We start from the raw sequence: 245,132 nt of genomic DNA, 5'->3' as shown, positions 1-245,132 counted from the left end.
AGACCCCCCCCCTCATTTTGAAAATGAAACATGCTTCAAATCGCTTTAAACTATTGGCATTGTAGTGCGTATTTAATGTGGCGCTGCACTCTGATGTTGTAGGAGAAAACATTAATGAAAAAAAGTCGGTTTAATTCAGTAGAACGTGTTGTCTATATTTATTTAAAGTTGCGCATTTTTATGTGACGTCACATTTCTCAAACCCCCCCTCTCTCGTCACACATTGTCGCAAATATCTGACCCCCCCCCCCTCCACCTAGGTGCGTGACGTCATTTATGGACGGCCCCGTAACGAATATGTAATGAATCGGTGACTTTAAAAAAAACTAAACGGCATGTTCTTGGCTCGCTGTATGTGCTGAGGCTCCACTGTAACTGTGACTAAAAGGGGATCGCGTGTCATGATTCGTCGCAATAATGGTCAGCAAGTGACGGTCGCACGCGCGTATGTATGGAGAACTTCTTTCGCACCGTACGTTAGGCGACCGTGCTAATCGTAGGTGCGGGTTGGTGTTGGTGGCAAGGCGAAACTTGATTTGAAGCTTTCGTGACTGCAGGAATTACTCGTTTGTTCTTTCGGTGAAGTCACGTAGAGAGAAAATAAATTAAATAATAGAAAACGACGTTTCGATTGCAACACAAGCAGTCGTCATCAGGTAGAACTAAATTTGAGAGAGAGAGAAAACACAGACACGCAGACACACAGACAGACACACAAGCAGAGAGAGACACCACAGAGACACACAGAGAGAGACACACAACATAGACACGGAGACACACAGACAGACACACAAGCAGAGAGAGACAACACAGAGACACACAGAGAGAGAAACACAACCTAGACACACAGACAGAAGCAATACAGAGACACACAGCGAGAGAGAGAGACACACACATAGACACACAGACAGACATATAGAGAGAGACAACACAGAGACAGAAAGAGAGAGACACACAACATAGTCACAGAGAGAGAAACAAAACACAGACACGGTTACACACAGACAGACACACAAGCAGATAGAGACAACACAGAGAGACACACAACAGAGACACAGAGAGAGAGAGAGACACACAACAGAGACACACAGAGAGAGAGAGAGAGACAACACAGAGACATACAGAGAGAGACACAACATAGACACACAGAGAGACAACACAGAGACACACAGAGAGAGACATACACGCAGATAGAGACAACACAGAGACACACAGAGAGAGACACACAACACATACACACAGAGAGAAACACACAGAGAGAGAGACACACAACAGAGACACACAGGGAGAGACAACACAGAGACACACAGACAGACACAGAGATAAACTTTTGTTGTGGCGCTCTTGAACTTTGTTATCTGATTTCTGAGAAATTTGTGCTGGTTTTTTTTTGCTCAATTGTGCACTTTATGCAATGGTCAAAGGCACGTTCCGCCTCTTGTGGCGAGATCATTTTGTCCGTCACATGCTCGTGCCACTGTTTGCCCACACAACTGCTGGCGGATGAGAGGAGAGAGAGTCCCTCTAAACTCAACCGCGCTGTTGCGGCATCTCAGAAGGAGTGGGAGTCATCGTACTTTATACCCCACCACTCGCAACACTTGTTCATCCCAGCGATCGAATAATGACGAGGCTGTGTGTTTAAATATGTGGAGTCAAGTTCAACAGTTCTTTTTTCTGTTTATCCCAATCGGGAAGATACCTCCTCGTGTGCCTTGTTTACACACAAAATATCAAATGTACGATGCTGAATTTCTTTTGTTTGGGAAATGCTAGCGTGGTGTATGTATGTTGAACTTCTTCCGCAACCTACGTAGCCAACAGTGGGAAGGACAACTAACTAAACACAAGAAGCAGTTCTAAGGAAATGAGTTTTTAATTTAGATTTAAAAGTTCACAGCTCCAGTGACTTCCTAATTACGGAAGGAAGAGCGTTCCAGACGGTCGCAGAAGCGCGTCGGAAAGCGTGTGACGCAGTGACCGTCTTTGTTCGATGGCTATTCCGCTGGGTGGACAGAGGTGGTCATGGGAGATTAAGAAGCTTGCATCAATGCTTCAATTGCCGTGCCAGGCGATAGAATTGATCTCGCATCCTCTGGATTGCAAGTGCACTGCACTACGCCATTCCACCATGGCATCATTTGAGAAAGAACTTCTTAAAGTGTGCACATGGCAGAGTAAGGCTGCCCACAGTGTTACTATGGCACCTCGGAACCAACTGAATGATATTTAATAACTCGCAACACACGTTTCATCAATTGGCCACACATTGCAGGATTATGAACGGGTTGGATCCACTTGATGAAACAATGGACAAAGTGCCGGTAGTTTTTTTTCTTCTTTTCCAATCTCTTGGGGTTGAAATTAGTTTTTGGTACGTTTTGGTTTATATCCATTCATTAATGTACTTAAATAGTCATTCATGTATTTACATATTCATCCATTAATACATTTGCACTGAACTCTAAATGGTGCGCCTCTTGGCATGCAGCTTGATGCTTTACAGTTGCCGTGGTGTGTGCCAATGTTGAAGATTATTTCACAAAGCAAAATTCAACGATGTAATCGCGTATACGAGGGTATGAAGTCACAGATTGCCACGTGACAGCAAGCAGCAATTATCATCAAGACTTTCCAATGAATATATCACCCTGAATGCACACGATTTCACTCGATCTCAGAAGCTAAGTTGGGTTGAGCCTGCTTAGGACTTGGATGGGAGGTTGCCTGCGAATACCAGATGTCATAGGCTACAGCAATGTCAGTAGAGCAGTGGAATGTTTGGATGTCTGTGGAACTTTTGAGTATTACCCGGGCGTACGCGTGGAGAGTCTCCAGTGTCCTCAGACAGTGCCCAAATATCTAAATGCAGGACGCTCCTGAATCACTAACGACACTCAGAGAGGTAGTCATGGGTAAATAAAGGGCATTATTGTTATTAGTACATCATGTATTCTTGAACGCGCAACCAAATCGCAGTGCGTTTAATTTGTTAAAGAATACTGTTCGTGACATTGTTTTTTGACCTTGAACAGAAAAAAATGTATTCAAGTGTTTGTCCAAATTACATAAATTGCATCATTTAAGTTGCTCACCCGCAAAGACGATAAGTTTTAGCACGCAAGCGGTTTGCCGCACAATCTTCGCTCACTCCAACAGAGAGAAAAAGCATGACTCAGAGGCGCGAGACGGGGACCACTGACGAGTGGGAAGGGCAGACACCCTGGTGGCGAGCCAGCGCCAACACTTGTCGAAGCTCTGCAGTCCTCTACATATGATCGGCCGATTCACGAGTGTTTACACGTGGGAGCAAACCGCAGGGTCCAGAGAAACGCGGCGTGTGCGAGAGGGAGACACTGACTACCAGAGGAGACACTGACTACCAGGCTTACCAGGTAAGACCCACTGAGCTGTGTAGTTCTGTTTTTCAGAAGCGACCTGGCCACAAATGAAAGCTCAAGAAGTGGCGGCTTATGATGTGGAAATGTAAACAGCCAAAGACTCTAAACACGTTGCTAAATGTGTAAGAAAAAAAAAACGAAGGATCCGGAGAAAAATCCACACGACCGCAGGGAGAACGTGCAAACTACAAATATAAAGTATGTGTCAGGGTCGGGATCGAACCCACGACCTCCGGCATACCAGGCAAGGTGGTTAACATTCAACACTAAAAATCCGGGGCTTGACACAAAGGGCCCTCGACTCCACGGAAAGCCGGACAATCCACACGCGCATTGCTACAAGTGTGCGCGCGTGGAAGAAGCCCTTGCCGATGCCCATGAAGATGATTATATTGATCGATCCACATGCCACTTTTAATTGTGTGTTTGTGTATAAGCGGAACTCCGTTTTGTGTCTCTGCGAACAACGTTTTTTTTTTAAAGTCCCAACACAAGATCTCCTGTATAGCCTCAACAGACTGTTGGGGCAAGTGCTGTTCGCGAGCACCTATGAAGGCCAGAACGCCACACGAGGGGGTAGGTGGCCAACACCATGCCCGGCCGCCTTTGTCTCCCTAGTGGCGATGCTCACACATCGCACCAGGTACGCATTTGAGGCTGATTCAGATCATTGTCATCGGTGTTGGCCGTGAGCGGGAATCGAACCCGGAGTCGCCAGGTTCCTAGCGCAGCGCGCTGACCGCTACACTACCGCTCCCACCGCACACGTGTGTGTGTGTGTGCGTGCATATATACACACACACACACGTGTAGTGACGTGCTTCGTCGGTTTGGGCGAGGATGGCCGTGCCACGCACCATGGCGTGAAATGATTGAAAGCCAACCGTGGCTCCCAAATGTAAACCTTGAGCTTTGCAAATGCGGCATTCCTCAAGAGCCGTTCGCTCACCGTGACAGCCCCTTCTGGCCTGTGTCTCCTGCGGCTGATAAAATCAGGCGGCTGCTGATGTTTAAGATGGACCGGCACGGCCAATGCGTGGCTTGCCCAGCAGCGGCTGCTGCTGCTGCTGCATCGGTAAACTTCAGTGGCCATCAATCAACGCGCCCCGGACCACACCGACCCAGACCGGACACAACAAGGGGACAACAGCACCAAGTTCTGGTTCTGGTGCATCCCGCAACTCGGGATGTTGTCTCTCTCGTGGTCCTCTGCACGTCTCGTAGGTTACCAACAACTGCAAAACTAAAAGAGCGCGGGGGAATGTGGTCACTTGCCTACGGGCGTATGTAGGTGCGCGTGTGTTGAGCTTCTTTCTAGATTTGAAGCTTTCGTGACTGCAAGGATTCATGCTCTTAGGTTTTTTCGGTAAAGTCACGTAGGTAAAAAATAAAAATATTACTTCTATTTTTTACCTACGTGACTTTCCCGAACAATGCCTAAGAGTATGTTGAGCTTCTTTTTGCACCGTAAGCAGCCAACTGTGATACACTCGGAAGCGCGAAACATCGAGAGCATTTTAGACATCTCGCGGTTAAAGATCTCCCCCCCCCACGGAAGATTCAAAATTGTTCCCCACGTGGCCTGGATTTGTATCGTTTTAACAGAAATATCCACAACTATTCGTAAACAAAAAAAGGATGACATCAATAAGGGAATTTATACATTTCTAAAAATGAATAGAATTACCAAGAGTAACATTTGACAAACTTTTGTCAGTGCACCGCTGAATTAAGGTCTCCCCTCACTGTCGGTCATCGGGGTTGTTTGACCATACTTCACCATCGCTGGCCAGTGTATTGGTGAATCTGGTGGGGTGGCGATGGGGGGTGGGGGACAGCAGTAGGATGTCGACGAAAAATTAAGTTTTTTATAACGCAGATCTGCTAATGTTGACTTGTGCTTGGCATATACATACGATGACCAATGGGACAGGCCCTGAAATAATAAGTCTCGATAAATAAACAAGTGTCAAAAGAGCACATCTGAATGTCAACCAACTATTCTTAGAGTTATAAGTACTCATACGAACTTTACGGCATGGACCCCCCCCCCCCCCCAATGAAGACCACTGGTCACCTCGCCCATTACCAAGGCGGCAATACACAGAGGTCACGTGGTGCGTCGGTGTCGCAATGTGGCACTGACGTTGCCCGTGAACATTCACAATGTTCTCCTACATGGGGCGCAGCCTGTGGCCTCCCTGACAGGCAGAGGTGTGTGTGGGGGAGGTGAGGGCCCGAGTTTACGCAACCCATGGGATGAGAAGCGAAACCCTGAACCCCTAATGAGTCATTTTCCCACTTTGTTGTTTAAGTAAAGTCGATGCCGTCTTTGTTTTTCTGACCGCCCTGGCCAGATGTTCCCGTGGGGATGGTCAGGTAGGGTTTGTGGGGGCAAGCGCCGGTAAAGGGAATTCTCCCAATTAGCCTCACACATGTGGATCCGACCTGACATGGAGATGTTTGCTTTGCCTAATTGGATTGTGTGTGTGTGTGGGTGCGTTTGGGTATCTTTATTTTCGTTGTATTTCCTCTTTGGCTAATTCATAGCCATCGTCTCATACTGTTAAAAACACTGGACAATGCGTGGTAATGATAAAGACGATACAAAATGCCCTTCATTTACCTAAGAAAACCTCACGGAGGCTCAAGAATATTTTTTTGGGGGGGGGTGGGGTTGGGAGGGGGTGCGGGCTTGGGGGTGGGTCACGCTACATTGGGATGTTTGGGGCCTAATTCCATGAGCGAGTGTTTGTCGCAAGGGACGAAACCGGAGCAGCCAGAGAAAAGCCACTTGCGCAAGGTGGTAACGCTCGACGCTCCGATCGCACGGCCCGCGTCCTGACCACCTCACAGCCCAAGCCCGTATCGCCCGGGGGTATTCACCCAGATGAACACCAACATTTGCATTTTGACCGTCCGTGCGTTGGTCAAAAAATGTGCTAATGTTGAGTCGACTGGCCAGGTCGCTCAGCGTTTGACCGAGTGACTGCCAATAAGTGAGGTTGCAGGTTCAAATCCGGGTTGGAGGTTGACTCGGCCCATCATCCTTTTTGGGGTGCATAAAATGGATACCACTTTTGTCGGGAAGTCAACATTGGTTGTCACATGGATGGACTTGGCCCCGCCATGTGAATGTGGAGTTTTAACCGCTGGCTCAGGGCTGTAAGCAGGAGAGGAGCACTGACCTGCCTCAATGCTTCAACTGAGCAATAATTTTACTCTGCCTTGTAAAGCGACTATCGTAATTCAAACGAGTTATTTGGTGATACACGAACTACATTGCCACTGGTGCACCAGCACAAATTAAACAAAACTCAACAGCATTCATCAATATCATCATTTCACTTGTTTATTGACCTTCCCAATCAGAAACAAACTCATCGGCCACTGAGAGCGTGGGGACTCGTTTCTCCACTGCCTGTGATTTACGTGCGCCTTTTGGCGTCATCTGGTCCAACACCATGTGAGACTAGGCTCTAAGAAAAGCTGTCTCGGGTGTGGACCAATCAATTTCAAGGACAGTGCATACATTATTAGAGTTGTGTTTTTTGTTTGCATTCCGACCGCAGGTATTGTGGTCAATGGCAACATGACTCCTTGTAAAAAAAAGGTGTCAATTTTGTTTCCAGAAAAAAGGCTAATTTTTTATTATCATATTTTGCAACTGGCAAAGGAGGTTCTAATGGTGATTTACCTTCAATTTCACTCCTTTCACGGTCACCCTGTATCCGTCTTCATGTTTTCGCTCGATGAATGCGCACTGATGGCTAACAAGGTGATGGCCCAGTGGTGTAACGGCCAGTACACTGGACTTGCAGTCCAGGGGTCGCCGGTTCGATCGCCTGGTTCAGCAGTCGAAACATTGGGCAAGTTTAATAGTAGGGTTTTTCCCTTTTTTCTGGCAACAAGACTGAAACCTTTTTACGAGGATTCATGTCTGCATTAACCACAATACTTGCAGTCAAAAAGCCGTCCCTTGGTGTGGACCAATCAGTTTCAAGGACAATGCATATATTATCAGTGTGTTTTTGTTGCATTTTGACTGCAAGTATTGTGGTTAATGCAGTAACATGAATCATTGTAAAAAGGTTTCAGTTTTGTTGCCAGAAAAAAGACGAAAAACCCCTATTATTATATTTTGGTACTGGCAAAGGAGGTCTAATGATGATTCGGAAAGTTTCTTAAACTCCCCCCCCCCGCCACCTTTGTCCACCCAGCAGTATAAACAGGTTCACCACGACTAGTCGATGAGCATTTCGCCCGTGTGGTGGGGATAAAGTGTGGGTACTGTTATCTCTTTCAAGATGTCTGAACAGTGTGGAAGAGTAGGCCAAATACCATCCAGAGGAGCTCTCCAGAGCCCTCTACAGTGGAAGCCCTTCCATCAGCAGTGCCGTGATCGAGCATCTGCCGGGGCTGTACCTTACGGTTTTGGTTCGTTACCCAGGCGCAACATTCAAGAAAATGTCGTTCAAAGTGCATACGAAGTGAAAACTTCCCGAGGCGGTTGCACATTTCCCCCCCGGTCATTCTACACATGCTGTACCACTGTGCAGGTGTTTGTGGCTTACGCTGCACACGCAACTCTGTTGTGTGTGCCGGACCCCGGGATTCTTTAGGAACCCAAGAAGAACGAATCCGCCGCCTGCTTCGGCGACGTCCGACTCCGAGGAGCTGGAAAACCACCTCGGGGCGAAGCGTCGGACATGGTCCCGAGCAACACGCGGCGCGAACTCAAAGCGCATCGGAGTGCCGGAATGCTGACCCCGTCAGCTGGCCCACGTTACAGGCATGAAGTCATAAAACTTAAGCAACAACGTGAAAAAAAAAATCGGCGATTGTTTCAAAGCCAAACATTTTTAAGAGAAAAAAAATAAGATTTAGCCACTCGGTAGGTCGAATGCGGTGGGGTAAAGTGTGGATACTTCCACCTCTTCTAAGACCTGTGGCCAGAATGAAAGACGAGGCCAAAATACCCCTCAAGAAGGGGCTCTCTGGAGGGTCTTCTTGTTGAGGCCCGTCTGTCGGCAGCGGCGCTTGAGCGGGCACTTGCTGGGGCTGTGCCTTTACCTCCTCCACCTTGGCCGGTCTCCCAGCCGTTGGTGCTCAAGATCGACACACACACCACGATCGGTGCATGTGTGTGTGGGGAGCGGTCGTGTAGAGGTTTTGTCTTTGGGGAGCGGTAGTGTAGAGGTTAGCGCGCTGCGCTTCGAACTTAGCGACCCGAGTTTGTTTCCCGCTCATGGCCAACACCGGTGACGATTATCTAAACCGGTCCTGGGCCTTCCCTACGTCATCCCAGCCTCAAATGAGTACCTGGCGCAGTGCGTAGTATACATCGCCACTGGGGAGACAAAGGCAGCCGGGCGTGGTGTCGGCCACCCACCCTCGCGTGTGCTGCGCTGGCCTTCATAGGTGCCACTCGCTAACAGCACTTGCCCCAACAGTTCTTTCATGCTATATACAGGGGGGGGGATCTTTCTCTATTTGTTTTTGCCTACCCACTGGTGGAAATTACTGCCACTTGCGAGGAGCAGCAGCAGTGGGCCAGCAGCAGCAGGAGCAGCAGCAGCAGCAGGAGCAGCAGCAGCAGCAGCAGGAGCAGCAGCAGCATCAGCAGGAGCAGCAGCAGCAGCAGCAGGAGCAGCAGCAGCAGGAGCAGCAGCAGCAGGAGCAGCAGCAGCAGGAGCAGCAGCAGCAGCAGCAGCAGGAGCAGCAGTAGCAGGAGCAGCAGCAGCAGCGGCAGTGGGCCAGCAGCAGGAGCAGCAGCAGCAGGAGCAGCAGCAGCAGGAGCAGCAGCAGCAGCAGCAGCAGGAGCAGCAGCAGCAGCAGTGGGCCAGCAGCAGGAGCAGCAGCAGCAGGAGCAGCAGCAGCAGCAGCAGCAGCAGGAGCAGCAGCAGCAGCAGTGGGCCAGCAGCAGGAGCAGCAGCAGCAGCAGCAGGAGCAGCAGCAGCAGCAGCAGGAGCAGCAGCAGCAGCAGCAGGAGCAGCAGTAGCAGGAGCAGCAGCAGCAGGAGCAGCAGCAGCAGGAGCAGCAGCAGCAGGAGCAGCAGCAGCAGCAGGAGCAGCAGCAGCAGCAGCAGGAGCAGCAGCAGGAGCAGCAGCAGCAGGAGCAGCAGCAGCAGGAGCAGCAGCAGCAGCAGGAGCAGGAGCAGCAGCAGCAGCAGCAGTGGGCCAGCAGCAGGAGCAGGAGCAGCAGGAGCAGCAGCAGCAGCAGGAGCAGCAGCAGCAGCAGCAGCAGGAGCAGCAGCAGCAGCAGCAGCAGTGGGCCAGCAGCAGGAGCAGGAGCAGCAGCAGCAGGAGCAGCAGCAGCAGCAGCAGGAGCAGCAGCAGGAGCAGCAGCAGCAGCAGGAGCAGCAGCAGGAGCAGCAGCAGCAGCAGCAGCAGCAGGAGCAGCAGCAGCAGTGGGCCAGCAGCAGGAGCAGGAGCAGCAGCAGCAGCAGCAGCAGGAGCAGCAGCAGCAGGAGCAGCAGCAGCAGCAGGAGCAGCAGCAGCAGGAGCAGCAGCAGGAGCAGCAGGAGCAGCTCCCGTTCGGAGCGGTTCACACGGCAGCGGCGCCCCCCCCCCTCCAAACACAACGGCGCGCGGCCACATTCCGCCCCCGTCGAGGGCAACAGGCTCCGCCGAGCGAATAATCGATAATTTTCCGCCAAATTCCCACCCTCACCTGCACTCCCCCCCCCCCCCGCCGCCCCTTGCCCGACGTAGAGCGATCGTGGGGTTGTGTACCGCTGCCAGGCTCCCTTTGAAGTCCGCCTCGTGCCACGGCCGGAGTGTGCGCCGTAGGGCGGTCGCATAGCACGATCCGACACGGGGGGAGAGGAGATGTTCCAAACGTTATTCGCGATGTGGGCTCTAAATGCCCGGGCCATCTCGATTTACCCCGCAGGAATGTGTGCCGCTTGACTTTTCGGCCGCTCGGGGCCCATCGTGCGACTGCTGAGCTCGTTCGCGCAAAAAACAACAACAACAACAGCAACAAAAGCGCGAATAGCGGGTTGAAAACAAAATCGAGAGATGAACACATGCATTGTAACCCAGCGGGTGGGCTCAGCAAGTTGGGGGGCAAGCGGCTTGCAATCGAGGTGACACTCAACGCTCCACACCGATCGCACGAGCCATGACCACCTCGCAGCTCAAGGCTGTACCACCCTGGTATTCCCCGGATGAACGTCAATATTTGCATTTTTGACCATCGTAAAAATTTGTTGGTGTTGAACCTACCGGGCCGGGTGGCTTGGCTGGAAATAAGCAGGTTGTGGATTCAAATCCTGGTTGTGGATTCAAATCTTGGTTCTGGATTCAATCCTGGTTGGGGATTCAAATCCTGGATGGGGTTCAAATCTTGATTGGGGGTTCAAATCCTGGTTGGGGGTTCAAATCCTGGTTGTGGATTCAAATCCTGGATGGGGTTCAAATCCTGGTTGTGGATTCAAATCCTGGTTGTGGGTTGACTCAACCCATCGTACCTCTGGGTTTGGAAAAATGACAACCACTTTGTGTGGTACAGTCAACAGTCCTTGGCCTCTGCATCTAAGGATAGATTCAGCCTCCAGTCATAGGAACGTGGAATTTCCTTCTCCGGCTCAAAGCTGCTGAACCGGACGTAAGCAACCACCTCAATTCTCATTTGAGTAGAAAATCACTTTTACCTTATATGGCTGAGTAGGTTTTCGTAGCCGTGCTGGAAACTTCTCCGACTTGTGTTCACTCCACGTGCAAGGAGCCTCTTCGGGAAAACACCGGGAACTGAAGACGCTCCCACAGCATGTGGAACGAAACGCCGAATAACACGTGGCACAACCAGAAAACACACACCGGAGAGATACGTTTGCCTGTTGTGCGAGGCTTGTTAACAAACCTGTGGCCATCTGTCAATGAGGTTCTAAGCACCGCTCACAACGGGGTTACGTCACAGAGTTTATATGTTTTGTTTGAATCAATCGTAATTTAATTCGCGAAACAGACTGCGCTTAGGGGCCCTCCATAAATGACGTCACGCAAATTTGGACGATTTTTGACCCCCCACCACCCCCTTCGTCACACGGCGTCACAAAAAGTCAGACCCCCCCTCAAATATGACGTCACAAAGCTCTGCCCCCCCCCCCAAAAGAAAACATGCTTCAAATCGCTTTAAACTATTGTCATTGTAGTGCGTATTTAATGTGGCGCTGCACTCTGATATTGTAGGATAAAACATGTATTAAAAGTCTATTTAATTAAGTAGAACGTGTTGTCTATATTTATTTAAAGTTACGCATTTTGATGTGACGTCACATTTCTCAACCCCCCCCCCCTTCGTCACGCATCGTCACAAATGTCTGACACCCCCCCCCCCCCAGGTGCGTGACGTCATTTATGGCCGGCCCCTTATCAGATGTCACAACCATTGCAGGGAGCAACTGGAATTGTCCAGTAACTCGAAGTGTCTCTTACAATTCCCTCTTAGAATGTCTTACAACCAATGGCATCATTCACAATTGATGTATTTTTTGCTTAGGTCGTGTTAAAGTCGCGCGCGTGAACCGCCCTCCACCCGACGCATCCACTCATCAATCACGCACAGTCAGAGAAACGTGTGACCTCGTGCGGCGGCGTTCACGTGAGCTGCTCTTGGCTGGCATGCGCCGGCGCGTCTCGAGGGATTTGTTTGATCCGCGGATCACGGAGGGGACGGTCCTACGAGAGACGGCGCCATTCCTCTAGAGCAGGGGTCGGCAACCTACGGCTCCGGAGCCGCATGCGGCTCTTTACGGGCTGCTTCTTGACGATATGTACGCATGTACAGTATGTACTCAGATGCATTGCGGCTCTTGAAATACAGAATTTTGTACCGAATTGGAAAGAAATGGCTCTTCTTGTTATTTTGGTTGCCGACCCCTGCTCTAGAGGGTCGCAGTCCGCAGTGAGCACAGTTTGCTGTTGGCTTGCGCAGCGAGCCAGCCGTCTTCCCTCGAGTAAACTCGAGTGAGATCGGAGCTCCTGCTCACAACCTGACGGTGATGCTGGGTGCGATCTCCAGCGACACGTCGCAGCTGTGTACATGTTGTGAAATTACTCTCCAATGACAACACCGCTTGGTGGTTCTGAAGCGGTTATGGATTTGGCACGTTTGGTTCATGTGACAATCTTTTTTATTGGCTGGTGGTGGAGGGTTTACGACACATATTTTGACACTACCTAGCCCAAAATAAACTAATTATGAATAATTTATTTCGTGATTATTGAACGATTGATGGAAAATAAAAATTCACCAAACATTATTCTACACTTTAAGTTTAACATGAATTAATATTTGCCATTGTATTTTTCCATATTATCTTCATGATTGTACAACTATGAATGGCTGAAGCTTTGAATTTTAAGATTAAACAAAAATATTCACTGTTTTTTTTTATTTTCATGCCTATTGTTTAGCTACAGAGACGGCACTAAACTCCTACATACCATCAGTCACATCAAAGACTCCTTCTGGAAAGTGTTTTTGGTGTCTTTGAAGATATCCGTTCATACTTGTGTCACGAAACTGTGAAAGAAAAAAAAGATGGAGCCTATAACTCGGCCATAAATAAGTGCAAAGCAGTGTTCGTGTCTGCTTTCGGTAGCAAATAATTGTTCGTTAGCGTCTGGCTTCGATAGCAAATAATTAAATATATTGTTCAAAGTGCTGTAGTCATTGATGCACATTGACTACTAACGTTTATTTTCAATCAAATGATGGATGATGGCTTCCCCTCAGAATACCATTCATGAGGGTTGATTGACCATACTTCACCACGCTGGTCAGTGGAGGATTGAAGGGAACGGTCCATGGACTGGTTCAGATATGTCTGTCTATAGTTTTCTGGTTAGATTTTTGTTGCTATTTCTTTTATACCTGATGATGATTGCTTGTGTTGCAATCGAAACGTCGTAGTATGCTATTATTTAATTTATTATTTTATCTTTATACGTGACTTTACCGAAAGAACCAAAGAATGGTTCAGGTATTACTCGCCACTGATGTCATCCCCGTCTGTTCACAGTGGCGCTTGGGCAATTTCCACAAACGTTTAGCTCGGAATGTCAATGCGATTCGTGGAATCCAATGTGATTAGTAATTAGAATTGTGGGGCCTTTGGAATTGTGGACTTGCCGGCACTTACATGCAGCCAGCTATGGCTGCAAAGTTTTGCATATCGTTTATTGTTAAATTTCAATCACAGTTCCTATGATCACTGTTACATTGCTTTTATAGCTTTATTTTGGTGATTGTGAAAACTTTTGGTTTAGTCATGTTTGTTTGTTGTAGTACAGAATTAGACTGATAACTTTAATATAAATTGTCTTATGGTTGTTATTGTTTGACTTGCATCCCACTGGGATTTTTGCACACAGCGTTGATATACGGTGTTTTTTTCTGGAAGACTTTGCTCTTTTTTCCCGGATTTTTTTCTGTTGCGCGTAGTCACTTTAAGATGTTTCTTGTTCATGTTTTTGTTTGTTGTGGTTCCACCCGATTCAAGAGCCGAATGGCTCACAGGGCTATACCTAATAAATTAAACTGAAAACTGAAACTGAACTTGCTGTGCACGTCTTTTCAAAGGAAATTCCACAGCCTGCCATCTCGTGGCCACTCTTCAAATCGCCACTAGAATCCCATTCATTGGACGAGATGCTTAATCTTCGTCGAAAATGAATGGGGGTTCTATATACAGCCATTAGCCTGTCAAATAATTACATTAATTGAACATGGAGATTCGTGCATTTGCCACTTAAATTAAGATAATTATTTGCCAATCTCAAGATTATCTATTGACTTCTCTGCTATTTGCATAAAGGCAGGATTCTCAATTTAAATGGATGTGTATTCCTAGTTCATGAAATCCAATTCGTTTAAAGGGAGATTTCTCAACAGCCGAATAATTGTCCATCGACTTCCAATGGAAAACATTGAAATATATGGTGGTGATGAATGCAATCAATCGTTCTATGTGCAGAGAAATCATAGTCATCCAGAGCGACACGGATGCAATTATGGTGATGTATTCTGACCTCATGTCACCCATTAGACATTCTTATATACATTTTCCATTTAAACCCCAAAAATGTCATCCTATTGTGTTTTTTTTTTCCATTCCAAGAGACAAACTTGAGTCTGGTCAGTGCGGAACTAATTTCATATTACTCTTTGGTTCTTTCGGTAAAGTCACGTAGAAAGAAAATAAATTAGATAATAGAGTACGACGTTTCGATTGCAATACAAGCAACCGTCATCAGGTAGAACTACATTTGAGAGAGAGCTAAAACACAGACACGGAGACACACAGACAGACACACAAGCAGAGAGAGACAACACAGAGACACACAGAGAGAGACACACAACATAAACACACAGAGACCCAATGCCTCTGTGTTGTGGCCTTAAATAGAGAGAGAGGTGGGGCAGAGGGAGAGGTGGGTCTGCTGGGGCAGCTGCTGGAGCAGAGAAATTCGCATGTCAATGAAACTGGAAAATTTCTCCACAACTCTGGCTGCCGCCTGATGATGCTGGTTGTAATTACCGGCGAAACGTCGTACTCGAATTGTAAATATTGTGGGTTTACTCTCCAACACACTGGTGTGCTGAACTAGTAACGAATTGGCATTTGTTTAAGTGACAAACCTTACTAATTGATTGTGTTGGTGGTGGCGGGTTTAACGACGCATTTATATTCACACGATCTAACCCAAGAACAATCTCTATTATGGATAATATTGATCGCAAAAAGCCTACGTGGTAAACTAATTTCATATTATTATCCACGTTTTTTTTCCTATACAGATAAGAGGAACATACGTGGCAAATACATAAAATTATCTACGCGTTTCCATGGTTATGGCTGTTACTAAAATGTTTTTTTAATGATTTATGCATTTTCATGGACAACAGATTTCACCTGAAAGTTGCGGGCAACTGCCTAATCCTTCTCATACACTTTCACGATATTTCCATGGGAAAGCACTGATTGAAGGATCTTCCAATGTCGCCAACACATCAACGAAGACAAGGTGGGTTTCATTCGACTGTATAAGTGTGGCCGTGCTAGCCAGGGAACTCGAGGCGTAGATTATTGTTCGTGCTCAGCTCAACACGTAGGCTTTCGCGACCAATATTTTTCCACAATAGAAGTATTTTTTGGTGGGGGGTGGGGGGGTGGTGTTAGACCGTGTAAATACAAATGTTGAACCCGCCCCCACCAATTAGTAAGGGTTGTCACGCCAACAAAACATTCGTGATTCGTCACTAGTTCAACACACCGGTGTGTTTGCTGAGTAAACCCACCACATTTTTAATGACACATTTAACATTTACGAGATCTAGACCCCTCAACGAATCTCTTTCATGGATACTCATTATACTTTCAGACTTAAAACTGTCGTGACTGCAGGAATTTATATTCTTGGTTCGTTCGGTCAAGTCACGTAGATAGAAAACAAAAATCTAAATGCAAAGGAAAAAAACCCACGACTTTTCGATCGCTTGTTTTGCGATCGAAACGTCGTGGGTTTTTTGCTTTTAATTTCGATGTTTGTTTTCTATCCACTTGTCTTTACCGAAAGAACCAAGAATACTCATGATACTGTTGGACCTGTATTGATGATGGTACCTGCAGTTTGATGTTTTGTACCACAGGGGGCAGCAGAGCCTAGTTAGTTGCCAAACAACGAGAACCATCCCAACCACGCAAACATCCCCAGCGCGAAATGCATGACAGGGAAACAATCTTCTTACCTTCGAGATATTCCCCGCTGATTTCTCGTGAGTCCTTTCACTTGTTTTGTATCAACAGCTGATTGGTGATTGCAAAAGCGACGGCTCCATAGCTCGCACCGTGGAGAGCGCTGACAGCTTAACACAAACACACGGTAATTCAGAACGGTGGTAGAAATGATATTATTTTAATGTGGTAGCTAAAAATGGATCACCACGGAATTATAACATGTTTATCATTGTAGAATGTATTATTATGACTCAGCAGCCAACCTACATTCGACATTCATGTGGTCTGCAGTGCAATACCAACTACCCCTGGCCAGGTCTCACCTTTATACAGGTGTGGCGTGATCGCGCAATGGCATTAATCAATGCAGCATCTATACATATCGATTCTGAAGGCTCACAATACGTGTGTTGCTTGTAGGAAACGTACTTTTTCACATGAACGCAAATCGTGTGCTCGTGAAATGAACCTTATGGCGGGACCCCGGGGTTCAGAATAAACGGAAGTCAAAATCATAACAATGATCAACAAAAAAAAACTTTTTTTCTGGCCTGGACTTTTGCAGCTAATTTCAGGGTGCTGATTCCAAATCTGATCTCAGATTTGCTCTATCACATCTCATTTTTATGCTATCGGCATACCCCATTTTCATTGATTTTACCCGAAATTAACTCTGTCACTTATGATTGCAAGTTGTCAGTTACTGCTTTAGTGTTAAAATATGGTGCTGTATTTTTAGGATAGTGTGTTTATAATATCATTTTATGTAGATATCCACATTTATTTAATATTTTTCTTCTGCAGTTTTTATTGAAAATGAAATATTTGGTATCTCAAAAACCTGATGTGATAGACAAAAACTGATGCCAGATTTGGAATCAGCACCCCAAAATGACCTTAAACCCGTTGGAATACCTTATGCCAGAAAAAGTGTGTTGACCAGTGTAATTAATAAAAAAAAATTGGCGACTTCGTCCCACCGCGCACACGAACGCCGCGACTCGCTTGGCGCGGATCGTTCTTTTGTCGTGTCGTGTCCAAGCGCAGCGGCAGCAGCAGTTGCAGCGAGGACGAATGCGCAGAAGAAACGAAACTTTGATTAGCGCATCTTGTGGAGCTCGTCGAGAGGGACAGATCCCCGTGTTGTTCGCCTTCAACAGACGTGAAACGACGTCGCGACGCAGTTTATGCGAGAGCCGGGGGCTTATGGGACCCCGGGGTCCCGCCATGAGGTTCAAATGATAAATGATAATGTTGCTTCATTAGGGGCTGTCCATAAATGACGTAACGCACCTAGGGGGTGGTCAGACATTTGTGACGATGTGTGACGAGGGGGAGGTTTGAGAAATGTGACGTCACATCAAAATGTGCGCAACTTTAAATAAATATAGACAACACGTTCTACTTAATTAAATAGACTTTTTAAAGAAATGTTTTCTCCTACAACATCAGAGTGCAGCGCCACATTAAATACGCACTACAATGACAATAGTTCAAAGCGATTTGAAGCATGTTTTGTTTTAAGTGGGGGGGGGCAGAGCTTTTTGACGTCATATTTTAGGGGGGGGTGTCTGACTTTATATGACGCCGTGTGACGCGGGGGGGGGGGGGGGTCAAAAATCGTCCAAAATCGCGTGACGTCATTTATGGACGGCCCCTAATGAAGCAAACAAAAATATGCAAATGAGACCGGGAAAGCAACGATACAAATCAGATGGTAAAAAGAGAAGGAAATTGAATAGATCACGACGTTTCGATCGCAACACAAGCAACCGTCATCAGGTGAATCAAACACAGCAGGATGCATCCTACGTCAGCAGTTCTCCTGTTGTGGTTGTCTCATCTAATGACGATTGCTTGTGTTGCGATCGAAACGTCGTGATCTATTAATTTTCTACCTACGTGACTTTTCCGAAAGAAGTAAAGAACCAAAGAGTATGGATTCCCGCAGTCACAAAAGCTTCAAATAAAGATTAGAAGGAAATTTGTAAAATATTTAATTGTGACAATCCGTACAATTGCCAGGGATGTGGATTGTGACAATGGGACTGCCTATACCTGCTGACTATACGCGTACCATCAGTCTCTCCTTCCACCATCACTGCACTAACGCGTCTCAAAGGCAAACAAGACAATTATTCTCCCTGGTATAGCCGGGAAAAGACTGATAGGGCAAGTGTTTTAGGGAGCAGCACCTATGAAGGCCGGTACGGTAATTCACCCAAGACACACACACACACTTAGGGATCACACATTTTACGGGCTACAAAATTATTTGTTTAAAAGGAATTGATTTATAATGAAAAAGAAGGCATTTAGAGGGTTGAGCGCTTTTATAAATGAAATAAATCAAATATTGTTCCGAAAATATATATATTTTAAATGGAATGTTTCAAATGAGAAATGTCTCGACTGCCCTGTCACATCAGAGGGTTGCATGAGTACACCAGCGTGAGATGCAATGATCAATCCACTGCTAGATGAAGGCCTCCCCCAATCTATCACCCCCTCCTTGGTTCTGCAAGCAACCATCCACCTGGCGCCCGCACGCAGACCGAGGTCTTCACTCTCTCTTCTAAGGTCTAATTCATTACGCAGAAAGCGCTCACCACAAATGAAGCACCACACCTCGCTGATCTCGTCAAGGAGCATAAACCATCATCACGCGAACTCCCCTCGTCCTCGCAGCGGCGGATTTTGGCTCGTCGTCGATCGCGCGCTTTCGGATGCGCTTCTGCGGCCGTCTGGAACGCTCTTCCTTACGATATTAAGAAGCCACCGGAGCTGTGCACTTTTAAATCGTCTTCATTGAAAACGAATTTCTTTAGAACCTTTTTTGTGTTCGGTTGTCCTTCCCTTGCGTCTCCGATTAGCATGGTTAGCTACGTACGGTGCGAAAGAAGTTGAATACACTTACTTACATCTCCACTCCCATCACTTCACCATTGGCCGTCATCCCTGAGAGCAATGCATCCTGTCCAAGCCCACCAACTCCTCTTACCAATGCGCACGAGCGCATAAGCATAAAATAAAGTTACATTAGACTATAACCATACCATATGTGCATGGTACGTAGCGTTTCACGGTATTAAACAGCACAAAAACACTCTACTTGCAGATGCTGCCGTGGTTTAATGGTTGGTACACATTATTTGTAAGGCAGGAGTCGTCGGGTTGAATGATATCCCCTGGCATGGAGCTGAAACAATGCCCCCCCCTCCCCCCACTTCTGTTCACCCAGCATTATAAAGGGTAGCAGTCAAACGGCAGGTTGTGTATGGTGAGGTAAATTGGGGGTACTCCAATCACGTCCAGACGTCCACAATACGCTCGTATAGGTGACTCTACCAGCAGTGGAAAGAGAGCAGGCAATTGCAGGGCTGCTCCATTTCCCTCGTATCCTTTTATCAATATGATCGTAGGAGAGTAATTATTGAGGCACTTATCTGTGGTGTTCCTCCACTTTCAGGCAGGCTTTAGTCGGCTGGATAACCCCGTGCCTGTGGTCTGCCAGTCTAGCTGAGAGCCCTTTTTTTTCTTCTAAGCAGCGTTTCATCTCTGGTCATTACCCCTTCCTTTTTCCTCCAATTGTCCAGTGCGGAAATTGTGTGTCGCTCGGCCCCGTGCCTCTGTTCACATGGCCACACCACTCCATCCTCCTGCGAAAAGAGACTCACAGGATCCCACTTGTGTTCAATCGCTTTGTTTAATCTACAACCTGAGCCAATTCACTGCTGGATTCAGATCCTCCCCAAGTGTGCAATTCAGCGGGGATGGATTGACAAAACTTTCAGAATATGTGAGGTGCTTTGAGTTGCTGAGGCATTTAAGTGCCCTATACATTTTAAATCCTTATTCAGACTTCACCACGCTGGTTACTATAACTAAACTAATTTTTTGTTTGTTATTTTACTAGATAAGGCCCCACTGAGCTATAGAGCTTTTTTTAAGAAGCGACCTGGCCAATGTGGAGGGGAAAACCGGAGGACCCTGGGAAAAATCCACGCGACCACGGGGAGAACGTGCAAGCTTTAAATATACAGCAGGCGTCGGGGTCGGGATCGAACCGACAACCTCCTGTATACCAGGCGAGGTGGTTAACATCTCGCCACCGTGTCGGTTAATGCGGTCTGGTGAGGGAGGGGCTAGAATTTGTTCAGACATCGAACTCATGTTGCCGATTTTCTAGCGCTGCATTGCTAACGCTGCTGGCACCGCCACCTAAATCATACCGCAGACATGCGATTACGTCCACAGTACGTGACGTGTCAGAGCATTAACAACAATTAGAAAAAAAACGACCGCTAACAGATAATTGGTTTTTTACCCTTCTATCTGGCAACAAAACTGACACCTTTTTACAAGGAGTCATGTTTGTAAAAAGGTGTCAGTTTTGTTGCCAGATAGAAGGGTAAAAAACAAATTATCATATTTTACTGGCAAATGAGGTTCCCATAGTGTAGACCACTAACAGCTTTAATTAACATAAAGAATTATTGCATTTCAGCCACGCTGAGCCGGGGGATGGCCATGTTGACAAGCAAACACATTGTCAAATTAAATATCTAAAGTGACGGGAGAAATGGGCATACAGCCAGATTGGCGTGGCGAGCGAGAGCCCGAATGAATGAAGTAGCCCGAGCAGAACATGAGTGACCCGGTACACGCCTCTTCAAAGCTGAGCACATCAACAGCCACAATTCCTCATGAACATTAAACTAGTTTCAGATAACATATTTTCTATCGGTGTATGAATTTACGGCACGTGCAGCCTTGTTGTCAATCCACCCCCCACCCCCCCACCCCCCCCACCCACAAACTAAGCACAAAAAGCAGTTCTAAAGAAATACGTTTTCAATAGAGCTAATGTACATTGGTCACCCATCCAAGCACTACTCAAGCTCAAACCTGGTTAGCTTCCGAAATTTGATGAGATCAGGCACCTTCCATGTGACGTGGGGTGTGTGGCAACACCGACATTAGTATGGAAAAAAAAGGTCCCATGTTGCTAACACCGACATTGATGTGAACTTGGCAAAGTGAGTGGCCGTCTTAGTGAACATCCTGACAATTTTTAAGAATGCGTCATAAAAATGCATTGAAAGAAACGCTAAAACTATCATGTAATAATTCCAAAATAGACTTAGATCGGTGTGTTTCTCCGTCATCGCATCGAGTCACCGTAAAATTTCGGATTTTTTTTGTTTCAACGGTTCAACCACAATGTCATTAAAATAGTGCACTTAAAATAACGGAGGCAAGCTTCCTTCGATTTTTTTTTTGCTCGTTAAATCTGTCTCAATAAAAGAAGAATAAAGAGAAATTTTCGTGCCGCCTTCCCCAGAAATTCACTCCAGATTGGCTGGCGTGGGAACAGAGTTCAAAAATTCCATTCGCGTGAGCCAGGCGCTCCAACGCAGTGATAGAGCTACGAGCGGTAAGGGGCGAATGCGCGTCCGTGCGTGCGCACACACACACACAGGCGGATTTTTATGAACTCAGAAGCGATGAGCTTTGATGTTCTCCCTTCAAAGGCTTGCCCAAAATAATTTGATTCAAAAGACGATACAAACAGGAAATGTCAGTTGGACACGTGACACTACCGCTCCTTTCTGGAGCTGCTTCGCTTGGGCAATTAAACGATCTTGGCAAAATCAAGTGGCATATTTAAAATCGGCGTGTGTTGTTTGAAGTGCCGTGAGCAGTAATTGGGAGAAGCGCTTGTTAATTTCTCCCATCGTTTGCAGGAGACATTGGGTCTCGTTTTGTTTTCCGGCTGAAGGAGCAGCTTATTTTTCTCATATTTACGCGGACACAGCCGTGGATTTGGAAACAAGGTAAAACAAACTCCGACATTCATGGGCAGCACCGTCCTAGAAAAGTAACAACAGAGGAGGACCCAGCGGTAACCACAAGAGGAAGAATACGGTGGCAAGCAGACGTGCACCCTGAATGGATAAAAAAAAAAATCCAAACGAGTTACAAAGTGGATCTCCAGGAGACAAATTTACAAAAAGAGGATGCGCACGGAATAATTGGACTCTTCACAAACATCTTCCAAATATTGATTCCGTGGGGCAGGAGGCACTTTTGGCAAAGCATTGTGGGCAGAAAGAAGTAGTGGACGCTGGACTGCCCTGTTTGCAGCCCTGCGCGGAACAGACAAAGTTTCAGTACTGTCCCGTGAGGTGATACCACAATGGGGGGGGGGGGGGCTCTGCATTGGACAGCCACGGCATGACGTGACTCACGTCTTAGCCGTCATCACTTAGTCACCAACAACTTGGCGAAACTCGGCCACGCACGGGGACTCCAGCCAGTCATCGCTGGCGCGCGTGCAAAAACCCAAACTGCAAGCGATTCATCTTGGGCCACCAATTTCCATCCGCAGGCCAACCGCCGGTCAACCGCAGGTCACCCGGCCGCACGCCACACGCTCCGGCTGGAGAACGCCAGCAATGGAATGAACAAAGGGGTATATAACGTGGGTCTGCGTGTACGGCATGCGGTATCAAGGGGGTCACGACAAGACAGTGGGCAACACGGGTTGGAACTCAGAGCATGTGGGTGATTCCCATTTGGCCTGCTCGTCGTAGAGAGGGCAACGCCACTGGCGTGCGTTCTCGGAATGGGACTTGTTGCCAACGTAGCGCCCACGTGTAGGTTCATGGTGTGCGGCGGCGGCGCACTGCGTTTCGAAACCGGTCACCTCACTTTTAATGTCGAGCGACGCCCAGCAGCAGCGGCGAGCGATATCCGAACTGGTTCAAGACGCCGACTTCGCCAATCCAGCAGCGAAGTGAAACATGGCAGTACATTATCAATATTATGTTATTATCATGTATGTTAACATATACAGCAGTGCTACTATTAACAGTGGTCATCTACAGAAGGGGCTGTATGTGTGTAGCCAAACGTGCTCATCGGAGGTGCTGGCACCACTCCACTACATGAATGCGGAATTTCGACAACTTGTTCAGGGCTGTCAAAGGTGATGGGCCTCACGGAGAGACACTTTCACTCGGCTTGGATATCCGCGCGAGTAAATGTGGCGCTATTAATGCTGTTTGTCCATGTGTAGAGAAGTAGAGGAGAGTGGTGGCGTCGTGTGCGCTGTCCGGTGCGGTGACATCACGGGACGTGGGGTCGCGCGCGCTGGGCAGTGCACGTGACGTCACCCCTCCTAGGGTATTTAAGGGAGACCCCGTGACGTAAGCGGGGTCACTGGAGGAACGGGGATAGTAGAAGGGGTGAAGAGGGAACCAGGGATAGTGATATGTGTTAATAAACCCTGGCGGAAGCCCCTAACTCACCTCCGTCTCCGAGTACCTCCGTCTACAACCACAACAACTTCTCAACACATGTCAAGGCCTTTGGCGACCCACTAGAGCAGTGGATCTTAGCCTGGGGTGCAGGCACTCGCTGGGGGTGCGTGGTGCCCTTTCTGGGGGTGCGAGACGTGACCAGATCTGTTTTAGAAGGTAAATAATCGAAACACAAATTAAGTACACGCACGTCAGTGCAACTACGTTGTTTCATCAAACCCTTTGTATTTATTCACATTGTACATTTTGTAATGATTGCGAACCAAAGGGGTGCAAAGATTAAGGACTACATCACGAGTGTATCGTGGCTTCTCCCTGCCATGCAGGTCGTGAGGTTTACCTGACCACATTTCGCCAGGCGGGTCCTCGTGGCTTGGTGAAGATGGGGAGCAAAGCGCTCGCAGTACGATGCATGTCGTTGGAATGCCCCGTGCTGCTCACAGCGTAGACCGGCAGCAGCTTGCGGTGCCTTTGTCATGCCAGGTGCTAACACACGTTCAAGCACTATCCACGCTCAGCCCTTGTTACGGTCACTGCCGATAATCTGACCGAATCGGGGTCCATTCCAAGTTATTCTGTCATGGGACATTTTTTCTTGCAGTGTAACAGGATTACACTAAATTTCGATTTAAAGCTTTCGTGACTGCAGGGATTCATCTTCTTGGTTATTTCGGTAAAGTCACGTAGAAGGGAAATAATAAAATAATAAAAATAAAACATAATAAAATACAATTCTCACGACGTTTCGGCCACAACGCAAGCAGCCGTCCTCAGGTGAAGAACAGGTCTGTCGGAAAGACAGCGTCTGAATTCAGACGCTGTCTTTCCGACACCTGAGGACGGCTGCTTGCGTTGTGGCCGAAACGTCGTGAGAATTGTATTTAATTATGTTTTATTTTTATTATTTTATTATTTCCCTTCTACGTGACTTTACCGAAAGAACCAAAAAGAGGATTACAATAATTCACAAAGATGCAATTTCACAACCAAGTGACATTACATTGGTGTGGATTGTTTTATACATATATATCGGGTTATAAAAGCCCTTTTGTGACTGTTCCCCATAAACATAAGAAGACTTCCGGTCATATGAGCGCGTTACCCTAAACGGCACTTGTTTACAATCTACCCAATGCTTTTAAACTCAATGTATCAGTCATCAAGATGACCATCCCACCCCCAATCCACCCACACAGCACCACATCCACGAGGTTTTCCAACCGTCACGCACTCATCCCTGCACAGGAGTTATTCTCGATGCTGTCAACAGAAGACTACGCAGCCTACATGTTTACGCTCTAATTGAGCTTGTGGGTGTTTGGGCTTTTGCGTGCACGTGAATATTAATGTGTGTGCGTGTGTTGACCACCATCCCCCCTTCGTGTGCTGTAGGTGCTCGCTAACAGCACCTGCCCCAATAGCCTGGTAAGGCTATATTGGGGATCTTTGTCGCCCTCCAACAACAACGGAGGGCAGATGAGCGATGATCACTACAAACGGGCGAAGCACCGGGCGTCTAAATCTAAGCAAGTTGGCACAGTAGAAAGGACAGATGGTGCATCTGCCAGTCATCTCAGTCAGATGACCTATGGCACCTGGGTCTGTTCCGTCACCTCCCGTCAGCGAGTCTTCGACAGTTCACGTGGCCTCAAGTGCACCTAGCCTGGCACAAACGCTGTGGTGACATCACTGCTATATAGTGGCAAACAGCAGCTGTTGTTGTTGTGTGTCAATTCATGGCAGCATTAAGTGTGGTCAGAGAGCTGCACTGTCATCCTGAAAATATCAAATTCTACAGATGAGATTCAGATGTTACAAATTAGGATCAATTATTTACATATTCTTTATAGGACAATTACGAAAGACAAAAAAAATCAGATGTTCGGATCATTTCCATTAATGAAACAAAAGTGATGTTACTTGATGCCACATGGCAGTGTGATGCAAAATAATTGAGGTCCTTTCCTGTGACCTCATGCCGTCATATTAACTCGAAACAACACATTTGTTTTTGGATCATTCACAATCCAGGCCTGTTTATATTTTTTGGATCCGATAATCGGCAGCACGTCCCCTTCCAGGTGCAATTCCTGGACAAGTATCCAACTCTGGCCTGGGCATTTTTCCCTAGGCCGACTCAACCGAGACTGTGTATCTGATGTCGTTGTCAACATCTGCAATTAAATGAGACAAAGGTGGCCCAGGCGTTGGTGCCACGTTGTCACCTTGCGATGTGTGCCACCTTGCAAAAGCTGCTCGAAAACAACAATTGCCCCAAGGGGACCCGCAAAGTGTGGTTACCGGGACATGCGTGGTGCTGTGCGCGTAGATTGGGGTTACGAGCGAAGCATAGAGGTAACGTTGCCTTGCAAAACTGATTGTGAAGGTTAACTGCCATACAAGCAAAAAATGAACCATAACAAATACATTTTTTTTGTACAGAATAAATCTAAATGACGCATTTTCAAAGTGAAGATGTTTTCGACCAGCTCAACGCTTGGGTAAACATCGTTTCACCACAACTGTTATTCAACATATTCAAACAGTGTCCTTGGAACCTACTTGTAAACACCGCTGGTGCCTTCTCATTTAAAGCGCTGTCGTTGCCAATCCAGCACCAGGTCGGTCATCGGATTTGTTCGACCATAGTTTACCACGCTGGCCAGAATAGGTTGGTGAACGTGGGTGGACCGTGACTGATTGAGACATGACCTGCCACTGATGTATGAAGCTATTGCAAGGAATCGCTCAGGTCAACCGTTGCCAGGTTCCTAACACAGTGCTTGAACCACTTCACTGCGTCTTCACAAACACAAGGGTAAAAACTGGGTTCTCAAAAAAAGGACATTGGCCACTAGTATTTGGCATAATTATAGCTATGATGACAACAAAACCCTACGTCTGCCGTGAGATGAACATTATTCTCACGTTCTTTGGGTCTTTCGGTAAAGTTACGTAGTTAGATTGAAAGAAAATAACAAAACCCCTATTCTACCTATCAACCTATCTACGTGACTTTACCGAAAGACCTAAAGAAGATGGATTCCTGCAGTCAATAAAGCTTTAAGTCAAGATTATTTTCACGGCAAAATAAAATCGGTTCATCACCAAGTGTGCACAGACTTTTAGAAATCCTTCTGGGGCTTCATCTTTGCAGATCCTCATGAAAATATCTTCATTTCGTGACGTGGCACCGACAATATGATTTAAACACATGGTTATCAAAACATGAAATCATTTTTTTGCAGATTAAAGTATGCCTGTGCAGCAGTCAGATGGATATTTCCATCGGCAGAATGGTGAGGGCTGGAGACGTCACGGGTGGCCTTCATCCGGCAGCGAATAGACCATGAATCACGGTGATGACGATGCTTGCTGATGATGCTGATCATCATGATGATGACCATGATGACAACATGATGATAACTGCTCGTGACGATGATGACTGATGGTGTCTGCTCGTGATGAGGACGATGATCATCATCATCATCATAATGACTAAGATGGCAATGGCAATGCAGTGTCAACAATGATGATTTTAACTTGCGGTATAGATGACATGCTGGCGACGATTATTGATGAAGACAGTGATGACGACCACAATGATGACGATGACAACGCCACTAATGATGATGTTGATAACAACTACGATGCTGCTGCTGCCGCTGCTGTGTATATCCCGTGTTGTGGACAGCGAGAAGCTAGAGGCCACCTTCAGATTTTTCCGAGTGTGCACAAACGAGGGGCCGGGTTGCCAGGGTGAGGTCATGCTGGAAATAAAAAAACGGCGAAAAAAATATTGCTCAACGTTGACTGGGGAGTGATGGCGGGTCTGGCGCCAGACCTAAATGCCAAGCGATCGCCTGCAAGCAACGCTGACTGGCTCGCTTCAAGAAAGCTAATGAGAGGGGGGGGGGTCACAGAGAGCCATTTGTTAAACGGTGGTGGCAAGCGATTTGTCACGCATTTTGAGGTGACCCACACGGCCGTGATGTCTGCCAACCTGAGTCGAAAGGAGCGAGAGAACCATGAGGTCAGTGTCGTAAAAAAATTCCATAAACTGTTCACACGCACACAGCACACAGCGTTTACTTCAATTGGTAGGTTAGCGAAATTACAGGGCTCAGTACAATATGCGGCACTTTTGATGATGATAATACAAAATAAAATAATGTAATGCCCTTCTTACCCAGGAACGCCTCACCGAGTCTTAAGATTATTTATTTCAGGAGTAGTGACCTGTATTGAGATATTTGGACAACTCCAGTGACGGACTTGGAGAAAACCCATGCATATGAGGGTAACACGTAAAGCCCCATACCGATTGATTTAGGAATCCATCACGCAAATGTATTTTCCTGGCCACCTTTGCGACCCAAGCCTGGTGTCTCCTCTTTGCAAGCACTGAATAATCTCAGTCATGCTTCGTTTTCCTAGATCCTACCAGATCAAGTTATACGCGAAGTTACGGTGATTAATGGATTGTACTCGCACAGAGCAATAGAGGGAATATGCGTAGCTGCATTTTAAATCACGTAGCCACCACTAATTTTAGAACGTGCAGAACTAAATGAGTCGTTTTAATCTCAGCATTATTGTATTATGGTTTGCTGAGCTTCTTTCGCACCGTACGTAGCCAAGCGTGCTTATCGGTGGGTTACGTACGTTTGGGCATGAACACAACAGATGCCTTTGTACATGTGGTGTTTCCACTCAGTCCTGTCTTGTGATATTTTCTGGCATTGCCCCACAGGATGTTGTTCAACTTTCACGTCCTGGGTCAACCTCATTTACATGTTCCGCGCATGTTTCCCTCCAATGCCATCCAAGTCATGGTCCAAAGTCCATCCTGGCTACATGGCCGACGTTTTTTTAAATCGATTTATTATCGGATGTTCTTTCGTCTAATGATCTCAAGTAATTTTATTTTATTCTCAAATCTGCTTCCCCTTTGCACGTCTTCGCCGGTCCAGCGGTCAGTGTCACAAATTCCCAGCAATTTCCTAAACATATTTGATTTCCAATTGCCTGTATATTCCGATTTGTCATAATCTTTTTTATGTCCAGGCCTCACCATCCATATGTGGCACGAGGTAAATATTTCCTTTTGCAAGTCTCTTCTTTGTTTATAATGCGGTTTTAAAAAATACAATCAGTTATCGTTCTCTGAATCATAACCATGAACACAAACATAGGGTTCCTGAAGAAACGTGTCCCCTTTAATCAGGCCCTCTTTATTCAAGAAAAAAACATAATTAGATTCCAAAATGCAAGACTCTCCTCAAAACGAGTCTTGAGACTCAGTGATGGCTTTTTTGAGAAAACTATACCGATATGATTGTTACGTCTGCCCGCTCGTAGCTGCTATGCTCTTAAATATGTATACGGTATCAAGAATACATCTAAAATACATGTTACGGTGTTTTTTTACTGCTTTGTCTCAAAAAACAAATAGCAAAGAGAACAAACACGATGTATATGTTTCTCGCATATATTTAGAAGTTGTTTAAACCCTTTGAGTTTCTTGCACTATCACGGCCTTGATCTTTATTGTATTCTTAGAATTTGGAGGAAGGGTTGTGAGTAGAGGGGGGGTGCAGTGGGGTTTGTGATCGGTGGCAAGACGGAGGGGGGTGAGTGGGATCAGGGGTGAGAATAATCCTTACAGCTGTATATATATGTGTATGTGTTAACCACAATACCTCGCTGATCTCGTCAAGGAGGATAAACCATCACGCGAACTCCGGTCATCCTCACAGCAGCGGCTTTTGGCTGACCATCGAACAAAGACGGTCACTGCATCGCGCACTTTCAGATGCGCTTTTGTGGCCGTCTGGAACGCTCTTCCTTCCGATATTAGGAAGCCACCGGAGCCGTGCATATTAAAAACTAGATTCTTTAGAACTGCTTTTTTGTGTTTGGTTTGTTGTGCTTCCCCTACTTTAAAAACTACTCAGCCCTTGGCTTTTGTTTTCTTCTAATTTGCTTCACAATGATCATCCGATTAAAAATAATGTCCGTACCTGCAAAGCTTTAACACATTTTGGCCAAACGTGTTGCCATGAGTTGAAATTAATGATGTGGCCACCTCCGATTCCCGCACCTCCAATTAGCACGGTTGGCTTCGCACGGTGCTAATTAAAGTTCAACACACATATACATACACACATACGTACATACACGCATACGTACGTACATAAAACCAATGGAAAATTAAGAATCGCCCACATTGCAATTGCGGTCGGCAGTCTCAACCCACGGACCAAACAGCAAACACCGCCGCTCACTCCGATCGTTCGCCAGCAGCAACTAAAATATTCACCAAGACGGTTACCCCAGAAGCCTTCCACTGGCTCAGCCAACCCACTCGCCAACCTCCACGTGAAAATGTAAACATTGCGGATTCGCTCCTTGCCATACAAAATAAGATTGATTCTACGGACTTGTTTTCATTGGAGGGCCGTCAATATTTTGGAGCGCATTCGATTCTCGCGTATGGCAATATGTTCGGGATCTAAATGCGAGGTCTGTGGTCGAGGTCTGCTAGCCACGAGAGGGTTTTGGGAGGGAGTTTGTGTAGTTTTGCTATTGCTTGCGCGTCGAAGGAGCGCAGTCTGCAGTGGTTTACTCCATGAGCCGGAGTAGCGATCGCATGGCCATGATCACACTGCTGTCAGTGCTGTGGTTTGCCTTTCATTTTCCATTCAGGAAGGAGATGTGCGCAGTGGCCGTTGAATGTTCTGATGGGCTTGATGGTGACAGCACCAGTGGTGTGTTCGAGGAGGATTATCAAAGCCGAGGGGGGTGCGATGTTTGGGTCTCGAATGAGGTGTTCATTCTGGATGCCCGCATTGTCCCACTCTGTTCACCAGCGTTCTTCCGGACCCGCGTGAGACCCTTGTTTGGGGGACTTAGCGATCACAGAACTGTATTGACATGCGTGAACCAAGGTGGTGCTGTAACAGATGTGATGTTTAAACTGAAATGTATGCAGACTCACAATCCATACTTTATATTTTTAATAGCCTCATGTTCGCTTCAGCAGAGAAATTATTAATTAATTATTTTAAAGTTATGGGGGAGGCCCTCATTCAGCAGTGGACTGACGCAGGGCTGCATTGTGCAAGTAAACGTGCACACAGCAAAGAGTATGCGTTACTTAACGGCACACGAATTTCGGAAATTATTTTTTTAAAAATTTTCAGAATAAAATGCACGGGCATAGCATGAAATAATCAGAGTAAAAGAGAACTGACTGCTCATCTCATGAACAACATTTGCATAATTTCAAAGAACGCAATTGACTTAAGCAGGAGGGGCTTTATAAATAGATTTAATGGAGAAAAGAGCACGTCTTATTCACGATGCGTTAAATTGAGATGTTGGGGGGGGGGGGTTATTCTTCCCCCCCACCTCCCCCCCACCTCCCCCCCCCCACATCCCCCCCACCTCCCCCCCACCTCCCCCCCACCTCCCCCCCCACCTCCCCCCCCCACCTCCCCCCCCACTACACTGCTTCGCCGAACACCACTTGCTTTTTCTGCCGGACCGACGGAGCCTTTGCCCTGCAAGCGTTGCGCTTCGGGCTCCCTGCAACCCGGGGGGAAAGCATCGGGCATTGTTTCAAAGTATCCGGTGTTCACTTTGCCATGTGGCCATTTTTTATTTAGGGTGGGCAGCCACGTGGGTGTTGGTGTTGGTGGGGAGGGTGCTCGGTTGCAGAGGTCCTCAGCTGTGAAGATAGAACACGGCCCGCACGACCGCGGCACTTGCGGGCGGGCGAGCGATAAACAGTCCAGACAGCGTGCTCGCAGTCGATAATCGCCTCCCCCCCCCACCAGCCCTTCCTGTTTATACCGCCAGCGCTCGCTCCCATCGGCTCCCAGGACCTCTCCCTTTGCAGCCATCAATGCCATCGGCCACCCCCCCTCTATCATCCAAGCCAGTCGAGCCAATCGAGTCAGCATCTCCACATTGCAGGGACCGCCTACAGCCGCAGACATCTGACAAACGCGGGAATGGCGTTTATGATAAACGTAGCGGGGGTTTCTAACATTTTTCTGTGTTTTTTTTGATCGATTTGGTCGCTTCTGACCCTTGACCGAGCCAAAAGAGAAAGAGAGGTTGTAATATGAAACTAAGAATGTCGCTGGTTTTCTCAGAAGAACGTCCGAGTTCTCCGTTGTGTTTTCAGGTTGTAGCCTGTCGGAGGGATATGCGGCACAACTGCAAGAAACCAACGCTTGGGTCTCGTGGTTCAACATTCTTCAAGGTCCTGCTGGAGATTTCGGTAAATTCCTCTTGGGGTGTTTATTGCACTTGCAGCGAAACTGAACTGTGCACGGAAAAAACGGCAGCACATGTGAAGATGAAGGAAGCTACATACGAACCACATCAACAGGCTGGCGAGCCATTTGCTGGACTGCTTTTTATATCGCTTTAGATTCTAATAACTAACTCGATGTTAATATGATCCACGTAACCCGCCTCCAGTCTGGGTCAAGGTCAAAAGGTCATCACGACCAATGCCGTTTCTACCAAACCTTGTAAGCGCTCACTTCTTTACAAGTGCCCTCAATGTGATGGTTGAAATTAAAAATGTAATATTTCCAAGGTAGAACCCTCGGGTTATGAAAGCAGCAAAGGGACGTTTTGAATGGACGCCTCGACAAAACAAAATTTTATTGCGTGAATAAAAGTGCAGACGAATCAGAAAGAAGGCTGTCTCTGGGGTAGGCCGATCAGTTTCAAAGGCAACGCATATATTATCAGAGCATGTTTGAATTCTCACCACAAGTGCCATGTGGCCAATGCAGACTTGATTCCTTGCAAAAACGCATCTTTTTGGCGTTTGAACACCTTAACACCCCCTGATTTATTGGCAGAAAGGGTAAAACCTATTCCTATTTTTCATACTTTGATACTGGCAAAAAAAGTCACGTGATGATTAATAAGAAGCCGTTTGACGTCATGAACATGCACGACCAAAGCATCTGCACACCCGACCGTTCGGAAGAGGCACTTGTTAATCGCGCACAATGTGCTGCGTTTGTGTCCGGTTTAAATTCCCAATCACAAGGTCCAGGCTGACGGTGGCAACGCGGTAACCCAATGAGCTAACTAACTCACTGTTTTTATTTTACCAGGTAAGGCCCACTGAGCCATGTAGCTATTTTTTTCAGAAGCGACCCGGGCATCACAAATGACAGCTCAACGAAGTGCCTTATCCACGTGGAAATGTACGACAACCAAACACTCTTCACGAAAGTTAATAAACGCGGAGGGAAAAACCGCAAGACCCGGAGAAAAATCCACACGACCACGAAGAGAACGTGCAAACTCTCAAAATACAGGCGCCAGGGTCGGGATCGAACCCACCACGACCTCCAGTATCGCGGGCGAGGTAGGTAACGTCCGCCTACGCGGCGCCCTGAGATGTGGGAGAAATTCAGGCATTTACCCGATTGTTTCGGCTGGGATCATACCGGTTAGCTCTGGCAGGGTCCAGTGGGCTACCCATTGCACCATTGTGTGAGAGCCGGCCCCCTTACGTGGACACGGAAATGTAATTGGGCGCTGCGTGGGAATAATACCGAGGCGTGCGTCGCGTCGCCAGCACGCCGGTTGAAACAATGCATCGCTGGAAATGCATTATTTTTGGAGTGAAATTCGCATTTTGGCTCCCGCTTCCAAGCCCTTTGTCCTACGTTCTAGGCCGCGAGAGCGACGGTCCAGTGCGCAGGCGGTGCGCATGTGCCCGAGAGCTCCACAGATCGCAGGGAGCCCAGCCACCAGGCTACGAAGAGAGAGGGTAACACGATGGTTTACGCTCTTTGACGAGATCAGCAAGTTTCGATTGAAAGCTTTTGTGACTGCAGGGATTCATATTATTTGTTCTTTCGGTAAAGTCACGTAGAAGGGAAATAATAAAATCATAGAAATAAAACAGAATAAAATAAAATTCTCAAGACAGCTGTCTTTCCGACAGCTCTGTTTCTTCACCTGAGGACGGCTGCTTGCGTTGTGGCCGAAACGTCGTGATAATTTTATTTTATTATGTTTAAATTTTATTATTTTATTATTTCCCTTCTACATGAGATCAGCAAGGTATTGTGGTTCATTTGTGGTAAGCACTTTGCGTGTAATAAGTGCGACCTTAGCATGCAAATTGTAACACTTTCCACAATTGTATTCCGTGTCAAGAGGGAGCATGCCAACGGTGCCACGCCACTGCTTCTATTATTGAATTTGGTTTACATTACGAAGCTAAACATTCTAACAGAGATAATAAATTGAGAACCACTTCACAGGAAGTCAACAGTGGTTGTCATAGAGAACAACCCCGCCATTATTAATACTGTATGGAATTGAACCTATTACATTTTTTAAAAGTTTTTTTTATTTGACCAGGAAAGGCCCACTGAGCTACGTAGCAGCTTTGTCAGCAGCGAACTAGCCACAAATAAGAGCTCAGTATTTTGCTAGTATCAAAGTGTGAAAAAACAAGAATAGGTTTTACCCTCTCTGGCAATAAAACAGGTGTGAAGATGTTCAAACACCAAATAGAAACCTTTTGCAAGGAATCCGTTCGCCTTTTGGTGTTATCTGGCCTCACACTGGAGAGGCGAGGCCCTAAAGAAGACTGTCTCTGGTGTGGACCAATCAGTTTCCAAGACAATGCATATTATTATCAGAGCATGTTGTGTTTGCGTGTTGGCCACACGTGAGTGTGGTTAATGCAGACTTGATTCCCTTGAAAAAGGTTTCTATTTGGTGCTTGAACATCGTAACACCTGTTGTATTTCGATTTAAAGCTTTCGTGACTGCAGGGATTCATCTCCTTGGTTCTTTCGGTAAAGTCACGTAGAATGTAAATAATAAAATAATAAAAATTAAACATAATAAAATAATTCTCACGACGTTTCGGTCACAACGCAAGCAGCCGTCCTCAGGTGGAGAACAGGTCTGTCGAGAAGACAGAGTCTGAATGACACACCCCAGGCTTGGAGCGACTATTTAAGCTCGGATGGAGGGGGAAGAGCGCCTTGACAAAATAATTTGCATATCAAGAGGAATTTAGCATTTCGATTTAAAGCTTTCGTGACTGCAGGGATTCATCTTCTTGGTTCTTTCGGTAAAGTCACGTAGAAGGGAAGTAATAAAATAATAAAAATAAAACATAATAAAACAATTCTCACGACGTTTCGGCCACAACGCAAGCAGCCGTCCTCCGCCTGAGGACGGCTGCTTGCGTTGTGGCCGAAACGTCGTGAGAATTGTTTTATTATGTTTTATTTTTATTATTTTATTACTTCCCTTCTACGTGACTTTACCGAAAGAACCAAGAAGAGGAATTTAGCATATTTATGGGAAATGCAGATATGCGATTAGTACTACTTGTATTGCCAGAAAGGGTAACACCTATTCTTAATTCTAGATTTGAAGCTTTCGTGACTGCCAGGATTCATACTCTTAGGTTTTAGAAGACCTTCCCCACCTATTCTTAATTTGTTCATCTGTTGAATTTCACAGCGGCCAAATACTCCCAATGCGCGTTTCTGAATGCGGAGGGAAAAACCGGAGGCACCCGGAGAAACATCCACGCGATCACTGGGAGAGAGGACACGCAAACTCCAAATATGCAGCAGGCGTCAGGGTCAAGATTGAACCCACACTTTCCTGCATACCACCAATGACTCCGGGTTGACAACACAATCATCATCAGCCATGATCAATCCACTGCTGGATGAAGACCTCCCCCAAGCCGCCACCACCACTCAAGATCCTGTGATGTAATAGGTATCCACCTAGCACACTGCACGTGCATTTATTTAATTGCTCCATCTCTTTAGTGAACGTACTTTCAGACATTATTCCTTCGAGAAATGTGTCCAGCCGAAGCCACCAGTTCAAGCGGTTCAGGACCAATATTGATGATAAACACTGCCCATATTTTCACTTAGACACGACTTCACTGTTGCATTGTTATTGATAAATATAGAAATATTGTGACAGATGTTTTTTGGTTGTTCCATATATGAACATTTCCGGATTTTTGCAATAAATTCGATCCCAGATTATTAACATTTGCAATCAGAATGTACACTTTAAAACTTATTTTGTAACGTTCATCTCCTCTGAAGACATTGAGTGCATTCGGACCACAGCTAAACTTGTTTGGCTCCTGCTTCATTTGAACCCCCCGCCGCACATTTGAACCCTCAGCTACGGAGTGTGCAGGCGGTCCAACTGCCCCAGGGACATGGGCTGGAGGCGCCCAGTCGCTGGGCTACAGAGAGAGAAAGGGGGGGGGCATTGAACAGGGGACCCGATTTCATTGCACGCACGAGGGATGTCAAAAGTAACTCCACGGCTGCGAAATGAGCAAATATAAAAATAACTCAATACAAGGGAGCGTGTGTGCGCGCGCGTGGTTTTTTTTACATTACTTTTGAACCACCGAGCGTGTAATTGATTATACTCAAAAGGCAAAGAAGTTTATATTTAGCCTGACCCCAAACCGCACAGCGTCACGTGAACAAGACACACTCCACCTCGGGCACTTTCCAGTGTCGTCCGCAATTACGGGAAGGGACATTGGAAGTGACAACCCAGAGTTAAAAATAAAAACCGCCCCCTGCTTATTTTATTTCTAACCAAAGTAGGGGGGCATTTGAACATTGCATTTAACAAAGAGCAGCTTGCCTTTGTTCTATACGAGAAACAACCCTTTGATCTAAAAACAAACCCGTCGATAAAATCATTGATGCACTGCGTGAATGGCGAACAAGGAGAAATTAATGGGCTCAGCGAAAATATGTTGACTTTATCTGATGATAATGAAAGCAAGGTTATGTTTGAGAATTAAATCAGTGCCTGTGACACCTGGTTAAAGGATGACCTTCCCTTGGATGATTATGACCCTTATCTGCATCTCCGCCTTTGCTGAAGGTCAAATTGCATTTTCTCTGACAAGCCCACACATTTGTTTGAAATTCAGTGAGTCAGACTGGACCGGTGCAGGCAGGTTCATACCATTAACGCCAGATGAGGATCCGTTTACCACAAAATACTCGTATGTATGTACTGTGTGTTAAACTTCTTTTGCACCGTTCGTAGCCAACTGTACTAATCGGACGTGGGGAGAGGGGGGGGGGATGACAACAAACTGAACACAAAAAAACTGTTCTAAAGAAAGGAGTTTTGAATCTAGATTTGAAAGTGCATAGCTCCAGTGGCTTCCTAATATCGGAAGGAAGAGCGTTCCAGACGGCCGTAGAAGCGCATATGAAAGCGCGCAATGCGGTGACCGTCTTTGATCGATGGTTAATAAGATTCGCATGTACTTAGGACATGGAAATGAAAGGATTTCCTTTTTTAATCGGGGTCAAAAAACCTTATTACCTTCTTCACGAACAGAGAAACATTTAAAGTAGGCTAACATCTCGGGAAATGGCCCTTTTCAAGGCTGGCAGGAACAAATAGTAAAATAAAAAATTGCACACATTTTTGAAAGGAAACCCTCACTTAGTCACAGGGTTCTTTTTCCGCTATGCTTCTATAATGGGATGTGTGGTCAATTCCATGTTAATGAGTCTTTGCTATGTTGGGAGGAAATTGGAGCACCTACAGGAAACCACACATTACGTAGGGTCAACACGCAGTAGGTTCATGTTCTGGAATCCCCGGGTAATAGAATAGCTCCAGATTTGAAGCTTTCGTGACTGCAAGGATTCATACTTTTTGGTTTTTTCGGTAAAGTCACGTAGGTAAAGCAATTAAGTGAAAAAACAACTCAATTAAATCACGACGTTTCGGAGGCAACACAAGCTTCCGTCTTCAGGCGGAACCGTCACAGCAAAAAACTTGATGCAGTAATTTTTCTGTAGTGTAAAATTACTGTCATTTTGCTGTACTGTAATTTTGCTCTGAGTGCCACCTGAAGACGGAAGCTTGTGTTGCCTCCGAAACGTCGTGATTTCATTTAGTTGTTTTTTCAATTAATTTTTTACCTACGTGACTTTTCCGAAAAAAAAAAACAAAGAGTAGAATAGCTCCAGCTTACTATACCTGGTATTCCCAGGCAGTCTACCATCCAAGTACTAACCAGGCTCAACCATGCTTAGCTTCCAGGATCTTATAATATCGAACACATTCAGTGCGATTTGGATGTAAGAAATGTAATTTATAGTTTCTCAGTAATCTTAAAGCACCACATCTGGCGTGTTATAATTCAAGCAAACATATTCGTAACTTTTCTTCAACTGAACGACATAACCCACATTTTACAGAGGTCAGGTTTTTTTTTTACTTTTCTTACATATGGACCTAATTTTAAATACAAAAAATCTGCCAAAAAAGTAACGGCATCTGTGAGTCTACATTTTTGTACTGGCAAAGGAGCCGTTTTATTCCCAAAAGGAACTCCACATGTTTCATAAATCATGCAGCTTGCTCAGTATGAAAGATGGAAGCAGCACAACTTGACTCGAGCATGGTACACTTTTGATTCGAAAAGGCCAACGTTATTCACGGCGACATATTAATATATATATTATTTTACACAATTGCATTGGAGAAATTAAGACGTAAACACGAATTCAGAAACGATTAACCATCTTGGATTTGTTGCTGAAAGTCGTTATAATAACCGTGGATGCGGCCTGTTCGTTAATCAACATGAGAATATAGAAAAATGCAATAAATAAGCCTGCCGAGATGGGATTGAGATACCTACGACGTAAACAAAACCCACGTACAGCAAGTTCCTAAAACATTTGAAAACATCTGTTGGAGGAATAAAACTGGCAACACATCAGAGTGTGTATACCTAGGGCAGTTATTGAAGGCTGACCAGGAAACACATTCCTGCGGAGGGAGCTAGTAGGAACGTTGGGTTGCTCGGTCAATGGCCAGGGTCAACGGCGGCGTGGTGTATTCCGCAAATATGGCCGACTGTGAGGGCGGGCACAAGCTGGCGTGAGTAGGTTAAACGTTGAGTTTTATAAGGGCACCACGGAGTGACCAGCTCCTCCCCACCCAGCCCCAGCCCCACCCATCCCACCCCCCACTCAGCCCCACCCTCCCCACCCAGCCCCTCCCCACCCAGCCCTTCCCCACCCAGCCCCTCCCCACCCTCCCCACCCAGCCCCTCCCCACCCTCCCCTCTCCATCCCAGCCCCACCCCTCCTATTTTTGTATGCACGACGGACGGACACAATAATCCCCTGTGGGCTGGTGGAACCAGATGGTTCCTACCAGTACAACATTCTTAACGAGAGCAGATTGGAGTGATTAGACACAATGTTACTTCACAATGAAAAGTAGCATATCAATGTTCCAATCGTAATAAGCTTTTAATTGGTGTATATTACCTGCTGTTTATAATATCGCACTCATTGATCACAAAGTTTTTGCCACAAATGAACAACGGTACCTCGCTGATCTCGTCAAAAAGCATAAACCATCATGCAAACTCCGGTCATCCTCGCAGTGGATTTTGGCTCGCAATCCTCACAAAGGTGGTCACCGCATCGCGCGCTTTCAGATGGGCTTCTGTGGCCTTCTGGAACGCTCTCGCTTCCGGCATTAGGAGGCCACTGGAGCCGTGCACTTTTAAATATGAATTGAAAAGTATTTCTTTAGGAACGCGTTTTGTGTTTCGTTTGTTGTCCTCCTCCCGCACTTCCGATTATCACGGTTGGCTGCGTGCAGTCCGCAATAGGTTCAACATACATACATGCTGTGCCACATCAATCAGACACATGAACATTGACAAAGAGACTAGAACACAACATGACAATTGTATAAATAAGTATGGCAGAGGCACGTGCCGGATTTACACTGAGAGCCAGATAGAGGAACGTGCGGAGCACGGGAGTACAGACAAGTGAGAGACATCACCGCTTTATAAAAGTAAATGGGCTTGAGCAGATCATATCACGAGAAGGGATGCTTGCAGGTAGTTTGAGACTCGTGGCATGGTGGCATCCACGAAGAAGACGGAGAGACGGAGTCAACTCGTGCGCTGGAGCGAGATAAATCGATGCATCGAGAGGCTGCGAATGATGACGATGGCTCAGGGAAGCCTTCACCCGACAGTCGATAGATCCCGGTTGATGATGATGATGTAATAATGCATGCCCATGCTGTTTTACATGTAATTCTTGTTCCTGCAGGCTCGCAGAAGGATAAAAGGTGCAGGCACATGTCCTAACATTCTGTTGCAAATGGTGATGACGTACGTCACGAAACTTGCTCTTTGAAAAGCCTCCCACGTCTCTTTTGACCTTGGCACTCTGACCCTGGCAGGCCTGCTTCATTCACCTGGATATTCATTGGTCACTTTCAATACGTCCGCAGTTCTCCTCCCAGCACAGCACCGGGATTTTGCAATTCCCAAATGAAAAAAATAGCGCAGATAATAGGCAAGACATAAAAAAGCGGCTGTCCTACGGATTGACCCCCCCCCCCCGCCCGCCATAGGAATGTAGAATTTCCACCGCTGGCTCGGGAGACGACCGCAGCATCGCTCCTCGTTGCGAGCTGGACGTCACCTTGACTCAATGCCCCGGCCACGCCCGCTGTGCGCGTGTCAAGTCTGACATGTGCCCGGTGTGTGCCATCGCCTAATTTCTGCCGCTTGCCTCAAAAAGCGTCAACCGAGTGTAAATTAAATTTAATTTTTATTTTCCGCGACGCGACAAAAAAGTTACGGCACGTGGCAGTGTAAACCGCAGTGAGGACATGTGGGGAAGACGCGTTCGCTTTTGCAGGTACTTTATGAAACGAACAAAAAAATATACACGGACATTGCTTTCAACCTGGCTCGTATTTTCTTGGTACGCTTGTGTCATCTGGCTGTTTGCTATTGTTAGTTGGTCGCTCCAGGCAACACACACACAGACACACTCTCTCTCTATCTGGCTTAGCGATGGTTCATATTTATGGTACAAAAGGGGCCCTGTTCATTAATTGTTTTTTTTTCTCACTCCAATTATTTTCAAAAGCCAAGATTACATAGCGGTCACGGCAGCAGCATAAATGAGGTCCTCGGTGTATAAAATTCAGGAGCAGCAGCCCAATAAACCCAATGAGCACGACACAAGAACCCCCTTTGAATTACGCCCGCGCTCACAGACACGTGGAGAGGAGATGTCGACTTAGAAAAACACACAAACGCACACACACACACTGTGGCCATTGCCAGCTCAGGCGTCGTTTAGAGGTATTAGGAGCATGGACTGATGGAGGAGTACAAAGAGGCTTTAGATTCGTCAACCCTTACCAACGTCGACTAAAAACCTCCACCCTCGCTACCTCCCAAACACACATTTTGGCTCGCAGTCAAGTCATGCGCAATAGATGGCCAAAGTCAGTGCAGAGTTGCAGCAGAAGCCAGCGGAAAATGCTGTAACTCCACATCACTTGGCCGCCTTGTCTGGGTTTTCCGTCCAGAAAATCTATGACATGGCCATGACAACAGTTTCTCACGCAGTAAATTAGCAAAACGTGTTTGGCTGCCTCATTCTCAGTTTAATGCACTCCTGTGTGGTCACACTGCTCTCAAGAGATTCCTTGCTTCATTTGGGCCTACAGATCCACACCTCTGGTTTCAGAGTTGTCTCCCTCTGAATGGTGCATTGATTTTATTCTCGCCTCTTCCAAAAAATTAGGCCGTTACGTACTCCATTCCTTATTTCACTTGGCCTATATTTGAAATATTTATCCTGCCAAAAAAAGCTAAGGAACCCAATGGACACTGGTACAATTGTTGAAAAGCTGGCCTATTTAGACAGGAAAAAAATGGGGCCAGATGCTAGGCAATTAATTTCAATAATTCGATGTAAATCATTAGCATTTGGAAAATGCGTGTCTTTTACTGTAAATGGCCGCACGAGGAGCGGAAAGAGAGATGGCGCAGAAGAGGTCAGTGTGGAAAATGTTGGCAAGGACAGGGGTCCACATGAGTCGGACAAACGCGTGGTAGAAGCAGTGCCTTTTTACTGTACAACTTCGTATCCATTGTGTAGCTCAACATACAATATGAAGTTACGTAATTCTGCCCATTTGGATTTTGTTGAAATTGACACGCGCTTATTGGATTATGTGCACAGCGATGGACTGACTTTGAACTTGCATTCGTGCTTAAAATGTGATCTTCACTGGATTTGCCCGAATTGGAAGTGGCACTGTTTTGACTTAAGTTCCATATGGGATTTGTGAAATGCTATTCATGAGCAGGCACGCCGTTCTTGCCAATCACACACAAGGAAATCGTGGCACCTGTGCTGTCAAAACGAATCTGTGGAAAGTGTTGCAATTTGCATTATAAGGTCACACTTACACACAAAGTGATTTCCACACATGAACCACAATACCTTGCTGACCTCGTCAAGGAGCATAAACCATCATCACACGAACTCTGGTCATCCTCACAGCAGCGGATTTTGGATATCCGAAAACCGTATCACGTGCTTGCAGCAGTCTGGAACGCTCTTCCCTCTGCTATTAGGAAGCCACTGGAGCAATGCACTTTTAAATCCAGATTTAAATCTCAATTCTTTCGAAATGCTTTTTTGTGATTAGTTTGCTGTCCTTCCCCGCACCTCTGATTAGCATGGTTGGCTAAGTACGGTGCGAAAGAAGTTCAACGTACATACATACATTGCAGCTGAGGCATACATCCCATGCACACGGTGAAACAAGGAATGAGGCTGGGATTTCCATAGCGCCCATAATACGCGTTTCAGTGTCAAGAGGCGTAACCACAATCGGCTGAGAAATATAAAGAGGCAGTCTTTTGACTGTTTAGTACTTGGTAAGTGATGCAGAGTCAGCAACTCACCCACATGGGCCATTCCCAACATACATGACATTCTGGACGAACACACGTGCACTCGGGATCATTTTGCCAGTTATCAAAGCATGAAAAAATAAGAATAAGTTCTACCCTTTCTGGCAATAAAACAGGCGTTAAGATGTTCAAATGCCAAATACACGGCGAGACAGATGGACAACCCTGTCTTGTTAATGAGTCCCTAATGAGTTTTAAGATGTTTAAACGCCAAATAGAATCCTCTGCTTGGTGTTTCAACATCTTAACACCAGTTTTATTGCCAGAGAGGGTCAAACCTATTCCCATTTTTTTTTACATGCGCTTCCTTAGGGACTCATCAACATGGCAGGGTTGTCCACCTCTGTCTCTCAATGTCTCACTATTCATTTCTAATTGATCTCTCTCGTTCTCTGCATCCCTCGAAGTTTCACCGCGTCTCTCTCTCTCTCTCTCTTAAATGTCTCCATGTTTCTTTGTGTCGTTTTATGTTCTTTTCTGCATCTCTCTCTTTTCCTCGATCAGCAAATTCTCTGTATCCTTCACAAGATGTCAAGGCCTGATGAGACAAGCTCGTCACCCACCACTCGGGTACGAGAGCTGCAACTTCTCACATCACTCTTGATTTGACGCTTTCGTGACCGCAAGAATCCATACTCCTTGGTTCTTTCGGTAAAGTCACGTAGGTAGAAAAATAATAGATCACGACGTTTCGATACCAACATAAGCCATCGTCCTCAGGTGAAACAATACAGCAGGCGGGCTGCTTCGCAATATGAAATATTTGTATTCATTATTCATCAACTCAAGAACTATACAAACTATAATACCAATAGTTGCTAGATATAAGCACAACTGATAAAAGCACAATTCTGATGTGAGCAACACATTTTGACGCGTAGGTTTTCGTGACCAATATTATTCAGAATTTTTTTTTGGGGTTGGATCGTGCTAGCATGTGTCGTCAAACCCGCCACCACCCGACACAGCCAATCAGTGAGGTGTATCACGTACACCAAACGTGTCAATTACCATAGTTACTACTTCAGGCCACCGGTGTGTTGGAGAGTAAACCCACAACATTTACAATTTGAGCGCGACGTTTCGCCCGATGATGCTGGATGTAATTACCAGCGAAGCGTCGTACTCGAATTGTAAATGTTGCGTGTTTATTCTCTGACACACAAGTGTACTGAAGTAGTAACGAATTGGCACATTTTGTCTACGTTACATAATTGACTAATTGGCTGTGCCGGGTGGTGGCTGGTTGACGACCCATTCATACTTATGTGATCTAACCCAAAACAACGTTATTATGAATGAGCAACAAATGTTTACATTACACTAGTGGGAAGACGCCAAAGGGTAATGAATACAATCACACACTACTTTAGATCTAAGCACAGGTGAATTTTCCACAAAGGGATGCACTCATGTACGTATTCTACTGCGTACCAACGTCAATGACCAACCCAGATTAAACATTCATTTAAGCTGCTACAGTCCATTGAGCTAAGCATCTCCTTCACAAGGATGGCAGCGCCGCCGTGCAAACTTCCAAATTCAACAAGCAACATCCGACGGACGCTTCACTCCCTTAACAGGATGGTCGAACATGGATGAACCAGGCGGCAATTCCTCAGCGCGCCGTGCTTATCTTCCGTGAGCGAGATTGCATGTTGATCTGTAACCACACACGCATCCGTTCCATCATGGCAATTACTCTATCAGCGCTTCCATCTCATGGAAGTGCCGTCTCCGTGTTTGGCTTTCCATCCGCTTGGGCAGAGAAAAGGGGATGTCAGGCATCAGCGTGGGCTCATGGGCCAATTAGCAGGGCAATGCTTGCGCCTCAGGACCCGGAATTTGAGCATCAGTTCATGCCGCTCATCAACACTAATCGCAAATACTTATTCTTCTTCTTTCGTATGTGGCTGATGTAGATGCAGAGCAACAACTACCATGTCGCATTCAGGTGGTCAAGCCAGACAACCGCGTCAGGAGTAGAGTTGGTGTGTCGCCGTGATGTCTATCCTTCGTATTTGTGGAGCGGTGCAATGCGTCGTTAAACGTTGGTACGGTGTCTTCTGGATGACCACAGTCTGTCTGGATAGTTCAGTACATTTGGTATTCGCGCGGTTCCTACAAGGCAAGGCTGTCACGATGGCGTTACGTTTCACAAGTGGGGATAGTCTGATCATTACGTAACCTGCAGGTCGTTTCAACATTTGGAAAAACAAAAATACGAACCATGACACCATGACACCATGGCACGGCCTATTCAATTTCGAACATCACGGCATGTCTCTCGTCCGCTGTAAAGCGCGTAGTATGTCACGTCTAATACGCCCGCAGTGTTGATCCAAGGTGGCCTCTGGGCTCGAAGCACAAAGCGTCTGCGACAAACGGCCAGCGTTGCGAGCACTCGGCCTTGTAGCCGTCCCAGCATGGGCGGAGCATGGGCAGGCGGGGCCCAGTTTAGCATCACACGAAGCGATTTCCCCCCACAGTGGCAAAACACTCAGCGTGAGTTACTGCGTTATATGGTGGCCTGTTGTGGGGATGCGGAGGGAGGTTGTGTTGGTGGGGGGAGGTGGGATTAGGGTCAGGGGGTCACATGTGCTTCATCCCAGTACAGATGGGGCTGCTCAGTGCTCCCACCCACTTCCCTGCGTGGAAAATACAGGAAGGGACCATGTGGGATCTGTAAAGAGAAAATAACATCAAACGGCCTTTATAGTTCGAGCTGGTAGATGCCACTATAAGGGCTGTAAAGAACGTTTGATGTGGGCTACAGTGTTTCAGATGCACAACAACACAGCAATGGGGCCCCCCACACACAGTGATGTACGAATCTTGCAATGCACACGAACGCATCTCATCTCTCGCCACAACATCGACACGAACATTGTCTGCCGTCGTAATTGTCGGGAGCTTGAAAGTCAGCCGTGAATTCGCACGGGCTGCAAGGAGCTCATTGCCCCGCGCCATGGAAAAACAAAAATCACGTTACGATTGACGAACAACACCGTCAGCCATGGTCAATCCACTGCTTGATGGAGGTCCTTCACAAGCGGCCTTCGCCTCTCACGACGCAGCGATGCAATTATCCACCGTGGACACGAACTGACTTCACCGCTCCACATCCTTGGTGGACGTCACATTTATTTAAAGAAAAATGGAGCAACGCCGCAGTTATGTGAACGTCCAGAGCGGCGCTTTGTATCACCTAACTCCGAGCCCCCCATAATTTAAATGATTTCAAAAACGACCAAAATTGAGGAAATGATCACATCCGTGGCTTGGGATAATTGGTTTTCAAAATAAGCATATGAAACATAACAACACTGCAAAGAGCAGAAGACGCAGATGGGTTTCCATAGCAACTGTGCATTTCTGCGGAACGCAAACCCCGCGACCCATCTTGAGACCCTCTGAGCGTCGCTAGGCGGTCGCAGCTGCGCTCGCTGCCTCGTGCAAGTCTGGCCAGGAGATAACGCGTGGTGTGTCTCTCTGCCTTTGTGTCTTGCTCTCTGTGTTTCTCTCGACGTTTCCACGCTTTTCTTGACCCTCGCTACCCACCCCTTCCCCCCCCTTCCACCCCCTCGCCCAATCCTGCACACCATTACCTAGGGCAGGGGTCGGCAACCTACGGCTCCGGAGCCGCATGCGGCTCTTTACGGGCTGCTTCTTGACGATATGTACGTATGTACATAGATGCATTGCGGCTCTTGAAATACTGAATTTTGTACCGAATTGGAAAGAAATGGCTCTTCTTGTTATTTTGGTTGCCTACCCCTGACCTAGGGCATGGCCCAGCTGCAAAACGTATGCTCCAGTTAAATCGGCATATGGGCTGATTGCACCAAGGATGTCAGTGTCAGCTGTTTGCGCGGTAAGATTTCAGCTCTCTAAGGCTTTAGGAATGTCTGCCGACATCTGCAAGGTGGGCCTGCCTGCATGCATGCAGCATTCTGTTAAAGTTGGGGGCACCGCAGCATTTTTACGAGGGTTGGGCGAAATACAAAAACAAATGACCAGTTTAGAAATTCAATTCCCCCCCCAAAAAAAAATCCGAGAGAGAGAGGAATGTGCCGTGGCTTTGTTTTTTCAAATTATTTTCCAAAGAATGTTTAACCGCAATGCATTAGCGGTCACAACCCCCCCCCCCCCGCGTATTTATTTGCACGATGACAATTGTAAAAGTTACGTTGTATCTGAGAAAAAGGTACACCGTATTAAATTCTAGCAATGAATGAACGCCTCGCCTGGCTTTTGGGATGTATTAACCAGCTAATTACTCTTTGGTTCTTTCGGTAAAGTCACGTAGAAAGAAAAATGAATTAAATAATAGCATACGACGTTTCGATTGCAACACAAGCAATCATCATCCAAACGTCGTATGCTATTATTTAATTTATTTTTCTTTCTACGTGACTCTTCCGAAAGAACCAAAGAATAATTCCTGCAGTCACGAAAGCTCCCAATCTAATTCTAACCAGCTAATGTTTAAACAAGAATACAGAACGAAATAACAGAACGTAGCCCGATTAAACAATACAATATTGTATACAAAGCTCAGCGCATGTTACTGACAGAGGCATAGTCGTGGCCCCCAATGGTCACTGACCAAGGCGAAAGCAAGTCCCGGTAACCAGATGGTGGGATACGGTAAGGGCAGGTCTTAAAGGTCGAGTACCAGCCTTCAACACCTATGGGGTTGATTGTAAGAGGCAGCGAGACGCAGTGAAATTACGTTGACATGGCTATGACGGCATCTTGACCTTGAACTATATCTATCGTAGCCGAAAGTTTTCCTTTCGCAGCATTTAGTCTCGAAGGACCTAACGCTCATTCGTTTTTTCGGACAGCCTTGGCAGATAAAGCAGCTGCAATTCTAGATTTGAAGCTTTCGTGACTGCAAGGAATCATCTTCTTAGGTTTTTTCGGTAAAGTCACGTAGGTAAAACATCAAAATGAATGAAAATAAAATAAAATAAAAAATAACTGATTTTATTTTATTTTATTTTCATTCATTTTGATGTTTTACCTACGTGACTTTACCGAAAAAACCTAAGAAAAAGCAGCTGCACTGAAGTTGCCTTGCTGTGGGAGACGCGTGCACTGCGCTGCACAGCAGCAGCAGCAAGCAGCAAAGCTCCTCAACTGCTTTCCCTTCTCACCCTGAACCAACAAAAAAAAACAAGAAGCCACCATTAGAGAACTGGAGAGACTGCACGAATTTTGACAACGACGATGCATTAATTCCATTATTATTCACGTAACTTTCACTCTCAAAATATAAACACATGGGGCGTTGTATGTTTTATTCTTCTTCTGCACAATTTTGTACAACTATGGCAGCAATTTGAAACGTGTAGCTCGCTACTGCATGGCCTGCGTGTTGTTCCAGCTGCGTGTGTGCAGTGATTGCAGCTGTTAAGAATGCAATCGTGAATTCTCAGCTTTACGTAAATTCTTTCACGTGTATAAACACATTCACGGCAAACGGGAACACGTAACTGGCATTAGGATTGTGCAGCCTGTGCAGTCTTTTTCCCTGTAATCGATTGAAGGCGAGATGTTAACTACCTCGCCTGGTACACAGGAGATATTTGGTTCGATCCCGACCCTGACGCCTGCTGCTGTATATTTGGAGTTTGCGTGTCTCTCTCTCTCATCATCACGGTGGCTAGGAGATGTTAACTACCTGGCCTGGTATACAGAAGGTCGCGGGTTCGATCCCGACCCTGACGCCTGCTGCTGTATATTTGGAGTTTGCGTGTCTCTCTCCCCGCGGCCGCGTGGATTTTTCTTCGGATGCCTCCGGTTTTCCCTTCACATTTAGAAACGCGCGTTTAGATGATTTGGCTGCTATGCATTTCCACGTGATAAGCCACTTCGTTGAGCTGTCATTTGGAGCCAGGTCGCTTCTTACCTGGTAAAAAAAAATAGTAAATAAAAAATAGTTTAATAGATTGCTTATGCAACTCCTGCTGGAACGGTTTACCCGAGAGGAAACTCGAGGCCAAACCTATAGGGGGTATTAGGCCTACTCTCCCACGCTGGCCAGAGGCACCGAAAATAAAGATTTTTTTTTTACACCAAGTAAGTCCCACTGAGCTATTAGCTATTTTTCAGAAGCGACCTGGCCATTAATTATAGCTCAACGAAGTGGCTTATCACGTGGAAATTTATAACAGTGGCCAAATACTTTTAAACACACGTTGATTCTGAATGTGGGAGGGGGGGGGGAGAACCGGAGGACCCGGAGAAAAATCCACAGGATCACGGAGAGAAAGGCATTCAAACTCCAAATATACAGCAGGCGTCAGGGTCGGGATCGAACGCACGACCTCCTGCATACCAGGCGAGGAAGTTAACATCTCACCACCGTGGGGTCCAAGTGGTGGGAGTAGCTACGTTTTACCCCAACGCAGACAATTTGCTGATCGATTAACTGCCGTGTACACATTTATGCTCCTGGGTGGCTAGAAGAGAAGGGTTTAATCATCTTGCCCATTAATAAAACTACCGCACGGGCAGATCAAACCAATGACTTTTGTTGTTATATGTCTGTTTGAAAGGACCTTTAAGTTTTCGCTAAATAACTCAGACTATTTGCCCGCTTGATTATAAACTTAATGGTGCATTTAATTTAAGGGGGGGACGAAAGACAGATGTTAAGCCACAATTTATAATGGCAAAGACATATTGAGAACATAGATATGAATACATATCAGAAGCTCACACTCGGCACGTACATTTTCACGTGAACGAGCTTCAGCACCGATGCTGCTATTCAGCGATTTTCACGTGGAGAGTACTTAAAGTAATTTGTATCCTGTTGTTATCAAAACATATTTTTGTTAAATCACGTTCAGTATCAAAAACCTCTTGGTGCAATTTTACAGGATTATATCATAGCTACATTTATGTGACGTAAACAAGGGTTGAGTTATGAAGTTAGAATTAAGGGGAGAGGAGTGGTACAATCATTGGCTTTTCCACCTGATGATGGACGCTTGTGTTGCGCCCGAAACGTCGTGATTTATTTTATTTTCTACCTACGTGACTTTACCGAAAGAATCAAAGAGTATGCAGTTCACTGAATTCATAACGCAGTGCACCAATTATTGTACCACTGCTCCCCCTTTCATTCTAACTTCATAACTCAACTCTTGTTTACGTCACGTAAATGTGGCTATGATATAATCCTGTTAAAATTGCACCAAGAGGTTTTTGATACTGAACGTGATTTAGCAAAAGTATATTTTGATAACAGCAGGGTCCAAATTACTCTAAGTACTGTACATCAACACCATTCTATTTACCTGCATTTGGTATTCGGTGTCCATAAAAGCACACATTTAATTAAGTTAATGAAGCGCTGCACTAAACGTACGTACATAACACTGTAATAACATAGCGTTAATGATGGGTGGGGTCTGCAGAGTTTGGGGTTGACGCTTCGTGCCCACGCCGTTATGCATTTTTTTTATTTTAAAAAAAGTGGCACGCCGTTGGCAATGGGACTGTAAACAAAGTTTAAGCTTACATTTTTTATGTTGCTTTAATAACGGAGCTTAACAATGAATGGCAAAGGGAGGGGACGGTCTTCCTGCCATAACCACTGCATGGGTTGGCATGGGGGCAGCCGCTACCCCCGGAAGGGTTCCTAGAATAACGACAGGCACGCCGTATGATATTTTATTTTACGGTTTTGTTTGTGTATATCCTCCTTCCCCCCTTCCCTAAAAAAATACCACGTTCCCGAACGTTTTTCCGACGTGAGTAGTAAGGCAGTGAACCCAACCGCCCTTCCCTTCTCCGCTGCCCCCGTAGGCACCTGGAATCGGGTTTGTCACCCGCGATGATACCTCTAACCCCCTCGCTCTCTCTCCATCACCCGCACTCTGTACCGGGCTCTTGTTCAAGTAAGGTAAAAAATGAAATGCTGAAATTCGAAGCGGTTTCCTGCAAGTGCCACATTCATCCAATTGGACGTGTGGCCCCTTTTGTCAATCCACTGCAGGATAAAGGCCTCCCCACATATGTGCCGGTCACGGGGGAACGTTTGACCACACTTTCCATGGTGGTCAGCACAGGCCGGTGAAGTGGGGAAAACCCGGGACCAGCTTTAGCATCACTCGCCACTGATGTGAGATATGGTCAAGAATCGAACTTGGGTTACCCATGCTCATAGGGCAATGCATTGGCCACTGCACCGCCACTCCTCCTTAAATGCATCCTGTTATCTGCTACTACTTTTTTGTCACGGAGGCTAAGAATGGTTGAGCCTGGAAGGTGCTTGGATGAGTCACCGCCACGCATAAAACGATGCTGTAAGCTGCGTGGATATCAGCAGAGGGCAGAGCAGCAAAATGTACTGTTTGACTGTACTTTTATGCTCTCACAAATATGCTACCCACCTTCACCGGCCCTCACAGCATTTTCAAATAATCCCCGTGATCCGTATGGCGTTGGTAGGCCCTCATCCGGCAAAAGGTTGACAAATGGCTGTATCTGCACTGCCCATGTACACTCAGAGAACCCATAATCACGATTAGACTGGGACATTGGCAGTGGCAGCTTGTCATTTGGGGGCCGGGAGGGCTGAGTCCCACTCGTGAAAAAAAAATACAAAGTAAAAACCCTAAACAAAACGAGCCTGCTCATTATAAAGATTCGAAAGTGCATTCGCCCCCCCCCTCTCTCTCCCTCTCACCACATCTCCTGCTCCCCTCCCGCCCCTCCCCCCACCCCCACGGGTTTCCGTGCCCCATCCACATATTTACTCCACCGGCTGCAATTGGCCTCTGGGCAGCAGGGCATTTCAATCAGAATCTGTATTTATCCTGGAGAAGTCCGACGAGCCGTGAAGCTCTTCTCCCACAGATGCCCAGTCGTGTGTCGCTCGCTCGGTGAGCCAATCCACGCACAGTATGATTGTTAGATATACGGCGTAATTGAAAGGTCAACTTCAATCAACCTGCAACTACTTTCATTAAATCGAGTTAAGTGCAGTGCTACAACTCAATCTTCCTGGGCAAACGTCCGGTTGATTCGGTGCTCTCATCTAACCCTGCCCAATAATTAATCGAGGGCTTCCCCATAGGAATTTCACTTCGACATAAGCACCGCTTCGCAGCAGCTACGCGTCCCAAATGTGTCACGTCGCGTAAACCACAGTATCGATGTGGCTTTTACCATACACGCACGTGGCAAAGTTTGCCAGCGCGATGCCACGGGTGACCTCACTTTCCCGTTGGTCGCCCTGCGTTCATGCTTCCTATAAATTCAACCCACAGAAACGGAACCTGGCATTGAAGCAAACGCACCTGGGACTCTTTAAAGTGATGACGCATTTGCATTTAAAGCAGGTGAGCACGCGAAAGCCGATTGTTAGTTAAATAAGAAAATGTATTAAATAAATGCTGGCCAATCTAGCGATGAAAACAAATGGGCTTCTAGATTGAAAACTCACCGTGGCCGTCGATAAAATTGCCCAGATTGAAGTAAGAGGGTGAGCGTCTGGCACGGCGGTGAGTCCATGTAAATGCATTTCCCAGAAACTGCAGGCAGCATTGGACATTTACCAATTCAGGTTGCGTCACCTTGGACAAGGGATGGTGTCACGGGGTTCGCACACTCCACCCGCAATTCAGAGATCACCGTTCGAACTCCCCGGTGTGGCAGTTAAAACAATTGGGGCATTGCTTCCTGAAGCCCGCCCGCCACACGCCTCTGTCCACCGGGCAGTGACTTTGGGTACACCACAGTAAGTCAATGAGCAAAATGATGCGTGGTGGGGGAAAAGCGTGGGTGCTCGCACAATTTCCAAAAATGTCTGGCCAGCGTGGACTCAACCAAAATTAACCTCTAGAGGGGCCCTCTAAAACTTCCTCGAGTGGAGGCCCTTCCGCCAAGTGGCGTGGTGAAGTATGGTCACCCCCCCTCCCCCCCCATGACCGATGCAAAAGTAAGTGTCTTGGGGCAGGACAGACCACGAGAAGAGATGATGGCCAATGGGCACGAATACTAGCGGAGTGGCAGCCAGGGAATGGAACGTGTCCGACAGGATGTCCACTTAGGAGATGGAAGTGATAGAATTAGTTCATGGGCAGACGCTATAGGTGGATTTTTACACGAGAGGTGGCAGCTTGCGGAGGCCTTCATCCAGCAGTGGATTGACCATGGCTTATTAAAAAAAAAACGTGTTTAGTTTATCGACCTTTCTCGCACCCCCGATTAGCATGGTTGGCTACATCTAGTACGACAGATGTTCAACATGTACATACCTGGCTGCTAATGATGAAGGAGGCTAGAAACAGCAGCTGAGGTCACTCGGTTGGGAGCACAGCGCATGGGAAGCTATGCAAGCTCCCAGAGGGCAGGTAAAAAAACCCCGCACAAACAATGCTGATTGTGCTACACGGCGGTGGCAATGGCCAACGTAAAAAAATAATGACGAGGCCATTGTTTAATTTGAAAAAAATCTCTGGGAAATTTGAAGTTAGTCTTAAATAAAAAAGCAACCTACTGCCTTAATGAACCAAACTACTAGAGAACAGGAGGACAATTTAAATGCCATCTGAAGAACGTCAGCGTTGTTTTACGCAGGTAACGTCATGCTAACCGCGCTTTGCAAATTACAAAACACGTACACATCAGGGCTGGGCTGCTATTGTTGAGCCCTTGAAGATGTGGTCACTCATTCTCGAAAGCCTCTTGATAATAATGATCATTGATATATTATAATTAGGCTCGCGGTGTACTGGTCAGTGCACAGGACTTGCAATCCAGAGGTTACCTGTTCAATTCGATCTCCTGGTGCGGCAGAGTGAATGGGTACATGCCAGTTGGTTAATTGGCAGGTTGTGTGTGGTGGGATCAAGTGTGGGTAGTCCCACCTCTTGTAAGACGCCGAAACTAAAACAAAACCATTTAAATGGTACCAGGTAAGGCCCGCTGAGCTATATAGCTCTTCCTTAGAAGCGACCTGGGCAAAAATGATATCTCAACGAAGTGGCTTATCACGTGGAAATGTATAGCGGCCAAAGACTCTAAAAGCACGTTTATACATGTGGAGGGAAATCCCGGAGGACCCGGAGGAAAATCCAAGCGACCACGGGGAGAGAGACACGCAAACTCCAAACCCACAACCTCTGACATACCAGGCGAGATAGTTACCATCTCGCCACCATGGCGTCTGGCCAACATGGAAGAATAGGCCAATGCATCCTCTAGATGGGCTCCGTAGATCTCCCTCTAGTGGAGGCCGTTCCGCCAGCAGTGGCTTGAGCAAGCAATTACAGGGCGGCACCTTTACCTTTGACATCCGTAATTATGATTTACACTGGCGTTTAAAATGCCAACATTGAACCATTAACCTACCCATAGATTTAACGCAATGACAATCTTCTGCAAGCCTGAGCTGCGGTATTTTCACGAGAATTCTAATACTGAGGACTATGGCAGAGGGATGATGCTTTTGTCTTTGTTCACCTCGGCTCAAACGTATCCGTAGGTCTTCATTTCAATTGTTCCAACACACGAAAAGCGTCCGACGTCAATTTGTTGAGACGCCACGGAAGTCCTCGCGTGCTCCTCGTCAACGTGTTGATGCTATTCCCAGAATGACTCTCCACATTTAGCCTTGTAATGGGGCTCGTGCTCTAAAGTAAAGGGGGACGCCAAAGGTTGAACAGTTCCTTGAAATAGCGTTTGGGATATAAGTGAGAGCGAGCCACTGAAGAACAGCGACCCGTTTGCTTTTGAACTTAAGACGCTGACAGCTGACGAACGTTTCCCTCGCTCGCCGACTGTCCAGAGCGCAGCATTTTAAGCTCCGCGCAAATAATTTTCAACGGGGGAACAAACAAACCACCCCCCCCCCCCCAACAATTCCACTCGCACGCCGCTTGCCATTTCGCGCAACGCGGCCCTGCAGCGCGCACCCCGAGTGCCACTTGTTGACAAAGGGAATCATCAGTAGGTGCCACTGCGACACGGCATGTGTTTAAGCCACCCGAGAGCCGAAGGACAGTCGTGACTCACTGCCGGTTTGGTCGCAATTAGTCTTTAGCCATGTCCTTGTGTGTTTGCTCAACTCCACGGGGAATACATTTCTACGCCTTTGGAAATGCGCGTGTGTGTGTAAGCGGTAGTGTAGCGGTTAGCGCGCTACGCTAGGAACCTGGCGACCCGGGTTCGATTCCCGCTCATGGCCAACACCGGTGACGATTATCTGAACCGATCCTGGGCCTCCCCTAGGTCGACTCAGCCTCAAATTAGTACCTGGTGTGGTGTGTAAACATCGCCACTGGGGAGACAAATGCGGTCGGGCGTGGTGCTGGCCACCCACCCCCTCGTGTGCTGTGCCGGCCTTCATAGGTGCTCGCTAACAGCACTTGCCCCTACAGTCTGTTAAGGCTACACGGGAGATCTTTGTCTTTGTGCAAGCGACATCCCCTTGCGGGAAGCGGCATTCAACGAGTTAGCGCCACGCTGCGCTACGAACCCGGCGAACCGAGTTCCACTCGCGCTCACGGCCTAACACCAGTGACGATTATATGAGCTGGTCTTGGGCCTCCCCTAGGTCGACTCAGCCTCAAAATGAAAACCTAGTGCGGTGTGTAAACATCGGTCCACTGGGAGACAAAGGCGGCCGGGCATGGTGCTGGCCACCCCCTCGTATGGCGTGCCGGCCTTCAAAGCCCTTGTTCCTACAGTCTATCACCTCAATTGAGTGGCACAAACATGTTTTATGCCAAATCGCCGGTCAGATCGACTGCCCCCTCCCATCCGTACCGTTGCCACACTGCAGGTCACATCGCTTGTTTCCTCACCACAGCTCGAAGTTGAAAATACTTTCCCATCATCTATCTCTCTCTTTGCTGAGTTTTCGTTACTTTGCTCAATCCAAGGAACCTATGAACCCTCACCTATCACGCCCTCAGCGGTGTTGTTTGTCGGTGGCCTCCTGGCGTTCTGGGCCTTTTGCTCCGTCGCCGTGATACATTTCAATTTAAAAAAGGCAGGTTTTGAGAAACACAACTTACTTTGGAAAGTTGCTTTTTTATCTCAAAAATATTGAGTCAAATTCACAAAAACCTACACAAAATGTTTAGTTTGTTTCCAAAATGCAATTGTATTGGCGTAAAAAAAAAAAAACTCTTTTAGACTTAACGCCAAAGGTCATGTTCAGTGGGCCTTCCCAGGGTATGATTGCGGATTTTTGCAGTTGGCAAACTACATAATCTTCAAAACGTCAGATCTTATTGCATAAAAAGCATCATCCGTGGTTGTTTCTATGCAAACAAACCGTGCAATCAAAGGCAGCCGGCATGCTTCGTCAGGTTTACTGCCGAGACAGAGCAGGGCTATCGCGTCGACACCAACACAGCCTTGGATTGCCGACTGTTTAGAAAAACTAACGTCACAGTGGAAACTTACACCTCCGTAAACGGACTCTCTCTCTCTCTTCATTATCCAGAATATTCCCATATTAATACATTGCATGCGTTCTGAGATTGACTTGCTTTCTTTTCATTGCCACCTGCAGATGACCGTGCAGCCTTGTGCCTCCGTGCCTCCGTGCCTGCGCCGAGGCAGCCGAGATTGGTTCGGCTCACTCGGCTTCCCAGCAACGAAGTCGCACGCCAACGAAACCCCCACACTGCCACCGGCACGCACGCACGCGCACACGCACGCACGCACACGCACACACGCATACACGCACACGCACACACACACGCACGCACACGCGCACAAACACACACACACACGTACACACACGCAGACACACACATACGCGCACACACACATGCACGCACACGCACGCACACACGCACACACACACACGCGCACACACGCACACACACACGCACACACACACGCACACGCGCACACACACACACGCGCACACACGCACACACACACGCACACACACACACACACGCACACACACACACGCACACACACGCACGCACACGCACACACGCATACACGCACACGCACACACACACGCACGCACACGCGCACAAACACACACACACACGTACACACACGCAGACACACACATACGCGCACACACACACGCACGCACACACACGCACACACGCACACACACACACGCGCACACACGCACACACACACGCACACACACACGCACACGCGCACACACACACACACGCGCACACACGCACACACACACACACACGCACACACACACACGCGCACACACGCACACACACACGCACACACACACGCACACACACACACACGCACACACACACGCACACACACACGCACGCACGCCCGTACGTACGCATGAGCGTGGACATTAAAAATTGGTGTCACATCTTCCTACAAGGACGGGCCAATGACGTGTTCCGGTCAGTATTCCAAATCCATTGCTTGAATTCTGACAGACCGTCAAGTTTATCATGTTGATGCGTTTTCCTTTACCTTTTAAGGTCTCAATTATTTTTTCAAAGCAATATTTTACTAAACATACAACTGCACAGCGCACCAAGGTCTCAATAATGTATACATAAAAGACTATGTCATCTTATTGGGATATCGTCCTATTCGTAATAAGAAATTCAAAATAGTTTTTTTCCTCATTATTAAAACCAAATAATAATTGCCGTTAATTTTTTTGAAACATTAAGTGATCTGCATGAACTAGATAATGACGATGAAAAAAAAGTCAGCCATTCGTCAATGCACTGCAGAATTAAGGTCTATGGGAAGAGTCGCATCACCATATTTCACCACTCTGGTCAGCGCAGGTTGGTGTAGGGCAGGGGTCTGCAACCTTTAAGACATAAAGAGCCACTTGGACCCGTTTCCGAAGGAAAAAATAAACTGGGAGCCGCAAAACCATTGCAACTATTAAAACAAATATAACACTGCATATATTGTTTCTTACCTTATTGCTATATACAGGATCGTGCAGTCAGCTGTCAATCTGAATAAAAAAATGACTTTTTCACTTAACAATGTAAAATATATTTTTGCAAATTAATAGCTAAATTACCTGGTTAATGGGATTTTTGCTCCTGAACCTCAGTGCACAGTGTCTGCACATCAGGGCTGTAAGACGTCACCTTCATTTTCACACAGGCTTGCAAGCTGTCATCTGTGAGGCGTGATCGATGTTTGTTTTTAATATAGTTCATGTTGGAGAAGACCTGCTCACATACATATGTGGAGCCGAAGATCGACAGGACTCCAAATGCATACTTTTTCATGTTTATATAAGTGTTGGGGATGGCATTCCATGTTTCGAATACAAGTTTGTCCTGTTTGGGAAGGTTTTCAATATCACTCCATTTATGATTCTGAGCCAGAATGGCCTTCTGACGGGCAACATCCTCAAGAGTAGCGGTCAAGCATTTGAACTTGGACACCCATATATCTTTGTCGGCTATATCGGCCAGTTCCATCTCAAGATCAGGTTGACTTACACCTGCAAATGCAGTCATATTCAATAGGGATGGATCGATCGCCAGGGGAGTGACAGGGAAGGATAATGTCGTTTTTTCCTCTCTGAACTCACAGAATCGTTTCCCAAACGAACTTTGCATTGTGGTGATTGCAGACTTGAAATATTCCAAATTTATCGTATCATGACTTTGTTTGAACTCTCTCAAAGAGGGAAAGTGAGACAGTGTACCTCTCTGTAAATCTTTGACAAACACTGTCAACTTGCGCTCGAATGCCAAAACCTCCTCCAGCATGTGCAGGGCTGTGCCTCCTTTCCCCTGAAGGGTTGTATTTAGCGTGTTTAGATGTGCTGTCATGTCTACCATAAAATGTAATTTTTCCAGCCACTCTGGCTGTTCCAGCTCAGCAAAGGTGAGCTCTTTGCTGCCCAGGAAGGTTTTTACTTCTTCCAAACATGTGACAAAGCAACGGCAACGTTATTGCCTGTCACCGGGCGGGCAGTGTGGAGCGGAGCGGCGACCTGTCAGCAGCGGCAACGCCAGAGCAGGTGTCACAGTGCGCCTCCTCCCCTCGCTAGCATCCGCCCCGGAGCCGCGGTCAAGGTTCAAAAGAGCCGCATGCGGCTCCGGAGCCGCAGGTTGCCGACCCTTGGTGTAGGGGATGGCGCAGGACCAATCGAGATTTCACTTTGCCACTCAGGGGTTCTTCACCTGGGGGGTGCACGCAGCCCCTGGGGGTGTGAGATGCCCTTTCTGGGGGTGCGAGACGTGGCCAGATTTGTATTTGAAGGTAAATCATCGAAAAACAAATTAAGCACAGGCATGTCAGTACAACTACTTCGTTGCATCAAACCCCGATGTATTTATTCTAGATTTGAAGCTTTCGTGACTGCAAGGATTCATCTTCTTGGTTCTTTCGGTAAAGTCACGTAGAATGGAAATAATAAAATAATAAAAATAAAACATAATAAAATAATTCTCACGACGTTTCGGCCACAACGCAAGCAGCCGTCCTCAGGTGGAAAACAGGTCTGTCGAGAAGACAGAGTCTGAGAACCAAAGGGGTGCAAGGTTAAGAACCACTGCTTGCCACTGATATCAGCCTGTGGCCAGGAATAAAACTAGTCACCAGGTTCATGGCACAATGTGACATAACCACGGCACCAACATTCTACTCGGATAATACAATGTGAAACAATAACAGCCCTGTCAATCATCTGCCGAACAAAGCCTCCCACCCCCTCCCCCCATCCAGTGCCAATTACAGGGATCGTTTTGGCCATGCGGCACCATGTTGGTGAGCACAAGTTGGCAAGATTGATTTAGACAACTCATCACTCTTTACTATTTTTGTTTTACCAGCTAAGGCCCCACTGAGCTATGTAGCTCTTTTTCAGAAACGACCCGGCCACAAATGATAGTTCTAGATTAGAAGTTTTCGTGAAGTCACGTAGGTAAAAAAATAAAACTACTAGATTAAATCACGACGTTTCGGAAGCAACACAAGCATCCGTCATCAGGTGTGACTGCTCCAGCAAATACTGTAGCTCTCTTCATACGCTACAGTATTTGCTGGAGCAGTCACACCTGATGACGGATGCTTGTGTTGCTTCCGAAACGTCGTGATTTAATTTAGTTATTTTATTTTATTTTGTTTTCACCGACGTGACTTTACCGAAAAAAACAAAGAGTATACACAAATGATAGCTCAACGAAGTGGCTTATCACGTGGAAATGTATAGCAGCCACAATTCTTTGAAACTCACTGATACTACCTGTGGATGGGAATTGTACTCGGGTTGGTGGGTTCATAGCACAATGCGCGAAAAACCGCACCACGCCTCACCCCAAATGCATAATTCTAATTAGTTGTTGTGATCTGAACATTGTGCCCAACGTTACACAAAACCATCACGTAAAATTCATGTAACAACTGCATGTGCAAAAACTATAACCTGCTGCCAAGTGAGAATTTTGATAACCTTTTGCCAACAATATCAGATTATTTGAATGTATTCACTTGTTTGCCGGGGCCTGGTCTTAGGACAAAATGCAACAGACCAGCCAACAGCTGTTCTGGAAAATCAGCAATGTAACATTTTGACACATAACCCTACGAAACAAACAAAGCAATGAAACACAAAAGCAGGTTAGAACCATATTTTTTTTTATCGAATACGAATTGAGGGAGCAGAGCGGCTTGGAGTTCAGAACACTGCACTGGCATCACTGAGGTTCTGGGTTTAAAATCCGGAGTTCAGCCTCCTGTGATTAAACAAGCTGACTCAGGCGTTGTGAGTTGATGGTTTCAGATTGTACACCAACAACCTCACCAATAATCATCACGTTTCGTTTGGTTTTGGACTTTCATAAATTCCACCTCTGAGAATACAAAACACTGGTAGTTACGATCAGGCGATTGATATTTCTCTCCGTAGCAGAGTGTGTGGGGGAAAGCGTTGCCTTCCTAGTCTGGTCCAGAAGTCACTTAACGGGATTTTCAGAAGCAGTTCTCAGATATCTCCTTCCGTGGACCGTTCTTGTAACACTCCACGAAGCACTGCCCTGCGCGACCTCTGAATGGACTCTTTGTCTCACGGCATGCTGCGGACAGCACAAAAAACCCAGATAAAATATCGGAATTAGACGTAAAAAAAACACATTGGATGTCTAGATTATTCCACGAGGTCTGGCCTTGACTCCCATGAGCCATCTTCTGCTGGCCTTGACTGACAAAGTGAGTTGCTTTTGTCGAAATGCCATTGCAATGCAATGGCCTTCTCCTACAAAACACTGTCATTGAATCGTTCGTGGAAAACAAGAGGCAGCGTGTTTAAACCAGTGCTAGCGAGTTACGTGCCAAGGGATGCCATATTACGAGTGGGGGGGGGGGGCGAGCCTAACTTTAGATGGGGGTACGTCCCGTTTCTATGTCAGTACCACATAGCTAACGTGGTCTCTTGCTGTGCGGACACACACCACGCCGCAGCTTCTATCCATGTATGTTTATGAATGTGCGAGGGTGTTTGTGCGAGCCCATTTTATTCATTCTAATCTCCGCTGCAAGTAATGTAATAGCCCTAATGGCACCCCGTGTCCCTGCCGCTCACATAACGGCAATTTAAATTTTTGTTCAGAAATGTCAAAAAAACATAAAGTCGTAATCCACCCGTACTTTTTGCAGCAAAATAAAATACGAGCTTTGTTCGAAAAACAAATCCAAATTCTTGGATCGCATGCAATGTAAGGGGTCGGACACGATGAACAGAACAATACCATTCCAACTTCCAAAGTTATAGCACTTTCTGGAGTAACACTGTCCTGGGACTGACTGTATGAGGAACGTACGCTCATAAACAGACGCCTGTAATCAAACGTTTGACTTTCAGTTTCTATTGGGTATGAGCAGGGCTGCAAGGCTTGCTTGGAGGAGTGATTTCCGGCATAAGGCACTACCACTAAAATGCACGGTACACCTATCTCTAAAAAGCCAATGTTATTGTATCTTATATTCCTTTAAGTTCATACAATTTGAGGACAAAATAATTTCCAGATTGTGACCAGCTGAAATGAAAAGTGGGTATGGTGTTGTTCAAATAGTAAAGTAATAATAATATTAACTCATAGCCTCTTATCAGTCTCCTGCTAAACGCCTCTTGAACTCACGTGAGTTGTGTGGGTTTTTTGACCATACTTCACCGCACTGGTCACTGCATCTTGGTGAAGGGGTGTGGAGGGTTCTGTACCGGTTTAAGGTTGAATTGCCCTCGGGGAGGCCTCGAACTGGTTATGCGATCACACTCCACTGCCGTTAGCCTTGAATCGAACTCAAGACGCTGGTTTCATGATACAGACTTGCTAAAAATGGCACCAATGCTCTAGAGGAGTCGTACAACCATAGCTGCCACTGCTATCCTGTGGTCTGAAATTAAAAATATAGCTATTGATGACCGACGTATGAACTTATTATGTATTTTGATTGTAGTGCGCTGTTTATCCGGCTGTTATGGATTAACTTATGCAGCTAGCGAAGGATGCTAGGTTTAGTAATGTGTGTTGTGTGTGTCGCTATTGTAAACTTTTAATCACATTTGTTGGGAAAATTGTTACGTTGTTTATATATCATTGTTTAGTAAGTTTTAGAGCTGCTTGGTTTGGCCCGATTTTTTTTATTTAGTATAGATTTATACTAAAAATTATATCTGTATTGTATTATGATTGTTATTGGGATCAAACACTGAAATTGAATTTTTTGCACTTTCTGTACACAGCATGGACGGGTTGTGCTTTTTCTGTAGGATTTTATTGTTTAGGTATGCGATGTTCAGATTTGTGTACAATGAATTTTAGGTGTATCTTATAATTTTATGGTTTTTTGCGGTGAACCCAAATCAAGAGCCGCATGGTACACAGGGTAAATCCTCATAAATTAAACTGAAACTGTTCGTTCCTTCACGGTGCTTGTATCCACTTAATTGTTGCACCAAGTCTAAACCCTTTGAAGCAACATACATGTCTTCTTATGTACGCACAATTCCAAGGGATGCCCCCCAACCAATCAGCTGTATACCTTCATGACTTAAGTGGGAACCTATTCAGATGCAAAGAATGTGTGAGTAGCAAAAACTCAACACAACAACGGTCAATACAATTGCCTCAAGGAAAAACACATAACAGACGACGTTTCAGACAATGGCCCTTCTTCATAGCACATACATGTGTAAACATCGCCTATTATAAATGTTTCCTTTGAAGGCCAAAGCTTTAATTGATTTAATCAAAAGGACTACATGAAGCCATCAGGACCATCACCAGGCATACTAGGATGCCCATTTGTCCCTAATGTTAAAGTCCTCATTTCAGGCCGAGTCAATCTAAAGGAGATCCAAATCAGGTTGAGATTACAATTTACTGTGTTGTGCTGGGAAGGAATTCATCGGAATTGCTGACATTATCACGTAGTGCGCTTAGCTCTATTCCATAAACTCCTATACAATAGATACCCCATATAGCCTTTCTGAACCGTTAGGGTAAACACGGAAACGCTGCTAAAGTGCTGTTCGCGAGCACTGAGGCCAGTATAACACACAACGTGGTGGGTATTGCCAGTACAATGCCGCAGTGCTGATGTAATATCATACTGCACCAAGTACTCATTTAAGACTGAGTCGACCTAGGGGAGGCCCAGGACCAGTTCAGATATCGCTCGCCACTGATGTTTGCCATGGCAGGAGATCGAACTCAGATCACCGGGCTCATAGCGCAGTGCACTAGCCACTAAAGCACTGCTCCCCACATCACTCGCACACTTATGGACTCGCATACATCAATACAACGTACTTGGAAAAAGTTGTTTTTAAGAGTACACTGCACATATATTTGGGTGACAAATATATTTACGCGCAGAGATTCCGCATTGCAAAACAATGTCGTGACACGCAAGCTGTCCCGAATTAATAGTTTAATAGATTCATAGAAAATGCATATTAATACGTGTCAAGTCAATGGCACAAACACATAGTTTGGCAACATTCATCTCCATTCGAGTTCCCGAGCCAACAGTGGTAATTCTATATTTCTACAAAGTGAATCTCTCCCTTCACACTGTGACCGCTGTTGCGACATACAGTGTGGAATAACCTTCCCTAGTCCTCTGCTCAGTGATGGGCAGCTTTTGGCGCAGACTCCCTCTCAAGCACCGTCAGATCTTGAGCTTTCTCCCTCATTTCACTGGCCTTGCTTCAAAGTCATCAGGCAGAGCATTGCCCATTCTGTCTTTCCCAACATATTCCCTTCCAGAACGTCCCTAATCGTGCGTTCACTTACGTGAAAGTGGCCAATCAACATAATTCACACTTTTTATAGTTCTCATACAATTTTTTTTATTATGATTAGATTTTTAATTAACAATCCCCTTTGCAATCCGCTGCTAGATGAAGGCCTCCTCTTGCTGTGTTGGTCATCGGGGTTTGTTTAACCAAACTTGACCAGGCTCCTGAGTGCAGGTTGGTAATGTGGTGCAGAGGTGTGGGAGGGCTGGACCCGTTCAGATATCACTCAACAATGATGTGAGCCGTGGCCACGAATTGATACCAAGTCAGGGCAGTCCCAACGCAGTCTGTTAACCACCATACCACCACTTTCCCACAATGCATATATAGAGATGGATTCCCAAATATAATGCATAAATTACATACTTATCACATACAGCACACAAGCAGGATCCTGAGTGACTCATATGTTGATTTGATGCTTTCGTGACTGCTGGAATCCATACTCTTTGGTTCTTTCGGTAAAGTCACTTAGGTATAAAATACAATAAATAACGACGTTTCGGGTGCAACACAAGCGTCCGTCATCAGGTGTTCCAGTATTCCAGAAGGGCTACAAAACTGAATTTTGGAACAACATTTGTACATAATTCTAACAAAACAAATGTTCAAATTTTGACCACCAAAAATACAGCCCAGTGGTTAAATGGTTTCATTCATAGCGCAGGCTCAGTCTACAGTTCTAATTTGCTTTAAGTCTGGTACTAAGCACTTAAAAACAGCAAATCTCAAGAATCAATTACGTGATTTGCATCCCGAGGAAAGTGACGCTAAATCCGTTAGAAAGCTGACGTATCCCACCGCTGGTCAATAGTATCACATGCAAACACGTGCGCAGAGAACCCTTTGTCCATCCGCTGCTAGATCAGGGCTTCCCCACACCGTGCGGATCGTGGGGGTTATTGATTCACACTTTGCTACATTGGTCAGTGAACGGCCCTCTGCTGCCAACATCATACAACCCCACCCCCCACAGCCGATTGCTACCCGTTCCACGTCGCGGTAGCCACCCATCCAAAGCACCGTCAAGACTCAACCCTGACTAATCTTCCGCGATCTGACCAGATGGGGGGCACGTTCTGGGTGATGCGGTCACATTTGTGAGGCTTCACAACGGTGTGTGTGTGTGCTAACGGGGGTGGGGGAGGGGGCACCAGTAAGGCAGTAATGCCAGCAATGAGGCCACCCCCACGTGACTGCAGCCACGACGGCCGCTGCACGGCACTGCGGTCGCTGATTCACAGTGCGGTGGTCCGCGAGGGCAGAGCGCGAGGCAGAACCGAGAAACGTGGCCAGGTGGTTGGGCGGAGGAGAGATTACGGACGCCGTGGAGGAGGGGCATGGGAGGGTTGTGAAAGGTCCCGTGTAGGAGTGTCTCATGGGTGGAAAGTTGCGTGTGGAAAACATCCCCCCCGCACACCCACCCCCACTCCCCCCATGAACAAGAATACCAAGAAAAAATTCCCCTCCGACTACTTGCCCGCTATTTCTGCTACTTCCCCCAGAATACCCTTAAATGTCATCTCGGCATGAGAACTTTCACCTAGACGTACAGAGAAAAATAAATAAAAACCCTCATTGGAATAATTTACAAACGTTCATATCACTTCTCCTAATTGGTTTGCATTTTGGGTAAATTACAACTTTCACGACGTTATCCTGACAATAACTTCTGAGTAATGAAAAAAAATATTGCACATCATTTTTGCGTTCTATAAAGGAGTTGCCTTTTCTGGGATTGTGTCTATGCTCTATGGCTATTATCGAAGGCCAGAACTGTAAAATATTACTTCCTGTCGACATAAAAAAACTGTGTGCGTGCATCTACCACCTCCTCCAACAAATAGAGCTGAAATTTATGCAGCCACTTTCTCAAAAGCCTTCGCAGAATAAACACATTCCAGATGCCCACCCTACCTCCATTGTGCTGCTTCTGGAAAGTAAGGCACAGAGCCATTACGTTGCTCACAATTCAAGGCGTTTTTGTTTCATTCGGATTTTTTTCTCATTTCATTTTACTTGTGCTATGAGTTTCATGTAACGAAACTAAGTACTCATTTGCAAATATTCCAAAACAGATAACAGACCATAGAAGGAGACACTGCAAAACTGCTTATTAGATCCCTTCAATTCACCTTGTTTTAATCTATCCACTACGTGCAGCACTTTCCCGCATGTTGTGCTATGGAGAAATGTGTTTAAAACCAATTTTTGTTTAAATTCGTGGAGCTGAACTATTGTCACGTACGATGTAAACCCGTTTCCCCCCAATAGCTGTCCGATGTGTTGTTTGGATTTACCACACGTTGGAAGTGAATTTAATTCAGTTCCTGAAGAAGCTACCAGCACGTGGAGCAAAGGTCAGAATTCAGGCTGAAATATGCACGGCACAACCCAAAAACACATCAGCGCCCTATACAGCACGATCTCAGCACGCTGGTCAACAGGTTGAGACCATGAAATCACCAAAATTAAGAACCCAGATTAATCATGAACGTCCGTCGCATTTAGATCCAGGATGTCGGCTTTGGTGGCTAAGTGCTTTAATCCCTGTGCCACCCTCAACCATGCAGCAGTTGTACGATACTGATATGAGACTTGTAAACTCCATGTTAGGGTCAAGGAAAAGCATCCCGTGTGTGTGTGTATGTATGTACGTTGAACTTCTTTCGCACCGTACGTAGCCAACCGTGCTAATTTCACGACCCTAAAGAGAGGGTGTTGTGAAGTTTGCGAATGGATTGGAGCAAGCAAGCGGTGCAATTTTCACATTCCAAAAAAAGGTCAAGTCCTAATTGAGCAAGTAATGCGAACTTCTCACACACAGCGGTTCACAATTCGACAACAGTGGATACATTCAGGGCCGAGTTGACTTCACCATCTAGGAATCGAACTTTCATCCTTTTTGGTGACGAGCTACTCTAGCCAGAGCATTGCCCAGCCAAGTGACATTTCCTTGCTCAATATACAAACACCGGCGGTCGTTAGCGCACTGCGCGACACACCTAAATAGCTGGGTTCGATTTCCAGGAACGAATAACGTCAGTGGCGAGTGATATCCGAACAGGATTCTGAGAGCCACTTCTTACCATCCCACGCTGAGCAATCTGATGAAGTGTGGTCAAACAGCTGTCGTTACCAATAGAGCTTTGAGAGGCCTTCATCCAATAGTGGATTCACTGAGGGATGTATATTAACTATCGTGTATTACTTATGTATGATGTATGTTGAACTTCGTTTGCACCGTACATAGTCAACCGTGCTCATCGAAGGTCCGGGGGTAGGACAACAGACTGAATAATGAATCATTGATGTACCAATTTACTGCCTCATATTGTAAGCTCACTGATACATGCATTGAAACACATGCATACAAATGTATGCTTCTTTTCTCTATTAATATGCATTGTATGTCATGGATTCATGTCATGGATTGACGTCGGTATAAAATAAAATAAATCACGACGTTTCGATCGCAACACAAGCGACCGTCATCAGGTGGAACAATAGCTCTCCAGCATCAGGATAAAAAAAAACCACAATAAAATGTGAAATCTCTGAATTAAGTAGCATTCAAATGGCAACGCCAACGTATTAACCACGTGACCCCCAAAGGCATAATTGGTCCACATGGGCAAGCATCTGTTGCCGGTTAGAAAGCACTGTTCGTGTTCTCAATGCGTGCTGCACAGCGTGTGCACGGCGCTGTGTGGATTATCGCTGCACCGCGAATCGTTCGACGTGAGTTCAATGTCCGGCCACGGCTGAACTTTCAAGGGGCGTGTTGTGAGTGCGACCTGCCTCCCCACGTCCGTATCTTCACCAACCGGCAGAGACCAACGCGATGAGGTATGGTGAAACTACCCCAATGACGAATGGCACGGCACGGGGAGGCCTTCATCCAACAATGGATTGACAAGGGGTTGTAAATTATTCAGTATCAACGTGCAGTATGCTTTGCGACATATCCTAGGCTAGAGATGTGGTTGTAGTGAGTATAACACTGGAATCCAGAGGTCGCCAGCTAAGTTTAAACTCAAAAATAAACTATTTTACTAGGTAAGGCCCACTGAGCCATATAGCTCATTTTCAGAAGCAACCTGATAGCTCAACGAAGTGGGTTGTCATTTGGAAATGTATAGCAGCCAAAACTACTGTAAACGCATCTTTCTAAGTGTGGAGGAAAAAACCGGAGGACCCGGAGAAAAATCCACGCGACTGCGTGGAGAACACGAAAACAACAAATACAGAGGCGTCAGGATTGGGATAGAACCTACGACCTCCTGTACACCAGGCAAGGTAGTCAACATCTTGGTGTGACACGACTGTGTATATGACCCCCGTCCCTGTCCACCGAGCAGTGTAAATGGGTACAACACCACAGTTGGTGGATTGAGCAGGTCGTGAGTAGTGGGGTATAGTGTGGGAACTGCAACCTCTTCCAAGATGTCAGGCAAGCATGGACTAGGCCAGGGGTCTGCAACCTTTAAGACATAAAGAGCCACTTGGACCCGTTTCCGAAGGAAAAAATAAACTGGGAGCCGCAAAACCATTGCAACATTTAAAACAAATATAACACTGCATATATTGTTTCTTACCTTATTGCTATATACAGGATCGTGCAGTCAGCTGTCAATCTGAATAAAAAAATGACTTTTTCACTTAACAATGTAAAATATATTTTTGCAAATTAATAGCTAAATTACCTGGTTAATGGGATTTTTGCTCCTGAACCTCAGTGCACAGTGTCTGCACATCAGGGCTGTAAGACGTCACCTTCATTTTCACACAGGCTTGCAAGCTGTCATCTGTGAGGCGTGATCGATGTTTGTTTTTAATATAGTTCATGTTGGAGAAGACCTGCTCACATACATATGTGGAGCCGAAGATCAACAGGACTCCAAATGCATACTTTTTCATGTTTATATAAGTGTTGGGGATGGCATTCCATGTTTCGAATACAAGTTTGTCCTGTTTGGGAAGGTTTTCAATATCACTCCATTTATGATTCTGAGCCAGAATGGCCTTCTGACGGGCAACATCCTCAAGAGTAGCGGTCAAGCATTTGAACTTGGACACCCATATATCTTTGTCGGCTATATCGGCCAGTTCCATCTCAAGATCAGGTTGACTTACACCTGCAAATGCAGTCATATTCAATAGGGATGGATCGATCGCCAGGGGAGTGACAGGGAAGGATAATGTCGTTTTTTCCTCTCTGAACTCACAGAATCGTTTCCCAAACGAACTTTGCATTGTGGTGATTGCAGACTTGAAATATTCCAAATTTATCGTATCATGACTTTGTTTGAACTCTCTCAAAGAGGGAAAGTGAGACAGTGTACCTCTCTGTAAATCTTTGACAAACACTGTCAACTTGTGCTCGAATGCCAAAACCTCCTCCAGCATGTGCAGGGCTGTGCCTCCTTTCCCCTGAAGGGTTGTATTTAGCGTGTTTAGATGTGCTGTCATGTCTACCATAAAATGTAATTTTTCCAGCCACTCTGGCTGTTCCAGCTCAGCAAAGGTGAGCTCTTTGCTGCCCAGGAAGGTTTTTACTTCTTCCAAACATGTGACAAAGCAACGGCAACGTTATTGCCTGTCACCGGGCGGGCAGTGTGGAGCGGAGCGGCGACCTGTCAGCAGCGGCAACGCCAGAGCAGGTGTCACAGTGCGCCTCCTCCCCTCGCTAGCATCCGCCCCGGAGCCGCGGTCAAGGTTCAAAAGAGCCGCATGCGGCTCCGGAGCCGCAGGTTGCCGACCCCTGGACTAGGCCAAATACCCTCCAGAAGGGCTCTCTCAGGCCTTGCGCCAGTAGTTGCACGAGCAAGCGATTGCCAGGGCTGTGTCTCTACATTTACCTCTAAATATCTTCATTTCCTGGGCCATCCCTGAAGGTTTAAACTACGTTCGTGGCACCAGAGGAACATCCCCCCTACCCACCACCCTTATGCAAGTAATTCCATCTGCTCCCACGCCTATGCATTCATCACCATCCTTGCACCCCCGAATCCCCAAGTCATGTCATTTCACCTCCTCGCAACAACACAAAAAACTCATTCCAGATTTTCTCAGTGGTCGACGAACGTTCTTCGCTGGGTGTGTGTGGGGGGGGGGTTATTTAAAGCGGCAAAATACACGTTTCTAATATTCATCTTGGCATCGGCGAGCGGAATTCTGAGACCCGCACTCCACGTGGTGGGTTTCAACGGGCAGGGCCTTGATTTATGCGATGTTTTCTCGCTCCCCCCTTGTGAGTTTAACACGGCAACTTAACCCCGCTTTCTACATCAAGGCACAAGCGCTGGTCTTGTCATGCGTGTGCTGTGTGTATGTTGAACTTCTTTCGCTCCAATCTTAATTTAGGAGCTTTCGTGACTGCAGGAATTATTCTTTGGTTCTTTTCGGTTAAGTCACGTCTAAAAATAAAATAATAAATTAAAATAACATATTACGATGTTTCGTGTGTTGCAATCGAAACGTCGTAATATGTTATTTTAATTTATTATTTTATTTTTAGACGTGACTTAACCGAAAAGAACCAAATAATTCTTTCGCTCCGTACGTAGTCAGCCGTGCTAATCGGAGGTGCGCGGGGGGGGGGGTAACAACCTCAACACAAATAGTACTTCTAAAGAAATGAGTTTTCGATCTTGATCATTTAAGAGTGCCATACGTAGCTCCCTCATGGCCAAGGTGAAACTTGCTCTGCCTTACCCACCCAACAACCCATGTGGTCAGGCAGCAACCGGGCAGATGCGTTGACGTGATATTCACCACGACGGATGGTCCGTGGGGATTTCGCAATCTGTTGGCAGCAATGTCACAGCGCAAAGCCCGGCCCATTGACGTTGGGCAGCGATCGATTTCCACCCACAGAGCGGAGTGACAAAACTTCAGATGGAATTCGTTGGGAGTAACAGCCCCAGCTGAACGCGGATGCCCTCACCTCACTTGGCCTGAAACACAAACTCTGCCCAACCAGATTTCCATGTGCAGGACTTAACTGCCTTCAATGCGCCCCCCTTTCAAAAAGCCACAAATCACGCATTTGTTTATATATTTATCTATCCCTTCCCAACGCTTGTTGACGCGAAGCTGCGGTGCGTGGCGTAATCGTTAGCACCTTGGCCTGTACGCGGAATTAACCCCGCCCGCCCGCCCGTGTCACCCCAGCAGTGGAAATTGGCACCAACAACGTTAGCGCTGATCGGTAGGCCGTCTGGCCAGCGTGGAAGAGTAGGCCAAATACCGTCTTGAGGGGCGCTCTCTAGAGCTCCATCTAGTGGAGAGAGGGGCCCCTAGCAGCGGCAACGTCTCCATGCGTAGATGCGGTGGACTCGATGCCGACTTTTTAACTGCACAGAAACACAACAAAATGGCCTCTAACCCTGGCCACTGTCCCAAGCTTGGCTCTCGCTGGGTGCCATTCAGTCGAGCAGCAAAGGTTCTCTCTGCTCTGCGGCCTCGATTGCTGAAAACCGAGGCCTGCGGCTTAGCCAGGGCTCAGCTTCTCCGGGATGAGCGACCAGCACGACACAGAGCTGCCCCATGAGCCACGGAGCTGTGGACTTGCCCCCTCCACCTCCATTCTCTCCCCTTCCATCACCCGCCATCCATTCCCCCACTAACCCCTTCAGGTCCCGTCCATCCCCTCCACCATCCCATCCACCTCACTTGGATTGCTAAACACATTGTCCTGCGGAGGGAGCTGGTAGGAACGTTGGGTTGCTCGGTCAATGGCCAGGGTCAACGGCGGCGTGGTGTATTCCGCAAATATGGCCGACTGTGAGGGCGGGCACAAGCCGGCGTGAGTAGGTTAAACGTTGAGTTTTAAAAGGGCACCACGGGGTGACCAGCCCCTCCCCTCCCCACCCAGCCCCACCCCTCCCACCCCCATCCCAGCCCCACCCTCCCCACCCAGCCCGTCCCCACCCTCCCCTCCCCATTCAGTCTCTCCCCACCCTCCCCACCCTCCCCACCCAGCCCCTCCCCACCTTCCCCTCTCCACCCAGCCCCACCCGTACCATGTTTGTATGCACGACGGACGGACGAATGGACACAATAATCCCCTGTGGGCTAGTGGAACCAGGTCGTCCCTACCAGTATTAAACTGTCATTGTTACGCACTCAATGTAATTTGTGAGATTCTAAATTGATTCACTACTTTAATACTCTCTTTTGTTGACGTAAAGTTGCATAAGGTCATGCTGTCCCAGGCGAGCACTTTTTTTGCTCTTGACAATTTTTGCACCGTGTTTTTATATTCACGTGACCCTGACGTTGACCCGAGCGAGGTGACTGGCGTCGTTTGTCCCGCGTGCATTCCGTTTCTCCGGTGACTCCGTTGATGTCAAAGACCGATTCCAAAGTGGGCGCCGGTGACACGCTTCCCCTTATCACAGTGGCACCCCCCCCCCCCCGCATGAAAGGGTGGTGAGTGTTTTCTTTAACCCGCGTTCACATGGAATGAATCAATGTTTATTTTCTCCAAAGTAAAAGTGTCCATTTTGCCAGTGTCCTCAGCTAGTTTGCAACAAGAGGGAATCCCTCCCCCCACCATCCCCCTCACCATCCCCTCCACTATTTACCCACCCCCCCTCCATGCTGCCACCATCCCCCTCCTCACCATTCTCTCCCCCTCCATCGCCCCACCATCCGCCCCTCCATCCTCCCATCATCCTCCCTCTACCCCCCCCCCCACCATTCTCTCCTCTCCCCCCGTCCACTCCGCCCTCCATCCCCATTCCGTTTGCAACAGGGTGGAAACATCGGTGCATCGGCACAGCACCAGAAGAACAACACAACAACACAGCAACCAATGAGAAATTAACATTTTAAAATCATTGCCATTGTTTTCCTTCAGGTCAACCTGGTAAGGCTGCCTAGTTATTTTTTTTGCTGGCCGAATTGTTTGCAAGCCCGGTCCAGTAACTTTTCTGGCACTCAATCTTTCCCGTGCTAGTGGAAACACAATACGTTAGTTGTGGTCTCTAAAAAAAATGTAAAGCACATATGCCATTTTTATGTGACGCCCATTGCGATGTTATCACATGACAATTACTTTTGAATGGCGACATAAATACATTGGTTCCACTGATGTTTTGCCACCCCTCGTGATACCGAAATCTGCTCAGGCTGCTTTCAATATCTTTGGTTTATACGCTTTTTAAGTGGGAACTGCAAGTTTCCATTTCTGTAAAATAATCTCCTTTGTCACAATAAATATTGTGACTATTTTTATTATAAATGCTCTTGCCTCGGAGGGGAAGAACCTAGTTAATAATTTGTGACTTATTCATTCCATTTTGAAGCAGAAACAAAAGATAACTTGTTTCAGACAGAGAAAAACACGAGCGTGGATTTATTCCGAACAAAACCTGAGCCATTGGAGGACAATGGAAAACAACATGGTTACTGATGGCAATCAACCGGCCCGGTCCCAGCCTTGGCTCATAGAATAGTTTATGTATATATGTAAACGCTTTTTTATTACAATTTATTTTCCTTAGATTCAAGCGAGAGTTGTGATACACTGACATTTTTGCTCGAGTGGGGGGGGGGGTAAATGCATCAGAGAGCATCAAAACACTTTAATGTGGAACGTTGATTTCGCCAGAAAGCTCCCCCCCCCACCAACTCTGAGTTTGTTGTCTTCATCGCTACATTCGCGCCCACACTGACATTGACCTCTGCTTGTTGCCTGTGTGAGCCTCAACACTGTGACACCCCACCGCCCACCCCCTCCCACACAATGGCAAAAACAACCGCCAGCACTACTGCACATTCATTTCCAGACAATTAAAGCGTTTTGTGAGCCAAAACAATCTTGTTGACAGCTGGCAATAATGTGCGCGTCACGTTCATTTGTTTACGCCTTTAAAATGCGGGACCTTACGGGAGCCATTTAATTACAGCAGTCGCTCTTCGTGTTGCTGTAGGCCACGTATGAAGCAAACGAAGTGCAACATATGGAATCAGAATGTGTATTTATGCTGGAGGAATCCGAAGAGCTATGAAGCTCTTTTTCACTGATGTCCGGTAGGGGTGGGCCAGAACGTACGTGTCCCCGTACACACATGGACGAGCTCGCAAGAAATGTGTGTGCGTCCATAAGTGGATGCAGTACCACAGCGACTCTTTTAAATTATGCTGCAAATAAAATGTGCAAAATTTGATGGGAACATTTGATGGATAATTTGATGGAAAAAAATTGATGGGGAAGAAAATGTGGAAAATTGATGAAATATGGAAAATGTATTTGATGGATTTATTCACATCCATGTTTTTAAAAATTCTATAACAGCATCTACTTCTGTGTTATGAATGCTAGCAGGACGTATGACCTGTACATTGTAAGCTATGTTGTTCCGCAAGGCTACAACCCTCGGACTCGTGGTCTTCTCAATATACCACGTTCCTACTTGGCAAAACCATCTTATTCTTTGGTTCCTTCGGTAAAGTCATGTAGATAGAAAAATAATAATGAAGTGAAAAAAAATCTAATAGAATAACATTTTAAATAAAAAAATAAAACCACGACGTTTCGATCGCAACACAAGCGATCGTCATCAGTAAAAGGGGGTTAGCCTCTAACGGCAAACTGTTAATAAAGGTAGCCCAAGTGTCAGCAGCATGGGCGGGGCAGCTAATGTTAATGTTGTTGACGGTGGAGGTTGCTGCTAGAAGTGATGGTAGTAATCAGAGGTGTGGACTCGAGTCATGTGACTTGGACTCGAGTCAGACTCGAGTCATGAATTTGATGACTTGCGACTCGACTTGGACTTGCATAACAATGACTTTGTCCCACCTATGAGATGTGGACTCGAGTCATGTGACTTGGACTCGAGTCAGACTCGAGTCATGAATTTGATGACTTGCGACTCGACTTGGACTTGCATAACAATGACTTTGTCCCACCTATGGTAGTAATAGGTAGTGATGGTCCTGGTGGTGGGCTTCCACCAATTAAAGAGCTGCCAGGTCTAAAATTGAAACATTACAGCCAGTTATGACTTGAACTCGTTGATAATATCCTTCCAGTGAATGCTGAGTTTGTACCTATCTTCTCGGTTGAAATTGTGTATATGTCTGTGTCTATGTCTGTATATATGGATGGTTTCATGAAGTCATCCATATATACAGACATAGACATAATTTCAACCGAGAAGATTTTAAATAGATTTTATTTTTTATCATTCACTTTATTATGATTATTATTATTTTTCTATCTACGTGACTTTACTGAAAGAACCAAAGAATATGAATTCCTGCAGTGACGAAAATTTTAAGTCAAAATCATCTTTGTTTTACTGTCGACTACGCTGATGATGCCCAGCCCTTAGATCGACATTGATTGCATGAACCCAACCTCACTGCCCACACTCTTATACGGCTTTGATTTGGTCTCATCTTGGATTGGTTATAACTGCCTCCAGATGAACGTTTCCCAAATTTAAGAACAGTACAAATTATGTTACATAGTGTGATCGAGAGAGAAAGAGAGAGCCAGCCGGTCAGAGGCAGGGGAACAAAAGCCTGGATTTAAACAAGGACAGGGAGTCAATAAAATATAGTGCAGGGGGGGGGAGTAAAGAACAGAGAGGAAAGAGTGGCTGCCGACTGAGAGCCAAGGGTGGCTGAGGGATTTGAAATAAACTCTTGGTTGCTGGAGTTCAGAGCGCATGGCGAGGTACAGAGTGAGGTGAGGGGGGGGGGTCATGAAGGAGATTGGAAATGATGAGCGTTAGCTTGACATTGACCCAGTGCGGGTGTGATGTCTGGTAGTAGCGTGTTGGATCATCTGCTTTTTTGGAGATGATTTGGGAGGAGCTGAAACAGTCCACTTGGGACGCCATGAAGGCATCGATTCTCAGAGGTACGTGTGTGTTCAAGAAGTATTCACAGATGTCTGTATGATGTCCTGCAGAGTTATGTGGGAAGATAATGAGAGCTCTGGATCATTTATAAACCCAGGGGATTCACAACCTTCGCCCAGTGTAGTGTCGGAGTTTAGGAGGCGCATGCTTGCACTGTATTTTAATGGAAACACGTTTTGCTGATTTACAGTATAATCGTAAATCTCGAAAAACTACTCACTTCTAAATCTTTTGTAGTAATTTTTTTTATTATTTTAGTATAAATACATGTACATTTTTATTCATTTGTTGTTTTTTGTCTGACTTTATGGGAACTAAAAGACACAAATTCGCCTGTTTTCTCATTGAAAATGGGTACATTTCAAAATATCGCTGTCCTGGTCGCAAAAGCAAAGTTTGTGGGGAATAATAGCCATTTTCTATACTTTTGAGGCATAAGCAATTAGGAAATAACACTTACTACCCAGGAAACAATTATTTTTTTGTTACACGGTGTAATTTGACTATATCCACTTATTATGTACAGCGTGTTGAGAAATGGATTTACACCTAATCTCACCTTCCACGCACTCTCCACACCAGCAACCAAGGCTTGTTTTTAACAAACCCCTGGTCGACCTTTGCTTCTGCAATGATCTGGAACACCCTTCCCCCAGCTATTCATGCTGTAACCTCCCTTCCCCAGTTCAAGTCCAGGCTCAAGGCCTCTGTCCTATGACCAGCTGCCTCGTTCTCTCAATAAAACAAATATATATATAGTTTTTTACGTGGTGGTTTAGTTACTGCAGCTACATACTATTAACATTCCTTCCCTTTATTAATGTTACCCCTATCCCCTCCCTTTGATGCTGCTAATCCTGCATAATGCACGGGCATAATATGACTTTGAAACCCCCTGCCCACCTACGCATTTCACAAGTAGTACTAATCCCATATCTGCATTTCCCATAAATATGCTAAATTCCTCTTGATATGCAAATTATTTTGTCAAGGCGCTCCTCTTCCCCCTCCAACCCAGCTTAACTATACGCTCCAAGCGTGGTGGTGCTCATTCAGACGCTGTCTTCCCGACAGACCTGTTCTTCACCTGATGACGGCTGCTTGCGTTGTGGCCGAAACGTCGTGAGAATTATTATGTTTTATTTTTATTATTTTATTATTTCCCTTCTACGTGACTTCACCGAAAGAATCAAGAAGAAAAAAAAACAAATATACCCATAGATTCCGTGCAGCATCTTGATGCGTGCGCTGTATCACCGCTCGTTTGTATTGTCTCGTCGCAAGCACGAGAGGTGGTGACCCTCAAGCAACGGCTGGCGTTTTGTTGGCCCGACAACAGCCAAACAACGCGGCGAAGCTTCCACAGGGCCTCCTACGTTCGGTTTGCGTGTGCCGCGTGCGAGATCTAAATAATTTGGAAAAAAAACTGCGTTGTGTAAACCGTGCGGGCGATGACAACAGTTGCTCAACGAGCACATCACTCGGACGTAACAAGAAGAAAACGCACGCGGTTAGAACGCCTCGCGCTAATGCGCGTGACGCAAGTCCCGCGTTCGTCCAATGTAAATCCTCGGCACCCGCGGGCTTCGTCAAAACTTTGCGCGTCTTTCGTGGAATGTCTTCACCACGGGCCTTTCATGGTGGTTCCCGGAGTGCCCGTCGTATCGCAGCGACGGTGCACTGTGATGGAACCAAACGGTTGGTGACTATGGTTGCCACCCCGGAGGTAGAAAACACCGTGACATGGTCATGGGCAGAAGAATGTCTCGGACGAGCGAAAGAGGGGAGCAACTACGTGTAAGGGGCCGTCCATAAATGACGTCACGCACCTAGGGGGGGGGGGGGTCAGATATTTGGGACGATGTGTGACGAGGGGGGGTGGTGGTTGAGATATGTGACGTCACATCAAATTGCGCAACTTTAAATAAATATAGGCAACACGTTCTACTTAATTAAATAGACTTTTTAATAAATGTTTTCTCCTTCAACATCAGAGTGCAGCGCCACATTAAATACGCACTACAATGACAATAGTTGAAAGCGATTTGAAGCATGTTTTATTTTTTGGGGGGGCGGGGGGGGGGCAGAGCTTTGTGACGTCATATTTGAGGGGGTCTGACTTTTTGTGACGCCTTGTGACGAAGGGGGGGGGGTCAAAAATCGTCCAAAATCGCGTGACGTCATTTATGGACGGCCCCTAAATGCATTGTCTTGAATGTTGTATTTATGACGCAACTGACAAAACACCAGGACTTTGAATGTTCTGGGAAGATTTACAGATATTCCAGGACAGCAGTTACCCCACGATTTTGGGAAAACCAGGCTGGATAGAAAACGTTTCCCGTTACCATCACGTGATCTGTGGCTCTGCCACGTTATCCTTTGCATTGCCATGGATATCCGAACCACGGCCTTGGTGGCAATGTGTTTCATGTTAAAAGGCAATGTTATAATAAACTTGACTCACCAATTTGCTGTTTCACAAAAAAATGAAAGACCACTTAGTGCTGGGCAGCTTCTCGCGGTTGAGCCGTAACAGCTCCCCGATGTGTTTTTGGTTTGCACGGCGTGTTGTTTTGGCGTGATGTCCAAAGTTTCACTCCACGTGCTGAGAGCTTTTAGCACCTCGATAGCCACATTGAGTTTCGGACATGTTCACGTCGTAACTATTCAGACATCGTGCCCAGCAACCCAGGAGAATAGCCCCCACAAAACACACCGGAGATATTTAAACACCACTATTAGCATATTTACTGATGGTATTTGAGATTGGAGACTTCCAGTTCTACATTTATTTAAAACACGGCCATTGAGTCTGTGCCACTTAGCACAACAAGAAGGCCATTTTCCATGCAACCAAATTCATTCACCGCTCTGAGGTGTTCTCAGTGACCTCATATCCAACAGAAAAGGCATGAGGACACTAAAATGTCTCAGAAACTCACAGCACCTTTCACTGCATCTCAACCATTCTAACGCCCTGCCAGTCTAGCCAAGGAGATCCCCAAGGTACATGCAGCAACCAGCTTGCAAATGGACATTAGTCTACTAGCCGACGCTACGTGGATGATCGCAATTAAGTAATTTGCGAGTAATTGATTGAATTTGGATAACTTGGCCCGAAACGCTGACACCACGTGGTCCACTCTGCCTCGACAAGCATGGGGCTACATACGAAACCGTTGCTGAATAATTTTTCTTTCATAAATTGTGTGCGCGTGTGTGCGATGTTATTTGCGTGCGATTCTCAATGGAAATCTTCACCGTCCATTGTCCGATGGTTCCTGTCCTATGCCTCCGTCTGTCTCAGTGGTTCTTCCTAACCCGGGTGAATGCTGCACCCCCTGGGGCATGCGAGATGCCCTTTCTGGGGGTGCGAGACGTGGCCAGATTTTATTTTTTCAAGGTACAGCTACTTCGTTTCATCAAACCCTATGCGTTTATTAACATTACACGTTTTTTTTTTACGATCGAGGATAACATTAGGTGCAAAGGTGAAGAACCGCTGGTTTATCTTAACAATTCCCCTCCACACACACACATCAAGGTCTTCCAATCGCGACACAGGCGTACATGTACGTGTTTTGATTACTTTTATTCATATTTTTAAAAAAGAGGGGGGGGGGGGGAAGGGGGTTCGAGTGTCACAAAAACACGGAGGTCAAACGCAGCAGGTCGAGTGTGTGTACAACAAAATAAAAGTCAAGGAAAGGCAACACATAAATATATACATCTTCAGAAAATGTACATCCACAGTTTTCCAGGCTAGTACAAGAGAACGATATGTACAATCATGAGACTGCGACGACATAAAGCCAACCAGGGCAGTTTAATATAAAATGATAAAAAAACAACAACTCAGAAACCATAGGAGTGTCCGTACACATGCGCTAATTGTTGTACAATTAAGCCAGAGTGTGAGCAAGTGTTCACTCATCAGCAGGTTATAGTGCATCATTACACATATTGCACATCGGATGTGAAAGGTTTATTTACAAGTGATGCTGGCTTCTGCGTTTTATATATATACCGTATATATGCACATACAGGATTCCCCATTAGACTGTCCAGATTTGCTTTTGCATTCCTATGTTTGTGAAGTTTCTCAATCACAGCACATTTTATGTCACTGTAATTATGTGTCGACGATCAAGGTGAATAGGCGGGATGAATAATGCATATATAGACACGCACCTCCAGTCAGATACATATACACATCCAGGACATAGCACAGATAAGAGCAGCAGGGCTCTCAATTACGAGAACCTGAGTTCAAAGCCTATCCAGGGTCAGCGATGCTCATCATTCTTTCAGGGTGAATAAAACGAGTACCAATTGGAGGGAAGTCAACATTGTTTGCACTATGGAAAGGCTGCTTCCTGCCATAGGGATATGGAATTTGCAGAGCTGCTTGAGGAAAAGGAAAGTACCACCCAACACTCGTTCGAACATGAGTATGTTGCGCTATATCATACGCGGAAAGCAGTTACAGACTGTAAATATACATGCACACATCTAGCTGTGTGGGTTGCAGTTAACGCAGTATGACGCGAATGGGCCTTGTACACGCGAGAATGAAGATCGGGTGATTAAATCTGGGCGGTTCGTGAAACGATTGAAATTCCTGATAGTTCACAAACTCGGCCTGTCCCAATCAAGCATCTTAGCCCCAAAGACCCTGATGTGCGAATTATTGGCAAAAAAAAAAAAACCCAACAACTAAAATAAAAACGCCCAAAACGCCCACGCACCCTTTCCAACCTATAAAGTGCCCCATTGTGTCAACATCAGATACACAAGCGCCGTCCCCGTCCACGGCACTGTTGCGTCTACGTGTTGATTCAGACGCTTGAGCCCAGCCGAACTCGCGACTCGCATAGTGGTTATTTTTGGCATCCTCTCCTCTCCTTGAAATCGAGCAATCCTCCAAAGAAAGGCATGATTCTGTTGCCCGTGGAGAAAGTGGCCCCGATCTGCGCTCCGATGCTTCTTCCGACCGTGCCCCTCCTTTGGTAGACGGCGAGTGGTGTGGCCTTGCAGATTATTGGGCACACGACTCCGCCGTGGTTTAGCGTCGTCTTTCATCTTCTTCGTCCTCTTCCCGTTGGCTTAAATAATGTTCACATTCACAGAATGATCCTTGTAGCCGTCACATTCGAGCCGTATTATCGACGTTGGCCATCCAGGGCTCGTTCTCTCATTCTACATCAACTGGGCGACTGAATGTGAGAGATCATCTTTTTTTTTAGATCTAAAAAAAAATCGGTGACAAAGAGTTTTTACAAGTCCAGTGCAGTGCAGCAGCAAAATTCAGAAGAAAAAAAAAATCGATTTGCCCAAAACTGTTCAGTCCGCAATTGCTCCCATGGGCTTTTTGACATTTGTAAGGTCATGGTAGAGGTCGGAGCGCAGGAACCGTGGGTATGAGTCTCGCTCCATCAGCCCATAGATTCGCTTCTGAGCCAAGTCTAATGATGTCACGGTCGGCTTCTGAAGGTTGGCCATCGTCACTTCCCGTGTGCTTGAGTCGAGGTTCACCTGCGATGGGCAAGAGCATTGAACAGGTTGTCAACCGAACGTCAAGGTGACGCAGCAATTGCAGAACGGTGTTTAATGACGTATCTCACAAGAGTATCAAAACATGAATTCCCCTCGCAAAGCCAATTGTTTTCTGGATTTTCATAACACGCGAATTGTTTAAAAAAGTATTATTATTTATCTGCAATGAAAGATCTGCATAATAACATTTGGATGAATGAAGATTATGAATAGAAAAACAAAATTTTGTTTAAAATATATTTTTTAATGTGGTCAACCATGAGGAAACGCTAAACAACAAGGCACTGAGATGTGAGCTATGATGGCTTTATATAATGGGGGTGTTGACCAAGCTAAAATATCCCATTACACAATCACATGCCACGAAAATGTTATTCAAACGCATTTAGATGGCAAAACGAAATATTAATGTATCTCAAAACCTGCGTTCAATTAAACCATTGATAGTATTTCCTTTAAAAACAACATTACTCAACATAGCACAACAAACACAAGTGCAGCGATTTTAGAAGAATCCATTGCTGGATGGTATTTATTTGACCATACTTCTCCACGCAGGTCAGCGTGGGGTGGTGAAGACATGGAGCACCACGGATGTGGGGCATAGAAGTACGGCACAACAATGGATTTTGCAGCATTGACTGCTTGGGATTTGGCTCCCGGGCACCGGTGTGGCACGAGGTCGCTCACCTCTTTGGGAGACTGGATCGCGATGAACTCTTCCGAGATCTTTTTCGACTTGGAGACGAGCTTCGAGGTTGAGCGCGCGCTCCGCTTGAAGTCTTCGCACGCGAGCCAGAAGTCGATGTTCTCCTCGCTGAACTCCGTCTTGAGGAAGGCACGGAAAGCTGCGAGGCCGTCTGCGAGGGGGCACACGTGCGACGAGAGCAGGAAGCATTATTATTGAAAACCGCGTTTCAACATTAAACAAATCCCATAACTGTTCGGGCTTCCATTGTACCACCTCAAGAGTCCAGAGATAGTATTCATATGTATTTCTTTTGTTTAACTAATGGATATTTTTTTTTATGATTTGAGAGATTATCGCCACGCTCTACCAATTATTATGTCGCCACCAGATGTGTGGATAACGCATAGCTACAATAAGGGACGCATTTTGAATGAGGAATTAACTGCTCTGCAAAGGTAAAATGTCAATATTATTATAATGCGCATCTTTTGGTAAACTGACCCAAGGCTAAATGCACAGGCAAAGCCAATTCCCCATCATTAGCATTAACACTGCCCTGTCACAATATATTACTGGGCTAAAATCCCTTTTGTTTGTACTTGTACGCCACTTCCAATGTTTAACGTGGCTTCATGCACGATTAGTAATCTGTGGAAGTTAGCACTCCAGTTAAAAATGGCAAAGTACGGGAGTCACAAATTACAGATGCAACAAACACAACGTTTAGCGGCCCCGTAATAATTGGCAGAGCCTTCCGATGTACGTCATACCTAATTAAAGTAACAGTCTCATTACTGGTAACCACTCTCATCTTGCCAGCCACTACAGGAAATTCTTGCGCGCACACTAATGACCGCCATGTACACACAAGTGCCTACTGTGCAAGTTCAAAGTGAGTCAGAGTTTCAGGGGATGCCCCTAAGGGCAAAAGCCCTCGCTGTGGCCGCTGTCGTTTGTTGGCCAATCGCCGGAGAAAACGTGGCTTCCGTGAGTGCGCAACGCAGAGCTCGGCCACAAACGGCAGCTGCCCTCATCAGACATCCGGCAATGACGAGCGCAGAAGTTCTGCGTCTGGGGCGGTCTAGCGCAGACAGGAAAGTGGTGCAAGGCGAGCGTCTGCACGTCTGAGCACGTGCAGACGGGATCGTCCGCTAAAATCCCCATCGGTGATGTGGTTTGTGTCTGGTGTTCAGCGAGCGGTGTATTTCAAATGGCTGTAGGAACCAGGGCGCGCAGTGTCGCCGCTTCTCAGGAGGGTGTTTACAACGCAACGCGGCGAGAGTCGGTGGCGTTCGTGAAAGATCTGCAATGGTTACGCCGTGGCCCGCAGAGGCGTAGCGATCGAGTGTGCAGGCGGTGCAAATGCACCAGGGAGGGCCCAAGGGCTTGAGGGGACCCAGGCCCTGGGCCACGAAGATGGGAGGACAATTGCTCAGGAATGGCCCAACCATTGATCCTGCCGCTGGTATGCCAAGTGCGAACGTATGGATTGCATTAATAATGTGCACATGATAATTGATAATTGTTTTTTTACCCTTCTATCTGGCAACAAAACTGACACCTTTTTTACAAGGAGTCATGTTTGCATAGACCACAATACCTGCAGTCATAATGCGAACAAAAAATATAACTCTGATAATGTGCACTGTCCTTGAAGTTGATTGGTCCACACCCGAGATAGCTTTCCTCAAAGCCTAGTCTCACATGGGTTGGACCAGATGACGCCAAAAGGCACACACCTCAAAGACAATGCACAATCAGAGTATGAGAGCTCGGGGTAAGCATTTACACCATTGGAACCTCATTTGCCAGTAAAAACCAATTATCAAATTATTTACTGGCAAATGAGGTTCCAATGGTGTAAATGTGCACATGCTTTATGGAAATGGTATCATCCCAGGCTGGTCAAATGCGAGAGCAAATGCAAAAGGGTGAAGTTATTGATGTTTTTCTTTACGTATTTATGATGAGCCCAAAAGCATTAGTATCTACACTTAAAAAGTTATTAAATTTAATTATCATAACATGTGCTCATTGTTGTGCCATGTGCATTTAGTAATGGCCTTCTTTTAAACTTTTAAAAAGCTTTGCATTGTATCGTGAGGCTGCAGGGGCAGACAAGAGGGACCACAGTTTGAAAAGGGGGGAGCACAAATTTAAATGAGTAAGTGATTTATAATAAACGCTGCCCAGAAGAAGGTGCCTTTGTGTGCTTGCGTATTTGCAATGCGCGAATGTGTGTACTTTGGCAGGGCCTTACATTTATGAGCCAGAAGTTTTTCGAATGATTCAGACCATTTCATGGCATCTTCACAGCTTGGCCTGCCCAATAAAAAAACAACACAAGCATGAATGTCAAGAATGCACCAACAAGTTAGGTATTACACTGGTGGAACGAATCAATTCTGACTCCATAGGAATAACCAAATATTAGCATTACGATTTCAACTTTCAATCCCGCCAAATGTTCCTGGATATATACGAGTGAAAATATGTACGAACAATGAACTAAAACGGAATTAAACATTTCAGGCCAGCTAAATAAACATTTATACTAGCAAATATTTATATAACCAGATGCTTTAAAAATCAATGTAGTTGCATGTAATGGTCCAATATGACAATATGAAACACCACCAGCAGCAACAACAACAACAACAACTGAGCCACACTGCATTGCTTATCCCACCAGACTAGGACCAAATCGTAAGCTTCATGCCGTCATGCCGTGCGAGGGTTAATCTGTTCTGTCAAAAACAAGCGTAGTATTCCCTCGTTATTTCATGAGGAATACATTCTGGAAATGCTCGTTGATAGCACATTTTGCGCATAATGATATTGGCCTACGAAAAAAACCCTATATTTTTAATGAATTCCCTTAAACAAATACGTAAACAAGTTTTCTCTCTTATCACTTTATCTCAACACTTTCTCACGTAACTTTCTCTCTCATCATTTTCTTTCCATCTCTCTATCCCTCTCGATGCAGTCACGTACGAGTTCCACGTGCGATTCGCGGATAGCCCGAAAATCTCCGACAGCAAGTTCGTGAACAACGAGGTCTGCCTGTGTCCACAACTCTTACCGAGAGTGTTTTCCCAGCGCGGGACCACTGGCCGCGGGGAAGTCCGAAGGGTCGGGTTTTCGCCGCAGAAACCCAAGTCGACTCTTCATGCCCTTGGCCCTGTGACGGCAGAACGTGCGTCATGATCACCCACGCCGTGGCACTCGAACACAGCTCCCCACATCGCTGAGCATCAACAGAGCCGTCAAAACTCCATGCGTGCACACGTTTGTCCAGCACATGGCGATACGTTGCAAAGTAGCACTGTGATAACATACTCTTCGTTCCGTAAAATGATGTTCGACAAAAGGTCTCTTTAATCCAACGAGTGTGAGTCGTTTTTAATCTCTGAAATATTCGGAGGCAATGGTGTAAACTCCACATTCCTACGGTAGGGATCAGTCTATCTGTATGACAGCCACCATTTGAAATTCCACAATCGTGGTAGTAATTTTATTGACCCCAGAGGGATGGTGGGCTGAAGTCAACCCCCATTAAAAATGTGAACTTGCAATCTTGTGACCGGGTCACGTGAGTCAAGGGCCCTACCACGCTGCCACCCAGCTGAATTACGTACAATTACGCGTATTGAACCTCACATAATTCCCCAAGACACCAAATCATATTGCCGTACATTGTTATGGCATTTGATATGTAAATCAAATGATTCTATTTTACAAGATTAAATATATACAGAACTCCAAAAGGGGGAAATGCCCTTTACGATGACCATGTTCGCGAGCATGGATGGTGGTCAGAAAATAGCTCGTGCACCGCCACGTGTCCACGTGTCACCGTTCTGACACTTTGTCATGGGACCGTATCACTGTGCTAAGACTGGATCTGTTCGTTCCCTGTCTCGCCTCCTCTGATCTATTTAAAAAACACAACGAGGCATTCAGACCGAGACTACTGAACAAATGTGCCATCTTCTATGAAATTCAGCTCTCGTAAAAAAAAAAACACCTTTATCAGAGTAATGTCGAATGATAGTCATCGCATTGATTTGTAAATGCCAATTTTCTGATGTCTCCGAGCACATCAGGGCATGGCATAATGAATTGTTAACAAGACAGCGTCGACAGGAAATTCAAGACAAATCCACCGATACGTTTTAACACAAGTCAAGACAATTCACACACATGCGTCCGTAACATCACGCACGGACGCAAAAGAGGCACCGAACATGCCAAACAACTCGCTTCCAAACGCCGCAACAACAACAACATACATTTGCGAATTTCACAAAAAACTATACCATAAAAGTAAAATCATAACGATCCGTACCTCTCCAGGTAGCTGCCCTGCAAATTGCTGATTGTATCGAGCATGTTGACAAATGTGGCCGGTGCGGTAGTCGGCACGCTACTAGGCTAGAGAGACACGACAAGTCAGCCGCCAACACGCGCGCGTTTGCTAGAATCTGACGGGAGCGCACCGACTTGCGCCACACTTAAACAAGCCACAGTGGGTGGAGCGTGGGGCTGGAAAAAGAACCGATGTGTTTCCTATTGGTGGGAATGAGTGGTGAGGTGGGAGGGCGGGGGATGGTTTATTGCATTGGGAGGATTAAGCCACACAGCACACCCACTGACTGCACTGTGGATGCCTTTCGCACCCCCTCCCACCGCCACAACCTAAAATAAACCGCACAACCAGAGCCGGAGCAACGCAGACTTGAACACGAGCGCCACCTGCTAGGTGCGAGTGCATTTTGCTGCCGGGACATTCAATTGCTGCTGTTCGCTAAACAAAAAAAAGTTGAAACTCGGGGTGGTGAATGGTGACGGTTGAGCAATGGGCGATGTTGACTCGCTCCACGCCACTTGCTCGCCTCTTTGGAGCTACCACTGGACGTCTGTGAAAGAGCTTCATAGCTCATCTTCTTGGTTCTTTCGGTAAAGTCACGTAGAATGGAAATAATAAAATAATTCTCACGACGTTTCCGCCACAACGCAAGCAGCCGTCCTCAGGTGAAGACCAGGTCTGTCGGGGAGACAGCGTCTGAGGACGGCTGCTTGCGTTGTGGCCGAAACGTCGTGAGAATTATTTTATTATCTTTTATTTTTATTATTTTATTATTTCCCTTCTACGTGACTTTACCGAAAGAACCAAGAAGATGAATCCCTGCAGTCACGAAAGCTTTAAATCGAAAAAAAGCTTCATAGCGCATTGGTTTTCTCCAGGATAAATAAAGATGCTGATTCTGAGAAGGGCCACCGCTAGAGATGGTTCTAAAGAGGCCCCCCTCTAGATGGTGTTTTGGCCTACTCTTTCATCCTGGCTAGACGGCTTGGAAGAGGTGGAAGTGCCCACACTTTACCCACCACACACAACCTGCCAACTGATTTATCACTTTAACACGTAGCAGGCTTTCGCGACCAATATTGTTCATAATCAACGATTTTTGGGTTTAGATCGCGTTATTTATAAATGTGTCGTAACCCTCCACCACCCGACACGGCCAATCAGTAAAAAAGTGTCACGTTGACAAAAGACAAATAGTTCACTGCTTTAGCCCACCGGTGTGTTGAAGCGTGAAACCACAACATTTACAATTTGAGTACGACGTTTCGCTGGTAATTGCATCCAGCATCATCGGGCAATTCGCCAGCATCATCGGGCAATTCGCCATTATGGCGAATTGCCCGATGGTGCTGGATGCAATTACCAGCGAAACGTCGTACTCAAATTGTAAATGTTGTGGTTTCACGCTTCAACACACCGGTGGGCTAAAGCAGTGAACTATTTGTCTTTTGTCAACGTGACACTTTTTTACTGATTGGCCGTGTCGGGTGGTGGAGGGTTACGACACATTTATAAATAACGCGATCTAAACCCAAAAAACGTTGATTATGATTTATCACTGCCGCCCATTAATTATGATCAGAATCAGAATGTGTACTTGTACTGGAGGAATCCGATTAGCTATAAAGCTCTTGTTCACAAATGTCCAATTAAGTTGTGTGTTCTCTGCTCGTTGGTTTTCTTTTCATATTTTGTGTTACTTGCCTCTTTATATTGAGAGTATTTTTGTTCATGAAATATAACAACTGTAAAACGACGAATTTGTATTGAAATAAGATACTATTTGTATCCTTCCATGGTCGTGCATCTTGTTTAAATTGTTATATTCCCATTAAAAGTTAGGCATCATTACAGTGGCGGCTGGTGATATTTATTTTTGGGGGGGCGCATTTTTTTATTTTATTGAGGGGGGCAAATAAATATAAAGCAGTACCAAAAACCATTTTGACTACTTGAATATAAATTTTGATGATCTTTATTTACATTTCAGACCAAAAGAAGTACCAAAAAGCATGTTTCCTACTTGAACATAAATGTTTCTCTTTTATATACATTTCAGACCAAAGTACCAAAAAGCATGTTTCCTACTTGAACATAAAAACGTTAGTTTCATGCTATTATCAATATGGCTGCGGCTACTTTCATGACGTTTGCATTTGTCAGAGAGATGTTTGAGGTCTCTTACCCCCGTCGTTGTCCACAAAACTTCAGTGCCGACACTTTGAAATAAAAGACAGGGAAAACAAAAAAGAGAATTGCTAACATCACATCCAGCCAGCCACCTCCGTTTCTCATAACAAGCGCGGGTGAAGCTTCGTGTGTAGCTTCGTCCTCTGTCACTGGCCTGCTGCTGGATTTGTAAATCGGGTTGGTCCGGTCCGAGATCCTTTATCTTTTTTATTTCTTCCAGCGAGAGCCTTGTGAAAGGGTTTTTTTGTAAATAAATTACAGAATTTGGATGAACTGCTGCCATTGTTTACACAAAAAATTTGATCAGCCTAGCAAGTGTCGAAGTGGTGTCGCCTGCGCACTCGCAGTAGTGGCCCAGAGCGTAAATTTGAATGACAGGTGACGAGAACCAATCAGATTGGATAAAATAACATGCATCCAATTCTGATTGGCCAGGGACGCAACGACTTGCGCCCCGAGGAGAATCTTTAAGAAACCAATTAGAGACCAGCTTCAGGTCACATGCTGTCCGAAAATTTAAAGTCTCACATAGACATCCATTTGTCCGGCGCCCCGCATGAAACACATTGAAAAACATAGAAAATAGTTGACCGATTAAAGCCAGTTTTTATTAAATGCTGATGCTTTTCTTACTACCAGCCGGCACATCGTATGAAAAAAATATTTTATTTATGTATTTTTATATAATTTTTGTATTTGTATATTCTTGAATCTTGATGGGGGCGGCGCCCCTGCGCCCTCTATTGACGAGCCGCCACTGCATCATTACATGTCTACCAATTTATGGAAAGCTAACCGTAGACTTTTTTCCATGCCCACTACTTCCCATTTCCACCATGGGGACACTACCTTTGCGCTACCGATGTAACTCTGCAAACTGATAAATATTCATTTCCCGGCGATGTCCTTCAGCGGCGATTGTTAAAAAAAATAAGACATCTCCTAAGCACATCGATGCTACATCCACAGCTGAAACATTTTGCATAAGCACTTTTCTACGTGGATTGACAGGGCAATAATAACATACTGGTGGTAAGATCCATACGTAATATATCATGAACCATCTACTCCCACCTTGACCCTTCATGATATAGTCTCCATGTGTTAAGTCTGCGCCCTAGTACATTTCATTCTGATGTTTGACATCACGTCAGGATGCTAATAAGTATATATTTCCTCGGTGTCACGTGTATCCCAAATGCATAGGCAGCCGACAATTCTTTCGACTGCGATGAATGTATTATGGTGTATCGGACTGGGAGTGTGCATGTTTCACGAACACTATGGTCACATGGCTGTTCGCCTTTGGCATTCTCCGGTTTGACACCCGTGAGACTAGGCCCTAAAGAAGGCTGTCTCTGGTGTGGACCGATCTGTTTAAAAAACAATATATATTACACTGGTCAACAAAAAAAAAATTCTGGCCTGGACTTTTGCAGCTGTTTTAGACTAATTTCAGGGTGCTGATTCCAAATCTGATCTCAGATTTGCCCTATCACATCTCATTTTTATGCTATCGGCATACCCCATTTTCATTGATTTTACCCGAAATTAACTCTGTCACTTATGATTGCAAGTTGTTGCGAGTCAGTGACTGCTTTAGTGTTAAAATATGGTGCTGTATTTTTAGGATAGTGTGTTTATAATATCATTTTATGTAGATATCCACATTTATTTAATATTTTTCTTCTGCAGTTTTGATTGAAAATGCAATATTTATATCTCAAAAACCTGATGTGATAGACAAAAACTGATGCCACATTTGGAATCAGCACCCCAAAATTACCTTAAAACCGTTGGAATACCTTATGCCAGAAAAAGGGTGTTGACCAGTGTTATCAGAGCGTTGTTTGTGTGGATGTTCGCCACAAGTACGTGTGGTTAATGCAGACATGATTCCTTGCAAAAGTTTCTATTTGGTGTTTGAACATCTTAACACCTCCTGTTTTATTGCCAGAAAGGGTAAAACCTATTCTTATTTTTTCATCTCTCACTTGAATAGTTAATGCAAGCAGTGTGGTGTGTTTTCGGGCTGTACCACGTGCTATTCGGCACGTGGTATGACGTTCCCCTGCACGTGCCGGAAGCTTCTTAAAGAACCAAACCGTTCTAGATGTGAAGCTTTCGTGACTGCAAGGAACAGTCCCTGACTACCACATTTAGATAAGCCCCTCCCCCCTCCACTTAACTTGTAGTTAAGATCTTGTCTCATGGATTTCTCCTCACTTGATACAGTAAATTTAGCTGTGACGGTCCCACCTGAAGACGGAGGCTTGTGTTGGCTCCGAAACGTCGTGATTTAATTGATTTATTTTCATTGATTACTATTTTTATTCGTTTTTACCTACGTGACTTTACCGAAAAAAAAACCTAAGAGTATGAACCAAACCGCTCTTCAGGAACCAAACGGTTCTTCAGTATTCCTGAAGCGATGTGGCGCGAGACGTCGGCCAACGTGATGAACCATGCGTGGCACAGTTTTGTGAAGAAACAAACACTGGCATCTTGAGTCGCGCGCCAGTCTCAAACGCCGTTTTATTCAAATTGACGATGACATTTGAACGTTGTGTATTAGAATAAAGTACACATCGTTACGTTCGAAAGTGTTGTGGAAATAAACAATGTTCAGTGCAAAAGAGGTCGTTATTGTTGACACTCAGCTTCACGATGGTTTTTGAGTTTAAATGTTTTGCATTTTTTAAACAAATGTGCTAAAACGGGTGCACGTCAAACGCCCAATCGCTTAAAAGCAGTTCCACCGCGTTTCAGTCACTTCCGCTAGTATATAACATCTCTTCACGGCCTTGCCCCACCATTAACTCGCTACCCTCTTCGTCTCGTTTCATGTCCCCTTCCGCCCGCTCCGCTCTCAATCTCTACAACTCCTCACCCCCCTCACGCTTGTGCACAATCACCGTCTCCGTTTTCCTACTCGCCCCCCTTGCACTGGAACAAACTTCCCCTCCGCATGAAGCACCCCTCTCTCCCTGTCGAGTTTCCGCTCCTCGCTCAAGACCCCCCACGTCTTCCACCTGGGCCCATCCTTCCCTCCATCCCTAGGCACCCCCCGTAATTCCCGTACCCGCTAATCTCATAACCCCATCCCTATTCACCGTATCACTTTAAGCTACCCTCATTGTACCACTCAACACCCTTGTAAAGCGCCCTGGATAAAGGTGCTATAGAAATATAAGATAAGTACTCACTCCCAAACACAGCACGAACCCGCTTGTCCATCCACTACTGGATGAGGCCCTCACCCACATCATATGGGTCATCGGGGTCATCTGACCAGACTTCGTCGTGCTGGCGAGTGCTGGTTGGCGAAGGTGGGGAGGGATAGCGGGGGATGAGGTGGGGGGGGACATAGACGTGGGAGCAGAATACAGTACAACAGCAGATTTTGCTGCATTGCCATCTGTTGCCCGCAAAGTAACCCCACAGCAAGCCTAGAGCACACTGTTTTACTCATGCTGGTCGCTTATACAAGCGCTATCCATACCCAGACGCTCTTCATGCGATGGCCAAATCAATCGTATCGTAAAATAAAATAAAAAATCCCTGCAAGTCTATAAATAGTGTAACTATAATAACCCTTGCACGAAGCCGGGGACTAACTGTGTGGAATGCGCACGGGACTGAGCAGTGTCAATGGACTGTAGACACGAAGGGGCTCGTACAATGCAGGCAGTCTGGGCCTGGCACAACATGTGCTCTGTTCTCTCGTGGGCCACGTCAACAAATGACAATGTCGGCTCCACCACATCCTGTTCTCTCCACCTCGGCTCATCCGATGAGCTAATGGTGCGTAATTAGTGCGCGCGCGCGCGCGTGTGGGTGGGTGGCCACGGCTCCGATTTCCCCATGACAGTCGCCTCTCTTCCCTGAGAAGGTCAGTGTTTACCACAACCCCCCACCACCCAGAGGAAAGCATCAATTGAGACACCGTCTCCCGATGACATTTGAAGAGAAACTGACAACATGATATAATATCATCATGGGACCTCCTTTGCCAGTACCAAAATATACTAATAGGGTTTTTCCCCTTTTTTCTGGCAACAAAACTGACACCTTTAGCAAGGAATCATGTTTACATTAACCACAATACTTGCAGTCAAATGAAAACAAAAAACAATACTCTGATAATTTATGCATTGTCCTTGAAACTCTAAAGAAAGCTGTCTCTGGTGTGGACCAATCAGTTTCAAGGACAATGCATACATTATCAGAGTATTGTTTTTTGTTTGCATTTGACTGCAAGTATTGTGGTTAATGTAAACATGATTCCTTGAAAAAGGTGTCAGTTTTGTTGTCAGAAAAAAGGGGAAAAATCCTATTAGTATTAACATGATATAACTTTATGCGGAGTTGTTTTATTACTACTTATTTACACTTTTTTTTACCCAGGAAAGCCTCAATGGGTCTCAAGGCGTTTTTTTTTACGAGGGTAATGTTAAGTTTTCAACAGTAGAGGGAGCAAATGCTCGCCGTGTCTTTCCCGATTAATTTTTCTAACTTGCCAAATTTGGAGCATGAAAGCAGCACTCAATGGCCTACCCTCTTTCGAATTGCGCTCACTGCCACGTACACGGTGGCAATGTCACGGTGAGTACACTCGCAGTGTTAACTAGGGCACACTGCTGGAATCCGAACCACGAAGCTCTCCAAGAAACGGCGGACGCGCTACCGTTGGGCGATGCTTCGTTTGAGTCATACATTCAATGCCTTCGGGAGTTCCAGAATATACAGGAGAGTGCAATTCGTTGGCACGTTTCATGAAGGGCACTGCAAGATCCCACCGTGTAGGTCCACGCGCTTGCTGAGCCGCATTTGACACTAAGTGCTTGCCGCAAATGAACCACCAATAACCTCGCTGATCTCGTCAAGAGCACAAACCATCACGCGAACTCCGGTCATCCTCGCAGAAGCGGCTTTTGGCTGCTGGCCATCGAACAAAGACGGTCGCCGCATCGCGCGGCGCTTTCAGATGCGCTTCTGCGCCCGTCTGGAACGCTCTCTTACTTCCGATATTAGGAAGCCACTTTGAGCTATTCACTTTTAAATCTAGTTTTAAAAGAGAACTGCTTTTTAATGTTGAGTGTGTTGTCCTTCCCCCGTACCTTAGATTAGCACGGTTGGCTACGTACGGCGTAAATTACTTAATTGGGATTATGCACGGGAGCAACTTTGCCCCCCGACTGCAAACAAAAACTTGGCGGGACCCTCCTGTAAAGCAGGCTGGAGATTCCGTGAGGCTTTCCAAGGTAAACAAGCGAAACATGAGCAATGGTATTCAAGTGGTGCCCTTGCATATTGAATCGGAGCTCTTGGTGTCGCCCCTCTTGATTTCACAACGCCCTGGTTGTGCAACCGCCCCCCCAGGAGCGTTGTCATCGTGAGACAAATCCGGCCGTGACGTGTGTTTCATTTCCATTGCTGCTGTTTTCAACAGCTGCCATGAGGGAGCTATGGCACTTTCAATTCTGGATTGAAAGCTAATTTTTCTTAGAACTGCATTTTTGTGTTAAGTTTGTTGTCCTTCCCCGCACCTCCGATTAGCACAGTTGGCAACGTACGGTGCGAAAGAAGTTCAACACACATCCGTAGCATTCATAACTACTGTATAGGCGTACCAGGGACAGTGGTCGGTTGCGTGATGTGCAGATTGCATTTCACATTCACAACAACAGGGCAACTCTTTCACCGAGACACTTTGCGAGTGCCACTCAACCGCCCTCGTGGGAAATGTTCCGTGCTGATTCAAAATTGACGCTCCTTTGGCAATCCACTGATAGGAGACGGCCCTCGCCTACCATCCCAGCCATGTGGGTCAACTCAATAAACCACTTTTGAGTTTCCAAAGAGCGGCGGCAGGGCTGCGCGTGAAACCAACGAGGTGTTGAGTTAACCTCAAACTGGGATGGCCTTCCAATTACGTTCTGCGTGATCGGTCACGGAACTTCATTAAACACATTCCTGCGGAGGGAGCTGGTAGGAACGTTGGGTTGCTCGGTCAATGGCCAGGGTCAACGGCGGCGTGGTGTATTACGCAAATATGCCCGACTGTGAGGGCGGGCACAAGCCGGCGTGAGTAGGTTAAACGTTGAGTTTTATAAGGGCACCACGGGGTGACCAGCCCTATCCCCACCCAGCCCCACCCCCCCCACCCAGCCCCACCCTCCCCACCCAGCCTCTCCCCACCCTCCCCACCCAGCCTCTCCCCACCCTCCCCACCCAGCCCCACCCTCCCCACCCAGCCCCACCCTCCCCACTCAGCCCCACCCTCCCCACCCAGCCCCTCCCCACCCAGCCCCTCCCTGCACGACGGACGGACACAATAATCCCCTGTGGGCTGGTGTAACCAGGAGGTTCCTACCCGTAGTATATGTGTGCAAGGATATGTGCACTGACCAGCATGGTGAAGTATGGTCAAACAACCCCCATGACTGACACGGTGCGGGAAGGTCGTCATCTGGCAGTGGGTTGAAACGCAGTTGTGAATTGTAATCTTATTGTCGTCATGTCGGCTTCATATTCTTTGTAGATTTTAAGTGCGACTGATCTTGCCAGAACTGTCTTGGAAACGAGATGTGACGCCTAAGGGTCTATCCGGATTAAATGAGGATTTATAAATAAATAATCAAATTACAAGGTTTCATAAACCATGGCTACTTTCTCAGTGATGCAGAGGGATAATACCTTGGTGGTGATTGCAGAACAACTGAAGTGAAACAACGAATGCTCTGCTCACTGTGAGTAAAAGTAAAACATTAAATGTAAAATAAAATTTCATATAATTATCATGCACGCCTGATCTCTGAAATAGTACATGCCACACACGAGATGCATAACGACGCACCGATTCATCGAACAATATCGACTTGTAGCTCACGATACATTTATAAATCGCGCGGGCACGCATCAATGTTTTTCAATTCATATCACAGCGCGTTGCATGCGGGGCTAACGTGATGGACAGCAGAGGGCAGTAAAGAAAAATCTATTATTGTACCGTACTTAAATCTTGACTTAAAGCTTTCGTGACCGCAGTAATTCATATTCTCTGGGTCTTTCGGTAAAGTCACGTAGATATTATTATTTTGCTATCTACGTGACTTTACCGAAAGACCCAAAGAATATGTACCGTACTTCTTTTGCACTCACACGTCTATGCCTATGCTCCCCACCTTCGCCAACCCGCACTGAACCGCGCGGTATAAAGTATGATTAAATAACTCCAACGACCCACGCAGCGACGGGTCGACCAAGGGGCTGTAAGTGCACGTGTCTTGTTGCGTGGAGCTCGCGGCGACTCGTAGCCGCCACATTCGCCACGTGTGAAACACAAACAACACGAAGCATAATTGAGCTCTACAACGCGTGTTTATATATATGTGTGTGTGTGCAAGCGTGCGTGTGTTTCTATACAACACGCACGCGAGGCATTCATTGCAAAGTTTTTTTGCCCGAGGGAATAAAGTCAGCTCATGAGTGAGGCAAGCAACACGTGTCAGAACTGTTCACGGGCAATGTGAGCGCTTAGTGTGAGACGTAAACTCCCCGACTGAAAACAGTGGTGAACGCTACGCAATGAAAACAACACTGTTGGACAAGCACAGTGCCTGTTAATTACCCAGAAATGCCTCTTGGGGTCTCAAGATTCCTATTTTCAGCACAGTCTTGCAATGGGGGATGTTTTTTTCTTCTTTTTCTTCTTCCAATGCAATTAAATTACTTTTGGGAACGTGGAAGGAAACCAGAGTAGGCACGCGTGTGTGAGCATAACACTCAGAAGCACAACGCAGATTCAATCCAGATATCCGATATATTGAGTTGTCTGTGGACTGAATCAATAAACTGTTATGAACTATTTATATTTTACCCGGTATAGCCCACTGAGCTCTATAGCTCTTCTTTCAGAAGCGACCTGGTCGCAAATGATAGCACAACGTGTTGGAAATGTCTCTCGGCCAAATACCGTTCGTCAATATTTCTCAATGTGGACGGAAAAACTGGAGGACTTGTGAAAAATCCACACGCAAGAGACACGCAAACTCAAAATATACAGCCGTCAGGGTCGGGATCGAGCTCACGAGCCTCCTGCATACCAGGCGAGACAAATAACATCTCAATCTTGACGACATCTCGCCGCTGACACCTCCTAGCTACCTCACAGCGCCCCAACACCTACAACACCTGGCAAGCCCCGGTTGGTCACCCATCCGAGCGCAAACGAGGTACCCCCCCCACCCACGCTGCCGCCCTTGCCCCCCACCCCCGCGCTTAGCTTCTGAGATCAGGTGAGTTTGGGTGATGTGGTCATAGAACAACAACACAAATCAGTGGGTGGGGGGCAACTTACAGGTTGGTGGACTTCTGTTTGTTCTTTGTGCCGCCGTCCGTCTCGCCGATGCCCATATCGGGCGGGGACACCTGTGAAGAGAGAGCAAGGAAATGACGAACGGGGAAAAAAATAAAACGAGAATCATCGCTGGCGGCCCACGCGGCAGGCAAGAGCGGGTCCGCTGCTTCGCTGTTGGGCGCAAGCGGCGCACGGAAAGAGCGCCCCTCTCAGCGTTCGGCGCCGTTCACGGGAAGCAATTCTCCACCTCGCGCCTGCCACTTGACACGAGGCGCCAACGCGTTGCACTCAAAGTGCCGCACTGGCACGGACGTAAAGGAAACACCCTCACCCGCACCCCGCCCCCATCCCCGTAAGAAAAGTTAACAAGTAGAAAGGTTTTTTTCTTCCAAATTTAAGCAGCTCCTAACATCTCCTGCACACCGTTTTCGGACAAGCCACGCAAACAGAATGCCCTTTGCAGGGGAGATGGGCAAAAAACAGTGTCATGGTTTTTTTTTTCTTTTCTCGGAGGCATTTGTGAAGGCAGACGCTGCCACGAACTAACGTCGCCGCTCCCAATGGTGATAATTCCGCGGCAGCTGGGAGGGGCACGTCCGCAGTAGAACGACACGTTTTTGAAAGGGCATCACAGACCCCTTTGCTGAACCTCGTAATAAGCGCCGCGCACTTAAAAAAAATATATACGGACCGGACTCGTTTCCTCCGCGTGTTGTAATTACCTGGGTCGTTTGAAATATCTGCCTTTGTTCTTCATAGACGCTGTCCGTATCCCTTCTCGGCATTCGCGCGCATCGTAAATCGGAAACTGCTCCCGAGGTGGCAGCTGCTACGATGCAACCGTCCCGCACGCATATGGGGCGCACGAGTCATTAGCCTGCGGGTGCGGATGAATGGGTTTTTGAACAAGACTTGTTTGTGTCTGCCCTCGCTGCAGTGGGTGGAGTTGGGAGTTACCCACCCGGCCAATTGGCCAGCCCCGAGCCACACGTTCCCATCTGGGGGCCCGATCCCACATTTGGTTCAACCATGGGCCACGACGGAAAAGCGACAGGATGCAAGAAAAGTGCGTGGCACGAGCAGAAGCGACTGCTAAACTCACAGTAGCCGTGGACACGCTGGGGAAAGGTAGGCAGAGTGTGAAATGCTTGCAACGCTCTCCTGTTCAACGGCCCCACCTCTTCACACAATAGAAGCGTCTAACCTTCCAAGGCAGGCATGTGCTTGACTTTGGAATGTGCCACTTTCAGCAAGTATGGGCGTTTTGGTGCTTTGCGAACATTCATCACCCACCCACACTTCCCGCTTGGATGCACCCACGCACAGTTAGCATTGCACTTTGTGATTGAGGTGGGACCCACCAGAGTTTAGGTTGTGATGGAAAAAGAGTATAGACAAGCATGAAGGTGCAGCCCTGGAAATGCTTGCTCACTCTGTCGTTGGCGGAAGGACCTCCACAGGAGGGAGCTTTAGACTTTTGACTTTTAAACAACTTTTATTGTCGCCAGCAGCAACAGCACTGGAGGTGATTCCGATATGAAATACACAGTCACCAGCAAACAAGTAATCGCTATAAATCCACGCGCTGTGGTGCTAAATGCAGCGCACACAACACGAAAGAAAAGTCACGTGGTGGTGGTGGTGGTAGTGGTCATCGCGCACGCAACGGTGACGAGCGAACGCTTAAGAAGGTGAACACGAGGGTGCCGTCCACGCTGGTACAGAGGGATTTTCCGGCTCCCCAGCGTTCGAAGAAGACGCGCACATCACCGACGTGTGTGTGGCATGCGTGCTCCAGCCGGAGCCGCGCCTTGAGCAGGCCCTTGAACACTGGAAGCACAGAGAGAGCCTCTCTAGAGGGTAGATTGGTCTACTCTTCCACGCTGGCCAGATGCGTTGGTAAACTAAACTAAAACAATTTTTATTTTAAGGCCCACTGAGCTATATAAAGCTCTTTTTTTCCGAAGCGACCTTGCCGCAAACGATATCTCAGAGTCGTGGCTTATCACGTAGAAATGTATAGCGGCCAAATACCCTGAACACGTGTTTCTAAATGTGGAGTGGAACTAAAGAAACGGAGGACCCAGAGAAAAATGGGTGCACCCATACAGTTGGCGATCGCCGGGTTTGCAGCACCCATTTACACTGCTGGGCGGACAGAGGCAAAGTTGGTTTGAGAAATTGGCCCATTGTTTCAAACTGCCGCTCCGGGGAGATGGAATCGAACCGGTGACCTCAAATTTGCAAGTCCAGCCCCGCTGACCATTACACCCGGCAAACATCCGTCCGAGACCGATTACGGATTTTTTTAAAAGTATCAGCGGCCGACTTGAGGGCCACGTTGTGACCAGAGCGCGGGAAATCTGATCTCGCCCCGAGCAAAGAGCAACGCTTTGTCCCCCGAAGGGCACGGCACACGAGCCTGGCGCCTCTCGTCGCGATTAGCGCTTTACATTTACGGCTACTACTACTAAATACAGCCGTGGCCTCTGTGATGTCACCACAGTGCATTTTGTACATGGGGGGGGGGGGGTGGGATTTAAAAAAACTGAAAAAGAAAACAGGTGTCGGCTTTACACTGTTTACACGGGAATTGAACGTGTAACATTTCGACAAATTCGTGATACGGACACGGACACCATTCTCTCGGAGGACACGCGACTACACCTGTGGCTGATACAAGAGACGTATTTGCTCAACTGCTGGTGTCCGTCTCCAAATATGATCTCTTCTTTCTCCTCTCAATCACAATAATGATTTACTTTTTTTTTATCCAGGAAAGTAGCAACAACTTCATTTCAGGAGGGTTCTGCATTAGTTTTTTTTTACATATCACGGTGTTTTTGCCCAATTAATGAGTGTCTGTTATACGTGTGGGAGGAAACCAGAGCACCCGGAGAAAACCCACGCATGCAAGGGGGCAACACTCTATCCCTGTACAGATGGAAACACATGGAGTTTAGTCCACTCGCTGTCCTGCCTTTTCCTGGCAAGCCAGGGTACGGCACCTCCTCGATACCCATGGGAATGGCGTTCACAGCATTTCTGTGATCCACAAACCCTTGCCTCCAGACTGTGGATTGCACGCAACGTGCATAGCCACCGCTGCCCGGCGAGAACGGCCGGTCTATTCTGCAGCGTTCCCTTGAATGGCAACGTTGTGCAAAGTTGTATTGACCTCTGATGAATGAAGGGGCTAAGTTGACAATGATCAGGATTTTTACTTTCTACATCGCATTTTTGAGTGGAGCATTCTAGCTGCAGGTTGCCTCTGAAAAAGAAGCTAATGGCTCAGTGGGCTTTATCTGGTGAAATAAAACTTGTTTTTGTGTGATTTGCTTACCTCCTATTGTGTTGTTGCATTGTTTGTTTGTTGTTGTAACTTTCTGACCCTCCACTGCTGGACATCTATGAAAAAGAGCTTTCTGGCTCATCGGATTCCTCCCCCAGTATCAATATGATTCTGAACGTGCTGCGATTCTATGCTTGCGCAAAGGCACTACAGTACGTCCAGGGGTTCACTGCCAGAGTCAGGGTTCTGCGAGCCACGAGAAGCATTTCCGGAGAGAGTTCGTGTAGTTTTGCTATTCCTCCCTTGCTGCAGATGAGAACTCGGTTTTAATCATGGGCATCTAAAACGTGGAGTTAAACCCAGGATCTCAGTTGTGCGAGCTCAATATCATGAATTCTAGATTTGAAGCTTTCGTGACTGCAAGGATTCATATTCTTAGGTTTTTTCGGTAAAGTCACGTAGGTAAAACATTAACATTAATAAAAATATACAAACACAGACATAATTTCAACCGTGATGATGGTTACAAACTGAGTAATCATTGGAAAGATGTGATTAACCATGCAAAAAAGATTTAACTACACTTATTTGACCAATCTTATTTGACAGACAACTATTACAGGTTTACCATGTTTAGTTGTTTCTCCTTTGCACACTATTGTTAGGTAGGCCACGTTGAGTCACAAACCGTACCTCTCCATAACAAAGGCTCACCCTCTTAAGCCTCACCTTACCACATGAATAAAAAGTGTGCTGCACTTGCCCCTTCCCCCCTCTCCAACCATTATATAAACGGGGTGGTAGCTCCTGCAATCTCTCATTTACTCAATATCATGACCCGCCCGGGTCACTGTTTAGGCACTCGCAAGCACTTTTATTTACTCAATCCTGACACGTAGGCCACTATGGAAATGTACATCGCCAGTGTGTTTGTCTAAGATGTAATTTTCTCATACATGTACATCTGAAGCTCTCTCTTGTCTCCCCCCTCCACCCCAGAAAAAGTTTAACTTAATTTGCCTGTCAAAATGGGTGGATCTGTTGTCAGAGGTCTGACTCAGTTCTAGAAGAAACGACAGTTGTGTAACATCACACAGCGCACCGCTCATAATTCATCTTGGGGCAAAAAAGTAATTAACTTTTGGTTTGCTGGCACGGGTTTATATTATTATTGAGCATAATGATCATGACTCCATGTGTACTTTACATTGTCTGGATTTATTCCCCTTAATTTTACTCAACTATTGTCAACTCCCAAGTAAAAAATAACAATGCTAAGAGCATTTAGAAATGTCCAATGAAAGATGTTATGACAGTTTATCTTAACATATCACAGGCCCAAGGTTTTACAGACAGTCATCTTAAATAACAAAGGCCCCTTGATTCTTCCAGTCAGAATGAGCTCTTGATCAACTCTGTACAACAACAAATACAGTGCTCGAGAAAGTTTCGTGGCCGAGAACTAAATGACAAGCAGAAAAATGAAGTTACTCACACAGTACATGTGAAAATAATGCTGCACGTATGCTGAACTTCTTTCGCACCGTACGTTGCCGACCGTGCTAATTCGGAGGCGCGTGATACCCTCTCCTACTCCTCATCACCGGTCCTAATTGTCGCTACGTTCACCTCGATCACACTGCCTTTCCAAGCCAGCCTTGCGCCAGTCCCAATGTCGATTCCTCGCCAGCGTTGGGGCGACCGGGACCCTTCCCCGGATGCTGACCGGGCTTCGGAGAAAAGAGGGCCCACGACATCAGGTGTGGCCCCGAGAGTGCCAACTGGGCCATGACGATCGCTCGACGTAATGCGCCGCGCCGAAACATTTCACGGTACAACCCTGACGGCATCCACGAGAGGCAGGGCTGACACGGGGAGGTGGGGGTTATTACTCAGCTGCGCTTCGTCACAAGGCCCCCTGGTTAACCGCGGCGCAGCAGCGTAAGTGGAATTGTTTATTGCGACATACCGTAATGCATCACTTGCATTATTGTTAAGTCATTAGTGCAGCCTGGCCTTAGCCTTCACATCCGGTTAAAGATGTTTCGGGCACATGCGTACGCGCACGCACGCACGCAAAACACACAGATATTCCACTGTATAGTCGTACAGACCGTTGAGGCACACACACGAAGATCCACCCGTATGGCTCCACACACTGATGCGGCAAGTGCCGTTCGTGAGCACTTATTGGGACTGGCCCTGCAACACGAGGCACGGTGTAGCCAGACTAATTCCCCGTCGCCTTTGTCTCCCCAGTGCGAGTGTTCACACATTTACACACCAGGTAATCATTTAAGGTTGGGCCGAATCCAAGAGACTCCCACCCCCAAGCACCAGCTCAGATATTCAGCACCACGCTACGACTCCAATACCAACACCCGCCATTCGCCACTAAGTGGCGGTGACGTCACCACGGCGCCTGTGCCAGGCCAGGTGCACTTTGAGGCTATCACGTGAAGTGTCGAAGGCTCGCTGACAGGGGGTCACGGGACAGACCCAGGTGCCATGGGTCGACTGACATGACCGGCAGATGCACCAGCAGCGCCCCCTACTGTGCCATCTACTGCAACTACTGCTCCCCACACAAAGACGCACACATGCTCAGCGAGGGCAGACTACTGGGGAAAGTGGAATTGGTGAGCACCTATTATGGTTGGCACAGCACATGAGGGCAGGGCCAGGGCAAGCTGTGTCCCCCCTGCCGCTGATGTTGACAAGTGTCAAACACCCCACCGCAGCCCCAAACGAACCTGGAGATGGCCCACGGCAAGGGGCAAGATACCTGCTGTCGCTGGTGGGCAAAAGCCGACACCTCTGACCAAAGTGGGCATGAGACGAGCATAAGTCGAGTGTATAAACCGCTGCCGGTCAACCCACAATACGAAACACACGCAATTAATATGTCTGAAGAATTGGAATACTGGGATAATAAATTTCACACCAATAATTTGCTGTAACCGTGCTCATTAAATTCAATGCAGAAAACAAACTAAAGTATTATCTCCGTAGTACGAGCCATATGCATAATTATAGAAGTAACTAGGGGTTGTTCGGGGGTGCCTGCGACACCCATCACAACCACTGACGGCCTTAAGCCAGGAAAGTCACGAAAAAAATTGCACACGAACGACGCATTCACGCAAGCACCCGGTGCTCCGTTTTTTGAAGTTTTAAAATTAAACATTTTTGAATTGTATTATGTAATGAATTAGATAATTGTATTTCTTCATTAAAAGCTTATGTAATTTTACATCTGGAAGACTTCATTGAAAACGACATTTCGTGTGAATTTTCTCTCGTCGTTAAGTAGATGGCCTTGCTGGGGGTTCGGTTCGATGCGGACTTTCACTCGTTTGGGATTGCGGGATCGAGATAAGGCGACACAGAACTGCTGGCCGTGCGAGAAGACCGCCGTCTGCAGATCGATTCCAACATAATCGAACGTCTGTCCCTGCGCCTTCGTCGTTCATGCAGGGGGCGCGTAGGTTTGCAGCGCCCCCTGCATGAAAACGACGGAAAGTGCAGCGCTCATCACAAATATAGTTGTGCGCTTATATAAGAGTATAAATATAAGTAATATCAATATCCTTCGAGGGGCTTTCATAGACATCTGGGACACAGCCTGGGAATACCAAAACGTTGTAGACTTGGGCTGCGAGGTGACCAGGAGATTGCAGAACCGCAATGAGTCAGACCTAACTGTCAGGAGCTTTAAGTGGTATCCCCTTGTCGTTTTTTTTCTGGGCACTCCGGTTTTCTCCCAAATGCCAGGCGCACATTGATGGATGTGGCAGAAGGATCGATCGCAGTCTCTTCTGAGACCTCTTCAAGTGTTTTTCTTTGCCCACACACTAGGGGTCATGATTTTCCGCACCCACCACAGGCACATATTTGCAGCATGACAGTAATACCGACATCTTTTTCCTTCTCAGAACTGGAATCTTGCCAAATGAAGTCAAATTTAACGATGAAGGGGTGTTTTCTCCAGTCTAAACTAAACCTTTTTTTTATTTTACCAGGTAAGGACTACTGAGCAAAATATAGCTCTTTTTCAGAAGCGACCAGGCCACACATTATACCCAAACGAAGTGGTTTACGATGTGGACATTTATAGCGCAAAATACTCTAAAACGCGCGTTTCTAAATGTGGAGAGAGAAAAAACAGAGGATCCAGAGAAAAATCTACATGACCACGGGGAGAACATGCAAACTGCAAATATACAGGCGTCGGAGTTGTGATCGAACCCACACACACCTGCATACCTGGCGAGGTGGTTAACATCTCGCCACCGTGGCGCCCCTATCAAACACGGAACACTGGGTTTGAACTCAATGTCCCATCCCAGTTGTGTGTGCTTCTTGTTTTTCCACTCACGTTGGCCACGAATTTGGGTTGCAGCTGAATTTTCTGGACCCATCTGGCATAGTGGGCTGGCCTGGATTCCCTACATCAGAGAGGACATAGACGTCTCGCCACCGCGGCGCACCAACTCACAACCCACTCGTGGACCCGGTTTTAATCAGTGGTGGCTGAACCAGATTCGAAACCAGGTGGTGGCAGTGCAGTTATCTGATCGCTGGGCTACCTGGCCACCTCTGCCATGGCTTTGTTTTGTACTCAAATGTCCTGGGCTTGAGTACAGGAGCTGGATGGGAGCCGGAATGCCCTCAGCTCGTATGCGGGGGCGACTGACAAGTGTGGGCTGGGCAACGTTGTATTTTTTTTTATTGGCTCTACATTTTAAGTGGCTCATAAAATAGAGCATCTCCTCTTTATTGGCTTGTCTGGAAAGAATGCACACATTTGGAGTTTGTTTCGAAGCATTTTATGGCATTACCATAGACTGCAAAGTGTTTCTCCTCCGGAAAGAAAAATAACTAAAAAGGCAATCATAAACTGTTTTGTTAGGTGTCCGGTCATGTTTGCAATTATGAAGGGAAACATGTAATGTGTTCCACTGCATAGCAACTCCACAAAATGTTCACCACATTGGTTATTGAGATGCGATGGAGTTTTTGGCGTGAGAAGAGAAAACATGGATCAAATCCAACGTTTGATTTGCTTTTATGATAAATAGCCTCCGTGACTAAACTATATATTTTTTAAGTCATGACCATATGAAAAACAATCGTTCGGAGGGACACAATAAAACCTGAGATGTTTCTATATTTTCATTTCTTGCACGCTTCTTTGAGCGAGAGGGTTGTGTTATTTGGGCGTGTGATTTTTGCCCATTCACTGGCGCACAAAAAGTAGCTTTCCATGGATGACATCCTGCAACATGCAAAAACCAAAATACCCGTGTGCAGCCATGAAATGTCACTGCACAATGCATGCAATAGCAGAATAACCAGAAACTTTGAGCAACTATTTTTAAAACTGCAGTTTTTCCGTTGACATTAGCATTTACTACCATTGCGTGAAGCACAATGGAAGTTCCTCATAGCATTTCTAAAAAAACCACAAAGCACAAAATGTCCCATCGTTGCTCTCTCAAAGCTATCTTTGTGAGCTGACATTTTAACAAAATGTGAGCCACGTCGCATACTTGTAAATGCCAGCAGGCGATGCGTTGCTAACGCAGGTTGTGGACGGTTGACGCTAATCTTCCATCTCATATGAAAATAATCGACGTGTAAATGTATTGCCGAAAAGAAATTCTCATATTTACTTACAACGCCTTCATACATGGCACTGGTACAGACACGTGCGGTGGTTGATGCTCGTGGGGGAAAATCAAACAAAGAAGCAGGCATCTTGTATTGTACTGCATGTACGTTGAACTTCTTTCGCACCGCACCTAGCCAACCGCGCTCATAGGAGGCGCCGATGGCGCGGTGACATGGCTCAGTGGCAGCGCGTTTGTCACTTGTTTAAGAGGTTCGCCGTTCGAAGCCGACAGGCCACCCTGGTTAACACTGCAGGCGCATTAGCCGTGCATGTGATGCAGGTCCCGTGACGTCATTCGCGAAGGAAAAGTCGGCCGTTGTGTGCTGGAGTCACGGTCCAATAATGTAAAAATTACCTGCAAATGACTTTGTTTGGATTACTTATAGCAACATCGCCACCCCCCCCCCCCCACCATCAAATTATTGCAGACTGTGTCCGTTGAAACAGGGCAGCGTCATGATAGCCATGCCGTGTCAAAATGGCACTAAAACCAAATGTGCTCAGTTATTACTACGACTATTATTATTATTAAGGCATTTACAAAAGCTTGCGGTTTATATGTCTGTGCCTTGCAGCCCACAGGCGATGGTCATTAAACAACACAAGCTCTGTACGAATGCTTGCACTGTCCTGGTCATGCATGATAACCCCCCCAAAAAATGTGCATTCGTGTCTTTGTTGAGAATGGAAAACGCCAATTAAATCTGCTGCTGAAACACATGGGTAAATCCATCCTCTTCTTACGCAATGCAACACAATTCCATTACGAAGCAGTGTTTTTCTATATATATGTATATGTACTGTAAAAGTTCAAGGTACAGTCCTTGCAGTGTCTTACTTATGCCGCCAATGACAGAAGGGACACCACTATTTTTGTAGTTGGTGCGCGTTTCCACACCGGCCAGGCGTGAAACGTCTTGCTCATGCCGGAGGGCACTCACTCGAGCAACTCTGGAAGATAATTCGGGCCGCTCTTCCATGCTGGTCGGATGTCTTTGAAGAAGAGGTGGGCGTACCCACACTCAACCTCACTGCACGCGTCCGGCCGATATACTCAATGCGGCACACCCATCTACATCGCTGGGTGGACGAGAGGTGGAAGGTTTTAACAAACTCCGTCCGTCGCTTCAACAGCCGCGCTCTGGAGATCGAATCGGCGACCGCTGGATTGCAAGTCCAGTGCTGACGACATTACGATGCAAAGGGGTGCGTCGAAATAAAATCTGGCATTCACCGTTGGAACAGCATGGGTAAAGCCGATCAACCAATTCCTAAGTACATTCAAATGCGTTGCTACACAAAGTTTGTTTATTACACGGAGGTCATTTACGAGCGATGTCCTGGGCAAAGCCTCAGGTACCGTCTTGTCACCACGGGCGAGTTGACAGGGAGGCAACCGTGGACCCAGGGGGTCGTCCTCACGTCACCACCTTTGGTTTTCCAGCTAAAAGTGGAATCGCCGTCGTCAATAGCAGTGGTGGCCTGATGATACCGGTGGGTAAACCAAAACACGTTTCAATAGATCCATAGAATTATGACGATAGGGGGTGGGGGGTCGAAGTGGTATAGCAGTTAGCATGCTGTGCTATGAACTTGGTGGCTTGAGTTCAATTCCCGGCCACGGCTACATCAGTAGTGACAGAAGTTCCAGCCGAATCCTGCCCACCTTCCTCACTTCACGAATCGGCGCTGACCAGCAGGAATGATGTATGATCAAAGAGCCCACGTGACTGATACAGCGCGGGGAAGCCGACATTCGGCATTATATTAACAAAGTGTTATGAATGATTAATTTATCATTATTAATATTATGACGGTGGGAAACGTGTCATTCAGCAATCCGTCAACAGGTCTTTCAAGTGAGCAATCTAAACTAAGTGCTTCAAAACATTTTTGTTTTACGCAATCTGCAGGCCAGGGGAGGTCCTCTTCAAATGCCAATGCATTTTGCAGTTTTTTTATTTTGATGTGTTGCACATTCCTGTGCTTTTTTTGGTTCTTGACTTATAAACGGAATGACAATCATCTTTCAATAACAACAACTCGAGGTTAAACACCCGGCCCGGGGTAGCGCAGTGGCAGAGGGCTCGCCGAACTATCGGAAGGTTGCAAATTCCAAGACTGGTGAGAGGGCAACTCAGATTATTGTCATCGTCATCATTATTCCGGGATTGACAACGTGCACGGTACCACTGTGTGAGATGTCAACAGTTTTTTTCTGTTCGCACGATTTCCAACGAAAGTTGGAATTGTGGATGCGCTAAGCCCTGTCCTTCTGGGTTTGTCTGGAGAGGGTGGTGGGGGGCTGGTCGGGGTTGTGCAATAACTCTCTTAAAGATGTTCCGACACAAGCAAACGTTTATAGATAAAAAGTTGCGTCGCTATTAGGGGCTTGTAAAGAAAAGTGGCCAAAAGCAGTGAAATGGTTTGCTCAAAACTCCCGTGACAAAAACCTGCACTAAGTAAGCCTTGCGAGCCCACGGCTACGATATCATCACCGAGTGACATCACAAGAGGGGTCATCACAAGAGGTCAACACACGTTACATAATCTCCGGACATCGCACGACCCACGACGTGATGCCGTTGGCGCGGCGTGGAACGCAGCCGAGTCACCGCTCATCGCAAGGACAAACGGAAAGCACCGCGGAATTCCATGCGTGGGCGCGTGCCATTTTTAAATCCTTTATATTAAGTTCGCTTGCTTGCTTAGGACCGTGCAAATCTTTCGGTCGTTTTTTAACCCACTTCCCGTGATCCAATCGAGCTGACATTTTGCACACAGACTCGTTGTGCATGACAATGAATTTTCGTGAAAAAAATTTCCAGAATTTTACACTGTTTAGGGAAAAAGAAATTCAATATTTATTTACCAATTGGTTAATGCTGGCACACAATCATCTGACCCATAGGTGGCAGCCATCTCAAGCCAGAGGACGAGAGGACTCTAGCCGCCCCGATGCCACGCATATAAAGGATTTATAGTGAAAAACTTTGTTTTTACGGGTTAATTTTTTCTCTCTTTGCTTCTCGTGACATTTCTACAACTGGCCCACTCACGGCTGCGGAGCACCGTCACCGGCAATGAGCAGGTCTGCCGCGGTGGTAGGCGCCGGGTGCTTCACGGCAAGCGTTGCCACGGATCTCGGAGAACAACTTTTCAACTCATTCAACAATTGCAGTGTTATTTTTTTTATATTTCTACAACCGTAGAAATGAGCCTATTAAGTCGCACTGAGGTGTTTGCAGGTTAGCGAGTCTTGTCATCGCCTGTTACCAAGCTCCTCGCCAAGTGTGGGGCCGTGGGAGAGAGGCTGTGGACGTGGGATCAGGTCTGACTTGACTATAAACGACCACGGATGTGTACATTTGATTCTGTTACTTCGGACAATTTGGCGGCGTTTTTTTTTTATCCTTTATATTAAGTTCGCTTGCTTGCTTAGGACCGTGCAAATCTTACGGTCGTTTTTAACCCACTTCCCGTGATCCAATCGAGCTGACATTTTGCACACAGACTCGTTGTGCGTGACAATTAATGTTCGTGAAATTTTTTTTCCAAAATTTTACACTTTTAGGACAAAAATATTATATTTAATTACGCATATTAAGGATTTATAGTGAAACACTTTGTTTTTAGGGGTTATACTTATTTTATATAAAGAAGAGCTTCATCAATTCACTGAATTCCCTCTCGAAGAATAATAATTTTAGGATAAGAAAACCAACAACTCGGCACGATGTTCCCGCCTCGCTTGTTATTTTCACAAACGTTTACTTTTAGCGTTCTATTTTCCCAGAATCATAGTAAATTGTTGCTACCGGCATCATGAGATTAAACAAAAAAAAAACATCCAAGCTCTCACAACTAGCAGTGAGTTTATTTTGTTTGGCCAGGTGAGAACTGAAGAGACCAGGATTATTCTCGGTGTTGAGATGTTAACTACCTCGCCCAGTATACAGGATGTCTGTACATTTGGAGTTTGTGTGTTCTCCCCGTGGTCGCGTGAACATAATTCCGGTTTTTCCCACCACATTTAGAAGTATTTGGCTGCTATACATTTCCATGTCATAAGCCACTTTGTTGAGCTATCATTTAATATCCAGATCGCTTCTTGAAAAGAGCTATATATTGCTCAGTGGCTTTACCTGGTAAAATATGTATATATTTTTTTTAAATAATTTAATTTGCAAAGGTGACCTGAGTCATTCATCTGACGGTAGTTGCGGCGATGACCGCTGCATGCACAATCCCAATGGAGTAATTTGCGGTGTAATTTTCGAATTTGTTAAATTTGGACACCTTAAACCGGCACACAATGGTCCACTCTTGCGAATTCCGTCAAAGGATCATTCTACGTCCAATGTGAAGCAGCTGGCGTGTAGCATTATCGTGGTTACTACAAGAGCAGCAATAACCAGGGTGGCCGCTAGATTCGAACCGAGAACGTCTGCAACGAGCGGCGAACGTGCTACAGCTGCGTCACCGCTCACAATGAATAGGTCTCCGATTAGCATGGTTGACTATGTACGGTGCGAAATAAGTTCAACGTACACACAAACATAAACCCTGTCTTAGGAAACCGGCTCTGAAAATCTCATCACTTCGGAATTCCATTAGCAAGGACTCTTGTTCGGTCGAGGTGGCACATGTTTTTTTTCATTCTCTACAAATCGTGTACAAGATGTGGCAATCAAAAGGAATATATTAAACCTTACACAATAAATATTTCAAATAGAGACAACGCAATTCTTCAAATATGTTTTTTTATGCCATAGTTTCAACTCAAAGCGGTCCAGTTGGTTGATGAATCAACGCTCACCGACTCACTCCAGCCACTTACTGACCAGTGCTCAGTTGGCTCCCTATCACTCTTCTATCACTACTACCACGGATACTGTTCCCCATGAAAATTGCTCAATGATTCCTCCACTCACGTTGAGAACTCGGCCTCCCAAACTCTCACTGTTTCATTTGATCCACACTGCTCAGCCACCACCCTGCTGGCCACAACATCACACTCGCCCAGTCACTAACTCACCGATTCACTCACTCAACCCGCTCGCTCACCACACTGCAGGCCACAGCGATACACTCACCTAGTCACTAACTCACCAGTTCACTCACTCAACACGCTCGCTCACCACACGGCAGGTCACAGCATCACACTCACCCAGTCACTAACACACCGATTCACTCACTCAACACGCTCGCTCACCACACTGCAGGCCACAGCGTCACACTCACCCAGTCACTAACTCACCAGTTCACTCACTCAACACGCTCGCTCACCACACTGCAGGCCACAGCGTCACACTCACCCAGTCCCTAACTCACCAGTTCACTCACTCAACCCGCTCGCTCACCACACTGCAGGCCACAGCGTCACACTCACCCAGTCACTAACTCACCAATTCACTCACTCAACCCGCTCGCTCAACCACAATGCAGGGCACAGCGTCACACTCACTCTGTCAATAACTCACCAGTTCACTCACTCAACACGCTCGCTCACCACACTGCAGGCCACAGCGTCACACTCACCCAGTCCCTAACTCACCAGTTCACTCACTCAACCCGCTCGCTCAACCACAATGCAGGGCACAGCGTCACACTCACTCTGTCAATAACTCACCAGTTCACTCACTCAACACGCTCGCTCACCACACTGCAGGCCACAGCGTCACACTCACCCAGTCCCTAACTCACCAGTTCACTCACTCAACCCGCTCGCTCACCACACGGCAGGGCACAGCGATACACTCACCCAGTCACTAACTCACCGATTCACTCACTCAACATGCTCGCTCTCCACACTGCAGGCCACAGCGACACACTCACTCAGTCACTAGCTCATCAGTTCACTCACTCAACACGCTCGCTCACCACACCGCAGGCCACAACACTTCTCTTCCTGCTTATTCCCTCACACTTTGGAATTCCCTCCCATCGTATCTTTTTTTTCTAAATTCTTATTATAACCTTGCTCAATTGAAGGAATGTGTGAACTAATCTATCACAACTTCAATCGTGTTATTTGTTGCCGACCGACTGGGGTTTTAGAACACTTGAGTAATTAAACAGAGACTGACTGACACCACCAATTCACAAGACTTGAGAATTCGATTTAGTCACAGATGGCAGCCTGGATGCAAACCCTGGAATTCAGCAATGCTGGTTTAATGCTCTGGCATAGTGTTAAGCTCTCTGAGTAATCCTGACAAATATTGCATGACTTTTATGAACAGGGAACGGATATTGCCACTTAACTCTCCTTATATTTTATTAACGTCATTTCACACATGCAGGTTGCCATTATCTTCCAAGAGCAAATTTCCCAGGCCAACATTTATGAGGATGCGATGCACATGACGGGCTTTAAAATGTGGCCGGCAGTGATCCATTAAAGTGCATTACTCACGTCACGTTCACGAGTTCCTATGTAAGGAGACCTCACTGGGTTTATTTATTGTATCCGGTCAGGTGGCTCAGCAGTTGCAGAGTGAGTGGCTCGCAATCAGAAGGTTGCGCGTTCAAATCCTGGTCTGGGGTTGACCCAGCCCATCATCCCTTCGGGGTCGATTAAAAGGGTACCACTATGTGGGGAAGTCAACGGTGGTTGTCCTATGGATAGACATGCCCTTGCCATAGCAATGTGGAACTTCCATCACCGGTACAGCACTGTAAAAACAGGATAGTGAGCACTGCTTCAATGATCATTTGAGCAATGATTCACTTTGGCTTGGTACTTTAAAATACTCATTTTGCCCTGAGCCGTTACTCTGTTACTCCCAACAATCAGCGCAGAAATATACTATGACTATGCCGTGATGACACAAGCTTTGATACAAATCGGCTTAACAGCCAATGAATGCCATCTCTTTTATCTGCAATTAAATTAGAGTCAGGCCCTTGCGGCATATTGTAGTATTACGTTAAGTCATGATGAAATCAGGTACAACAATTACATTGTACATTTTCCAGAATGCACTGACTGTATGAACTTATTTGCGTGTGCTTTGTAAGGGAGGCCTGTCACCCCGTTGTTTCATGGGCAAATCTGCGTGTCGAACGATCTGCAATTGTTACATTTTCACAGGCAAATATATTGTTGGTGGATTTTTCTAGCAAATAGTTAAAAAAAACAATTAATAAGTTATGCTAGCCTGAAGAGGAAAAATTATGTAATACAGGTAGTCCCCGAGTTACGATGGTCCGGCTTACGATATTTCGATCTTACGATGGCGATAGCGATATGACAAAATTGCCATCAACAACCTAACATCGTTCAAGTATGCAGACGACGGACAGAATCTTGGCGAGTACAGTACAGTATGATACGTTACGATACGTGCAATGCCCTGTATGATACGTAGCTTTAGTGATTTCATTTTAAGGTTACCACGATACGATACGTTCAATGCATGTTAAAGTTTTCATAGCAGACAGGATTGTTTCCTGAAAAAAACTTTCTATTAAATTGCAGTTCATATAGGTAGGCTAAGAATTTACATAGTTTTTTTTACTTTACATTTTACTGTGCAATACAGTATTGTAATTAATAAATACATACAGTATATAGTTTATACAGTACGGTACTGTAAATTGCTCTGTTTTGCTAAATTATCACCATTCTTTAAGACTCCTGGGTAGGCTAGGCCATCTTCGACTTACGATATTTTTGACTTACGATGGGGTCGTCGTAACGCATCTCCATCGTAAGTCGAGGACTACCTGTAATCGGATCGTGTTGGGCAATGACGCTTGTTCATAGTAGAGAAACAGAGGCAAGAGAGATGTAGTTAATAATAGTTGAGACACTGCACTATCCACCATATATATACCATGGGGCCCTGCTGGCCAATTCGTTTACAGATCGTTTCTAGCTACATTGTAAGCCACCTTAAATCGACATATGGACAGTAACCCACTACAGTAGTAGATGCTTAGTAATAGACTAACCATCCAAAGAATTCTAGATTTGAAGCTTTCGTGACTGCAAGGATTCATATTCTTAGGTTTTTTCGGTAAAGTCACGTAGGTAAAAAATTTTAAATTAATAAAAGTAAAATTAAAATAAAATTAAAATCACGACGTTTCGGAGGCAACACAAGCTTCCGTCTTCAGGTGGAACCGTCACAGCACGCTCGCTGTATCAAGTGAGAGAAATTCCAAGAAAACAGTCCTTGTATATATACTGGTTGAGGGTGGGAGGAGCCAAGGTAGGCCCTGAATATTATTTTTGTGAGGTTCGGTGCGGCTAAAGCACGCTGTTTATTTTACTTTTATTAATTCTAACCATCCAAAGGTTTAACAAAATAAAACATAAAAGTGCACGTAAATTCATATTCACGCAGCGAGTAAAAACCTTCTAGGAAGCCAGTGGTCTATCTCGCCGATGTTAGTCAATGGATATATTAATAATTTTTGACGTGCTGGTGTTAATTGCGAGCCTGAAGTGACAACATGATTGGCAATCTTCCTCAAAGGAAAACAAAGTTGAGCGCACCCACCGCATTTACTTCGCAGCGTGACAAATGTTGAGGGTGCAAATTGATTGCCACCTGACGTTGCTGTAATACAGGTAGTCCCCGAGTTACGATGGTCCGGCTTACGATATTTCGATCTTACGATGGCGATAGCGATATGACAAAATTGCCATCAACAACCTAACATCGTTCAAGTATGCAGACGACGGACAGAATCTTGGCGAGTACAGTACAGTATGATACGTTACGATACGTGCAATGCCCTGTATGATACGTAGCTTTAGTGATTTCATTTTAAGGTTACCACGATACGATACGTTCAATGCATGTTAAAGTTTTCATAGCAGACAGGATTGTTTCCTGAAAAAAACTTTCTATTAAATTGCAGTTCATATAGGTAGGCTAAGAATTTACATAGTTTTTTTTACTTTACATTTTACTGTGCAATACAGTATTGTAATTAATAAATACATACAGTATATAGTTTATACAGTACGGTACTGTAAATTGCTCTGTTTTGCTAAATTATCACCATTCTTTAAGACTCCTGGGTAGGCTAGGCCATCTTCGACTTACGATATTTTTGACTTACGATGGGGTCGTCGTAACGCATCTCCATCGTAAGTCGAGGACTACCTGTAATCGGATCGTGTTGGGCAATGACGCTTGTTCATAGTAGAGAAACAGAGGCAAGAGAGATGTAGTTAATAATAGTTGAGACACTGCACTATCCACCATATATATACCATGGGGCCCTGCTGGCCAATTCGTTTACAGATCGTTTCTAGCTACATTGTAAGCCACCTTAAATCGACATATGGACAGTAACCCACTACAGTAGTAGATGCTTAGTAATAGACTAACCATCCAAAGAATTCTAGATTTGAAGCTTTCGTGACTGCAAGGATTCATATTCTTAGGTTTTTTCGGTAAAGTCACGTAGGTAAAAATTTTTAAATTAATAAAAGTAAAATTAAAATAAAATTAAAATCACGACGTTTCGGAGGCAACACAAGCTTCCGTCTTCAGGTGGAACCGTCACAGCACGCTCGCTGTATCAAGTGAGAGAAATTCCAAGAAAACAGTCCTTGTATATATACTGGTTGAGGGTGGGAGGAGCCAAGGTAGGCCCTGAATATTATTTTTGTAAGGTTCGGTGCGGCTGAAGCACGCTGTTTATTTTACTTTTATTAATTCTAACCATCCAAAGGTTTAACAAAATAAAACATAAAAGTGCACGTAAATTCATATTCACGCAGCGAGTAAAAACCTTCTAGGAAGCCAGTGGTCTATCTCGCCGATGTTAGTCAATGGATATATTAATAATTTTTGACGTGCTGGTGTTAATTGCGAGCCTGAAGTGACAACATGATTGGCAATCTTCCTCAAAGGAAAACAAAGTTGAGCGCACCCACCGCATTTACTTCGCAGCGTGACAAATGTTGAGGGTGCAAATTGATTGCCACCTGACGTTGCACCGTGTGCCAAAGAGTTTTAGTTCAAACAACAACAAAAAAACTGCAATCCTATGGGAAACGCTGTTCGTTGCGGCCACCTGGCCGGCTATATAAAGACTGTGGCGGGGGGCTACATTTCGCAACGTGTGACGGCGATGTGCAAATAAATCCGTGTTATTTGTTGCACCTCCTCGCGCTTTGACGTGTGTCCTGCACAGAAACTTGCCCAACGATTCTCCAACTCGCCAACATTAAGTTTACGACCTCTTCTTCGCCAAAGTAAACGCACATTTTCGTTCTGCTGCCGTTTCAAGCACGGCAACCCTGACGATACCCTGCAGTGATTATTTTGACAAGGGCGCTGCTGTGGTGTGACGGTTAACACGCTGGACTTGCAAATCCAGAGGTTGCCGGTTACATTTCATCTCGAGGCACGGCAGTTAAAGGGATGGGGCAGGTTTATTGCATCTTACTGCCTCTGTCCACACAGCAGTATAGCTGATGGGCAGGTCAAGTGAGGTGGGATAAAGTGTGGGTACAACCACACCCTCCAATACATCTGGCCAGGGTGGAAGAGTAGGCCAAAGCACTCTCGAGAGGGGATCTCTAAAGTCCCCTCTAGTTGGAGGCCCTTCCATCAGCAGTGGTGTGAGCAAGAAATTCCAGGGCTGCGCCTTTACGCTTTTACCCATGAACCAAGTTTGTCTAAAGACCCCGCCACCCAAGAGTCTGAAGACACGTTTTTACGAGGGTCCTGCTGCATTGGGGGGGGGAGTGGTGCGTGGAAAAACATTTCCACGAATTCGTTTTTTGGGAGGGGATTTAGGAGTGCCCGTTAAAAAGAAATAAACCTCACTCATTCAAATAGGTGAAAGATGCCCAGAACTCCACAGAGCGAGAGAGTTAAGAATCCACTGCCGCCCTGTGAATGTCCTAGCCACCCCACAATGTCGCCGGGCTAGGCCAGTGCGGAGAATTTCAAGAGAGATTGAATCATGTTACACCGGCAGCCTCTCCATTTTCAAGAACAATGTTGGTTGTTTTCGTTTGTATTAAACATGCGCAAAGCATCACGCGGCAGCATGTCCCCCAGAACTGGCCCAAATGAACGCGTCGATCTCGTTAACATTCGGCTCAGGCGAACAAGCCCCCAGATCTATTTGGCCAATAAACTACCACGATATGCACAGCCTTTGCTTCAGCTATCATAACGATTATTGTTAATCTGACGAAGGCCTAATCATTATCAGCCATGATCTATCATCTGCCGGATGCAATGCTCCCCAAGCTGTCGCCATTCTGCAACTCCGCTGGACACGGTTGGCTACGTATGGTGCGAAAAAAATTCAACATGCACGCATACACCTCTCACGGTCCTGTGATATCTCTGCCATGGACTCATTCTAGATGTGAAGCTTTCGTGACTGCAAGGATTCATACTCTTAGTTCTTTCGGTAAAGTCACGTAGGAAAAAAATGAAATTAAAATTAATAAAAAAAAATCACGACGTTTCGGAGGCAACACAAGCTTCCGTCTTCAGGTGAAACTGTCACAGCAAAATATCTGTATCACCTGAAGACGGAAGCTTGTGTTGCCTCCGAAACGTCGTAATTTTTTTGTTTTTATTTTTTATTAATTTTAATTTCATTCTCTGCCATGGACGTCATCTCGGGCGTGTTCCCTACTTTGGCTGCAACTCTGTCGTGGATAACTGCCGTGGATAACTGCCGTGAAAGCGATTCTTTATTCTAAATTGTATGTTGTTGTTATCTTCAAACAATCTCAGTATAGCTGCAAATACACGTTCTTATTTACTCATGCTTTTGTATGCTTCGTAACGACACGTCTATTTATTAATATTGATTCCCACGTCCGCGATACACACTGCAAATTAGATTTGTCACAATTTGCTTTCTATCGATTCATACAAGTTGCACGCAATGGGCTCACGTGACCCATCGAGAAAGTCGAGGCTGCCTATATCCATGCGAGGCCACTTGTTTCTCCCCGTGGAGTTTCACTCGGTTTTTACCCAGGACATCCTCACTGAGTCTCAAGACTCTTTTTCAGGAGGGTACTGCCAAGTATTTTGCAATAAGGGGCCAACGTTTCCTGAGACGCCAATTGACTACTGTCATTTGCAGGTCATGTTTCAGCATTGGGATATTTGGCTAATGCCAATTGCATTGTAGATATACTAGCTACGAGAGGAAGCCACAGAACCTGGAGGAAAGTCGTACAGAACAGGGGGAGAACACACAAACTCCCACACAGAACGGCTGCACGAGTTCGGCAATCGAACCCAGGCCCCCTTTTTGTTTTTGCTGTGAGGCGTGACGGTTGCCGCTGCGTCGTCACGTGTACAACTCCAGCAGGCCAAGTTGGCACTGGGCGTGGCACCGTTCAATGGCATGCCTTATCTCGTTTCTGTTCCAGGCCACGAAGAATGTACGCCGCCAGTGGAATCGTCACTTTGGCGCGCGGGTGAAACATGCAGCCGTTAAGTTGCGGCGCGCAGCGTATAAACGGTTCTGTTTGTCACTCTGCCTTAAATGGACACCCCTTCGCAAAGCATTTCAAATATCTGCTGCAGATACCATGTAAATAAGAGCGGTTAACCAATAGTCCAAAAACGTTCCAATGAATTGTGCGCAGAGCAGGAAAATTATGGATCGTGATAAACATACAGATAAACACGTACGGGAGGTTGTTTAAACTTCGTCCATCAATGCGCATTCCATATCAGTAGCGTTCGTTTGACAGGCTAGACCCTGCTGATGAAACCCAGGGACGTTGTAACCGGTCCAGGGTTTGGCTCGATGAAATAAATGCTACTGGGATAATTTGATTCGAAAAAAGCTGATGGCTGGCTGTTTGCAAAGGTTACGGTTCAGCCCTACAATTACCTGCTCACGCGAGAAGCGCCTCCACGTATGAGTGTCTTTTAGAGGGTATTTTAGCCTACTCATCCACGCTGGCAAGACGTCTTGGGAGAGACGGGAGTAGCCACAATTGACCCCACCGCACGCGTCTTGCCGTTTCTACTAATCGTGGTATACACATCGCTGTGTGGACTCGAGGTGGACGGTTTAACAAAATAAAAAACTTCTTCCGTCGTTTTAACCGCCGCGGTCGGGAGATGGAAACGACGACCTCTGGGCCGCAAGTCCGGTGCTAACGGCATCACACCACGGCAACGCGGAGGGATGCACGAAATTAAAATCTGGCATTCACTGTTGAAATACAATGGGGTAAGTCTATCCCTCTTTGCAAAATACATTAAAATGCATTAATACACAGAGTGTGTTTAATATACAGCAGTACATTTACAACCGATGGCCTGTGCAGAGCCTCTGTGGTAAACATTACACCACAGCAGAATCTCTGTCGATTAAATGTGGTAGTTTTTTGTTTTCACGCATTGGCAATTAAACTGGTTTAAAGAGTAATATATTTTTTTAATCTTCAAGCGTATCTTTCAAGAGGGTCCTACTTTGGGATATTTGACAAATTCCATTTCAAGGAGTGTTTTTGTGTGTGGGAGGAAACCAGAGCACACAGATGAACCCATTGACACGAGAGGTGATACTCAAAGCTTCACGGAGACCGGCTCAGGAACTCATCAGCTGCACTGCTTCCCCCTGGTTACCTTGCGTCCCAGTACGAGTTTCACAAATCTGCACAATCTACCAACTCTTGTCTCCAAAAAACACACTCGCCACATTCATCATCGAGTTTGTTGGTGGACACCGCCAAGCCGGGCATTCATGCGACTCGGATTCTACGTCAAAGAGTTTTCAGCGATTGTGTTGACAGATTGGAGTAGATAGCACGTGACTGGCAGCTATAGCCATTGCTGTATACTTGATGTGGTGTGCCGGATGCAGTGATATTCTCCAGGCTGCTGATTAGACTCCGAGGTGGCTCTACAAACTCTACAATGGGGGGAAGGGTGGGCGGGTGCGGGGACTGTCAAAAATGTAAAATGTATTAAATAGCTCCGTAATAATATTTGTCCTTTGGAAAATATCAATAAATAAACTATTTGCAGGGAGTGAGTTCGCGTTTTGGAGCGGGCGGGCGGAGGGAGCGTGGAAAGTGAATCACCCCTTCCTTGAGAGCAGGTGGATCGTGACTCACAGCCGCAGTCACAGCGAGAGGGAAGAGACTCTGAACGGGGTGCGCGGCTAGAGACTCCTAGACAGCTGCGGGTTAACAGGAGGTCGGCATGCAGGAGGTCGGGGGTTTGATCGCGACCCTATGGTCAACTCTATTATGCCTGTTCTATATGTGGAGTTTGCGTGTTCTCTCCGTAGCCGCGTGGATTTTCTATCCCGTGTCCCCCGGTTTTTCCCTTCCACATTATCGAAACATGCGTCTAGATCATTGAGATTATTTTGCTGCTGTAAATCTCCACGTGATTAGCCACTTCGTCGAGCTATCATTTGCGGCCAGGTCGCTTCTGAAAAAGAAACTAATAGCTGAGTGGGCTTTACCTGGTAAGATAAAAAAAAAATGTACTTTAATTTTTATATTTTTTTCAAGTGATTTGTTTACCTTTTGTATTGTTTTGTTGTTGTAACCTTCTGACCTGCCCCTACTGGACATCTGTGAAAATAAACAGCCGTATAGCTCATCCGATTCCCCGAGTACAAATGCATATTCTGATTCTGGATCCACCCTGGCGCTCTCACCTTCTTGAACTTGAGAAAGGGCGCGTAGAGCGTGGGGTTTGAGGCCGTCTTCTTCTTGTCGATGGAAGTGCCGGTGGCCACCCAGGGCGGGCCGAGGAGGCTCCAGTCGCTGCGGGTGGTGCTGTCGTCCCGCTGGGCGGAGGAGCCCAGCCTCCCCGAGACGTCCGTCGGCGACGGGGGAGTGCGCGTGTCCCTCAGCAGGTTGTTCTCGCTGTACGTACGGCGCCGCAGGGAGCCCTCGTCACGCGGGGACAGGAAACCTCCGCCCAGCGCTGCGGACACAAGCCCCAACGATGTTCAAACAATGCCCCAACGATGCCCCAAACGATGCCCCAAACGATGCCCCAACGATGCCCAAACGATGCCCCAACGATGCCCAAACGATGCCCCAACCAACTTTGCCAGAGAAGATGTTTAACACACAGCGCCAGGTGTTCGTTTGAGGTTGAATTCGCCCCAGGGGAGGCCTCGGAGTTGTTCAGATATCACTCTCCACCGATGTCAGCCGTGGACAGGAATCAAACTCAAGTTGACGATGGCAGTGCATGGACCACCTCCTCTGCAGCTGCGAGAACCCACGCAAACCTACGATGTTGCTGATTGGAGGGAAAATTATTGGATAATAGAGTCAACCATAGCTGGGATTTAAACTCATGCCTGAGAGCAACAAGCTTGCAGCTTTTAAGAAATGTGTAGCCAATGGCTCAGTGTCTCTATGATCAAACGAGATTTGGGTGACACTCATCACCATTTTTGGCCCTGAAGCAGTGGTGAAAAATCCACATATCTAAGTCACCAGTGGCTCTACTGTATATAATGTAGTCCTATTGACAATCACTGTTCAATTCCCACAGTGTTTAAAAAAAAGAATCTCTGACCATATATACTGAGAGAAATGGTCGCGCAGTGGTTAGCTACATGCGCTGCAAAGCCGCCAACTTAAGTTTGATTCCAGGCCACTGTTAACATCAGTGACGAGTTATATCTGAAAAGGTCTCGACTCCTCAAATCACCAACCCACGCTTGACTAGCAAGGTGAGGTATGGTCAAAGAAACCCATAACCGATGTGGTATGTGGAGACCTTCATTGAGTCGTGCAGTGACAAAGGGCTGTGATATATAAAATATAAAATAATCATGATATATTGTGTAAATAACCATTATATTATATACTAAAGCCCAAATTCTAATGCAGGTAAAAATAATGAAGGCTCATAATTGTATGTGAATACCAGCTGGAGGTTGACCTATCATCTCTCTGGGTTCAATAAAATGGGAATCATTTTGGGGTAAGTCAACAGTGGTCTTCACATAGATAAACTCACCCGCACCAAAGACATTTGGAATTTCAATGTAGGGTCACCGACAAAGATGAATTTCACACACCCCAACGATCGTTCATGAAGACACTTTTGTGCCTGTGAGCCAGTGGTGGAAATTCGAAATTACTATTACTCGTGTAAAACGTGTCAAAAGGTAAAGGTGTAACCCTGCAATTAATTGCTCACGCCACTGCACTAGAGGGAGCTCTATAGAGCCCCTCTATTGGGTGTATTTTGGCCTACTCTTCCACCTTGACCAGTCATCTTGGAAGAGGTGGTAGTACCCACATTTCCCTCCACCACACGCAGCCTTCTAGTCGACTGTGGTGTACTCATCTACAGAGGCTGGTGGGGAATGTATTAAACGTACCCATTGCTTCAACTGGCTCACACTTGCAGTGTGCTGTCTGTTATACCACAGCTGCATCCAACCCACCGATCTATTGTATGTATGTGTGTTGTAACTCTTTCCCATCGTACGGAGCCAACCGTGCTATTGCAGGTGAATGAAACGACCGAAAATTAAGTGACCCGGCAAAACCAAAAGACGGCGGTCGACTCTTGCAACGTTCCCCGCCAGACGCAGAACCCAAATGCGACGGGGCTAAGGCAGGCGAGCGGTCGGCACGCAAGCACCTCTCGGGCTGTCCACGTCGATCACGCCGTAGCGTGCCGGGAAGTCGGCGCAGGGCGTCACCGTCACCTCCACCGTCACGCTCGAGAGCCCCTCCACGCTCGCGCTCGTCCTGCGCCGGTCCGGCGTGTCCACCTCGTCGTGGTCGCAGCTGCTGGTGCTGCTGCTGTTGCTCCTGCTGCTTCTGCTGCTTCCGCCGCTGCTGCTCCTGCTGCTCCTGCTGCTGCCACCGCCGTCGCCGCTCCGGCTGCGCCCTCGGCTCTCCGGGTCGCTCTCGGACTCGTGCGCGGAGCGCGCAAGCTCCTCGACGGAGCGCGATCGACGGCCCACCCCGCCGCCGCGCATCGACACCGGCGGGATCTCCAGGAACACTCTGGGCAAGACGGAGCCGTGGCTACCACCGCCCGTTTCACCATCGACATGCCGGCCGTGGTGGCGGTGGTGGTGCTGGTGGTCGTCGGATGGCCGCGTTCCGAGCTCCATTGTCGACGAATCGTGGAGAATAACTGCCCCCTTCCTCGTACTCCGATGCCACTGCTGTTGTTGAAGTGACAAGTCAAGCAATACAATGGTAGTGTTAATTCTCAGAACACAATGTTAATCATTTTGTATTTTAGCTTAATTTTGAAAAAAAATAATCACGTAATTGTAATGTTTTTTCATGAGCAAAGCGCACATTTATTCAAAACAATTCCGCATTTTTTTCCTCTAAAGCAACGTTGCGTATTTTCAAACATCGGCGCGGTTCTTGGTGATTTTCAACGTTACCGCACATTAGCAGAAATGCACATCTCCCGTTCGGAGAAACAAGAGCCCGCGGTCAAAAAGAAAATCATCACGCAAAACGAAACAAAGCACGATAAAACAATCCATCCCCACCACCACCACTCACATACTGCGGCGACAACACAGAGACTGCCTTTCGCGACCCACCTATTTATATCCACAGCCCACCAAGCTCGGCCGCCACTGATAAATGATCCCTGCCTACTGTACGGCGAGCGATTCCTGTCCAGCGGTCGCATCCGCGTCCAAGTCAGAATCATCTGGTTTTTTTTTTTGGCAAAAAAGGCTATCAAGTTTTGTCACGCTCTCCCGTCAAACCAGTCGCGCTAGTTGGCCACCGCTGAGAGGGCGTTTACATTTCAGAGCAAATTGCTGCGGCTTTGCGGCTTGTGCAAGGTGTCGTAGGGCAACAAGGTACGACCTCGTGTCGCAACTTGGACAGCCATCGCCACACAATGGGTCACGGAGTTAAAGGCAACCCACTTAAAGGCCGAACGAAAGGGCATTCCGAAACTTAATTTCGCTCAAGGGGGCAAAGTCATTCGATGCTCAAACGGGTGCAGAGCTGCACTCGTGCCTATTGGTACTCCTGAAACAGAGGTGGACTTTCCACGAGGTTTTGGTGGTGGCCAGTTCATCCATGGAACAATTAACGTGTTTATAAAGCCATCATGAACAACTGAGTTTGTGATTTTAAGTGAAAGTATCAATGATAGCTTAACTGCGAGCACCTGTATATACACACAGTAAATGTGTCTCATCTTCTTACGTGTCGCTATTATTTGGCGTTGTGCAACGCCAACAGTATAAGGATGCGCGTCGTGCAAAAGTACTCCGCTTTGTAGCACTTTTAATGTTACATCAAAATAAGCAGCGTACGTATGTCCGATTAATCACTAAAATTTGCGTAAATGCCTGTACGTATTTAATTAGTGTATAGGATGCCCAGAAATATATCAATTATTAAAGCATCGTTTCTATTCTTTGTGCCTGACGATATATTCAGTAGCTAAATGCCACTGCCGAGGTCTGCGAGCCACGAGAGGGCTTCACGAAAAAAAGAAAAGTTTGTCTCGGTTTGCTACTCCTCCGTTGAAGGAGCGCAACACTCCAATATAGTCGAGATTTGATCTCGATTTGAAGCTTTCGTGACTGCAGGAATCCATACTCTTTGGTTCTTTCGGTAAAGTCACGTAGGTATAAAATTACCGAAAGAACCAAAGAGTACTCCAATACTGTATAGGTCACAGTTTGGGTTGCGTGACCAGTTGCATTGGCCTGCTGATGTTCTGATATCGGTTGATGGTTACACCACCAGTGGTAACACGGGACCTTTTTTGCCAGTATCAATGTATGAAAAAAAAGATAAGAATAGGTTTTACCCTTTCTCCCAATAAAACAGCTGTTAAGGTGTTCAAACACCAAATAAAAAAACTTTTTGCAATGAATCAAGTCTGCATTAACCACCCGTACTTGTGGTGAACATGCAAACAAACATGTTTCTATTTAGTGTGTGAACATCTTAACACCTAGTTTAGTGATAGAAAGGGTAAAACCTATTCTTATTTTGTGGTGTCTTGGAGGAGGAGGAATGTCAGAGCCAGGAGGTGCGATGTTTGGATCTCAAATGAGGTCGATTAATTCTGAACGTCCGCTATTGTTCCACCCTGTGTGGCGGAAATGTTGGCAACATATTCCTGATGTAGTTAGGTTTTTTTAAAACGAAACCCGCGCCCACAAAAACTCGTGTGATTTTCAGGAACACACAAGCAGAAGCATGCAAAGCGATCACAGCAAAAATGTTGGCCAACACTCAACACGGCACGTGTTACCAAAGCCACGGCACGTGTTGCCATGTCCGAATAGAGAGAATAGAATTTTACACGAACTTAATATCTTCGCGTTTGTGATCTAAACAAGAATATGTTTGCCTGCCGGTCGTGCGCATGGCAAATAAACACACGAGCGAGCAAAGCATTATGTACGTCGGAACTTCTTTTGCACCATACGCAAGCCAACCGCGCTGATCCGAGGTGCGGTCTTATACTGGTAGGAACACCAGCCCACAGGGGATTACTGTGTCCGTCGTGCAGGCAGGGGCTGGGTGGGGAGGGAGGGGCTGGGTGGGGAGGGGTGGGGAGGGGAGGGGCTGGGTGGGGAGGGTGGGGCTGGGTGGGGGGTGAGAGGGGTGGGGCTGGGTGGGGAGGGGCTGGTCACCCCGTGGTGCCCTTATAAAACTCAACGTTTAACCTACTGACAACGGCTTGTGCCCGCCCTCAGAGTCGGCCATATTTGCGGAATACACCACGCCGCCGTTGACCCTGGCCATTGACCGAGCAACCCAACGTTCCTACCAGCTCCCTCCGCAGGAATGTGTTTATTGACGAAAGTGGTCTCAAAGTGCCACGCGACTTGCCCTTTGAACAAATATACGAACGGGCCAGCCACCCAAGGTTACCTGCGCGGGTTTCCTTCTCCCGTACCCTCGCACGACACCACAACTCTCTCCAACGTGACCCACGGCAGGGCAAGGCTCTCTTCATACCCTGGTCAACCCATAACGCTTTACCCCCTATTCTTGTGCAGGGAAATTGAGTTTGCAGGTCCATACGGCGTACAGCCGTTTCAATACGGGCACAACAATTTTTTTGCTTGTCTATTGGGTTTTGTGTGTTCTACCTTGCGACGGGACTTTTGTAGGGTGAACGTTGAGATTTATAAAGGGGCACGGGGTGGACCAATAAGGTGTGAACTGGTCTGTAATAATGTATGGCGCTGATAAGGGGTTGGCAGGTATGTATAAGTGTATAGTAGTGTAGTGTATAGTAGTGTAGTGGAGTGTATAGTGTAGTGTATCGTGTAGTGTTTAGAAGTGTAGTGTATAGTGTAGTGTATAGTAGTGTAGTGTATAGTGTAGTGTATAGTGTCGTCTATCGTGTAGTGTATAGAAGTGTAGTGTAGTATGTAGTGTATAGTTTAGTGTAGTGTGGATTATAGAAGTGTAGTGTAGAGTGTAGTGTATAGTAGTGGAGTGCATAGTGTAGTGTAAAGTTTAGTGTATAGTGTAGTGTATAGAAGTGTAGTGTATAGAAGTGTAGTGTATAGTGTAATGTATAGTGTAGTGTATAGAAGTGTAGTGTATAGTATAGTGTATAGTAGTGTATTGTATAGTGTAGTATATAGTGTAGTGTATCGTGTAGTGTATAGAAGTGCCGTGTAGAGTGTAGTGTATAGTAGTGTATAGTGTAGTGTATAGAAGTGTAGTGTATAGTGTAGTGTATAGTGTAGTGTATAGGATGAACGTTGAGATTCATACGGGCACGGGGTGACCAATAAGGTCTGAACTGGTCTGTAATAAGGCAGGGCACTGATAAGAAGGGGTTGGCAGGTATGAAGGCTTCACACACCTCAACACGGACCAAAACGAGACTTCCCTGCGACTTTGCGTTTCAGATGGGTGAAGCTGTTTTTGACCATTTTCTATTCCTTAAGCCGAATTCAGATTTCCACGCAGTGCCTCCGGTGCCCTTGCTCGGCACCTCGAGTTGCTCTAAGGGCACCGACCAATCAATGAGCAGCCCGTGACCGAGGTGCGTTGGCGTTTTGTCAACGGGAGTTCTGCTTATCTCGACGTCATTAACCACAAGAGTTTCCTCCCCAGAAGAGTTCCACCACCACCACCCCCCACTCCCCGGCGTGCTTTCAACAGCCACCAAGTTTCAACAGTCAAAGAGCCAAGAGGGCACCTTGCAGGCGTTATGATAATTGATCATTTTGAAATGATAATGAAATTATAATTTGTTTTTTTTACCCAAATCTATTCGAGTTGAGCTCTGCGAGCCGACAAGACTGCACCGTAGTTCTACGTTTGCGACACGTTGGGGTCTTTTTTTTTTTGGGTGTCACAAAACGCGCACGTTGGACCTGATGTGTTTATTATTTCACTGTACATTTCCCCACGCACTTTTGTACATTTGCCGTGCCCGATTAAAGGAAGCGATGGAAAGTTGCATTAAACACTAACTCAAAAACGAGGGGACAACGTTATGCAACGCATCGGCACTGCAAGTTACGTGACAAATGTAAAAAACAACACAAACTGTATATATTCACTGACGTGTTAAAAAAAAATCCGCTACAAGGAGCCAACACACCAGGGGCTCATGAGAACATCTATAAACAGAAGCCCTCATCTGATACCTCATTACGCCATATGAACGCGGCTCAAAGGCCACGTGAAGTTTAAGTGAAATTAATATCGTCCTTAACCAACAGCAGTTACGTCTTGACTTAAAGCTTTCGTGACTGCAGGCATTCATCTTCTTTGGGTCTTTCGGTAAAGTCACGTAGAACCAAAAAAAAAGACAAAAAACGACGTTTCGATCGCAACACAAGCAATCTTCATCAGGAGACGACGATTGCTTGCGCTGCGATCGAAACGTCGCGACTTTAACCGAAAGACCCACAGAATATCAGCGGCAGTTACGACGAAAACGCGGAGAAATCGGAGAACGTAACTGAAGTCGCAACCGAAACTGTTAAAAAATAAATGTACGTTCATAAATTAAACACACTGTACATTTGTGTGTAAAATATGCATTATAATCCGCAAACACATACAAGCACACATAAACAATATATATCTTACCTTTACTCAGGAGAACGGAGATTTAAATGCCCACCCTTGTGAAGGCATTAGTGTACATTATTAGACTGACTACGAGTTTTCCTGAAGAAGGCCAGTTGGCCGAAACGTCAATAACTTCCTTCCTTCTCAGCGACAGTTTATACGTAAAAACCCAGTTGCAATTTTGACCTAACCTCTTACTTGACGTGTAAGCCAACTGAAGCGGCAGCAGCAGCAGCAGCCGCTTGACAACAACCACGTGTCTTTAGCAAGAGGGGTGTCTCTAATCTTTGAGCGGTCGAGGTACTGGGTTTACCAAACCCATGCTGGGAATGTGGGGTTGGGTCCAGTGGTTGCGTTGTGTGTTTTTTTTTATTTTTTGGAGAGGCGTGCAGTGCAAACAGGGTGGGCGGGAGGAGGCAGGCAGGCGGGGTGCCTTTTCAGACGTCATGGGTTGCGTGCATGCGCGTGTGCTCCGAGCACAGTGGCGGAAGTGTCCGTGGAGACTTGTGGTGGTTGTGGTGGTGGTAGTAGGTGGTGGTGGTGGTGTTGGTGGGAGCGGTGGTTGCAAATGTACGAGGAAACGCGGCGCTGGGCATCGAACAACACCGACGCTTCAGAACGCGAGCTGAAATTTTGGGGGTGGGGGGGGGGTCGGAATGAATTTTTTTTTCCACGCGTTGCGACGCAACGTGGAAAAATGTAATGCCGCGCAAGTTTCTCCCGCACGCATTGCATGGATGGATGTAAACAAAGACAAAGATGCCCCGAAAGAGCCTTTAACAGACTGCTGGGGCAAGTGCCGTTCGTGAGCGCCTATTAAACCCAGGCACGTCACACGAAGGGGTTTGGGTGGACGGCACCAGGCCCGGCCGTCTTTGTCTCCCGAGTGGCAATGTTTACACAATGCACCAGGTACTCATTTACGGCCGAGTTGACCTAGTGGAGGCCCAGGACCAGTTCAGATAATCGTCATTGATTTTGGTCGTGAGCGGGAATGTGGCACTCTATACGCACAGGAGGATGTGAGAAACATTCGATGAACAGGCCAGGTTGATTTGATCCATACTAATTGATGACATTTTAAATGTATTGTTAACATTCTTGCCAAACGCGTCGTCGTCCTCCGTCGTGGCGAGGTGAACAAGGTCCGAAATTTCAAAAGGCGATGAAGCAAGAAGATGAATACGAACTCCGACAATCAGAAGAAAGAAAACAACCGAGAGAAAGACAAGGGCGGCCACAGAGGCACCGCCTGTGAATGAGAGGTGAAGCCGGTCCTGTCAAGAAAAATGAAACCCCCTTGGAAAGGATCACGGGTCGCTCCCTACGTTGTTGTTGTTGTTTTTTTAAATCTCGCGAAAAGTAACGGAACACATTTTTTTTGGGCACCAACAATTAGCGGGCACGCACTTCGAGAACACGATCACGCAACTCGGCAGCATGCCCCCCCCCACCCCCGATATTCATATTCCAAAAACATAAAAACTGAACGGCACATTGTTGCACGAGCAGGTAATTGCTTCCGAGAGCATCTATTGACCCTGGGAATAGGATAAGGAATGAGCATGTCGTGGGGAGTTGCTTTGGAGTGACAGCACAATCAGGAGAGAGGGAGCACCCTTAAGGCAGCGGCGGACTGTGATGCTCACGAGGCGTGCAGGCATGGTCCCTCCCTCCACTCGACTCTGTTGCTACTTCCCCCGAGGGATGCCAGGGATTGTGTGGCGGCGACACAAAATTATTGGCCGGCCGGATACAAATCTGCATGGAGTCAACATCAACATTTTCGCGTGTCTCGGAAATCTTTCACGTTCCGCTTGTGAATGCTGCCTGCAAATCGTCCTGTCCAGGGGAAGAGTTGCCCAGGCCTGGCATTTTGAATCTTCCTGCCGAGTGCCGGCGCTTGGCTTATGCCGGTGCAAGCAGAACCATTGGTTACTTCAATGTGCCGCGAGTGAACCACGAGCACGTTATCTGACTCTATATATTTATTTGTACTGGAGGAATCCGATGAGCTATAAAACTACATTTTTCCACAGATGTCCAGTAAGAGGCGGGTAAGGACAACCAAAAGAACAATTGCAAATGCGCCCAATGCACTGCAGCATTTCCCCCTCGCAGGGATCGGGGGGTGGGGGGTGCACATCACTGATGGAATGGGCTCATGCTGATCTGTGTAACTTATATAGGTCACTGGATATGCCGAACACTCCGATCCAAATCTCAGCGACTAAGTTAGCCTCGCTTTTAAATAGAAAAAGTTGGAGGTGATGGAAAATTAGCGCACGGCATACTGTGTGTGCATGTGTGTACATCAAGGTATACTGCAAATGCATTTTGTACAAAAGTACCATCGCAAAATTTTGTATCTTTTAAAGAACCATCATCATGATCAGTCTGATCAATCGTCAAATGGATGAAGGCCTTCCTCACACCGTTACCACCCCATGTGGTCCTGTGATACCACAATCCATTCCACTCCTGCCAACGAGCGGACTTCAAAATCTGTATTTATCCTGCAGGAATCCGATGAGCTGTGAAGCGCTTTTTCACAGATGTCCAGTAGGGGCGGGTCAGAAAGTTAGGACAACAAACAGTACACAAAATGATCGGAGGGTAAAGTATAGGTAAGCTAAGCCAATCACTAACTGCTTCATCCCTGCAGTGGATGTCCTCTTGGGCCTGACAAGGAGAGGAATGGGGAGTGGGGGAATAGGGACCCCAGAAGTAAGTATTTTTATTGACATAAATCAAATCAAATGCATTAGTTGTGTTTTTATTATTTTAATATAGGGTTCTATTTAAAAACTTGACCTTTTTTGATTTACTCCCCACCTTGGGAAGTTTCTAGATCTGCCTCCGGGCCACGAATCTCTCTTGTGACATGCGCTGCTCAAGCCAGCCAACTTACTTTTATTGAAATTCAAAATGCAGTTTCGAACTTGTGTTTTTTCTACAATCCACGTGCTCCACTTCGTGTCTCTCAGTGTAATTCCAAGCGTGCACCTCTTCCTTCTTTACAGACTTTGTCAATGTCCATGTCTCCAATCCGAAGCAGGTCATACGAGCACCTCCGATTAGCACGGTTGGCTGCATTCGGTGCGAATGAAGTTCACCATACACAGATATTTTTTTTCAGTAGGGGCGATTAAACATGTTCTTTTCAAACACATTGCTTTGTTTTCTTTTGATGAGCAAGTTCAGTTTTCCAAAAGGACTCCAATCCGGTCTCATCCACGTCTTTAATTTATCATTTTGATCCTGGTACACCTGCAATAACTGACAGCTGTGCCAATCGAACATATACCTTCATAAAGTTTAGCGCAATTGTTGAGCGTGACTTTTATATTCTCATATTTATCTGGAGCTCAACTTCTTTGCAGCCTTATTTATTGTTGTTCTTCTGTAGGATCCTATTGTTCTTTTCCAATGATTGGTGGTGCCTTTTTGTGTCACAAAGAGTATCACATTGTCTCTCCCGGAATGAAAGATGGAGCGTTATGTTTCAAGAGTACATCAGATAGCGCTGCCTGGCCAACATTAAGGCTCTCGAGTCACTCCAAGTTAAAAATACGGTATGTGCAGTGATATATACAGTTTGGATGTGCAACTATGATTTGAAGCTTTCGTGACTGCAGGAATCCATACTCTTTGGTTCTTTCGGTAAAGTCACGTAGGTAGAAAATAAAATAAAAATGCTTTCCCACCTGATGACAGATGCTTGTGTTGCGCCCGAAACGTCGTGATTTATTTTATTTTATACCTACGTGACTTTACCGAAAGAACAAAACAGTATGTGTAACTATGTGACGACAAGAATCGTTGTTCTTTGCGACTGGCCACGTCATAAGAGTGCGGAGATTCCACCACTGGATCTTGCTTGAGCAATCGAGCTGAAAAGCACCGAATGTTTATTTGGGTTTGGGAGGGGACTTCAACGACCGGTGGCAGTGTATGAAGGTCAGTATGAAGCTGAGAGCTCTACGAATAAAATTCCGATCAGGACATTTCTTTAACTTCGTGCAGCGACTTTGCCCAGCGAGGGAACGTGCGATGGATTTTCATTTCTCAGCCTCTGTCTGTCTGTCCACCTCCAGCTTTCTGCCCGTGTCTGCCTTTCTCACCAGCCCTTCGCGAGGCCCAGCAGGAATACATTTTCTAACCATATTTGGTGGCGTGGGAAATGGAGAGCCGCATTCTTGCTGCTTCGCATCGCAGAGCTCTGCTCACTCGGCAATACTGATGCTGTGCTCCTCCGAACTCTTGTGGCTGTATTATTTTAATTTGAGAGGCACCCCCCCTCCCATCGCCCCCCCCTCCCCCCACCAACATCAGAGAAAAAGCTAGCAAATCTCCCACCCCTCCTGTTCCTCCAAGAAAGATTCTCTGACGTACTTACATGATAAATCTACTCGAATGTTAATAATACCCTTGGTAAGGGTTCTAATGGTTTCTATTTAAAGGGCCATTACATCTATTTTTGAAATTTTATCTTTCCATCAACTCCGGGAGCAATGATAAAACCAAAGGCTCCGACTTGAGGAAAGTTTCAAGGCCCCATCATATTTTTATAGGTAATGCAGCGGGAGAATGTTAACTGCCCCGTTTACAATCATTATAGACTAATTTCGAAAGCGACACATTACGAAGAACATTACATACCCATTAGCAATAAAATACTGCCATCGTTTTACATCGTAATTGAAGTTGGTTTCAAAATATGACCTTGTTAACGTTTTTTTTTCGCAGAGATTGCCATCAGCGCTTATTGTTGCATTACACGAACAACAAAGGTATAATGCATACATAACTACACAATGGCACAGCGTAGTTCTGATTTGTAGGCAAGACCAACTGCACAAGTAACCATCAGATTAAACTCAGGGGAACACTTTCAGAAGTTATCTCCATAATGTCCTGAAGGAAGGGCATCGTGATAAAAGGCTTGTAGTGGTCACTTTTTTTTACTACTTTTGTATTCCTACCAGGCATCGATTTCTCCACATTTGCTAAACTATCACGGAAATGCTGAGACTGCAACAAGAGATGGTGGGCATGTGTAGTCTTCTTACAATATTGCAGCTCCGCTCAGTCATAATGAACCTCAACTGGGTTCTGTCAAAAACAATAATTTCTGCTGCATGGTAATGAAGTCAGTTGACGCAAATTGGGATAACACAACATGTTTCAATTACTTTAATGTGTCGTATTGTGTCCATTGTAGAGGAATTCCCATGCTTCTACTGTTGCCAGTACCCCGCCTGTATTTGTGTTGGTCATTGGGAGGTTGTTTGATCATCGCCCTCCAGCAATAACGGAGGGCAGAGGAGCGACGCTCACAACAACGAGCGGTGCGCCGGGTGGCTAAAACACAGTGAGTTGGCACAGTAGAGGGCACAGGTGGTGCATCGGCCAGTCATCTCAGTCAGTCAACCCTTGGCACCCGTGACCTCCTGCCAGTGGGCGTTCAACAATTCACGTGGCCTTAACATGCACATCGCCTGGCACAAGCACCATAGTGACGTCGCCGTCACTTAGTGGTGAATGACGGTTGTTGTTGTTTGATCATACGTCACCATGCTGGTCTTAGCAGGTTGGTGAAGGGGATGCCCTGGTTCAGATATCACTCGTCACTGAAGTCAGCCCTGGCCTAGAAGAGAACTCAGGTTCATATGGAGTTGGCTACACTGTCCTTTACTCCTCGCAGTGTAGCCCAGCAGCTGTGTCTGTGCATGTTGGGCACAAATAGAGGCACAATCCAAGGTCAAGCCTGCTTACCTTCTCAAATCTTACGGAATTAAGACACGTACTATGTAATTTGGTCATGGGCCAACAAATGTACGATTTGCGAAGCTGTTATTATATATTCACGACTACGCCGGTGCCCAGAAAAGCCTCACCGAGTCTCGGGACTCTTTTCAGGAGGGTCCTTCCAAGTTTTCAGAGTAGGGCGCGATGATTGCTATGTGTAATTACAATTGATTGAACGCACTGATTTCAGGTAATTCGTTTTTTTATTATTTGGCAAATTTTTGACCATGACACCCACACAGAATAGCCAACTTTTACAAATGACCATGACAGGATTTTTCACGTACACCGGCGTGTTGTTTTAATGGTTTTTCACCACCAGCAATATTAATCAGGGTGGCCGCTGGATTGCAACTGTGGAACCTCTGCAACGAGCGAGCGGTTGAACGCACTACGGCTGCCCCACGTCAATGCCCAAAATGCCGTTCTCCTCCGACCAACGGCAGAAGTAAATGTTTAACCAAAAGCGGTAAACACAGACCACGGCAGAGTGGAGCAGCATGCGAGCTGTTGTACGATTAGGGGGGTAGATTCGGCGGCACACTCACCACACTCCGTTAAGAAGGGACAAATGTACGCACACTCTGGATGTGCCATATATAACATTTTGGATTATCCAAAATTAAAAAAAATGTTGTTGTTGGGATTCCAGGTCAAGCCCACTGAGCTACATAGCTCTTTTTCAGAAGCGATCTGGCCACAAATGATAGCTCAACGACGTCGTTTACGTGGACATTTATAGCAGTCAAATCCTCTTTAAACACGTGTTGTTGATTCGAAATGTGGAGGGGAAAAAACGGAGAAACCTGGAGAAAAATCCACACGACCACGGGGAAAACATGCAAAATCAAAATATACGAGCGTCAAGATCTGGATCAAACCCCCGACGCGCTGTATACTAGGGGAGGTAGTTAACATCTCCTAGCCACCGTGCTTTTGCCTCCCCAGCAAGGGTGACAGTACGGTACAACATTATATATGGGATTGTTTTAGCTCTTGTGCGGTACATTAACCGGAGTATGATGGTACAGGCAGTATGACGTTACAAGAATTGACACCACTTATATTACGTCAACTTCTGTGTGCTAAACCGCCAAATAATTGTGTCACATGGCACTGGGTGATGTCACTTTGCAACAGCAAAAATATAAATATATATAAATTCTTGAATCAAATAGCGACCCTGAATCATGACAATTAATCGAATTGCAGGCGGGAGAGCATATGTATCGTTAAGCCCTTACCGAAGACTGTCCAAGTACTCTCATATCGAATGCCACACCGTCTCGTGCCAATACTTGTCAGTGGAATAATGAGCACAGGAGAGAGCTCGTCTTATCCGCGGCCCTTTGGTTTCCACACTCCTATTAGCCGCAGACAGCTGCTGGCTCCTCAAAAACAAACTGCTCTTCTTTGCAGATGAATCGCCATTCCGCCTCCCCCTCCATCCCCGAGTAAACCCCCCCCCCCGCGGATAAAACGATCGGTGACATTGGTCGCTCGCATGACCACACACACACACAGGAGTTTATCCGGTACAATATTTAAGCGTCCGCGGTAATGCATTACTACTGCTAACACCTCATATGCTGAAATTATCTGCTGACGCCACGGGAAGACAGCGATAGTGTGATCATGCTAGATTTGAAGCTTTCGTGACTGCAAGGATTCATACTCTTAGTCTTTTCGGTAAAGTCACGTAGGTAAAAAATGAAATTAAAATTAATAAAAATAAAATAATAATAAATTACAGTGTTTTTTTAATTTTAATTTAATTTTTTACCTACGTGACTTTACCGAAAAGACTAAGAGTATAGTGTGATCATTATTTTGTAACAAAAAAATTGCCTTGCAAACAATTAAAAAAACTGCTCTCCTTAAGCCTTTTTCTTGACTTACGGATTAAAATCCACTTAACTTCAAAGGCTACGTAGTGAGCTGTTGATTGAGGGACTTGCTTACAAATAATCGCGGTAAGAGCTTAGGTGTCTCAAGGTAAGTAAGCTGCTTTGTGTATCCAGCACTGAAAGATTGCCGTATAAATAGCCTCGCAAATTAAATATACATAGCGAGCGCATATGGACGAGTGGAAATATATAGCAGTTCCCAAGAGGACCGATGACTTAATCCAATAATGTATTGGGGCGATATCCCATAACGGAGATCGTTATTTGGTAACTCTCGCCGAGGTGGCTGATATCAAGCTCTCCTGGGTCTTGTCACACAGGAACTAAATACACACAAGCACGTAACAACGTGCACATAGAATATGAAAACACACAAAAGACAGTTGATTAAATTGAAGAATTGTTTTCTTTAGCTGACGAGGGAACTCAACAGCCAGAAAACAATTCCGCAGAGGCTGGAAACAACGTTTTATCTGGCTGGGTCAATTAGTCGATTAAGTTTATTAATCAATTAAAACAAATATCAAATTATTTCTTTTTGTAGTCCATTACCTGGCGCCCTTTAAAAATGGTGTCCGCCTTGAGGTTCCACTTGCCGAAGGTGGGAAACCCCCGGCAAGCCACGTCCATCGTGACGAGGCTGATGGCGCCGATGATGTCGCCTAGCCCTGCCCATCACCTCGCGTCGAGCGGTGCAAATTGTTGATTGAAGAGAAACGTTTTGCCAACTTTTTTGTGCGTTATCCAATGAGTCCGTAATAATCAGGGAAATCTATTACCTCAAAAATCGAATAGCTGTAGAAGAAACATATATACGTACGCATAATATGCGTCGTAAACAGCAAAACGTGTCAGTAACCCCAGCATGATGCTTTGGATGTCAAGATGACATCCCCATGCTTGTGAACGTTACGCACACCGGCCGTGTGATGGTCACATCGCAATATGTTTTATTCAGGCAGCAGAAGGACAAGGCAACTGAAGAGTGGTTTTAATCCGGCTATTTTCAGATGCCTGCTGTCGCACAAAGCTGTACGCGCGCGTGAACCAGAATGGCGGAGTTGTCATTTTGACATGCAAAGCGGAATGAGATTCCCTTGATGTTCTGCTGCTTTGACTGTAAACTTTTCGCATTCATTCTACGAAACGAATGTTAAACGTGTATATGTATCGTCATCACGGTTGCCGAGCACAGGTCCATGTGGCCAGCAACAAGGTTGTAATAACTTGGGAGAAGAGGCACTACTAAGAAGTGTGCTGTTACTGTCGCCAGAGAGTTTTGATGAGTTCGTTGCACTTTTTTGTCAATAAATTGTTGTCCGCCAGTTGTTTCGCGTCCTTGTGAATCGCGTGTCAATAGTGCAGAGCGAATCGAGGCATAGTCCATATATTCCAAATCCTGTTAAGATTTATTGTATTCTAGTTAGTTCGAGTTATTGCGCTTTTTTCTGTCGCCGTTAAGGCAACGTGTAAAAAATAAGAAAATCCGCATTGGTGTCCCGTAAAAATATTGAGGGAAATTGCTCCGAGACAAAATGGATCCGATCTCTTCACTGCCCCATATAAAAAAAAAAATGAGCAACCCTCACAAGGAGTTCCCAGAGTTGAGCAGAGCAGCGCAAGAGGAAACCAGAAAGCATGCCCAAAAAGAGAAGTGTTTGTGACCTGGCAGCGCAGTGGTTGCACACAGCGTGGCGGAGACAAAACAGTGAGTCCGCTAGGTAGACCGAGAGCTCAATATGGGTTGAGAAATAAATGACTGAAGTCCATGGGAACAACAACCATGGGGCAGTGGTGATAACAGAGTGATAAGGCGACTGACCACCAGTAGGAAAGTGACTTGTGTAAATCAGTGTGTGCTGGTTCACCATTCCAGCTGAATGTGTACAGTATACAGGAAATATAAAATATGAAACTGGGTCTAAACACTTTTTTTTCAAGAGGGCTTTGCCTGGGGCGGTTCACGGAATCAAAATGTTGTTTCATGCGAGAGGGGACAAAATGAGCATGTTGAATGCAAGAAAAACTCCCATGTGTACAAACACTACACAGATAGCCTATTAGACTACTTTCTGTACTGCCTTCAGTCAAACTGACTGCCACTTACACATCGCACCATCAAGGTAAAATCAGTATTGATCTTGCCAGCGAACTTGCGGTCCCAGCTGATTTCCGAGTTGTGTCCGATTTGTGACAACAGTGAGGCCACAGGACTCCTGCTGTTGCGACTGATTTTTGTGCTAATGTCTAAACAGCCATGAGTCCTGATTCAGCAATAACTTCCGAGCCATCACGGGACATTTCCTTTTTTGTCAACGAACAATGGATATTTGTCTTGTAATGGTAAATGACTACCTGCTTGGTGGAAATTATGAGGCGTGATGATGAATGCCCTACTCTCAGCAGTTACATTAAGAACACACGCTCAATCACACCATTTCAACCGTCTCATTTGAGTTAGTGTTGTATCTATTTATGAAGGTGTGGTATTATTATATATAGAGTGGAGTGAAAGTGCAGGCATCAATAGACATCCCCATGAACTCGGTGACTTCATTTCTCCTCACAGTCACTTCTAACATCAGTGGCGAATGAATCCTGGGCACCCCCCCCCCTCTCACACCCCCCTTCACAAAGCCACACTGACCAGCGTGGTGAAGTATGGCGAAACAACCCGGACGACCGACGTGGTGTGCTGAGACCTTCGGCCTGCAGTGGATTAACAAAATAACTCTCAATGACGATTGATTGTTACTTTACAAAAGGATGAATATTGGATTTGTACACTGTACCGTGTAAATGCAGCTGCATATCAAGAAGCTGCAGAGAAGAGTGGGCACATTATCTACAGGACCTTTTTGCCAGTATCAAAGTATGAAAAATACGAGGCCTATATAACCTCGTGTCACGGCCTACTTCAGAAGTTTTTTCTTGCTGTGGTTGTCCCACCTGATGACGATTGCTTGTGTTGCGATCGAAACGTCGTGATCTATTATTGTTCTACCTACATGACTTTACCGAAAGAACCAAAGAGTAAGAATAAAGTTTTATCCTTTTTTGGCAATGAAACAGGTGTTAAGATGTCTGCATTAACCACACAGTACTTGTGGTGAACATGCAAACAAAAACATGCTCCGATATTTAGTTTTTAGCGTCCTCTGGTCTAACACTGGTAAGACTAGGCCCTAAAGAAGGCTGCCTCTGGTGTAGACCAATCAGTTTAAAAGACAATGCCATATATTGTCAGGGCATCTTCTTGTTTCCATGTTCACCACAAGTGCGTGCGGTTAACGCAGACGTGATTCCTTGAAAAACGTTTATATTTGGTGATTGAACATCTTAACATCTGTTTTATCGCTAGAAAGGGTAAAGACTATTCATCTTTCATAGTGGGCACATTATTTCAAGGCCATAGCCATAGAGTCAACATTGGGGGGGGGGGGGGCAAATCTTCCAGGGTGTCTGGGGGTCCCAACCCAGAAAAATATCAAAATTTGAAAACTCATTTCCTGCCTAAAATATTTAAAAAATTCACTAACACGTGGGATGGACTTATTTTAAACAATAATGTCGAATAGTGTATTGTATTACATTGCTGTTTTTACTTTTTTACCATTTCGTGGTTCATTGTATGTAATGGCAGAGATTAGGGATTAATAAAGTACAACCATAACCACAATCATATAAACAGAAATCTATGCATTGATTTATATGAAGACAAGTCCAGATATTGTGGCCAAGGTTTAGAAAATTGTTCTTTTTATTTGCATAGCAGAGCAATATTTTTTCTTATAGCAAAATATTATGGGGGACATTTTGTGCCTATTTGAATATTGGGGGGGATGTGTCATCCCCAATATATATCTTATAATTACGGCCTTGCATTACTTTTACACACAGAGATTCAGGTGGCTATTTCTGAGGCACTGGAGAATATGAAGGTCTTCTTCTGCCTTGGCCCATAACAGGGGCAAGCAATTGACAGCACGGATGGGTGGGTCAAGGGGGTTTCAGACGATGAGAACAATGCACGTTCAGTACAGCTCTGTATGCCTGCGAGCTTTGGACATCGAAAAGGACGGGCAGAGAACTAAAATATTGGCACTCGAATTGTATTGCTACAGAAGGATACTGCGTCTGAGCTGCACCGAACGTAGAAGTAAGTCACATGTAGACGAAGACCTGAATGGGGGAAGTGATGAGAAGCAGAGGTGTGGACTCGAGTCATGTGACTTGGACTCGAGTCAGACTCGAGTCATGAATTTGATGACTTGCGACTCGACTTGGACTTGCATAACAATGACTTTGTCCCACCTATGAGATGTGGACTCGAGTCATGTGACTTGGACTCGAGTCAGACTCGAGTCATGAATTTGATGACTTGCGACTCGACTTGGACTTGCATAACAATGACTTTGTCCCACCTCTGATGAGAAGAAAACTGCCACCATTTGGACACGGCAACTTTGTTCGGAACAATGCAAGGAAGCGGAAAGAGAGGAAGACCTAACAGAGAATGGCTTGACGGCGTAAGATACTGGTGCCAGAAAGATGTGGCACTACTTGAGCATATTGGCACACGACAGGGGAAAGTGGAAATAAATTACAAAATGTTGCAGTGGACACCTACGGGCTGTCTGCCCATGGATCGTGATGATGATGAGAGGAAAATGGGTGACTTCCACCGAGCAAGGAGGATTTGGGCCTTTCATGGAATATCTTTGTTTCTGGAGTGAAGAATGCACGGAGATAGATTCAGGTGAGAGAATTCAGAGCAGTGAGTTATCTGGTGCTCGTAAATGACATTCTGATACATTCATTAAAACACAAACAATGCCACCCCCCCTTAACTTATATTGCGAAAATCTGTCTTTCTCTGACAAGTCCTGTTTGGTATTCATGGGGCGCCTTCTCAAAAGGACACGTGCTATTTATTTCAAGATAACGTCGCTGCTCCGTGCACTGAAGAGTCACCTCGAAAACAAGAGGGCTGCGAGTTATAATCCTGCACATGTAAAACAAACACAAAAATTGGCCAGTGCCACAGTTTTTTAAGCCAAACAATATTTGGCATATGGATGACAATCGGGAGAATGCTTCAGAATTTGAATGCCTTTAATGCAGGCGATTGACGCAAAGTAATCTTTGAGGTCATGTGACGATCCGTTGCCAAACATTACTGTCACCGATTTGTCAGCTAAATTTGACAATATATTTTTTCTCTTAAAAATCAATATGTTTTCCAGCAGGTGTTGATAAAATGCACCTACCCCCCCACTGCGCCCCCACCACCCAATGATATTTTTACACCACATCTGCAGGCCAGAGTTGGTAAATGGTTTGAGCAACAGCAACAAAAATAAAGCTAAAACAAAAGCAGCAGCCTCACGTCACTGGAAGGAAAGTGCTGAGCTTTTTGGGAAATTCATTGGTCACAGAGCCGTTATTGATGACTCATCCTGGAATTTGATTTTATATTTGTGGAGCCTACTACATACAATATAATTAATTTCTTTGGTAACCTCTGCCTAAAATGCACAAGGTTATTTTGACATTGGTTATTATTTTCCTTGGTATCACCATGCTGCAGCTGGTACAGTCTACATCTACGTGTGAAAAAACAAGTGATTTTTAAGAGCATGCTGACATGTGGTCATTTCTCAGGGCGAGTGGATAGTTTGACCATTCGATTGAAAAGAACAAGGCACCGCACAAGTCACTTGCAATGTTCAGAGGCAATAACATGTCACAAGTAACCACCAAACTATGACACGAATAAGAAGGCTCCATTCAAATGTACAGCATTCAACATATTGATGGCGTTTCATTACGCCACCTGTCATGGATGTGACACTTCATTTAGTTCTTCCAACCGATTTACCTCTGATTAAATGTTACAGTTTTCAAACTTGATTTTTTATTGAACGGAACACCTCGAAGCCCATGCTCAAACTAATTTCACTGAGTCAGCATCACAGTTTCTAGACATGAGTCTGAATTTCTGTAAACTTTGCTTGCACCAAGGAAGTGCGGTAACGTATTGCGCGTTACTCATGCGTGCTTAGCATATTCACAGCTGAGGTAGATAACATCAGGTGTTGTCGAACGGGAGCCATTCAGCATTGCCACCAGTCGTTAGTTGGTGTTGATCATTATTCGCCGCATTATTTTATATAAATCGATGGCTATGCAATCAGCCATGAAGATAGCTTATATATAAAAAAAACATGACAATTAAATGTGTTTGAATGGATAGTGCAGCGTTTATGATTCAAGACTGACTCGGCATTCTAAAGGTTATCGTCTCAAATGTCACTCAAATCCCACACGGCCATGGAAGCAAGCCCACCATCCACCTCCGGATCATGAAATGCATACCACTTCATGGGAGGTCGACAAAAGAGAGATGACCTTAAGAGAAGCTGTTCCCCACCTACCATCAGGAATGCCGAATTGCATCCCCGGATCAAGACTACCAACTGTGGAGAAGCACCGATCCAATGCTTGTTTGAACAAAGGAGATGCTGAATTTAGAATCGGAACCATTTATTAATCCTGGAGGAATCCGATAAACTACGAGGCTCTGTTTTTACAGATGTCCAGCAGGGGCAGGCCAGCAAGTTACACCGACTTTCGACATTCAATAGTGCGGTAGCTTGACGCTGTGGTTAACTTAAACTATTAATTTTTTTCCCAGGTAAGGCCCACTGAGCTATATAGCTGTGTTTCCAGAAGCGACCTGGCCACATGATAGCTCAAATAAGTGGCTTACCGTGTAGAAGTTTATAGAAACCGAATACTCCTTTTGCAAGTTTCTAAATGTGGAGGGAAAAACTAGAAGACCCGGTCAAACCCACGACCTCCTGTATAGCAGGCGAGGTAGTTACCATCTTGTCACCGTGGCATCCACGGTGGCGAGATGTGTTACACTGCAAGAAGGATCTGGGTTTGACCTCTGACTTCGGGCAACCATTCATGGTAGATTTAGTTTATTATCTGTATATTCTGCTTGCATTTCCTCTGATAGCTAAGCAAATACGACGTCACCATTGTAGCCAAACAGCCTATAGCAGGTTTCACTTGAAAAATAGTTTTCGGAGTCAGTGTTACTTCACTGGGTAAATAGTTTTTTTTTAATACACATAAAATGCTGACAATGTCGTGCTTGTCCAGCGGGTTAGGAGAGAGGAACCTTGTGCGTGTGCGGATCAATAGCCCTGCAGAGATCGCAGTGTTTTGCTCTGCCTGCTGTAACAGATTGATGTGTCGTGGGCACGCACGCCACAAGATCGAACCCCCACTCCCCCCTCCGGTGTTGGGTGTCGCTGACTTCCTTGATGCCGCTGCGAGGCTACCAGATCGCCCTTCGAGTCACAAACGGCGTATCGTGCAAAGCGCTCAAATGGGCAACACGTGCGCGCGTTGCGTGGTAGCGTGTCATGCTCTCCCCGTGGGCACGGCCACCTTGGGGGGGCAGGGGGTTAGTCGCAGCGCCGCGTACCGATACGCGTGGACATTTTTCCGCGTATTCATTCGGAGCAATTAGAACGCGAGTAAGAGTCGCTCATTGGCCACGGCCGTGGATTAAAGTCGCACACACTGCCCGGCTCTAAGCAGGGCTGTGGAATCTGCTGCGGGTGGCTTATTTAATTATTTCATTTAAAAAAAGATCAATATCCTCTGTGCTGACGAACAAGGAAAAATAACAGGACACCCGGCCATCATATCAATTACTGCTCCAATACGCATCAGTCACGCCACTCACATCTGCTGTTAATTTCCAGCAATCGGATAATTGCATTTCTGAGCCGATGAATCATGGGTAACGATTGCAAGTTGCTATGGAATGAGAATAAATAAAATAAAAAAATACGAGATAAAAAAATGTATTCTCCAAAGTGCCTTAACCTAATTGATATTTTAATTTATATATATATATTTCACTCTAGCTACATGATTTATATTGGCAGCTGTTTAAAACAGCAGCAATGGAAATTGAACACATGTCACGGCTGGAATTGTCTCACAATGACAACGCTCCTCAGGGGGTTGCATAACCACGGCGTTGTGAAATCAAAGGGGGCGACACCAAGAGTGCCGATTAAATATGCAAGGGCACCACTTGAATAACATTGCTCATGTGATCCTTATGGCGGTACCCCGGGGTACCAAATCATACAAAATGGCCGAGGCAATTAAATATTTTATTTCTGGGACACTATTTTTTCCATGGGTGTACTTAACGCTGCGACTGGGGTACCAATCAATCCGAAATCAGTGCTACTCTGCAACGTCGAAACGCCAAACATCAGCATAAAAAATTCGTTATCGAAATATTTTACTTTGAATAGTGCATTGTGTACAGCTCGTTGACGTGAGTCGATTGCTGCATCGCCGACCATCAGCAGACTAAAAATGACTGCATCACGGACATTATGCGAGAGCCGGGGTACTATGGTACCCCGGGGTACCGCCATAAGTTTCATATTACGCTTGTTTGTCCAGGAAAGCCTCACGGAACCTCCAGACTGCCTTTAAAGGAAGGTCCTCCCAAGCTTTTTTCAGTAGGGAGCGATGTCACTCCCGTGTGTAATCCCAAATAAGTAATTTTCACTGTGCGTAGCCAACTCAACGTAAAAAAGCAGTTCTAAAAAACATATTTTCAATATAGATTTAAAAGTGTATTGCTCCAGTGACTTCCTAATATCGGAAAGAAGAGCGTTCCAGACGGGCGCAGAAGCGGTTATGAAAGTGCGCGATGCAGTGACCGTTTTTGTTCGATGGCGAGCTAAAATCCGCTGCGAGGATGACTGGAGTTTGCTTGATGGTTTATACTCCTTGACGAGATAAGCAAGGCACTGTGGTTTATTTGTGGCATTAGGATATTGGGATATTTGGCCAATAACTGTTAGATTGTATTGGGTTTGTTTTTAGCTGTGTGAGTACACCGAAGAGCCCAGACAAATCCGGGTAGAAGAGTGGGAGAACGTACACACTCCGCACAGACGAACCCAGGCCGTTCTTGCTGTGAGGTTACCACTCTCTTACCACCGTGCAGCCCTGCTTGCCACCCGTTCACAACATAGTTAAATCACATTTAAATGCAATAATTGTTTTTATACAGCAAGGCCGTAATTATAATATTCCTTGGAGGGGACAGATCCCCCCCAATATTCAAATATGCTCAAAATGTCCCCCCCAATATATTGCTATAAAAAAATAATTGCTATGCTATGGAAATAAAAACAACAATTTTCTATACCTTGGCCACAATATCTGGACTTGTCTTCGTATAAATCAATGCATAGATTTCTGTTCATATGATTGTGGTTATGGTTGTACTTTATTAATCCCTAATCTCTGCCATTACATACAATGAAACAAGAAATTATATAAAAAAAAAAGTAAAAACAGAGCAATGTAATACAATACACTATGAGAGATTATTGTAAAAAATAAATACAAATTCCATCGCATGTGTTAGTGACTTTTTTCTATTTTATGCAGGAAATGAGTTTTCAAATTGAGATATTTTTCTGGGTTGGGACCCCCAGACACCCTGGAAGATTTGGTCCCCCCAATGTTGACTCCATGGCTACGGCCTTGTTATACAGCATATGCAAACTACTTTGAATAACGTATGCCGCGAACTTCCGAGGAAATCTGTGTTCATTTCCAGTTAATCAAGACGCAATTTTGATCATCAATGCTCTGTAACATTTAAATGTCAACAATTTTCAGGCAATCGTGAATCCACTGCTATATGGTCTCCCCACGCCGCATCGGCCATGGAGGGATTAACCTACATCACCACTGGTCTCTATGGGTTGACGGGTAGGCCCGGAGGAGAGGATTCAGATATCACTTACTACTGAGGTTAACCATGGCAGGGAATCGAACTCAGGTTGCCCGGTTTAGAGCACAGCCCCACCCACATCATATACAAATTATTTATACAGTTCCTCCTACAATTGCAGTAATTGAAAACGCATGTTTATTGAATACAGAAAACCATGAAATGAGAATGTTTCAAATCATGGCAAAAAGGGTTTGCTAAAGCCGGTGGTGCGGGGGAGTGTTATCGCGTAGAAGCGGCACCCCACGTCATTAACTATCGGGGACCGTGGGCCGTGAGTTCCTCCTGGGCAGGGGGAGGGCCCCTTCGGCGTACCGTCAGCACTGCCCCGCGGGGCAGCCGCAATTAGGGCAGCCGCTACCACAACCAGTGGGGGGGACGCAAAGGTGACTTTGACTCCCGCTTTGCCCGGGGGAGGGGGGGGGGGTCGCCTTGATGATGATGATGATGCGCGAGAATGAGAAAAGCGGCGCGTTCAAAGTTTGCTTGGTCCTTCAGGTTGCAAGTAGCAAAGCAACTCCAGCAAAACAACAAAAAAACCCAATGACAGCCACGGGGCCCCGATGATGAATGGGCGGTTGTGCGATGGAGAGAGGGCAAAAGGGGTCTCTATTCTGGGAAGGCAGCCTGGGAGTAGCGGCAGGGCGCTAGAGCCACACGCACAGAGAGTCTCTGACCTTGCTGCCGTGGTCCTCAATGACGTTGCTTGTGAATAATTACGCGCGGCGCGCTCATCCCCCCCCTCCCCCCCCCGAGAGCCACCTCAACGGTGATTCATGGGGGGGGGGGGGGGTCCCATCGGTGGCGTGAAAACAGAACGTAAATGTCAAGTGCGCACTTGCCTTGAATGCGGGTGTCTTACGACGCACACACACCTGTCGGTGAACGTGCGATGGTCTGCAGTCTCGTTGTCGTCATTGGCGTCATCCGAGCTATGAATGCCGCGTCTGCCGTCACGGACAACGTGCTCACGTTGATCCCACGGTCAAGTAATTGGATGAGCCCAAAAATGGAATACATCCGTTAATCGGTACAGGCGTAATGGGAATATAGCGTCATAGTCATCTCCTCTATTTAACCCAGGGAATCATCGCCGGGTCTCAAGACTCTTCTCAGGAGGGTCCTGCATCGGGATGCTTGGTCAAGAACACGAACGAGCGTTTTGCGTGAAGCAGCAAGCTGGACGCTACGAGAGACGCCCTGCACGTGGACAAACAAAAGTCCATACAGATCGGTGAAGGAACCACTCGCTTTTTGCTGCCACCTCCTGGTTACGTCACCCGAGTTTCAATACTTTTTTCCGGAAAGTCCTGCACTGGGACGTTTGGTCAATCCCATTAATGAGTGTTCGGCATGCGGAATCAAACTGGAGTTCCAGAAGAAAACCCATATATACGAGGGAACGACACCAAAAGCTCCACGCAGATTTAATTAAGGAGACCTGCATTGATTGAATCTCATCCCTGAACTACATCCATTGCTGGTATCCATCCCAAGCACTGGCCCAGGCTCGGCCGTGCTCAGCATCCGAGATCTGGTGACACCGGGTCACATTGAGTGTTCACATAGTCACGGTTTACTCTTTGATATGGGCGAGTGTGGGGTGGGTGGTGTGCGCCAGCCATCCGGTGGCTACGAGGCAAAGCTTGGTGGATTCTATTCCATTCTTGAGCGTGATGGCAGCAATGCGTTCACCAGCTGAATGCCAATGTCCGAGGTTTGTCAGCCCACGAGAGGGCCTCGGCAGAGAGGGAGGTGTGGTGGCTGCTCTTCCTACATTGAGGGAATGCAGAACCACGGCGATTTAATTTGTGGTCAATTGTTTGGGTTGCATGGCCCGATTTGATTTTTCAATTTCATGAAGGAGATATTGTGCATCGGCCTGTCGATGTTCCAATGCGGTTGATGGCATTACGCCAGTGCCTTCAAGGAATGTCAAAAAGCCAGGAAGTGAGATGTTTGGGTCTGTAATGAGATGTTTATTGTGAAGGACCACGTCGGTCCACTCTGTTTGCCAGCATTGGTGCATTGAGCTAAGGTCATGTGCTTGACACACCAATGGACAGATGTAATCACGTTCCCCCGCGAGAGGCGGTACAGCAGTTAGGCTTGCTAACCTATCCGCATGGAGTTCGGTTGATCTTTCTCTGTGCATTACGATTTTAGTTTTTGTTGTTCTCTCATGCATTTAATGTTTGAAACCGGGTCATCTTTAAAAAGAGCATTGTGACAAGCTTAAAAAATTACTTTCCTGGGTAAAAAAAAGGAAATAGTAATGACCTACGCGCAGAAGAATTTAAACAAATTTTTCTATTTTAAGCAGATACCCCCTTAGGGGGCCTTCTACTGCATAGCAATACAACTTGTAGCCTGCTGTTGTGTTTTCATATGGATGTAATAGCGGGCGTATATGTGTATATATGTACATAAAAAAAATATTCTCGATAAACGTGTCCTTCACATCTCGAGGTAAGATAGGGCCCCCTTCTAAACAGCCAACCGCTGCTGCATTGTTCTGTCACAAATGCTTCTGATTAGTCGGCATTCACAAGCAGGAACATTGTCTTCGTCAGATACCGTATCTTCACCCACCGTGCCGGTGGCATTGCCAATTTTGACGCATCAACGAATGCACACACTCTTTGGGTCTTTCGGTAAAGTCACGTCAATAGGTTAACAATTTTTTATATAAAAAACTACGACGTTTCAATCGCAACACAAGCGATCGTCGTCAGCGATCGTCATCAGGTGATGATCGCTTGCGTTGCGATCGAAACGTTGTAGTTTTTTTATTAAAAAAAAAATGTTTAACCTATCTACGTGACTTTACCGAAAGACCCACAGAATATGAATTCCTGCACTCACGAAAGCTTTGAGTCAAGATTTAACGCACGCACAGTTCCAGGCCCTTCTATCAGTTGCAATTAAGCCCATTTGTTTAACTAAAGTTAACAAAAATGCTCAATCCACTGCTGGATGAAGGCCTCTCCAGGCCACTGCTACCTCCCGTGATCCCGCGATGCTGCGGTGCTGTGAACAATCCACCGAGAGCCAGCTCACGGAGTGTTTGTGACACTCCACCTCCTCGGTCGATGTCCTCTCGCGACGCGTGCCATCTTATAACCATCGTCCACTGTCCCTTCCAGCCAAGGCAAGTGCCTGGCCAAGCTCACTTTCTGTTCTTTTTAATGACCACCACTACCTCTGCGCATTGCCCAGCAGTGCCGTATGAGCAGTTTAGTCGGCAGGTTATTACCGATTCAAAACTCATTTCTTTAAAACCGCTTTTTGCTTTTAGTTTGTTGTCATTCACCGCCCCCCCCCCACACCTCCGATTAGCACGATTGACTCCGTACGGCGAAAGAGGAGTTCACTATACATACACATATATATGGTGAGGGTCATTATTGCAGCAATAATTTGGTAGGAAGGAACAAATACTCCTGACAACAATTCCCAAAGAATATACCTGAAGCGCAACAAGAAGACCGCATTGAAACTAACATTACACGACATGAACACACGCATCAATAGATGTGTACATTTCTACTGCCTAATGGCCCATTACTGGCTTAGCAATGGTAAGATAACGGACGGTTGAGTAACGATTGACATTCAATAGATTCTAAAGTGCTGCAAAGCTAGTTGAAAGCTTTATGCATTAACACCACCGCGTAGGGTTTTCGCAGTGCTGCATAACTGTCTGACGTGTGTTTGGGTTGTACCGTGTGTCACATGTGTATGTATGTTGAACTTCTTTCGCAAAGTACGTATCCAACTTTGCTAATCGGAGGTGCGGAGGAAAGACAACAAACTAAATATAAAAAAATCAGTTGTAGAGAAATTCGTTTTCAATCTAGATGATTTAAAAGCACACAGCTCAAGTGGCTTTCTAATATCGGAAGGAAGAGCGTTCCAGACGGCCGAAGCAGCGCATCTGAAAGCGCGCGATGTGGCGACCGTCTTTGTTCGATGGTCAGCTGAAAGCTGCTGCGAGGATGACCGGAGTTCGCGTGATGGTTTATGCTCCTGGACGAGATCAGCGAAGTATTGTGGTTCATTTGTGGCAAGAACTCGGTGTGTGATGAGTGCTACTTCGTAAAAAGGTCGCAAAAATAGAATGTTTAATATTTTTTAAAAAACACTTTGAGAATTCATAAATTCAATTCAGGAATCTCTTTTTTTTCCTTAACACCGCGATGAACATTAGCGGTGATTCTCATGCATATGCTTTGATGCCTTGTACAAGCAATATGGAATCAAACTGATCCAGCATTACATCCCAGCTATCAAGTAACCAAAGACAAAACTCGAATGTGGAAGGAAGTGTGAAATTGTACATTCGGTGATTGCCATTCAAGGGAAGCTTTTGCCTCGACAATGTCATATATATATTTTATACTTTCCCCTGCCTTTGTTTCTTGAGATTACATTTTGCACTATGCGAGCATTAGGCTCTTAAGGAGGGCTTGCATGTGGTCCACAGAGCCAGATTAAATTGCACAGCTGTTGTTATCCCATAACCCCTGTGTGTGGGATTACCGTCTAATGGAAACAAGACCACGTCAAAGCCACAAGTAATGTATACAGGTCTTGGAGGATGTCTGCACTTGGCAAAGTGCAATGCAAATATTTATAGATTTTTTTTTTTTATAAGACTGAGAATTCTTTGCAGGAATTCTAGATGTGGATAGCTTCAGCAAAATATTTCTTTTTTCGATATCTTTGTTTCGTAAAAAAATACAATTGTGAAGGTTCATGGTTATGAAGGACGCGTGAAAGATAACTTAAATTGCTTGTGATTGCTTTTCCATTAATTGTTTTATATTCACCATTGGAACCTCCTTTACCAGTAGCAAAATATGATAATTGTTTTTTTTACCCTTTTATCTGGCAACACTGGACCCATGCGCCTTTTGTCGTCATCTGGTCCAACACCATGTGAGACTGGGCTCTAAGAAAAGCTGTCTGGTGTGGACCAATCAATTTCAAGGACAGTGCATACATTATCAGAGTTGTGTTTTTTTTTCATTCCGACCGCAGGTATTGTAGTCAATGCAAACATGTAAAAAAGGTGTCAGTTTTGCTTTATATTCGTTCATTAAACATTTACTGTGCATCTCGAATGTAACTTTTAAATGGCGACAAGCGTGTAATACCACGAACAGGAAATAGTCCACTGTGGGTAGGAGTTTGTTTACGTGAAATATGTACGTGCGTGTGTGTGGTGGTTTGTAAGCTGAGATTATGTAAATTAAAAAAGTTCCCTCACTGAATGGAAAGGAAATCTATTGCACTGTGGCTACCTCACCTTGAATAATCATGCAGGCTGGAGAAAAAAAATAAAAACTAATTTAGTTTTTTGTTGGGTCAAATGCACTCCTTCTTAAAAGCCGTTTTGCTCGCGAGACTTGCTTCCACACAGAGCTGCGAAACACAAAACCACCGCGAGATTCGTGTTCTCGATGGTGCAGCAACATCGCTCTGCCCGCTCATACACCGAAGGCATTTAAAAAACCGGCGCTGGTGGGGAGTGAAGAAGCCGAAAGCACTCAGCGTGGATGCCCCCCCTCTTCCCACCTCCCATCCTAGCTGCGAGTGTTTGGGGTTTTTTAAGACCGCCATGTGAGCCGGGGGATCTCAGTCCGCCAGGACAATGCCGACGTTTGGAGGGGGCCGCTGACACGGAGGCAAGATGGAGCACTCGCATTACGGCCTCGTCTGATGATCGTCTCGGGGTTGGAATTGAAGGCGTAAGTGGAACCCAGCCACTGCAGGTGCAAGCCATACATTTTGATATTGGCTTTCCGGACCAATATTGTTGTTCGGACAGTTGTTGGTTGTTGTTTAACAGCAAGCAAGCAAGCGAAAAAAAATCGCTTGACCGATTTCGACCTTGGTCATCTCATCAGTAGAGTCACAATGGTTAAAACGAGTAGACCATTAGCGTAATATATGCACGCCTTATATAAGCACGGTTATAATATTAGCAACGCATTCTTATATTACACTGGATGAAGAAAGGTCAACCGGGCAGCTTTTGGCACATTCACATTTCGGATATAAGAACGTCTGAACCTTGCTCCCAAGGGATGTGCTTATATCCAACTTCTACTGTAATGCTGGCATGGCAAATGCTTGTGTTTTATCATTAGCCATAAAGCTTCACAACAAACCATTGTGAATTTTTATTTAAACGCATTATTGCATTTTAAATTGACTAGGGCCCCAATTTGCTTATGAAATGCCCTTGCTAAATAATGCCTGACTACTCTTTGTTTTTTTCGGTAAAGTCACGTAGGTAAAAAATAAAATAAATGAAAACAACTAAATTAAATCACGACGTTTCGGAGGCAACACAAGATTCCGCCTTCAGGTGGAACTGTTACAGCCAATGTCACTTTGGCTGTAACGGTTCCAAAGTCCCTTTGGCTGTGACGGTTCCACCTGAAGACGGAAGCTTGTGTTGCCTCCGAAACGTCGTGATTTAATTTAGTTGTTATCATTTTATTTTTTACCTACGTGACTTTACCGAAAAAATCAAAGACTATGAATCCTTGCAGTCACGAAAGCTTCAAATCTAGAATTAATGCCTGACGACACAGCGTCAGTTGGCGAGTAAGCCTGACTGCTGGTGAGACTCTAAATGTGGAAAAGACGAGAGTTTGTTTCACCAAATGTAATGTAAATAGTAATTTAAGAAATTCATAAATCATGTTCACCTGATCTTAAAAGTGTGAGGGCTGATGGACTGTAGAATATTAATGTGGGGAGATGAGTGCAAGTCTGTATATTTATCTAATTTCCCATAATGCTCCGAAACAATACGTAACATTTAAACAAAACACTATATTTTGATGTGGAGGTCTCAAAGTTACACTTTAAAGCGGGCAACGGGTAGCGAAATGAGGAATACATTACAGGGGTTGGTAAAGTTAAGAACGGCTCTCACGCACTCATAAAAAGATAAGGAAAGACAAACATCAGCTTGATATGACCATTGGGAAAGGTAGTTAAACAAAGTCAAGGGGTCGTCGTAATGGCCATTTCTTTATGCCTCCACACACCTCACTATCGCTTGATCTCACTGCAGGTGCAAAGGTAGCAGCAGACATTCAAGGTCTACCCTTAACACGATCCCACACAGGCTTGAAGTCATCCGTTTGGTTTCTGGGCCTTGTGCACTACTCCAATTTCTTGCTCAACAGCCTTGCGCCCTCTTCCATCCAGAAACTTGGTGCCACTAAAAGTAACGCTGTGTTTTTTTTAGCACGCGCCTGCTAAGCTTGGCAAGGCGCGCAATCGTCCAGCCTCGCCTCCGTGCTTTAACTTTGTCCAGTGCTGACGCTAGTGCGGTGTATCACCATCGACCACGGTTAATCCACTGCTCGATGAAAGCCTCCCCAAGCCATCTGACACCTCTCACGATCCACTTCAATCTCCGCCCATCCCGGTGCCCGTGCTGTCGGGCGTGTTCCGTTCCTTCGCTGCCACCGTTATCAATCTGCACCACGTGACACCATCCCTCCTCGCGACGTGTTCCTGCCCAAGCTCACTTTCATACTTTAACAGTTTGAATGATGTCCCTAATCAACGGGTTTCTCTTCCTGTCTCTAACTTTTAATTCCAAAGATGCACTACATTAGACTGGTTATTTTGTGCCGAGGTGACTCAGTGGCTTTTGAGGCCAGATTTCAATGCGAACTCGCGCTTGCATTGTGTACTGAACGCGGAAAGACATTGGGTTCAAAGCACAATGCCCTAACCACTATTGCCACACGGGTGTAGAAATAAACAAAAGACAAAGATCCCCAGTATAGCCTTAGCTGACGTTTGGGACAAGTGCTGTTAGCAAGCAAATATGGACGAAGGCACGGGCTCACGAGGGGGTGGGTGACCAGCACCGCACCCGGCCACCTTTGTCTCCCCAGTGGCGATGTTTACACACCACATCAAGGACAGTACTCATTTGAGGCTGGGTCGACCTAGGGGAGGACCGGGACTGGTTCAGATAATTGTCACTGGTGTTGGCCATGGGCTGGAATCAAACTCGGGTCGTCGGTTTCGTAGGGCAGTCGGCTAACTGCTGTGCCACCGCCTCACCACACAAACACACACACACTTGCAAACACAAGCGACCTCAGTGGTTCCACTTCTGGCGGCAGGCAAGAAGTAAAAAAATATATATATTTATTTTAATAATAAAAGAACAAGCAGTCCTCTACATCTTTGATGGAAAAACCCACGTCAAATATCCATGTTTGGAAATGTTTATAGTGAGATTATATTTGTTTGTCTCGGTGTTTATTTAGGTGCTGTTTCCATACGGTAGAATGTAAAAGCCTATCTGGCTGTTTGTTATTATGTATTATCATGTTACCAATCTAACCCCGGGCACTATCAACACTGATGCGCAGCAAGGGACAGATGTGCACGTGCTATTTTTGTAACCTCGTCTGTAAACTGTACTGCTAAAACGTGACACAGTGGTGAAATATGAACGGTATTTACTTTTCACTAACTCAATGTGATCCTAGCATTGCTAATCCATTGCAACCCATTGGCGCTGTTGTTACCGAAAATGTTCAAATTCGAGGTCAACTGCAAGGTTTCGAGTTCATATTCCACTCAGGGAATTTATTAAACCCATATTCCATCCCTACGAAGTCAATAAAAGGACTTCTACGTAGTGGAATAGGAGGCAAAAAGGTACAAGTACCAAGTGGCCAAGTAAGGCCCGGAGCGGCCAAGACAGATGCTTCAGAGACCGATACAAATTTGAGAGTAAGTGTCTTCAATCACGCAGTGATATCAGAAGGCAAAGGCGCTCTTATCTTCACGTGAACAATAGGTTGGGGAAAACAACGAGAGGAAGAGAGAAAAACAAATGGATTTATTGACCCGAAGGATTGGACCGGCAGATTGTTTATGGAGCTTGTAACTTAGACGTAACGTTTCCCACACCTCCGATTAGCACTGTTGGCGATGTACGGTGCGAAAGAAGTTCAAAATACGTGCGTGCACAACGAGAGATCGAGCTGGAGATAGACCGCCGTCAAAGCACTCCAATAACAAAAAACTTGCAGAAATTCAACGGCGGTCATCCGATCGAGACAGGCCCTCAGCATGCGAAAAAGCAGTTTCCACTACGGGCTCAGGGATGCCGACAGAGATGAATCCTATAGCACTGCGAGATTGAGATGGGACTTTGTATTTTAAGTTCTTGAGAATGGCTTTTCGTGTTTCGTTTGTTGCCCATCGCCCGCACCTCCGACTAGCACAGTTGGCTACTTGCGAAAGAAGCTAAATATACATACCTATTATAATTATTTTTTGTCAGCAAACAAACGTCAGATGTAGGCATAATTGTTTACAGTTTAGACGGAAGCTTTCGCACCCCAAGCTATTTCCCAAGCTTCGTGTATGTACAGTTGTGTGAACGGTCAACATTGCGTCAACCTTTGAATCCATTCCATCCCCTCCAGATACCGACATAACACTGCCCAGTCCAGGTTGTATGTTCCTCCCAGCAAGTGCGGACCAAACAGGTGCCAGCAATATGCTCATTCAGATGTTACAGATCCGTGCGCAAGCCTTGAGGTCATCTCTGCCGGTCAAACGGAGGAGGGGGACGTTTGCATGGACACTCTTCATTGCCAAGTCCCGTTTGTGTACCCAAACACATTCCCATTTCAGCTCCGAGGGGTGACCACGTAAAACAACAACAACACTCATGTAAAACATGGCCTTCGGTAATTGTCATACGTACTCGTGTGCAATGTGTGCCTGGGTGGACGCGCTGGTAAAAAATACTGCTCGCAATTAGAGGCCTGCGAGTTCAAATCCGGGTCTTTGGTTGCCTTAGCTCATCATATCTCCAGGGCTAATGAAATAATGCAACTCCGTGGGAAATCAACAGCGGACACATATGGAGAAACCAGCCCCCATCATGGACACGCAGGATTTCCACATGTGGCTCGAGGGGGAGGGGGGGTGCGAAAATAAAAACGAGCTTGCCGCTTTTGTAGAGCAGAAAAAACCACGTTGATTATGGACACTATGCCTGTAATGAGAATAATTATAATTTCCACTGATAACACACAGCACAGCATTCGCTCAAAATGTACGACAGAGAATGCCTCAGAGGCACGCGGGGGAACCACAGACAGCGGAAAAAGGCAGCGAGGTGATCAGCTGGCACCAAACTACCCCCAAAGCTCTGTGGTCCTCTACATATGAAGGCGTTATCGACCACTTAACGAGTGTTTACATGCGGCTGGAAACCAAAGCACCCAGGAAAACACTATACCCCATACAGATGGAACAGGTGGCGTCCACGTTTGTAGCACCGCATCCTCCTGGCAAAAACCAGGGAATGGCACCTCGCCATCCATAGGAGAGAGAGGAGGTTTCCCAACATCCGTGCGGCACCACCACCGCCCGGCTACTGATGCAACGCAACCGATACATTTCCCGTGTAAAAGTAAATAAATATAGAAACATTTATATTCTTGGTTCCCTGCAGTCACGAAATCTTTAAATCAAAATATAAACATTTCTCAAGCCCTTCTCTTCCACCTTGGAGTTCTGGATTTAATAAAAAATAGTTTTTATCTGTGACGATTATCACGTGACGCAACAGCTGACTTGAGGGGCGTAGGCGCGTCTCAACAAATGAACTTGCCGAGCCGCTCATACTGGACATCTTTAAAAAAGAGCTTCATAGGTCATCGGATTCCTCCTGCAGTCTAAAGAAAGAGTCCTCACCATAACACACAGTTCGGCGGAAACATAGCACAGGCAGACAGTTGTTCGTGAGATCCTGCACGTTTGGAAAATGTGAGGGTACCTGTGAAGACAGCGGAGTCGCTGGACTGCTCTGCAGGTGGAGAATGTGCTGATGCTGCTGCTGCTGCTGCTGCTTCCGCGTTCGTTCGGAAATCCCACGCAAGAGGTGACACAGCTTCGCTTTGCTTTCCACATTCATCGCCTCCAAGACCAATTCAGATTCTTCTCCCTGAAACGGCAACAGACCATCGCCCACAAATAAGCGTCCATCGCTGTTATGCCCTCTGTTCACAAAACTCTTGGGGGAGGGGGGGTTTCAATCCGTCCGTTTTTCCTCCTTTCGATATTAAAATGACAAGGAGATACGAAAGCGTTGTAAACGGCACAGCAATGTGCGTATCTCAGTTCTTTGCGATACACACGTCGACTGAGACATCATTCAATAGATTCTGTTTCTGTACAGTGTCTGTTGGCTTTATATATATGGGGGGAGAGAAAGATATGGAAATTGGGTGGGGGGAATGGGGGGGGGGTTGTGGAATATTTTAATTCATTTTTACAAAGGGGACGTTTATTGTTATGTAAAAAAAAACTAAATCCAAGGATATTGCAAAGTGATTGCAAGCATCATCAAAAAATGTATAATTATCCTAAAGCATCGTTTCCTTTTGGAATAATTAAGATAAAAATAACTTAATGTTCGTTTTAATGACCTCGGATCCACAACGCTCGGCGGAATATAATAGTTCACGAGCAGCAATAACCCACATACCTCTCTCCAGCTCCTTGCTGGCTAATCTAATTACACGCAACACCAAGCGAGCACATTATGAAAGCGAGTCAGCCCTCTGCCCAGAGCCCTCCGAGTCTTCAGATGTGCGCTCCGAGCCGTGAGCTCTCTCCCTCTCTGCGTTACGGCCAACACGTTGGCCCGCCCCGCGCCTGGCGAAACCCACTCCACGAACGTGCCAAGCCCCGACGTTGGCCCGACATGCCCTGAACGTGGAGCACGGCGAGCCGTCCCGAATTGGATGGGCCCCTCTGCACCAGCGGAGGAGGCTCCACATTTCGACGGCAGCATTTAAAGCCTTCCTTGTAGGTGCAACCGTTGTTGCATTCGCGTCAGAGGTCGCAACCGGGTACCCGATACCCGTACCCTACCCGATACCCGGCTACCCGTACCCGGCCGGGTACGGGTACCCGTTTGCGACCCTGGTGCGGCCGGGTACGGGTAGACCGTGAGTCACTGGTGAGTCACTGTTTGTCACTCATTTCCCAACGTCTTGTCTCTTCTCACAATTCAAGTTCCTAGAATCAACCCACCCGCGCCTGCAACATGGCTTCATCCCAGAGGTCGCAATCAGGTACTCGATACCCGTACCCTACCCGTACCCGGCCGGGTACGGGTAGGGTACGGGTACGGCCGGGTATGGGTACGGGTACCCGTTTGCGATCCTGGTGCGGCCGGGTACGGGTAGGGTACGGGTACGGCCGGGTATGGGTACGGGTACCCGTTTGCGATCCTGGTGCGGCCGGGTACGGGTACGGGTAAGGAATCAAAACCAGTTTGCGACCTCTGATTCGCGTGGTGCGAAATTATTTTTGTTTGGAGACTTAACAGGGGTGATGAGCTGCATCGACCGCTAAGCCAGGATTTTGATGCATAGACTTTAGACAATGCTATACATGCTCTTGGTGGTGTTATCTGACTGGATATGTTGAATATGAATACATATTAATGGTGGGCTTTGCCTGCTTTCTATTAGCTTAAGCATCAAACTCAATATGCAAACTTTTATAAATTAAGAAGCACGGAACATTTCCACCCAAATTTTTATTTTGGGAATTATAAGGACTTCACTATATTCGTGCCACATTCCAGCCGTGTAGCTCGCCTTAGACCATTATCGGAATATACGCTAGTCAATCGCCCACGGCAATCTTTGTGTGTTCAATAACAACAGTCACCAGAACCTGCAAATACAAAAAGTAGAGCGGTTTCGCAGAAGCTCTCCGACGTGATTTCGGGATGTGCCGCGTGTCGTTTCGGCATGAAGTCCGACGTTTGCCTTCGAAGGTTCTTCTTCGCTTCCTGAAGAAGCTCCCGGCCGAACAACACGCGATAACAACCCCGAGATCACATCGGAGGGCTGTCCCGCACAACCACTGAAACCCCACGAAGCGGGGAAGGGGGTTAGTTTCTGAGCATTTAATGTGATTCAAAGTCTTCTTGGTTCTTTCGGTAAAGTCACGTAGAATGGAAATAATAAAATAATAAAAATAAAACATAATAAAATACAATTCTCACGACGTTTCAGCCACAACGCAAGCAGCTGTCCTCTGCTTGCGTTGTGGCCGAAACGTTGTGAGAATTATTTTATTATGTTTTATTTATATTATTTTATTATTTCCATTCTACGTGACTTTACCGAAATAACCAAGAAGATGAATCCCTGCAGTCATGAAAGCTTTAAATCGTGATTCAAATTGTTATCCTTTTTGCTCGTGTCCAAAGTAAACTAAATATAAAAAAAAGATTCCCAGGTAAGGCCCACTGAGCTGTTTAGCTCTTCTTCAGAAGCCACAACAAAAAAGGCTTAGTACGTGGAAATGTATAGCAGCCAAATACTCTAAACGCGCGTTGATGCTAAATTTGGATGGACAAACCGGAGGACCCTCATTCACCCAACCGGCACCGATCAGGATTGTCAAGCACTGCACTGCCAAACAATCCCCATGACTGACACTTCAATCACTTGAAGTAGAGTGACAAAAGGTCTTAAGTTATTAACATTGTATATTATATAGAAACCCCCTTTTCGTTGTGATAAACGTCCTACTAGTTAACATAGAGGTCTGAGATGTGGCTACACATAGACGCTTAAAAATCCAAATTGTATTCCATTGGGTGCTTTTTTTAAACCTTATATGATGTTTGTTTGGGCAAGGAAGACACCTTTATCATAACAGATCAAAACAAACATATGCTCAAGCATAGAAATGTCTGCCCAGTTGTTGTTGTGTCTGTATGCTTTGCTGATTTTTTTCTTGTTTTCCAACGTGGCTTAACTTTTATCATGTTCAATAGAGCAATGAAAACAATACTCAAGCGCCCCCAAAATATTCTCGCGATAAGATCAATGGACGTTTTTGAAACATTTGCACAATCTTCTAGGACATTGATGCGGTGCAAATGATCACACCCTGGAATGTCACGCATCACGTTTGTCAGATAAAAAAAAATCACTGGTGGTTGTCCAAGGATGGACTCGCCCCGCCATTGGAACGTGAAATTTCCTCCGCTGGCTCAAGGCTACCAAATGGAGATGAGCACCACCTCAATGTCATTTGAGCAATAATTCAGTTTGCCGTTGACTACGAATCGTTAATGAAGAGGAAAGATGCAATATTTGCTACACAAACCGCAGAATGATTACCCCTGCTGGCTTCGGTACAAGCCTCACCAATGCCAGCCCTTCATCAAGCGAGCTCAATTTCACTGAACACGAGACAGATGGCAAGAATTTCGATTTATTTATTTCTATTTTAAGACCAAGACACTGTTAAAAATAGCCTCTCTCTCTCTGATCTTGTTTTTTAAATCCTCTTTTCGTGTTTTAGCCGTGCCGCTTGTTCTACGTAGACATCGATCACCATCAGCTTGTTCTGGCCCCACGACCTCTCGGCGGTGTTTACACGGAGCCCCGCCAGACTCAGCCCCGTGCCCAGAGAGGGCGGCCGATGGCTGCGCGGGACAGTGCTCGATGAAGGGTAAAGAGGCTGCAGCTTCCACGGCACGATGCTTAGCAAGGCCAAACTGACAAATAGTTTTGATGTATTAAAGGGTACTTTGCGACCGCGTTGCTACCCAGCCAGGTTGTGACACACAGCAAAGATGAAAACAAAGACCCCCCCGTGTAGCCTTAACAGACTGTAGGGGCAAGTGCTGTTAGCGAGCACCTATAAAGGCCGTCATGGCACACGAGGGGGGGGGGGGTGGCCAGCACTACGCCCGGCCGCCTTTGTCTTCCCAGTGGCGATGTTTACACACCGCACCAGGTACTCATTTGAAGCTGAGTCGACCTAGAGGAGGCCTAGGACCGATTCAGGTAATCATCACTGGTGTTGGCCGTGAGCGTGAATCGAACCCGGGTCGCCGGGTTCGTAGCGCAGCGCACTAACCACTACACGACAACCACTCCGCACACATGCATCAGCCAATGCTCGATAAAGGTTTCCCCAAGCTTTTGCCATCTCTCACAGTTCTGTGATGCCACAAGCAATTTCGCTAAGGCACACGATCTAATCTCATCACTTAATATACTCTGTCATTAGTCTCAATAATGGGCTATCATCCCTTCTAGAGGCATCTCCTGCCCAAGCCCATTTACTTTTTTGAACAGTTTGAATGACGTCATTAGCCTGCGTACTTTCATCCATGCATGTGTTATTTGCACTTAATTTTGTAAAGGTTCAGCCCTGAAATGTGTTGCTCACACCACTGCTGGCAGAAGAACCTCCACAAGACGAAGCTTCAGGGTGACCCTCATCAAGGGCGTATTTGGCCTACTCTGCAATGCTGGAATCCATTATATATCTTATCTTATATATCTATATATAAAAGGGAAATTTGTGAATATGCGTGTCTGTTAGAAATGTTTAGCATACTTCCCAACTTGCTACAAACTTGAAATTTGGCATGTGGGTAGCTTCCAGACTGTACACAATGCAAAAAGTATAAAAAAATACTTTTGTATTTTTTTTTGGGGGGGGGGGGGGGGGCGCAATAATGGATATATTTTGCACAGCAAGTGAGCGTTGACGTCACATCTGTGATGTCACCCGCATGCGGCAGTGTCACGCAGTGTGCCTGCTGACGTCACGCAGTGTGCCTGCTGACGTCATGCATACCCCCCCCCCCCACCCTCCGCGTAGGCCGTGTATTAATCCGAGACAAGAATCCAAGTCCCGGGCGAGTAACCCCATATAATTTTACTCCGTATATGTTTAAAATCCTATGGAAACGTTTAGGACCAAAAAAAGGTGAGATGAATGTGGCGCGTCCAAAATAATTACCGGGGTTAGTGTTCCGGAGTGTTCCCGGCTTAAACTAACCACCGGTTGATAATTGTTTTTTTACCCTTCTATCTGGCAACAAAACTGACACTTTTTTTTACAAGGAGTCATGTTTGCATAGACCACAATACCTGCAGCCATAATGCAAACAAAAAACATAACTCTGATAATATATGCACTGTCCTTGAAGTTGATTGGTCTACACCCGGTGCACGCCTTTTGGCGTCATCTGGTCCAACCCATGTGAGACTAGGCTATAAGGAAAGCTGTCTCGGGTGTGGACCAATCAACTTCAAGGACAGTGCATACATTATCAGAGTTATGTTTTTTGTTTGCATTATGGCTGCAGGTATTGTGGTCTATGCAAACATGACTCCTTGTAAAAAAGGTGTCAGTTTTGTTGCCAGATAGAAGGGTAAAAAAACTATTATATTTTTTACTGGCAAATGAGGTTCCAATGGTGTAACCACCGGTTACCCACTTTACTACATGTGTAGCACACCATCCCTGCTGTCTGTCGGAGCCATCGTAGCCAGGCATCTGCGAGAGACTTAATTTGGTGTTGGAATTCTAATCTGGCTACACAAGGTCACAACAATGCCCCTCGAAATTCACGCGCATTAACAATTAAAGCATTGCTTTAATGACAATCCCATGATCCGAATGAAATATTAAAGCTTGCCAACACGCGGAACGTAGAAATGTGTGTTTTGAAATGCTCATGAATGCTAATTGTGCGCAACGTGCAAACAATATCGGTAGAAATAGCTTGGAAGATGTTGCCATGTGGTATTGTTCACTTGTAAAGCCATTACGGTTTTAAAAATACCCAAATGGTGATGCACCATTAGCACTGCCATATAGGCATTTTTTTCTTGAGTCCGATTAAATGCAGCAACAGTCACAACACAGCTGTGAGCAAATTGTGAGCACATTATTACATGTATTTGTTGTGCGTTGGCAATTCTATTTTTCATTCGGAAGTAATGCATCTGTCGTATTTGCAGTGTTGTTTTGGAGGTGATTAAATATGAACTATTGCCCATAAATGTTAACAACATAATTAGTGTGAATCGCAACAACTAGACGATCGTAAAGCAAATATAACAATAACAAACCGTGTTTTACCTCAGATTTGTAACTGATGGGAATAGTGCAGTCATCCAATGTTTCTGCAAAACAAGAGAATAAAACACATTTACAAACTGTGCTCTTAACAACCACCGATCATGATCATTCGGCACGATGTGTGGAAGTGTGCAGAGTGAATCAACGTTTCGTATGCACCACATTCTCATGCCCGATGTCTCCTTCTGTGGAGATGCACTAAGTGATTCCGCATCTGCTCTGAGTTCAAGGGTCTATGATCTCATTACTCGTTTGGTCAGTCGCTGTGGGCTCACAGTGCAACTGTATGTTTTAAAAATGTATTTGACCAGGTAAGCCCACTGAGCTATATCGGTCTTTTTCGGAAGCGACCTGGCCACAAATGATAGCTCAATGAAGTGGCTTATCGCGTCGAAATTGATAGCAGCAAATACTCGAGTCGCATGTTGATTCTAAATGTGTAGTAAAAAACCAGAGGACCCGGAGAGAGAGAGAGAGACATGCTACTCTAAATATACAGGAGTCAGGGTCACGATCGAACCCACGACCTCCTGTTTACTGGACAAGGCAGTTAACATCTCACCACCGATGGAGCTGATGGTGGGAGGGGCTAATATGGCACGATGCCTTTGTCCTATTAGTTGGCCAAACAACCCAATATAGGGCCACAGAATTCGTGCAATTGTTGGAACCGGTTCTGGCTGACATCCCACTTTGCTCTGGTTTCCCACGCCTCTGATTAATTTGCTCTCTCTCTCTCTATTCAAGAGTGAACTTAAAATATGTCTTTTACAAAATTCGAAATAATTACTCATCCCAATTCCAATGGAACTATTTCAAACACTTGGGAGTAGGAAGGTTAAATAGAATAATACATTTAGACATCATAATAAACTTGAAAATGGAATGAACGATAGTTGACAGAATCAAGGAATGCACGCTGCTATGGTACGGTCTAAGTTTATTTTGTTTAACCAGGTAGTGAGACCTCAAGAGACCAGGATAGTATAATATGCCAGCGTGACATGGCTCACCAAAATGACAATTGACACAAATAGAAATCAGAGCAAAAGCAACCGTGTTACGGAAGGGTTTAAAGACAACGCACAAACATGAATAAAAAAAAATAAACAATTCCTCGATTGAAAGTCGGCTCGGACAGATTCATTATAACGGATCAAACAGGAATTCTGCAAAAGCAATGGCAATGTTAGTGGAAGGTAACAGAGGCAGAGGGCGACCGGCAACATAAAGCAGCAGGTGGGGATAAGACGATGATCGTCAACAGTGGAGGACTGCTGCTGCTGCTGTCAGAGAAGTTCATGGACCCAGCACCCTCCATAGAGGGGCTGCGACAGGAAGACAATACAAAGGAACTGAGCGACAATCAAGGTCAAGAGGTCACCACGGCCAATGCCGTTGATGCCACTGTACCTCACCATCACCTCCTTCCTTCCGCTCGCTAGATCCTATAGTTGTTGCAAAGTCGGCATCCAACTTTCAGAGAGTGCTCTTACGCTATCCCGCTATCTGGCTTTAGGTCACTCCCTTGGTCACTGAAATGTGTGTCCACTCCCAGTGCCTGTCACCATTGTATTATGGGATTGCATTCATATTGCATTGTAGGCTCTATGTATGTATGTTGAACTTCTTTCGCACCACACAAAGCCAACCGTGCTCATCGGTGCGGATCGCTAATCGTACTAAAATAGGGAAGAACCGATGCCGCAGTGGTGAGCGCATTGCGATACGAAACTCACGGCCTGAGTTTGATTTACGGCCGTGGCTAACGTCAGCAACAAGCAATATCCGAACAGGTCTCGTACCCCACCTTAACCAACCCAAACTGAGCAGAATGGTGAAGTATGGTCAAACATACAACCCCATGATTTACACGGCATGGGAACGCCTCCACCTTATCATCAGATTGACAAAGGGCTGTAAGTGGTTATTTTCAATTGCAAGCAAAAATTGATACCATTTCGATTAATAATAACTTTCGGATTCATAAGGCACCTCAAAGTAACTACATCTCAAGATCATAGATGCTGCAGGGGAAAATGAATGCTCACCCATTCGTCAGAACGTGTTAGGGTCTTAGTTACTGTTACTGTCTTATGTTTAACCCTGCACTTGCTTGCTCATGCCACTGCTGGGGAAAAGGGCCTCCACTAAAGGAGGAACTGCACAAAAAAAACCTTTTTAGGGAATTCTGTCCGACCCTTCATGCTGGTCTGACATATTTAAAGTTGTCGGAGTATGCACACTTCACCCCACCACACACGACTTGCCGATCGACTAAGTGCGGTGCACCCATTTAAGTATTGTTGCAATTATTCAACTCCCATGATGGGATATTGAACACCGACGACCTCTAGGTTGCAAGGCCAGTGAAGCTAACCATTATACCATGACAGCATCCCGTGTCTCATGAGTGCCCTGTTCTTCACTTAAAGTCAAAGCATATCCCCATGGTCATATGAGCACTCCAGTGTTCATTTGCCCCGAAATTCTGAGCGCGTGTTGGAAATTCCATATTCCTATGGATGAGAAAAAGCACCAAAGTGGTGCTCATTTAACTGACCAGACAGATGATCAGAATATGAACCTTCTGGTTGAGAGTGACCTGCACTGCCACAGTGCCACCTGGCCAGGTGCTGTTGACTGATTACAACAATTAATTAGCGTAGGAGCTTTATCGAAACATGCCTGCCTAAATTAGAATGGGTATTAAACTGTTAATACATAGTGCAATTGAGCCTTATTTTTTGATGTCAAGGTCTCCATACAGGAAAGCTCTATTAATATGCACACAAAGCTTGTGTACAGTCTAATTTCAGAATGAAAAACATTCCCTCCCCCCCCCCTGGTATTGTGGCAGGCAGGGTGAGTACCATTGCCGGGACATCTCCGTTGGCAAAAGCACTCAGACGTCAAAGCGAATGTAACGAAGCCATCACATTTGTCGCACGTTGATGCAAATCTTCCGCATCAATACTTCCGTCCCAGTCCTCTCGTCGATGTCACCGCGCGCGCGTGTTCGAGACGTCAAGTTGATTTGTTTTGGTGTTCCCGACTTCAATGAGTTGGCACGCGTACAATGCGGCATAGAGAAGGAAGATCATATTAGATGTAGATAATAGAGCAGGGGGGAGGGGAATAACCGAGGGAATGACATTTATTGTATTTGATGTTCCAGAGCTCAGGAAGAACCGACGATCACAAATTTAAATAGATCAGGAAAAAAATCCCACAATCCCCACTTCCTACATCGGCGGGCTTCCGCTTTTAACTTAATAAAAAGAGGGCGAAATGTTTATCAGTTAATTTCAGCACACTTCCTGCAACCGCTGCAAGAGCATTAGAGTATCCTGTTGGTCACGCAGGAAAAAAGACGCGTGTAAAAATACACGGGATGACCAGGGTGGGTGGGCTAACTAACAATGAAATATGGAAGCTGAGGATGCGACCACGTGCAGTGGCTCTCTTCAAAATTAGGCCTCATTCCATGAGCGCTTTGGGACTCGTTTATAACTCAAGTAATAAATGATGATGGTGATAATGATGATGAACTAACATGCGTTGCAATTGGCAGTGTACCAAAATTGTAAGCAAAGTAAAACAAGGAGGTTTTGTACCTCGGCAAAACAGTGGTTTGGGAATCGTTACTAGCATCCACAGATGTCTCCTTAACCATTACGTTCATTGCATCGCGCGCTTGCAAATGCGCTTCTGCGGCCGTCTGGAATGCTCTTCCTTCCGATATTAGGAAGCCCGCTGGAGCTACACACCTATTAATCCAGATTGAAAACTAGTTTCTTTCGAACTGCTTTTTGTGTTTAGTTTGCTGTCCTCCCCGCCACACCTCCAAATAGCACGGTTGGTTACGCACGGTGCAAAATAACTTCAACATACACACGTACATAGTACAAAAGACAATGTAATTAGAATGCCATTGCCATTGAGATGGCTTTTGTAGTCGACACCCGGCCCCTAAGGTCTCTTCTTGCAAAATCTCACCATCTGGCTTATTTTTTTTTACATCGGTCTCTGACCTCTGAGTGTCATGCCAAACCCTGTCTCAGTAACTTGCCTCCCCCTCCATCAAGTAAACACTTAGAATTGAATTTTTGTAACGTGCTTTATTCACTCTAGAAGGGAGATGACAACTTTGGCAGTGCTAGGAGGAACCACAGACATGTGGGTGAGCCAGCAGCAACAATTTCCTGAACTCTGGGGTCCTCTCTGTATGAAGGTGCTATCAGCCAATTGATGAGTGTATACACCTGGGAGGAAACCGGAATGCCCGGACAAATCCTATGCAAGTGAGGGAGCAACACTCTATCCCATACAAATGAAACAGGTGGAGTTCACATATTTGCTGGACCAGATTCGCCTGGCAAGCCAGGAGAATGGCACCTTGACGCCCACGGGAAAGGGAGTTTCAGGACGGCTGTGCGATCAACCAACCCTCGCTGCTTCCACAGTGCTGGACTAGAGGCGTGCACGTAATGTGTGGTTGACCCAGTCAAACGTCTGACCCACTACAAATCCTCTTCCTGATTATGTCTAAATTGCTCTCTTAATGCATTCTCTGCCAAACTTCCACGTTGCTTAGCCTACAATACCAAATAAATAAATAAGCGTACTTCTGTTTATCTTTTCACGTAAAAAAAGAAAACATTTTTAGTGCGTGAGTCCATTGACCTTCTGCTTCTCTAAAACAAAGTTACTCGGCAGCAAGCAAACTCTGGACCGGCTTTGACCTTTTGGGTCTCATTAGTAGAGTGAAGATTGTCAAACAAAAACTGTTGGGCTGACAAACATCATTCCTCGGAGCACTTTGCCTGCATAGCAGGGCAGTGTTTAGGCCAAAAGCACACAAAGCCAAACATTCATTCATTAGCGAAGCATATAGTTTAGCTAAGGCAAGGTGCAGCCCAGCAATGGCTTACTCACGTCACTGCTGGCAGAAAGGGCTTCTACTAGCGGGAGTTCGAGAGCGCACCTTCTAAAAAGTAAATTGGGCCTCGTGCACCATGTTGACCAGACCTCTTGGATGTGGTGGGACTTCCAACTTAGTGATTGCTCACCGTATATAGAACCCACCTGAAAGGGAGTCTTCGTGATTTTTGTTATAAAATATAAAAGTAAGATCACAACCAATATAACAGCTGGTTTGGCCATTGTCTCATCATGTCAATTATGGGACTCCACTAAAAGTGGGACCTTACCTCACCGTGCATCCGGCAGTGTGGACAAATGTTTACGAGTGCTGCCACCAGACGACAAGCGCTGTTTGCGGAGTCCAGCATTTAAAACCCATCACTTCTCCCTGGCCTATCCTATTGCTACTCTCTGGCCTCCAGCTATGAGCAGGTATACCACCAATATCACTCCCCCAAACCCTATCACTACCAACACTCCTATCACTACCCCAACCCCGATCACTACCAACACTCCTATCACTCCCCCAACCCCTATCACTACCCCTATCACTACCCAAACTATTATCACTACCACAACCCCTATCACTCCCCAAAATCAAATCACTACCCCAACCTCTATCACTACCCCAAACCCTATCACTCCCCCAAACCCTATCACTACCAAAACTCCTATCACTACCCAAACTATTATCACTACCCCAAGCCCTATCACTCCCCCAAACCCTATCACTACCAAAACTCCTATCACTACCCCAACCCCCTATCACTACCCCTGTCACTACCACAACCCCTATCGCTTCCCCAAACCCTATCACTACCCAAACTCTTATCTCTACTCTAACCCCTATCACTACCCCAACCCCCATCACTACCCCAACCCCTATCACTACCCCTATAACTACACCAACCCCTATCACTTCCTCAAACCCCTATAACTACCCCAAACCCTATAACTACCCCAACCCCTATCACTTCCTCAAACCCCTAAAACTACCCCAAACCCTATCACTACCCCAACCCCTATCACTACCCCTATAACTACCCCAACCCCTATCACTACCCCTCCTTAACCTCTCCCGCCTATTCTCTGAAATGTCACCATAACTACACCACTACCACCACCACGTTTAATCACCAAAGTCTTTATTTCAACCACTATCATCTTACGTGCAGATTTGATAACTTTTGCAAAGCGCCTTATTCCAGATAAGACATTGTGCGGGCACTCACCATGTTCGGGCTCGGGCAGCCAAGCGGAGCACAGGTACACGGGGTTTCTCAAAACCAGGAACTCATCTCGATCGTTTCTCTGAGCCAGCAGCAGCAGGTCGTTGTAGACGAACAGACGCACCTGCAAACGGCATCGTCACTCTTTCACGGATCCGCAGTCGTTGCAAGCCTTGACAAGGCCCAATACAGGAAGACCACTCCACACAATCCTGGCAATCGCCTGATGAAGCTGCTTTCAATCAACAGTGGAATGTCGTCGAACTCAAATTGCAAATGTTGATATGAGCGCTGCTATTTGCCGATCTTATTATATTATCAGTGCATTTCCACACAATAAATAGCTGTTGTTGTTGGAGCCATTATTGACAGATACACGTGATTAAATTGATACATTTCCTGCCACTTGTGGATCACATCCATGAAAAAAACAGACGATGCGATTTTTTGCAGATTTATTGGGGCTTTGGATATTAGATGGTGTAGGTAAGTGGGGCAATAAGAGCCATTTGATGTGTGTATGTATGCATGCATGTCATTGACGTCATGGCACACAGTGAAACCTTATAGATAGTCCCCGAGTTACGACGGTCCGACTTACGATATTTCAATCTTACGATGGCAAAATAAAAAATAAAATAAAAAATTAGCGCGGCAGTCAAATGCAGCAGCGTACGAGGCACGATACGTTCAATGCATGTTAAAAGTTTTCATAGCAGATAGGATTGTTTCTTGAAAAAACTTTCTATTAAATTGCAGTTCATATAGGTAGGCTAAGAATTTACCTTGTTTTTTTACTTTACATTTTACTGTACAATACAGTATTGTAATTAATAAATACATACAGTATATAGTTGATACAGTACGGTACTGTAAATTGCTCTGTTTTTCTAAATTATCACCATTCTTTAAGACTCCTGGGTAGACACCCTAGGCCATCTTCGACTTACGATATTTTTGACTTACAATGGGGTCGTCGTAACGCATCTCCATCGTAAGTAGAGGACTACCTGTAGTTTGAAGTCATATGCTACATTCTGCCGCTCGTCAATCCGCGAAATGGCATTGATAATTATCTTCAATTTTAAACCCAACTCCGTGACGACTGACATTTTCACACGACCTCCAAAAACACGTGATATTTTCAAGCTACAAAAAATATTTACGGAAAGTGGATGCTTTCATGTCAATGTGATTGTCATTTAATTTCCTGTCCTCACCTTTTGTACATCCTTTGACGACTGTCTCCAAAGCACGTCATCCGAGAGGCAGAGCGTGCGCGCTTGCTCGTGCAGGGCTATCGGCTTACACGTCACCAAACGAAACAGAGAGAAAGAAGAAAAATCACAGGCACGAAAGTGGCGGCACGCTTCAAGCGACATCATCACGGGCGCGCGAATGGCGCGTAACGTCCATCGCGTTGGTCGGAATTAAGAGCGAGCCAGATGTCGCCCGGAATTTATCGGCAAGCTTTCGTTAACCCTCTGATGAATTTGCCCGGTTTCCTCGGACAGTATCACAACTTTACACAAACGTTACATTTGCACTGGATCAAATTCACGAGAGTTATCGTGATCCCGTGGTACAGGCAGACGGACAGAGGAACCAACACACACAGACGTATCTAATGCATTAACGCTTTTAAATGTTTGATTTTAAAAAAATAGTTCCAAAGGATCGTTTTAAGGGAATTTGTTTACCTCCAAAATCGTGTTATTGACAAGTACTGATATGAGCGTTAATGTTAATTTTAGTTTCCCGTCTGCATAACAGGTTCGTAGATAGGCAGACCATTAGCAGATCTATGCTGGTCAGACATCTTGAAAGATTTGGGAGTATCCACCCACACTTTACCTTACCACATGTGACCTTCAAATCGAGTAACTATGCCGTACCCCTTTATATTCTTGGGTGGTCTAAGGTTGGGGTTTTAAGAAACTTGCTCCCATTGTTTAGACTGCCGTGCCGGGAGATCGAACCAAACCGAACCGACGACCTCTGGATTGCGAGTCCAGTGATCATGAATGCATTAGTGGAATAAATATGAATACTTTGTATCACCTCACATACTGTACATGTGCAGGATGACTGAAGACTCTGGGCCAACATAGAAAGAGTGATGATTCAAGAAGCGACGACTGTTCACTTAAAAAGTAAAGTCTAACAAAATAAGAAATACCAAATCTGATAGCAAAAGACAGCCTTGACAAATGTATTTCAGATGTCTATTTTTTTGCGTGTCATAACCGAGAATTGAAAAAATGAAAGAGACATTCACAGAAAGCTGGAGGAGACTAGCTCTAACCACACCTCGTCTCGCAGTTCCTTCCACACGCTGTCACAGTTACAAAATCACGTGGGGGAGAGCACATTTCTAGTGTCAAGCATGCCAATGTCAATCGTTTACAAAGAAGAGAGTCTCACCGGGTCTCAAGGGTATTTTAATGAGGGTTCAGTCTCGGAATGTTTGACCAATACATTTAATGAGGTTTCGCCTTGTTGGGAGGAAAGCAGAGAACCCGGACAAAAACCCACACAGACTAGGACAGTGTTCTTCATTGCAAGGCCCACAGGCCACTGGCAACCCCTGGTGCCCTTTAGTGCAGCCCCTGACACACCCCATCGTGCTGTCAAACCCAAAGGTTTCAAATGTGTGGCGGCCCTCGCACACAGATGTCTTATCGGCAAAAGCGGCCCCTTTCGCATACACTACTATACACTATACCATACACTACACTATACACTACACTCGGGGGTGACATTCAGCATTGCCAGCCCCTGGCCACACCTCGCATTCACAAGCCTATGATGCTGGACAAACCCCGGTGTCAACTTATCTAAGTAAGAACCAGGCTTAAACCGGCTTGGCTTCCCAATGTCCGATGAGATTGGCTGCCTTTCAGTGTGTTGTACGGGTAGTTTGAGGAGCTAGACAGAGAGTCCTTCTGGGTAAGAATGAACGCTTTGGATTTTCAAGGAACCGCATGCATTGGATTTAATGGGGCCGAATAAGAAAAATGTACAGCTCAACCGAGGTCATTCATTACTTCCCGTGTCAGGCCACAGACTTTCCGATCACCCCTCATATGCAGCAGTATTTTTTACATGTGGAGCCTGTTCGGTAATCCACTGCTGGATGAAAGTATCCCTACCCCTTTGCAGGTCATGTTTTTTTTTTTTGCACAAACGTAATTCACCACGCTGGTCAGTTGGGTGGGGGGGGGGTCGGAGAAGGGTGTGGACCAGGACCGCTTCAGCTGACAATCGCAACCAATTGTCAGCCGTAGTTGGGAATCAAACTCAGGTCGTCAGCTTCCTATTGCACAGTGTGCACACAAACCGCTGTGCCACCCACCGCTCGACCTCATGCAGCATGACAGAAGCCAAGGAATTCTCCAAATTCTATTTGCTTCATTGCTGTAACTCGATTTGGTAGTTTTGCTTTCGTCACTTTGGTGACCTGGGTTGCTTGTTCTCTACCTGTACAGAGAGTGGGAAGACGATGGGCTTCTGCAGGTCATTCCCCAAACTTTGAGGTGCGACGCCTGCAACACACACACACATTCAGTGTAGGTGCTTACAATCTCACCCACAGAACGCTGGCGATACCGAGTGGAACAATGCGGACGTCCAGAATGAACACCTAATTCGAGATTCAAACATCACACCTCCTGGCTTTGATATTCCTCCTCAAAAACACCACCGGTGGTCTAACCATCAACCGCTTCAGACCATCCAGAGGCCGCTGCGCACATCTCCTCCATGAATGGGAAATTAAAGAGATGCCACAGTGGTGCATGTGTGGTCATACAATCCAAACGGTACACAATATAGTAAACCACTGTAGTCTGCACTCCCTCAAAGGAGGAATAGCAAAACTACACGAACACTCTGCTGAAGCCATGTCGTGGCCAGCAGACCTCGAAATTGACATTTAGCACTTGAACATAGTGCCATGCGCAGGAATTGCCACAAAAGAGGTCCACACGTTAAAGAACCACGTCTATTCATCAAGCTGTACATTTTACAGGCCGGAGTGTCACCAGCACAGTAATAATTTTTTTTTTGGCGCGGAATAACCAAACTATTGACCATATAACTTCGCAATGTATTTGATATGTACATATGAAGGCGGTGTACCAGCAATTCACCAACTCGCAGACAACACAATTTAACACAGCTTAGTGACACCACTTCGCCAATAAGTACTAATAATGGTCTTGGTTTAAAGACATTTAACCCAGTTAAACACGTCGGCTTTCGCGACCAATATCATCCATAATACAGGTTTTTTGGGTTAGATCGTGTAAATATTAATGTGTCATTAAACCCGCCACCACCCGACACAGCCAATTAGTAAGATTTGTCACTTCAACAAAACATTACAACACACCAGTGTGCTGTACTAGTGACGAATTGGCACGTTCCGTTTACGTGACAAACCTTACTAGTTGGCCTTGTCGGGTGGTGGCAGGTTTAACGACACATTTATATATTTAGGCGATCCAACCCAATAAAACTGCATTATGGACATTTAACCCACAAACATGCCTGCATGCCCAGCGGGATAACAAGCTGCTGTCGTCACCATCGCCATCATCGAGCTTACCTGTGCTCAGCTCCGTCATGCTTGCTGAATTGTATGGATTCCTCAAAAGCAAGAAGCTTGCATCACCACTACGAACAGTTATGAGCGTGCCCTGTGTGCGTGTGTGGGCTGATTTGCTAAAAAAATTAACCCGTAAAAACAAAGTTTTTCACTATAAATCCTTTATATGCGTGGCGGCTAGAGTCCTCTCGTCCTCTGGCTTGAGATGGCTGTCACCTATGGGTCAGATGATTGCCTGCCACCATTAAGCAATTGGTAATTAAATATTTTAAAAAATTTCCTAAAAAGTGGAAAATTTTGGAAAAAAAATTTCACGAAAATAAATTGTCACGCACAACGAGTCTGTGTGCAAAATGTCAGCTCGATTGGATCACGGGAAGTGGGTTAAAAAACGACTTAAAGATTTGCACGGTCGTAAGCGCGCAAGCAAGCAAGCAAGTGAACTTAATATAAAGGATTTAAAAAGGAAAACTGTCGGGCTGATGTCAGCTAAATGTGCTCGATAGCCAGACACACAATAAGGCAGCCAGCGCTGTGGCAGCAAGCGGCACTTGTGACATTTATATCTCGGCAGCAATGACCTGACGTCAGGCACAGATGCTTCCTGTTCAAGAGTGCAGTTCTCTATGTGCCCATGAAAGAAAGGCATGCTATTGTGTTGCGTCTCCTTCAATAGTGAAGTGTAATAAACGTGTATTCATGAAAACTGCGTTCCTTATCGGAAATGTTATTAACATCGTGGTTTCTTTCCGCTAAAAATAATTGCGTATATATATTTTTACAAGTGTTTCCACATTTACCAATTTGACCTAAAATAGAATCTCGATTGCATTAATATTTTACGCGATGCTGCCCCGGTGCAACATTTAGCGCAGTGGCAGTGTTGCAATCTAGAGGCCGCCGGTTCTATTCGATCTCCCGGTGCGGCAGCTGAAACAACGGTGCGCATTTCTTACAATGAATGGAGTGCAACACAGCTCGTGAGGTGGTGGGGTAAAGTGTGGGTAACTCCCACCTCTTCCAAAGACGTCTGGCCTGCGTGGAAGAGTAGGCCAAATGTCGTCGAGAGGGGCTCAACATGGCTCCTACTTGTAGGAGGCCCTTCTGCCAGCAGTGGCATGAGAACGTAATTGCAGGGTCGCGCTTTGAACTTCAGCTAATATTTCACGTGAGCAATATTTATTGTAAAACATTGCAATTATGGAAGGTGCAGATTTAATCTACGCATATTTTACTACAGGAATCAGAATGACTATGCCTCCCTTGGAAGCGACTTATTATCTGGCATATTTACCCAAATTTAATCTTAATTTAACAAACCTATGCTCAACTACCAATTCAAACAACTAAAAAAAAAGAAATTTGAAAAAGCTGATTAGGATTGGTGTATGAAAAGATTTTGGTGAAATTAGTTTTTACTTGGGCCAACGCGTTCTTGTGGCCCATATGGAAAATAGCACGTGTGTTCCACTAACCTAATTTGCACTACGTTGCACTTCTTCATTTGGTCTTTCCATTGGAATCATTTAGCAAAATGGTGGTACGGGGTAAAGGCGCAACCGTGCAATTGCAGCTCATGCGACTGCTGTCGGTAAGGCCTCCTCAAATGTATCATGAAGAGCAGAGTTGACTCCGCACTTGGATTTCAACTCACACTCTGAGCACAGGAGCACTCGGTTTGCTCATAGAACATCACAAAAAATGCGTGCCAAGGTAGCTAAGTGTGCAGGAACCACACGGACAATTGAAAAAGGTAAGGGTGCAGCTCTGTAATTGCTTTGCTCACACCACTGCTGGCATAAACTATTAACTGAAACTAAACTATTTCTATTTTACCAGGTAAGGCCCACCGTGCTATATAGCTCTTTTTCAGAAGCGACCTGGCCACAAATGAGCTGAACAAAGTGGCTTATCACGTGGACATTTATTGCAGCCAAATACTATATAAACGCGTGTCTCTAAATGTGGAGGGAAAAAACAGAGGACCCGGAGAATAATCCACGCGACAATAGGGAGATCAAGCCAACCCCAAATATACAGGCGTCAGGATCGGGATCGAACCCACGACCTCCTTCTAGATTTGAAGTTTTTGTGACTACAAGGATTCATACTCTTTGTTTTTTTCGGTAAAGTCACGTAGGTAAAAAAATTAAATAAATTAAATCACGACGTTTCGGGCGCAACACAAGCGTCCTTCTTCAGGTGGGGACAACTTAGCGAAAGCACAACCGCTTACTTTTTTACCTACGTGACTTTACCGAAAAAAACAAAGACCACGACCTCCTGTATGCTAGGTGAGGTAGTTAACATCTCCTAGCCACCGTGGCACCCTATAGAGACCTCCACTTCAGGAGCTCTTCTGTCAGGTATTTTAGTCTCCCCCAGAGGTCGCAAACGGGTTTTGATTCCTTACCCGTACCCGGCCGCACCAGGGTCGCAAACGGGTACCCGTACCCGTACCCGGCCGGGTACGGGTAGCCGGGTATCGGGTAGGGTATGGGTATCGGGTACCCGGTTGCGACCTCTGGTCTCCCCTTCCACACTGGCCAGACGACCTGTAGAGGTGTGAGTGCGCACACTTTCCCTCACCATACCCAACACACCGATCATTCAGTGAGGACTACAAATCCTCACGGTTCGCATTAACTTCGAAGGTTCACAAGCGTAAAAAGCCCAAAAAATAGCATATCGCAATACTATATTTCTTAAAGCAGCAATTGTTACTCATGCTTGTCTTAAAAAAATTGTAATGACACTCCTTTGTTAATTAACTGAGTGTTGAATGGCTCCCTATGCCGTGTGAGTCAGGGAGGGGATGTTGTTGAACCATACTTCACCATGCTGGTCAGTGCAGGTTAGTAAAGGTGAGACATGAGATATGTTTAGTTTACTGATTATTCCAACAATGGGTTCCTTGTCTGGTGGAAAACAACAGCAATGTGTATCATGTACTGGACACGAATCGCATGTCACGTGAACGCAGGTCAAGCTTATTCTGGACTACAGTCACATTAAATATATTGATGTTAGTTGGATCACTCACCACTTAGATTAGCTGAATAAAATCCATGTCGCCGGGTTCATAGCGCGGTGCACTAACCACTGCAGCCAATTATTCAAATTAGATTACGATGTAGAATGACGGTGTTCTGATCAAACATCCACAGTTATGGCAATGCATAAAGGAATAAACTGCCCAAGCTGATCATTATTAAGCATCCGCACGAGACAACAACAGTCACGACGCCACCATTTCTCATCTTAAAGCAAGAGAATGTTACACCGAGCAGACACTTACCGCGCGCACTGCCGCTTGCTCTGCCCGTGCATCGGAGCAGCTGCAAGACACCGAAAAACAACAGAGTCACTCCTGGTGCCATCGTCTTTGACAACACCCACAGGCATGACCGACAGGGTCTCCGTGTCAGCCGCCGAGACGCTGGCTGTCACATATTTGCTGCTACACTACAATTGCACACAAGGGTGGTCGGTGGTGGGTGGGGGAGTTCTCCCCCCATTTCTCGTCCTTCCACTTTCCTGGACGGCCACTCGTGCCAGGGTCGTCAACACGCAACGTCGCTCGCAAACATCACCTTGCAGCGCGCCGAAGCGTTCGCTCGCCCTCAAAGAACGACTCAGGGGGGGGAGGGGGGGGCATGGGGAGGAAGCGCACCAGAGGTAGCCATCTGGTGAGCCGTTATCAAACCCCTCACCACCGCCCCCACCTCCCAAGCTCTGCAGTTCTCTATATATGAAGGTGCTTTCAGACAATTCATGGGCGTAAACACACGCCGAAGCATTGCAATGTGCGCACATACGTAGGGGAGGATTAACGTCGTAAGATTGGTCTACGGACTTTCGGGTAAATGGGGTTTGCGAGCACCTGTTGAAAAACCCGACATTACACACGTGGGAGCCTTTGTCGTCGATCAGCCCTCACACATGGCCACGTTTGTTTACTCATCAGGTACTCGATTTATTTGATGCTGCATTGAGCCATTAGATTATTTGGCACATGACAAACTGATACTCATGTCAATATATTTCAATTCACGAGCAGAAATGCAGCCAAATGAAGTGAAAACACTGATTTACTGTGACGGCTCTTCCATCCAGTCAATGGTGACTCGCTATACTTGGCAGCCTGGATTAATCGCAGGTGGCTGAAACCTCGATTTAATAACAAGACCTTGGAGGTGCGGACTTGGCATTGACCTCCGAGTCAAACCAGCCACCATATGCTCACATTTCAAATATTAGTATATGGAGTCCCCATTGTTTGAACAGCAATGTGTAAAAAATATGAAGCGTTCATTCAGTCGCCGCCAGATAAAAGGTGTCAACTTTGAATCTGCGGTGACCTTGTGCAGAAATATGCTCTCGGAGTGGAATGATTCAGCCCTCCACCCCCGTGATGAGATGAACTGTCACGATTCAGGGTTAAGCGGTTTTTTTTTTGGCAATGTAGTGTATCTAGCGGCCACTAGTGGATGCAAGGAATACCATAACCAATTAAATATAACAAAGACACATTTAAAGCCATTTATTCTTAAAAGCATGAATTGAATCACGTGTCGTGGACATTACGAATTCATCTTCATCGATTATTAATTGCATCGTTACACTTAATACATACGTATGAAGCTATTAATCTTTTTACGTGTTTTACATTATTAATTTTTCACCTGTGTATGACAGAATAATAAATGGTTTTCACATTACTTAGAAGGTTTATGTAACATTATACTCACGGGAACTTTATTTTCGTATTTCCTAAATCTCCGACTATCAAAGCTAATTTATTCACGCATTAGTCGATTGTGCCTGCAATTGGGCTTAATTACAATTTCATTAAAAACCCTGAACCCTGCGAATCAAAGTCAAAGTTGCCTGGAGTGGTGCTTGAATTACTGAGATGCTAATTGTTTTGTCTTCTGTATTGGACACGCACGCATTCTGCTTGCCATTTACCGATTACAACAACGACAACTTTGCTCGCAACGCCAATGCCATGCCAATTCATTCGCTTCACTTGCCATGAATGAATAACGTTCGATTAATCATCGTGAATTAGACTGCAGGGGAACGGTGTCACAGAGGTTAGGGCACCGCTCTACGGACCTGACCACCTGAGTTCGATTCCTGGCCACCTGAGTTCGATACCTGGCCATGATGAACAGCAGTGGCAAGTGATGTCTACCGCAGATCTTGGGCCCTATCACTTGACTAGCCTACACTGATCAGTGTGGTGAAGTATGGTTAAACAACTTCAACGACAGACACATCATGGGGTAAAGGCATTCATCCAGCAGTGGATTGAAAAAGGTCCGTGAATTATTATCCACACCAGTATTAAATTATCCTTTGTGCGCTGTGCATGATGGCACTGCCACCAACAATCTAAGAATTCCAGCATTTTAAAAGATTGCAAACGAGCGCGTTGCAGTGTTGTTCATATCCAGTGGTGGGGAATCGAATATCCTCAGAGCGGAGGCGAATCACCGTTGAATTTCCCCAAAGCGGGAATCATCTCATCAAGCCAGGAAGGAGGAAGGGCTAAGTTGACCCTCGACTGAGGACTGAGCTCTCAAAAAACTTCTGATTTCAGGCTGCTGTCTCCGCCAACCCTAGTTCCAGCGTGCTTGGACGACGATGCTTACAATGTTCGTCCCTTTACAGACCTCTTTTTTTTTTCAAAAATGTTGAAATGATTCTGATGTCGGTGATTGCGAGAAAAACAACAAAACGGACTTTTTCTAGGTCTCGGCGTGAAAGGTCGGTGTTGCTGTCCAATCTGCCTCCTGCTGCCATCACGCTCCAGCTACCCATTAGCGGATCATCTCTTTTCCGGGAAAAGTCTGGAAATGGGGCTGAAGTAAAGTGAAAATTGACGCTTCTCCCCATGGCTCCGCGAAGTGCAAAGTAGCATGCGGTGACTCATGTTTGTAATCCGGCAGAGGTGACATTTGTGGAGTGTACCAACCCGGATTTGAAGCTTTCGTGACTGCAAGGATTCATATTCTTAGGTTTTTTCGGTAAAGTCACGTAGGTAAAAAAATTAAAATGAATAAAAGTAAAATAATATAATACAGCTATCGTGCTGTGACGGTTCCACCTGAAAACGGAAGCTTGTGTTGCCTCCGAAACGTCGTGATTTTGATTTGATTTTACTTTTATTAATTTAATTTTTTTACCTACGTGACTTTACCGAATAAACCTAAGAATATGTACCAACCCGGTCTCCCAACCTCCCAACCTCCCAACTCGCAGGGCCTTGAGGTAGCCACGTGATGGCAGTATAGCAAGTGGGCTATCGACTCACCTGTGCGTGGAACTTCACATGCGCATGTGTGGTGGGATAGCTCTCATCTTTTCTCATGGAGGTTATTGTAGTGCCTTCTTCCAAGGCGTTTCACAGCGATTATAAAATTGTGCACGCGACGATAAGTGGCTGAGATCTGGACCAAATATTCCAATGCAGGACCCTCATGAAAAGAGAATTGGTGACTCAGCAAGGCTTTCCTGGATAAAATAAATTTGAAGTGAAACCAAAATGTTTCCCCTGCTCAAATGATGAACGGGGCACTGTTTCATTTCAATTTATGGTTCTGAACAATTGATCGAAATTCTACATTATCATGGTATGATTACGACTATTAACATTGCACAAAGCGGTTCTCAATTTATCGACCGTTTAAGGATGATAGCCTGAGCCAAGCCTGCAGTTAATTTTTCAACGCTGCCAGAACTGGATGAATCACCATTGTCATCGTCGTCAACCATGATCTATCCACTGCTGGATAAGGGCATCGTCAAGTCGACGCAATCCCACACAGCCTTGCGATGCCATAAGCCGCCGTTCTCATACACACGAGTTGCATGAGAAAGGGATAAACTCCTTCCACGTAGGTTAGGATTTGTGCTGTACAGCCCCTTGATGTGTTTCCGGGTTGTGATACGCGTTTGCCCAGGAAATTAATTCAGTTCAGTTCTTTAAGAAGCTCCCAGGGCGGGCGACATGCCGAACAACTCACTGTACACAACCCAACAACACATCCTCAACATCAACAGCCATGGTCAGTCCACTGCTGGATGAAGGCCTCATCAAGCCACTGCCGCCACCGCCACCTCCCGCGACCCAAGAGCTAGAAAGGTTATGCGACTGTAACAACCTGTTCGTGCTCAGCCACATGCACGGGGCCTATGATCTGATTGCGGTTGAGGTCGGTGAGGATGGGATGTCCTCCATCGATGTGTCGGCAGCACCGCACAGCCATCCCCTCCTCCGGCTGCTGCTGCTGTTCTGGGCAACACGGTGTCGGTGGTGGTGGTGGCGACAACGCCGGCGGCGCTGGCGGCGGTGGCGGCGCAACGAAGCCGCGCCTCTGGCCGGAGACGGAGGCTCGCCCCACCGACGTGGGGCTGCTAAATCGTCGGGCGCAGTGGCCACCGGGGACGGTGGCGGAGAAGGAGAGCGAGCGGCAGGGAGCGACGACGGAGCGCGGCCCGCCAGTGGAGAGGCGCGGCGGTGGCCGTGCGCCGCGGGCTTTCTCAGCGGACGGAGGAGGAGGAGAGCCGTCGGAGGACGTCCCCGGCGTGAGACGCTGCACCGTGAGCGTGATCGTCGCGGGGCAGTTCCTGCAAGCGGCACGGAGAGACGCGGCGTTCCATCGGTGGCGCTGGGCACGAGTGAACCGAGCAAAAGCTTAGGGCGCCCAATTTTAACTTATATGCTTTCTGTATTGTGCGTGTTTGTTTTAGTGATTTGCTTTTCTTTCCCATACGCTGCACTCTGATCGTTTGTTGCGTTGTTTGTTGTGGTAACTTCCTGACCCGCCCCTTACTGAACATCTGTGGAAAAATAACTTCACAGCTCATCGGTTTCTCCAGGATAAATAAAGATTATGATTTTGAATGAATTCATGAATAGGGATGTGCCACCTATCAGCTCGAATTCAGATCCTAATAAACATGAAAAGCCATTGAACAAACACATTCATATCTCTCTTGTTTAACAACTCCATCTCTTGTTTAGATTTCTCTCATCTTGCAATCACTCATCTGACGCCGCCGCGATCGTTTGTCCACATTTCCGTCATCTCGCTGCATCTCTTCTTTGTATTGCCTCTTTAATCTCACTTCAGAGTTTATGAATTGAAGGGAGAGGGGGCGGCTGGGGGTGGGGGGGCGCTCCAAAAAAACTATTTCTGCTCAGGGCACCCGATGGGCCAGAGTGACACAGCCAGCGGCGACGGCCCAGCGCAGGGGGCCGCCAAGGTAGCGGTGAGCGAGCGGCGAAGAGCGATACACCGCTGAAATGTTCGCCCGCTGTGTACGTATATTTTTTATAATGGGAAATAATAAGTTACGCCTGGTTAAGTTATCTTTGTAAGTAGCAATCTTTGTAACGTTATTAATTATCATTAAGCTCCTTACTACGTTTTTTTTGTAATGTTAATACTATTATTATTAAGTGTTACATTTATATGTATTTGCTAAATGGAGGGGTAAAATAATGAGGTGAGATTATTCACTTAATTTTTCTTTGGTAACCCTCCCACGCTTTTAACATGTTTGGGGAAATTAGCTTCATACGGAGTGATCCGAAAAGCACGTTTTTTTTCAGGAACGCGTTGTCACGCGTTATGCAAGGGACGCCCGTGTGAATATCTATCTATCTAAATAGTCAAGGGCTTTAAACAGACCATCCCTGTGCTGTGAGTCGCATGAAGGGTCACAGTTCGTGTTCCCAGAGTTTGAGAGGCCAGAGTGAAGTGTGGCCTGCGTGCTTACGGTTGCATTTGCGGGTTATGAAAAAGAAGAAAAGGGCCAAACAATGCCACGATTTGCTCGGTCGACACTTGAAGCACATTTATAATTCAGAAAAAGCACCGTCTCGACCCTGTAAAGTGCACGCTCTTTTCGGGTTACCATAACAACCTCAATACTAATGGCAGCCCCCTCTATTATAGATGAATGCCGCGTGTAAATGAGCAGATACATAAATAAGTTACACCGATTTTATAAGCCATCATCAAAATATTTAGAGACAGTTAGTTGCATGAGTGCAGCTCGGATTTTTGCTCTCTCAATTATATTGCGGGACCTTTTTTCCAGTGTCAAAATGATCATAAAACCGGTGTTAAGATTTCGATTTGAAGCTTTCGTGACTGCAGGGATTCATATTCTTGGTTCTTTTGGTAGAGTCACGTAGAAGGGAAATGATACAATTATTGTATGAAGCTATACGGTATTAAGATGTTCAAACGCAAAAGAGATATTTATTGCAAGACATCATGTCTGCATTCACCACACATACTTGTGGAAAAACATGTTTGCATGTTTCACATATATTTTCTGCTTGAAGATTTTAACACCTCCTGTTATTCCCAGAAAGGGTAAAGCCTATTGCTATCTTCTCTCAATTCTGAGACGGAATATTCGTCGTTGAGATCGTCATCATCGTCGTTATGCAAACGAGCCAGTGGTGTCAGTTGGTGCTTACCGCCCGCCTACAGCCTCAGAGCCAGGAATAAGAATTCCACGCCCGATGGGTGAGGTTCAGGCAATGCATAAACCAAGCAAAGTTGACTCCATCATTCATCATCACCATCAGCCACGTGATATATCCACTGCTGAATGAAGGCCTCGCCAAGCCACCGTGAATGTAAAATAAAAACTATTTTACCAGGTAAGACCCACTGAGCTGTATATCTATTTCGCAGAAGCGATCTGGCCACAAATCAGAGCTCAAAGAAAGTGGCTTGTCACGAGGACATTCACGGCAAACCAAGCGCTCTCAACGCATGTTTCTAAATGTGGAGGGAAAAACCAGAGGACCCAGAGAAAAATCCACGTGACCATGGGGAGAGAGAAATGCAAACTCTAAATATACAGCAGCAGGCGTCAGGGACGGGTTCGAACCCACGACATCCTGTATACCAGACGAGGTAGTTAACATCTTGCCACCATGGCACCCCTCGCAGTCCTGTGGTGCAACAACCCATCTCGCACTTTAATTGCTCCATCTCCGCAGACAACGTCCTCACAGGCGTCTTCCCTATTTGGCTGCTGCTTGGTCACCATCACTCCTAGCGACGTGTCCGACCCAAACCGACTTACTTCCCTGAAGAGTCAATGCGATGTCTTGAGCTTGTGTAGCACGTTCTCTAAGCCATCTCTTCCTTTAATTCTAGATTTGAAGCTTTCGTGACTGCAAGGATTCATACTCTTAGGTTTTTTCGGTAAAGTCACGTAGGTAAAAATAAATAATACAAATAATAGAATATTACCTCCACTGTTTTATTATTAATGTGTTATTATTTATTTTTACCTACGTGACTTTACCGAAAAAACCTAAGAGTACCATCTCTTCCTCCTGCTCTTCCCGAGTGCAATTCAGAGCACGAGCCTCTTCAATGCTCTGTGCACACTTTTTCTGTTGTCGACCTTTGCTACATTGATCTCGACCAAAAAGGTGGTCGTTTTTATCAACGCCATTGACTTATTCGATGCCGGACCAGGATTTGAACTCTCAGCCCTTCAGTTGTGAGAGCTGCCCTCTAACCCATTCGCCAACACCGGCCCGCGTATTCAAGCTTGGCGGGGGTGTTGGCAACTGCGCAACGCTCTGCTCCTCGAGGTGGAGTGACATGGGGAAGGCACGGTTCACCGAGACAGGATACAGCACCTAGCAAAGTCCTCACACACAACCCGTGGCAAACGCTAACAACCAGGCTGACATCATACCTCCACGGTTTCCACACCGGCAAAATAATCCTGAGAACGACCGGGCACTCCAACCCCCCCCCCCCACCCCCGATTTAGAGAAAGTCTTCGTCAAACGCATGCAAAGAGAAGCCACGCAGGCGCGGACATGTACTCGCATGCAGACGGCTAAGATGTGACGCTTGCGGATAGAATTAAAGAAAAACCACCAGACGTAACAGACCTGTTCTGCTGCTCCATTTCCGCCTTTCAAAGACCCGCCAGTCGAAGGCTCTGGCAGCTCAAACCGTGACCAAACGGACTTCAAAAGGGGGACGGCGACTGCCACAGTAAAATTATCAGAAAACTTGACCGGATCAACGTCCCACACGGCTGGGATGCAGCACATACTGATGCAGCCCGAGCCACGGACTTTGGGAGCTTCTTTTTAGAGGAGCGCTCGCCTCAGCTGTGAAAACAACGACGCGTTTTTCAGCACGCGATGTTTATAATTAGATCGGGGAGAATGCCGGAAACTGGACGGGCATAACAAAACATTCCCACAGCGTACTGCTCAAGGGTTGACTTCATCAAAGCCAGGCCTATCACGCAGGAATGGGTGTCTTTCATTTTTGTTTGGCCTTTGCAACTTCGGCTTAGCTCAGAGGTGGAATTCCCAATGACTTACATACTGACAGGAACAATTACCTTCCTTAATGTCGGCATTCAAAATGCATCGCATGGTGTCTGCAACGAACTTTGCAATTAATATTTTGCGTTAAAAAAATATGTGCGTGGGCTTGTGTGGAGAGAGCTAGGGTGACAGTTGGAGCACTGTGCCGTGAACCCGGCGATCTGCGTTCGATTCCCACTCACGGCCAACACCAGTGGCAACTATCTTAACCGGTTACGGGCCTAAATTTCGATTTAAAGCTTTCGTGACTGCAGGGATTCATCTTCTTGGTTCTTTCGGTAAAGTCACGTAGAAGGGAAATAATAAAATAATGAAAATAATAATACAAATAAAACATAATAAAATAAAATTCTATTATGTTTTATTTTTATTATTTTATTATTTCCCTTCTACGTGACTTTATCGAAAGAACCAAGAAGGTTATGGGCCTCTTCCTCAGTTAACCTGGAGTGGTATGTAATAATTGGCACTGGGGAGTTAAAGGCGGCAGGGTGTGGTGCTGGCCACACCACCTCATGGTTTGCCATGCCGGCCTTCATAGGTGCCCGCGAACAGCATTTGTGTGTGTGTGTGTGCATATATATGTGTGTGTACGTGTATTGGGGAGCGGTAGTGTAGCACTTAGCGTGCTGCACTACGAACCCGGCGACTTGAATTCGATTCCCGCTCATGGCCAACACCAGTAACGATTGTCTGAGCCGGTTCTGGGCTTCCCCTAGATCAACTCGGCCTCAAATGGGATCCTGGTACGATGTGTAAACATCGCCACTGGGGAGACAAAGGCAGTCGGTCGTGGTGCTGGCCACCCACCCTTGTGTGCCGTTCCGGCCTTCATAGGTGCTCGCTAACAGCACTTTCCCCAACAGGCTGTTCGGGCTATACGGAGGATCTTTGTCTTTGTACGTGTATACGAGTACGTGGGTGAACTTACTTTAGTTGCAGCAAATGACCATAAAAGGTTTCAGATGAAGAAATCAGTGCCTGTGCGCCTCAAGAGACCTCTGTGTTTAGATGCCGCCCATTACGCTGAGACAAACATCCATAGCAAGGCAGCTTCTTGTTGTAAACTTTAGGGAGACTGGACATTCCACTGACAAGAATTCAGATGTTCTTTTCTCTCGAGTTATGAGGGTTAAATTCAATTGTGTTTCTTTTCCCCTCCCACATTGAATGCCACCCTGCAAATTGTAGGCATAACCTGCTCACCCCACGACCCTTTAATCACCCACTCCACCACCACAGTTGCTGTTCCCTCTTCAAATTCGCATTCTATGGTTATCACTCATTCCCCATTCATTCAATCCATTCAGCATCAGTACAGCGCCCCGAGAACGATGATTTAAGGGCGATTTATTCATCACAATTGTTATTACTCTTTGGTTCTTTCGGTAAAGTCACGTAGAAAGAAATTTAATTAAATAATAATAGAATACGACGTTTCGATTGCAACACAAGCAACCATCATCGGGTACAAATGAATGAGAAAACAAGCCCAGTAAACTTGGAAATATAATGCAATACAACACAGAGAGTCGGCCAACAAAACAGTCAACATCCCACCTGGTTGATTACGTTCTTCCAAAGATTGCTAAATTTGAGAGAGAGACAAAACATAGACACGGAGACACACAGACAGACACACAAGCAGAGAGAGACTCACACAGAGACAAACAGAGAGAGGCACACAACATAGACACACAGACAGACACACAAGCAGAGAGAGACTCACACAGAGACAAACAGAGAGAGGCACACAACATAGACACAAAGAGAGAGACACACAACATAGACACACAGACAGAAAACACAAGTAGAGATAGACACACAACATAGACACACAGAGAGAGACACACAACATAGACACACAGACAGACACAAAAGCAGAGAAAGACACACAACATAGACACACAGAGAGAGACACACAACATAGACACACAAACAGACACACAAGCAGAGAGAGACTCACACAGAGACAAACAGAGAGAGAGAGACACACACACACATAAGCACACAGAAAGACAACTTCTCTGTGTCGAGGCCTTAAATAGAGAGAGGGGGGGGGTGTGTTGGAATCGAAACGTCGTATTCTATTATTATTTTATTTAATTTATTTCTACGTGACTTTACCGAAAGAACCAAAGAGTCATTCCTACAGTCACGAAAGCTTCGAATCTGGTTTGTACAATTGTTATTATGTACTGCCATCAAGTTCACTTTCACCGAATTCACGCATCATCACAGATTTACCCCCATTGCTTCCTCCCATCTATTTCATTCACCCCCCTCTCCACCGTCACGTTCACGCGCCGTTGTTGTTCTACCGTTGTAAATTATTTGTACAGCGCCTTGGTTAAGGCGCTATCTAAATTCCTTTAAGATAAGATAATTATTGATTATGATCAATATGGTGAATGCTAAGATATACGGAGTAGAGTGAGACAAACCGATGGTAGCTGTGTGCAAGGTGTCTGAGCTGTCAGAAACAGCCACAATCCACGTAACCTTCATTGTACGTCTGAGATGGGAAACAGAAGCATTCAAGGGGAGACTGAATCGCAGTGTGATTGTGTGGATAACAGACAGGGACGCACCATGACACAAAAATAAAGGTCCCCCGTATAGCCTTGACATGCTGTTTGGGAAAGTGTTGTTAGCGAGGACCTATGAAGGCTGGCACGGCACACGAGGGGGTGGGTCGCCAATACCACGCCCGGCCGCCTTTGTCTTCCCAGTGACGATGTTTACACTACGCACCAGGACCGGTTCAGATAATTATCTGACCACACACCTGGCCACCTTTGTTTGATTTTAGTAACTTTATATGTATAAAATACGTTGTATACTGTACACAATGCACCACGACTTCATACAGAGGGTGACTGTAATGTCCCGCCTTGTTTTGCATGGTGGGACTTTCAAATGTCCTTAAATCTCAGGGCAGCTCACTTAGGAGTGTGTTGTTACAGTCACGCTTTAATGCCTCTTGCACTTCAACTCGGTGCTCTTCATTTTGGAGTTTACCGGGAAAAAAATGCTGCCCAATGTTTCGTAACAATTTAGTTCCGGTAACTTTTCCTGACGCAGTTTTTTTTAATCATCTTACATTTTATTTATTTTTCATTTCTTGGCGTGGTGTTGTTTCATCTCCTTTTGGCAAAAGAAGTAAACAATCAAGCTGTGCCGAGTCTGGGGACCTCGAGGCCAGGGTATTGGCAATCTGCACTCAGTGTGTCAACAAAGACTTCATCCAAAACGCTTGGAAAATCGACTGTTTTTGTGCCACCTTGTTGCTTGCAAAACCACAATATCTGTTGGATTCAAAACAAGAGCCAACATACGAGATGCGTCTTCGTAGAACGTACTAAACATTTGCATGCATCATCATCTCATAATATTAAGTTATATTGTAAACAGAATACATAAATACTCATTAGTTAAAAAAAAATTGGACACCAATACGACGAGATGGCTTCACAATCACCCAGCACTACATACAAGTACGATATAAATATACACACAATCAAGGTGTGTGTCCTCATTCACAAATAAGAATTGGGTGGAGCTCATCCTTCTTCGTGGTACTACGCCCGCGATGGAAATTCCACATTTCTACAGTGGGTGGGTGGGTGGGGGTGTTAGTATCTCAATACGGTAGCCACAGTTGACTTCCCGTAGCACGGCACGAGTCAAACTGAAGCCAGAACAGGCGACACGCGTCAACTCTTAACCTGGGTGGGGAACGAAGCATCCCCTTTTCATTAAAAAATTCTTGCAATTGACGCATCTGCCAACTGCGGCGTCGACGGCAGGTTTGCAAAATTAATACAATTCCAGCCGTTTCTCTCGAGAAGCGAGAGGCGACAAGGGCGAACGGCGCCACGGAACCCACGCCAACGTTGCTTTATGAAAACCGGCCTCTCCCTCCGCACCAGGGCCCTAGCGAGGCCTGACCTAAGCGCTGAGCATCGACCGCTGCCTGCCCAAAGTGGCGAAGCTGTGTGGGGAGCGGGGACGGGGGAGCGCCAGCGATGAAAGAGTGGTCGCGGAAAATGTGCAGATGCAGAAAGACAGACGCAGAGGAGAGACTGATAGACACAGAGAAATGGACAAAGATAGACGTAAAGAATGCTCTCCTCCCCGTCCTTCCTGCCCTTGACCAGCCCACCACCTTCGTTGTGAACCCAAGGGAGAAAGCCGTTGTTTCATCAGTCTGTTTTTATATATATAAAAAAGGCTTTACCCCATCTGGCATAAGTACATGTGGTGTTAAGATGCCCAAACACCTATTACAAGGCATCAAGACTGCATTAACCACGCACACTTGCGGTAAAACATGCAAGCGAAACATGCTGTGATAGCGTGTGCAATTGTCCTTGAAACTTGATTGGCCTACACGAGAGGGCAGTCACCTTCATTGCTTTGTCTCGTCAGTGCTGTAGACCAAATGGCTGCCCATAGGCAAGCAGTACAAGGACAATGCAAACGAGAAAAAGCATGAATAGCTCAGGTGAAGCAGTTATATTCATGGGACCATTTTTTGCAAACATCTTAACACCCGTATTTATGCCAGAAAGGGTCAGAATTTTTTTTATTATAATCTTGATATAGTTCACGAGGAACTTTGCCCATCGCGGGATTTCCCATTCGCGCGCAAATTAACGAAGGTACAGTTCGTCTATAGCGTCCCTGTGGCTCTATCATCCGCAGTTTACCGCAAGATTCCTATATACATCATAAACAAGTACTGTAATCCAACTACACTGCTTGCGATGATGCTGCCACAGAAGGATACAGACATCATCATCATCATTCATAATATAGTCAGGGTATTGTTTTTTTTACTGCATGAAATTTACTGTAGATATCTCATTCACCTTATCTTTATTTTCAGGTTTACTTTCACGTATACAAAAATAGTACACCATGTGTGTATATATTTTTTCATTCTATATATTTACTGTACAAGTTACATTTAATACTATAGAAAATATGAATCATATTTTACTTAAAAAATTATCCCTGCTTCACTTTTGAGTTAATATGGGGTAAACAGAATGAGGGGGTGTCCTATTACAAACCATGAATCAAAACCGTACGTATGTTGAACTTCTTTTGCACTGTACGTAGCCACCCATTCTAATCGGAGGTGCGGGGGAAGGACAACAAACTAAACACCTATAGCAGTTCTACATAAATTCGTTTTCAATCGAGGTGTAAAAGTGCATAGATCCAGTGGCTTCCTCAATATCTGAAGGAAGAGCATTCTAGATGGCCGCAGAAGCGCATCTGAAAGCGCCGCGCGATGCGGTGACCATCTTTGTTCGATGGCGAGCCATAAGCCGCTGCAAGGATGACCGGAGTTTGCGCGATGGTGTACGCTCCTTGCCGAGATCAGCAAGGTACTGTGGTTCATTTGTGGCGAGCACTTTGTGTGCAATGAGTGCGAACTTACAATGTATCCGTTCGGCAACCGGATTGCGGATTTTACTGAACGTAACCCCCGCGATGGGCAAGGTCGCGGCGGCGCACCACTGCCAATGAATTGCTAAGCAACGGGGAAGCTGCCACTCACCTGATGGCATTGGCAAGCTCCACGCACTTGCAGGGCCTGACGTCCATGTCGTTGAGTAGCAGGATGGTGTCCAGGGGTTGCAGGCCAACCTTGTCCGCAGGGCCCCCTGGATTGGGCGGCAAACGGACGTTTTACCAGCGACATAGTGAAATATACCAACAAAGCGGTAATTGTTAAAACTGGCAAATAGGCTTCGATTAATAAACTCCCACATATGTATGAATGCAATTTGAACTTCTTTTACACCGTACGTAGTCAACTGTGCAAATCGGAGATGCGGGGAAGAACAAACTAAACACAAAAAGCAGTTCTAAAGAAATGGGTTTTCAATTTAGATGATTTAAAAGTGCATAGCTCCAGTGGCTTCCTAATATCAGAAGGAAGAGCATTCGAGATGGCCGCAGAAGCGCATCTGAAAATGCGCAATGCAGTGACTGTCTTTGATCGATGGCGAGCCAAAAGCCGCTGCGAGGATGACCGGAGTTCACGTGATGGTTTAATTCGGTCACAGTTCACTATTCGTCCACAGTGTAATTGAGTATTTTTTTTTTGCATTGCAATAAGAACAAAGATTTTGTTAATGATAATAATCGACTGGCACATCCAGGGTTAGCGGCAATGTAACAAAATTAAATAATAACAAAGAGCGTGTGATTGGCTCATCCCACAGGTGCAAACACTACGGGGTTGTTCCAAGAAGCCAATTACGTGGCTGTAATGAGCAGCAAAAGTGGTCACGACTCGTGGCTGTAAACACGATGGAAGGGCAAAGGAGGTCAGGTTTCTCAGGATTTACAACAATGGGATCTATCGTCTTTTTGGGGTGTTTTTCAACATTTCTCTAACAACTTTATTCCGACTGTGCTCTCACCGTCATGCCGTGAGACGGCGAGTTCATTCCGACCACTTGTGTCGTATAACGGCCCGCAGAAGCTGATATCACAGAGCTACCTCTGGGATCCCTTCAAGTGGCATAGTCCACACATAACAGTGCAGGAGTCAAACCTGGAATATAGCCGATTAAGTGCAGAACCAAGTTTTTCTTGCGGGACGGATTTTTTCTTTGGCTGAGACCATCACCTATCTTCACTTAAAAATCGAATTTAATCAAAGACCACTGCCTGGATTTGATCCCAGGATGTCAGCGGTGCCAGCTCAGGGCTCTGACCTCTAACCTCTCAGCCACATGGCCACAATTGTGCTCTGCGGATGCAACGAATTCGTTTAAACCTGGGCCACAGTCCATGGTATTAAAATAAACCCGGAGAAAACTTGAAAAAGTGACGACGTTCGCCCTCTAACACTGCACGCGTGGGTGGCACCTTGGCCTCACAAGCTGTCGCAACATCTGTGACTTTGAGCATTAAGTCAACGGCGTTCCGTTATCCGCGAGGGCTCTTTAGTCATGGGCGCTTGGTCCAAACGAGCCAGTGGGCCACCTGACGCGGGCATGCAAACGCTCGGAAAACGAACACCACGTTCGTCGAAAGTATTAACCCTTGCAGGGAAATGATTTAGGGGTGCAGAGCAATACCGATCTGCCAGCAGGGATACAAATACAAGCTGTCAGAGCTGGCTTTATAGATAACAGATGAAACGGACGAAAATAGCCCCGATCGGAGAGAATCGCACAGCTCAAAGCGGGTCAGCTGAGCACTCTGGATCATCAATCACTCCATCAATAAATCGATTCCTTTATTTACATGCAACTGTTGAGTGAAAGCTCATCAGCAACATTAACAGGCTGAGTAAACATGAACTGTTAGAATACCGTGTGAAATACCGACCCTAACGTCAGCGCAATACCTTCAACATGACTCTTCGGAGCAAACTGGCCTATTTAAGCATATAAGGCAAGTTTTTAAATGATCTTATATTAACTCGATGTAGACTAGGGATTGCAAATTAAGCTGCAATGTGGTCCGTCATTTTGTAACGATAACATTACAATAGCTCTTCTCATTCGGTAACCTAATTATATTTGTTATGCTGACAAGGTCTCTTGATGTGTACTGAAAGTTGTGAATCCTAAAAAACAAACAACCTTCAGGAGCCTATAACCTCACCCTTCTTTGAAAATCAGAGATTATAGAATAATCATTATCATCATGATCAACAGACAAGCTCAATCCAATGATGGATGACAAGGGATATTGCTCATCAACAGCATTAGCCATACTCTTAGGTTTTTTCGGTAAAGTCACGTAGGCAAAAAAAAAATCTAAATTAATAAAAGTAATAATATGAATAAAATAAAATAATAAATCACGACGTTTCGGAGGCAACACAAGCTTCTGTCTTCAGGTGGAACCGTCACAGCACGATTACCGAAAAAACCTAAGAGTATGAATCCTTGCAGTCACGAAAGCTTCAAATCTAGAATTAGCCATGGCCGGAAATAAATCTCGGAAGTCACTGGTTTTCATACCAAACTGCGCCACGTTGCCACTTGACTAAAGCAACAAACACACATTGCTAAAATTCCACGGGAGGAATTTCCAGAGAGTTATCGTGAAAGTAAATTATTTAGCGATGCTGCTACGTTGGCAGCGGTTCATAAGATCAATGTAAAAAAAAGAAAACATTTGTCAATAACACTGTGTGACCTTAAAAATAAAAATATATAATATGTCACGTTTCAGGCCAATGCCCTTCTGCATAGCACCTACAAATCTGGATTGAAAACTCGTTTCTTGAGAACTGCTTTTTGTGTTTAGTTTGTTGTCCTTCCTCAGCACCGCTGATTGGCACGGTTGGCGATGTATGGTGCAAAAGAAGTTCAACATACATACATATAAACAATTTCCACCTTGCACCACCACTCCAGGCATGAGGAATTAGCCAATTGGTCTGAGGTTTTATTTTCCTGGGCACTGATTCCGTTGCAAGCCACACATTTATACATACTTAACTCACCCCCCCCCCTTTGCCATTCGAATTTACGTTTGCATTATTGGGTTTCATGGCCCAAAGCTGAGGTTATGATGCAATCCTTGCTGCCAGCATTTTGGTTGGAGATATGTCATGGACAAAACAACAAATAACGACCAGCAGCTTCCATTGGTTGAATCACGTAGGCTTTCGCGACCAATATTATTCATAATAAAAGTTTTTGGGTTGGATCGCGTAAGTATAAATGTGTCGAAACCCTGCACCACCTGACACAGCCAATTAGTAAGGGATTTGTCACGTAAACAAAACGCCAAACAGTTACTACTTCAACCCAACAGTGTGTTGGAGAGTAAATCCACAACATTAACAATTTGAGTACGACGTTTCACTGGTAATTACATCCAGCGATTTGCAAATCGCCCGATTTGCAAATAGCAGTAACTATTTGGCGTTTGGTTTACGTGACAAATCTCTTACTAATTGGCTGTGTCGGGTGGTGGAGGGTTTCGAAACATTTACAACTTCCTTTGGCCTCCCGCCAAAAAGATCTTCATTCGTCACACGGCAAAGAAATTCATGGGCAAGCATTATTTGTTCACTCGCAGACTAAAATGGATTGCGTGCGCTCGCGGTGCGTTTCCTCAGAGTTGCACGTCTCGGGATGGACGATGCTAGCCGATTGCATGCGAATGGACCCTTGGGCAAGTAAAAGGAACACAAAACCACAACAAACGCAATTAGGAACGAGAAAAAAATATACATTGATTCCTAAATTGAATTGTGGCAATTAATTTTTCCAATTTCATCAAATATCTCTCTCTGTCGTGGGGGGAGACAGGGAGTGGGAAAGCTACGTACTACTCATTGTTTTACGCTTTGAAAAACATTACATTTGTAACGACGATACGAATTAAATGGTTTTTCTTCTGTCCTTTTTTGTTTGCAATCGGAGAGTGGCCCAAAGCTATCGTGAATCATGGTGTCTGGGCCACTGTGGCGTGCAACGAGCTCGTTTTTAACTTTACTCTTTGTTTTTTTCGGTAAAGTCACGTAGGTAAAAAATAAAATTAAAATAAATTAAATCACGACGTTTCGGAGGCAACACAAGCTTCGTCTTCAAGTGGCACCATCACAGCAAAATTACTGTATCAAGTGGAGAGAACTATAAGACACGAGACGATATACAGATTAAGGGGGGGAGGAGCCAGGATGGGCTGTGGGGGAGGGTTAAATTAAGCCTCCTTTTGTTATGCTGCAGGGGGTTAGGGGAGGGCACCGTGTGTTAACTTCATTGGTTACCAGCTTCTTGAAGGGAATGTTAGATTGTACCTCCTGAAAATGCATTTTACTCACAGGGCTTCAAAACTGGAGGGTATATGACTCGCAGAGCAGTAGCTTTACACGCACATGTCAGTTCACTGTTGGATGAGGGCCTCCCCCAGATCGCATGGGCAGTTTTTGGTTTTAATTGACGATGCTTATCCAGGCTGTCCGGTGTGGGCTGGTGAAGGAGGTTAAGCATCGATGTACAATAAATGCAAGAATGTATTTCCCTGCACTGTACTCTGCTGCCCATCACATAGCCATGAAAGCCTTTGATAACCTGTTTATCTATGTATGCGTGTTGAACTTCTCTTGTACCGAACATAGCCAACCACGCGAATCGGAGGTGCGGGGGAAGGCCAACAAACTTAGTAAAAAAAGCAGTTCTAAAGAAATGTGTTTTCAATCTAGATGTATGCATGGTGGTTGCCGATCCTAGCGCTATCCAGGCCTAACTCTGCTTAGGTTCTGAGATATGACAACATTGAGGCGATGTTAGTCATCTGAGTCTGTGGATTTCATTTAGTCTTTCTCATAGTCTAGTCGACGAAAGCAGTCAAAAATATAGCCCACCTGTATTTATTAAATGAGAGGATTACGCAATTTCCACACCCCAAATATGATCATGTTAGCATATCATTAGATGCTCTTACATTCATATATAGCCAGTGATCATTGTCGGTCTTCCTCAGCGGGCAGCAGTCTCTCCTAAAGTTACTAAATTATCTTAATCTGAATCTTCATCCGGACAAGTCAATCGTCAATCTCGGCACGAGTCATGCGTTGGTCCTGGGCTGCCCATCGTAGCGGATTTTAAAAAAAAAGCGTGAAACATTTCATCGACAAAACGGTTTCCGTCGCCGATTTCATCAACGCCGTAAACTCTGGATCGAGCACATCCGGCGACCGCCGGGGGCGGCACGACCACGCCGGTGCCCACCATGATGCCTGGTGGCGTCACAAACAAGGCTCATGAACGAGGTTTGGCTAACAAGGTTCGCTAACGAGGTTCGGCTAACGAGGCTCCCTAACAAGGCTCCCTAACGAGGCTCGCTAACGAGGCTCTCTAACGAGGCTCTAACGAGGTTCGGCTAACGAGGTTCGCTAACGAGGTTCGGTAACGAGGTTCGGCTAATGAGGCTTTCTAACGAGGCTCTCTAACGAGGTTCGCTAACGAGGCTCTCTAACGAGGCTCGTTAACGAGGCTTGGCTAATGAGGCTCTCTAACGAGGCTCTCTAATGAGGTTCGCTAACGAGGCTCGGCAAACAAGGCTCTCTAACGAGGCTCGTTAACGAGGCTCTCTAACGAGGCTCGTTAACGAGGCTTGGCTAATGAGGCTCTCTAACGAGGCTCGGCTAACGAGGTTCGCTAATGAGGCTCCCTAACGAGGCTCTCTAACGAGGTTCGCTAACGAGGTTCGATAACGAGGTTCGGCTAACGAGGCTCCCTAACGAGGCTCCCTAACGAGGCTCTCTAACGAGGTTCGCTAACGAGGCTTGGCTAATGAGGCTCTCTAACGAGGCTTGGCTAACGAGGCTCGCTAACGAGGCTTGGCTAACGAGGTTCCCTAACGAGGCTCGGCTAACGATGGTCACAAACGAGGGTTGTGAGTGAGGCTCCCCCAGTGAGGCTGGCCCAGAGGAAAGGGGCGCCGGGGCGCCAGCTCGCCACGGGGCGGCAGCACGCGCGGCCGTGTCCTCACCCGCATCCACAGACTGCACCCGCACGGGGGAGTCGCAGCAGATGGTGAAGCCGTATCCCTCGGCTCCGCGCTCAATCTCCATCTGCGGGGGAAGAGACGTCAATCGCTCAGGTGGTTGCCTTATGGGCTTCACGTGGTCGTTGAGTTTTTGTTTATTTACTTTGAGTGATTTGCTCACCTTTCCTATACAGGGTGTTTGAAAAAGATGGACCGAATTTTAAATCTCTATATCTCTGCAACCACGAACCGCCCATGAATGCAACTCTTACCACTTGAAAGGGCGGGGCATAGAGTTTCAAATGATTACCGCGAGATGCCTCTCCCAGCGCACAAACAGCCCCGAGCCTCAGTCATTCGCGAGACGCGCTGCCTCAACGTTGGATAGGTCGCACAGGACCCAAGACTTGGCGCTACACTCTTGGCCCCCAAGATCCCCAGACATCACCGCACCCTGCGACTTTCTCTTGTGGGGATATGTCAAAGACCGAGGTGTTTTTGTGCCACCATTAGCGACTAATCTGGATGACCTCAAAAACAGAATCCCGGCAGCGGTGACTTCAGTGGAAGAAGACACTTTGAGAGGCGTTTGGGACGAATTCAACTATCGTCTCATTGTTGCTCGTACAGCAGGTGGAGGGCACATAGAGCATTTATATCATGGTTAGTAAAATTTTATAACTCATTAACCCGTTTGTAATTTTTTGTGTAATTATAACATGTTGCCATCGTGAAATATACTGCTTTGAAATTGGGTTCCACTTATTTTAAACACCTTTGCACTGCTATCGTTTTTTTTTTCATATTGGTTGTTGTTGTAACTTTCTGACCCACCCCCAACTGGACATCTGTGAAGAGCAGCTTCATAGCATATCAGATTTCTCCAGCATCGATAAAGATTCCGATTCTGATTGGTGTGGCGGGGTCATTGTTCCCAGTGCTTATTAGCAGTCGTGGATCCAAGTTGGGGGTGATTGCAATGATTATTCTCTCTCCCATGCCCCCTTGAGATGTGAAATTTCATATTTTATCAATGTTTACCACAGACAATACGTTTTCTTAATATATATATTTCGCATTTATGTAGGGCGCTACGTTTTAGGACCATCCACCTATCCACCAATCCCCACCTTCCCCCTCGCCTGGGAAGTTTCTTGACCTGCCTCTGGTGATTGGTGGCGTCTGTGAAACTTGTCCCTCTATGTCGTCATGGATATAAGAGGAGTTGTATTTTGCTATAATTACCGTATTCTCCAGATTACGACAGACATCTGTTTCCCTGTATTTAGAGCAAACGTTTTGGGGCACATCGTATAATCTTGTAGGTGCGTTGCGCGAGACACATTTGCATAATTGCAGTGACACCGGGGCACAAGCGCGGGATGCGTCTTACTTTTGTGGAATGTTTCGTAATCTGGAGAATATAGAATATTAAATCAATGAAACTGCTGGTTTTCCCGCTCAGTGCTGATGCTGACTATCTGCGTGCCACTGCGTATTAAAAATTTCTGTCATCGGCATAATCGTCGATTTGTCTCACCTTGTTGAATGGAGAAAAAGCCGACTTTAGAAATACCGTTATTTTTTTTTTCTCCGTAATGTTAAGCTTGTTTATGGATATCTACTACGCCCACAGTGGCCACGCCTCTGCTTCGTGCACAATACCGTGCAACGTGATTTTGATTTACGGAGCGTCTGGAAGTGACCGCATCTCAAAATGTCGTACAAATATTGGGCAGACGATAATTACAGGGTAGATGGGGTTGATGATGGTATGGAGAGGTGCATGCAAATGCTCAGTATCAACGGGGTGAACGTTAGTGGCAACTGACGACCAGATATCTTGAGGGTGATAAATGCGTGCCATTAAAAACGCACGTAACCGCTTGCATAAAATACTGCACATTATAGATGAAGAGCAGAAGGCAAAACAGCGATTGGTCAGTGAATGTGGCTTCGTGGAACTTTGATCCCTCTGCCCCAAATTGAGGTATCGATTACCGGACAGAGTAAAGTTAGTAAAACTCAGTTTTATACAGCGCCATTCACACAAGGCCTCACAGCGCTGCACAGACTGTTCCGACTAATCCACTCTGTGTTCAATCACCACACTGCAGGTCGCAACACTTTTCTTTCTGCTTCTTCCCTCACGCTGTTAAATCTTTAGAGTTCCCTCCGATCGTCTTTTCCCACACATTCGTCTAAGCCTTGCTTAATTCAAGAAACGCATTAACTCTCGTCAAATTACGCATTCAAAGGTGTCTTTTGTAGCTGGCCGCTTGAGGCTTTCGGCCAGTGCTCAGCGGCCGTGAATTTAAAATATTTACGCGTGTAGATGAAATGCCCCAAAAACGTCCCAATGCAGAACACTCGTGCAAAAATTGTATCTTGAGACGAAGTGAGGTTCATCTTCTTGGTTCTTTCGGTAAAGTGACGTAGAATGGAAATAATAAAATAATAAAAATAAAACATTATATTATTTTATTATGTTTAGTTTTTTATTATTTTATTATTTCCATTCTACGTCACTTTACCAATAGAACCAATAAGATGAATCCCTGCAGTCACGAAAGCTTTAAATCGAAACGAAGTGAGGTCTTCCCCAGAAAAGAAAGGCCATTTGTGAATAACGCCTCACGTGCAGTGCTTTAATTAGCGCACTGAGGAAAATGTTCTCTTACAGTGCATTATGCAAGTGGCTCGTGGCTACCATCGTGGGCATTTCACAAGTTCCCCCTGTGATGAAGAGAGGCGGTGGCCTGGCAACACATTGACAATGAAGGGCACTTATAGTCCACTCTCGATTATCCGCGGACGGTTTATCCGATTTGCGGATTCACCGTGCACCTGAGATTTTGACACAAATTCGTAACTCTCCATGGATGTTCCCTTAAGCCCAAATTAATAACCTAAGAAACAGTTACACATTGTTACTCTTGGAAATGTTTATTACAAGTCACGTGCTTAAACCGAGCAAATATGTTGCTTTGGTTAATCCGAAATCCATGTGATTGCCACTACAGTACAGTAGCTGCATGTCTTGACAACGGTGGGCCTAGTTTGATTGGCGTGGCTCTGCTGCTGCCGACTTAGTGGGCAGATTCTTCTGTGTGGGAGCAGGAAAGTGTCATCACTGAGCAACTCTAAATTCCTAACTTAAAACACAATGTTAGTGGTTTTTGGCATAAAATCTGCGGGAAATTGACATTTTTGGATTATTCGCAATTTTGAATAATCCACGGCCTTCTTCCCCGTCAATTAGCACGGATAATTATCGAGAGTCTACTGTATAGAACATTGAGCTCACAGGGAGTTTTAAAAAATCTATTCCTCTACCGATACTGAGGCCTAGTTCGGCCAGTCTGACTTTCTGTCTCATCTATGCTGCAATCAACCACCAGACACCGCAGGTCACAATACCTTTTCTGTTCTTGTAAATGACTAAACCCACCTCTACTGGCATCTGTGAAAAAGAGCTTCATAGCTCATCAGATTCATCCAGTCGATCTGATTCCAACTTCCCTCACACTACTCCACTTTGGAATCCCCCTCCCCCCCATCGTCTCGTACAACACAACTTACGGAAGCCCTTAGTTAATGAACTGCAATGAATCATGACCAAGGTCAATGTGTCATCGCAACTATTGCTGCTGATGATACATCACCTCACACCGCAACGTCCTGCCTTCCTTCTTCTACAATCTGCAATTGCTGCACGTTCCAGAGGTGACCTCCAACGTCCATTGGCTGTGATACACATAGTACCTGTATCTGGATTTTAGTCGACTACCAGAAGAATTTCTCCTTATCATCCGTGTGACCAACGTCGGCACGGGCGAAGAGGCTGGCGTTAAACGATGATTATGGGGGGGGCATGGGAGGTGTGATTGGCGTTCATGATCATGACGATGAACCACCAGGTGCCTTGGCTTGCTGTGATATGCACACGTAGGCCCAGAGTTCACAATGCCCAAAAAACAATGCCTATCAAAGCCTAATTCTATATAAATACGTTTTCAATAACTCAACATATGTAACATGTATGTAACATTCATATATGCTAAATTAATATTCGCTTCGAGTAAAATGCATTTAGTAGGAAAAACTAAACTGTGAACGAGAGATAAGAAATAGGATTAAAGGTAAGTAGCTCAAATATCGACTCAGCCATTTGGGTAAATAATGGTCATAGTCATCGGACAAAATGAGCGAGGAGTCCCAAGCTGTTTCCATATAAACTCTCGACTGGATCACGTTGTTTGTTGTGTATTGTCTATACGGCAGTCATTCCCTTTCTCCTTCTTCTTTAGAACGACTTTTGTGTGTTGAGTTTGTTGTCCTTCCCCCGCACCTCTGATTAACACGGTTGGCTACGTACGGTGCGAAAGAAGTTCAGCATACATACACACGTTTGGTACACTGTACTGTTGTACGCAATCATATTGGTAGGATCCTCCTGGTTACACCAGCCCACAGGGAATTATTTTTGTCCGTCCGTCCGTCGTGCATCCGAAAATGGGAGTGGTGGGGCTGGGTGGAGAGGGGAGGGTGGGGGTGGGAGGGGTGGGGCTGGGTGGGGAGGGGCTGGTCACCAGGTGGTGCCCTTATAAAACTCAACGTGTAACCTACTCACGCCGGCTTGTGCCCACCCTCACAGTCGGCCATATTTGCGGAATCCACCACACCGCCGTTGACCCTGGCCATTGACCGAGCAACCCAACGTTCCTACCAGCTCCCTCCGCAGGACAATGTGTTTCCCATGCTAAGCACAGTTCTTCGGTTGTTGTTATTGTTATTGTCTCAAGGAGCCCCTTGTTATTGCATCTCGATGTGTATTGCATGGAGGGCCACGGTATACATGATGATTGTCATTTCACTGTCAATTAAAAACAAATAGTTTTGTAAAAACTACATTATTACAATTTATGGTCGCTTGTCAATATCCCACCCTGTAATAGGGGTTATTTTGACCATACTTCAGGATGGAGCCCAGGACTGATCCAGATTATAATCAATCTTGATTTGAAGCTTTCGTGACTGCAGGAATCCATACTCTTTGGTTCTTTCGGTAAAGTCACGTAAGGTATAATTATTTTATTTTATACCTACGTGACTTTACCGAAAGAACCAAAGAGTACGGATTATAATCACTCGCCACTAACACCAGTCATGGCCGGGAATCAAACTCAGGTTTCCCGGTTCCAGAGCGAACTTTGATAACAACTCCACTCATTTTTTTTTCTTTTCTAGATTTGAAGCTTTCGTGACTGCAAGGAATCATCTTCTTAGGTTTTTTCGGTAAAGTCACGTAGAAAGTAAAATAAAATAAAAACAACTCATTTTACATTTTACTTTCGTATTCATGCCCCTAGCAAATTTGAAACGGATTTGGAATGCGGTAAAAGTTTCTGTGCGATTCGCTCCTCTCACACGTGACCACAGAGCCCTCTGGTGTCAAGAACCCTGTGGTGCTCGTTTAGTCCACAGCTCGCAAATGAATTTCAGGTCGGAGCCAAAATTGAATGACAACGGCAAAAATTCTCAAACACCCAAATTGTACCCACGAATGGCTCGCCTGTTTTGGAATTTCCAGCAATGGCGCAGGACCACGAACGAGAGATGAGCACTGGCACGCACTCCCCGAAGCGGAGAGACACTTTGACCGATGACTTCGGCTGCTCGCTCACCTCGACAATCACTCACTTATCGATGCGCCCGTTCATTTGCCTGGCCATGCATGTCACACTACGACTATATGTCTTGCAGGAGTGCACACAATGCACGAGATAGGCTGGCAATGTTCGCTTTAATCTTCCCACTTTTAAATAACTCCAGCTCCGACGTGCCAAGTGCTAAGATAATGGGGTTTTTTCTGCGGGAGGTAGACATCGGTACGGTAATAATCTGTGCTAATGTGAATACAGCATTACGTATTAGTCAAATGGGCAAATCGAGCTCATTCAACACAACAAGGCGCCCTGAAGATGTTATCTTTTATTGCTTGTGTGTATACCCCTACGAGACAAAAATATCAGAAACTTTATTTAGACTGGAGGAATCTGATGAGCTATGAAGCTCTTCTTCACAGATGTCCAGTATAAAATAGAGCTTAATTGCACCTGTGCCTAACATTTTTTTTTCTCTGAGTCCTCTGCTTTTTCCCTCCACATTTATAAACATGTGTTTAGAGTATTTGGCTGCTATAAATGTCCACGTGATAAGCCACTTTGCTGAGCTATCATTTGTGGCCAGGTCGCTTCTGAAAAAGAGCTATATAGCCCAGTGGGCCTTACCTATTAAAATAAAAATATATAGTTTAGTAGTTTAAAATATCGATTTAAAGCTTTCGTGACTGCAGGGATTCATATTCTTGGCTCTTTCGGTAAAGTCACGTAGAAGGGAAGTAATAAAATAATAAAAATAAAACAATACAATTATCACGACGTTGCGATTGCAACACAAGCAATCGTCATCAGGTGTGAAAACCACAGCAAGAAAATGTTCTCAAGAAAATGTTCTTGCTGTGGTGAGAATTGTATTGTTTTATTTTTATTATTTTATTATTTCCCTTCTACGTGACTTTACCGAAAGAACCAAGAATATCGTTTTAAATAGTTTATATTAGATGAATGGTGGCTCGATACCACTTTATCTCAGGATTGTGATGACAGAGGTCATTTTCAATATTGATGTCACATGCACAAGGCGACGCTTCAGAGCGTGTACCGGTGGGCCTCACACTGACATCTGCACCCTTTTTTTTTAAACGCCGTCCTGTGTGTTGTCAAAAAGGCTCGGCAAGCATTTGCCGACACCGGTGTGCTGTACTAGTGGCGAATTGGCATGTTCTGTTTACGTGACAACCCTTACTAGTTGGCTGTGTCGGGTGGTGGTGGGTTTTAACGACACATTCATATATTATATATAGTGATATTTTTTGAAATTCACTTTATTTTTCTTATTTTATTGTTATTATATTTTTTCTATCTACATGATTTTACCGAAAGAACCATAGAATACATTTATATATTTACGCAATCTAACTCAAAAAAAAAAACGGTATTATGGATGACATTGGTCGTGAAAGCCTGCACCGTGGTAAACGAATTACCTTCAGCGAGTCCATTTCCGCGTCCTGCCACACCGACTGCTGCAGTAGCCGCATCAGATCAGTCGTGCCTGCGAGAGATTTGGGATTAGTCACCATGGCTTGGGATTAGTCACCATGGCTTGGGATTCATCACCATGACTTGGGATTCATCATCATGGCTTGGACCACCTGAATGTGAAATTGTAGTTGTTGCTCTGCACCTACAACAGCCGTACGACAAGAAGAATCACGAAAGCCGTCCCGGAGACGTCGACGATCTCTCGCGGTCCTGCGATGCCACAATAATCCCCCGATTGAGATTTGGGATGACCGAGCGTACAAGCTGTACAGCGGGAGAGTCCCAGGCAGGCACACTGTGCCAACAAAGTATACTGGCACGGTTCAGTTTTGGGTTGCCCTGATTTACGTACCCACCCCCCCCCCCCTGGACCTTATACATAATTTTGCAAATACGTCGTCACTTTATTAACACCGCTACCGGATGTGCGTCGCCTCGACCCCACACTCACGTCGCTGACAGCATCATCCATCCTTTCTGGTATCCGTCCAGCTACCAACCTGATGAATTGCTTAGATTTTTTTAGGTCGTTTCAATATTTGTCGTCACACCTTTCAGGACCACGCTTATCCAATTTACTTGTGATCTCCTGACGTGGTAGTTACAACAATGGCCATGCTTATCAGCCCCCCCCCCCCCCACCTCTGTCCACCCAGCTTTAAAAACAAGTAGCGCCACAGTGAGTTAAACGGCAGGTCGTCGTGTGGTGGGGTGAGGTGTGGGCACTCTGGCCAGCGCATAAGATTAGGTCAAGATAACGTCTGGAGGGGCTCTCATAATATGCTTCTTGAGGTCTCTCCATTTGAAGCCCTTGTCTCAGCAGTGGCATGAGCAAGCAATTGCGGGGCTGCACCTCTACTTTTTAAGCCCACGTGGGCTCAGTCGACCGTGACGTGGATTTGAACTCAAAACCTTCCAACTGTGAGGCGAGCGGTCGACTAAACAGCACCACCCAGCACATCCGTCACCGATTTGAAACCAATTTCGTGCCCCTTCACAACACACCGCTGCTATATCGTAAAACACCTCGCCGTTCAAGGGCAAATCTGAAAATAACTTCTTCCCAGAGATGCTACGGTGATCTGGAGAAGCTTTTACGACTCTCACCATCGCCGCCGCCGCCGCCGCCGAAGTTGTTAACGCGAGCGGTTGAGAAAACGATAAATCACCGAGTGTCCTGCAGTGGTTGCAGCTGATGTCAGTAAACTGCTGATAAAAAAAAGGCGCTTGCTCAGTGGGCGTCTTGATCAGTGTGTGTGTACGTTAACTTATCGGCTTACGTGCAGTCAGTTTGCTTGCCATGCATTTGGACACCGAGGGCATTTTTTTAAACTTCATGTTATATTGCAATTGCACTTTTGGCATTGTGTCGCGAGGCGAGGAACTTTCAACGTGGAACTCTGGAGCGAGGAGTGCATCACCCCGTGTCTGAAAACAGTTCCCAGAAGATGAAATTATAGAACCACCACTGAAGTAATTTCAATAGGTCCTCTTAGTCGCAATACGAGGATACCTTTAATAAGTTTGTTGTGCGTCAAATCAAAAAGTTTAAAACAAACACAGAGCTGGAATAAACCAAATTTAGTGAAATTGCAAATTTCCTCGAATAGTTTTTTTTTATTGTAGAGTAATTAGTGACCAGCCTGAGACCAATAACAAACTTGTACTTGAGAACCCAGTTTAATGAAGGGTGACTGACACGTGGATTCCAACCCAACACATTGGTGCTTGCTTAATTTTCTGACAAGTGGATGGTTGCATATATGTTGAACGTCTTTCGCACCGCACGTAATCAACCATGCTAATCGGAGATGCGGGGGAAGAACAACAAACCTAAAGACAAAAAGCAGTTCTAAAGAAATTCGTTTTCAAATCTAGATTTAAAAGTGCATAGCCCCAATGGCTTCCTAATATCGCAAGTAAAAGCTTTCCAGACAGCGCACCTGAAAGCGCGTAATACGGTAACCGTCTTTGTCTGATGGGTGGCCCAAAAACCGCTGGATCTTTATATGCAGATGCCAGATGCTTCGCTGGGGATGATGGCCAGTGGTCGAGATTAACGACCGAGTGGCAACCACAGGGAGGAACACGCCCAAGAGGACGCCTACCGTGGAGATGGAGCGACAACATCGGCTCGTGAGTGGAAGCAAGATGGATTTTGGCACTGCGGGACCATGAAGAATGGCGATACTTTTTGGGAGATCTTTATGCGGCAGTGGATAAATCATGGCTGCTAATCACGATGCGGATATAAAAGTCCAGGGGTCTCTGCGCTCAAACGAGCGCTGGCGCGTCCGCAAATCCCCATTGCTCAGCAGAAACGCATTAAAAATGTGCTGCCTCGGGACACCGTGGGTTAATGTAAGAGTAAATAAGTCCATCTTTTCCATGACGGCACAGGGTTTTCCACAGACGTTTTCATTTGGTGGCAACTCATGTGCGAATGTGCATTGTAGAGGTTGCACGGTGGGGTACGGTCACACCGAACTCTCATGACCTTCCCGCTATAGTCCATGTCCGGACCTCCTGTCCTCCGGGACAGGTTTTTCTGAGACTGAACAGCACTGGCTCAGAGCTGAGCTGAAGTGGTTTGAAAGCCCTGGGAGCCTGAGAGCCTAAACAAAAAGTAATAGCTTCATCGGAGTGGGGCTGGTGGGAGAAAGGACGTTGTTCGAGATTAATTTTAAAAAGTCAAAATTCAAAGTGCTCAAGTGGAAGCCTGGTCGTGCTCGTTTCTATTTGTGGCCTAGCATCAGCAGAGATACATTCCACATTTCTACGGCAGAAACAAGTCCGCCCAGAGGAAAACTTCTGTTGGCTTCCCACAAAGTGGTATGTATTTTATGTATCCTGGAGAGATGATAGGCCAACCTACTTGGATTTGAAATCTAACCCTGATACCACCCTGCGAGATCATGCTACATAAACAAACTCGTTATTGGTTAATATTTTAGCATTTTCATTTAAACTTAGGAATGTTTTTTTACTGATGCTTATTTTAAAGACATTATTTACTTACATATTGTCCACTGCTAATTTCCATATTAACTTTCTATAGGGAAATTCAACCACCACGTGGGATGTGAATTCACAAATTTTGTTTGTGAGTCAATCGCTCTGCCACAGTGCCAACCGGCCGAATAATTAACAATTAGAAGATATAATAATACAAATATATATTTACATAACATTAGAACACACAATTAAATGCATTGAAATCAATGCAGGGGTGGCCATGCTGCTGTATCTGAAGCAGTGAGCTGGCGCTTCTGATGTCCCGAGTTCGAATCTGGGTTTCAACCAACCCGTTATTCAACTAGATTCTCAAGTGTAGCAAACATAACTCCACATAGAAAAGAGGTGTCAGTTTTGTTGCCAGAAAAAAGGGTAAAAAAACAAGTATCATATTTTGCTACTGGCAAAGGAGGTTGCAATGGTGTAAATGCTTACCCCGAGCTCTCATACTCTGATGGTGCATTGTCTTTGAGTTGTGCGCCTTTTGGCGTTATCTGGTCCAACACCATGTGAGACTAGGCTCTAAGAAAAGCTGTCTCGGGTGTGGACCAATCAATTTCAAGGACAGTGCATATATGATCAGAATTGTGTTTTTTGTTTGCAATCCGACCACAGGTACTGTGGTCAATGCAAACATGACTTCTTGTATAAAAAAGGTGTCAGTTTTGTTGCCAGATAAAAGGGTAAAAAACCAAGTATCATAATTTGCTACTGGCAAGTGAGGTTCCAATGGTGTCGCGAGTTGTCTGCTTGGCAGGGTGGTGCAGTGGGAAAATGTGTGCCTCGACAAGAATGACCTGCCTTTGATTCCTGACTCAGGCACCGTTCTGTCGAGTGTGTACGTTCTTCCCCAGTTCCGCACTGGGTTTCCTCCGAGTTATCCGGCTTTCTTCCAAATTAATACATATATATGATATCATTCATGTTGGCCAAATATCCCAAGAGAGGACCCTCCTGGTAAAGAACCTCAGACTCCATATGGTTTCCCTTGGTAAATAAGTAAAAATTAGAAAAGGAAGTGATTCTTATCCTGCTCACGAATACCTTCACTTACCACCCTACGATGTTAAATTTAAGTTCTTTCAATTCAACATATTCCGGGATTGAGGAATTTAAAAAATGTTTGGTTAAATTTTACTGCGATGCTCATCTGCGTAGAAAGAAGGAGAGAGAATATTTACGCGATCTAACCCAAAAAGACCTGCATAATGGATGATATTATATTCCTGGTTCTTTCGGTTAAGTCACGTAGAAGGGAAATAATAAAAAAAAACACCTGATGATGATTGCCTGTGTTGCAATCGAAACGTCATGAGAATTGTATTGTTTTATTTATATTATTTTATTATTTACCTTCTACGTGACTTTACCGAAAGAACCAAGAATATTAATCCCTGCAGTCACGAAAGCTTTAAATCGAAATTTGGATATTAGTCGCGAAAGCCTACGTGTGAAATAGCGAGAGAGAATGTTCAGCACTTGGTGAGCATTCGATGGAAGTGAAAGGACCAGGGAAGTAGTTACATGATGCCATCGAACGCAGCATAACAAGACTGCTTCCTGAGAGAGTTCCAAACGTAAAGTTCTCTCTCACGACGCGGAGCCGATGTAACAATTGCAGTATAAACGTCAACAAACAACAACACAAACCACACACACACACACACAAGCATACGGAGACTCTTGCGAGAAAATAACGGTGGGGGTCACGTTTCGCAGGCCCGCTCTGCGGAGCCCAAACTTATGGGGCAAACGGAGTTAGCCGCTCGTAACCGCACGCGCGCGCGAGCGTTCAGACACCGTGAGGGCCACACGGCGCGGAGAGCACACGCACTCGGGATGAACGAGAGCACGTGCACTCGGGATGAACGACGACCCAGAAGAGCACGTGCACTCGGGATGAACGAGAGCACGTGCACTCGGGTTGAACGGCGAGCCAAGACAGCACGTGCACTCGAGATGAACGAGAGCACGTGCTCTCGGGATGAACGAGAGCACGTGCACTCGAGATGAACGAGAGCACGTGCACTCGAGATGAACGAGAGCACGTGCACTCGGGATGAACGAGAGCACGCGCACTCGGGATGAACGAGAGCACGTGCACTCGGGATGAACGAGAGCACGTGCACTCGGGATGAACGAGAGCACGTGCACTCGAGATGAACGAGAGCACGTGCACTCGAGATGAACGAGAGCACGCGCACTCGAGATGAACGAGAGCACGCGCACTCGGGATGAACGAGAGCACGCGCACTCGAGATGAACGAGAGCACGTGCACTCGAGATGAACGAGAGCACGCGCACTCGGGATGAACGAGAGCACGCGCACTCGGGATGAACGAGAGCACGCGCACTCGAGATGAACGAGAGCACGTGCACTCGGGATGAACGAGAGCACGTGCACTCGGGATGAACGAGAGCACGTGCACTCGAGATGAACGAGAGCACGCGCACTCGAGATGAACGAGAGCACGCGCACTCGGGATGAACGAGAGCACGCGCACTCGGGATGAACGAGAGCACGCGCACTCGAGATGAACGAGAGCACGCGCACTCGGGATGAACGAGAGCACGCGCACTCGGGATGAACGAGAGCACGTGCACTCGGGATGAACGAGAGCACGTGCACTCGGGATGAACGAGAGCACGTGCACTCGGGATGAACGAGAGCACGTGCACTCGAGATGAACGAGAGCACGTGCACTCGAGATGAACGAGAGCACGTGCACTCGGGATGAACGAGAGCACGCGCACTCGGGATGAACGAGAGCACGTGCACTCGGGATGAACGAGAGCACGCGCACTCGGGATGAACGAGAGCACGCGCACTCGGGATGAACAAGGGCACGCGCACTCGGGATGAACGAGAGCACGCGCACTCGGGATGAACGAGAGCACGTGCACTCGGGGTGAACGAGAGCACGCGCACTCGGGATGAAGGAGAGCACGTGCACTCGAGATGAACAAGAGCACGCGCACTCGGGATGAACGAGAGCACGTGCACTCGGGATGAACGAGAGCACGCGCACTCGGGATGAACGGCGACCCAGGAGAGCATGTGCCGCCGGTTTCGCTTCACCCCCCCACCATCCCCGCTGCATTAAAACGACCGAGCCTCGATTTGACGCGTACGCGGGCGGTCCGAGAACACCTGCCCCTGCCCCCCTCGTGCAAGCCCCCCACCCCCACATCCACGAGGCTTAATTAGAAGAACCACCGCAGCGCAAGCGTGTGAAGTGCGGCGGGCGGAGAGTGCGAGTGAGACGGGTGGTTTGGCAGGGGGTGTGGGTGGTGTGGGAAAGAAACACAACAACAAGAGCAATCACGCAGCACCGTGGGGAAAATGGCAGCGGGGGAACGGAGGAGTGAGTCCGCGCTACGCGGGATTCGTTTGTGGAAACGGGCGTTTGCTGCCAAAAGGAGCCTTGAGACGGCGGCTTAGCTCTCCCGTAGCGAACGTGACTAAATAAATAATTGCACAATGGAGAGGTCCGGAAACGCCTCTGTATAACCCCTCTGCTGTACGTGCACCAAGATACCCCCGGCAGAATTGTAACCCGAGGCGCATATCCTGCACCGTGTCAGCCACTGACCCCCCACCCCCCCAACGCTAACCCATGGCGCAGAGAAACAGGCTTACACTATGGTAAAGGACCTAAACATTCAACAAAGATCCCCGTATTGCCTGAACAGACTTGGTGCAAGTGCTGTTAGCAAGCGCCTATGAAGGACGGCACGGTACAGGAGGGGGTGGGTGGGCAGCACCGCCGCTTTTGTCTCCCCAGTGGCCATGTTTACACACTGCACCAGCTACTCATTTGAGGCTGCGTCGACCTAGGGGAGACCCAGGACCGGTTAAGATAATCATCACTGGTGTTGGTCGTGAGCAGGAATCGAACTTGGGACGCCAGGTTCATAGAACGGCACGCTAACCACTACACTATCGCTCCCGATAAATATTCACCAATCACCTCCCCCAACCATCAACCCCTATTCATCACCCTGCAAGCAATTTGATGAATTGAAAAGGTTCCTGCAAAAACTTGATAACCTAAATGTGTATTTTAAGATAACCCATGCTGGCTACGTTGTGTTATTTCCCCCAGCCAATAGCCAGACAATGCACTTCATAATTCACTTTCTCACTCCACTTAATCTGCCAATGATGAGATGTTATGTGTTATTCAGGTTTGAAGTCTCGTCATTTGGGTGATGCGATTGTATCCCAGAATTGATTCTTCTCTGTGTAAAAGTTCTTGGTTGCGAAGTTCGCGTTCACTCCTTTAGACTAAATTTAAAATGCTATAACTTGCGTAGCATTCGTATTAACTGTGAACGGCAGTTCCTTGCATACGTGATTCGACGCACGTGTTGTGCGCTTGCGCAAAAGGTGGATGACTTGTCACCTGCCTCTCATCACAGCGCTTGTGGCCCACACATATTTGGTGTGTGACAGCATCAGACGAGAGGCTAGCAATGGGAGACCACAAACATTCATATTGCTCATCATCATCAACGGCAATGAATCCGCCAGTGAATGAAGGGTCGTCACAATCTCACGATTCCCCGAGACGCAAAACATTTTCACACGAGATAATTTCGTTGCTCCATCTCACCACCGCGTATGTCCTCTCGGACCCCAATCGGCCCTTGGTTGCCACTGTCTTTATTTTGACCACCAGCCATCACATCTCTTCAAGCTACGCGTCCTGTTATTTTCCTTAAAAGTTGTAACATGGTCATTAACGTGCGTTCAAAATGCGACATTTGCCTTATTCCAATGCTGCCGAGGCCTCTCTGCCCCATGGCTCCGTTTACTGAGTTACACTCAGCAGGGGTTGAGGTAGTGGTGCAGGGGTGAGCCGGCTGCACTATGAACTTGACGAGCCGAGTTCAATTCACCAACCATAACAAACGAGTGACATCGGACATCCGACGAGAGATATCTGACATTGGTCCTGGCTTCCTCCTTGAGCAGCCCGCATTGACCAGAGTGGTGAAGTATGGTCAAACAATATGGTCGACATATTGACAAAGGGCTGTAAATTATGATATTATAAGCAGAGCTTCTGTTTGATAGCAACAACATTTCTATTCAACTGCACTGCAAAAAACGAGCACAATGACAATGTCAGTCCATCTTTCGTCGCAGGTTTTCCATCGTTCCACAAACCCGTCAACTATAAATTTAATGTATTTCTTCGAAGCCATTATTTTCTTATTCGTTGACTTTACTAGTCTCGGATTGAGTGACCATCGATAAAACCGTGCGTGCGTGAATGATGGCTGAGAACATGCGTACCTCTGGATGGCTTTAGTTTCCTCGCAGCGACCTTCAGGTGCTTGCTACGTCCCAGCTCTTCGCCTAGGAGGTAGTACCATCCGAATATTTCCTGCCAGCGATAATATAAACCAAGGGAAATGGAAACCAAACGCAGAAACAAAATACAATTGGCGCGCACAGTGTACCCAACGCCAAAGCAACACCACCGAGCGTTTATAAACACAATCTCCATTCTGTCTCCACATCAAAACCAAATATGTCTTAGTAATTGTTATTATGCTCAACAATAATGCACAACGAGTTTGTATACGGCACGGATTTTTGTTGTTGTTGTTGAACAATGATATCCCGGCAAACTCCGCAGCATTTGTTTAACAAGCAGATTCTATACTCATACTCTTTGGTTCTTTCGGCAAAGTCACGTAGGTATAAAATAAAATAAATCACGACGTTTCGGGCGCAACACAAGCGTCCATCATCAGGTAGGAAAGCAAGCAGATTATGTCGAGGCATCTAAACACCCGCTGTTTCATTGCCAGAAAGTGTAAACACCTATTCTTATTTTTCATAATTTTGCGTGCTAGCAAAAAAGGTCCCGTCGATGAAACTGCTCGACCTGAGCTGCAAGTGTTCTGATATTTGCATCGTCTTTGGACTGTTCGCTTTTTGGCCTTCTCTGGTCTACCACGGGTGAGATAAGGGCCATGAAGAAGGCCGCCTATTGGCCGATCAGTTTCAAAGACAATGCACTTATTATCAGAGCATGCTTGTTTGCATGTTTTTGCCACAGGTACGTGTGGTTAATGCAGACTTGATGCCTTGCAAAAGGTTTTTATTTTGCGTTTGAACATCTTAACACAATTTATGTTTTATTGCCAGAAAGGGTAACACCTATTCTTATTTTTCATCAGTTCAGAGTTTCATTGTTTAAACAAATGCTGCTGGATAATATTGGTAAAAAATTCAAAAAATCCGATGGCTTAAGCTCATTGTAGTTGTATGGTAGGGACATCCAACAGAAGGGGGGGGGGGGGGGGTTCAGTTTATTACACGTTGCCACCGAGCATAACGAATGCCAGCAAATTCTGGGCAGTAGCCACACTCGCGACCACTGATCCGCAGAGCGCGACAAAGGGGCGGTAACTAAAGGCGAGCGTCGTTAGCGGGAGAGGGCCCTCTCTCTCTCTCTGCCGTACGATTAAAGTTTAATTGCCGGTACAGACGCATGGGACGAGCTGTGGGTGATGGGGTGTGGGTGCCTTTCAGTGAGAACGGGACGGGGGGCATTTTATTGGTACAATACCGTCCGCTTTCCAAACAAAAAGAGATTATTGCTCAAATAAGCACCCAGGCAGTGGTGGAAATTCCACCTTCCTATGGCAGGGGGGAGTTTATCCTGAGAATAATGACTGTGAACTTTCCGACAAAGTGGAACCGATTTTTTTTTATCAACCCCGGCAGGGTGAAGGACTCAATTAACCCTCCAACTAGGATTTTAACTCACAACCTGCTGTTTGTCATCTGTGCCCTCCACTGCTGTTCTATTCGGCCAGTTATGGTTCTTCAGAAAGTCTAATATGTAGGCCAACTATGATATAGTTTTTTTTCCGTTATATGAGAGCATTAATGTCGAAGGTGGCAAAATGTAATTTTTTTTGGCTCATGCATTGCCTATGTGGAAAGCATCAGACCGACTTATTTTTTTTGAAACACTGGAATCGTGTCAAAGCTTAAATTCACAGCATTGCGGCACGCAACCAGTAGATATATGGCCTCGTGTTCACGATTAGCAGACCTGGCCTTGGCGCACGTAAACAGCACTGTGGGAAAACAACTAATTTCCCTTCAAAGTAATCCTAATTTAATATTCCAGTAATTTCCTATCCACCGTGTGACTCGTGTGTGTGTGTGTGTTGCCAATGATGATTTAGCTTCTTTGACACATCGGGAAGGCTGGGTAACAAAAAAACAAGTGTGAAGGTCGCTGTACTTATACGCGATCGGTGTCCGTCACAGCTTTGCGCTCTGGTTGGCCGGCCGGATTGACCACGCCCGAAACCCACGCGTGCCGATGAGTTCTGGTGCAACTTACTAACCAATGTGACACACCCAAGTGGTGGTGAGCACCCACACTCGACTAAATAATGGCGTGTTAAACAACAACACACAAACCGTATGACGTATACATTGTATAAATAACAAAACACAAAAACACTTCAAAAGGCAAAATGTCACGTATAATATCACCGAATTGACGCTTGAGGCTAACACGTGTCCCGTGCAAAGACCCGGCCAGCCCAGCTACGCCCCTCACACCATGGTGATGAATGACTGCGAGGAGGCCTTTACCTTTTCCGCAGAGATCAGGGTCTTCACTCCGAAGCTCATGCAGCCGAGGAGCTCACTCTTCCTGAGAAGCAAAAGAGCACATTGTGAGATTGCCATTCACCGCAGGGGTTAAACGCGTCGCAATTATTTAGAAGACAAACGACAATGGAGACAAACGCACCTGAAATAGGAGCGATGACAATCATTAATTTGACAAGTGTGATGATAATGGCAACAATTATCGACCCTGACTACAAAATGCACCGCGCATCTTTGTCCAAGGATGCTCTTCTGGGGAGCGGTAGCGTAATGGTCGGCGCGTTGCACCACCTGAGTTCAATTCCTGCTCACGGCCAACACCGGTGACGATTGTCTGTATCGGTCCTAGGCCTACCCTAGGTCGCCACTGGGGAGACAAAGGCGGCCAGGAGTGGTGCTGGTCACCCACCCCCTCGTGTGCCGTGCCGGCCTTCATAGGTGCTCGGTAGCAGCGCTTGCTCCAAAAGTCTGTTAAGGCTACACGGGGGATCTTTGTCTTCCGAATACAGCATCTGCTAAGCAGTAAATTCAGTCTGCATGGAAATAAAGTGAAGTAACGTCGCGGCCCTGCAACTGCTTTCCTCAAGCCACTACTGGAAGAAGGGCCTCTACTGGAGATTGGGCTGTAGAGAACTCCCCTACGGTGTATTTGGCCTGTTCTTCCACACTTGCTGGATATTCTGGAATAGGTGGGAGTTTCCAGACTTTACATTTCAACACACGACGTGTTGATTGACTAACCGTGCTTGTACCCATTTGCATGGTCAAGTGCACACTTGTTTTATTAAATTGTATCTAGTGTCAATATATTAAAATATTAACGTAAATATATCAGACGTACAGGAGTAATAGTGATTCAGGGTTGCGATGTTATCCAAGATTAGTTTTTTTTCAACATTGCGGTTAATTCTAGATTTGAAGCTTTCGTGACTGCAAGGAATCATATTCTTAGGTTTTTTCGGTAAAGTCATCAAAATTAATGAAAATAAAATAAAATAAAGCAAAAATCACGACGTTTCGGAGGCAACACAAGTCTCCGTCATCAGGTGGGACCGTCACAGCCGAATTAGCTGCATCATAATTCGGCTGTGACGGTCCCACCTGATGACGGAGACTTGTGTTGCCTCCGAAACGTCGTGATTTTTGTTTTATTTTATTTTATTTTCATTAATTTTGATGTTTTAGCTACGTGACTTTACCGAAAAAACCTAAGAATATTGCGGTTAATGTAGCAACCTCTAGTGAAAGCCGTTACATAGCGCAAGCATGAGGGCCAAAACATCGATTCTTACAACGTGTCGTTCAATGCGTGCATCCTGAGCCTAAGAATCAATAGTGATCGACAAATGCATTTTTTACATTTCAAATATTTAAGCCAATTAACTGGAACACCGCTAAGCATTGCAGAAGCAAAAAGCAAATACATGTAAACACAATAGAAACTATTTAAGAGAGATAAAAAAAACATAATCACGTTTGATATGAACAGATCAATCTTCTCCATTACTCAAGCTCCTACCAAAGTTCAAAGCTTGCACATGTGGCATCTGCTTATTCACATATTGTACAAGTCCCAATGTTTTCCCCATAACCGGTTTCGTATTGAAAATATCTCTCACAGGAAAACAAAGCAACGGCCCTTGATTGTGAGAATCTGAACATTGCGTGCTATACAGCCGTAGAGCGGTGTTGAGATAGGCACCTGCTTAGGCATGTGCATAGTCACTCTTCCTAGTTCCACACTGTGGCTTCTGTAAAGAAAGGGTTCGTGGCAGCTTGCGTGTATACGTGCGTTAAGGAGTCCCAGCCTGGGAAAGTTTCGAACTTGGACCTTGATGACATCTTCAGCACAGCACATACAGTGAGGGAAACAAGTATTTGATCCCCTGCTGACAAATACGTATTTCCCTCATTTAAATGCAAATCAATTTATAACATTTTTGACATGCGTTTTTCGGGATTTTTTTGTTGTTATTCTGTTTCTCACTGTTCAAATAAACCTACCATTAAAATTATAGACTGATAATTTCTTTGTCAGAGGGCAAACGTACAAAATCAGAAGGGGATCAAATACTTTTTTCCCTCACTGTATTCTACCCTCTCCTCTGCCCTTTCTTGAACTTTCTGGAAATGCTTTTGACTGTTCGCCAATCCCCTTCCGTTTCTCCTCACAGTCGCCCGAACCTACCCCCCCCCCCCCCCCTCGTTTGCATTCGGTATATCCCGGGCTCTTTCAAGTTAACTTTGCCCAACCAATCAGATTCGAACGGTCCTCCACCTTCCGAAAACAACGAACGGGGCCCTACGTTGGCTCACCCCTGCGACGACAGCTCCTCGCCAATCGGAGTCGTTCGTGATGTGTGAACTCGCAAGCCGAGATGGCCAGGTGAGTGTGTATTTGTGTCGTTTCTCAGTTGGGTTTGTGTCTCTCGGCGTCCCGTTAATGGCGCGGCCACTGGCTCAAGAGAGTCTCTCTGCACTGCTGTCACTCTCACCGTGAAGTCTTGTCTTTGTTCCAGACTGTGATCAAAAGTCTCTTCTTGTCATCGTCTGGCTGCGTAGGTCTGCAAAAAAAAAGTGTACGTTTTAAAAACGCTCCGCGCACGCATTCTGGTGACTGTTTTAGCGACGTTGTCCGACTCGAAAACGTTCACACATCGCCTCTGAGAAAATTTGAGGACCGTACTGACTGAGCCAAACGAATCTGCAATGCAACGTTTATGCTTTGTTTAAACAAGAAAAAAAAGTTTCACCGTTTAAAAAACCATTACAGGAGACGGATTGATAAAAAAGAGTGAACGCTGAGAATTGAAACTTAATGAGGCACGAAGCCAACTCCTAAAAAAAAAATCCGATGCAAAGCTCGAAAAGATCTGGGACGGTTTGTGAGAGAATTGTTTTTTTTTCACCGACACAAGTTTCTGAAAACAGATTTATCCAATAGGGCACTCCCTTGTCTGCGGATTAGCCAGAAAAATCCAGCAGAGAAGCAGCGCGCAGCTATGCAAAAAAGGACAAAAAAAAAATCCGTACGCACAAAAGTCAGTGAGGATTATCTAAAATTACTCATCACCGAGGGTATCCGCAGTGAATCGTTTCGGAGATGTACTTTTCAACGTTGCCTGCGTCTTCGCTTGCCACCGTGTTTTCATCTTAACAATGTGAAGATAAATCTAAAATAAACTGTGTTAAGCAACTATAAATATACACATGCTTAAAACCAAATGGCTCGGACTGTGCTCATATCACCAGATTTTCGAAGCTAATCAACATGAGCCATGGATAGTGCTGACATCAGTGACCAGCGTGGCAAAACCAGGTGGCTGTGTTGTCGACAGCAGTGCAGCGAAATCCATTGTTGTGCTGCACTTCTATGCATCTGTGTCTACGCTCCCTGCCTTGACAAATCCACAGTGAGCAGCCTGGTTAAAGCAGGATCAAATAAACCCCGTGACCGGCATAGCAAGGGGTGGGTCCTCACCCAGCAGTGGGTGGACAAGGGCTGCACAAGTACAAGTAAAACAATACCCGAGTAGCCTTCCCAGGATTTTGGGGCAAGTGCTGTCAGCGAGCACCTATTAAAGCCAGCACAGCGCACGACGGGGAGGTGTGGCTGGAAACAGACCCGGCTGTCTTAGCTCCCCAATTCCGATGTTTACGCTAAAAGTACCGGGTATTTATTTAAGGCCGAACTGACCGATGGGGATGATGACCGTAACATTTTAGATATATTCTACTGGTGTTAGCCATCAGCGGGAATTGAACTTAGGTCACCAATTTCGTGGTGGTTATACAATCTTGCTATTCTCAATCTACCGATGGACGAAGGCCTCCTCATGCCATGACTGTCATGGGGGATATTTTTTTAAACTATACTTCACCACACTGGTTGAGCAAGATAGGGAGGTGGGGGGGGCAGGGGGGGGGCAGGACCAGTTGTGATGTCACTTACCAATGACGTTAGCCGTGCTCGCTAAATATGCAATAACCTCATGCCAAATATATATTTTGCAATGTCGATAAAATAAAAAAACATATCACCTCATGCCTCTAATCTTGGCGAATAAAATGATCACCGAAAAGCATGTGCCGACAGGGAGGAAACACAGCTAATACCTAGAATACTGGCTTAGTGGGCGGATATTGCAGCAACAGCAGGAAAAAAAAACCATTCAAAAAGAAAACCACTGCAAAAAAATTGCAAGAGAGAGATTATCGCTGCTTTGTGAGCTCCGCTTGGCCAGCCAGAGCACACAACGGTGAGCGAGAGGGTGGGCCCTCTGTAGGCTTGCAATGAAGCCTTCCCCGGCACTTGTGCACACACTATTGACTCAGGAATGACAGCCTATTCATAGCCTATTCAGAACGCAGAACGGGAGGCTTTTGTTGCGGGAGGGAACCGGTGACCTCCAACTCTCTCATCCCTTGACACTGTGGAGCAGCCGACCCAACGGAGGCCTGCCAGAGCTAGTGGCACAAAGCTGACAAAGCTTTCAATTAAATGCACGCACAGATCTCGTTCCTGGGGCCCTTCCTCCCCTGCTATACACCCGGTGCTTTGCAACCGTAAAAAAAAACCCAACAAAACACAGCCCTATGAAAACTAAAAACCGGTGGGGTTTTATTTTAATGCGTGTAGGCTTTTCGTTTAAAAAAAATGTGCTGTGATTTAACACAATGAGACCGAATAGGTTTAATTAAATTTGAAAAACTTAATTTCTTTCTCAAATCACATTCTTTTTCGCGTTTGTCGGTTTTTTTTTTGTCCGAAATTAGATTTTGTACCTTTTATGTATTTAATTGTTTTCCTGTTCGGGGCAGTGGCTGGCACACTGTGCTATGAGCCCAGCGACCTGAGCTCGATTCCTGACCATGGCTCACGTCATCGGAGCCCTAAACCAGCTGACCAGGGTGGTGAAGTATGGTCAAACGGTTGCCACAACCAAAACGGCATGGGGAGATCTTCATCCACAGTGGATTGACAAAGGGCTATTTAATTAATTTATTGCAATTTTATTGTTATTTTTGACAATGCAACGACATCACCTAATGATAAAATGCATTATCAGGGGATGTCATACGCAAATATATATTTAGAAAAATCACAATTACAATTTCAAGGGAGGTATTTCCCCACCCCCTGCATTTACGTAATCTCTATTTGCACAAATGACATTCGGCTGCGTTCATAAAAGTAACCAATGACTTAAAACCATTACACGGAGTGTGTCCAAGTTGTCAAAGCGTGCAAGGTTTGTTCGTCTCTTGTTTGGATAGCAGCAAGGGTAAACGTTTCTTTTCTATGAGAAAGGCATTCGCTTCCGCTGTCCGTTATGGTTTTGTCTGCATGGCCACATTCACGTGACCGGAGAGGCACGTTTGTTGCCGCACACTGTACATTTCACGCAATCGATTCAGTCGGAGAGATCGTCCGACAAGTGGCGTCAAGCGGTGAACTCTGCAGAAAAACGCTAAGCATCGGCAATAATATCTCTAGCTACAAACCTGGCGGCTCAGAGGACAACACAAAATCTATAAATCTGCCTCTGATGATGCCCTCAAGCCAAACATATAATCATCACTCTCCCACCTCCAAATTCGTGAACACGTGGTCGATATAGAAACAAATATATTCAATTTTGATTTAAAGCTTTCGTGACTGCAGGGATTCATGTTCTTGGTTCTTTCGGTAAAGTCACGTAGAAGGGAAATAATAAAATAATATAAATATTAAACAAACAAAAATATTAATATTCTTTTATTTTATTATTTCCATTCTACGTGACTTTATCAAAAGAACCAAGAATATAAATATATTCAAATTTGTGGTGGGTTTTTTTCTTCATTCGGCTGCTACGAAGCCAAATGTGTGCCCTTTACTATGCATCAAACAACGATTCATGAAACACTGGGAAACCCTTTTGTAAAGTTACTTCGTAAAATCCTTCAATCGACAGCAGTTTGAAAGAAACAAGAAAACACAGGCTTGTATCGGTTACATTTTTCGATCAATATAAAATTACTCAAGGGTCGCTGTGGATGTTGGTGATAAATGCAGGGCAATTAAACTAATGTGGACAAACACACGTAAAAATTAGTCAGTGTTACTTTGGAATGGCCTTTATTCGGATGTGCTGGCTGGGAAGTTAAGTGGCAGCCCATGTCTCAACCGGAGCTATTGTCCTTCAATTTCACCCACGTCTCAATCCCTCTTTTGTGGTTTATTTGACACGCATCATCAATAAGTATCCGAAAGGACGATAAGCCGTCTCAAGTCTGATTCATTCCATTCAAATTGTTGCTGATGTTTGGGCAAATGAACTACCGTGTCGGACCTTAAAATGCGACAAATTATACCACCAGTGAAACTACAGTGTGGGAGTGAGGAGCGCAGTGGTTTGCACACTGTAAAATGAAACTGCCAACCTGAGTTTGATTCCTGGCCATGGCTTACGCCGGCAGCAAATGAAATTTTAACCGGTCCAGGACCCCTCATCTTTACCAACTTGCACGCGCCAGCGTGGTGAAACATGAACCAAACAACCCCCATTCTGACGTGGCATGAGAAGGCCTTCATCCAGCAGCAGATGGACCAAGGTCTGTAAAATAGTATTGTTAAATATTGCAATGAGAGAATACAAATAATATTCTGATATTCAGAATAAAAATAAATTCCCACACTGAAGCATCGCGTGTTACACCCATCGTTCACAACTCCCACGCGAAACAAAACTGCACATTGTACAAGTTCGCGAATGGGAGACATTCAAAAACGCAGGCGCTGTCGCCATGCGGTGCAATGGTTGTCGCGACCGACGTATCACAAGCACACGGAAGGCGCCGAGTACGTGAACGTGGTACTCACAAGGAGAAGTACTCATGGTACACGGGATTGCGACACTCGGCGACGGTCTTGGTCTTTCGTCTCGTTTTGCGATCCGGATCAGGTGCCAGAACCAGCTGAGAACGTGAGAGTTAGCAACGCGATTTGCATGAGTGTGCACGAGTGTGTGTTGTGTTTTCTTTTTATATCGGTGTGTGGAGAATGTGTGTGAAAGTGCATGTGTGTGTGCGTGTGTTTTGGACGGCGGTAGTGTAGCGGTTAGTGCGCTGCGCAACGAACGCGCCGACCCAAGTTGGATTCCTGCTCACGACCAACACCCAGTGACGATTATTTGAACTGGTTCTGGGCATTCCCTAGGTTGACTCAGTCTCAAATGAGTACCTGGTGCGGTGTCTAAACATCGTCACTAGGGAGACAAAGGTGGCCAGGCGTGGTGCAGGCCACCCACCCCCTCGTGTGCAGTGGCGGCCTTCATAGGCGCTCGCTAACAGCACTTGCTCCAACCGTATGTTAAGGCTATACGGGGGAGCTTTGTCTTTATTTTGGACGGCAGCGAAGAGAGGGAAGTGGATTACAAAACAAAATCCAGCAACACATGCAGATAAGAAATTAATACTTTGCACAAATGCATTTTTTTTACTGTATTTCCCCAAAGGTTTTTAATTCTCTCAGTTATTTGCAGACATAGGTACAAAAACATCACGAGGGCAGGAAATGGTAAACTAAATATAACTGGAAAACAAATTCTAAAAATGAGTATTTAAAGAGACCCCATTGTAACGCTACTGTTGTGATTAAGTAGAACATTTTGGGAACAATTTAAACATTCCACGTGCATATGATTTACGACCACTGATTTATTTTTCTACTAAGCAGATGAAGTAACTATTGCTTCACTTATTTACGGTTTAATTTATTTGTTTAAGCAGCCAAAGAAATTGTAGATTGGACTAAAACATTCAATAACTTACCTTGACACACGAGTCACATGACTTGAATTCTCTACCCATAAGACCGTTGGCTTCCATGACTGAAAGAGAGTTAGAGAACAGTGAAGTGTCAACAAAAGATTTGTGTTTTTTCACGTCGTCTCTGCAGGGATGTCCAGCTCTAGGCCCACCAGTCACCATGCCTGCATGTGTGCATTACGGTTACCACCTGTCCTCATTTTTCCAATGTTATCCTCTTATTGAGGCAGCTGCCCTGGAAATTCTATGTCTTCCAGGTACTTTTTGTTGTCCTTTCCCCCGCACCTCCGATTAGCACGGTTGTACGTATGTATGTTGAACTTCTTTCGCACTATACGTAGCCAACCGTGCTAATCGGAGGTGTATGGGAAGGACAAACTAAACACAAAAAGCAGTTCTAAAGAAATACATTTTCCAATATAAATTTAAAAGTGCGAAGCTCCAGGAACAGCGTTCCAGACGGCCGCAGAAGCACATCGATGGCTAGCCAAACGCCGCTGCGAGGATGACTGGAATTTACGTGATGGTTTATGCTTTTTGACGAGCTTAGCAAATAGGGCCACAGGGGTAACAATGGCTGAGCCTATGAACCCGCGTCACGAAATCGAATCTTGCCGGTGGCCGTGAAAACGCAGCATCTCTCTCAGTGGCTCTGGCTCAGTGACTGAAGCCAAGGATCTTCATGGCCCAGAGCCATCCAAGGCAACTGGGAAAAACATTACCAAGTTTCCATGGGGCACGTGACCCAATTTGACGTGAGCTGGCCTGCGTTGGACCAATTCCTCCCAGAACTTCAGTTAAAGGGCAACTTGAGTTCTATAATTAAGTAAATAAATACAAGTGGAGTTTCCACGATTGCTCGAGTGACAGGACTTGAGTTGTCACGCGAGATGGGTAAGTCTTTCCAAGAAACACTTCAAAGCAACACTTAATCAGAATCACATGTAGAGATTGGGCTGCTGACAAGAATGTAATGTTATTTATTCAATGTTAAATTAAACTGTTAAATTAAAAGCAACCATCTGCAACATCTGCGGTTGACAAGGTTGGTGATGTATGTCCTCTCAAATGTGAGGAATCCAGGCCAGCCCACTATTCCAGATGGACCCAGAAAATTCAGCTGCAACCTAAATTCATGGCCAACATGAGTTGAAAAACAAGAAGCACACACAACTGGCATGGAAAATTTAGTTAAAACCCAGGGTTATGTGTCTTGTGCTCAAACTTAAACGGGACTCCAATTTAAGAATTACGATAATAAAACCAATAATAATATAAAGTTACGTTAGAGAACCTCACTTCTTAAATAACCACTGAGGCAGTGCTCAGCTCTATTGGCAGTCCCAAGCAATTGGAGGAAATTCAACATTTCTATGGCACGGTTAGTTATTCTACGAGCTCTACTGTTGACTTACACAGGGCGGTTGTCAGTGGGTCAATTCCGGATGGATGATAACTACGGTAACAATGGATAAACAAAACTCAAGACTAGAATGGGCGATTCATAGCTTGGGCAGCAGCTTACAATAAATCAACAGTCAACAATTGATTGTTTGTTGACACTTTTTTTCGCACCTCCGATTCGCAGGGTTGGCTACGTACGGTACGATAAAAGTTCAACATGCATACGTACAGCAGGTGAAAATTAATGACGCATTGAAACACTGGACACACATTCAGGAGTTAATTAAAATTGGTATTGTGCATTAAATCGATGGTGATTTTACATGCCCAAGTGATTTTTTTACCGTTGTGCAATATGCTCCAAATTGCGGTAAAAGATAAAAGTTGTGATTCCATTTATAGGTCAGGTTGCATTTTCAGGAGTTTTCAAGTGCCACCATTTGATTTTGTTGGCAGGATAACAGATTCGAAGGGCCACAGAGTGCGGTGTGTTTTATCAGCGCAGCAAACAGGGCCAATGTTAAAAGCACCGATGAATTAAACAAAAGTCCAAGTCCAAAAACTTTTCTAATGGAAAACTCCCATCCAGACTTTAAATCAATATTACATTTTTACGTAATAAAATGTAAAGTCGTGGCTGAACAAAACATGCGAGTCAGCTCTTTGTTGAACACCAATTACTAAAACTCACGAAAAATGTATAATCTGTTCTTCGAATACAAACAATGATTGTGGGTTCATATACCATTTGAATTTAAAATACAATCACCCAATGTAATGAAATTTGAGGATCTCGCAATAATTGTTAACAAGAGGTTCTGGCTAAGATGATACTCTAGATTCGCAGCCTATGGAAAGCAAGCATATTTAAGCGCACACAACATTTGAAATTAATTATGAGCACAGAATATTGTGAAGGTTGAGGAAACAATTACATATGGGACATATTAAAAGCCAAATGTTTTGGTTTCGTAAATGCGCAGCCCACAATTTAAACAATTATCCCATCATGACATGCAGAGCAGCCAAGCCACAGTAGTACGATCGTGGTCATGCAAGCCAAACTATGGACCATACTGTAATCCACTGTAGCCTGTGCTCCTTCAACGGAGGAGGAATACATACCTGTCAACCCCTTATCAGAGCCGTAACTTATTACAGACCCCTTGCCCTTATACATCTCAACGTTCACCCAACAAAGTCCCATCACAAGCGAGAAACACAAAAACAAATACACAAATATTCTTTACTAAATTTCCCTGTACAAGAATTCGGGTAAACCGTATGGGTTGACAGGTATGGGAATACTCTTTGTTTTTTTCGGTAAAGTCACGTAGGTTAAAAGAAAACAAATAAATTAAATCACGACGTTTCGGAGGCAACACAAGCTTCCGTCTTCAGGTGAAACCGTCACAGCAAAATTGCTGTATCAAGGTTTGATACCGCAATTTTGCTGTGACGGTATCAAGGTTTGATACAGCAATTTTGCTGTGACGGTTTCACCTGAAGACGGAAGCTTGTGTTGCCTCCGAAACGTCGTGATTTAATTTATTTGTTGTCTTTTAAACTACGTGACTTTACCGAAAAAAACAAAAGAGTATGAATCCTTGCAGTCACGAAAGCTTCATATCTAGAAGGTATGGGAATGTCAAAACTACGCAATATTTCCCTCGGCTGAATCCCATTTTGTTGTGGCTAGCAGAACTCGACATTGGAATTTTAGCTCCTGAACATATTTGCTGAACATCATGCGCAACGATAGCTTATAATGCAGAGCACTTGGAGGACGAAGCATTGATGAAGTGAGCCTGCACAGGGATTCTGCAGGGTCAGCCTACTGCAGGGCAACACTTGACATTGTAAATGAATGAGTTCTAGAAGATGAATGCTTACCGTGTACCCCGACTCCATCGGCGTGTCTGTCGATGGACAGTTTCAGCTGCCCTGAAAGGCAAACACCAATTACGAACCGTATATTATTAACAAAAACAAAGCAAAGCAATTGTATTAGCAGTAGGACACAAGCACAATTAAACATATATACTTACGATATTCCGTGTTAACATTGCCTTATTACATAAAAAAATATCTGCCGGAATTTTTGTACAATGGCTCTTTCCCAGAGTAGAGGCCAACATAAAATATAAATGTTTTACATTTAAAGGCAGTGCATAAGAGAAATTTGATGTTTTATTTATTTTGTATTTTCATGTACAGTATTGGTGTAAAACGCCCATGGTATTTGAGTTTATCCCACACATTTCCCTGATGTCTTAAATTTCCAAAACTATTCCCAAAAAAACGTATGACTCAGGAATGCGAAGAGAGTTTAAACATTTACGAAACTCAGCAACGAGGGAACGCCGCCAAGAGGATGATCATTGCGAAGATGGAGCCATCACATCAGCTCATGGGCACCAGCGAGATGCATTGTTGCAATGTGAGGCCATGAGGGATGGTGGCAACTTGAAGCGGCCTTCATCCAGCAGTAGATAGAACATAGATGGTGATGAAAATTCTCTACGATTTGCATTGCAATTTTTTTTTTTACACGAGTCAAAGGTCAAATGTGTTGCATAACTCATCGCTAAAACCATTGGTCTCTGTTTTTTTCCAGTCAGATTCTTCCCCAACTTGGCTCTGTACCACAAAATCTTCCCAAGTGTTGTGACTGACAAATCGACTCACAGGCGGGAGAGCACAATTTCTTACGAAGTAGATTACAAACAACACTTATTAACTTGATTTGAAGCTTTCGTGACTGCAGGAATCCTCTTTGGTTCTTTCGGTAAAGTCGCGTAGGTAGAAAAAATAATAGATTACGGACGTTTCGATCGCAACACAAGCAATAGTCATCAGGTGGCAGTTTTTTCTTGCTGTGGTTGTCCCACCTGATGACGATTGCTTGTGTTGTGATCGAAACGTCGTGATCTATTATTTTTCTACCTACGTGACTTTACCGAAAGAACCAAAGTGTATTTATTCATTTGTCATTTTTTTCCATAGGATTTCTTCCACCAGTTTCAATAAAGTGGGGGCGCAGCCCGACACACACACACTTATAGAGAGAGCATGTTTGTCTGTATAGAGTTATTCATAGATATATACAGACACTCCAGAGTCTGTGTCTGTATAGCAAGGCTGTAATTATAATATATATTGAGGGCAGACACATCCCCCCCAATTTTCAAATATGCTCAAAATGTCCCCCCCCCCCAATATATTGCTCTAAAATAGATTTATGTTTATATTATTGTGGTTATGGTTGTACTTTATAAATCCCTAATCTCTGCTATTACATACAATGAAACAAGAAAAAGGTGAAAAAGAAAAAAGCAGAGCAATGTAATACAAGAAACTATTAGACATTATTGTAAAAAAAAAAGTAAATCCCATGTGTTAGTTAATGTTTACATATTTTAGGCAGGAAATTCGTTTTCAAATTTAGATTTTTTTTTCTGGGGGGGGGGGGGGGGCCCCGGGACCCCCTGGAAGATTTGGGTCCCCACAAATGTTGACTCCATGGCTACGGCCTTGCTGTATAAACTTGCTCAGAGATATATACTCGCATTCAGAGCCCGTGTCTATGTAGGGTTGCTCAAAGATATATGCATGCACTTAAGTGTGTCGAAAGCATTGCACAGTCAGGATTGATCTAGTCAGCCATCGTTGTCTTTTCAATGGAACAGCCATCAATGTAAAAACACCAACATTTTTAAAGTAGTGTACATGTTACATATAGTATCAGCACATTAAGAGGGTAGAGTGTTGAGCATCACTCACATGTCCATTAATTATTAAGAGTATTGGCCTGCAGGGCGTTAGTGAATAGTAAGGCAGGCAAACAGCGCAGCCTCATTGCCATATATGATCCTTGAGTGGAGGGAAAAGTTGGAAAACCCGGAAAAACATCTATGTGACCACCATGAGGAAGACAGAGAGAGAGATAACAGGCGGCTTCCCAGTAACACTACTACAGATGTCCTACTGGACAGTTGTGAAAAAGAGCTTTAGAGTGCATCGGCATTATCATGGTCAGGATAGAACCACCGACCTCCTGCGTACCAGGCAACGGAGATAACATCTCCTCGCTCGTGGGCTAATAGCCGCACTGGCAAAGTGTGTGTGTGTGTTTGTTAAGGGGTGGTGGTGGAGGCGGCTGCTGAAATAAAAGCGCTGCCCATTGATGGCGAGGTCATCCGTGTCAAGCGACCCATGCGGGGACAAAGCTCCACGCCCCGCCACACGCTGAGCCTTTCTCCGACCCAAAGAAACTCACAGCTGGCGAGGTTGACTTTTTGAAATTAATGCGAGCGTGGCACGAGGGTGGAAGGGAAGGATTTGAGTAGGAGCGCGACGTAAGATACATCACGCTGCCGCGGTTTAACAGGCTGGACTTGCAATCCGTGGATCGCCGGATCGATTCCATCTCCCAGCCAGGGCGGTTGGAATAATGCGCATGTTTCTTGAATTCCCCCGCCGTCTCTGTCCACCCAGCATTATTAATAGCGAACCGGCAGTTAGCCTGTGGTGGGGTATAGAGTGGGCACTCCTACCTCTTCCAAGATGTCTGGCCAGCATCAAAGTGTCGGACAAATACATTTGATAGTGGAGGGTTCCACCAGCAGTGGCATGAGCAAGCAATTGCAGGGCTGCACCTTCACATTCTACGGCCGTCATGAGAATGAAGGTAAGAGCTGCGAGGACGTTCAATCTATACACTCAGTATGCTAAGAACAAGACCACAAAGTCTTCGCCAGACCCTCAAATGGAAATGAACGGCAGAATGAGCTCGAAATACCGAATAAAGAGAGGCTTCAAAGTCGGGCTCAGCATGAACGCGAGCAAGACAGAAGGCCTTGCACAGCAACATCGCATACAAAAAAAAGAGGATGGGAGACGTCTATCAGTGGTACACAATCGGAAACACACGGCAAAAGTTGCGTGTGACGAGGACCGTGACTGAAGGCAAGCAGATTAATTGGCGATTCTTCATTGGCAGTGGTGCACAGGCACGCATAAAAAAAAAAACTCCCCACACATTCGTCAATAACACCGTGGCCTTCGGCGAAAAAATATGGAATAATATGCGACGGTTTGAGCAATTACCCTCGTTCACAGGTAACGGTGCTTCTCCAGTCCCTGCGTCTTGTGGCCCTAATCAGGCTCCCATCACGTGGAGGGAGTTCAATATCAGACATGATGCCAAACCACAAGGGGCATCACAATCCCATGCTGGATGAAGATCTCCCTAGGTTGTCACCATTCCTCGCGGTCTCGCATTGCAACGATCCATCTCGCTGCTGCACACAAGCACAGCTAATCTCTGCGGTGGGCGTGTTCCGTCTTCATGGAGTTTTAGAAATGTTGAAGCTCTCTTCTCGTTCGTATTTTATTTAGTTGTGGGTTGAGAAAAGTCTTGCGAATTGAAGACATCAGGCAAATATGTGGGGCAATGTACGACAACACATACGAGATAAAACATGAAACTTACCATAGTTTTCACGAACACTGCCTTAAAACATAACATGTATTTCATAGGGGCCTTTATATGGAAAATAGCTTTAAAATGAGATTATTTTTTAAAATGCGCTGATGACATGAAATGGCTGACGTTTGCAATCGCACTTTTTTTTCACGCAACATTGATTCCAGATACGGCATTGATGCAACTCATCAAGTATTATCCTGACGCAAAAATAAGAGCGTAAAAAAAAAACTGTAACGTTAAACTCGTGCAAACCTTTTCATTGCCTTGTTTAAAAATAAAAGATGGTAACAAACTATCACGAGTGTCTCACCATGCCAAGCTGGTCACTACTGGGGGCGATGGTGAAAGTGAGCAAAGGATGGTTCGGATATCACTGGCCTCTGATGTTAGCCGTTGCAGGGAATCGAACTCAGGTCATTGCGTGCGTAGCGCAGTGCGCTAACCACTGTTCCACCATTCCACCGTCAACTTATGAGAATCACCACTGCATTCTGTTGACCACGGATGTAGTCATACAGCAGCCTGTAGCATCTGTTATGCATGGCTTTCTCTCAACCGCACATTCGCTCAAGCCCACATAGCTTTTGGAGATCCGATTTGAGATCGGGTACATTCCAAGCGACGGCTTTTACGTGTCGAGCGTGTGACGATACGCCAACGCCATAATTACCAGAAATACCTTGGTTTTTTCGCAAGCACGTTAACACACACGTGGTCACATTGGAAACACACAGAGGCACGTCCCAACAAGAGTTACCATAGCCAGCGGTGGGCCCCCACACATCAAGAATTTTCGAAACATTCTCCATGTCAAACCTGTACTCTCCCATTGGGAAATCACAATTAATAACAGTCAAGCTATACTTAAAACCCCCTTTATGCACATTCCTGTTGATAACCTTGCTGCTCAGGGTTAAGTGGTAATGTCTGTAAAGAGTTGGACCATTACACTTTGGAGCTGAACTGAATGTTGGGGGTTCTGGGGCTACGATGTTGCACTACGTATAATTCGGTGTTCTCAAACTTCCATAAGAGGTTTTTTTGGGGTTAGATCGCGTAAATATATAAATGTGTCGTTAAACCCGCCACCACTCGACACAGCCAACTAGTAAGGGTTGTCACGTCAATAGAACGTGGCCAATTCGTCACGCCGGTCAGCGTGTGTGCTGGTGAAGGCGAAACCTCTATTATGGATGATACTGGTCGCGAAAGCCAACGTGTTAAACGTTCCCAATCTTTCGATTTAAAGCTTTCGTGACTGCAGGGATTCATATTCTTGGTTCTTTCGGTAAAGTCACGTACAAGGGAAATAATAAAATAATAACAATAAAACAATAAAATTCTCATGACGTTTCGATTACAACACAAGCAATCACCGAAAGAACCAAGAATATGTTCCCAATCTTGTAACACAATTTTTTGAACGCAAGGTTTTAACAGTCGTGCCATGCGGCTCTCCGATGTGTTTTCGGGTTGTACTTCGCATTCTTCCATTCCGTGTCACTCCACGTGCCAAGAGCTTCTTCAGGAAACGAATTGAGCGGCTCACTTTTGCCTGTGATTACACATTGCGTTGACTGATGCTGCTGTTCTTGCTGGTTCTTGATGCTGATCGGCTCAAATCTCTGTGATGGAGGCGGGCAAATGCTGTTTTGCTTCATCTGGGAGGTAAGCAGAGGGCCCGGGACAAAGCTCATCACACGTGCATACAAGGGGAAACCAGATGAAGGCAACACTATTTAATTAAGGGAGTGACTCAATTGTTTAATTCACTCCCCGAAGAAGCTCCCAGCTCATGGAAGTGAAACATCATCGGGTATCATGCCGACAAACACCCCCGTGGTACGACAAGAAAGCATGGAGGGCGACACAGCACGGTTGTGAGCGTCCACGTGTCAGTTTACCACGTAGGCTTTCACGACCAGTACAATCTGCATGTCGCCTGGTGATGCTCGTTGTAATTACTGAAGAAACGTCGTACTCGAATGGTAAATGCTGTGGGTTTATTCTCCAACACACCAGTGTGCTGTACTAGTGTAATAAAACTCTTTGAGACGACTTCTGGAATCCGTCTTTAATTCACTTTGTGTTACATCTACTTCACGCTGCTGATAGACAACGCGAAGGGACAGATAGACCGAGAGAGACGCACTGCCGCGTGGCAACTCGGAGCCCCGCTCTCGCGTGGCTCCTTCCTCCGTTCGTTCCCGTTCTGACCACGTGTCGTTCGTCTCTACCCCTATTCAATACCCGGGTCACGTGGTACGCTTCAGCCAATCCTCGTTAGCCTGCGTCGAATCTTCCAGGCTCCCTCGTCAGCTCCCGGGACCACGCCCCTGACTCATCTCCCCATTGGCTGAGGCCAAAGCCAGCAGAACCAATCTCTATAGCTGTCACCCTACCATCACGTCAGGGCCATGCGCCCAGGCTTCCCCCCATTGGCTGTAAACCAGGACCGACAGAGCCAATCACCATGACAAGTTGTGATATGTCAGTGAGCCGGATATATTCTCATATTACACTAGTAACGAATTGGCTTTTTTTTTTAACTTGACAAACCTTACCAATTGGCTGTGTTGGGTGGTGGCGGGTTTAACGACACATTTATATTCACGCGATCTAATCCAAAAAAAACTCTATTATGGTTTAACACGTAGGCTTTCACAACCAATATCATCCATAATACAGTATTTTGGGTTAGATCACGTATATAAATATAAATGTGTCGTTAAACCCGCCACCACCCGACACAACCAATTAGTAATGTTTGTCACGTAAACAGAACGTGGCCAATTCGTCACTAGTACAGCACACTGGTGTGTTGTTGTAAATGTTGTGGCTTGGCTCTCATTCACACTGGTGTGCTGTACTAGTGACGAATTGGCACGTTCTCTGTTTACGTAACAAACCTTAATAATTGGCTGTGTCGGGCGGTGGCGGGTTTAACGACACTTTTATATATTTACGCGATCTAACCCAAAAAAAACTGTATTATGGACTCTATTAAGGTCTACATTTGTATATTTCATTCCTGTCTCTTCCTCATCATCCCCCGATGCAACCCCTTAACACAGAAACTAAAAGAAAACTAAAACAAACTAAAATCACTCTTATAATATTTAATGCTGGCAGCACAGAGACACACCTCTACCATAGGACGATTTTTGTAAAAAAAAATAAACGGCTCGCATTCATAATATTACGTCAGATAACACCAGTCTGCCAAATTTTGAAACAGAGACTTGCACGTTCATGCTTTAAAGTCTTTAGAATGACCTCGGCACTCTGTGGTTAAACTAGCAACAAGAGTGAGGGGCGCAGAATTTTGTACAGTATAAGTATTCTGAACACACTTGTGCAACATTATTGTCAAGGGTTCAAACAAACTACCTTTCACGTGATTGAGACAACATTGCCTACGTGCACGTCATCCTGAGTGTGCCCAGTCTCGTCAGATGAGGATATGTAAGGAGGTGTGAGCTTGTTTAGTAATTTGATGGAAGACTTCCTGGCAATAGGGTGTAGCTGGTCGTGATGTTAACTGCCTCGCCTGGTATACAGGAGGCCGTGGGTTCGATCCCAACCCTGACGCTTGTATATTTGGAGTTTGCATGTTCTCCCTGTGGTTGTGTGGATTTTTCTCTGGGTCCCTCCGGTTTTTGCCTCCTAATTTGGAAACATACATTTATGGTTTTGGCTGCGACACATTTCCACGTAATAAGCCACTTCGTTTAGCTATCATTTGTGGACAGGGAGCTTCTGCAAAAGAGCTTTATAGCTCAGTGGGTCTTATCAGGTAAAATAAAAAATAGTTTAGTAGGATAGTTTTTAGATGCCAGCAATGCGATCGATTCTCGAATCTATTTGTGCCAAGCCTTGATTATTCCTCCCTCGTATGATTCCATTTTCTCCAGGTGCTCCAGTTTCATCCTACCTGTCAATCACGCATTGATTGAATTGGCCAAAACATTCCAAAGCAGGACTCCCATACAGAAAACAGTCTTGAGATTCAGTGAGGTCCTCTTGGATAAATAAAAGGCCGTTATGATTATGATAATCTAAATTACTCTTTTGTTTTTTCGGTAAAGTCACAAATTGCAACAGAAATTTTACTGGAGCGGTTACACCTGATGACGGAGGCTTGTTTTGCTTCTGAAACGTCGTGATTTAATTTATTTAAATTTTTTACCTACGTGACTTTACCGAAAAAAACAAAGAGTATGAATCCTTGCAGTGACGAAAACTTCAAATCTAGAAATAATCTAAATTAACAACACTTTTTTTTCAGCTGTAAAAACATTGCTGGATTGGAAAACTGGTGGCAGTCAGGTAACTCAGTGGCCTTGCCAGAGCCCGAAGGTGGCACTGCTGAGATCGTGGGTTCAAATGGTGGGTTTCAGTTACCCGTGGTGAAACTGGGTTCCCAAGCGCAAAAATTGGTCTCAGAGCAGTCAGTAAATAATGAACTAGTACGCCCCAAGACTTAAAACACACACAAACTCCTCTCAGCTGCAATCATATTACCTGCAGAAGCTGTAGGGATTGCACAAACACATTTAATCCACAATTACACACGATTATCCATAGTTTTTTGCTGCATATTATTTCTGAGAGGCTTTGTATCTATCAGATTTTTCGATGGATAAGAGGAGCCACTTGGCAAATCCTTCCCAATATTCGCAATATTTTCCGAGGATACGTAAAGACAGTTCGCGACTTTCCTCCCCCACATCACCACAGATATAGCAAGAATTCTACCATATATGGGAGCCACTGTGGCGAGATGTTAACTACCTCGCCTGGTATACAGGAGGTAGTGGGTTCGATCCTGACCTTGACGCGTTGTCACGTGGGTTTTTCTGCGGTTCTTCCGGTTTTTCCCCCCACATTTAGAATCAACATCACGCGTTCTAGAGTATTTGGCAGCTATACATTTCCACGCAAACCACTTCATTCAGCTATCAGGTGTGGCCAGGTCGATTCTGAAAAAGAGCTATATAGCTCAGTGGGCCTTACCTGGTAAAATAAACAGTTTAGTTTTTAGTTTATATGCGCGTACTGTACTGCCACACATCTGCTTAGCAGGGATAATGAGATGTGTGTGCCACTACATTGGGTGGATGTAAGGCAACCGAAGCGGATCTCAACAAAAGTTCTAGAAACTTCCAAAGACTATTCTCGAACACGGGATGATGCACGACTGCCGGGGGGGGGGGAGTTTTCGAACAGAACATCCCTGCATCTGATTCCGTGACACGAATGCCAATAGCACATTTAGAATAAAACTGGGGATAGAAAAAAATACATGTTCTAAAAGAAAACCGGCAAGACTGGTAATGTGTCAGAATGTCCTTAAACAGCCTCCAGCTGGGAAAGGGGGGTGGTGGTGCTTGTTAAACACGTTTTCAAGACGTGGAAATCCGTGCCTTCGTTATTCGTTAAGTACCTATTGGCAAGGCTCCGGAAATGCACGGGATTATGCGCGGTCGTTGTGAGTGTCCGACAAACAAGCCGGACTGCGTGAGACTTGAGAGCTCCGCCATACACAAAAGCGAGATTTTTTTTCCTCCAAGCTGAACTGGGGGAGGCGGGAGGTAAGGATTCGCCACCCGTCAATTATAGGATTCACGTATATAAAAAAAAAAGATGTTTACTCACAATACGGACGCAGTGGAGCCCCTGAAATACCTAACACATGTCATTGGTGGTGGAAGTGCCTCCACGAGAGGGAGCCATAGAGGGCCCTTTAAAACAATATTCTTAGGTTTTTTTCGGTAAAGTCACGTAGGTAAAAAATTAAAATTAATAAAAGTAAAATTTAAAAAAATCACGACGTTTCGGAGGCAACACAAGCTTCCGTCTTCAGGTGGAACCGTCACAGCACGCTTGCTGTATCAAGTAAAAACAAATGTTTAGCTTCTCTTCCATGCTGACCAGATGTCTTGGAAGGGGTAGAATTACCAACACTACACCGCAGCATCTGCAACTTGCCGATCGACTAATTGTGGTTGTAACCCAATCGTGTGCTTCTGCGGCCGTCTGAAACGCTCTTTCTTCAAACATTAGGAAGCCACTGGAGTTATGAACTTTTAAATCTACAGCGAAAGCTAATTTCTTTAGAACTGCTTTTTTTTGTTTCAGTTTGTTGTCCTTCCTCTGCACCTCCGATTAGCTACGTACGGTGCGAAAAAAGTTCAACATACATACATTGACAGAGGTAGGGGGATTTAAGACACCTGCAGAGCCGGGTGATAAAAACCGGCGATCTGTGGATTGCAACTCTTGCGTGCGAACCATGACCAGCATGGCAGCAGCATCCCACTCGGTACAGCGATCGTATATAATTGTGACGGGCAGAAATATGAAGACATTAATCGTGAAACAAATGTAAATCGAGTTAACAAGACAAGGGTGCGGAATTGGATAGGACACGTTGTTAGATCAGATTGCGCAGAATCATGCGGGGTGGTGACAGCATAGGGGCCGTCCATAAATGACGTCACGCGATTTTGGGCGATTTTTTACCCCCCCCCTTTCGTCACACGGCGTCACAAAAAGTCAACCCCCCCCCCTCAAGTATGACGTCACAAAGCTTTCTCCCCCCCCCCCCCCCCCAAAAAATAAAACATGCTTGAAATCGCTTTAAACTATTGTCATTGTAGTGTGTATTTAATGTGGCGCTGCACTCTGATGTTGTAGGAGAAAACATTTATTTTAAAAAGTCTATTTAATTAAGTAGAACGTGTTTTCTATATTCATCTAAAGTTGCGCATTTTGATGTGACGTCACATTTCCCAAACCCCCCTCCCTCGTCACACATCGTCACAAATGTCTGACCGCCCCCACCCCCTAGGTGCGTGACGTCATTTATGGACGGCCCCATAGGGAATCCTTCATCCAACAGCAAATAGAAAATGGCAGGCGATGATTGTTCCGAGGCAGAAACACAACAACAAAAAACCAACACGCGCGGACGAGGAAGATATTTCAATTAAGAGACGCATCCAAAGTGGGCTTGGACACGGCTGCTGATGAAGTGGTAATGAAACGAGAGGGTGACCCCCACCGAGAGGGAGCTGGTGACATCGGTTTAGGGGCCGTCCATAAATGACGTCACGCACCTTGGGCAGGGGGGGGGGGTCAGACATTTGTGACGATGTATGACGAGGGGATTTGAGAAATGTGACGTTACATCAAAATGCGCAACTTTAAATAAATATAGACAACACCTTCTACTTAATTAAATAGACTTTTTAAATAAATGTTTTCTCCTGAAACATCAGAGTGCAGCGCCACATTAAATACGCACTACAATGACACTAGTTTAAAGCGATTTGAAGCATGTTTTATTTTCAAAATGGAAATATGGTTTTGGGGGGGGGGGGGAGGCAGAGCTTTGTGACGTCATATTTGAGGGTCTGACTTTTTGTGACGCCGTGTGACGAGGGGGGGGGGGGTCAAAAATCGTCCAAAATCGCGTGACGTCATTTATGGACGGCCCCTTATGTGCAGGAGCTGGATTCTGGCATCGCAGCACCGTAAGGGACGGTGATTGGCATGAGGAAGCCTTCATTCAGCAGCGGATAAAGCACTGATGACGGCGGTATTGTCAAAATGTAAACATGTCCACAGGGCAATCAGTGGACATTCTTGCTCGTGGTATACGCATTGCACAGTGCTCGTATGAGTACAATTAAGAATTACAATACCATTTTTTCTCAGGTTTATAATTAAAATTCACAAACGTGCCAAATGCTTTAAATGCAGCAATACAAGCTTGGCAGGCTGTGTTTAGTAATACTCTGTTCACTTTATATTTACACAGGCGTTAAATCGTTTTTTTCCCTTTGCTTCACGACCTGCAGATTACGATTGATTCGAAATGCCAATGTTTGGCTATTAGACCGAACAACTTAATATACATACAGTATAAATCAAGCTTTGTGGATGATGCTCATTTTAAAAATCACACAGACCTAATTGAATGCTTGTGTTTTTATAAAAAGCCAATCCGTATTTACTATTCCTGAAACACTGTGTGACTTTGTTCTTAAGGATTACTTTCTATTCCTTACTGCTGACCATGGGTGGGGAAGGATTTGACTTGGATCCAAGTGTCTTCTCTATATATCCCAGACAGGTGGGGCAACTCTCTAGTTAATTGAAAGTCTTTCTAAACGAGGAGATGCACGTTTATCAGCAGCCTGCTCCGGATGAACCAGCTGCGCTTAACTTAAATAAACAGACGAGACGACTTCAGTTGCAACACCAGCTAAAGTCAACCGATCCAGGATGATTAGCGAGCGGGAGTGGGGCGTCACAGCAGTATGCGGAGGGATGTCTCAACACCAAGCAGAGCCGTGTGTGCAAATAGAGGGGAAGGATCGACCCTAGAGACAGACACAGAACGAGACACTAAGAGACCAAAACAAAGACCTCCGTGTGGCACACACAGGCTCTTTGGCGAGTGGTGTTCACGAACAGCCGTGAAATGATTTTGCCGGAGTGGCCAGCACCACGCCCAGTCACCTTTGTCTCCCCAGCGCTGATGTTTACACACCGCACACAGGGACTCATTTAAGGCTGAGTTGAAGTAGGGGTGGGGGGGGACAGGACCTGTTTATATAATAACCACTGATGTTAGCCGTGGCAGTGAATTGCGCAGAGTGTTAACCACTATGCTAACGCTTCCTTCCTACACTACAGTATAACGATGAGTTGCAGAGAGACGTGGAGAGATGTAATTTTCGGAGAGGGTGAATGGAGGGGGTGTCCCTAAAGAAGTTGGGACACATGCCGCACCTCCGATTAGCACGGTTGGCTACGTACGGTGCGAAAAAAGTCCAACATACATACAGACGACACTAATTGTAATTGCTCTAAACGTTTTGTTGTGCAGCAATGTTCCATTTGGGCAGACGGAACACCATTAAGAGGGCATTCATCATTGGCTGCCAGGGATTACCCAGGGCCCGCGTGCGGTGAAACCACCGACGGAACTTCATCCCCATGAAACCCACGGGGCGTGCGCGATGGCGAGCGAGCATCACTGCCACTGCTTGGAAGGCCCTCGTCGTTGGTTGTGGCCACTCACGAGGAAGACCGCGGTGGGCGGCTCGCGGAATTGCACGAGACGGCGAGTTTCAAAGCAAAAGCAAATTGAACCCGGCCATTGCCGAGGTGACAAGCCCGGCAGGAAATGCAATTCGCTCGGCCATGAAGGGAGGACGTTTTTTGTGAGAATAAAATAAATAAGTAAACACGTAAAAGCCGTCTCCTGCGCACACACGTGAAGGCTCACGGACATTGCAAGCAGGTTTTTATGGCAGAAAGCAAACACTTTTTTTGTTATTCCTTTAACCATTATCGCCGCACATTATGCGCAACACAAATTGTCACGCAATTCCGGCTGCTGTGTCACACGCTGAGCCCCTGCCCAACCACCCCCAGTCGTGACCACGTGCGCAGCTATACGCAATGTATGCTGCCCGCACGTGTTCAAGCAGTAAATCCTCGATGCGTTTGCGCAACTCTGCTGCTGTGGCGTGCAAGCACCGGCACTAATCTGTGTTGTATGGCAATGCTTTAACTTTGCTATCCAGGCCACTTTGTGCTTTTTTTGCTTGAAATAATAATAATGATATAAATAATGACAATCCGCTGCTGGATAAAAGGGTCCCCCTCCCTCTACCACGTCGTGTAGGTCATATGGGGGTTGTTTGATAATTATACTTCACCAAGTTATGATTAAAAGCATTCCCTGTGCCAAGCACAGTTTTGGAACATTTAATTTTATTTATTTACGAATGTCAGTGTCCGGCCAGGTGGCTCAGTGGCAGAGCGAGCGGCTCGCGATCGGAGAGCTGCGAGTTCACATCCTGGTTGGGGGTTAACTGAGAACCACCATCCCTCCAGTGTCAATAAAAATTAGTGTTGCCACTTGGAAGGGGAGACAAGATCAGGTTGTCCTATGGATACACTTGCCTCCGCCTTGGGAATGTGGAATTTCCACCACAGGCTCAGGGCTGTGAATGGGAGATAAGCACCGCCTCTTTGCACACTTTAGCAGGAAAGTACTTGACATCGTTAATGCATAGCCCTGTGCCAATGTTCTGACAGCCACCCTCGGTCTTTAATTAAAACTCTAAATAGAATTTGGAAATGATTTTGCCGTACAGGTTTTTCAACAGACATTGGTTCATCTTCTTGGTTCTTTGAATGTCAGACCTGTTCTTCACCTGAGGACGGCTGCTTGCGTTGTGGCCGAAACGTCGTGAGAATGATTTTATTATGTTTTATTTTTATTATTTTATTATTTCCATTCTACGTGACTTTACCGAAAGAACCAAGAAGATGATTCCCTGCAGTTACGAAAGCTTTAAATCGAAAGACATTGGTTCTTTATTTGCATTTGCGTTCAATAACTGCGATTGTCAATTAAGCATAACCAACACATAATGGGTCGTGAATTTCACGTTAAAATCCTCGCGGGCACCTACATTGTGAATACTAAACGACCCGCACGGCAAGTCACAGTCAATCTGAGATTATGGGCAAACACTGCACAGCACACATCAAAGGCACGAAGACAATTTAGCACCGTCAAGTGAAACCATCCGAACCAATTACCGACAACTCAATTAAATGGTTCTGAATTTGGCGTCAGCCAGCAATTGTGGTGAGACAAATAATTCTGCAATTCTGTAATTGGGAAAGAAAATGCATTCCCCTGCAAAGGGGTGGGTGGGAGGGGGGTTTCTTTATTATTTTTAAACATGACACAATAGGGCTTAATTTAATTGCTATGATGATATGCCATTTTAAAATAAGTCAGAATAGCGCAAGGGCACGAAATACGGTCCGTGTCCAACTGTGCGAGACGTAGCCTGGAGAAGATAAATCATATCAAGGGGAAGGAGACGCAAATGAATGTAGACTTCCCAACTTAAGATTTATCATCACGTGCTAATCTGAAATATTGCATTACAGTGATGAATTATTCATTTACTGATTTAGAACACAGAAGCAAACTAAAGCATACATCATAGATATTTTTTTACTGAAATATTAGCAAAGGTACAGCTGGTGCGACAACAGCAGCCGCCATTCGCCGCTGAGTGCCGGTGACATCACCGCAGCGTTTGTGCCAGACTAGGTACACAAAGACATGCACACACACACAAGGCCGAGCGTAGTGCGTTCGCCACTTGCATCACGGTTCGAAGCCAGCGGGTCGCCCTGGTTAATACTGCGGGTGTATTAACTGCAACAATACGCGCCGTCGGCTACACAGTGAACATTACAGATCACGAAGTGTCCTTCGCAAGAATAGGCCATTGTGTGCCGGCATGATGGTGAAACATTTGAGAAATTACCTGCTAATTATTTAATTGGATCTGTACATATCAGCCATTGGTCCCAACTGCAAAAAAAACTTGGTAGGACCTTCCTGAAATAGTCCCCATACTAAGCGTGGCTCTCCTGGTTAAACAAGCATCATAATAATAGTACTCATGTAAGACACAATGTCAATATTTTTCTTCAAATAATTTAAAGGAATGGCTTTGAAGAGATTGGGACAGTATTTCGAATGGCCAAGAACACAATAATGTACAGTATAAGACATTTTATTCCTTAAATATACGTTTTCACGAAATATTGTTTTAAACCACCCTTCAAAAAACAAGCGTGGAGTGGTGGCACAGCGGCCTTCTTCTTCTTTCGTATGCCATTTTTGCGGATTGCAGCAGATTACAAATTGGTGTCGAGATTTGACATCCATTTCACTGCTTCAGGGGCAGCCGCGTAGATTTGTTTCAGATCGCCGTTGAATGATCCGATTGGGCAGTCGTTCACGGCACAGTGGTCAGAGCGCTACACGGACAAACCTGGCGACACAAGTTCAATTTCCGACCAGAGCCAACATCAGTGGAGTGATATGTTAATGCCGTAACTCTTTCCTAGGCCCTCTCTTTAGAACCCTACACTGACCACCAATAGTGAAGTGTGGTCTGACATGGCGTGGAGAGGCATTGATCATCCAGCAGTGGATTGACAAACGGTCGTAATGAATGACCATTTATGAGCACAAACGAAAATGACAAAACAATAGTTGAGCTGTTGAGAGTTTTGTGACAACCCTGAATGACCCCACCAAAAGCACGCGCCACATGAAAGAGACAGCGAACGGTTGAATTGGGGCCCATTACATATGGAGCTATACAGTACAATTGTGTTCGGAATGACACATTTATATTCAACAAATGTGTTCCAAAGAGGGAGCACTCGAAAGGTGTTTTTCTTTCTTTCTTTCAGAACGAGACACGAAGAAAATCACCGTAACATAATAATATTGGGCTTCTTTGAAGCCACGGCTGTATTCGCTCATCTTATTATTGAACGATGTTGGGAGATGTGAATTCATGGTAAGGGGTTTGCTGCTGTACGGTAATTATCTACGAAGAGTATGCTTAGTCATATAAACAACTTGTTTAGCCACAGTATAGGTCGATAATTTTATTGATGGCCCAGATGAGAGCGCACTTGGTGACGATATCGCAGCTGACCTGGTATACAACATACACTACATATTGGTGATAAAAGGTCAAATACCACTACCTACATGATTCAATAATCAAGCAATACAGGAAATACATCTGCACATTACAATATAAAGGCAAAACAAGCTGTGTAAAGTTTAGATATAACTTTACATTTCAGTAACATTCCATTTAAATGAGATATGAGTATTTGTTGAAAAAACGCATTGATATTTCCCAACCAATTAGTGCACAATGGTCCATTAAAACACTGCAGACTGTTAAGGGGAGGCATTCAACTCATGAGATGCACTATTGTTCGATGCACGATGGGTCATGCACGTAATAAGATACCGTGCCGTACACACCAAATAGATTATCGGTTCGTCAACTAAATCATTTATGAGCAGGCGAGATTCGGTATCGCTAGGCGAGGCATTGCATCGGGAAAGTAAGTACAGATGCATAGACTCTGTATTTTAGTACTGTACAAGCTGAAGAAGCGATGGGCATAGAAAAGACACGTTAAGAAAGTTAAAGCTTGCCAATAAGACGAACACGAAGTGGACTAATATTGCCAAACCAGAAACATTTTAGATTAACACATAACAGTAACCATTGCAATGTATTAACCATATTAAAGAGAGGAAGAGTCGGCTGTGTAAATGATGACATTAAACGTTCGTAATATAGTTTGTTTGGGTTAGAGCGCGTAAATATTAATGTGTCGTTAAACCCGCCACCACCCGACACAGCCAACTAGTAAGGTTTTTCACGTCAACAGAACATGACAATTTGTTACGACTCTAGTGCAGCACACCGGTGTGTTGGAGAGCAAATCCACAACAATTATAATCTGAGTACGACGTTTCGCCAGTAATTACAACCAGCTTCATCAGGCGGACAGCCAGGTTTAACGACACATTTACGCGATCTAACTCCGCCCCCTCCCCCCAAAAAACGATATAATGGATGATATTGATCTCGAAAACCTACTTGTTAAACATTGAACATTCGCGTTGATCAGATGTACGTCAATCCGTCTGCTCAACTAAACTCGATTCAAAAGCAACGCAGAGTGTCAACCTCGATGGCAGGCGCGGTGCAGTTCCAAGTGCACGTGCTTGGAACGCGGACAAAGATCCCCTCCCCGTATGTCCTGCAACAGACTGTTGGAAGCAAGTTGCTGTCAACGAGAAACCTATAAAGGCCGGCACGGCACACGATTGGTGGGGGGGGGAGGTGTGTGTGGCCAGCACCCCGCCACGGCCGCCTTTGTCTCCCCGGTGGCGACGTCTGTACGACACACCGCACCGGGCAACCCATGTTGAGGCCGAGTTGACCTAGCCGACGACACCAGGAGCACAGTCCGTGCGACCTCCAGGCGGTGCGGTGTGTTTGACCGTGAGCGGGAATCGAACTCGGCTCCCGAAGCCGGGGTTTCGTGTGGCTAAACTCTAAAACGTTCACGCGCGGACGCAACACCCCACCCCCCACGTACCCCCACACCCCACGTACCCCCACACGTACCAAACGTGGTCAGGTAGAAGCTGCAGTCCGTGAAGTCCGACAGTCGGCTGTAGAGAGAAACGCGTCTCACCGTGCAGTAATCCTTTGGCAGTTGGCAGTAAGCAGAAGCCGATTTCAACACAGCTTCGTTTTCCATCTCAGAACCACTTCTCCCCCCACTCCCTTTGCCACTGCTGCTTACACTGCTCACTAAGTTGCCGGCTGTCGTGATATCAGCTGTTCGGTGCGCGAAACGTCTCTGTCTCTGTCTGTTCGTCGGCGTTGCGTTAAATGTTAGAGCCTAGGGTCTAGCCGACGAGGGGGGAGGTGGGTGGGAGAAGCGAGCTCCATGTGGCACGCAACCCCCCAAACGGCGAGCGAGGTTTGGTGATGTCCAACGCGCAACCCTCCTCCCCCCCTTCTTCTTCATCACCATAACTTGGCAAACATCACTGCCCCTAGCAGCCGTGACGTGCCGTTCCCACGGACGAGAAGAAAACAGCCCCCTTCTCTCTCTCTCACACCTTGGGTCCGCCTCCCAGGTTTTTTTTTGAACAGCGCAAAAGGAAAGCCACCTCCCATTTCGCCTTTTCAGGGGAGGATCAACGGCAAAAAGGTGATTAAACCGAGGCTCTGGATTGGATGGGGACTCCTCCTGCCCGTTCATTCATCTCTCTTTTTTTTAAACAGCGTGGCCGGGACAGCGCGGTGACAGCGGCAGCTACGGAACAGAATTAGGCCAAGTGTTCGTGCGAATTAACCCAAAAAAACATATGGAGGAAAGGGGCCATCCGTTGAGTAGGTACGCAAAAAGCTGTCAAAACTTGAAGCTCTACCCCCCTCCCTGGACGCACGCGGACTTTTTACCCCCCCCCCCCCGCCCGAATCCTATAGAACGGCCGATATTTAATCCACGCAGAAACGAACAAGGTTGAATAATATGAACGTGTTGAAGCAAACCGAAAGTCCACCGACGGACTATCTAACTCATTTGAAGGCCGATGTAGACAAATTATTATCAAAGCTTCACCCCCCCCCCCCGTTTCCTATGCGTACATTGTCAGTAGACCCCCCATACGCAAGCGTACGCATTTGGGTTAACCCCCCTCCATGCGTACGTACTAAGTGGATGGCCCCTAAACATGTTTGTGGGTGGAACGGGGGGGGGTAAATATTGACTTTCATTTCTGAAAAGAAGTGGCTAAGCAGATAGGTGGTCTCAGGACAAGCTGTTGAAACGACACTCGCTGCATAAACGCGGTGCCACATTATGGCCAGGTTTCACGTTTCACATCAAAATCCTAGAAATCACAAGAATTAAAAAAAACGAACTCCATGTGCCATTGAGGGTTTTCTCCGTCTTTTCTCATTATTGCCTTTGTGGCATTTACCCGCAGTGCCTACATAGTTTCACATTGAGCATAGCAACCTTTGAGATACCCGCATTTATTTTCGCTTGTTGTTAAAGACCCCTTTTGGCCCCCGCGTCTGACGAGGGCGCGTACAATGGGCTCGCTCTGCTGAATAGACATCCAGTCAGTCGGCAAATCCCGCTCTGCCACAGACCGCAGCTATGTGATGAGTGATACTGCCGGTCTGAGACACGAACAAGATTCCATTACAAATGACGTGGGATGAGGAGTTAGGGTCACTCCGCTCCTGATGTACATCCCGACTGACCTTAGGTCCAACTCACCACACTCACCGATTCTGTGTGTAAATGGCACACGAGACTCCATGCGATTACTCAATCTAGAGAGATAAGGGCAGCTGCAGGTTTTGTCACAACCTTCAAGCTGTGCACAACAATAGCCCTTTATAGGCACAGCCTGCTTCAAATGACGCTGTAAACCAACGGAACATGATATGGTACTGTGGAAATGTTGGAACGCTATGCATTGCAGATTAATTCTCCGACAATCTGATATCACATATTATTGGTTCCGAAATCTTAAAGTCGCATAATTTGGCGAAACGTATACAGTAATGCGATCAAATAAACGTATACAGGGAGCAATGTGTAATGTGGTGTCGGAAGCTATTAAAATCTAGACACTCTGGAAAGTTTAGCAACTCAGCAGTTTGCTTCCACAGTCTAAACACATGCTTGCCAATAATGATCGTGTGCTAAAAAATCATTGATCTATGCTCCGACTATAAATCTGTCCTACAGCATCCTACCAATTTCTTAACCAATTGTATGTGGCATCTATCAGCAGAATTCATCTCCTGTCCTTGTGACATTCCCACTGAGAATTACCTTACAATGTCCATCATTTATCAGGCCCGTGCACTGTGCAAAGTATATTATCCCATCCACAGATTATCTGATGTGCGGTCGGTCAAGTCACATCTAGTGTGGGAGCATTCGTTCCTTTGCAGCATTCACCTTCTGTTGCCAACTCATCGGGCCTCTCCTGGCAAAGATCCACGAAGCAAGCTCCCTTCCTATCCCCGAGTGTCAACAGTAACGGTCGCTCCGATGCGGCCACAAGGTCTTACTCCTCAGCCGACCAGATTCTCTAGCTCGGTGAACCTGGTGGGTAAAGGTCAACCAAGGGGGGAAGCGATGAGCCACACTTTCAAAGTCCCGCAGTTGGAATTGCCACATCATGCAGGTACCGAGTTTCACATTCATTCAAAATGTGGTCTCTGGTAATGAGAAAAGATGTGCAATACAAACTTTGGGTTTTAAAACTAA

The 245,132-nt window shown here is 45.8% G+C and overlaps 1 protein-coding gene across 5 annotated transcripts; it reads right to left on the bottom strand.

Moving 5' to 3' along the window:
- Positions 1 to 79,050: 79,050 nt before the first annotated feature.
- Positions 79,051 to 242,903, bottom strand: LOC144733914 (regulator of G-protein signaling 8-like). Of its 5 annotated transcripts, XM_078615921.1 has the most exons (24): positions 242,453 to 242,903; positions 224,786 to 224,836; positions 221,492 to 221,550; positions 220,542 to 220,636; positions 216,172 to 216,240; positions 213,659 to 213,719; positions 211,328 to 211,418; positions 202,953 to 203,020; positions 195,845 to 195,926; positions 189,927 to 190,032; positions 180,126 to 180,591; positions 176,252 to 176,291; positions 171,825 to 171,889; positions 169,565 to 169,648; positions 168,348 to 168,468; positions 162,190 to 162,233; positions 156,047 to 156,214; positions 122,210 to 122,744; positions 120,252 to 120,523; positions 96,649 to 96,719; positions 84,810 to 84,908; positions 83,985 to 84,046; positions 81,724 to 81,893; positions 79,051 to 81,012 (listed from the first exon to the last, which is right to left on the bottom strand). In XM_078615921.1, exons 1-24 carry the CDS (start codon positions 242,586 to 242,588, stop codon positions 80,821 to 80,823), a joined length of 3,207 nt encoding a protein of 1,068 aa, XP_078472047.1. In that variant the 5' UTR covers positions 242,589 to 242,903; the 3' UTR covers positions 79,051 to 80,820. The 5 variants fall into 5 exon arrangements, with proteins under 5 accessions (XP_078472047.1, XP_078472048.1, XP_078472049.1 ...); XM_078615922.1 differs by lacking the exons at positions 176,252 to 176,291; positions 180,126 to 180,591; positions 189,927 to 190,032; ... (7 more) ...; positions 224,786 to 224,836; positions 242,453 to 242,903 and adding an exon at positions 172,954 to 173,132; XM_078615923.1 differs by lacking the exons at positions 156,047 to 156,214; positions 162,190 to 162,233; positions 168,348 to 168,468; ... (12 more) ...; positions 224,786 to 224,836; positions 242,453 to 242,903 and adding an exon at positions 127,642 to 127,942.
- Between the last annotated feature and the right edge of the window lie 2,229 nt (positions 242,904 to 245,132).

This window comes from Lampetra planeri, chromosome 49, assembly GCF_965212315.1.
Source record: "Lampetra planeri chromosome 49, kcLamPlan1.2.h2, whole genome shotgun sequence".
NCBI lineage: Eukaryota > Metazoa > Chordata > Hyperoartia > Petromyzontiformes > Petromyzontidae > Lampetra > Lampetra planeri.
This window is presented reverse-complemented; position numbering and strand designations above follow the sequence as displayed.

What these genes read in the sequence shown, in the direction of transcription:
- LOC144733914 (XM_078615921.1), bottom strand. Translation starts at nt 242,588, where the DNA reads ATGGAAAACGAAGCTGTGTTGAAATCGGCTTCTGCTTACTGCCAACTG. An exon ending in CTTCTACCTGACCACGTTTG is followed by an intron (nt 224,837 to 242,452) that starts GTACGTGTGGGG and finishes TTTGCCTTTCAG; the next exon opens with GGCAGCTGAAACTGTCCATC. An exon ending in CGTCAAAGGATGTACAAAAG is followed by an intron (nt 168,469 to 169,564) that starts GTGAGGACAGGA and finishes TGCCGTTTGCAG; the next exon opens with GTGCGTCTGTTCGTCTACAA.